Genomic DNA, 271,193 nt, shown 5'->3' with positions numbered 1-271,193 from the left:
GGGTTGGCATTGGGGTTGGGTTAGGGTTGGTGTTGGGTTGGGGGTTGGGTTGGAATTGGGGTTGAGTTAGGTTTGGGATTGAGTTGGAGCTGGGGTTGGGATTGGGTTTTGATTGAGTTGGGGTTGGGTTAGGGTTAGGGTTGGTTTGGGATTGGGGTTTGGTTAGGGTTGGGATTGGGATTGAGTTGGGGTTGGGTTTGGAGTTGGATTGGGATTCAGTTTGGGTTGGAGTTGGTGTCGGGTTGGGTGTTGGGTTGGTGTTAGTTTGGGGGTCGGGTTGGTATTGGAGTTGGGTTAGGGTTGGGATTGAATTGGGATTGAATTGGGGTTGAGATTGGTGTTGAGTTGGGGTTGGGTTGGCATTGGGATTGAGTTAGAGTTGGGATTGAGTTGAGGTTGGATTGGGGTTGGGTTAGGGTTGGGATTGAGTTGGGGTTGGGGTTGATGTTGGGTTGGGTGTTGGGTTGGTGTTGGTTTGGGGGTTGGGTTGGTATTGGGGTTGGGTTAGGGTTGAGATTGAGTTGGGGTTGGATTTCGGTTGGGATTGAGTTGACTTTGAGCTTGGGTTGGGTTGCATTGCATTGGGGTTGGGGTTGGGGGTGGGGTTGGGGTTGGAATTGGGATTGGGATTGAGTTGGGGTTGGGTTGCATTGGGTTGGTGTTGGGGTTGGGATTGGGATTGAGTTGGGATTGGGTTGCATTGCATTGGGGTTGGGATTGGGATTGGGATTGAGTTGGGGTTGGGTTGCATTGGGTTGGGGTTGGGTTGAGATTGAGTTGGGTTGGAGATGGAGTGATGTTGGGGTCAAGTTTGAGGTTTGGGGTTGGTTTGGGATTGAGTTGGGTTGGCACTGGATTGAATTGGGGTTGGAGTTGGGATGGGGTCCAATTTGGGGTTTGGGGTTGGGTTCACTTGGGGTCAGAGTTGGGTTGGGGTTGGACTGGGGTTGGGGTTTGGGCTGGGATTGAGTTTGGGTTGGGGTTGGAGAGTTGGTTTAAGGTTGGGGTTGGAGTTGGGTTGAGTTGGGGTTGGGATTGGGCTGGGTTGCACTGGGTTGGGGTTGAGATTTAATTTGGGTTGGAGAAGGGTTGGGGTTGGGTTTGGGGTTCAGAGTTGGGTTGGGTTTGAGCTGGGGTTGTGTTGAAGTGGGATTGGGGTTGGGTTGCATTGGTTTGGGGGTGGGGTTAGTGTTGGGTTGGAATTGGGGTTGGGATTGAGTTGGATTGAAGTTGGAGTGGCTTTGGGGTAGGTTTGGAATTGTGATGGGGTTGTGTTGTATTGGGGCTGGGTCGGGACTGAGTTGGGTTGGAGACAGGAGTTGGGTTGGATTGGGTTGGGACTGAGTTGGGTTGGGGTTGGATTGAATTGGGATTGGGGTTGGGATGGAGTTGAGTTACATTGTGTTGGAGTTGGGTTGAGGTTGGGTTGGGTTTGGGGTTGGGGTAGAGTTGAGTTGGGGTAGAGTTGAGTTGGGGTTTGGGTTGAGGTTGTGCTGCATTGGGTTGAGTTGGGGTGGAGTTGGGGTTGGGTTGGGATTGGATTTGGATTGGGTTGGGGCTGGGTTGGGTTTGGGTTTGAGTTGGGATTGGGTTGGGATTGGGTTGGGATTGGATTTGGATTGGGTTGGGGCTGGGTTGGGTTTGGGTTTGAGTTGGGATTGGGTTGGGTTGGGCTGGGTTGGGTTTGGGTTTGAGTTGGGATTGGGTTGGGACTGGGTTGGGATTGGGTTTGGGTTTGAGTTGGGATTGGGTTGGGACTGGGTTGGGATTGGGTTTGGGTTTGAGTTGGGATTGGGTTGGGACTGGGTTGGGATTGGGTTTGGGTTTGAGTTGGGATTGGGTTGGGGCTGTGTTGGGTTTGAGTTGGGATTGGGTTGGGACTGGGTTGGGATTGGGTTTGGGTTTGAGTTGGGATTGGGTTGGGGCTGGGTTGGGTTTGAGTTAGGGCTGGGTTGGGTTTGAGTTGGGATTGGGTTGGGACTGGGTTGGGTTTGGGTTCGGATTGGGTTGAGACTGTGTTGGGTTTGGATTTGAGTTGGGATTGGGTTGGGGCTGGGTTGGGTTTGAGTTGGGATTGGGTTGGGACTGGGTTGGGTTTGAGTTGGGGCTGGGTTGGGTTTGAGTTGGGATTGGGATTGGGTTGGGGCTGTGTTGGGTTTGGGTTGGGATTGGGTTGGGGCTGTGTTGTGCTGTGTTGGGGTTGGGATGCATTGGGATGCATTGGGTTGGTGTTAGGAGCTGGGTTGGGGTTGAGTTTGAAGGATCCTTAAAGATCACAGAACCATAGAATTGTTGAGTGGATGAGTTCCTGAAATCATAGAACGGTTGGGTTGGAAGGGACCCCAAATACCCCCCAGCACCACCCCCTGCCATGGTCTGAGTACCCACCACCAGCTCAGGATGCCCAGGGCCTCATCCAGCTCTATTCCTGTTTATCAGTTCCCTTCAGGAGCCGGAGAGGGGTTGGGATTGGGGATGGGATGGGGACAAGAATGGGATGGGGCTGAGATGGAGAGGGCCACACGAGGACAGCGATGGGGGCAGCGTTTGGCCATGGGGTCGGGGGGCCAGAATGCATTTTCATACACAGGTCTTCCAAAGTACTTGAAAACTGAACTGCCCGGATAATAATAATAATAATAATAACAATAATAATAATAATAACAGTAGTAATGCAGGGGATGTGAAACATGTTCAGCTCTTCCAGTCTATATGGTAGGGGTCATGACTGCTCGTGCTCCTTCCTCAGCTCCCTGAGGATTCCTCTGGCCGTGCTGCAAACCCCACCAGTGCCCCCCATGTGGGGAAGGAGGAGGAGGGGGGTGCTGTGAAATCCCACAAATGCCACGTCTCCCCAGCACTGCTGCAGGTGTGTCAGGGTACGATGCTCATTGCAGGATGGCCATTGGGAATGCTGAAATCAGGGACCCCCAGGATGGTAACACCCATCGCCTGGGGACATCAGCCCCTTGTCCGTGCACTGCAGCACCCCACAGGGACAGCAGCATCCCACAAGGACAGCCAGCAGCCCATAGGGACAGCCAGAACCCCATAGGGACAGCCAGAACCCCATAGAGACAGCCAGCACCCCATAGAGACATTCAGCACCCCACAGGGACAGCCAGAACCCCTTAGGGACAGCCAGCACCCCATAGAGACAGCCAGCACCCCATAGGGACAGCCGGCACCCCACAAGGACAGCCAACACTCAATAGGGACAACCAACACCCAACAGGGACAGCCAGCAGCCCATAGGAATCTCCAGCACCCTATAGGGATAGCTAGCACCCAACAGGGACAAGCAGTTCCCCAGAAGGACAGCCAGCACCCCATAAGGACAGCCAACATCCCATAGAGACAGTCAGTAACCCATAGGGACCACCAGCACCCCATAATGGACCACCAGCACCCCATAGAGACAGCCAGAACCCCATAGGGACAGCCAGAACCCCATAGGGACAGCCAGCACCCCATAGAGACAGCCAGCAACCCATAGGGACCACCAGCACCCTTTAAGGATAGTGCTCCATGAGGACAGCAGCACCCTACAAGGACAACCAGCACCCCATAGAGACAGCCAGCACCCCACAGGGATAACCAGCACCCCATAGGGATTGCACTCCATGAGGACAGCAGGACCTCATAGAGACAGCCAGCACCCCATAGGGACAGCAAGCACCCCATAGAGACAGCCAGCATCCCACAGGGACAGCATTTGATGAGGAGAGCCAGTACTCCATAGGGACAGCCAGCACCCCATAGGGACAGCCAGCACCCCTTAGGGACAGCCAACACCCCATGAAGACAGCAGCACCCCACAAGGACAGCCAGCAACCCATAGGGACAGCCAGAACCCCACAATGACAGCAGTACCCCACAATGACAGCCAGCACCTCATAGGGACATCCAGAACCCCATAGGGACAACCAACACCCCATAGGGACAGCCAGAACCCCATAGGGACAGCCAGCACCCCTTAGGGACAGCCAGCACCCCTTAGGGACAGACAACACCCCATGCAGACAGCAGCACCCCACACGGACAGCCAGCAACCCATAGGGACAGCCAGAACCCCACAATGACAGCCAGCACCTCATAGGGACATCCAGAACCCCACAGGGACAACCAACACCCCATAGGGACAGCCAGAACCCCATAGGGACAGCCAGCACCTCATAGGGACATTCAGAACCCCTTAGGAACAGCATTCGACAAGGAGAGCCAGTACTCCTTAGGGACAGCCAGCACCCCATAGGGACAGCCAGAATCCCTTAGGAACAGCCAACACCCCATGAAGACAGCAGCACTCCATAAGGACAGCACCCTATGAAAACAGCAGCACCCCACAATGACAGCCAGCACCCCATAGAGACAGCCAGCACCTCATAGGGACATCCAGAACCCCATAGGGACAGTTAGCACCCCACAGGGACAGCAAGCACCCCATAGGGCCAGCCAGCACCCCATAGGGATACCAGCACCCAACAGGGCCAGCCAGCACCCCATAGGGCCAGCCAGCACCCAACAGGGCCATCCAGCACCCCATAGGGCCAGCCAGCACCCCACATTGACAGCCAGCGCCCCCCCAGCACTCATCCCCTTCCAGTGCTGGGCAGGCTGTTTCCATCAGGCTTCATGCAGTCCCACTAATTGCAGCCCAATTAGCTGTCCTACAGCGCACACCCCAGAGCCGACCCCACAATCCCAAACCTCTCCCTGGGCAGCACTGACGCTGCGGGACAACTTGGGGAGGACAAAAGCACTGCAGAGCTCTGCCCACCTCCTCTGCAACCCGGCACGGTGCAGGCAGCACTTTATTAAGCTCCCATTCCCCATTCATTTGTGGTGGATAAAAAGTGGGGTTCCGTCCCAACCGGAGCTGTGGATCGGTGAGGTCCAAGTCCTATCCAAGACACACACGGAGACGAGGCCACAGCTGGAGGTAAGGGGAGGGGGAAAGAAAAACATCCCCCCTCCCCACTTGAAAAATAAGGGTAGAAAAGAAAGAGAACCGAAGGACAGCAGTTGGAGGGGACGTCCCGGCTCGTCTTAGCGCTTGGAGAGCTCGTGGGACAGCCAGTCCAGCCCGTCGTACAGCCCCGTGCCCTGCGTGGCACACGTCGCCTGCACATACCACTGTGGGACAGGAGGGAGAGGACAAGGGTGGGATGGTTAGGGTTGGAAAACATCTCCGCTTTCGTCGCATCCAACCACCAGCCCAACCCCTGGCGCGTGGGATCAGGGGATCACAGAGTCGTTGAGGTTGGAAAAGACCTCAAAAAGCGTCAAGTCAAACGGTTGACCCAACCCAACCATCCCCAGCCATAGGATCATCCCATCCCCACCACCCCTCTTGCAGGATCACAGTCATAAAGGTTGGAAAAGACCTTGAAAATCAAGTCCAATGGTTGACCCAACACAACCATCCCCAGCTATAGGATCATCCCATCCCCACCACCCCTCTTGCAGGATCACAGAGTCATAAAGGTTGGAGAAGAGCTCTACGATCAGTGAGTCCAACCATCATCCCATTTCCACTTATGGGATCACAGAGTCATAAAGGTTGGAGAAGAGCTCTACGATCAGTGAGTCCAACCATCATCCCATTTCCACTTATGGGATCACAGAGTCATTAAGGTTGGAGAAGACCTTTTTGATCAAGTCCAACCACCAACCCGTCCCTACCATCCCATCCCTATCACCTCCTCTTATGGGATCACAGAATCATTCAGGTTGGAGAAGAGCTCTACGATCAAGTCCAACCACCAACCCATCCCCATCATCCCATCCCCATTCTCCCCTTCTTATAGGGTCACAGAGTCTTTAAGGTTGGAGAAGACCTCTATAATCAAGTCCAACCACCAAGCCACCCCCACCATCCCATACCCATCCCCCCCTTGTTATAGGATCACAGTCATTAAGGTTGGAGAAGAGCTCTACGATCACTGAGTCCAACCATCATCCCATCCCCATCACCTCCTCTTATAGGATCACAGAATCATTAAGGTTGGAGAAGACCTCTATAATCAATTCCAACCACCAACCCATCCCCACCATCCCATCCCCATCACCTCCTCTTATAGGGTCACAGAGTCATTAAGGCTGGAGAAGACCTCTACGATCAATTCCAGCCACCAACTCATCCCCATCATCCCCATCATCACCCCCCCCTTCTTATAGGATCACAGAACCATTCAGGTTGGAGAAGACCTCTGTGATCACTGAGTCCAACAGTGAATCCATCCCAGCCAGTTATAGGATCACTGAATAATTAAGGTTGCAGAAGACTTCCACAATCATAGAGTCCAACCATCATCCCATTTCCACCATACTCTCTTATGGGATCACAGAGTCATTAAGGCTGGAGAAGACCTCTTTGATCAAGTCCAACCACCAACCCATCCCCATCATCCCATCCCCATCACCTCCTCTTATAGGGTCATAGAATCATTCAGGTTGGAGAAGACCTCTACGATCAAGTCCAACCACCAACCCATCCCCATCATCCCATACCCATCACCCCCTCTTATAGGGTCACAGTCATTAAGGTTGGAGAAGAGCTCTACGATCACTGAGTCCAACCATCATCCCATCCCCATCACCTCCTCTTATAGGGTCACAGAATCATTCAGGTTGGAGAAGAGCTCTACAATCAATTCCAACCACCAACCCATCCCCACCATCCCATCCCCATCCCCCCCTTCTTATAGGGTCACAGAGTCTTTAAGGTTGGAGAAGACTTCTATAATCAATTCCAACCACCAACTCATCCCCACCATCCCATCCCCATCACCCCCTCTTATAGGGTCACAGTCATTAAGGTTGGAGAAGACCTCTACAACCAAGTCCATCCACCAACCCATCCCCATTGTGCCCACCCATAGAATCATTAAGGCTGGAAATAAGAGGTTTCCCCATCCCACGTGTCCTGGTGTCTCTGTCTGGCTGGTTCTTTCCATGTGGAACATCATGGACTCGCTGTTTGGGAGAAGAAAACAAGGGAGGATGCCTGCATGCAGTGAGATCTTTGGGGCGGAGGAGGACGCGCCGGTGGGTGCAGCCCCATCTGCTGCTGGTGGATGGGACCCACAGCCTGTGGGGTTTTGGAGGGGCCACGGGGTTACAGGGTGCTGTCCTGACCTTCATAGGATCACAGAACGGGTTGAGTTGGAAGGGACCTTCATAGGATCACAGAATCATTTGGGTTGGATGGGAGCTTCATAGGATCATGGAATGGGTTGAGTTGGAAGGGACCTTCATAGGATCATGGAATGGGTTGAGTTGGAAGGGACCTTCATAGGATCACAGAATCATTTGGGTTGGATGGGAGCTTCATAGAATCATGGAATGGGTTGAATTGGAAGGGACCTTCATAGGATCATGGAATGGGTTGAGTTGGAAGGGATCTTCATAGAATAACAATATGGTTTGGGTTAAAGGACCTTCACAGGATCACAGAACCATTTGGGTTGTATGGGATCTTCATAGGATCATGAAATGGGTTGAGTTGGAGGGGACTTTCATAGGATCATGGAATGGGTTGAGTTGGAAGGGACCTTGATAGAATAACAATATGGTTTGGACCTTCATAGGATCCCAGAATCATTCGGGTTGGATGAGACCTTAATAGGATCATGAAATGGGTTGAGTTGGAAAGGACCTTCATAGCATCACAGAACCATCTGGGTTGGATGGGATCTTCATTGGATCATGAAATGGGCTGAGTTGGAAGGGACTTTCATAAGATAAGAGAAGGGTTGAGTTGGAAGGGACCTCCATAGGATCATGGAATGGGTTGAGTTGGAAGGGATCTTCATAGAATAACAATGTGAGTTGGGTTAAAGAACCTTCACAGGATCACAGAATCATTTGGGTTGGATGGGAGCTTCATAGGATCATGGAATGTGCTGAGTTGGAAGGGATCTTCATAGAATAACAATATGGTTTGGGTTAAAGGACCTTCACAGGATCACAGAATCATTTGGGTTGGATGGGACCTCCATAGGATCATGGAATGGGCTGAGTTGGAAGGGATCTTCATAGAATAACAATATGAGTTGGGTTAAAGAACCTTCACAGGATCACAGAATCGTTTGGGTTGGATGGGACCTTCATAGGATCATGGAATGGGTTGAGTTGGAAGGGACTTTCATAGGATCACAGAACCATCTGGGTTGGATGGGACCTTCTTAGGATCATGGAATGGGTTGAGTTGGAAGGGACTTTCATAGGATCACAGAACCATTTGGGTTGGATGGGACCTTCTTAGGATCATGGAATGGGTTGAGTTGGAAGGGACTTTCATAGGATCACAGAACCATTTGGGTTGGATGGGACCTTCTTAGGATCATGGAATGGGTTGAGTTGGAGGGGACTTTCATAGAGTCACGGAATGGGTTGAGTTGGAAGGGACCTTCAGAGGCAATCTGGTCCCACATCTCGCAATGAACAGCAGCACCTACAACTACATCAGGTACTCAGAGCCCTTCTGATCTAACAGTGATGTGGTCACAGCCTCTGTGTAACAGCCAGTCACCTCAGCTGGTGTAGACTTGCACAAGCACAGCACACAGGCTCTTGATCACCACCGGTGAAATGGAAATGACTGCTGAAAACTTCGTCCTGTAGCTGAGAACTTGCTCTACCAAACAGTGCTACCGCGCTCCTCTCGCAGCTTCCACGGAAATAACCAGGAGGCATTACTTCCGGAGCGACCTACGGCGTGAGCTGCAAGCATCCTCCCACCCATCTGCTTCCGGGAGCTCCTTGCTTTTCCCTTCACACCCACCCAGGCCCCCCCACCACCTCCCACCCCACAGCACTCACGGTCCGGCTGCGCAGCGCCTGCAGCCCCAGCTTGTCGGTCAGCTCGCTCACCGCCATGGCGTTGGGCATGTCCTGCTTGTTGGCAAACACCAGCAGCACGGCGTCACGCAGCTCGTCCTCCTGCAGCTATGGGGGCAGGGACTGGTGAGCTGCAGGATGCAGCTCTGCAACCCACCTCGCCCCCCGGAATCCTCCTCGGCTCGGGGCTGATGTTGTTCAGTGCTGTGAGGGTGAGTCGATCATCTTGAGCCCACAAATAAGGAGCGGCCCAGGAGCCCCACGCTCCAACCCTAATAGTGTGGTTTGGGTTGGAGGGGAGCTTCATAGGATCACTGAATCATTTGGGTTGGAGGGGAGCTTCATGGGATCACAAAATACCTTGGGTTGGTAGGGATCTGCACAGGGTTGGAAGGGAACTTCATAGGATCCCAGAATCATTTGGGTTGAGTTGGAAGGGACTTTTCATGGAGTAATAGAATGGTTGGGGTTGAAAGGGACCTTCATAGGATCACAGAACCATTTGGGTTGGGTTGGAAGAGACCTTCATAGGATCATAGAATAACTTGGGTTGAGTTGGAAGGGACCTTCATGGAGTAATAGAATGGTTTGGGTTGCAAGGGACCTTCATAGGATCACAGAATCATTTGGGTTGGAGGGGAGCTTCACGGAGTCACAGAATGCCTTGGGTTGGTAGGGATCTTCACAGGGTCGGAAGGGAACTTCATAGGATCATAGAATCATTTGGGTTGAGTTGGAAGGGACCTTCATAGGATCATTGAATCATTTGGGTTGGAGGGGAGCTTCATAGGATCACACAATCACTTGGGTTGAGTTGGAAGGGGCCTTCATGGGATCACAGAATCATTTGGGCTGGGTTGGGACCTTCATGGAGTAATAGAATGATTTGGGTTGCAAGGGACCTTCATAGGATCACAGAATCACTTGGGTTGGGTTGGAAGGGACCTTCATAGGATTATTGAATCATTTGGGTTGGAGGGGAGCTTCATAGGATCACTGAATCATTTGGGTTGCAAGGGACCTTCATAGGATCACAGAATCATTTGGGTTGGAGGGGAGCTTCACGGAGGCACAGAACGCCTTGGGTTGGTAGGGATCTTCTCTGGGTCGGAAGGGAACTTCATAGGATCATAAAATAGGTTGAGTTGGAAGGGAATTTCCATGGAGTAATAGAATGGTTTGGGTTGCAAGGGACCTTCATAGGATCATTGAATCATTTGGGTTGGAGGGGAGCTTCATGGGATCACAGAATGCCTTGGGTTGGTAGGGATCTTCACAGGGTTGGAAGGGAACTTCATAGGATCCCAGAATCATTTGGGTTGAGTTGGAAGGGACTTTTCATGGAGTAATAGAATGGTTGGAGTTGAAAAGGACCTTCATAGGATCACAGAACCATTTGGGTTGGGTTGGAAGAGACCTTCATAGGATCATTGAATCATTTGGGTTGAGTTGGAAGGGACCTTCATGGAGTAATAGAATGGTTTGGGTTGCAAGGGACCTTCATAGGATCACAGAATCATTTGGGTTGGAGGGGAGCTTCACGGAGTCACAGAATGCCTTGGGTTGGTAGGGATCTTCACAGGGTCGGAAGGGAACTTCATAGGAACATAGAATCATTTGGGTTGAGTTGGAAGGGACCTTCATAGGATCATTGAATCATTTGGGTTGGAGGGGAGCTTCATAGGATCACACAATCACTTGGGTTGAGTTGGAAGGGGCCTTCGTGGGATCACAGAATCATTTGGGCTGGGTTGGGACCTTCATGGAGTAATAGAATGATTTGGGTTGCAAGGGACCTTCATAGGATCATAGAATCACTTGGGTTGGGTTGGAAGGGACCTTCATAGGATCATTGAATCATTTGGGTTGGAGGGGAGCTTCGTGGGATCACAAAATACCTTGGGTTGGTAGGGATCTTCACAGGATTGGAAGGGAACTTCATAGGATCATAGAATCATTTGGGTTGAGTTGGAAGGGACCTTCATGGAGTCACAGAATGGTTTGGGTTGGAAGGGAACTTCATAGGATCATAGAATCATAGAATGCTATGATCACAGGATCATAGAATGCTTTGGCAGGGGGTTTGGACTCTATGATCTCTGGAAGTCCATTCCAACCCCTACAATTCTGTGATTCTGGGATTTGGGTTGAGTTGGAATAGGGACCTTCATAGAGTCACAGAATGGCTTAAGGTTGGAAGGGTCATTCATAGCATCATGGAATCGTTTGGGTTGGGCTGGAGGGGACCTTCATGGAGTCACAGAATGCTTAGGGTTAGAACAGAACTTCATAGCATCATAGAATCATTTGGGTTGGAGGGGACCCTTCGTGGAGTCACAGAATGGCTGGAGCTGGAAGGGACCTTCAGAGTCACAGAATAGTTTGGGCTGGAAGGGACCTTCATAACATCACAGAATCATTTGGGTTTGGTTGGAGGGGAGTCACAGAATGGTTTGGGTTGGAAGAGACCTTCATGAAGTCATAGAATGGTTTGGGTTGGAAAGGAACTTCATGGAATTAAAGAATAGTTTGGGTTGGAGGGGACTTTTCATGGAGTCATAGAATGTTTGGGGTTGGAAAGGACCTTCATGGAGTGATAGAATGGTTTGGTTTGGAAGTGACCTTCATAGCATCACAGCATGGTTTGGGCTGGAAGAGACCTATAGGGACGTGATGACACTGTTGAAACAGATAAGGTCCTGTTATCCCGAGTCAGTGCTTTTCCACCCTTCTGCCAAAAGCATTTTCTCCGATTAAGCTTTGCAAAACACAAGTATGTTGCTTTAATTAACTGCTGCATTCACTAATCTAGCCACGAGCATTCTCTCCAGGCCATATTTTCTAAGAGGTCCCATTTGAACATGACCAGATGGGTTGGGAGGTGCAATACCTGCACAACCACCATCGTGATGCTTCACACAACAACCACTCAATCAGAAATCTAGGGCCAAATTGGGCATCATCCTGAACCTAAGCAACTCCCTTCCAGCAAATTGCTCCCTCCTTGTCCATGGGGCTCGGTGACCTCCCAGCCCTGCACCGCCAACGGGGATGGAGCAGCACGACAGCACAGCATGCTCCCCAGCATGCAAAACCCCACTGTCTTCTCGGCTGGTTTTCCCCTTTGCAATTGCTCCTGATTGCTGCAGTCTGACCTTCGAGCCCCATGGCCAGGGAGCCCCAATTTGGGGACAGCTCTTTGTCCCCAGGGCCAATCCCACCACCAGAGCAGGTGTCCCCCCACCCCTCTCACCATCTTCTGCAGCTCCTCCGCAGACTCCTGCACCCTTTCCCGGTCGTTGCTGTCCACCACAAAGATGAGACCCTATGGGAAAAGCCAGTCTGCAGCAGGCATGGGCTTTGACACGCGGCGCAAACACCCCCAGCACTGTGGGAGGGTGTCGCCCCCACTGTCCCACCAAAGGACTTTCTTATTTCAGAGCCTTCCTTCCCCACGGGAACACCCTTGTGGTCCCATCCGGATGGTTGGAACCGGTGCTGTGCCACTTACCTGTGTGTTCTGGAAGTAGTGCCTCCAGAGGGGCCGGATCTTGTCCTGGCCTCCTACATCCCACACCGTGAAGCAGATGTTCTTGTACTCCACCGTCTCCACGTTGAACCCTGGAGGGATGTGAGGACAGGTGGGGAGCACCGCGATGGGGGCTGAGTGCGTGGCTGCATCCCCCTAGGAGCATCCTCACCCATGGGTTGACCATCTCCAAAAAGCACCAGGAGGGATTCTGAGCATCCCTTACTCCGAAGCCCTCACCCAGCACCTCCAACCAGACCCAGTCAATTGTCCCAGGAGCATCCATGCTGTGACCCCCACTATGACCCCCCCTACGTCCCCAACCCCCTGAGGAGCACCAGAGCCCAGCCATGTCCCAGCAGAGCAATGCTCTGCCCAAAGCATCGCTGCCAACCCAATGCTGGTGCCCTCTGGCAGAAGTTCGGGCTGTGGGTGCCTGTTGAGAGGGGCCCTGCACAGCGCTGGGCGCTCACCAATGGTGGGGATGGTGGTGACGATCTCTCCCAGCTTCAGCTTGTACAGGATGGTGGTTTTGCCAGCAGCGTCCAACCCCACTGCAATGGAGACATGGCGTCACTGGCACCGCTCCCTGCACTGGCCCCATTTCCATCCTCGTCTTCACTCATCTTCATCCTCATCTTCATTCCATCCTCATCTTCACCCGCATCCCCATCCCCGTCTGCATCTTCATCCCATCTTCATCGCCGTCTTCAACACCACTCTCATCTCATTTTCATCCTCATTCTCGTCTTCATGCCATCTTCACCCTCATCCTCATCCTCATCTTCACCCACATCCTCATCCCATCTACCTCTTCATCCTCATCTATTCAACCCCACCCCATCTTCATTTTCATTCTCATTGCCATTCAGTCCTCACTCTCATCCCCATCCCCAACCCCACCTCCATCTCATCCTCATCTCATCCCCATCCTTATCCCATCTTCATCTTCATCCCGATCCTCACCTCATTTTCCTCTTCATCCTTATCTACACCCCCATCTCCATCTCATCTCCATTCTCATTCTTATTGTCATTCCATCTTCATTCTCATCCCCATCCCATCTTCATCCCCATCCCATCCTCATCCTTATTTTCATCCCTATCCCATCCTTATCTTCACCCATACCCTCGTCTTGTCTTCCTCTTCATCCTTATCTTCCATCCCATCTCCATCTCCATCTCATTTTCATCTTCATCCCCATCTTCATCCCATCCCAATTCCATCTTCATCCTCATTCCCATCCCCATCCCCATTCCCATTCCCAACCCCACTTCCACCACATATTCATCCTCACACTCATCTTCACCCCATCCTCATCCTCATCCCCATCCCATCTCCATCGCCATCCCCATCCCCATCCCATCCTCATCCTCTTTCTCATCTTAACCCCATCCCTATCCCATCTTCCTCTTCACCCATTACATCCCCATCCCCTCTTCCTCTTCATCCTTATCTTCAACCCCATCCCCATTTCATCTTCGTCTTCATAATCATTGTCATTCTATCCTCATTCTCATCTCCATCCCATCTTCACCTACATTCCCTTCCCCAACCCCATCCCCATCTCATCCTCATCCTCATCTTCATCCCCATCCCTATCCCACCTTCATTGTCATCCACATCCTCATCCCATCTGCCTCTTCATCCTCATCTATTCAACACCGCCCCATCTTCATCTTCATTCTCATTGTCATTGCATCTTCATTCTCATTCCCATCCCATCTTCATCTACATCTCCATCCCCGTCCCCAACCCCATCTCCATCTCATCCTCGTCTCCATCCATATCCCATCTTCATCTTCACCTGCATCCTCATCCCGTCTTCCTCTTCATCCTTACCTTCATCCCCATCCCCATGCCATCCTCATCCCCATCTCCATCCCATCTTTGTCTTCACCCTCATCTTCCTCCCATCCTCATCCTCATCTTTATCCCTATCCCATCTTCACCTGCATCCTCATCCTGTCTTCCCCTTCATCCCCATCCCCATTCCTATCCCCATCCCATTTCATCCTCACTCTCATCTTCCTCTCATCCCTTCCCATTCCATTCACATCCCATCCCCATCCTCTTTCTCATCCCATCCCATCCCCAACCCATCCCCATCTCCATCTCCATCCCATCCCCATCTCCATCTCCATCCCATCCCCATCCTCTTTCTCATCCCATCCCATCCCCAACCCATCCCCATCTCCATCTCCATCCCATCCCCATCTCCATCTCCATCCCATCCCCATCCCATCCCATCCCACCCCATCCCCATCCCATCCCCATCTCATTCCCATCTGTATCCCCATCCCATCTTCATCCTCACCTTCATCTTCCTCCCATCCCATCCCATCCCACCCCCACCCCCCCTTCTCCCCATTCCCATTGTCACCTCCATCTCTCTCCCCGCCCCCACCCCCCCGCTCTCACCCATCAGGATCCGCATCTGTTTCTTGCCGAAGATGCGGGAGAAGATGGCAGACACGGTGAGGCCCATTGCGGCGGCGGGACGGACCGGAGGACCGGAGGACCGGATGCCCGGGATGGCCGGGATGGCCGCGCCGGGGGCGGCCGCGCTGCGACCCCAACGCGTCCGCGCTCCGCGGCGCCAAAGGCTCCGCCCCCTCCTCAAGCCCCGCCCATACCTCTAGCCACGCCCACAAACTAGCCACGCCTCCAATCACCGGGCTCCTCCTATTGCCGCGGCACCGTGTACTACCGGCCAACGCTTTTAGCCCCGCCCCTCGGCTCGCCCTGCTCCGCTCTGACACCTGATTGGCAGCCGCACCTACGCCTCTCCCCAAGCTGTTCTTTTTGCGCATGCGCAGCGCCCTTTTTTTTCCCCTTTCTGGGGCGAGACTTAAAGCCCGCATGCTCACTGGGCGCCGGCGGCGGGCGGAAGTAGTTACGCGGCGGGCGGAAGTAGTTAAGCGAGGCGGAAGTAGATGGTTGTGGTCTGCGCCTGCGCGCTGGGTGCCAGCACCCGACCCGGTGGTTCGGCCGAAGGCTGCGGCCTGCCGTGCCCAGGTCCGAAGGGGAGGCCCGAAACCGCCGCCTGCCAGCCCCCCGGCCCGGCCCTCCCTGACAGCGCAGCCCTTGGGCTCCCCCTCCTGTTCTGCGGGCACCCCAGGGCCCGGCTCCTTTCATAGAGCCATGGAGAAGTTTGGCATGAACTTCGGAGGTGGCCCAAGTAAGAAAGAACTTCTGGAAACCATTGAATCGCAGAAGAAGCAGCTTCTGAATTACCAGGCTCGGCTGAAGGACGTGGTGATTGCCTACAAGAGCCTCATCAATGAGAAGGAAGCCTTGGAAGCCAGCTTGAAGGTGTTGTCGGCATCTCACGAGGCTGATGTCGGCCTGAGTGGTGCTCAGCCTGCGCGCGTGGCTGCCTCCTGCTCTTCTCCTGCTGATCCCACTGACGATAAGAGCTCGGTTCACAGCGAGGACAGCATGGGGACGGCGACCAGCGCTGACACGACGGCCAGCTTGGCCAGTGCAAAGGGTGAGCAGGGCGCTGAGGAGGAGAAAACCACAGCAGCTGCACCCTCTCTTAAAGCAGAAGAGACAAATGGTTCGGAGAGCGGTGTCAGCACGAGCAGCGGGGACGTGGCCTGTGCTGCCAGCGAGGCTGATAGGAGGGTGCTTCAGCTGAAGACCCAGCTGGCCACCTTGACCAGCGCTCTGTCAACGGTTACGCAGGAAAAGTCCCGCATGGAAGCCTCGTACCAAGCCGACAAGAAGAAGATGAAGCAGGACCTGGATGACGCTGTTAAAAAAGCAGAGGATGAGACCGAAAGGTTGGAGGCGGAGCTGAGGTCTGTCCAGGAGCAGCTCGCTGAGACCAAAGCCCGTCTGATCACGCAGCAGCATGACCGAGCCCAGGAGCAGAGCGACCACGCTGTTATGCTGAGAGAGCTGCAGAAGCTGCTGCAAAGTGAGAGGGCGTTGAGGCAGGACGCAGAGCTGAAGCTGGAGGAGACCAGGGAGGTGCTGGCAGGACGGGTGTGCATGGCTGACCGTGCGGAGGGCTACGAGCTGCAGATCAAGCAGCTGAGCCAGGAGGTGGAGGACCTGAAGAGAGAGCTGCAGGCTGTTCAGGAGGAGAGAAAGAAGCCAGACCCCCGGGTACAGGACCTGCAGGAGGAGATGGCCAACCTTAAGAACCACTTCCAAGCGCAGCTCCTGCAGGAGATGAGGAAGGTAATTCCCTGATTGAGCCCTAGAGCAGCCTGCAGTAGGGGGTACCGTGGCAGCAGCTGGAGCAGGGTTTGAGGCTGGAGGAGCCCAAATTCTCCCTCTTTGCCACATGTCACAAAATCCAAGAGATTTCAGATAGGAGAAAATAGCATAGCTTCATTCGATGGGATGATATTTCCTGAGGAAAATAAAAGCTGTTAGTGATGCAGTGTATAAGTTAACCACAGGTGGTGACCACTGGGTGTGGGAGTTACGTAGTGAGTGTCTTCTGCAGCATCACTTGGCTCTGAGCAGCAGCTGGATTTGGGAGGAGAGACCAATGCTCCGACCCGCTGTGGCAATGAGTGTGCTCTCACCTCTGTAAATGCCATGCAAGGTACAGTTCAGTCCCTCTTAAAGGGAGATAACTGCCACCTCCCCCTGGGTGGAACTGTAATCGGTGAGCGGTGAGGCAGGTGGGCGATAAGGGCAGCCTGCTGTGCGAGGTGCTGGGTTGCACATCTTGCTGCGAGGAGGGATGCAGTGGGAAGGAGGAAGCTGTCACTGCAGGCTGTGAGGCAGAGGGCTGGAGGGCTTTGCTGCCGATCACCGAGTTGGCAGCTGGAAGTACTCCACTGTGGGATCCTCATTTCCCCACGGACTGGAACAAGTTTTCAGCTTTCTAATCTGAAACCTCTAATTAGCAGCTTTGGGGTGACGGCATGCGATCGACCTTGTTGTGGAAGTGATATCCAGCAGCTTCGGTAGGACAGGGCTGAGGATGAGCCGATCCCAGCCCTGTTTTGGCTCACAGTGAGGACTGACGAGTGGTGCCACCATTCCACTTGCTCTTGTGATCTTGTGATAGAAGCTGTGAGCTCCAGGTGCAGCTACTCAGAAACCACTGAATTACGTTAATATTGGTGCACCAGAGCGTAGCGTTTAGGCAAATTGCACTTAGGTGTAGGAAAGCTTTAGGGCACACGCTTTAAAAAAAATCCCATTGCAGATTGTGAGGTGTTCTGCTTCATGTCCTGTGCACGCCTCCAGCGATGCAGATAATGCTGCTAACAGCAGCTCTGTGGAGCAGGGAACAAATAGGGAAATGCATTCAGTTTCTTTCATCCTTGAGTCTCTGTTTTAAAGATGGGCATGAGAGAGTTGTGGGGGAGTGGGGGGTTGTTTGGAAAATTAGGAGAAAGCGTGTCCCTGCGCTTGCTTGGAGTTGTTTAGAGCAGAATGAAGGCCTTTGTAATTGCAGAGCTCTGTGCTCTCTTTGCTCACAGACTGCACAGGCAGAGGAGCAGCTCCGGCAGCACGCCCAGATGGAGGAGCAGCGCGTGGCTGACCTGGAGGGACAGGTCTCTGAGGTGTCAGGGCTGCTGGGCACCTACGAGAAGGCCAAGCAGAAGGACCAAATGGTCATCCAGAAGCTGAAGGATCGTATCGTGCAGCTGGACCAGGAGAACAAAACCCTGGCCATCGCGGCCTCCAGCCGATCCCCTGCTGATGTGAGCGTGGAAGAAGCCAATCTGGATGTGAACGTTCTCAAGGATAAGATGGAGAAGCTGAAGAAGCTGCTGCAGGCGGCAGCAAAGAAGAGTCAGCCCACGCTGGACATTGAGAAGCTGTGTGAGCTGGAGCTGCCAAAGGGCACCGAGGCCGGGGATGGCGAGAAGGCCACAGCTTTGTACTATCAGCAGGAGCTGAAGCAGCTGAAGGAAGAGTTTGAAAGGTACAAGATGAGGGCGCAAGTTGTTCTCAAGAACAAGTCAGCCAAAGATGGCAATCTGGCCAAAGAACTGGAGGAAGCTCAGGAGCAGCTAGCTGACCTGAAGGAGAAATACGTGGTGCTTCAGCTGTCCTCCGAGGAGGTGGAGAAGCAGCACCAGCTGGACATGGAAGCCAAGAAGCAAGAGTTCTCCCAGCTGCAGCAGCTGCACAGGCAGGAGCTGGAGCGCTGCCAGCTGGAGTACAGGGAACGGGCGCTGAGGCTGGAAGAAGAGATGCACAAGCAGAGGGACCGGGCACTGGCGGTGCTGGCCGAAAAGGACCAAGAACTGGAGCAGCTGAGATCCGTCGTGTTGCCTTACACCGGGCTCCAGGGCTCCAGGAACTACATGGCACCAGGGACTGACGCTGAGAGCGCTGACCCCCCAGCTAACGGCTCCACAGAGATCCTCCCCCAGGCTCTGCACCTCTCCACCAACGCAGAGCCCACCTTCATCCTGTATGCGGAGCAGCTGGCCCGCAAGGAGGTGGAGATCGTCGCGCTGAGGAAGCAGAAGCACAAGCTGGAAATGCAGGTTCACCAGCTCCAGGAGAAGGTCTTGGTGGAGGAAGAGAGGCACCGGGAAGAGGTGTCGGCACTTCAGAACGAAATCCAGAAGAACTTCAGAGATAAGAGCAGAGAAGGAGCCAACCTGGAGTACCTGAAGAACATCGTCTATAGGTTTTTGACGCTGCCGGATTCCCTCGGCCGCCAGCAGACTCTCACTGCCATATTGACTATTCTGCACTTCAGCCCAGAGGAGAAGCAGGCTGTCAGAAAGCAGTCAGCACACAGCAGCTGGTGGCTGTCGGGGAAGAGATGAGGCAGTTGTGGTTATCCCTCACTGCCTGTGTCTGGGAACAACCTTTCTGCTGAGCTCTCCTGCCGTGTGGGGCAGCTCCTCTCCAGCAGCAGCAGAGCAGGGAGCTCTCAGCACAGAGCCGTGCTTTGAGCTGGTGCTGTCAGCACGGATTTAAAGCAGAAGTGTGCCATCCCCTCTGGTAGGATCGCATCGTTCTCCTGCTCTGAGCTGGAACTCGATTATTTTTAAAGAATAATCAAGTTGGGACTCTCTTGGACAGACCAGGAACTCCCTCCCTGCTTCCCTGTGTTTCCCAGGGAGGATGCTCTGAGCCCTGCAGCTGCACCGGAGCAAGCAGTGCTTCCCCTCTGGTTCTGTTAGGGCAGAGACCTCAGCTGCCGGACCCTGCAGAGATGAGGGAAGGCTGAAGTCAGCACCGACTGCTCAGCTGACGTTTGTGAGCCAAGTTGGGGAGTTTTGCTGACCTGCAGGATGTTCTGCAGCGCCCTGGGAGCAAGGCATGGTCTCATGGGGGTGGAAGAAGCAGAGGTGAGGGGCAGAAGGCGGCAGCTCAGGGAACAGCGTGCTCCCTGGTCTCACCGCTGAGTCTGTGGGATGCAGTAAGCACTGCTGATAGACCTTGAGGTTACTGCATCAGTTCAATGCGAGCCTGGAGCAGCTGGCTCCGTGCTGCTCAGTCCTGACTTGGGGAAGACATCTGCACATGTGCTTTACACCAGGTTGTGAGGGCAAAGCCAGGTCTGTGTGTTGGGTGTGGACAGGCACAGTGGGAAGAGTCTGTGGGAGCAGCAGAAGTCACAACTCAGGCAGTGCTTCCTCACCCAACAGGGAAAGGGGTGGCCCTGCAGCACAGGAGGGTCCTCATGCTGCTGTCAGCTCCTTGGAGCTCTCACAGCACAGTTCCTCCCTCTGCTCTCTCACGGCCCCCCTCCTGACTCCCCTCCATCTCTCAGCCCTTCCTGCACATTTCTCCCTCTTTTCTCTCTTTATTCAGCCATCACCCTCCAAAATAAACTTGAATATGTACGTATTTGATGCTTAACTTGGCTGCTGTTTGGGAACCTATGGTTTGAGTGGTGAGCAGGGTGCTGGGACAAGGAAGGGGGAAATGGCTGTAAGTTAAAAGAGAGGAGAGTGAAGTTAGATGGGGAGGTAATCCTTCATCCAGAGGCAGTCTGGATGCCCCATCCCTGGAGGTGCCTGAGGCCACAGATGGGGCCCTGGGCAGCTTGAGCTGGGAGGACACCCAGCCCACAGCAGTGCCACCTGTTTGGTGGCCACTGTGACTCCCCCACCACCAGGAATGAGCAAGGATTGAGTCATTTAACGCATGGTACCAGCACCGCCACGGAGAAACAGTGCTGGGGAGGATGGGGACAGGGGTCCCATAAGGTTCTCTGAAAGCTGGAGTGCAAATCTGGACCTCCAGCCAGGGCATGGCACGAGGCGATGGCACACAGAAGCTGTTAGGAAAGTGAAGATGGCAATTGTGGGCAGCTGGTTGCAAGAAGTGTGATAACTGCCCTCCTTGGGAGGAGCACAAAGCTGAGAACGCAGTGTTGAAGGGGAAAAACACTTGTGAACATGAGGATCTTTGTGCTGCTGCAGAGCAGGATGAGGAGCTGGGGCTGCTGAGCGCCACAGGGCGCGTGCTCACGCACTGCCCAGATTAACAAGCAGAATAAATTCCATTTGGAGCTGCAGTAGCTATTGCCATTCGCACACCTGGAGCTTTGTAGGTGAAGGTCTGTGTGCAGGACATGGTGACACACACAGCAGATGGGAGCTGTGCTGGTTCCACATGGGGCAGTTTCACAGAAACAGCCCCCGAAGGGACAGAAGCTCCATGCATGAACTCAGCATCTCTGCCCAGATTCCTCAACAAATTCATCTCAGACCCAAAAACCAAGAAACAGCATGGCTCAATTCTTTTTTAAACTATTATTTTCTACTATACATCAGTGCTTCAGTCCACCACAGTCACTGCAGAGCTATCACAGCAGCAACACACGCACAAACTATGTACACAATATACACTGTACAGGGAGGGCTGCTGCTAAGGAGCGTGGCACAAAATGCTACGGGGGGCAGCACGGCCAAGGCTTTGCTCCTTCCAGGCTGAAGGCAGCAGGAAGAGCAGCCATATTCCCCTCTGTGCTGTCCCACAGTACCTCCACCACTTGCTGAGATCGCCCCAACTCTCTGGGCTGAGGTTGAAGGAGGAGGCAGCTCGCTCCACGCGAGTGCTCAGTACTGCCAACAGAGAGCTGCAGCAGCTCTGCACGGTGTGAGCGCTCACCTCTGCTCCTGGGGTGGGAAGGAGTGCATCAGGCTGCCCAGCCCATCCTGAAAAACGTTCTGCAGGCACACCAGGGCGCTGGATAAAGTGGCAGATGGTGGAATGCAGTGGCAGCAATCGTGAGACTGCCCAAATCAGATCCTGCACCGTGGTTTAGGTCAGCAAGCGGGCTGACCGTGTTAGACATACCTTGCTGCCCAAGGCACAGCTCCAACTCTACATGTTACCACACTCGATTTTTCCAAGCAGAATAAATTCCAGTTGGAGACCAGCTCCTCTCCGCAGGGCTGTGCCAGCTGATGCCATTCACACAGTGCACAACTGCCCTCTCCGGAGAGCTCTGCTCCTTGCAGATGCACCAGCCCCTTTTTTTTTTCTCTCTCTCTTTGCCTTGAAGAAAAAACAGCGTTCCATGTCCAGCAATTCAGCCTCCCACTCCCATCACAGCTGCAGCTCTCGCTGCTATGAGTCAGGCTGCTGAATGGGCAGCAACACTTCTTTTCCACGTCGTTTCTATGTGGGGAACCAGCATCCCTCTCATCACCAGCAGGAGCCGTCCTGAAAACAACTCCCCCATACAGCGCTGATCCCACTTCTTCCAGGCAGGATGACGGCACTGAAATTTTGAGAGCCCAAGCAGTAGACAAAGATGGATATGTGTATATATGGGCAAAACATGTTTTGCACAGCCTATCGCATGCTGCTGAAAGCCTGGCTGCCGTTTTCTGACCTATTAGCAGCCACGCAGGAAACTGTTTTTCATTTACGGGCCCCTAAATCCAGCTCCTTGCAGCAGGACGAGGCAGAACAGCACACGTGGTTTCCCATTTCTGCTCCAGTTCTGATCCGTGAGCTCAGAAATCAAACACGCTCCTGAGGAAGGTCCTGGCAGGGCCACGGAGGCTGGATCAGGGAAGAAGTTTCCTTTCCACGGGTGACCGCAGCTGCTGCTCTCAGCATGGGAGGGCCCTTCTTTCTGCAACAGCCCCTCAGGGCACTCAGTGGTGGTGCAGCACTGCCTGCAGATCTTCAGGCAAGGAGTCAATGATGGTCTCAATGTAAAGGCCCACACGCCGCAGGGTCTCTTCCTTTACAGGGAGGTGCTGGCACCTGGCTCTCACCTGCAGGGAGGGAGGAAAGGGGAAATGAGGAGACCTGAAACAGCTTCGTGTCCTCTTTCTGCTTTGGTGTTGGCTCAGCAAACCTCACGCTGTCTCTGCAGCGGGGCTAAGGGAAAAGAGATGGGAAGCTACCAGCTGGGGCTCAGGCCGACAGAACGAGACAGAACTTGGAATTCTGTCACAGGCAACCTCTAAGGATCACCACTGTCCCGTTTGCCAGTCCTCCAAATGAGGGAGGAAGAACAAAGCTTTCTAAGCATCAGCTGCAATCTACACCCCTTGGTCACTCCCTGCCACAGGGACACAGGAAGGAACGAGTACAGGAAGAGGGGAGGAAAACCTACCAGCTTCTCACGGAGTTTTAGCACCAGGTCTACGATCTCCACCTCTGACTTGTCCTTCATCCATGCCACGATGTTCTACAGAAAGAGAAGAACAGCTTCCTTCAGAGCCATTTCTTCTTTACAGAAACTTTTCTCAGAGACACCCCTAAGCAAAGCCTGAAATAAAAGCGAGGAGGAGGTTTCTCATCCTCTTTCATAACTCTGCTCACAGCACTTAAGCCTAAATGAGCAAGACAGAGCTCTCCCCACTTTTCTGCCCACGACAGCATCAAGCTCTTGCCTGCAAGAGAAGAATCAAGGAAAGATGCAGCAATACGCAGATGGTGCAGGGTTCCCCTCCTCCAGTCAGCACTCTGCATCTCGTGCTGCGCTCAGAACTTACATCTATTTGCCAGAGTCAGGCCTGTTAAGAAAGGAAACAGCTTTGGCATTCCCACACCACGCTCGAGGACCTGCACAGCTAACCGGTGAAGCAAGCACTGCAGCTGAAGGTGCACTGGGAGGGATGCCAGAGCTCCTGGGGTGATCCCTGCAGCAGCTCAGTTTTAGAAATTGCACCAGCGATCACTGCTAAAATTCCTACCTATTTTCAATAGGCATTTAAGGGAGCCAGCAACAGATGACGTTTCCAGTCTGGGTCTCTGTTGGCTTGGGAAGGGCCTGATGAATGAGAAACAGTTGACAGGAGCAACCAGAGCGGGTTTGTGCTGGCTAAGCAAGTGGGGCTGCTTGGATAACAGCACTTGTGGGGAACGAGGGCACCTCTGCACCCAGGCACGAGGCAGCCCTGTGCTTCCCTTGGGCACCAGGCACCGTCCCCACTCTGCCAGAGAACCAAGAGGCGTCGGTGAACATCCAAGGAGCGTTCTCATCTTCCAGGTGTCGGGCCTGAGAATTCCAGCCCTGGTTTGAACACGAGCAGCTGGCACGTACCGCTTCACAGATGGCCTCCAAGTGAAGGGCTTCCAGCTTCTGGGTCATTTCCTTGTGCCTCTGACGGTACCAGCCATCAAAGTTGGGAGACCTGAAGAAACGCCTGCAGAAAGCAAGGTGACAGTGAGAAGGGGACAGGAGGGATCCCAACAAGTACAACACTGGCTCCACATTTCCCTTCCCGTGCAGCAGACGCAGGCATTTTGACTTGGTGTCAACTGCTTATGAGCTAATGAGCTCTTTTCACATCTCCTCTTCCATCAGGCATTAGCACGATGCAGCCTCAGCGGATCGTCACCAACAGAGGGACGGTCCTGCCAGTCTCACACCTTCCTCTGCATCAGCTCAAGCCTGAACCGATTCAATAAGCACTGCCCTTTGCCCTTCTTGTTTATCTATAACCACTTTTTTGGTGGACAACCAGGATGGCCCAACCACAGGAAGAAATTCACGTTCCTCTGCAGTATCTGACTCGATTCCCCTTCTTTCCTGACATTGAAAGCTGTCAGACACTTGCTGGCACTGACCCAAACCCCAAATAATTGCTCTTTGCATCTCTCCCACATAAGCAAGGTATCACCCAGGCGATGACAAAGGATGTGCAATTCCTGCCTCTCCAGCATGGTGCAGCAATAAACAAGTTTTCACTGGGCTACACAGGGAAGCAGACAGGGCAGCATTACTCCTCCCTTCATCTCAGAGCATTAGAGAACTTCAGAACAAAACCAGTTCTCCTTGATGAAAGCTATGGGCACACTTTCCCACACGCTATCCTAAATTCTACCCTAAAAAAATTGTCTTTTACGTGCAAACTGCCTTGCTGGTTTGCACTACAAACAAAGTGGTACTGAATGCTGTACCAAAGTGTACAACCACACACCTTCCTGCTCCACCTGCCAAGGGCCAGGCACTTAAAAAGGAGACATTCCCTGGAAGAGAATGAACTACACAGCTGACAGCAAAGCCAAGACCCCTTGTTTCCCATCAGTGAGAATCCAGGTGTTCTTCAGTTCTCCACCTTCAGGTTTGCAGGTCCTAAACCCAACTGGAGCTCCGTATTTCAAAGATTACAAGAAAGACATGATTGATTTCCAGGCTGGATGTGGTTCTGGGCAGCCTGGTCTGGTGGTTGGCTAGACCAGGGTTGAAACTGGATGATCTTTGAGGTCCTTTCAACCCAGGCCATTTTATGATTCTATGATTTGACTCTGCGTTCTGCTCTTCCTCACCAACACCAACCAACTCTTCATAGGAATGAGTTTTTCTTGTGACCGGTCTCTGTCCCCAAAATCCCCTTTTTGTTCTCAGTTCTAATTCAGGATTTGACGTTCATTATAAACTGCACCAGCTGTTCAGGAGATCGTGTATGCAATGAATGAACTCATACCTGTAGAGACCCAACCAGTCACCCTTAAGGACGCAGGTAAGCTGGGGGCCAGCGTGCTCCAGGGTCTTCATGAAATCATCTTGTCGGAAAGGACGAATCTGTGGGGGATTCTGTGCAACAGAAGGACCACATTACACCCCCCCAAGAGAAACCAGGGGAAATCAAGGTCTCTATCTGCAGCACAAGGGGCTGCACAAGACAGATTCAAAGCTGTAACTCAAGAGACTTTAACATCTGAACCAGCCTTGCTAGCAAAATTCAAATTAGGTTCACAGTAGCCGAGCTTACTGCAAAACAGGAAGCATCTGTCCTCGTGTTTGTTTCAACTTTTTTTTTAACCCTCTTCCTTTAACGAGGGAAGTTCACGCAGTGCATCAGAACACACAATCAGCATATGGCAGAGACATACCCAGGGGAAAGAAAGCAGAAGGCTCTGAAGGTTGAACTTACTTTCCACGGAGTAATGGCCCTCTGCAGAGGCATCAGACTTGCAATATAGTGCTCCTAAAAACAAAGAAACGAACAGGAAGATGTTACGACCATCAAGGAGCCTCTTGCAGGGTCACTGAGAGTTATGGGCTTCTCCAGTGCCTCGCAATCCCTGGCCTCCTGCTCTCCCCTTTTCCTTTATAGCTGCATTTTATGTGAGCCTAAGCACCCCAGCCTGCTTCCCACCAGGGGTCAGGTCACAAAACCACACGCTGCAAGAATCCTACACAGGACACAAGAAAAGGTCAGGTGGGAAGAACCGTGGCTTGGGTTGGAAGGGACCTCAAGCATCAGCTAGTTCCACCTTTCCTACCACGGTGGCAGGAAGCCCTAAAATCTCAGGGGGTGATCTGTTGTCTCATTTACTACACCTTATGATGATGTAGAAGAGAAAGTGAAGAAGCCAGACACGTGCAACTAGATGGTCACCAATAAAGGACTACAGGCTCTCTAAGGAAACCAGCTCAGGAAGCCCCGAAAGCAAGCACTGGTTACAGCAGTCTGCCTCAGGGGAACAGTCACCACGTGGACAAGCTCCTGAGCTGCTCAGCAGGGACCTCCTCACACAGGCTTAGGTTTGACTCTAGCACTAAGAGGAAGGTTTTGGGCTCACGTCTCTTCATCGCTATTTATCTGCTTTGACTGCCTGGGGAAAAGAGCAAAGATTTGGCATTAGAATCAAATTAAAAGGGGGGGGGGGGGGCGGAGGTAACTATTTCTGCACTGCAGCAACAAGCATTCTGCCTTCACAGGTGACGTGCCACATATTCAACCTGCAGACTTTCATGCTAACTACTGAAATTCTCAATCAAGAGACGTTTTGCTCCATAGGAAGGAGCTAAATATCTCCCCAGTGCCACATCCTGAACCTAATACAGGCGAATCAAAGAGAGCAAGCGCCAACTTGTCACTTCAGCAAGCATCCCACTCCCTCCCTTTGCCTTCACACCGCCCTGACGAGTCCCTGCCCAACTCACCAGGGGAATAATGAAGCTCTGGGTGAGCTCCAGGAGGTGCCTCCTCAGAAGGGCACTCTGCACTTCAGACGGGCGTTTCCGCTGGATGCCCTGCGAGCAAAGCAGGGCGTTCACAAAGATGCTGTGCTCTGCTATGCAGATAGACACAGGATCTGCAAACTCTGCAGCTAGAAGCAGCCAGTCCTGAGCATTTTGGAAAGCGTGCTGCCCAGAAAACACATCCTGCTCCCTGGTTCAAGACAACACTCGCGTTACATAGAATCTGTTTCTCCAGACTCTTTGTTCAGTAAGGACTGTCCTCACTCAGCTTATCATCTCTGCCAGCCTTTAATCTATGGTATCAAGTGAAGAATTTTAAAGCTGGCCTGAGAAAGGCGTTCAAGTGCACTTGACTCAAATCATTAGGCACTTAAGTCAAGCTAAAGATAAATCTGTTGCTTGCGGAGTTCTGTCTGCTAAGCCGAGCTGCCAGCAGAGTTTTCCCACCGCCTCACGCATGATGTGGAGCAGGGCTGGAGCTGCTCACCTTTAACAATCTTTTTATCAGAGTTTTGTCTTTGTGAAGAAACGTTTTGTAAGAAGTGTAGATTCCTAGGTTGGAAAAGAAAGCAATGTTAGAAACAAGCTTTTGCCCACAGATCTCGAGGAGGCACCATTACGTGGCGCAGTGAAGTCTCTGGCACTGTCTGTGTGTGTCAGGGGGTTGATTGTAAACATCGTATAAAATTCATTACAAAAATTACAACATTGCTCATGCAGCCACACAGCAGCATCGCTGTGTTACCTCAGGGACCTTCTTATCCTGTGTTTATGGTGAGATAACTCACTGAGGTCGGCTCGTGGCCAGGCCTGACACGAGCAGCAAGTGAACTGACAAGGGCTGCATCCAGCTGAGCGAGTTCCTTTGAGTCCCACCGCATCTCAAAAGCGGACACGATACGTAAAAGCAAGAAAATTAAGAGTCTGCTCCCCAGCACCAAAATAATTAGCCTCAATTAATGTAAATTGTCTTTTTCAATCTCAGAACAAAGATGTACAGCTCTTTATTAGCTGGGGGACGCCCTTACAGAGGGCCACGTAGCAGATGGAGCAGGAGGACACCAAGACGTCCCACTTATTGTGATACCAAAGGTGTGCGATGCTCATGTCTGCAAAGCCACTAAAATCCCCCGCCTGGGAAGGTAGGTAGAATTAAACCACAAGAGGACATACCTGGTTTTGTGTCTAGGGTTTTTAGTTTAGTTAGCTTCTTCACCTTGACTTGCTTGGGCAGGTCACCTGGGGAGGGACAGGAGAGAAGTCGCTCAGGTTCTGATCTCCTCTCACACATACAAGAGATTGCACACTTGAGAATGTCTGTGCTAAGCTTATGTATCACAAACCAAATCCTCTCCTAGCACCGTCCTCACATAAGCTTTCTCACGTGCCAGCTTTCAGGCTGGAAGTTTGGACTGGGAACGTGTTCAGCAGGCACTGCAAAACAGCCCCACAGCCACCACTGCGGGCTGCTCAGCCCAGAGTGCAGCAGTTTGTTGCATTTCATAGAGTCTCTCCTTCTACTTTTCTTGTCTATGGAATTTTCTCTTCCCTACCCAGCTGCTCTCATTTTCTTCACGCTTCAGAAGAAAAAACCCAGCAAGCTTTCCTCTCAACCATTCGTCCTCACCAAGTTCACGCTCACCTTGCGCACCAGCTGCCTCAGTCCAGCCCTCCCTTCGGTTTCCCAGCTCTCCCAAGAATGCAGATGTGTAAAACGATGGCTACAACTCCCTGCCAGCCCCAACAAGGCACAGCAGCACAACAGGACGCGGTTCCACCCTTACCTGACATTTTGAGCTCCCCAACCCGAAGGATGTGTGGCCAGTGCTGGAGTGTTTTGATAAAGAAAGGGTTCGTGACTCCCACAACAATGTTTGGCCTGGTAAGAAGGGAAAGAGCACAGAACGACGTTACCCTCAGGGTTTCCTCCAGGCACACAGCTGCAAGCGGGCAGCATGGGGCTGTCAGCTACTCACGGGGCTTGTGTCCTGGTGGTGTATTCCTTAAATTCACTGTCATGGATCGTGAAATAGGGGCGGTAGTCGCAGCAGTACCTCAGGGGAGCCAGGCAGCTGTAACAACAGACAGAACAGTTGCTATCGAAGCTTCATGAATGGGGAATGAGTGCTTACACATCCAAGAGTGGCGTTTGGTCCTGCCATCCAGAGTGCTCAGATGTTTGGGGTTTTTATTTTGCTAGAGTTCAAAGCTGGGGAGAGAAAGCTCCTCAGGGCCGTGACCCATCGGCAATCCCAACACCAGGGATTCCCTTTCCCTCTTCTCTGCTGTTGGTGGAACACGAACAAGACTGTCTTGCTGTGCTAATTCTTCTCTTACGTGCTTTTCACAGGCAAACTCAACCTAAATGCAACTGACCTCCCAGAAAAGCGCGTCTGAAAAATTGCCAGATATTGGTGTGATCGTTGCCTGTGTCCCCAAATGAGGTGTTACCTGGTGAGAGCCAGAACCATTTCAGAAGAAACTGTAGGGGATGGTGCCATCACCACAATTGGCTCTCCCAGCAGCATCAGCTCCCATAACATCTGGACGTGAATCAGCACTGGCTGGAAACACCTGTTAATGGCAGGGAGAATGAGAAGTGGAATTTAGAGAGGCAGCTCAGAAAAGACCAGACATTATTATCACATAACCAGATGTGCCTCCGGGCATTTGAAACCTAGGACTGATTTCTTGTATCCCACAACAGAACGTTGTTTACACAAGCCACAGCTCAACCACCTGATATGGGTGTACAGGAAATGCTTTGGGCCACGTCAAGCAATTGATTTCAGTATGGCTTTTCATCTAAGCAAAATAAAATGCTTACACAGATGTAAGCATGCATTAGGATAGCACCTACAGTGTTGAAAGCTTTGGCTCAGATGCACGGGGTGAATACTTCAGTGCTTAAGCTGAGATCAAGAAGAGAAACTCTCCTCTAACAAGAGCAGCAGTGCATGTGAGAGAGACCCTCCCTCTGATCTACAGCATGCTGTGAGCAGGAAGGACACAAAGCAGATGGAGAGGAGAGGGCTGCAGGGACAGTGGCTCTTACCTGAAGAGATCCAGTTCGTGAACACTAGGGAGAACCAGTGGGGCTGGTAAGAGATTCTAAATGAAAAACAAAAAACAAACAAATCTGACTTTGCTGTTAAATGGAAACGTCCTGATTAAAATGTCATCTAAACTGATGCATCAAAAACAGCTCCTTCCACAATAAGCCCAAAACTAAAAGAAGGATATCAATGCTTGGTATGAGCCAGGAATAGATCTAGATTGGGCGTTCCAGGTTCAAATGAATTTCCTTTCTTAGATGAGAACTGAGAATCCTTTCTCTCCAAGGGCCTCCTCCATAACTACTCCCTTACTTTCTGGAGCTTCCCCTGGCTGAAGGCAGAGCACAGATACAGACATAGATACAGGCACAGGCAACAAGTGCTGGAAATATGGCTACCAAAAGCCCAGAACTGTGTAATAGACAGACAGTAACGTTATTCAAAGGAGAGAGGAGAAATAAAATGAAAAGATGAGATGAACAGGAATCAAAATCGAAGCTGAACCAAAGCAGTAAAGGTGTTCAAGCTGCAAGCACTACGAAAACAGCACAGAAGGCTACAGCAGAGTTCTGCAAAGAGCCACCCATGCATTCATGCCCAGGAAAGAAAGTGAGCAAAAGCTGTGGAAGCAACAGCTCGTGCATAACTCAAAGCACTGTGTAGAGTCCTGTTCTCAAAGACACGGACAGGAGAGCACGCAGTCTGCTCCACATGGGTTACTCAGACTGAACTGATCCCACACCAAAATGGTTTCAGATGGGACAAGGCTCTCAAAGAGTTGCAGTTCCACCCCTCCTTTCTTATTCTTCTAGTCCTCATTCTGCCCATCAGTGACTCGTGCCATGCCACACTTCATCTTACCTCTTGATTGAACTGCTTCACTGGGCTTGATCCTGGCTTATCCACCCTGGATGGGATTCTCACCTAATTAAGAACAAATTAATCAGGGAAACGGAACGAGCACGCACACACAATGTACTTTCTTCCCTAATAACCACCCTCGTGAAAAGCTTTCTCAATTCCCGGTTCTAATTGCACCGTGGTTATGAGTAAAGAAAAGAATCTAGAGCCAACAGCAGCATTAACACCCAGGAGAAGAGGAAGCACACATTCCCCTTCCCAGTTTGACCCAGTCTGCTGCTGAGCATCATTCATAGCAGCTCGTACCTGAATGACAACCCCCATCACTGGGAGGTTCAGCGTCTGTCCCGGCACCGGAGGCGGCCACTGGTCGATCTCATTGCACACTGCAGGGATGCAGACAAACAGAATGCTTTGAACAGGAGCTCAGTGCAGCTCATTCAGTTGGCCCTGCGAGTTCTGCCCGTTTCTTCTTGCTCGCTCCCGCTTCACGCGTCCCCACGGCGAGCTGCAAACCAGCCCTACATCAAATAACTGCTCAGCTTTAGGATCATAGAATCATAGAATCACCAAGGTTGGAAAAGACCTAAAAGATCATCCAGTCCAACCGTTCACCTATTCCCAATAGCTCCCACTAAACCACGTCCCTCAACACAACATCCAGCCTTTCCTTGAACACCCCCAGGCTCGGTGACTCCACCACCTCCCTGGGCATCCATTCCAGTGCCTGACCACCCTTTCTGAAAAGTAATACTTCCTCATGTCCAGCCTGAATCTCCCCTGCCGTAGCTTGAAGCCATTCCCTCTGGTCCTATCACTAATGACACGAGAGAAGAGGCCGACCCCCAGCTCACTACAGCCTCCCTTCAGGAAGTTATAGAGAGCAATGAGGTCTCCCCTGAGCTCCTCTTCTCCAGGCTGAACATTCCCAGCTCCTTCAGCCTCTCATACGGCCTGTGTTCCAGAGCCCTCACCAGCTTTGTTGCCCTCCTTTGAACACGTTCCAGGGCCTCAATATCTTTCTTGCAGTGAGGGGCCCAAAACTGGACACAGTACTTTAGGACAGATGCTGGATTGATGCCTGCAGCACTGCTCCCACTGCACAGCCAGCAGCACTGCACCGACGACAGAGCATCATTAAGTCGAACAGTGCAACAGAAGGCCTGAACAGAGACGTCGCATGAGCAAACATTGCCCCTCTTTGGGAATACATTGGATGCACAACTGACAGCATCGCCTATTAGGATTGTCAGACACTTCCCATTCGTGCATCCTTTACAGCTGTTTATCATTTTGACAAGGCAGGCATTTGGATCAAAGTCTTTTCCCTGTCGGAATTTGTTTCAGAACGGATTAATGTGGAGCATTTCAAATGTCTTTCAGGAACCTCCCAATAATAAGGCTGAAAGATTTCAATATGCCAGCTGCTCCCCATCAATCTGATGGCTCACCTGCCTCCAGGCACGGCTCCAGTTTATCAAAGTACTCCGGAGCAATCAGCTGCAGCAACGACTGGAACAAGTTCACATACGGAAGGTGTGACACCAGCACCAGAGACTGGGGGGAAAAAAGGACATTAGGAGTCAGAGCCACCGTGCTGTGGCCACTTCTGGCACAGTATATTGCCTGTGCTGCTTCCTAGAGGGCTCTGCTTGAAAACCAACATCAACAACGTGAGAAGAGAAATCAGAAATGGATGACGTTGAGTAAAATCAGCCAGATCTCAACTGTGAAATGCAAAAAGAGCAGCCACCACCTCTGCGAAAATGAAAAGCCTCCAGGCCAACAACAAAGCTCTGGCTCAGGCTTTGCAGGAAGAAAAGCTCAAACTGAGGGATGCTCGAGCTCTTATCCTACAGCTAAGGAAAGTGTATCAAGATCTGAAGTTTCAGATGTTTGACTTGCGAAGAAATCTTGCATTCAGGCAAGCCCAAGGACTGGTTGAGACTAGAGTGTCAGCCTTGAGTGAGATCATTTCAAAAGGAGCTCCAAAGCAGCACTGTGCCTGGTAGAATTCCTCCCAGCTGAGCCTTCGAGGAGTTTCCTCATAAATAAGCACAGCTGACAGCTTCTGGAAGGGAGCCGCTGCAAGTGAGATGGCACAAGTTTGTGACCTAGCAAAAAAAAAAAAACCCACTGTAGGAGAAAATAAATGGCCAAGAGGTTCAAAGCTACCAAAATAACCAGAGCAGAGAGAACAGAGCAAGAAGCAGACGGTCGAAACTGAAATGAGGCAGACAAACAAAATAAAGGAATGCTGGGGAGGAAGAATGACAGAACCATTTGGGTTGGAAAAAGACCTGCAAGGTCAAATCCAAACATCCACCCGACACTGCAAGTGCTGATACCCCACCTCAGTCTGCCCTCCTTCACCTTCAGACCATTTCCCCTCGCCCTGCTATCATCCACCCTTTCCAAGAGTCGACTCCCCTGAAATTCTGCCCCATTTCCAATCTAAACCCCCCTGGTGCCACACGAGGCTGTTGCAGAGTATTGACGATGCATTTCCAGCAGTGATTTTGCGGTGGTTGTTGCTGCTTTTATTGCAGTGTTTGAAATACACGTGTATTTCACGTGGGTTTTGTTGTTTGTTTGTTTTTTTATAAGCATCTTTTCCAATTCAGTCCCACTGGGTTCATTCATCACGACTCTGATGATCCTCCACCTCTGATCGGTACAGAACGCGCTGTTCAGGATGCAAGGAGTGTTTCAGCAACGCTCATCCCAACACCTCATCTCTGAGCCAGGGCTTTGCCACTCAAAATCAAGCAAGCCATCCAAACAGGACACTAAATTTCACTGAGGAATTCTACCTGCCCTCTACTTCTGAAAGCCTCTAAGAGACCAAGTGCATGAGCCCACGTTACGAAGCTTCCCACTTCAACAACTTTTAAAGCAATCCATCCGCTGCTTGGCTGCAGATAAGGAATCTGACTTCTATACTGAAGCGTTTCTTCGAAAGAAACTTCATGTCACTGCCTGCAGGAAGCACAGGGACAGATGGAGCCCCATTGCAGATGCTCAAAGTCCATCTCTTGTGAGGTGAAAGATCGCTCCTGAAGGAGTATTTCTGTGGATCCACAGAGGAAACAGTGCATCTTCAGATCAAAGCATTTTCCCTCCCTGGGGAGAATCTGCAATCCCACTCTCTCGTGCAGTTACTGTACCCATCTGCACGAATAATTCTAAGCACACCTATACCAAAATACAGGTTTACATTCATATTTTTTTTTTTCCCATTGTCTGTGTTAAAGGAGTTTCTGCTGAGAGATGAGGCTTGTGAGGTAACAGCAGCATCACTGCCACCAGCAAGAAGCAGTCAGCACAGCAGCAGCCCGTTCCCAGATGGCTGCAGGGAGGAGAAAGATCAGTCGGGGCAGGGTTGGGGTTTAGCATCACAGACAGCACTAGCTGAGCACGTCCCCTCTCTGTCTGTAACACTAGAGCACAGACTGAAGGAACTATTCCAGTACCTCAGGATCTCGTGATTCACACAGCAGGTCACCGCTCATGTGATTAACACACCATGGCAACCACGTCCAGGTTTGTTTGGAATGGCACTTTCCACATATTCCTCTTCTCCACGACCTTTGCTGCTTCCTGCAGAAGCGCCGCGGGCGTCACGTAGGAAGCGGTGCAGTTTGACAGCTATGGAGAGGTGCCTTTTGACAGCTACGTACCAGAGGGGAGCAGCAAGCTATCTGGTTTCAGCACTCACCTTCTGAAAATAACCTCTCTTCATCGAGCTGTCCTTGACTTGCCTGAAGTATACGTAACCAAAGTAATGCGCCGACTCCCTCTGCAAGAGAAACAGTGCTGTTGTGGGGAGCCCAAATGCTGCCATCCACGAGCTCCCTCATTTCAAGCACTCTTTGCCATGGGGGGAGCAAGAAGGAAGGAGAGCTAACAGTGCCAAACACAAGGATTATCCCTCAGGTTGCATCTGGAGGCATTGCTGGCACCAGGATTGAAGCCTTGGTTGTCTTTCCAGTGTTGCTTTTTAACAGAACTCGCTTTGTTGGCAATCTGCCTTTACTGCTTTAGAGACAGGAGCTGTCACAGAATGGCCAGGGTTGGAAGGGACCTCAAGGATCAATGAATCTCCAACCCCCTGACGCATGCAGGGCCACCAACCTCCACATTGAATGCTAAACCAGGCTGCCCAGGGCCCCATCCAACCTGGCCCTGAACCCCTCCAAGGCCGGGGCATCCACAGCCTCTCAGGGCAGCCTGTTCCAGCACCTCACCACTCTCTGGGTAAAGAATTTCCCCCTGATGTCTGACCTCAATTTCCCCTCCCTCAACTTCAAACCATTTCCCCTCGTCCTACACATATCAACCCTTTCAAAGAGTTGATTCCCCTCCTGTTTGTAGGCTCCCTTTAGGTCCTGCAGGCTGCACTGAGGTCACCCCGCAGCCTTCTTTTCTCCATGCTGAACAAGCTCAGCTCCCTCAGCCTGTCTTCACATGGCAGCTGCTCCAGTCCCCTGATGATCCTAGCAGCCCTCCTCTGGACCCTCTCCAACAGCTCCCTGTCCTTTTTGTACTGTGGGCTCCACACTTGGACTGCAGTGCTGCAGATGAGGCCTCACAAGAGCAGAGCAGAGGGGGACAATCACCTCCCTGTCCCTGCTGGCCACCCCTCTTTCGATGGAGCCCAGGATCCCATTTGCAACTACTGTCATCCCGGTACTGCAAAGCAGTAAAGATGTACACGAGTTGAAAAAAAAAACAAATCTGTAAGGCAGAATTTAGGCAAAGAAATCCTCCTGCTCCTCCTGAAACCCACAGCCCATTTGCTGCTGTACACCACAAACGGATGCAGAAGCGTTGAGGCGCGAGCACAGAAAGCATCAGCTCCTGTGACAGAAGAGGATGAGCTGATCTGAAGGCCGTCTGCTTCAGCAAAGGGAGCAACAGTGCTGAACGCATCCCTCCTTCTGCATGGGACGGGCAGAGAGCCTGCAGCTGGACAACACACAGCTCAGGGATTGGTATCAGTGTTGGGGATGGCTAAAGCAGCCAGCACAGAGCGAGGCAAAGCACAGATGTGGGCCGTGCCAGTTTCCATGTCCTGCACAGGTCCTACGCAAACAACCGCCCTCCCTCAAGCAAGCAGGTAAACATCTCACTCTCCACAGACAAGGATGTTCTTGTTTTGCCTCGCTGTAATGCACAGGCAGCTGTGCACCCTGCTGGATGTCATCTGGGTCCCACCATTTCTCCTTCCCCTCTGCCCAGACAGAGCCACTGCTTTCCTATGGGAGTGGTGAGGTGCTGGAACAGCTGCCCAGAGAGGCTGTGATGCCCTGTCCGTCCCTGGCGGTGTTGGAGGCCATGTTGGATGGGGCCCTGGGCAGCCTGGGCTGCTGTGAAATGGGGAGGTTGGTGACCCTGCATGACGCAGGGGGGTTGGAGCTTCACAATCTTTGAGGTCCGTTCCAACCCAAACCATTCTGTGATTTAACCTGGACTCTTCCTGCTTCAGCTCCACCTCTTGGTGCAGCTGCAGCTCTCAGCATGGCCCTGCACTCATGTTACTGCAGGAGAAATCCCTGCGCTGAACGCTTTCTTCTTTTCTGACTCTTCAAGGGAAAACAACCAAAGCAAATGAGTAATTCTGAACCAACCGAGGGCACGTTTGGATTTTAAAGCCAACAGAGCTGCTGCTTGCTTCGCAGGGCTACTCAGAGCACCGAAACACAACCGACCTGCAGTGTGAGAGGTGCTTCTCTGTTGTACTCGCCATCGTCCTCATAGTGAGTGCTCCTCTGCCCCCCAGACTGGCGCAGGCGGAAGCTGAACTGAGTGTCCCCAAGGCCACCTGGGCAGAGAGGATCACAGATGTTCAGGGAGAAGTTTCAGCAAGGAGAAAGCAGGGAATAACCCCAATCAAAAGCACAAGACAGGAAGAACTCGTAGCTGAACACAAGGGGTGGCGTCACTGAGTCGCAGCTCAGCAAGTCACTGCTGGGAGGCTCACAGCCATCCCGTGTGGCTGCAGCCACCATTTCCCACCTTACGCCGAGAAACCTTCCAGCAGCCTTAATTCAGGAGCAAACAAATGCTGACTGAGCAGCAACCCCTTGCACAATGCAGTGAGCAAGACGAACACTGCAGCTGGGAACCTCCCAGGTTCTACAGCATTGCTCACCAAGAACTCAACAGCAATAAAAAAAGAAAGGGTGTGAAAGCTTGGGAGTGGATAGGATGGGTGGGAGAGCTTGAGGTCAAGCACTGACAAAGAGGTTGGTTGTGAGGAAGGAATCAAACACACCAGAGCTCTCTGAACAAAACCCAAGGCAAAGCAGACTGAGCTGCTACAGAGGGCTAAGGGGCATAATTCCTTCCAACCACGGCACTGCAAAGATTGCTGTGTTTGTTACAAGGGCATTCCTGCTAGAAAACAATTGGCTTTCATCAAAGGAGCGCTGAGTTTTCCCTAAGCTGTGAGAAACTCGTGAAAGGACATCCAAGAGCATCAGAACTGGGCAAACAGCATTCAGGAGCCAGCCTGAAAGCCATGAGCATTCATACGAATGAACACAACCACTGCATCCCCTCTGGTTTATAAACACCAGCTTTGGGAACGCCTGCTGCAACAGCATCCCCTCCCCATCTACTCCTTTTCACTGAGCACTCAAACACAGAAATGCTGACAGTCGACAGCTGCAAAATTTGCCCTTTCTGACTCTTTTTTTAATGTATTATTCACATGGGTGAAGCTTGCAAGGTACCAGGAAGGCATCCTGCCACCCAGTGGATCACAGATCTGTAGCCAGAGAGCAACCAGAAGGACAAAAAGGAGTTCAGATCTCGGGGCTGGGTGCTGCTTGGTGCCGGCACTGCACCAGGCAATGACTCACTGCTTCCATCATGAACCCATTTCTCTCATAACGGCGACGGAGGGCCCGCAGGCGAGGCCAGCAGATGCCACCTACCTGAGTAGGAGTCAGGGAAGGACAAGTAGCAGATACTGGTCTTCTGCAAGGAGCCAAAAACGCAGAGTGAGCAAACCTCCATCGCTGCCGCGCGGTGTTTTTAACAGCAGAAGGAATGGAATGGAGTGCTTACCTCTTTCTCTGTTAATCTGAAGTCATAAGGATACACCAACTGCAAAAGAGATGAGAGTCAGTCAGTCAGTCAGTCAGTCAGTCACTGCTGCTCTTGCTTTGATTTTTCTGACTCTTGCTAGAAACTCATGGAACAATTCACCAGAAACACCAAGGGAGAGAGGAAAGGTGGCATCCTGAGCAATAAGGAGGGGAGAAGAGAAGCTGGGGGGGGTCAGAGTAAGAACAGCTTTGAAAGTGAAGCTCTGCATACACACAGATGGGAAAACAACGTGGGAAACAACGTACCCTGCTCACACTGAGTGCCAGCAAGCCTGGCGTGAGGCTCAGCATCTACCAGAGCCGAGGGTGAAACATGTATTTAATGGCTCCGAGCGCCTGGCTGGCCAGAGATGCTGCTCACAGCAACTACAAAGAATAAACAATGGGCAGGAGAAGCCGGAGGGGATGCAGAGCTCAGTTTGAGCCTCGCTGATCTGAGAGCTGCTGTCAGAAAGACGAGGTTTATTGTGCATGGGAAGAGGCAGGCCTGGCACCTCGCGCTTCGTCAGCATTCCGGTGACGGCTGAGCCGTGCAGCACCCTGCTCATCATCCAGCATCTCGGATAAAGGGACCTTCAAGACTTCTGAAGCATCCAGTTGAAGATCCACGGAAATGCTGACAGCGCCATGCCTGCAATCCGCCGCGACCCAATAAAAAGGAGAACTGAGGGGAAGATTCCTCAGCTCAGGGGTAAGCAAAGAGCTGCAGGCGATCAACACCCACAGCAGAAAGGCACATGAGGGGCAAGAAATATCACTGCAACAGCGGCCCCGGGCCGCACGTGGCACCTGGTGAGGAGGGAAACGGTGATACTTACAAATCCATGGAAGTATCCACGCTGCCTTTGTAGCATTTACTGCTCGGGGAGCGCGGGTGGCTTTAAAGCAGATGAGAAGCAGAGGAGCCCTGAAGAAGTGCCAGCAGCTCTGCTCGAGGTCAGCGTGAGAGCATCTGGAGCTCTGAGAGCTCTGCTCAGCACAGCTCTATAAATAAGGCGGGCGCCCCGCCAGCACGCTGCACTTCTCTGCCGATTCCTTGGCTTCAGAGAGAGCGTCAAACCAACAATTAAAAATTACAAACCAATTAGCTTCACTGAGACAAGAGGGAGGAGACGATGCGGGAGCAAATTTAGCCCACACGACGCTGAGGTGGGAGCAGGAGGGCTGGAGCACGAAGGGCCGCCTCACAGCTGCACCGCAGGGGCAGGCAGGCTCCTCTCTGCGCGCCTGCTTCTTGCACGAGGCGACCAAACGCTTCCTCGTGGCTGTGACTAATCTGAAGACTGCAGATAATCAGCTCTGCTAATTGCTGTCTCGTAACGCAGACCTGCATGGTTGATGCTGACCCTTCAGAAGTGCAGCAGCCTCGTGCTGCTCGTGATCCAAACCTGAGCTTGAGAGTCCAGGCAGACTGGAACGGGTTGGCCAGGGAGGCTGTGGGTGCCCCAGCCCTGCAGGCATTCAAGGCCAGGCTGGATGTGGCTCTGGGCAGCCTGGGCTGCTGGTTGGTGACCCTGCACACAGCAGGGGGTTGGAACTGGATGATCTGAACAGCTCTTGGAAAGGGGAGATGAGAGCAGGACGAGGGGAAATGGTTTGGAGTTGAAGGAGGGCAGATGACAGGGAGCTGTTGGAGAGGGGCCAGAGGAGGCACAGAGATGAGCAGAGGGCTGCAGCACGTCCTGCAAAGACAGGCTGAGGGAGCTGGGCTTGTTCAGCATGGAGAAGAGGAGGCTGTGGGGTGACCTCAGTGCAGCCTGCAGGACCTGAAGGGAGCCTATAAAGAGGACTTGGGAGTCAAGTCTTGGAAAGGGGAGATGAGAGCAGGACGAGGGGAAATGGTTTGGAGTGGAAGGAGGGCAGATGGATGTTGGATGTGAGGGGGAAGTTCTTTGCTATGGGAGTGGTGAGGTGGTGGAACAGCTGCCCAGAGAGGCTGTGATGCCCCGTCCATGCCTGGAGGTGTTGGAGGCCAGGTTGGATGGGGCCCTGGGCAGCCTGGGCTGCTGTGAAATGGGGAGGTTGGTGGCCCTGCATGCAGCAGGAGGGTTGGATCTTCATGATCCTTGAAGTCCCTTCCAATCCAAAACCATTCTGTGAAATTTTGTTTTTTAATTAAAAGTTGCATATTCTGTTGAAAGCATTTGCATTATCTGACCTCAATGTTGGCTGAGTATCTGGCTCAAATTATGTCACACATCCTTTGTGCAACAGCTCTCCCCCTCAGGGCCAACAAGCCGGGAGGTGACACAGTTGAAGTGTGGCTGTTGGCACCCGCAGTGATCACAGCAACAAAGAGACCAATCCAGACAATGACTCAGGGTGACTCTGCAGCTCACGCAGTGCCTGTGTGTGGGGAAGGGATCCTCCCAAAGCTGTGCTCCCCCCTCCTCGTTCAAATGGACTCTCTGAAGAAAGTGCAGGAGTCAGAATTGCGAAGGACATTTCATGGAATCATAGAATCCTTAGAGCTGGAAGGGAACTCTGAGAGCCATCCGTTCCAACTCCCTGCAATGCACAGGGACAACACAGCTCCATCAGGCTGCCCAGGGCCTGATCAGCCTGGCCTTCAAAGCCTCCAGGGATGGAGCATCAACCACATCTCTGGGCAAGCTGTGCCACTGCCTCACCACCCTCCCTGTGAAAGACTTTTTTTCCTTGGATCCAACCTAAATCTCTGCACACTTGAAGGCATTTCCCCCTGTTCTACCAACACAGACCCTGCTCGAGGGTCTGCCCCCTCCTTTCCTGCAGCCCCTTGTTAGATACAGGCTGCTCTCACATCACCTCACAGCCTTCTGTTCTCCAGCTGCACAGCCCCAGCTCTCAGCCTGTCCTGTGACAGCTGTTCCATCCCTGGGATTATTTTTGTGAGAGAAGAGCAAAGGTGAGGAAGAAGAGCAAGGAAGAAAAAGAGGAAGGTGTTTTTAGTGATTTTATATCTATTTGGTAACATACTGGCTGATGAAACACTGTCAATCTGCAGGCTCTTGGATTCCTTTACATTTCGCTCATGCTGAAGTTCCTCAGGTGCTTTGCCAGCAAAGTTCCTCAGCTCTTTGCTGAGATGTCCCCTAATTATTACCACTGTGATGCCTGCTTCGTCACACACAGATTTACACCGATGATGCAACCTCCAGTCAGCAAGGTTTCCCTTCCCTCTGCCTCACTTTGCAGTGTGAGGTGCTGCAAGGCACTCCCAGCACTCACAGCCTGTTGCTATAGACAGCACCTGTGAACCCGCAACACCAACACCAGGCTCTGACAAGCTCTGACCTCAGCCAGTATCATCCACAGCCAACTTCCCCTGCAGGCTCAGTCAGGCCCAAGTCCCACAGGGTGGTGCCACAGAACCATTTCTCAAACCCAAAAACGTGCAGCCCAGAGGCCCTGATCACTGAACGGCCTCTTCACCGCTGCAGCCACAGTGTCCAGACCTGATCTAAACAACAGGGAAACAGGATAAGCAGAAAGATAACAACGGCACCGGATGGCTGGCAATGAATCCTCCACTATAGTGGTAGGCAGACAAGAAAATGGGTAAGAAAGTCCCTTTGTGGGCCTGCAGGCATTCAAGGCCAGGCTGGATGTAGCACTGGACAGCCTGGTTGGCGACCCTGCACATAGCAGGGGGGTTGGAACCAGATGATAATCCTGCTTTGGCAGGAGGGTTGGACTTGAGGATCTCTGGAGGTCCCTTCCAACCCCTACAACTCTGTGATTCTGTGATCTTTGTGGTCCTTTTCAACCCAGGCCGTCCTATGATTCTACGCAGTATTAAAACACAGCTGTGAAGTAAAGGCTAACAGTCACCCCGTTATTACTATCCTGGTATCCGTACTCTTTCCAGGCAGATGCCTGGTCTGACTCGACAGGACAGATCGCAGGTACACGCTTGGACTTCAGTCTGTAGCAGGTGCCACCTTCAGGCCTCGCATCCCCACAGATGGGCCGCACTCCCCGTTCACTCCTTCAGAAGCTTCAGAGCACAGAACGGCCCCATCCTTTGGGGATCAGCAGCAGCAGCAGCTCTCGGACACCTCTCTCCCCGCAGGGATAAAGGGAAACGGGAAACCCGCCGCAGCGCTGCCGGTTCGGCCCTCAGCATCGCTCCCACCTCACGTTCCCCGGCCCTCAGCCGTCAAACACGGCGCGGCCCAACCCGCTTCCCGTTCAGCTCCCCGCCATCCCCCTTAGGCCCACCATTCCCTCCTCGCACCTCCATGGCCTGGCCCAGCTCCAGATCGAAAGTGACCACGCAGACGCAATCCAACCATGCGGAGAAGCGGGACCAAGGCAGCGGAGACGCGGCTGCGGGTCGGCGGGGCCGGGGTTCGGCCCGGCATAGCGCGTCCATGGCAGCGCCCGCTCCGCCCGGCCCGGCCCGGCCCGGCCCCCAAAGCTCCGCCCAGCCGAGCCGCGCTGCGCCCCCTTGCGGTTTGGCGGACTCACGCACAGCCCGGCCCATTCGCGCCTACCATAGAGACGGCTCCGGAGGAGCAGAGCAGCCCGCGGCGGGGTGTCATGGCGGTTGTTACCATGGAAACGGGCTGCTGCCCTGCGGCCTGCCCCGCTCCTTGGGCTGGGCAGGATGGGAACTGCTGGAGGAAGATGATAGAATCATAGAATGGCCTGGGTTGAAAAGGACCGCAACGATCATCCAGTTTCAACCCCCTGCTGTGTGCAGGGTCACCAACCAGCAGCCCAGGCTGCCCAGAGCCACATCCAGCCTGGCCTTGAGTGCCTGCAGGGCTGGGGCATCCACAGCCTCCTTGGGCAGCCTGTTCCAACCCTCTGAGTGAAAAACTTCCTCCTAATATCCAAACCACCTCCTCCCATCTCAGTTTAAAACCATTCCCCCTTGTGCTATCACTATCCACTCTCAAAAGCAGCCCTTCTCCCTCCTGTTTATAAGCTCCCTTCAAGTATTGGAAAGCCACCAGTTCTCCTCAGAGCCTCTTCTTTTCCAAGCTAAAATATCCCAGTCCTTGTCCGCCGTGCATTTATGGCTGTTGGGCCTCACCTTGGTGAGGAGATAACACAGAGGGGTCACACAGAGGGTGGTTTCACACTGGACAGGCTGCCCAAGGAGGCTGTGGGTTCCCCAGCCCTGCAGGCACTCAAGGCCAGGCTGGATGTGGCTCTGGGCAGCCTGGTGTGCTGACTGGTGACCCTGCACACAGCAGGGGGTTGGAACTGGATGATGGTTGTGGCCCTTTGCAAGCCAGGCCATTCTATGATTCTGTGATTCTATAACAAGAGAGCTTGGATGCGTGCAGGCTCTGTGCCAACTGTCCATTCCTCTTTGGATGAAGGGTGCATTTTTGCTATTAATTCAAGCCTTCCAGCTGTTGTTTTTTACACTTCTCAGGTGTTGTCAGTACTTTGGTTATTCGCATTACGTTTTCTTCTGCTTGGCAAACCAGGAGCAACACGTGTGAATTCAGCTCTGTGCTGCTTGGAAAGCGATTCCTGGCTGCGTGCAGAGCTTTGCGTCATGGGGTGTCTTGGAAAGGGGAGATGAGAGCAGGACGAGGGGAAACGGTTTGGAGTTGAAGGAGGGAAGGTTGAGGTTGGATGTGAGGGGGAAGTTCTTTGCTATGGGAGTGGTGAGGTGGTGGAACAGCTGCCCAGAGAGGCTGTGATGCCCCGTCCATGCCTGGAGGTGTTGGAGGCCAGGTTGGATGGGGCCCTGGGCAGCCTGAGCTGCTGTGAAATGGGGAGGTTGGTGGCCCTGTATGAGGCAGGGGGGTTGGAGCTTCGTGATCCTTGAGCTCCCTTCCAACCTGGGCTGTTGTGTGACTCTGTGGTATCTGAAGGAAGGGCTGCCATTTGATCCCTGCTTTGATATCCGCTGTCCATGCGCACAAACCGAGGACGTGCCCCTGAATATTTCGGCTTTGATGTTGCCTAAACACGGAGCTTTGGCGAGAAATTTCCCCAGCTCGTCTTGAAACAAAAACACGGAGGACATGAAATGCACTTCTGGCTCCGCTGCACCCTTTGCGAAGCCACAAAGCAGCGTTTGCCCAGCAAAACCGAGCAGCCTCGCAGCGCTGCGCCGCTCTCAGCAAAGCTGCTGTGAATTACAGGCCCCGTCATTTCTGGCCTTTTAAGCTCCCTGATGCTGCTGGACCATATTTGGGCAATGAAGGTTGCGCAGAACTTGAGAACTCTGCAGATCTGATCCTCCCTGCAGCTCCGGCCTCGTGTTGTGCCTTGCAGGGTTGGTGTGTGGTTTGTGCGTGGCTCCTAAGCAACCCGAGTAAATAGAACGTTTCGCAACCTTCACACTTTCATCTATAATTATCTTTTGCATCAGAGCTCTCAGGAGTGCCGGCCTACCAGATTTTGCAGGATATTTTGCATTCTGCTTCTATTTGTCTGCCATTTTTTTCTTGCACTGCCAGTCAGGGTAATATTCTCCAGACAAAAGCAGAAGCGTAAATACCCCGCAGACCAGAGGAACGTGCAAGGTGCTGTCAGCCAAGAAATGTTGGTGCACGGCTCTCAGCGCTGATTGCTGTTTATGTTCTGTGTGCTTCTGAGCTCTGTTATTTGCACAGGGCCTTACAGCGTGCCCCCAGAAGGCAGCCAGATCTCATTGGCAGGGTTTGGAAAGCCTAACACCCAAAATTACGCCTAGGGGATTCGGAGGGGCTTCAAAAGACTTGAAAGGTGGGCCTGGGTGAATCTAATGAGGTTCAGCACAGCAAAGTGTGAGGTTTTGCAATTGGGTTGGAGGAATCCCAGGCGCAGACTGGGAGGAGCATCCTTGAGAGCAGCCCTGCAGAGGAGGACCTGGGGGTCCTGGTGGGTGGAAAACTGAATGTGAGCCAGCAGTGTGCTCTTACAGCTCAGAAAGCAAATGGCAACCTGGGCTCCATCAGCAGAGGGGTGGCAGCAGGGACAGGAGGGCATTGTCCCTCTCTGCTCTGCCCTCTGAGGCCCCATGTGCAGCACTGCGTCCAGCTGGGGGGCCTCCAGTGCAAGAAAGACAGGGAGCTGTTGGAGAGGGGCCAGAGGAGGCACAGAGATGAGCAGAGGGCTGCAGCACGTCCTGCAAAGACAGGCTGAGGGAGCTGGGCTTGTTCAGCATGGAGAAGAGGAGGCTGTGGGGTGACCTCAGTGCAGCCTGCAGGACCTGAAGGGAGCCTATAAAGAGGGATTGGGAGTCAAGTCTTGGAAAGGGGAGATGAGAGCAGGACGAGGGGAAATGGTTTGGAGTTGAGGGAGGGAAGGTTGAGGTTGGATGTGAGGGGGAAGTTCTTTGGTATGGGAGTGGTGAGGTGGTGGAACAGCTGCCCAGAGAGGCTGTGATGCCCCGTCCATGCCTGGAGGTGTTGAGGCCAGGTTGGATGGGGCCCTGGGCAGCCTGGGCTGCTGTGAAATGGGGAGGTTGGTGGCCCTGCATGCAGCAGGAGGGTTGGAGCTTCGTGATCCTTGAGGTCCCTTCCAACCCAAACCATTCTGTGGTTCTGTGGTATCTAAGGGAAGGGCTGCCGTTTGATCCCTGCTTTGATATCCACTGCCCATGTGCACAAAGTGAGGACGTGCCCCGAGTATTTTGGCTTTGGTGTTGCCTAAACATGGAGCTTTTGCAAGAAATTTCCTCAGCTCATCTTGAAACAAAAGCATGGAGGACTTGAAATGCGCTTCTGGCTCCGTGGGTCCATTCTGTGATTCTTTTTTGAAATGCTCACTACTGAGCCCAGGTACAACAGCAAACTGCTTCTTATTCACAGGTGTTTAAAAGCAGTCTCCTTTCTTTTTTTCCTTTAGTCTCCTTCTCTGGAGATGTTCAAGACCTGCCTGGATGCCTACCTGTGTGACCTGGTGTAGGGAACCTGCTTGGGCAGGGGGGTTGGACTCGATGATCTCTGGAGGTCCCTTCCAACCCCTACAATTCTGTGATGCTGTGATTCTCTGAAAGTCAATTCAAACATTTGTAACTGGGTGAAATTACTCATCCCCTCACCTCCCCCCCTCAGACTGAGATCCCCTCCAGACCCTCCTCTTCCCCCCCATCCCCTCACCATCCCTTCAGCCTCCCCCCCATCCCCCCCCTCAGGCTGTGAACAACCCCCCCCCTCATGATGACACCCTCCAAAATCCCCTCACCCCCCCTCAAATCGCTCCCCCCATCCCCTCAAGCACCCCTAAAGACATTCGCCCTCCTTCAACCCCTCAACATCCCCATATCCTCCTCCTCCTCCAACTGTGACCCCTCCTTACCCCCAACAGGCCCCTCACAACCCCCCAAAATCTCCTTGTGACCCCTTCAAGCTGTGCCCCCTCAAATCCACTCACAACCCCCCAAAAATCTCCTCATGACCCCCTGTCTGTGCCCCCCAAATCCCCTCACACCCCCCATACCCTCACATCCCCCCAGGCTGTACCCCCCCCCCATTCCCTTACCCCCCCTCATGCTGTGCCCCCCCAAATCCCCTCACAACCCCCCAAAATCTCCTCATGTTGTGCCCCCCCCCCCAAATCCCCTCACCCACCTCATAACATCACATCCCCTTCAGACTGTACCCACCCAAATCCCCTCACAACCCCCCAAAAATCTACTCATGACCCCCTGTCTGTGCCCCCCAAATCCCCTCACACCCCCCATACCCTCACATCCCCCCAGGCTGTACCCCCTCCCCCATTCCCTTACCCCCCCTCATGCTGTGCCCCCCCCAATCCCCTCACAACCCCCCAAAATCTCATGACCCCCTCATGCCGTGCCTCCCCCCCCCCCCCCTCAAATCCCCTCAACCCCCCATAGCCTCCCCTCCAACCAGGCTATACCCCCCCCCCCCCATTCCTTCCCCCCCTCAGTCTGTACCCCCTGAATCCCATCACCCCCTCCTCAAGTTGGGTCCCTTTTCCCCCAAATCCCCTCACAACCCCTCAGGCTGTACTCCCCCCATCCCTCACGCCTTGATCCCCCCCCCAAATCCCCTCACAACCCCCAAAATCTCCTCATGACCCCCTCACATCCCCCAAATCCCCTCACACCCCCCATCTCCTCATATCCCCCCTCAGTCTGTGCCCCCCAGATATCCTCACAACCCCCAAAATCTCCTCATGACCCCCTCATGCTGTACCCCCCTCAAATCCCCTCAGCCCCCCTATAACATCACTCTGCCCATGCTGTGCCCCCCAACCCCCTCACATCCCCCCAATCCCTTACTCCCCCTCATCTGTGCCCCCCCAAATCCCCTCAAAACCCCCAAAATCTCCTCATGCTGTGTCCCCCCCAATCCCCTCATACCCCCCCATCTCTTCACACCCCCTTCAATCTGTGCCCCCCAGATCCCCTCACAACCCCCAAAATCTCCTTACCCCCCCATATTGTGCCCCCCTCAAATCCCCTCAGCCCCCCCATAACATCACCCCCCCTCATGCTGAATCCCCCCCAAATCCCCTCAGAACCCCCAAAATCTCATGATCCCTTCATGCTGTGCCCCCCAAAATCCCCTCAGCCCCCCATGACATCACCCCCCCTCATGCTGTGTCCCCCCCAAATCCCCTCACAACCCCCAAGATCTCACACCCCCCTCATGCTGTGCCTCCCCCAAATCCCCTCAGCCCCCTGCCATAACATCACCCCCCATGCTGTGCCCCCCCAAATCCCCTCAGCCCCCCATATCATCACATTCTTTCATGCTGTGCCTCCCCCAAATCCCTTCAGCCCCCCATAACATCATCCCCCTTCTCTCCCCCCTCAATCCCCTCACACACCCCCAATCCCTCACCCTCCCCTCATGCTGTGCCCCCCCCAAATCCCCTCACACCCCAAATCTCCTCACACCCCCCCTCAGTCTGTACCCCCCCAAATCCTCTCACAACCCCCCAAAATCTCCTCACACCCCCCCTCATGCTGTGCCCCCCTCAAATCCCCTCACACCTCCCAACTTCTCACACCTCCCCATGCTGTGTCCCCCCCAAATCCCCTCAGCCCCCCATATCATCACATTCTTTCATGCTGTGCCTCCCCCAAATCCCTTCACCCCCCCCATAACATCATCCCCCTTCTCTCCCCCCTCAATCCCCTCACAAACCCCCAATCCCTCACCCTCCCCTCATGCTGTGCCCCCCCCCAAATCCCCTCACACCCCAAATCTCTTCACACCCCAAATCTCCTCACACCCCCCCCTCAGTCTGTACCCCCCCCAAATCCCCTCACAACCCCCAAAATCTCCTCATGCCCCTCTCATGCTGTGCCCCCTAAATCCCCTCAGCCCCCTGCCATAACATCACCCCCCATGCTGTGCCCCCCCAAATCCCCTCAGCCCCCCATATCATCACATTCTTTCATGCTGTGCCTCCCCCAAATCCCTTCACCCCCCCCATAACATCATCCCCCTTCTCTCCCCCCTCAATCCCCTCACAAACCCCCAATCCCTCACCCTCCCCTCATGCTGTGCCCCCCCCCAAATCCCCTCACACCCCAAATCTCTTCACACCCCAAATCTCCTCACACCCCCCCCTCAGTCTGTACCCCCCCCCAAATCCCCTCACAACCCCCAAAATCTCCTCGTGACCCTCTCATGCTGTGCCCCCTAAATCCCCTCAGCCCCCTGCCATAACATCACCCCCCATGCTGTGCCCCCCCAAATCCCCTCAGCCCCCCCATAACATCACATTCCTTCATGCTGTGTCCCCCCCAAATCCCTTCAGCCCCCCATAACATCACCCCCCTTCTCTCCCCCCTCAATCCCCTCACACACCCCCAATCCCTCACCCTCCCCTCATGCTGTGTCCCCCCCAAATCCCCTCACCCCCCAAATCCCCTCACCCCCCAAATCCCCCCCATAACATCACCCCCCCTCATGCTGTGCCCCCAAATCCCCTCACAACCCCCAAAATCTCCTCATGCCCCTCTCATGCTGTGCTCCCTAAATCCCCTCAGCCCCCTGCCATAACATCACCCCCCATGCTGTGCCCCCCCAAATCCCCTCAGCCCCCCCATAACATCACATTGTTTCATGCTGTGCCCCCCCAAATCCCCTCAGCCCCCCATAACATCACATTGTTTCATGCTGTGCCCCCCCAAATCCCCTCAGCCCCCCATAACATCACATTGTTTCATGCTGTGCTCCCCCAAATCCCCTCAGCCCCCCCATATCATCACATTCCTTCATGCTGTGTCCCCCCCAAATCCCTTCAGCCCCCCATAACATCACCCCCCTTCTCTCCCCCCTCAATCCCCTCACACACCCCCAATCCCTCACCCTCCCCTCATGCTGTGTCCCCCCCAAATCCCCTCACACCCCAAATCCCCTCACCCCCCAAATCCCCCCCATAACATCACCCCCCCTCATGCTGTGCCCCCAAATCCCCTCACAACCCCCCAAAATCTCCTCATGACCCCCTCATGCTGTGCCTCCCCCAAATCCCCTCAGCCCCCCATAACATCACATTCCTTCATGCTGTGCCCCCCAAATCCCCTCAGCCCCCCCATATCATCACATTCCTTCATGCTGTGTCCCCCCCAAATCCCTTCAGCCCCCCATAACATCACCCCCCTTCTCTCCCCCCTCAATCCCCTCACACACCCCCAATCCCTCACCCTCCCCTCATGCTGTGCCCCCCCAATCCCCTCACACCCCAAATCCCCTCACCCCCCAAATCCCCCCCATAACATCACCCCCCCTCATGCTGTGCCCCCAAATCCCCTCACAACCCCCAAAATCTCCTCATGCCCCCCTCCCGCTCTGCCCCCCAAATCCCCTCACGCCCCCCCCCCCCCCCCTCCGTCTCCCCTCCCCTTTTCCCGCCCTCTCCCCGCCCCCTCCCTCCCCTCCCCCGACCCCGCCTCCCTCTCTCTCTCCCCCCCCCTCCTTCCCCCCCCCACTCTGCTCAGTCCAGCCCCGGGGCCGCCGCCATTTTGGAGCCAGCCTTGCTCCCGCCGCCCGCTGTCAGCGCAGCCCCGGCCGCGCCGCCCCTCCTCGATCCGCGGCCCTATGCCCCGCGGGGAACCCCGCAGCCAGGCAGCGCCTCACCGCGGGCCGGAGGGCAGCGTCCGGACCCTTAATCGACAACAGGTAAAGAACCTTACAGACGAGCTGTCAACGGGCCGCGGCCTGCGCGCTCCTCCGCCCTCAGGGTTCCGTCAGCGCCCGCTTCGGCCCCGCTCTGATTTCTGCCATCGCGGAGGTTTGGCGGGCGCCGATCGCGGAGCTGCGGGGGCCTGGCGGGGCTGTGGCGGCACGCAGCCGTAGGAGGAAGCGGGACCGTCTGTGTGGTGACCGAAAAGAGAAGGTTTTTGCTGTGCTGGTTTTGCTCTTTAATACGGCTCCGTTTGGATCCCAGCTTGGGAGAATGGAAAAAAAAAGGGAGGTTCTGTGGTTGTTTCGGTGTTTGCCTGCCTAAATGCTGCTGTGCTGGATGGAATAATAACGAGATGAAGCCTTGGGAGGGTGGCAGAGCGACTTCTAGAGCGACCCATAGATATGGTGGTAAGCAGCGTGAGATTTTGGAGCAGGGCGATCCCGTGGCAGCGCTGGAGGTGACAGAGGGTTGGGTGAGGAGGAAACAGTTTGGGGTTGGGAACGCTTTGCTTGTCATGCGTTTGCTTTGAGCGCTTTTTGCGGGTTAGCCAGCCTATATGGGGGACCTAAGGTGAGATCCTGCGTTGGAATCGTAGGACAGTGGGGTGGGATGGGTGGAACAGTGGGGTGGGATGGGTGGAACCGGAGCGATGTTTGGCCCTGCGAGGAGAAGGCAGCAGATGGGAGCGCGGCGCTCAGCAGAGCTGTGGTTGTGCTGTGGGAGGGCTGGGCTGTATTTCTGAGTTCATAGTTCACACAGAATCACACAGAATCACAGGTTTGGAAACGACCTGCAAGATCAGGAGCCGTTGGAGGCCGTCGGATAGAAGCGAATCACGGAGGGTGCTTTCTTTAGATGCTTTTTGTTCCCGTTGCTGTCCGTCTGCAGACAGAGGGCTTTGAAATTCATGCTAGGGAGCTGCAGGTTGCTGCTGCCGATGTGCCTGTTCTGCTGAGTGAATATCTGAAGCTGGACTCTATGCTGGGATGGATGGGGACCAACTGGGTTGGATGGATGGATGGATGGATGGATGGATGGATGGATGGATGGACGGATAGCTGGAATCCCTGCCAGGTAGCACAGGGAGGTGGGAGCACCTCCTTACCCCTCTCCTCATAAGGGAGACATCCCAGCTGCAGCTGATGGTGTTTTCCCGTGCCCTGTGGAAGAAACTCTTCCTTCCATATTTGCTCCTGGCGTTTATTGGCTGTCAGCTGAAGTGTCAAAGAGAAACCAAAACTGTGTGCCTCTCCTGCGAGGCAGCAGGGTGTGAGTGCTGCAAGATTCCAGCACGGAGAGGCATTTGGTTTAAAGGGGAGATGGGCTTGTTCATTTTCTGCTTCTGGTAACGAGGCCTGTGATGTGTAAGTGTGAAAGCTGTGGATTATATGTTGCAGAAAATGGATTTGGGTATGTAATCAAGAAGTGTTTTCTTAACGCGCTGGCTTGGAGTCGGAGATGTTGGTGCCCAAAGGGCAATAGCTGGGAGCAGCACCGTGAAAATGGGTGAATGGGAATGCTGGCACATAACAGAGTGTGTTGGTGTGGGAAATGCTCCTGAGACAACAGCAGAGTTGACCAGAAGGATGGGGAAACGATGGGCTGGGTGGGCACAGGGTGAAGCAGAGCTGAGCAGCTCATGGCACTCGTGGGAGCTTCAGCAGGAGCAGAGCTCAGGGGAGCACCGGTCGCTTGGCTGGATGGATGGGAGGGGATTGGAAACCTCACTGAGGAGAGCGGGGTTGGTAGGCTGCGTTAGGAGCGATGTCAGTGCTGTGTGTGTGCAGGCAGACACCCGGCTGTGGTTTTGCTCTCAGCCCTGCCGATGGAGCAGCACTTTCTGTCCTTGGTGACGTTTTATAGATTTGGGAACCCATGGCGCTGCTTATTGCCTCCTCTCCGTGGGAAACCCGTGGATGTGAGTGGGTTTATGGAAGGATCAGGGAAAGAACGGGGCTTCTGTGTGACCAGCGAGGGATTTGGAGTGTCTTCTGTGACTCGGTGCTGTTAGAAACAAGCGTAGATCGTTCCTTGTCCGCGCTGTTTCTTTAACTGTGCTTTCCTCCTTCCTCCCCGCGGTCCTCCCACTCCCCCCCCACTCCTTGTTTTGATCTGCTGAGGCAGCCAGCAGTGCAGCAGCCAATATTGACATTATTCCTCCATGCCTTGGCTATTTTTACCTGTGTGTTAACTCCGGCCTGCGGGGCGTTCGGGCAGATACATAATGGGGAAACCGAGAGCTTCATAACCAAGGTGAAAATTACCAGATTAGCAGAGCTTGGATTTGCTGCAGAATCTGGATGCCAGACACCATCACGTGTGGAGTTCAGGTTTGCAAGTTGGAAGCGTGACATCACTGACTGAAGCACTCTAGAAGGGGAAACAGGAAGGCGTGAGAAAATATCATGAAAGGGCAAAGCTCAAGCAGTTCTTTAAGCCACGAGCCACAGCTCCGGACTCTTCGCTTACCTGGGCAAAGGAAGAAACCTCCACCTGCTTCAGCTCTGCTTGGTGGGCTGTGAGGTGATCCGTGCTGCTGGCAAAACTCGCCGAGCATCCCAGCTGCTTGCACTGAAGGTTTTTGTTCTGCTGGCAAATGACTGCTGCTCTTTCAGTTGTGCCCATGGAAGCCCTTTCTTCTCTCCTTCTCCCCTCTCACTTCTGCAGTTTGCTGCTTTCCAGAGCATTTATGAAATCACTTTGGTTGTGATTTTTATTGGGCAGAATCGGCAGTGGTGGCAGCGAGGCAGAGGGAGCAGCACAACGCAGCACAGCACTGCTGGAGAAAGGGGGAAAGGAGCACAGCGTTTCAGCCTCAGCCTTCGTGTTGTCTTCTTTGGTTTTGTTAACAGAGAGCCCGTCTGGTGGATGCATCCTGAGGTTTTCTGATAAATGCCTTCAGTTCTCATCTGTGTTATTTGTTTTTTCCTTCCTTTTCATTCCGGATCACCTGGCAGAACCTGTGGGTTGCTTCAGTTTCATAATCCCACATGGGCTGGATGAGGAAAGGTTGTGCTTCCATGGTTGCTTGCTGATGGGTTTTATTCCTTCAGCAGATCCTTGGGTTCCCCATATGATGTCATTCTTCTCTCTTGAAGCAGTTCTTACAGGGCAGACTGAGGCTGTAAGCTCTCAGGTTGGGAACTGGACGAGGGGAAATGGCTTTAAATGAAAAGAGAGGAGGTTGGGGTCGGGTGGGACGGGAATTCCTTCACCCTGAGGTGGAGCTGAGGGTTCCCCATCCCTGGAGGTGCTCACAGGAGAACGTGAGGATGTGTGGCCACAGAGGAGAGGAGGAAGAGAGCAGCTCTCTGTGTCTGCATTTAAATAAGGTGTGGTTCTCATTTGATTACTCTGAGTTTGCAGTGCAGTGAGTTCTTGGTTCATCCCATCCTGTGTCACAAGGCTGCTGCTCTGCTGCCTGCTTTGGTTCCGCTCTCCCAGTGTGGAGGGGTGGCAGTGCTAACAGGTCTGCGTGGCATTAAATCACACCCAGCACAGCAAACGGTTCACAGAGCACTGACACTCAGCTCCTGAGCTGCACAGCGCCCAGCTGGTGGTCAGCAGGTGCTCAGCCAGCACTGCTTCACAAACTGGGGAGCTCTAAATGATGGCTTTCAGGTCAGCTCCATTGCACGTTACCCTCCTGATGTGATGTGCCTGCCAGGCAGCCCTACACACTGGGAGGAGCAGTGCTTGAGAGCAGCCCTGCAGAGGAGGACCTGGGGGTCCTGGTGGGTGGAAAACTGAACGTGAGCCAGCAGTGTGCTCTTACAGCTCAGAAAGCAAATGGCAACCTGGGCTCCATCAGCAGAGGGGTGGCAGCAGGGACAGGAGGGGATTGTCCCTCTCTGCTCTGCCCTCTGAGGCCCCATGTGCAGCACTGCGTCCAGGTGTGGGGCCTCCAGTGCAAGAAAGACAGGGAGCTGTTGGAGAGGGGCCAGAGGAGGCACAGAGATGAGCAGAGGGCTGCAGCACGTCCTGCAAAGACAGGCTGAGGGAGCTGGTCTTGTTCAGCATGGAGAAGAGGAGGCTGTGGGGTGATCTCAGTGCAGCCTGCAGGACCTGAAGGGAGCCTATAAAGAGGACTTGGGAGTCAAGTCTTGGAAAGGGGAGATGAGAGCAGGACAAGGGGAAATGGTTTGGAGTGGAAGGGGGGCAGCTGGAGGTTGGATGTGAGGGGGAAGTTCTTTGCTATGGGAGTGGTGAAGTGGTGGAACAGCTGCCCAGAGAGGCTGTGATGCCCCGTCCATGCCTGGAGGTGTTGGAGGCCAGGTTGGATGGGGCCCTGGGCAGCCTGGGCTGCTGTGAAATGGGGAGGTTGGTGGCCCTGCCTGCGGTGGAGGGGTTGGATCTTTGTGATCCTTGAGGTCTCTTCCAACCCAAACCATTCTGTGATTCTGTTGTGGTGTTTTTAGTTGAACACGGATGATTCTTTTCCACAGTGCTCAGTTGTTTCTTATTATTCGTGCACTCTGTCAGTCCTTTGCTGCATCTCTTCATAGCATTCCATTGTCCATGGTATGCACTCAGTGCTCTCTTGCCTTTTTATTTCCTCCCATGAGTTTCTCAGCCTTTGTTTCCATAATGTTGTGTTTTAGACTCTGCCTTCATTTTCCATGGGCTGGGGGTCGCTGCAGCTGTGATGTCAACACCAGCATCAGAGGTAACTTTGGAATTCCTTCTTAGTCAACAGGGAGAAACAGATGCTGATTTTCTTCCAAAGCCCAGGTCTAAAATAGAGTTTTGCCATCGAAGTGCTCACCTCTCTCCCACCACAAAGGGAGATGGGTGACTGATTGAGGTCAGTCAGTAGAATGAAAACCTGTGCTGCTGGTGGGGTCCATGCTGCTCAGATCTGCGTGTGCTGCAGGCCTGACCCCGCTGCATCTGCCCTCCTGCACTGAAGGTTAATGGGGGTTTGGTGCTGCGTTACACCCCCAGCTCTGCTCGGTGATTCTTCTTCCTCTTTCATAACTCACCGGTAGGTCTGAGGTGGAAAGCAGCAGCTTTAAAGATGGGGAGCCATCTAGAGAACAGTTTAAGACCAACATGACGGAGCAAGCTTGAGATTTTGCCATGTGCCAGATCAGCACGGTTGGATTTGGAGACAGTGGTTGAGACACACGGAGGACAAGCAGCGTGGGGGCTTGGATCGTCGACAGGCTGTGAGCTCTGTGGGTTTCTCTGTGCCCCTTCAGCGGCAGCATGAAGAGGAAGCTGAAGTTTGCCATTTCTCTCAGAAATACCAACCTTTTCGTTCTCTAAAGGTAATTCTGAGCAGTTCCTGGGCGCTGTTCCGTGCATCTCAGTTGTGCAGAGGTTAAGGATGAAGCAGCAGAGTTGCTTACAGACATGCAGACTCGTTTAAGGATGCCAAATTGTGCAGCAAAGTGCCCAATGTTCTCAGGATGCAGCGCCAGGAAGAGATGTGTATTTGCTTTCAATTGATGCTGTGCTGTACCCACTGTTTCCTCTTACAACACAGGCTGCTAACTGCATTACTTCTGCTTTTCCTGTTGCTTCTGTCATCTTTGTTTTTAGCTAATTGCATTCGCTATGAAACAACCCTTTCATATAATTGGCGTGGAGGTCTGGAGCGTGCGAGTGCTGGTTGGTGCAATACCTGTAAGGAAGCATTAGGCTGGATTGATGCAGTTCCTGAGAACAAAACTGTGTGTTTTTAGATTTGGAGTAGAAGGGGCATCAATACAAATGTTGAGTGTCAGGTTGGGGTTGAGTTTTCACAAGGAATTTGGGAGGGAAAGGGAATCAGTCACCTCCGTGTGGCAGCACAAGTGGGGAAAGCATCGTTGCACAGCCAGCTGGGTGGGTTCTGCCATCACCATGGCTGTGCTGCCTTCACTGCATCCTACAACGGCCTGGATTGCAAAGGACCACAATGATCAACCAGTTCCAACCCCCCTGCTGTGTGCAGGGTCACCAGGCTGCCCAGAGCCACATCCAGCCTGGCTTTGAATGCCTGCAGGGCTGGGGCATCCACGGCTTCCTTTGGGACAGCAGACCAAGCTGCTGCTGAACTAAAGGCAGCGCTTGGAGAAGCAGGAGGGTCTCCAAGGCCCCTGGTAAGGATCAGAAGGAAGGTCAGGCTTTGCACTGCCGCGCTCGGTGGATGGTTTGATGCGTGGAAGGCACTTCTTGCTGGAAGGAGAGCACTGCAGGGGGAGTGTGGGCTGCTCTGGGTGCCTGCCGGGGGGGGATGGAGGAGCTCTGAAGATGTGCGAGCTGGAAGCCGAGGAACGCAGCGTGCAGTTATTGGAGTGGGTGCCTTTTCTGGTTCACGGTGATGTGAATGCAGCTGGAGAAGCTTGATGTTGTAACTTTGCTGGGAGGTGAAGGTAGGAACTGCCTCGAGTGCTGCTGCTCAGGTGAGCTTAGAGTGACATGCATGTGCGTTTCTGAGCTGAGCCCTTGTCAGTGTGAGGTGATTGCAGTGGTGTGCTGGGCTCCATCAGCAGGGGGTTGGCAGCAGGGACAGGAGGGCATTGTCCCTCTCTGCTCTGCCCTCTGAGGCCCCATGTGCAGCACTGCGTCCAGGTGTGGGGCCTCCAGTGCAAGAAAGACAGGGAGCTGTTGGAGAGGGGCCAGAGGAGGCACAGAGATGAGCAGAGGGCTGCAGCACGTCCTGCAAAGACAGGCTGAGGGAGCTGGGCTTGTTCAGCATGGAGAAGAGGAGGCTATGGGGTGACCTCAGTGCAGCCTGCAGGACCTGAAGGGAGCCTATAAAGAGGACTTGGGAGTCAAGTCTTGGAAAGGGGAGATGAGAGCAGGACGAGGGGAAATGGTTTGGAGTTGAGGGAGGGAAGGTTGAGGTTGGATGTGAGGGGGAAGTTCTTTGCTATGGGAGTGGTGAGGTGGTGGAACAGCTGCCCAGAGAGGCTGTGATGCCCCGTCCATGCCTGGAGGTGTTGGAGGCCAGGTTGGATGGGGCCCTGGGCAGCCTGGGCTGCTGTGAAATGAGGAGGTTGGTGGCCCTGCATTGGTGGGGTGGCTGGATCTTTGTGATCCTTGAGGTCTCTTCCAACCCAAACCATTCTGTGATGAGGTGTTGCCTTGCTTGGTCTGTGCTCAGAGTTGAACCCAGAGCTGCTGCAGCACGCACTGTGTTTTGTTTGCAGAGACAGCCGACTTTGTGATGAACTTTTATGCAAGATTGATGCTGAGGAGCACCACGGTCACACAGGTGTTGGTTTCTCCTGCCTGTTTGAAGGCGCTGCGGGTGGGAGAGGTGCATCTGAAGTCCACAGCTCTTGAAAAGTACAACAGGAAATCTGAGTTTGCAAATGCTGCCGGCGCAGCGCAGTGCTTCCTTTGTGGCGTTGCTTAATGCAGTGTGTGCAGCAGAAAGCACAGCGTTGGGGTGCACAGGGCTGTGTGGGAAGCAGCTGGCCAAGTGCAAAACATTGCTCCTGCAGCCTGGTGAGTGCCAGCAGGTCATTTTGGAGCTCGTGTAGTGAATGCTGTCCCAATCACCTTCCCACGTTGCTCTTCTTGTTGCTTGAACACTGCCTAGCAAACATCACAGCCTACGGGTGAGCAGTGGGCAGTCCTACAGGAGATGGAAATCAATGCTTGCAGCCCCGTGATTCCGTGCTGCTTGGATCTGACGGCGTGAGAGCTTTGTAATATTCAAATCCTGTTTAAAAAAGAGAGAGCTGTGCAAATGCTGGCCTGAACATGGGGCAGGGCACCAATGAGGCTGTTGGACCAGATGGAAGACGAGGGTAAAGTCAGCGATCAAAACTAAGTGCTGCTCGATAGCATCTCTTTATTAGAGAACTTCAGAAGCACGGAATCGTTAGAAGTAACTCTTAATTTTGTGCAGCAGGGAGGCCTCCATTGCCTGCCTGCAGCAGTTTATTGAGAGAAGGAATAATCCCTTCCTGTGCTGATGGACCCAGTTTCTCTCACAGCATTTGTGCCTTACTACAAGCATAGGTGTTTTCCCCTTGTTAGTTAGATGCTGAGGGCAAAGGCAGGAATTAATATCCCTAATTCAGAAGGGGAAGACAGGAGCAGGCTCTTGGCTAGCAGGTGAAATACTATTTTGGTTAAGATGAATTTTTACCCAATAATTATAAGCATATCTCAGTAATTGCAGGTCAGCAGCTCAGGCCTGGCAGTCTGCAGGAGCTGAACCATCTCTCATAGAATCCTGGAACCCCAGAGCTGTGGGAATGGGAGGGGACCTCTGCAGCTCCCCCACTGTAGCCCCCTCCAGCAGTTCACCCAGGACTCTCTTAGCATCCCCAAGACCCCCTTAAGACCCCAAGATCCCTCCAGGACCCACCCCAGATGTGTGAGGACCCCCCAGGACTCCCCTCTTCTCCTTGTTGCCCTCCGTCTCCACACTGATGGCCAGGATTTGGAGGGTACCGGGGGGGCAGAGGGGCGTGGGGTGGGATGGGACCCCCACGATGGGCTTAGAGACCCCCTGGTCAGTGTGAGCCCTGCCCAAGTGAGCTCAGGAGCCCTCTGATGGCCTGTGGGACCCCCATGGTCAGTGTGAGCCCCCCTCTAAATGTGCTCAGGACCCCTCTGATGGCCTCTGGGACCCCCATGGTCAGTGTGAGCTCCCCTCTAAATAGGCTCAGGAGCTCTCTGATGGGCTCTGGGACTCACATGGTCAGTGTGAGACTCCCTCTAAATGGGCTCAGGATCCCTCTGATGGCCTCTGGGACCCCCATGGTCAGTGTGAGCCCCCCTCTAAATGGCTCAGGATCCCTCTGATGGCCTCTGGGACCCCCATGGTCAGTATGAGACCCCCAAATGTGCTCAGGACCCCTCTGATGGCCTGTGGGACCCCCATGGTCAGTGTGAGCCCCCCTCTAAATGTGCTCAGGACCCCTGTGATGGCCTCTGGGACCCCCATGGTCAGTATGAGACCCCCAGATGTCCTCAGGACCCCTCTGATGGCCTGTGGGACCCCCATGGTCAGTGTGAGCCCACCTCTAAATGGGCTCAGGATCCCTCTGTTGGCCTCTGGGACCCCTGTGGTCAGTATGAGACCCCCAAATGTGCTCAGGATCCCTCTGATGGCCTCTGGGACCCCCATGGTCAGTGTGAGCTCCCCCAAATGTGCTCAGGACCCCTCTGATGGCCTCTGAGACCCCCATGGTCAGTGTGAGCCCTGCCCAAGTGAGCTCAGGATCCCTCTGATGGCCTTTGGGACCCCCATGGTCAGTATGAGCCCCCCCCCAAATGTGCTCAGGACCCCTCTGATGGCCTGTGGGACCCCCATGGTCAGTGTGAGCCCCCCTCTAAATAGGCTCAGGACCCCTGTGATGGGCTCTGAGACCCCCATGGTCAGTGTGAGCTCCCCTCTAAATGGGCTCTGGAGCTCTCTGATGGGCTCTGGGACTCACATGGTCAGTGTGAGACCCTCTCTAAATGGGCTCAGGATCCCTCTGATGGCCTGTGGGACCCCCTGGTCAGTGTGAGCCCCCCTCTAAATGGGCTCAGGACCCCCTGTGATGGCCTCTGGGACCCCTGTGGTCAGTATGAGACCCCCAAATGTGCTCAGGATCCCTCTGATGGCCTCTGGGACCCCCATGGTCAGTGTGAGCCCCCCTCTAAATGGGCTCAGGATCCCTCTGATGGCCTTTGGGACCCCCATGGTCAGTGTGAGCCCCCCCCAGATGTGCTCAGGACCCCTCTGATGGCCTGTGGGACCCCCATGGTCAGTGTGAGCCCCCCTCTAAATGTGCTCAGGACCCCTGTGATGGGCTCTGAGACCCCCATGGTCAGTGTGAGCTCCCCTCTAAATGGGCTCAGGAGCTCTCTGATGGGCTCTGGGACTCACATGGTCAGTGTGAGACCCTCTCTAAATGGGCTCAGGATCCCTCTGTTGGCTTCTGGGACCCCCTGGTCAGTGTGAGCCCCCCTCTAAATGGCTCAGGAGCCCTCTGATGGCCTGTGGGACCCCCTGGTCAGTGTGAGCCCCCCTCTAAATGGGCTCAGGACCCCTGTGATGGGCTCTGAGACCCCCATGGTCAGTGTGAGCCCCCCTCTAAATGGCTCAGGACCCCTGTGATGGGCTCTGGGACTCCTGTGATCAGTGTGAGACCCCCAAAACAGACTCAGGTCTTCCTAATGCACTCTGGGACCCCCAAGCTGGAGGGGTGAGACCCCCAAGTTGGGCTCCTGGACCCCTACAATGGGCTCAGGAACCCCCATGATTGGTGTGAGATCCTCTTGGTTGGTGTGAGACCCCCTCCCCCTTCCCCTCTTCTTTATCTAGTGAGGATGTATCAAGCTGTAGACCAATATATAGTATGAATAGGTAGCAATGGGCACCAGTGCTGGGCTGTGCATTGGCTGTGAGGGCTCTGCTTTGTGTGGCATTCTCAGTCCCACCACAGGTCGAGGACAGGGAGGATGGTGATGAATGAGCAACGTGAAATTCTGGTGTTCAAATGGATGTTTTATTCATGGCGTGCAACTTCTAAAGGCGTCCTGGAGCTGCAGCGATGACTTGCAGGATTTCACAGAGCTCAGCTCTTCCTGGGTTGTGTCCCTTGGTGTTACTGTCACTGAAGCAGCAGTTGGTTCTGGGCAGGGATGGGCCAACGCTATGATGTTAATTTGGGAGCAGAGGAGGCTGCTCTGGGCTCATTTTTGCTCCTGTATTGAGGTCAGCCCTCAGTTCCTTCGTTTCCTGCAGCTTTTGCTTATGGAGCTGTGTTCTTGCACCTAAAGCCTGCTTCTGTTTGCTGTGTGAGCTCTGCTTCACACAAAACACAATTCCTGCTTTCCTCGTGGCTTTGTGCTCAGTCTTTCCCAGTAATATTGAGCTATGGTTGCAGTGTAGCACCAAGGTGAGCAGAGCTTTGCCTCAATGTTTGATCTTGGGAGATCAAGGCTCAGCAAACCTGCAGAAGACAGATTCCTATCTTGCTGTTTTAGGGCTTTACTGCTTGCAACAGGCCGTGCTTCGAATGATGCCTGCCCGTGTTTGAGCACATCAGGGAGCGCTCTGCATCGCCTGCTCTCATCGGTGTGGTGCTGGAGGGATTGGAGCAGAGTCAGCCAGGGTTTGGCTGTCAGGATGGATGGAGAGCTGTCTGCTCAGAAGAAATCCTCCATCATAAAGCTGAATTTCCTCTTGCTGTCAAAAATAGCATGACTCCAAAGGGCAGGCGTGATGCCAACCTGAATTTGGAGAAGTGCACGTTAAGGAAGCCTGAGTCCTTCCAAGTTACAGATTGAGCAGGCTGGAAAGAAGTCAGAGCTTGGTGAAGAAGATCCTTCTGTACTTCCTGCCTTTAATTTTCTGTTGTGTTTTTATTTTTAATGTTGCCTTCCTGTGGCTCAATGGGCAGCTCCAGTGCAGGGAACACAGCTGGCAGTGAGGTCGTGGCGCTGCCCGGGGAGTTGCCTGTTCAGTTGCCTGTTCCTCATGCAGCCCTGCTGCAGCTCCTCCCCTTCAATACTTCAAGCAGCCAAAGGTTGGAAGCCCGTGCTGTAAGGTCATGGAATGGTTTGGGCTGGAAGGGGCCTCTGAAGGCTGCCAGGTCTTCAGAGCAGTGAGCAGGGAGCCCCACAGCTCCATCAGTGCTCAGAGCCCTGAGCTGCGTGCAGGGATGGGGCAGCACCAGCCATGTGAGCAACCTGTGCGGCGCCTCGCTGCCCTCAGCCCAAAACCTTGCACCTTACAGCCAGCCTCAGTCTTCCTGTGCTGGTTGGAAGGCATCTCCTCACGTCGTGTGACGCAGAGCCTGCAAAAGAGTGCGTGCCCTCCTTTCCCACGGCCTCTTCAGGTACTGAAGGCCGCTCTCAGCTCTCCCTGCAGCCTTCCTTTGTCCAGCTGCACAGCGCCAGCTGTCAGCCCGTCCTGGTTGGGAGCATTTCCACGCCTGGGCCCCTCTGTGTGTCTCTCCTGTGGACGCAGTCCAGCAGGTCGGTGTGTGTCCTGTGCTGAGCACTCCCCATCTGGACGCAGTGCTCCAGGTGAGATGTCCCAGCACAGAGCAGAGGGGCAGATCCCCTCCCTCACGCTGCTGGTTCTGGATGCACGCAGGCTCTGGTTGTCTGTCAGTGCTGTGAGGGCACGGTGCTGCCCTCAGCTGTCCCCCCTCACGAGGCCTTTTTGGCAGGGCTGTGCTCCATCCTTCATCCCCCACCTCATGGTGATGCTATGAGCCAGGTCAGGCCTTGCGTTTGGATTTATTGAACCTCATGAGTCTGAGGTAGCATCCTGGGCTTAAACGCAGAGTGAAACTGGGAAAAAGCTCCGGAAGCTCTTGAGCTGCATCTCATTTGTGGAGATGCTGAGGATTTAAACCCAGGCAGGAGAAGGCTGCTGGTGTGGCGCTGCACCAACTGTGCTTCAGCACCAAAAGGTTGGAAGGAGCTGCAGTGCAAGCAGTCTGAGTGCTGCCAGCAGCTGTGCTCTGGGAGGTCACAGCAGTGAAATCCTTGAGAAGCCAAAGCCATGCATGGCACAGTGAAAGGGAAGAAACAGCACGAGCAAGCTCAAGGAAATACATTCAGAAAATGGTAACATCTAATTTATGCTCCATACAGCTTATGTTAAAAACCTTTTTCTTATTTTCTTCAGGCTTTCTCAGTTTCTCAGTAAAATCCTTCTAAACAGGAGCTGATGGGGAGGAGATTGGTGAACGGCTTTGCCAACAACTTATTCCTTGTTCCTGCTCTTAGGCATGTAATACTCTTCTGGTCGCCTCCCGTGCTGCAGCTGTGAAGTACTTGGAAAACCACAGACATCTTCACAAGTTTGGTTCTTCCCTTTTTGAATGATGCACTTGCCTGTGCTTTGGCAAATAGCGTAGCTTAACTTTTGAAAGAATGAAGTGAAGCACGTCTGGGATGCACAGCGACCCAAAGCCAGGGTTAGCAGAGCACGTGTTTGCACACAGGGAGATCAGCAGTGTGTGAACGTTGAGCTCCCCATGGAGTTCTGCAGAGCTCCCAGGGCAGGGCTCCTCAGTTGCAGGCAGGCTGGGAACTGCTGGTGAGAACCCAGCTGAGGGTGCAGAGATGGTGGGGGCCTGGAGCAGCTCCTGATGGGGACAGGCTGGGAGTCCTAGTGCTGTGCATGTGGAGGAGAGAAGGATGAGGGGGTCTGAGCAGTGCTGGTGGGTATCTGAAGGGTTGGAGGTAAGGAGGAAGGGGCTGGGCTGTGTTTGGTGGTGCCCAGCACCAGGACAAGGGGCAGCGGGCACAGACTGGAGGCCAGGGAGTTGTGTGTGAATACGAGGAAGAGCTGTGTGCTGTGAGGGTGGCAGAGCCCTGGCACAGCTGCCCAGAGAGGTGGGGGAGCCTCCTTCTGTGCAGAGATCCAAACCTGCTGGGATGCTCTGTGGGGCAAATGCTGTGTGTGTGTGTGTGGGGGGGGGGGGGGGGGGGGGGTTGCACTTGGGGAGCTGCACAGGTCCTTTGCACGCCCATAGCTCTGAGTTCTGAGGTATGGCAAGGGGGGTGCAACCAGGTGAACTCTGGAGATGCAGAATGAAGGAGACATGAGAGGAACTGATCCTGGAACAGAAATGTGTTGGTTTGTGTCCTTGTTAAGGTAAAAACCTGCTAGCTGTAAGCTGTGCACAAACATCCTGGTTTTGTGTGAGCTTGCCATGCCTCTCAGCCTTCCCACGGACGATGCTGGGGGTGCTTGTGTGCCCCAGGCCCACCCTGCTGGGCTGTACCTCTTCCATGCAATCCCAAGGATGGTTTGGGTCGGATGGGATCTTTAAAGGCTGCCTAAAGGCAGCGAGCAGGGAGCCCCACAGCTCCATCAGTGCTCAGAGCCCTGAGCTGCGTGCAGGGATGGGGCAGCACCAGCTGTGGGAGCAACCTGTGCGGCGCCTCGCTGCCCTCAACATGAAGACCTTGCTCCTTACATCCGATCTAAACCTCCCTCTGTTAGCTGGAAACCATCTCCCCAAATCCTGTCACACAGAGCTTGCCTGAGAGCCCATCCCCTTCTGTCCTGTAGCCCCCCCCCCCCCCCTTAGACTTGTTTGCTGGAGAGCTGAATCATTCTGGTTGTGCATCCCCCGTGGGTGTGTGCCAGTTGCAGAGATCCGAGCTCATGCTGGAGTGTGGGTGATGGTGTTTTTTTGCTTTCTGTTTCCTGGCTTTTTCAGACCCAGCTTGAGTGGTTCTGTAGCTTGCCAGTGAGCATCGGGTTGAGTTTTGGAAGGCATTTCCTTGGCTGGTTCTGTGGGAGCCCAATTGCTTGCTGATTTTATTGCAAGGTCTGCTTGAATCAGAAATACTCTTCCTTCAATGATGGTCAGAAGAGAAGTGAAGCAAAGGAAAGGGGAGCAAGCAGGAGAACGTGGCTTAAAAGTCAAGCAGCAGAGCAGTGCTTTTACCACGTGCACAGCTGGTGTAATTGACAAGTAGGATTGCTGGAAAGAAGCTGCCTTTTCTCCTGCAGCTTCTGTTGCACAGCCAGGCTTGGGACAACCGAATGATCCAGGATCTGGGGATAATGTTGGTGCTGCAAATCCAGGGGAGTAAATGCCTGTGAGGTAGCAGCGTGCTGTTCTGCATTCAACTGGCAGCTTTCCTCAGCCTGTTGGTTGCTGAGCAGCTCGGCACATCTTTAAAATGGATCATAGTTGACTGAAAGTGTCAGCTTGGGAGTGTGAATGAGCAGGATGTGACGTTGGTAAGGGGGATATGAGTGGAAAGGCAGGGGGCGGCTGCTGTAGATCACAAGGTGATGCTTGGCACGCTCTTAACACTGGGAAAGAAGCATCAGGACGGCGTTTGGGGCTCTGGCAGCTCGGAAAGCAAATGGTATCCAGGGCTCCATCAGCAGAGGGGTGGCAGCAGGGACAGGAGGGCATTGTCCCTCTCTGCTCTGCCCTCTGAGGCCCCATGTGCAGCACTGTGTCCAGGTGTGGGGCCTCCAGTGCAAGAAAGACAGGGAGCTGTTGGAGAGGGGCCAGAGGAGGCACAGAGCTGAGCAGAGGGCTGCAGCACGTCCTGCAAAGACAGGCTGAGGGAGCTGGGCTTGTTCAGCATGGAGAAGAGGAGGCTGTGGGGTGACCTCAGTGCAGCCTGCAGGACCTGAAGGGAGCCTATAAAGAGGACTTGGGAGTCAAGTCTTGGAAAAGGGAGATGAGAGCAGGATGAGGGGAAATGGTTTGGAGTTGAAGGAGGGCAGCTGGAGGTTGGATGTGAGGGGGAAGTTCTTTGCTATGGGAGTGGTGAGGTAGTGGAACAGCTGCCCAGAGAGGCTGTGATGCCCCGTCCATGCCTGGAGGTGTTGAGGCCAGGTTGGATGGGGCCCTGGGCAGCCTGGGCTGCTGAGAAATGGGGAGGTTGGTGGCCCTGCCTGCGGTGGAGGGGTTGGAGCTTCATGATCCTTAAGTTCCCTTCCAACCCAAACCATTCTGTGGTTCTGTGATTGGGGCCATCGAGGCAACAACTGGGGCCTTGCAGCCTGCTGCAAGTGGTTTTTGGTCGGCCGCAGCGTTTGGGCCATAAAACACAGCCCTGGATGGCAGCCACGTGTTGCCATGCATGCTGCACTGGGCCGTGTGCTGCTCACAGCCAGCTGCTCCTGAGCTGCAGGTGGGGCTGCTGGAGGAGTTCACATGCAGCTCACAAAGCATCCTGCAGCCCCTGCCATTGCAGCACGCTGTTGTGTGATGGGGCAGCTCCTCTCAAATGCTGCACGGTGCTCGGCCCACAGCTTGAAATAGCTCCTGGTCTCGGTTACTGCTATAATTACCCGTGTCATTTCATCTGTCTCATGATTTGCATATCGTTTTGCAGATGTCCAGATGGAGAGGAAGATAAATTTGCAGTCGCTCTGAACCTGAATTTGCAAAGAACGCGTTTTTTAAAGTGAAATTGGCTGCTGGGGGTTTGGGTGTTACGTCTGAGAGCTGGGGGTGAGGTCAGCGCTGAGTGCAGAGGAGCAGCACGTGTCCCACGCTGCTGTTGGCAGAAAAGGGTGGTCATCGAAAGATGTTCATGCAAGCTGAGTTGCTGATGGAAGGGCTGTGGTCCTGCAATCCAAGGACTGTGACAAGGCAGCTGCTGCTGGATGCCTGGCAGTGCTGTTGCTGCAGGAGTGCTGTCAGCCTGCAGGATACCTGGAGGACCTTTAAATCACTGTCTGAAACACCATTTTGCTACCGTGGGGTGCACTGAGGCCAGTGCTGGGTCAGGAAGGGGAACCTTTCAGCTTTGGTGCAGCAGGAGTCTTTGTGCTGTTAAACAGGATGGTGGAATTGATAGAGGAGTTCAGGTTTTGTCCACAGATCAAACGGTGCCTGGGCAGCTGTTTGACTTTTGGCAATTTCTGTGAAGTTTTGGGTGATCTGAAAACACGCAGGGAATGAAATTCCCTTTTGACAGCGGCGTGAAGAGGCAGCAGGAGCTTGAGGAGGGAACTGAAGGGAGAACGCTGGCCGTAACGCTGAGTTACATGGCAATAAATCCCCAAATTATCTGTTGGCTTCTTTTGCTGACGTGTTGTTTACTGCCTCAGTGTGCTGCTGTGGGAATCCTGAGCTTCCTATGGCACTGGTGAGCCTCAGAGGGGTGGCTGGATGGATGATGCGTGTGCTGGAAGGCAAGGAAGTGGAAAAGAGCAACAGCTGTGGGACTGGTTTTAAGGCTGCCTGTGGCCGGTGAGTGGGATGAGGGGTTTTAAGGATTCAAATCAGCCTGGAAGGTCTGAAGGGATGATCCTGGTCCTTGATGCTCGTCTGCGTGCTGCAGCCCTGGCTGAGGGCCTTTCCTTAGGAGTTTGCTCTGTTTGTGAGGGGATTTCCCAATGAGAGACATGCACAGAGCGTGGCTCACAGCTCCGTGGTGCTGGAGCTGACAGCAAAGTATGGCAGAGCTGTGAGCAGCTGACTGTTCTGGGGAGGCTGAAGGCTTGGGGAGCTTTCCAGGACACGAGGGAATCATAGAATCCTTAGAGCTGGAAGGGAACTCTGAGAGCCATCCGTTCCAACTCCCTGCAATGCACAGGGACAACACAGCTCCATCAGGCTGCCCAGGGCCTGATGCAGCCTGGCCTTCAAAGCCTCCAGGGATGGAGCATCAACCACATCTCTGGGCAAGCTGTGCCACTGCCTCACCACCCTCCCTGTGAAAGACTTTTTTTCCTTGGATCCAACCTAAATCTCTGCACACTTGAAGGCATTTCCCCCTGTTCTACCAACACAGACCCTGCTCGAGGGTCTGCCCCCTCCTTTCCTGCAGCCCCTTGTTAGATACAGGCTGCTCTCACATCACCTCACAGCCTTCTGTTCTCCAGCTGCACAGCCCCAGCTCTCAGCCTGTCCTGTGACAGCTGTTCCATCCCTGGGATTATTTTTGTGAGAGAAGAGCAAAGGTGAGGAAGAAGAGCAAGGAAGAAAAAGAGGAAGGTGTTTTTAGTGATTTTATATCTATTTGGTAACATACTGGCTGATGAAACACTGTCAATCTGCAGGCTCTTGGATTCCTTTACGTTTCGCTCATGCTGAAGTTCCTCAGGTGCTTTGCCAGCCTTCCCCTGCACTGCAAAAGTGTTCCAGTCCCTTCTGACAGCTGTTTGAAAGGCTTTGAAGCTGGAAGTCATTAAGTAATGATGAGCAATGGATTTAGCAGCCCTTCATTCCTCGTGTAACAGATTCATTGTTTGCTGGAGGACTGAGAGCTCCTCTTTTCAGGGACGTGAAGCCACGGGGGCAGCGAGACTCCTTGGAGCTGGGATTCCAGCACAGCCTGAACACAACTGAAGTTGGAGTGACAGCGTGCTGCCTGCAGGGCCGAGAGAGGGGCTGGATGGGATCTTTAAAGGCCTCCTGGTGCCACTGCCTGCATGAGCAGGGAGCCCCACAGCTCCGTCAGTGCTCAGAGCCCTGAGCTGCGTGCAGGGATGGGGCAGCACCAGCCATGTGAGCAACCTGTGCGGCGCCTCGCTGCCCTCAGCCCAAAACCTTGCTCCTTACAGCCAGCCTCAGTCTTCCTGTGCTGGTTGGAAGGCATCTCCTCACGTCGTGTGACGCAGAGCCTGCAAAAGAGTGCGTGCCCTCCTTTCCCACGGCCTCTTCAGGTACTGAAGGCCGCTCTCAGCTCTCCCTGCAGCCTTCCTTTGTCCAGCTGCACAGCGCCAGCTGTCAGCCCGTCCTGGTTGGGAGCATTTCCACGCCTGGGCCCCTCTGTGTGTCTCTCCTGTGGACGCAGTCCAGCAGGTCGGTGTGTGTCCTGTGCTGAGCACTCCCCATCTGGACGCAGTGCTCCAGGTGAGATGTCCCAGCACAGAGCAGAGGGGCAGATCCCCTCCCTCACGCTGCTGGTTCTGGATGCACGCAGGCTCTGGTTGTCTGTCAGTGCTGTGAGGGCACGGTGCTGCCCTCAGCTGTCCCCCCTCACGAGGCCTTTCTGGCAGGGCTGTGCTCCATCCTTCATCCCCCACCTCATGGTGATGGTTGAGGCTGCAAGAATGAATGCGAGCGTTCTTCTGAACTGGGGTAACATGATGCTGGGCTCAGCTGTGAGCCCCATGCAGGGCAGTCTGGGCTGACCCTGGGCTGTGCCAGGGTGGGGGCTGAGCAGGTTGAGAGCAGCCCAGCCCTGTGCCAGCCCTGCACTTCAGGAGCTGTTCGTCTACTGGCTGCCTTGCTGCCTCCATAGTGATGGGGGCCCCAGGCTGGATGTGAAATACATCTATTGTTGCTGCAATTATTCTTGGAACAAGTGAAAATGACCTTTTAGGTTTCCTTGACAACCTATAACTTTCTTTTGAAGTGATGTCAAGAAAACAGACGTGTTCTTGACTGAGGTACAAGTCTCACAGCTGAGTCTGAGGGCTGCAGAGCGAAGGGGCTGTTAACCCCTAATGCAGGAGGGCAGGGGTAATTAGAAAGAGTTCATTACAGGTTTATCTGGTGGCCAGTGATGGCTTTGCAGAGTGTTTGTCACATACAGCCCAACTCCCTGTTCTGTTTGAATAGAGGGATGTGTGGAAGCTTGTTTGGGCAAGTTGTTGACCCTCACTTCCCTCTGGTTAACGATAACTTTCTAACATTTCTTTTTTTTTTCAGGATAGAGAGAGGGAATTCCCACTGGATGAAGATAATTATCTGAAGCTGGGTGTATTCCAGGAACCATAACCCAAATGTTTCTCTGTCTGTGGAGAAGATCTCACGTTTGAAATCACTTCTACTGAAGGTACTGCATCTGCCTTTCTCCTTTTAACTGGAGTGGTTGTGAGGGAGGTTGTTCTTCGTATTCTATACCTGGAGGCATTTGAGGGGGTCCTGTGGTGCTGCTGGGAGGCTCCTGGTGAGGTTCTGTGATCTAAAACTGCAAAGACAAAGAGTTCTTACATGAATGAAGGTTTCCCTGAGCGACCCGGCTGTGAGTGGTGTTGTTTCCTATGGCAAAGCACTCATTCTGTTCAGCCTCTGGGCAGCAAGAAGGCATTCTTAAAGCTCCCAGAAGGGCTTGGGGGAGTTGTGTAGGTGATCTGAGAACAGAGGTGCTGCTGGAGCTGGTCATGGTTGGAACAGCTTGTCCACAGAGGTTGTGGGTGCCCCATCTGTGGAGGCATTCAGGGCCAGGTGGGATGGGATCACGATCAGCCTGACCTGATCCCCTCCAACTGTTTCATGATAGCTTTGGTAGCTGCCACACCTGCTGGTTTGAAACAGGAGAAAATGGTTCTGGAAGCCATTTAAAAGCTGTAGCACGTGGGTGGTAACAAGATATTTGTGGTCATCCGTGCCAGCAAAATATAGAGAAATAGAAAACAGTTGGCAGTCGCAGTGCAGCCCACTGACAGGCGAGCTTGTTGTGGAAATGTAGCTGGCTCAGGGCTGGGATCTGCTCCCACTGGTGACATGGGGGGAGATCAGCAGCGTGAGGGGACGCTGCCAGTCATCAGCTGAGTGCTTTGTTCTGAACCAGAGTGGCTGCAGAGCGTTTTGGGGGGCAGGACAGGGGGTGTCCCTTAGAAACCTCCTTCCTGTGAGCTGCTCTCACAAATGCAGTGTTTCAGCAGAGCAGAGCTTTGGGACTCCATAACCTCCTATGGCAGTAAGTTCCACAGGGCTTTTTCTTCCTGTGCGGACCCTAATCATAATTAATGCTTAGTTCTGCCTGTTTTACACTTGGCTGCTCGGTGTCTTTGAGGTGTGTCCATTCTTTGGTTTGTAGGAAGCTGTAAATACCCGTCAGTTCACCTCCTCAATCCCTTTTGTGCCTTTCTTGGTCTCTGCTGTTTTTCTGAGCTGAACTCATCCATCAAACTGAGCTGAATGCATCTTCCCTGGGAAGCTGTGCGTGTTCTACTTCTGCTCAGTCTCTTTCAGGAGACGCTGCTCCGACCAGCTGTACTTGTTCCAGCTCTGTTGGCTCCTCTGACAGAAGCAAACCAGACCGGCGCTCGAGATGCAAACACACGATAGTCAGAAGTGATGTCATGCCTTCTGTTTACTTGCTTATTATTCTTCCTTGTGATAACTCCTGATGCTCCTTGTTCCCCCTTGTCCTGTCACTCTCATCCTGTTTCTAAGCTCCCTTTAGGAGGTGAGGTCCCTTCTCCAGGCTGCACTCCCCTCTCTCAGCCTGCCCCACTCAGAGCTGCTGCAGCATGGGTTGGAGAGAGGGAACAATTTGTAACCCTGCAGAGGAGGACCTGGGGATCCTGGTGGGTGAAAAACTGAACGTGAGCCAGCAGTGTGCTCTTACAGCTCAGAAAGCAAATGGTAACCTGGGCTCCATCAGCAGAGGGGTGGCAGCAGGGACAGGAGGGGATTGTCCCTCTCTGCTCTGCCCTCTGAGGCCCCATGTGCAGCACTGCGTCCAGCTGGGGGGCCTCCAGTGCAAGAAAGACAGGGAGCTGTTGGAGAGGGGCCAGAGGAGGCACAGAGATGAGCAGAGGGCTGCAGCACGTCCTGCAAAGACAGGCTGAGGGAGCTGGGCTTGTTCAGCATGGAGAAGAGGAGGCTGTGGGGTGACCTCAGTGCAGCCTGCAGGACCTGAAGGGAGCCTATAAAGAGGACTTGGGAGTCAAGTCTTGGAAAGGGGAGATGAGAGAAGGACAAGGGGAAATGGTTTGGAGTTGAGGGAGGGAAGGTTGAGGTTGGATGTGAGGGGGAAGTTCTTTGCTATGGGAGTGGTGAGGTGGTGGAACAGCTGCCCAGAGAGGCTGTGATGCCCCGTCCATGCCTGGAGGTGTTGGAGGCCAGGTTGGATGGGGCTCTGGGCAGCCTGGGCTGCTGTGAAATGGGGAGGTTGGTGGCCCAGTATGAGGCAGGGGGGTTGGAGCTTCGTGGTCCTTGAGGTCTCTTCCAACCCAAACCATTTTGTGGTTCTGTATGATTCTTCCAGAGCAGTCAGTGCTGGCACAGGGCAGCTGGGGGGGTCCTCTGTTCCAGAACCGTGGGGATGTGACACGTGGGGTCACAGTGGGATGGGCTGGAGTTGGACTTGATGATCTTAGTGCTTTGTTCCAACCTTCCTGCTTTCCTTTAATATCTATCAAACAGGCAGAATCCCTGTTGGGGATTTCAGGTGAACCATCGATCTGTCCTTGTCCGTCTGTACATTTCCAGCTGTGTGTTCACAAATTGCATAACAGTTTGCTTTAAGCAAACTTTCTGTAGTCACGTTGGACTTGAAGTTCACCAGGTTAAACGGTGGCTTTGATTCCCTGCAGTAGTTGTTTAGCAGCTGTGTTTTAAAGCTGTAGAGCTCTTTGAATGCTGTCTAGCACCAGTGGTCTGTTGTCATCCGACTCACAGGTGTGTTCTGAACCTCTTTATCAATTCTACAATCAGAGGAAACCTCTCCTTTCACAAAAAAATACTATTCACGCTTACAGAGAGACAAAAGAAAGGGAATTTCATATTACAAAGCAGAGTGAAAGCCTCATAGAAGCCAGTTCATTTCAGGAATCCATGCCTGGTGAGTCTGGAGAGGCTGAAGGATATGAGACCCAGAGAGGATCTCCACCTGTGGCACAGTGCTGATGTGACACTTTTCCTTTGTGTTTTCACTAGGGAAGGACTCAGGAACATTCTCTGTTTGGAAACATGCAGGATAATGTATTGCTCTCAGCACTTCCATGTGTTTCCACTTAGTTACTAAGAGGAAAACGTTCAGTCTTTTATTTTATCAGGAACAGGCTTAAATAAGCTTAAATAAGGAGTCTGTAAATCTTGGTCATTTCCTCCCAGTTTCCAGGAGGAGATGCCAGCGCTCATTTCTGGTCCTCCAATGGCTGTTTTTGCTCATCTTGTTGTATGGAGAGCATCCTGGAAGGTAGGAGATTGGTGTGCTGTGCACGTGCCCACGTGCAGATAGCAGAGCTCAGGGCAGCTCAGCCAATGGTACAGCAATAATGCCAGACAAAACAATGCAGATGTGCAGGACCCAGCACTCACTCAATCTCTTTCCAGCCTTCAGGGCCTCTCTTTCCAGCCTTGAAGGTGATTCTGTGGTTCTGTTCTGTGGTTCCATGACTTCAGAACACGCACAGTTAAGAGGACTCTGCTTTTCTTCACGTTGTTAATCATCTACCCCAGAATCTGTGCTGTCACGGGTTGCTCTGCGTGTTGTGCTGGGTTGTGTCTGAAGCCTCTGCATACCTTCTAAACATTAAAAAATTCCTACAGTGTAGTGTTGGCAAATAGAGAGGTTTTGAGTGACAGCTTAATTCTACAGCAGTTCATCTTCAGAAATGGCATTGCATGGTTGGAGAGAACTCGTCTCCTGAAATCCTTGGGCTTTTCCCCACGGTTGGGTGCTGCAGCTCAGAAACGACGTCGGCCTTTTGTGGAGGGCCTTCAGATGTCTGTGGGGTCGCCAGCACCTGTGATGTGGATGTCAGGACAAAGGCAATCTGCAGGTGTTGGACCCTCATCTTAACTGTAAGCACAGCGTGCCACGGCGTGCCATCTCTGCAGGTGTCTGATAGCCACCCTTAACACAGAGTCGCAGAACGGTTTGGGTTGGAAAGCAGCCTTTCAATACCTAAAGGGAGCCTACAAACAGGAGGGGAATCAACTCTTGGAAAGGGTTGATGTGTGTAGGATGAGGGAAAATGGTTTGAAGTTGAGGGAGGGGAGATTGAGGTCGGACATCAGGGGGAAATTCTTTACCCAGAGAGTGGTGAGGTGCTGGAACAGGCTGCCCTGAGAGGCTGTGGATACCCTGTCCTTGGAGGTGTTCAAGGGCAGGTTGGATGGGGCCCTGGGCAGCCTGGTTTAGCATTCAATGTGGAGGTTGGTGGCCCTGCATGCGTCAGGGGGGTTGGAGATTCATTGATCCTTGAGGTCCCTTCCAACCCGGGCCATTCTGAGATTCTGTGATAATGAAGCTCCAACCCTCCTGCCTCATACAGGGCCACCAACCTCCCCATTTCACAGCAGCCCAGGCTGCCCAGAGCCCCATCCAACCTGGCCTCCAACACCTCCAGGCATGGACGGGGCATCACAGCCTCTCTGGGCAGCTGTTCCACCACCTCACCACTCCCATAGCAAAGAACTTCCCCCTCACATCCAACCTCAATCTTCCCTCCTCCAACTCCAAACCGTTTCCCCTTGTCCTGCTCTTATCTACCCATCAGTTTATTTTAATAACCCAATAGAAAGATGGTAGCTGGAAACATTTCACCATCTATTCCTGTGTGGAATGACCAGACTAATGAGATGTGGCTCCTCAGAGGTGTGCGTGTCATCCTTCTTGCCCACAAAGCAGGGGGAGGTAGAGGAGATGTATTGCCTGGAGTGCCCTGCAGGGTAAGAGGTGAGTTTATGGACAGCCTTAATCCTGCTGCAGGATTGCCAGAGCTCCTCTTGCTCAGCACCCATCTGTAGGACCACCCCGCTCCTGTACTCTTTCTTGTTGACTTTTGCACTGCTGAGGGCAATCTGTAGACTGGACAAGCATCATAGAATGAATCATAGAATGGACTGGCTTGAAAAGGACCACAATGATCATCCTGTTTCAACCCCTGCTATGGGCTGGGCCACCAACCTCCACATTTAATACCAGCCCAGGCTGCCCAGAGCCACATCCAGCCTGGTCTTGATCGTCTCCAGGGATGGAGCATCCACAGCCTCCTTGGGCAACCTGTTTCCATCTCTTACAGTGTAAATTTCAATTGTTTTGAAACAACAGGAAGGCAAACCTCGACGTGTTCACCATCATTCTGATTTAGCTTTTTTTTTTCTTTCTCCTTGTTGTCCGAGGAAGGAAAGTGAAACTTGAGCAGCGATGTAACAGAGATTGTTTTGGATACGTCCACGTCTGTCAGTGGCCCCTTGGTATCTCAGGCCAATTTTGCCTCTACTACAAATAAAGACAGGCTGCTGGTGGTGGATAGCAGCTCGCTGAGGAAATACCCAGTTAAGGAAAGATTATTTTAAGCTGTTCACAGCTGTTAATCTCTACAACATCCTTGCATTGCTGAGGATGTACCCAGTTTTACGAAATTGGAAATGCAGGCATGGGGACCAGCAGTGAATGTTGGTAGATGGCAGGAATGAGGTTTTCTGTGATGTGAGGTTAGGTGAAGGAATGGCAAGTTGTCAGAAAGGAGCACTGTTATTAAAATGTAGGAAATTCAAGTTCATTTTGAATAACTGGTTGTGGTTCAGTCCTTCGTGCTTCTTAATTGCTTTGTGTTTGGTGGCTGAAGCCCTCCACAAAGTGCTGCCACGTCAGTGAGTGCAAGGTGTGGATCTGAGCCTGCAGCTCAAATCCAGCCTTTCTCCTACTGCTTTCCAGACTGTCACTAAACCATGGCCCTTAGTGTGTCCCTTAGTGCCATGTCCACCTGTCTCTTCAGTGCCCTCAGGCATGAGATCCACCCCGCTGCCCTCTGCACCCAATTTGTGAGCAAATTCTTCCTGATCTCCTCTCTGAACCTCCCTTGGCACGACTTGAGGCCATTTCCTCACGTCCTTTCACCTGTATCCCGAGAGGAGAGGCAGGCACTCATTATATACTCCTCATCTCCTCATCATGAGATGAGGCCTCATCTCATAAACTCCTTTCAGGCAGTTGTAGAGAGATGAGGTCTCAGCCTACTCTTTTTCAAACTGAACAGCTCCAACTTTCTCATCTGATCCTCATATCTTATTTTCTAATACCTCCACCAGCCTCGTTGCTTTGATTGAGCAACTTGTGTTTACAATCCTTCTTGTAGAGAGAGACCCAAAGCTGTAGGGTTGCCATGAGGGAGCTGTAGGGTTGCCATGAGGGAGCTGTAGGGTTGCCAAGATAGAGCTGTAGGGTTGCGGTGATGGAGCTGTAGGGTTGCGGTGATGGAGCTGTGGGATTGCCATGATGGAGGTGAAGGGTTGCCATGATGGAGCTGTAGGGTTGCCATGATGGAGCTGTAGGGTTACTATGAAGAGCTGTAGGGTTGCCATGGTGGAGCTGTAGGGTTGCCATGAGGGAGCGGTAGGGTTGCGGTGATGGAGCTGTAGGGTTGCGGTGATGGAGCTGTAGGGTTGCTATGATGGAGGTGAAGGGTTGCCATGGTGGAGCTGTAGGTTGCCATGGTGGAGCTGTAAGGTTGCCATGGTGGAGCTGTAAGGTTGCCATGGTGGAGCTGTAGGGTTGCCATGAGGGAGCGGTAGGGTTGCGGTGATGGAGCTGTAGGGTTGCGGTGATGGAGCTGTAGGGGTGCCATGATGGAGCTGTAGGGTTGCCATGAGGAGCTGTAGGGTTCCATGAAGAGAGCTGTAGGGTTACTATGAAGGGCTGTAGGGTTGCCTATGTAATGCAGTGCTTGAAGGCTGGACTCACCAACTACAGGAGAAGCAGTTCTTTCCCAGTCCTGCTGGCCACACTGTTGTTGATACAAGCCAAGATGCCATCGGCCTTCTTGGCTACCCAGGCAGCTGCTGGCTCGTGTTCAGCTGCCAACCAACACCCCCAGGTGCTTTTCCTCCCTCAGTTTTCAACCGTTCTGCCCAACACCTGCAGCTCTGTGTGGGGTTGGTGTGACTGAAGCGTGACGCAGTTTGAGCTGGTTTCATGCTGTACAGCTGGATGTGGGCCAGCAATTCTGACTATTCAGACCCTTCTGAAGCCATCGTAGAAACTTGTGAGACTGCAAGGATTCTTGAGTCCGACTCGTCGCTCCACACAGCATCACCCAAAACACAAACCTTGTCTGTCCAGATGCTCCCTGAGCTCTGTCATTTTGGGGCCATGCCCACCGTGCTGGGGAACCTGTTCTATGCCCACTGCCCTCTGGTGCAGATCCTTTCCCTAATCCCCTACCTGACCCTCCCTGACCTCCCTCCCTGACCCTCAATTCCCTGTTGTACACAAACTTAGTTGGTGTATGCCTTCCAGTCCTGCATCCAGGTCATTGATGAAGGCATGGAAGAGAACTGTCCCAAAAATGGAGCCCTGCAGAACCCCAGCAGAGTGATCCACCCCATCCACCAGCTTAATGTAACCCTACTGACTACAAAACCCTGAGCCCAACCCGTCAGCCAATTGCTCACCCACCAAGTCACTTTTTTGGCTAGCTGTATGCCGGGCAATTTATCCAGAAGGATGCTGGGAAGCCTTGCTAAAACCCAAAAGGATGACATCAGCTGGCTTTCCGTGGTCAGTTTGGTGGGCAGCCCATCATGTAAGAAGGCTAAATTGGTTAAACAGGACCTTCCCCTCGTGAACCCATGTTGGCTGTGACCAATGACTGCGTTGTCTTCCAGGTGTTTTGCCAGGCACCAAGGTGAGACTGGCAGGCCTGTGATTAATTACCAGGGTCTTCTTTCTAGCCCCCTCTTGAAAACTGGGCTGATGTTTGCCAGCTTCTATAGAGTCACAGAGTGATTAAGGTTGGAAAAGACTTCTAAGGTCAAATCCAACCATCAGCCCATCCCCACCAAACCTTCTGAACCATGTCATTAACTGCCACATCTGTGTGTTTCTTCCAGTAGACTGGGACCTCTCTAAATCATCTCATGATGACATCAGACAGCTCTTTGAGTACCCTGGAATAAATCCCATTGGGCCCCATAGATTTACACCCATCCATCCAGCTGGAGCAGAAATCCTGCACAAGTTTGAGGTTCACTGGGGGTTTATCCTTCCCACAGTCTTGCTTTTCTACCTGAGGATCTGGGAGTCCCAGGACCCATCTTAGGTACTGAAGACAGAGCAGCAAGCTGGTTCAATGGAGAAACTTGGGGCAATTCACCAAAAGTGAGTGGAAATATCCGTTCTTAATAGCAGAGTTTTGTACCTGGGAAGTTAGGAGGTAGGGTTAAAAACTGTTTGAGTTCCTTGCTACACTAAGGCAAGAGGAACTGATTCGTCCCTTTGGTGTCCATCCCTTTACTGAGCTGATGCCTTTCTGTCCTAAGATGGAGGTGGTCTGGGTGTTGTAGCTTGGTGAATGCTGAACACAGTGCTGTTCTTTAGGCTTCAGGACACACCAGTGAGGGCCTGCTGACCTGAGGACTGGGACTTCCTCAGCAGCAAAGCATGCACGTGAGAAACAGTTCCCTCCTGCAGAGACCAAGCTGAGCTCTGTAAGAAGGTTCAGCAGTTCTGCAAGAGGAAACAAACAAGCAGACCACGTGATTATTCAGCCTACATGGGTTTGTTTTCCTTCCCCTGCTCTGAGCAGCAAATAGTGTCCTGGCCTCTGAGGAAGAGGCTTGGGCTCCAGAAAGGCCCACTTCTGCTTTTGTCCTCATTCAGTTACAACTGGGCACGGTTGGCTTTCACAGTGACCGCGCTCCTCGTGGCGAGCAGGCTGTGCTTCCTTTCCTCACCTCCCATGACTGACTTCCCTACGTGGCTCTGTTTGATGTGGTGTTTCCAAAAGTGGCCTCTGCACAAGAGTGAAGTGTGCCTTTCAGTTGCAAAGAGCCCTTTGTGCTGGATGGAAGAAGCCCGAGAGCCCTCAGCTTTGTGAGAGCACAGGGTTGTGTTAACCAGCCCCGTCCAAACCCCAAAGCTGTGGCACAGATCTGCACCGCATGCTTTATACGTTTTAAAATCAGCAGAATCCCCTTCTCTGTGGTCTTCATTCCTGGAAATCTCTGTATTTTTTATTCTTATCTTTTGCCTTTAGAGGTGTAAGGTGCCCCAGCTTGATTTAATTCCCTGCTTTTCCTTTCTTGGGCTGTGCAGTGCCACATGGAGCAAGGGAAGGATGCTCCTCTTGTTTCTCATTGGCTCCCCATCTTCCTCTGCTTCTTCTGATCTATGGTGACCTTGCTTTCCTTAACTTCAGCAGTGAGTTTAGTGCTTAGCATTATGATATTTAGAAGTTCCTCAGCTTTGTTTCCTATTCTATAGGTTCATTTCCTGACACCAGAAACAGACTCTTTCTTGTTCTGCATCCTGGCTCTGTGAGCTACCCCATCCCTTCCACATGGGATGGCTGCAGTGCCTGGGGGTCCTGCTGAGCATCAGATGCTGCTGTGCTCCTCAGTGAAGCTCAGGTTCTCTTTGGGGACATCTCATTTCTTAGGAGCACTTCTGTTCCATCAGTCCACATGACCTCAAGAGATCATTGAGTCCAAGCCCTCTGCTAAAGGAGGTGCCCTACAGTGGGTACCAGATCCCCACTCAGCCTTTTCTCCAGGCTAAACAACCCCAGCTCACTCAGCCTTTCCTCATCCAGGAGATGCTCCAAGCCCTGTATCATCTTTATGGCCCTCCACTGGACCCCTTCTAGGAGTTTCCTGTCTCTTTTGGATCTGGGGAGCCCAGAACCAGACACGGTATTCTAAATATCCAAGCAGCACAGCCCTGTAGCTCAAAGCTGCTCTGGACAGGTTCTGGGTTGAGGAAGAAGAATGCAACGAAGGCAGAGGACAGCCCTTTGGCTTCCCCTATGACTTGGACAGCTTTTCTTAATAGAACCATGGAAAGTTAAGGGGAAAAAAGGTGGAATGGACTGACTGATAAAGGGCTGATCTTCCAAAGGTAGGATTTACACGTGTTGTCCATGCACACATAAGGCATTGTCGTGGTTTCGTGGCTTTTTTATCAGCGTTTCATATTTTATACATGGAACGTATACGTATTTAGGTTAGCTGTGCACCCAAACATTCCTCAGATGAAGGCCTTTTATGTCAGCTTTTCTCTCGATGAATTTACAGCTAAGCACAGTTAGTTAAAAATATCTGAAGAACAGTTTGTAATGAACACACGATACGGCCAAGCAGCGTTGCTGGGAGGGTGTCACGTAGGTTGGAAATGCAGATGGCTGCTCTGAACTCAGAAATTCATTTAAGAGCGTTTTCAGTAGCTGGATGGGGCAGATGCAGAAGCTTTTGCTTATTGCTGTAATGCTGAAATTTAACTTTTTTTTTTTTTTTAACATCAAGAATATTGAAAGCTTAGATTAGAAACTGCTTCTTTCTGCCAGAATTTGCACTATTTTTGGCATGGGATTTGTTCCCAAAAGGCTGGGATCAGCCCACACTGATCAATCTGACACTTGGGCAGGTTTCTGGGCTCAGCCTTTGTTTGCACAGCTCCTGACCTGCCAGTTCCATGCAAAACCCCTGGCCTGGTACTCCTATGTGGCTCTCTGAGCGGCCTGATGCTGCGGGTTCGGCTGAAATGGCCAATCCTGGATGTCTGAAGGGAGATTTCTATGTGTGTTGTGGTTTTCTAGCTGTGATGCATGGTCAATATCCTGCTTCTGTTTCTGATGGGATCCAGCCCGTGCATTTGTAGGATCTTGGGATGGCTTGGACTGAAAGGGTCTTTAAAGAGCAAAGAACTATGGTATGTTTGGGTTAGAAGGGATCTTATAGATCATAGATCCATGGAGTGGTTGGGTTGGAAGGGACCTTAATGATCGTAGAGCTGTAGAATGGTTGGGTTGGAAGGGACCTTAATGATCATAGAGCTGTAGAATGGTTGGGTTGGAAGGGACCTTAATGATCGTAGAGCCATAGAGTGGTTAGGTTGGAAGGGACCTTAATGATCATAGATCCATAGAGTGGTTGGGTTGGAAGGGACCTTAATGATCGTAGAGCCATAGAATGGTTGGGTTGGAAGGGACCTTAATGATCATAGAGCTGTAGAATGGTTGGGTTGGAAGGGACCTCATGGATCATAGAGCCATTGAATGGTTGGGTTGGAAGGGACCTTATGGATCGTAGAGTCATAGAATGGTTGGGTTGGAAGGGACCTTAATGATCATAGAGCTGTAGAATGGTTGGGTTGGAAGGGATCTTAATGATCATAGAGCTGTAGAATGGTTGGGTAGGAAGGAATCTTAATGATCATAGAGCTGTAGAATGGTTGGATTGGGAGGGACCTTAATGATCATAGAGCTGTAGAATGATTGGGTTGGAAGGGACCTTAATGATCATAGAGCTGTAGAATGGTTGGGTAGGAAGGGATCTTATGGATCATAGAGCTGTAGAATGGTTGGGTAGGAAGGGACCTTAATGATCATAGAGCTGTAGAGTGGTTGGGTTGGAAGGGACCTTATGGATCGTAGAGTCATAGAATGGTTGGGTTGGAAGGGACCTTAATGATCATAGAGCTGTAGAATGGTTGGGTTGGAAGGGACCTCATGGATCATAGAGCCATTGAATGGTTGGATTGAAAGGGACCTTAATGATCATGGAGTCATAGAATGGTTGGGTTGGAAGGGACCTCATGGATCATAGAGCCATTGAATGGTTGGATTGAAAGGGACCTTAATGATCATGGAGTCATAGAATGGTTGGGTTGGAAGGGACCTTAATGATCATAGAGCTGTAGAATGGTTGGGTTGGAAGGGATCTTAATGATCATAGAGCTGTAGAATGGTTGGGTTGGAAGGGATCTTATGGATCATAGAGCTGTAGAATGGTTGGGTAGGAAGGGACCTTAATGATCATAGAGCTGTAGAATGGTTGGGTTGGAAGGGACCCTTCAGCCCCTCCCCCACCATGGGCTCAGTGCCCCCAAGCTGAGGCTGCCCAGGGTCCCATCCATGGCCATGGGCACCTCCAGGTCTGGGGCACCCATGGCTCTGGGCAGCAGTGCCAGGGCTGCACTGCCTCTGGGTGAAGGATTTCCCCTCAGATCTGACCTCAATCTCCCCTCTTTTAGTTTAAAGCCATTCCCCTGTGTCCCATTGCCTGTGTACAGAGCTGCTGTCCTGTTTATCAGCTCCCTTTAAGTACTACAGGGCTGCAGTGAAGTCTCTTTGGAGCCTTCTTCAAGCTCAGCTTCTTGTAAGATGTGGGATCTCTGCCTCAGAATGCTGAAGTCCAAAGCCAGCTGATGAATGGGGCAGAGTTGTGAGGGGAAGCATGAAGCTGGAGGAGGGCCTTGAGAAGAGGTTGGTAAGGATGGATCTGGGCATTGCCTTGTTCTGGCATCATGAATGAGCTGTGAAGGTGTGCTGGGGAAACTAGCTGAAAAAAGCAGCTATTATTGGTACAGCTCCCATAGAGAAAGGTCAGGATAACCAGGAGGCAAGTGGTTGGGATGAAAGAAAGGGATGGGGTTGAAAGTGAGAAACACAAAGCTCTCAATTTAGTGACAACTTGAAGGCAGCGTCCCAGAACTGGTGTTTGGCTCTGCTCTGCTGCAGATGGATGTAAAATGGCCACGTGAAGCTTTCTGTGGAGGAGGAGGATGGTGAGGATGGCTCCCTTGCAGCAAATACTTAATAGAACGTGTAGGAGGAAATGGTGACTTCAGTTGCTATGTTTGGCTTTGGTTTTTAGTACCTTTTGCCACTTCTCTTATTGGTAAACAGCCGTAAGTCCCAGTTGGAACAGCTATGAAATGTGGAGCCCCTGGGCTGACACACGTGCAGGTTGTTGAGCATCGTCTGTTTCAGGATGGTTGGGAACAGAACTTATTTTGCAGCCTGGATTTTGGCTGCCCAGCCTTGCAGCCTTTAGGTGATACAAACCACGAGTCTCTACGCTCTGCTGATTGTAGAGCTGTGGGATGACCTGGCCTGCAAGTCCTGAAAGCCCATCCTGCCATGGCAGGGACACCTCCCATAGAACAGGCTGCCCAAAGCGCCATCCACAGCCTTGGGCACCTCCAGGGGCCTCCCCACCCTCATGGTGAAGTATTTCTTCCTTATATCTCAGCTAAATCTCCCCTCTTTTACTTTAAAGCCATTATAAAGGAGGAATAACGAACGAAGGCTGAAAACTGACTGATATTCTTCTGCATTCCAGCTAGGTGTGTCCCACCATCATGTTCTGGAAGTTTGATTTGAACACGACGTCGCATGTGGATAAGCTGCTGGATAAAGAAGATGTGACACTTCACGAGCTGATGGATGAAGATGACATCTTACAGGAGTGCAAGGCTCAGAACCGCAAGCTGCTGGATTTCCTCTGCCAGCAGCACTGCATGGAGGAGCTGGTCAACCTCATCACACATGAACCCCCCATGGACATGGATGAGAAGGTCCGCTTCAAGTAGGTGCTCCTTTTCTGTCCTGCATGGGCTCTGATGTTACCCCAGGATCTCCAGGTTGTGTTCCAGCTGCTTCCCGAGTGGCCTGCGAGAACCATCTGTCCAACTAAATGCCTTCTGCCACGTATTTGTGTGACTTAGAAGCTGGAAATTTGGTCCGAGAAAAGTTTGAGAGGTGTTTTCTGTTAGCCATTAGGAAGTGCTGCTCTCGAGGGTACATCAGGTGGGTGTGAAAACACCGCTTTTCCAGCCAGTGCTGCAGTGCTGGTGCAAGCTTTCCCTGTGCTTCACTTGGGTGTGTTTTACAACATCAGGTTTACCAAGATGGTCCCTTAGAGCCCAAATTCGTGCTGCTCTGTGGAACAGGTCTCACAGCATCTCACTGTGGATTTAATGTTCACGTTGTCATCTTAGCAGATCAGAGAACTCCCTGGTGATTGCATGCAGGTCTGCCATTCCCTGCCCTCACTTTTAGAGACTGTGGGATGGTTGGGTGGTGCTGGTGGCTCTGTGCTGTGTATTCTGCTGGGTGAACCCTCCAAGATGTGTCCTGGAAGTTTGCTCCTTTCTGCACAATGTTGGCCAGGGTGGAGATTTTCTCTGTCTTTAGTAGAAACTAAAAAGTCTGGATGTGAGAAATGAGTGGCTTCGTGGCCGTGTCGTTTTGCAGGGGAGCTTTCAAGCACTCAAGTGAGAGATACCACAGCGTCTGTAGGGAGCTTTCAGAGGTTTGTTTCTCTGCTCTTGGTGGCTTTTCATTCAGTTTGCCTAAAAAAGAAAACGGTGCCTTGCTGCTTGCTCAAAACATCGCACACGAGTTTATCAGTATCTCCAAAGTGCCTTCAGTGCCTTCCAGTCAACATTGCAAGCAGAGCATAAGCATTCTGCTCAGCTACAACTCTGATCTCCATCAGTAGTCGACCCGTGGAAGCACTCAAGCTGTTCTGTGAATAGAAGATGTCATGTTTTCAGTGTGCTGCATATGCAGAACCTCTTGGTTTCATTATTCATCCAGCAGGGCAGAGCCACCCTTCCTTTTGATGGTGAACTCTTGGATGTGCATTTCTCACACCAAATTGTGTTTATACATTTAAACCAAGTGCACACTTGAAAATATTTGCCTTTCGGATTTGGGAAGTTTGGTTTTTCTTTGCTGAGTTTACATAAAAATGAAAGGCTGCCTGGTGTCTAAATAAACCAGCAGGATGCTGTGGGAGTGGTCAGTGCTGGTTGGTGCTGCATTTGCTGGCAATACACGGAAGGGATGGGGCTGTTCAGCTTCATTTGGTGAAGCAGTTGATCAGGTCTGTGCAGGTGAGGATGCGTAGGTAAGCAAATGGCAGGAAAGTGGAGCACTGTATGCATGACTTTGCAAGGCTTCTTCCTACCCAGGTGATCTTCCAGAAGGCACCAGGAGGGTCTGTGTTACACTGTTGTCCTTATTGGAGAGGATGGATAATATTTTCCTTTGCAGTGAAAGTTAACGAGCTGAGGAAATGGTGAATGATGTGAGACTTGTGTCCCTTTGCTGGAACGTGCCCATCTTGTGCAGGAGGAGAGAAAGAGGGATCCAGTGCCCCTCTGGTGCTTATTCACACAGTGCCCCTTGCACTGCAGGTACCCCATACTGCTGCTAACCAGGCCATCTCTGCATGTCCTGTTCCTTTGAGATTTTGAGACAGTTCACATCTCTGGTCCTCTGTGCTGTGGGGTAAGCTGGAAAGCTTTTCTCATCCGTGCCAAACAGGTAAAGGATGAGAAGATGTGGCTTGGCATGAGCATTAACTTCCAGCTGCCTTGAATTTCACATGCAGGACGTGCCTTTTGCAGGCTCTAAGGATACGTGTGTGCTTCAGGCAGCTCCAGGTTTGCTTTGGGAGATTCTTCCAGCTCTGCACACAAATGGGTAGAGAAGCATTTCCAAAGCACATTGAGACACCAGAGAGAGGGGAGAGGGTCTAAGCTCATTACAAACTGAGGAGGCTTTGGGGATAGATAACACCTAAGCAGGAGGAATAAACTCTAAATCCAAAAGGAATCCAGTTTTTGGCTCTCAGAAAAAAGCTAGGCAAGTTTCTGAACTGGAGCAGGAGAGAGAAACCTGCTGGGTTTAGGAGGATGTGCAGCTCGGAGTGGTGCATGCTGCAGGGCTGGAATCATCACAGCGCTTTGGTCCTGGAATCACAGAATCGTGGGAGTCATTCAGGTTGGAAAAAAAAAGCCTCCAAGGTCACCAAGTCCAACCCGAATCCATCCCAGCGTGCCCACGGACCGTGTCCCCAAGTGCCACATCTCCAGTGTTCTGAAACACCCCCAGGGATGGAACACATCCCCCAGGCAGCCCGTGCTAGCTCCTGACCAGATGCCAGTAAGGTGAAAGTTCACAAATTGCAGAGAGCAGCTCAGCTTTAAATCCCCGTGGAAGCACAGCAGGCAGAACGTAGCAACCAGGTGAAGGGCTGCAGCAATCCAAGCGGCACATTCAACTATTGGAACTGTAATTACCATTTATAATGAACTTGTTGGCATACCAGGGTGTCTCTCAAACCCGAGGAGCGCTTGCTGCTTGAGGAGCAGTGCTCACAGGAGAGGCCCAGCAGGTGGTGGTTGTGTCAGGCTGGGCTGCGTGGCCAGGAGCTGAGCGTGGAGCATGGGGACGAGTCCCCAGAGCACGGAAATGCAGTGGGGTTGGGGGGCAGTGCCTCCATGGAGGGGGTACAGCATTCAGCCTGGCTGTGAAACTTGAAGGTGGAAAGGCCTGCAAGAGTGGAACAGCCCATAATAATGAGTGATTTCACTTGTTGCCTGGTGGCAGGGTGTGTGTTGCAGGGAGGCACAGCGTGTGAGCTCGTAGGAATCATAAATGCCTTTTACGTAAAGCAGTGAGCTGGAAAAAAAAAGGGAGGAATAGCTCCTTGTAACCTTAAGAGCTGTAAGAAATGTGACTGCTGTGAAATCACTTTGTAACAGGAACCATAATGTACTCAAATTTACCATCCTTCTAGCAGCAAAAAAGACATAAAAACCAAATCCCAAGCTGATGATAACGCGGTTTATAGCGGGAAGAATCAGAACTGCACTCACGTGGAGCAGCTGGTCAGGAGCTGCAGAAGGCTGAGAAGCTCACAGCTGGCCTTGGAAACGTTTCAGTCGCTCCTGATCCATGCAGAGCTGGTATGAAGAATGTTTTAAGTAGTAGGAAGCTGGTTTAGTTAAAGAGAGATGAATAACCCATTGCAGGTGAAGGTATGCCCTCACCAAAGGAAGGACGTGGGGAAATGGCTTTGGGAGGAAATCATTGGAAGTGATGCCAGGCTGGTGCTCAGCTGTGTGATTTAAAGGAATCCGAGTACGAAGGAGCTCCCCTGGTCAGCCTAAAAAACAGCAGAACAGAGTGGAAAATGCAACAGAGTTCTTAAGAGGCTCCAGGGTGATGTCTGAACCAGTACATCTGGCTTCTGCATCGTGCAAATGGAGCTCCCTGCCCCCCCCAAATAAGGGATCTGTTTGTGCTTTGTAGCCAAGGCTGGCTCCTGCCATCAAACGGTGCAGGGAACAGCTGAGGGAAGTCAGGTTCCATGGGTCTTCAGGAAGGGCTTTGATGGATTCAGCAAAGCCCACGGTGTGGGAAATGTGCACTGCGTGGCACAGCAAAGGTGGGCAACCTCATCAGAGGTTGTGGGAGGATAAAGAAAGGCTCTGTCATCAGTAACTGCTGAAGGAGAGGAAGAGAGGTGGGCTGCTCAGCTTCCTGCGTTCGCCCTAACCTGAATCCTGTGCTGTTGGTGAGGGAGGATGGAGAAGAGGATTGCCTCTCCATGTTTCCCATCCCTGACAGCAGCAGACGTTACAGCTTTCCCTTTGGGCTGTGGAGATTGCCACACTGGTACAACTGTTTTATATTTCCATAGTTAGGAGCCATAGCACACGTTACATAGCAACTACAAGTGGGAATTGTGCTGGCTTTGTGTCCCATGGCATGACACCATTCACTGAAGAACACACATTTGCTGCAGCACTGTTCTGTGGGGTTTCTCGTGTTATTAATTGGATAGGAGTTTTTAATTATGTAGCAAATATAGGTTTTGCTGTTGAAAAGTACACAGAAGATGAGCTGCTCTGCTTGCAGACAGCAGCTCGAGAAGCAGTGGGTGGGCTTTGTCTTTCCTCTGTGTCACCTGCCTGATTATAAACACATTATTAATTATAAGCACATCATTATCTTTTCTGGTCATGGATGTTTCTGACGAGCCCACCTGGAAGAGCAAGAAACAAAGCCAGGAGAAGGAAGGGATCCATCTGTGTGCTCAATTATATACATAATCCAGTGGTAAAACAGCCATACATGCCATGCTAGGGACAGCGTTTCCTTAGATGCCCCAATGACCCTCATTTTGCCCTCATTCTCATGGTGTTTTCTACCCCACGAAGGGCAGTGCTGCTCCATAACCCCCACCAGTGCCCATGTCCACGAGAGTTTCCATTTCACCTGTAGCTGTGTGCCCACAGGTACCCCAACACCGCCTGCGAGCTGCTGACCTCCGACGTGCCCCAGATCAACGACAAGCTGGGGGGGGATGAGACGCTGCTCAACATCCTCTATGATTTCTTGGATCACGAGCCACCCCTGAACCCACTGCTTGCCAGCTTCTTCAGCAAGACCATCGGGAATCTCATCGCAAGGAAAACAGAGCAGGTACCCGTTCCATTCAGTGCTTTAAGTGCTGTGTGACAGCTTGATCAGTGACGTGGATGATGGAATCGAGAGCACTCCCAGCATGTTTGCTGGTGACGCCAAGCTGAGTGGTGTGGTTGGAAGGGATGCCATTCAGAGGGGCTTCAGCAGACTTGAAAGGTGGGCCCGGGTGAACCGAATTAGGTTTAACACAGCGAAGTGTGAGGTTTTGCACTTGGGCTGGAGGAATCCCAGGCACAGACTGGGAGGAGCATCCTTGAGAGCAGCCCTGCAGAGGAGGACCTGGGGGTCCTGGTGGGTGGAAAACTGAATGTGAGCCAGCAGTGTGCTCTTACAGCTCAGAAAGCAAATGGCAACCTGGGCTCCATCAGCAGAGGGGTGGCAGCAGGGACAGGAGGGCATTGTCCCTCTCTGCTCTGCCCTCTGAGGCCCCATGTGCAGCACTGCATCCAGGTGTGGGGCCTCCAGTGCAAGAAAGACAGGGAGCTGTTGGAGAGGGGCCAGAGGAGGCACAGAGATGAGCAGAGGGCTGCAGCACGTCCTGCAAAGACAGGCTGAGGGAGCTGGGCTTGTTCAGCATGGAGAAGAGGAGGCTGTGGGGTGACCTCAGTGCAGCCTGCAGGACCTGAAGGGAGCCTATAAAGAGGACTTGGGAGTCAAGTCTTGGAAAGGGGAGATGAGAGCAGGACGAGGGGAAATGGTTTGGAGTTGAGGGAGGGAAGGTTGAGGTTGGATGTGAGGGGGAAGTTCTTTGGTATGGGAGTGGTGAGGTGGTGGAACAGCTGCCCAGAGAGGCTGTGATGCCCCGTCCATGCCTGGAGGTGTTGGAGGCCAGGTTGGATGGGGCCCTGGGCAGCCTGGGCTGCTGTGAAATGGGGAGGTTGGTGGCCCTGTATGAGGCAGGGGGGTTGGAGCTTCATGATCCTTGAGGTCTCTTCCAACTGGAGCCATTCTGTGATTCTGTGCAAACTCATTCACTTGTGCTATTTGTGTCACAGGAAAAAAAGGAGAGCTAAAAAGATTTCATTTCATGTTACCTTGAAGCAGGAATGCTGTCCCAGGTCCCCTCTGAGAGGCTCTCAGCCTGCTGGTTGAGCCCAGAACACAGAGGATAGGAAACGTGGCGGTGTCGCATCTCTTTGTTGCTGTAGCAGCTGATGATGACGTTTCTGTTTCTCAGGTGATCGCATTTCTAAGGAAAAAAGACAAATTTATTAGCCTGGTGCTAAAGCATATAGACACATCAGCCATGATGGACCTCCTGCTTCGTCTGATCAGCTGCGTGGAGCCCGCGACGCTACGGCAGGAAGTGCTGAACGTGAGAACGTGCTGCTTTTTTTCTTTTCCACGTTGGGATCAGGGTTGGTTGTTTGTTGGAGGGATATCGTTCTGTTTGTTTGTCAGTTGGATCTGCTCTTCTGAGAGCTGCTTTACTGGATGCTGGGCTCGGTGTGCTGGGTGTGTTGGCCCTGCAGCTCGCCCAAGGCCTGCCCAGCAGGATGAGCCCCCAGCAGGAAAGGATTCCAGCTCCTTTTTCCATATAGCAACCACTGTTTACTTCAGTTGCTGTTGCTGTAGAGCTTTCACAAAGGAAATTTGTAATCTTTCCCAGTGTTCTGAATTTCAGAGCAATCGTTTGGGGCAGAGATGGGTTTAATTCTCCACTCTTCTCAAGAGCGTGCGTGACTTCTGGAGGTGATATCTCCTCCCCCTTCCTCTCTAACGTGCTCCCTTGTGAAGAACCTCACTGAGGCGCTGTCTGTTGTACAGGTAGGGCAGGTTTGTCTCCCTGGGTGAGGCTGCCTCGTGCCCTGTGTTGGGAGCAGCTTTGTAGGGCTGGAGGAGTGCAGCCCTCTTTGGCTCCTTGGCGTTGCACCAGAGGAGAGCAGTGCACTGCGTGGAAATCTGCACCGTGTCTCTGAAGCCCACAGCAGGCTTTGTATGTTTGGCAAGCTCTGCTGCCCAACCCTTCTGTGTCCAGAGCCCTGAGACATCAGAGCTCAGCAGTGTGCTTTGCAGAGCTGCACAACAGCTTTGCAGTAGCAAAGCGTAGCAATTACCGGGATAATGTGATTATTTCTCCTTCTGATCTTAAAGTAACGTTTTAACTCAGCAGCATTTTTGTGGATGGATGGATGGCTTTCATCTGGGAAACCTCCAAACATCCAGGCTTCCAAATAACAACCATCCCTGAGCAGCCACGTATGTTTTAACCCTTCCTGCTACCTGAATTCCACCTGTGAAAGATTTCACACAGTCAAAAAAAGAGCAAGAAAACAGATTAAAGACACTGTATGGTGCTGGAGATGCTGCTGAATTTCTTTCCAAGTGGTCCTAATGTGAGTGTTGTCCTGGAGAGGTTAAAATGTGATGGCTCAGAGACTTGAGAAGGGCAGAAAGTAACACAGCAGTACTGAAATTCAGGAGGGCACATATGGAGCTGTCTGGTTTGGGGAGCTCTGATGTTACCCCAGGATCTCCAGGTTGTGTTCCAGCTGCTTCCTGAGTGGCCTGCGAGAACCATCTGTCCAACAAAATGCCTTCTACCACGTGTTTGTGTGATTTAGAAGCTGGAAATCTGGTCCAAGAGAAGTTTGAGAAGTGTTTTCTGTTAGCCATTAGGAAGTGCTGCTCTCGAGGGTACATCAGGTGGGTGTGAAAACACCACTTCTCCAGCCAGTGCTGCAGTGCTGGTGCAAGCTTTCCCTGTGCTTCACTTGGGTGTGTTTTACAACATCAGGTTTACCAAGATGGTCCCTTAGAGCCCAAATTCGTGCTGCTCTGTGGAACAGGTCTCACAGCATCTCACTGTGGATTTAATGTTCACGTTGTCATCTTAGCAGATCAGAGAACTCCCTGGTGATTGCATGCAGGTCTGCCATTCCCTGCCCTCACTTTTAGAGACTGTGGGATGGTTGGGTGGTGCTGGTGGCTCTGTGCTGTGTATTCTGCTGGGTGAACCCTCCAAGATGTGTCCTGGAAGTTTGCTCCTTTCTGCACAGTGTTGGCCAGGGTGGAGATTTTCTCTGTCTTTAGTAGAAACGTTTGGCTTCCAGAGCCGAGTGGAGCTGGGCCAGCAATCCCACAAGCATTTCTGGTTGGCAGTGCCACAAAAAGAGGCAGTTTTCCTTCCTCTGCCCCTTCATGCGTGTTCTGCCCATCCAGCTCTTCTTGAACCTCTGCCAGCTCAAGTCTTCTTGTGGCTTCAGGGTGACACGGAGCTGGGAACAGATCCAGCAGAGAACACCTCTCTCTTACTTGTGTTCTTTGCCCTTTGGGATTGTTTGCAGCCAGATCTCTTCCTTGGTTGGTTGCTTTGTGTTCTTGGTTTTCATTTTTGCACCGCCTCATACCGTAGTAAGGGAGTTGCAAGGGAGCAGGAGTGGATGAGCAGCAGCAGGGAGAAGGTTGGCAGTGCCACCTCATACCTTCCTAGAGCATCTGGGGTGATGATTCCCTTTCTCTTCCCTCATCTGTCTCTGAGGGCATGCAGCCTACATGGCAAGATGACAATTGTGTATCAGCTTCCTTCTGTTCCCCACCTGATAGAAAAGTGCTTGGTTGGCACAGATCAGGTTTCGTTGTTTGGGAGAGCTGTGCCAACAGGAGGAAGCCTTGCTAGGATGTGCTGTTCCTGCATACTTCTGAGTTTGAGGAGCAGCACTGTGTGAGGGAGCCTCCAGGTTCAGGGTAAGTGCAGTGTAAGTGATCTGTTGTCTGCATGGCATCTTCACAGACCTGTCTGCTCCCCAGGTCCTTCACAGCTGGAAATATTTGGAGGAGTCTTTGTCAGAAACCTCTGAAGAGGTCCTTCCACTGGCTGGTCTTTCAGGCACTTACCTGCCAGTATCCTCAGACGAAGCCTGCATTGTGCTCACAGGTGCAGATTTTCTTTGATCACCATCATTTGATCCTGGAATGTCTCCAGATTTGTCAAAGAAAGAAATAATTTGCTTTTGAGGTAGGAGGAAGACTTAAAGACAGTTTGCTTCCTGAAGCATTTTAAATATTGGGACAGATAAGTGACATCAGAGGAGTCTGTCCTCCATCTAAAGTCTTACCTGGAAAAATGCAAGCAGACCTGGTCCCTAGCAGAGGCTTCCACATCTCATACTGGTGGCATATGTTTGGAATTGATGTGAAGCAGAGCCAGTAATTCCAGGTCTCTCACACCCTTCACGTCCTCATCCTTGCTGAAGTATAAAGTACAGCTTTATAACCTTCACAGAGGAGAATTGGTCTGTCTTCCCCAGCTGGGGTCTGAAGGACAAACTCCACCTGGTGCTCACAGCTGTCGGGTTTCCGTGGTAATAGGTGGGATGTGAGGAGAAATCTGCTGGTCCCCCACGGGTTCCTTCTCTCTGGGCAGTGCTGAGGAGCAGCCAGGCACTGCAGCTCTCCCAGCTGAGGGACTTCCATGGTTTTGTACCCATCTTCTCACCTCTTGCACCTGGAGCATCGTGCAGCCTTTCCATTGGGGATTGATGCGGGCAGCCATGGTAGCACACAGCAAATGCTGCTGTGTGCTGTCCTGCTTTTCTCTGTTGTTGGTGCTGTGACTCGTGAGGAATAGCCAAGCCAAAGTCATGCTGTTACCAGGTGTATTTTCAGCAGGTTTCAGAAGGAGCGTTGTTGAAGTCCTGATCCAATGGACTCTTCTCAGCATTGGCCTGCAGAGTTCACTCGCAGCGCAGTGCAGGTTGGATGCTCCTTGTGGAGGTCAGCTTCCACCTCTGAGCTGATTGCTCATGGCCTTGTCCATCTGAGTCTCCCATATCTCTGAGAGGGGAGACATATCCAGGCACTCATCCGCTGTTTCACTGCATTTTGTGGAGATTTCTTTCCCTGGCATCAAGTTGGAATTTCCCTTGGACATCTTGGGGCTCTTGTCCCATCCTGGCACCTCCCACAGCAGCCCAGGCGATTCCTGACCCTCGCTCCTGCTGTTGGGGTTATTCCATCCTCGATGCTTTTTACCTCTGTTGATCTTGCTGAGGTTTCTTCCAGCTTCTCCACTTGGTTTGGGTCATTCTGGGTGATGGCTCTCCCCTCCTGCCCCCCAAGTTGATACTGTGGGGCTTTGAGCAGCCTGGTTTGGTGGAAGGTGTCCCATAGCAAGGAGTCGGAACTACGTGATCTCAAAGGTCTGTTCTGTGATTCTACAATTGTAAGTTCCTGAACTTGCTAAGATCTTTTTCTAAATCTTCAATGAAGAGCTTTAGCAGAACTGCTCCCCAGGGTTGATTCTTTTTAGTGATAATATCACCATGGAGGTGGAAGAGTTCTTTCCTCCGATGCCAGCTTCCAGGATGGCATCCTCCATCTAATTCCTGTGCAGTGCCTGACTCTCCTTTCTTCCATACAAAATGATGATCCAGGGAGCACTGAGCTTTTCCAAAAAAAAAAACCTGCTTAAATTCATAACATTGTCTTCTCAGCACTTTTGCACATCCTGCACATCACCACTCTGGCTGCCCTGATCTGGGAGTCCTTGCAGTTTCTAGCAGTGCCTCCAGGCCCCCCCATCCCTGCCTGCCCCCCATTACAGCCAACCCCTGGACTTTGGAACTCGTAAGGGGGTAAAAATTCCTGTGATAGCAGAGATTGGTGTGGCAGGGATTCTGCATGCAGTAAGAATAGGCTGAAATACCACTGTGCCACATCTACAGAGGCCAATGCATGAAGAAAGGAAACCTGCAGGAAAAAGGAATGTAAGTTTTCATTCTCAAAGTCACGCAGTGTGTTCCTGTTGTGGGAATACAGAGGGATTGCAGTCAGAATCTGGGGTGTGTAAGTGGTGATGAAAACAAAGCATGCAGCCCTAGCACAGGGGTGAGCAGTCTCATTGTTAGAGGAGCTGCTGGAGGCATTGTTGGGCAGGTTTTATTGTGCTTTTTTTTTTATTTTTCTGGTTGTTTTAAGTTAGAAATGAGGAGATTCTCATTAACCTCAGTTCCCATGCCATCCTTATAACAAAGCTGTGGGATGGACGAGTGGGCAGTGAGGTGGGTTGAGAACTGGCTGAGTGGCAGAGCGCAGAGGGTCGTCGTTGGAAGTGCAGAGTCTGGTTGGAGGCCTGTGAGCAGTGTTGTCCCCCAGGGGTCGGTGCTGGGTCCTTGTTCAGCATCTTCATCAGTGACCTTGATGAGGGGATGGCGGCCACCCTCAGCAAGTTTGCTGATGATACGAAGTTGGGAGGATTGGCTGAAGGCCGTGCTGCCATTCAGCGAGAGATGGACAGGATGAGAGCTGGGCAGCAAGAAACCAGATGAGGTTCAACAAAAGCAAGAGTAGAGTCTTGCATCTGGGGAGGAATAATGGCATGCAGCGGTACAGGATGGGGGATGAGCTGCTGGAGGGGAGCTCTGCACAGAGGGACCTGGGTGTCCTGGTGGACGACAGGTTGCCATGAGCCAGCAGTGTGCCCTGGTGGCCAAGAGGGCCAATGGCATCCTGGGGTGCATTGCAAAGAGCGTGGCCAGCAGGTCGAGGGAGGTGATCCTCCCCCTCTGCTCTGCCCTGGTGAGGCCTCACCTGGAGCACTGCATCCAGTTCTGGGCTCCCCAGCACAAAACAGACAGGGATCTCTTGGGAAGAGTCCAGCGGAGGGCCACCAAGATGGGGAGGGGCTTGGAGCATCTCTGCTATGAGGAAAGGCTGAGTGAACTGGGTCTGTTCAGCCTTGAGAAAAGAAGACTGAGAGGGGACCTGATGCAGGGTTATGAATACCTGAGGTGTGGGGGGCAGAGTGGTGAGGCCAGGCTCTGTTCAATGGTGCATGGGGGCAGGACGAGGGGAAACGGCCACAAGCTGCAGCATAGGAAGTTCTGCACCAATGTGTGCAAGGACTTCTTTATGGTGAGGTGACGGAGCGCTGGAACAGGCTGCCAGGGGGGCTGTGGGGTCTCCTGCTCTGCAGGTATTCAAGACCTGCTGGATGCCGACCTGTGCGACCTGCTATAGAACTGCTTTGGCAGGGGGTTGGACTCCATGAGCTCTGCAGCTCCCTTCCAACCCCTACAGTTCTGTGATGCTGTGAACCTCGCTGCCCTTTCGGTGAATTGCCGGTTGAGAGCTGCCTTAGCTGTCATGAGGAGATTGAGGCTTAGGGTTTGGAAGAAGGATTTCAGCGTATCCAAGCACATGGAGATGAGAAGGGATGCTTGTAGGCCAAGTGAGTAAATGGGGAATGGACAGGTGCCTTGTCAGTGCAATGGAGATGGGGAGGCAACACATGGAGGCATGGCAGGGACCAGCTCCACTGGATGAGCTTTTGGCTGGATTTCATCTCGAGGGCTTTTTCCAGCTGAAGTTCTGTAGTTCTGTGATGGTTGAAGCTGTGGGACCAGGTAATAAAAAACAGTGTTGAAGGGGAGATGCACAGAGCTTTCTTATGAAGGTGGGAGGCTGTTGGTTTCCTCCCTGACTCATCTGAAGGCTGATGGAAGATAACATCATTGCAGAAACCTCCAAAGTTATTTTCCTTCTAATTATGGTTTGGTCAGTCATTTCCAAAGCAACTAAAAGTGCATTATGGAGGATGTGAATGATTGGTTTGAGTGATGTTACACACTCGGCCATTTGCCTGGGGTGGAGGCCATTAGGAACTGGGCTGAAGATGGGCTGAGGAGCTGAGCTTGGAGGTAGAACTGGGAAGAGGGAAAATGGAAGGTGTTCCTTGCAGGTGGTTGTGCTTTGTTTGCGTGTGGTCGGGGAATTGGGGTGAAGTGATAGCTTGAGTTAATAGGAGGAAGTCTGTGGTGTGGGATGGGGCAGGGAGATGAGCTGTAATAACAGCATGGGCAGAGTTGGAGCTGTTTGGTGTAAACAACAGTGGCTGTAAGGGTAGGAAGTGGCAGCAGCAGAGCATGCTGATAGTTATGCTCGTGCTGCTTCAGATGAGATAGCATTTGTGGCTGATCTGTTGCATGACTGATCATATTTTCCAAAGGTGTTTAAGTGTTTAGTTTAGAACCCACACTGGCAGGGTGTGGATTCTGATGGTAACTAAAAGGCATCTCTGTCTGACAGGGGGTTTGGAACCAGATGGCTTTTAAAGTCCCTTCCAAGCCAGACCAGCCTGTGATTGTGTGGTTTCTGTGACCTGTGCCTATAGGTATTGTTCCATGCCTTTGATTCTGAAATAGAAGGAGAGGACTCTGTGTTATGCCAAGCTTCTCAAGGATCCTCTTGTTTTGAATGCTGCAATACAACGATTTTCTTTTCCCTTCCTTTCCCTCCAGTGGCTTAACGAAGCAAGAATTATTCAGAGACTTGTGGAGCTGATCCATTCAAGCCAGGATGAGGATGTGAGTATGGCAAGAACTGGTGTTTTGTGTCTGTGGGCAGAGGGTCCTGCAAGGTAAAGGGCTTTATGAAATCATTTAGTTTTCTTTGTGCAGGAGGCAGTGAGAAGGAAGGGTGAAATACTGTGTTTGAAAGTCACAAGTTAATGCACTCGGTCAGGAAGTTGAAATACAGTCGTCACTTTATGAAATGCAGTCCGCACTTTATGGAATCTCTGACTGAACTTCACCGTTCTGCTCAGGAAGATCCTCTCTTAGGTCTTGAAATCTCTTAAAGCTTCTAATAATTCAATGTTAACGTGTAGCAGATGAAGAATTCAGAGCGTGGTAGCACTCATACAGTGACATTAGTTTCTCTGACGGCCAGAATGAGACAAATTGAGAAGCTAACACCGCCGTGTGCTCCGTGTCATTGACAGAGGCAATCAAACGCTTCCCAGACCCTGTGTGATATCATAAGATTGAGCAGAGACCAGAGCAATCAGCTGCAGGACATACCTGAGCCTGATCCACTTCTCACCGCACTGGAATCGTAAGTAGCGCTCAGGGGATCGTTGCTAAACCAGCTGCTGTCATTTCCTGCCGGCTGTGGGAGGTCGCCACGAAGCCCTTGCTGAACTGCTGACATTTATCCCAAGCATGAAATGTCGCTTCGAAGCTGGGGTGTCACTTGGCCACCTCTGCTGAGATGTCTGGGATTGTAGCACAGGGTTGGGGTTGCTGATCTGTGAAGCACACAGCTGGAGGCGGAAGCAGTCGGTGTCAGTGCGCGTGCTGAGGTCTCGCAGCGAATGTGGGGAGAGCTGAGGTGTGGTGGTGGGAGCTGAGGGAAAAGCCACCTGGGCAGCTCTTAGCGTTGCCACATTTCTTCATTGGTGCCACGTGCGACTTTGACACGAAGGTGCAGAACTGGCTTTATCGTTTCCTGGCTTCTGCTTGGCAGGCAGGGTTTGTGAACAGAGCTGTCATCCCTTTCGAGGCCTTTTTTGACAGGAAAAAGCAGAAGAGTCCTTTTGGTTTGGGAGCTTTTCTGGCACGTTTGCACATTTCGTGTAAATTCCATGAAGGTCAGTGATCACAGGAATCCAGTGAATTCCATCATTTGGAAACTGGTGGTTGTGGGCTGTTGTAAGGATGAACATAAGCATGACCTCAAACAAGGTTCCTTTAGACCTAAAGGTTTGTTATGGGAACGAGGTGAAACAGAAGACTTGAAGGAAATAAGACAGCACCTATAATAAGTGGGGCTTAAAAATTCTGCTTTGTGAGTCTTGTTGGCCCAGAGCTTTGCTCATTTCTGTGATGCTGCTTTCTGCTTCTCCTGAACTGGAGCTCAGTTCTGTGCACAGAGGGCTGAGGTGGTGTGTGAGGTGCAGACAGCTCATGTGCTGCATGCAATCACGGACAGCTGAAGGAAAACATGCTGGACCTTCCACAGGCTTGAAATACAAGCCTGACTCTGTAAGGAGCTGCTCTTAAATGCTTCATTTCCTTGATTGCGCCTGCAGAAACGAGGCAGGCCTGATCTTTTGTCCCAGAGTGGTGGTTTGTTGTCAGATAGCACAGTGTGGGATTGTTGGTGTAGATGGAATCATAGAATCCTGGAGCCATTAAGGTTGGAAAAGAGCTCTGAGATCATCAAGTTCGACCCCAGCCCACCCCCACTGCGCCCATGGCACGAGCTGGCTCATCTCAACCCCCTCATCCAGATCATCAGTGAAGAGATTAAACAGGGCCAGTATGAATGCCTGGGGAGCATCACTTGTGACCATTGGATTGAGATCTATCCATCACCACAGTTGCATATCTCAAGGCCTGGAAACCCTCATCAGGGCCTGAACCTCATCAGGGCCTGAACCTCATCAGGGCTGAAGCTCATCAGAACTGAACCTCATCAGAACTGAACATCAGGGCCTGAGCCTCATCATGGCCTGAACCTCATCATGGCCTGAACCTCATCATGGCCTGAACCTCAGATCAGGGCCTGAACCTCAGATCAGGGCCTGAACCTCATCAGGGCCTGAACCTCATCAGGACTGAATGGCTCCAGAGCCCTTCAGCTGTGGGCTGAGCCTTTCTCTGCTGGGTTGCTTACAGACAGCCTGCAGCGTGTGCCATGGTGCACTCCCTCTGGATCTTCTCCTTTCTCATGTGAACCTCCTCCTCTCTCAGTAGCTCAGCAGAGGGACGCAGAGCTGTGCTTGGGGCAGGACACTGCTGCTCATGGTGAGAGCTTCTGGGGTAGAACTCCATCTGAGGTCCTGGGCTGCACAGGGGTTGCTACAGGTGGAGCTTTGGGTCATGCTACACTCAGAGCATCTTCAGCAGCTGCTTCAACTCCCTCCTTCTCTCTCCCAATCACCCTCCCTTGTGGTTTTCTTTGTTGCTGTCGCATTTTCATTCACCACCTGCCTTTCCACGAGATGAAGAGAAATGGTTTGGCGCTTTCAAAGAGCTTTGCTGAAAGTCATTACGCCGCTTCGTTATTTCAGAGGAAAAACATTCTGAGCAGAAGCGACTTTTCTGCACCACGCCGCTCTTCTGATGATCCCCAGCTGTCACGTGGCTCATGCCTTCTCCCAGGGAGTTTTTCCAAGCATTACCAGTGACCTTTTTCATCTGTGAATGGTAAATTAACCATCACTTAAGGCCACCGGGAGCCGTGGCCAGAGTCACACACCCCTCCTGGTCCTCCTGTCTGTAACTTAGAGAATGCAGCAGGTAGCAGAGAGGAAAGTGGGCTGTTACCCCGTGTTTGTAATTCAGGGCGGTCTTTGAGTGTCAAAATCATGTTTAAATGCCAGGAAAGTCCACTGTTGTCATTCCTTGTGACTCCAGCATTTGCCAGTACTATGCTTGGGGTTCCCCCACCTTCCCTGGACACTCTCATGGTTTGGAAGGCATCTTACCCTGCTTTAAAGGCTCAAAGAAATGGTGAATGGCTTTGAATATTTGGAGGGAGCAGAAGCTAAGACTGACAAAAAGAAGCAAATTATTTACAGTTTGCTTCTGCTGGGTCCTGGATCCCACTGTGCCAATGGCAGATGACACAGGTCAGCTTCCAGTGCATTTTGCCTTTCTCCTGGGATTCTGGTGGATAATTTTGGACTGTGAGCTCATAGCTTCATGTTGTCTTTCATAAATAAAACAAACTAATTTAATACTTGGGTTGTCTTCCAGTGTATAACAAGAGCTTTGCCTTGTTGATACCGGGTTTCGGGTTGGAGTCTCAATGTCTATAAGGAGCTCTTGCCTTAGTGATGAGGAAGCAAGTTCCTAAACCTCGTGTAAAGCCATTTCTGTCTTTACTGAGTGCAAACTTCAGCTCAAGAAAACTCAGAAGTGGGTATTTTTGTGATTAAAGCAGCTGCTGAGTGTTACTAATAGTGTAAATCTGTGCTGACCAACAGGCAGGAATGTGTGGAGCAACTCCTGAAGAATATGTTTGATGGAGAGCAGACTGAGAATTGCATAGTGAATGGAACGCAGGTTCTGCTGACATTGCTGGAAACCAGGCGCTCTGGGTAAGTCAGCTTCAGTCCTGAGCAGAACAATTTTAGCCATTCAAATCTAGTTTGAATGAAGGATGTAGCAAAGGAGAGGTCTGGGGAGGAAGGGAGGCGCTGAGAATCTCACTTCTTTAAAAAGGAGGAAATAAGGAGGAGTGAAGGAGGTGATGGAAGATCAGGAAGAGTGAACAGAGGGAGAAACAGACAGGAGATGGCGTTGGGCTGACAAGTTGTTAGGCAGTTCATAGAATCATAGAATGGCCTGGGTTGAAAAGGAAGAAGGACCACAATGGTCATCCAGTTTCAACCCCCTGCTGTGTGCAGGGTCACCAACCAGCAGCCCAGGCTGCCCAGAGCCACATCCAGCCTGGCCTTGGATGCCTGCAGGGCTGGGGCATCCACAGCCTCCTTGGGCAGCCTGTTCCACTGCCTCACCACCCTTGGTTAAGACTGAAAAGCTGAGATGCTGCATCCTGTGTGCCTTGTGCCCTGCATCTCTGAGGGTTCCTGAGTTCCAGACGTAGGGGTGCCATGGAGGCTGTTGGTGCCTCACTGCAATGAAAGCGTTTCTCTTATTCCAACGTGAGGCTGGAAGTTGAGGAGTTGAGGTTGAAGGACCTCCAGTTGAGGTTGGAAGGAACTGCTGGTAGCCACAGTGTGCTGCTGAGCAGCAGAGATGGGAGCCCGACTGCTTGGTTTGTATCCTTCAGTGCACTTCTGGAGAGCTTGTTACCATTTTTAACACATGTTTATAAACACTCCCTGGCACAATTTATTCTTTGAATATCTATGAAGTTTGAGAGCCCTGAGAGCACTGCGGCAATTTGTCTTTGTCAGCCCTGCAGACAGCTTCTCCTCTGCCTTCCCACTCATCTCATTCACAATTTTGATTATGTGAATATCATCTTGCAAATAACTTAATGCTATGATTATGCACTTACCTTCGGTGGCTGTCAGTTATTCTTCACATTCAGAGTTAGTTTTCAAGAGAAAATAACCAACATGGGCAGTGTGAATGGAGACCTTTGTAAGGTTTGCTCAAAAACCCTGACTGTGTTTTCTTTGTTACAGGGTGGAAGGACTGATGGACTCATACACTCAGGGATTTGAAAGGTCTTACACTGTCAATAGCAGCATCTTACATGGCATTGAACCGAGGCTAAAAGATTTCCACCAGCTGCTGCTCAGCCCTCCCAAGGTAACGCGGCTCAGCCTTCCTCAGGAGCAAACAGCTGCTGGCTGGACGTGGGGGTTTCCTCATCCTTACTCGTGGGCTTTGTGGTGTTTTTCTGAAAGCACCACGTGCTGGCCAGGCAAACTACCAAAAATCTTGTCAAGAAGGATTCGAGCTTCAGGTTTGTAATTCGAGTGCTTAGGAAGTTCAAGCAAAGTGCAGGGTTTTGCACTTGGGCTGGAGGAATCCCAGGCAGCCCTACAGACTGGGAGGAGCAGTGCTTGAGAGCAGCCCTGCAGAGAAGGACCTGGGGGTCCTGATGGGTGGAAAACTGAACGTGAGCCAGCAGTGTGCTCTTAAAGCTCAGAAGGCAAATGGCAACCTGGGCTCCATCAGCAGAGGGGTGGCAGCAGGGACAGGAGGGCATTGTCCCTCTCTGCTCTGTCCTCCTGAGGCCCCATGTGCAGCACTGCGTCCAGGTGTGGGGCCTCCAGTGCAAGAAAGACAGAGAGCTGTTGGAGAGGGGCCAGAGGAGGCACAGAGATGAGCAGAGGGCTGCAGCACGTCCTGCAAAGACAGGCTGAGGGAGCTGGGCTTGTTCAGCATGGAGAAGAGGAGGCTGTGGGGTGACCTCAGTGCAGCCTGCAGGACCTGAAGGGAGCCTATAAAGAGGACTTGGGAGTCAAGTCTTGGAAAGGGGAGATGAGAGCAGGACGAGGGGAAATGGTTTGGAGTGGAAGGAGGGCAGATGGAGGTTGGATGTGAGAGGGAAGTTCTTTGGTATGGGAGTGGTGAGGTGGTGGAACAGCTGCCCAGAGAGGCTGTGATGCCCCGTCCATGCCTGGAGGTGTTGGAGGCCAGGTTGGATGGGGCTCTGGGCAGCCTGGGCTGCTGTGAAATGGGGAGGTTGGCAGCCCTGTATGAGGCAGGAGGGTTGGAGCTTCATGATCCTTGAGGTCCCTTCCAGCCCAAGCCATTCTGTGATTCTGTGAAGTAGGCAGTGGGATTTGGAAGGCAGCAGTGCATCCAAGCGAAGCCAAAAGCAGAGAGATGTGGCTGATGGCTTTGGTGAAAGTGGTGAGGGGGCACAGAGGAGGGAACCTGGAGTCAGTGGGCGTTTTGATCTCTTCAGTCTGTGAAGTTCAGACCTCGCAGTGCTCCCAGGATGCTGCCGAGAGGGAAGATGCCATAAGTTTGCCTGCAGAGAGTATTTATGTAAGAAGATGAGGCGGTTCTATTTAGTCAAACCGTTGTGCATCTGCACTGGGGGAAGCGATGGCCTTCATTGATGTTCTCCATCTCCTTTTCTCTGACAGAAAGCAGCAATCCTGACGACCATTGGTGTCCTGGAGGAGCCGCTGGGCAACGCTCGTCTTCACGGATCTCGCCTGATTGCTGCTCTGCTCCACACAAACACTCCCAGTATTAATCAGGAACTATGCAGACTCAGTACCATGGATTTATTACTTGTGAGTAACACGGCGTGGCACTGCGAGGGGTGAGGAGGGGGGGAACGGCTTCAGGCTGAGAGTTTTTTTGCTTCCCTTTTGATCTGTTGGGCGCAGAGTGGTTTGTGCCATGTGTGCTGATCACGTTATGTCCCTGTTATGATAAAAGAAGGTGACCAAGCAGTGAATGGGGCACTGTTCTGACATCATTTGATTGCCAAAAGTGGGAAGATGCATCCAGAGTAATTTTTTTTTGTTCCTTTCCCATTTTGTTCCAGGACTTATTTTTTAAATACACGTGGAATAACTTTTTGCATTTCCAAGTGGAATTGTCCATAGCAGCTATTCTCTCACACTCTGTGCAAGAGGGAAGAACTACTGCCAATGACCCAGAAAGCAGAGAAGAGGTGCTGAATGGAAACGTGACCACGGAGAACCAAGAAACTCCAGAAAACAACACAGAGAATATCATGGTTACTCATGTGAGTCAGGTCACGTCACCAGGGAATTTCAGAACCACAGAATGGCCAGGGTTGGAAGGGAGCTCAAGGATCATGAAGCTCCAACCCCCCTGCCATATGCAGGGCCACCAACCTTTTCACAGCATTTCACAGCATCCATTTCACAGCATTTCACAGCATTTCATAGCATTTCCCCATTTCACAGCAGCCCAGGCTGCCCAGGGCCCCATCCAACCTGGCCTCAACACCTCCAGGCATGGACGGGGCATCACAGCCTCTCTGGGCAGCTGTTCCACCACCTCACCACTCCCATAGCAAAGAACTTCCCCCTCACATCCAACCTCCAGCTGCCCTCCTTCAACTCCAGACCATTTCCCCTTGTCCTGCTGTCATCTCCCCTTTCCAGGAGTTGACTCCCCTGCTATTTATAGGCTCCTGGAAGGCTGCACTGAGGTCACCCCACAGCCTCCTCTTCTCCATGCTGAACAAGCCCAGCTCCCTCAGCCTGTCTTTGCAGGACGTGCTGCAGCCCTCTGCTCATCTCTGTGGCTCCTCTGGCTCCTCTCCAACAGCTCCCTGTCTTTCTTGCACTGGAGGCCCCCCAGCTGGATGCAGTGCTGCACATGGGGCCTCAGAGGGCAGAGCAGAGAGGGACAATGCCCTCCTGTCCCTGCTGCCACCCCTCTGCTGATGGAGCCCAGGTTGCCATTTGCTTTCTGAGCTGTAAGAGCACACTGCTGGCTCCTGTTCAGTTTTTCACCCATCAGGACCCCCAGGTCCTCCTCTGCAGGGCTGCTCTCAAGGATGCTCCTCCCAGTGTGTAGGGCTGCCTGGGATTCCTCCAGCCCAGGTGCAGCCTGGTAGATGCAGTCAGAACTTGCATTAAGAAGGAGATGATGTGACAAACTGTCCAAGAGCACAGAATTCATTTAGAAGTGTTCAGATATCATTAGTTCTGTCCATTCTGGTGGGAACTGCATTGACTTTTCTGAATGTCTTTTAGCATCCAGTTACAAAATAAACACACAACCCATCTCATGTAATGGGCTGTGAATCCCTTTTTTGTTCCATCACTTTAATAAAGGCACGTGTAAAATTGGCCCACACAAGAAAACGATGATAACTGCAACTAGCTGACCACATTTCAGCTTCTCTCATGTGGTCCTAATGATGAAAACTTCTTGTATTTGTGAAATGACAGCAATGTTCTTCATTGCTGCTGTTGTGAAGCCCAGAACAGACTGAAGCTGTTGGTAGGCTTTGCTGTTTTCTTTGGCTCCTCTGCATAAGAAACAGGGAGAAAGAAGAAACTTGAGCTCTTGAGAAAGATAAGTGTTGAACTTTCAGTTCTTGCTCTGTCACAGTGAAGGAGTGGACAGAAGTCACTGCAGTTCAGTACAGATTTCTGAAGGCATTGAGTCTTTCTATAGCAAACTTCTGAACTCCTATCTCTTTTCTTCCTTCAGTTGTTCCAGAAGTGCTGCTTAGTGCAAAGGATACTGGATGCCTGGGAAGCTAACGACAAAATACAGTAAGTAAAGGGTTTGGGTCTCAGAGTGCCATGTTCTAAGGCTGCAAGCATTGAATATTCCCACAAGATATTACCTCAGTTATTCAAAGTGAGTGCAGTCTGCTCGTCAGCACGGATAGGAAGCAGCAGTTTATAGGGAGGAAAAGGAGATTGCTGCTGTCTGCTGGCTGGGGGTGTGAAACCACAGGTCTGCATCCAAAGGGTTGTAGCTTCACTCTGGAAACTCATTTGCAGGTGTTAATTTCATTTGAATAGTTCTACACTCCGAATTTGGGGTGCAGGTTGGAGGGCTGTCCCCTGCTGCAGGTAGGTACCCTTACTGCTGTTACAGCTTTGCTCTTACTTCAGCTCTGGGTGCTGCACGTAGATCTCAGAGCAAGGACAGGACTTGGGGATCAACTCTTGGAAAGGGGAGATAACAGCAGGACCAAGGGGAAATGGTTTGAAGTTGAAGGAGGGAAGGTTGAGGTTGGATGTGAGGGGGAAGTTCTTTATTCTGAGAGTGGTGAGGTGGTGGAACAGCTGCCCAGAGAGGCTGTGATGCCCGTCCATGCCTGGAGGTGTTGAGGCCAGGTTGGATGGGGCCCTGGGCAGCCTGGGCTGCTGTGAAATGAGGAGGTTGGCAGCCCTGCCTGTGGCAGGGGTTGGAGCTTCGTGATCCTTGAGGTCCCTTCCAAGCCATTCTGTGATTCTATTACTTCAGTGAGCGCAGTGCAGCAGCTCAAAATGAATTCCCATCTCATAGCATCCCTGGGGAACTGGAAGCGTTCCATGCTGTGTGAGCAGCTAGGAAGGAAGCTTTGCTTTAAGCTGGAGACACAGCAGCGTTAGCTGGAAGCTCCTCGTGAGGATTTTGTGTTCCTGAGCTTCAGTTCCCACCCAGCCATGCTGTTTGTGGTCACAGCATGAATTCTTACTGCTGCTTGGGGTCTCTTGTTACCTTTGTGCTTTTCTCTGCAGGGCAGAAGGGGGAATGAGGCGAGGCAACATGGGCCACCTCACCCGCATCGCCAACGCCGTGGTGCAGAACATGGAGAAGGGCCCCATGCACACCCAGATCAGTGAGTTCATCAAAGGTACAACCCTCTGCTCTGTTGGTTTGTCCTCGATGAAATAACTGGGAAATTACTGCCCCTTACTTTGTGAGGGGACCTTTTTATGAAAGAAAAGGCTTTCTCGTTTAAGCGCCGTAGTCCCAAAACAAACCAGCATTTCAAACCAAATTCAGCTGCTCTTTGTTTTCGTGCAATCGTTTCAAAACGGTCAGAACTTTGCTTTTACACCTGGAGGCTGAAGGTAACCACGCTGTAACAAAGATTGCTTCTTCCCAGAGCTACCTGAGGACTGCAGAGGGAGGTGGGAGAGCTTTGTAGAAGAGACGCTGACGGAAACAAACAGGAGGAATACGGTGGATTTGGTGAGAGCAGTGATGCACCTTTCAGTGAGGTCTGCTGTCTTCTGGGTTGTCTTTAATTAAAAAGAGGAACAGTGCTGCCAGTCTTCTTCTGTTTGACTCTACAGAGGCACTGTGTCTGAACATGTGTGTCCTGCAGTCATGCAGCAGCCTTCACACGTGTTGGCAAGCTGTGTTCTGTGATTGTTACTCACCGTCCTCTGTTTCTGTCCTTGTCTGTTTTTGCATGGTGGTTTTTGAGCTTTCTTAGCTTTCCCTTATGCTTGTTCTCTCTGCTTCTTTCAGGTGAGCACTCACCATCTGCACTCTTCCAGTGAGGATGAAGACATTGAGAGTGCTTTTCCCAATGAACTTTCTCTCCAACAGGTGAGCTGACAACACATTCCTTGCTGCTCCTAGGGAGTTTGCTTCTCCAGTTCTCCCTTAATCCATCCTATTATGGAGCAGCTTCATTCACTCTGTCACTGTCAGTGTGTTCAGCCTTTCAGCATCTTCCCATTATAGTTAGTTAAATGGCAGACTTCAAGCTAGATTCCAGCCAGGAATGAATTTGGCTCAGGCTGCATCCAAGTCCCAGATACAGGATGTGTCTCCAATCTCTGTCAGACACTGCATATTTCTTTCTCTTTCCCTGGTTCTCTGCACAGTAGTGGGTTGAGTGATCCTGATTCTATACATGAGCTGCAGCTCGTTGCTGTAGGTCCCAGCCAGCAAGGTGGTTTCTGTCAGCTGCCTGCAGTGGAATTGGAGCTGGGAGAGGTTTTCTGCTTCCCCTTGGGCTGTAAAGACTTCTATTAAAGAATGGGAAGAGCCATACTGAGATTAAGTGAGAAAAGAGCAAGAAGAGCAGTAAAAGGCCTTGAATTAAAAAGAAATGGGGGAAATTGAAAGTTCACTTGAATTTAGCAAAGACCTCAGGTTCCTCAGAGCATGATGAAGGGCCATCAACCATTTGGAAGCAGCTTTCCAGGCTGAAGAACTCAGGCAAGCTCCTCCCCGCCACTTTTGCCATTCAGAGCATTGACAGAAAATAGAAGTTTCAACCTGTTTAGTGGGAGGCTGCTGCTGGGGGTTGTAAAGACAATCACAGTCTGAAATGTGGTGAAGGGTAAAAAAAGATCTGAAAGCAGTTTGTTGTGATTGTTGTTATCTCTGTCCAGATCTGCACTGCCCTTGCAGATACCTTCCCCACACCTGTGGGGTCGTTGGGGGTCCTCAGCTGGAGCTGCAGCATGCAGGGTTATCCTTCAGTAGGAGAAACAAGCTGAGAAATACAGAAGTGGGAGATTCTAGAGAGGAAAAAGGAATTGTTTTCATAAAGGGAGAATGAGGTGTGGATGAGTAGGCAAGAATGTGACCAAATCAATGTCTGGGCAGCCTGGCTGAGAGATGGAGGGCAGAGGGCCTGAGCAGCTGTGAGATACACAAGTGCCTTCTGGGTGTGCGTTGTGCCTGAGCTGCTCCAGTTGCCCAGTAGCTCTTTGTGGGTTCTGTTCTCAGGCCTTCTCTGAGTACCAAATCCAGCAGATGACAGCAAACTTCGTGGATCAGTTTGGCTTTAATGACGAGGAGTTTGCTGACCAGGATGATAATATCAAGTAAGTGTACACGGCTTCAAGAGACTTCTGTCTGGCGTTGACACCTCTCTGCTTCTCATCTTTCTTTTCTCTTCTGGTTTTAAAGTGAAGCTGGCTCTGCACCTTGTTTGCTGTCACACAGATCCAAGTGTGATCAGCAGATTGGGAAACACCCGACGTCTTTTTCACAGCGTTTCTTTTGATAGGAGTCACCCAGCAGTGCTTGTAGCACCGTGCAGAAGCACTTCTTCATTCTTTGGAGAAACCTTTTTAATAAAACATGCAGTTATTACCCAGCCACGTTCTAGAATAAATGGAATCGTACGAAAAGCGAAGCATTAGAGCTAACTGCAGGCAATTACACAGATATTCTCCAGTGGCATTAAGTCCTCATTGAAATTAAGAGTGGAGGAATGGTGTTCTAATGATAGCCACCGAAAAAAAAAATTAGCCATTTATTCCCTTATGAATAAGGAAACGTGGATGAGCTGGGAGCAGATCACAGCTCAAAGAAGGCAGATTGGGTTGAGTGTAATGTTCCATGGCTGCTGAACGAGGCACTCAGAGGTGGTGCTGCTGCTGTGGAAGAACTGCTGCAACCTGGTTAAAGCTGCAGCGTTGTTTTCTCACCTTACAGAGGGTGCAGAGGAATTAATTGGCTGGGAATGCAGCTGTCCTGTTTGCCCACAGTGATTCGGAAGCTCTGAGCTTCTGCTGTTACATTGATTGACACAAGAGCTTTCCAGAAGGATCCTGAGTTGGTGCAGGTCAGCAATCTCCAGGGTCTGCTGTCCAAAAAGCCCATCCAAAAAAGAATGCTGGTGCTCCGTAGGCAGCTTTCAGCCCAGCTGCTCCATGCCCTCTGCATTCCAGCAGTCAAACACTTTGTCAGATACAAACTTGCATATTTTCAGAGCTAAGAATCAAGCTTCATCGTCCTGGCGTTGTGCGTGACGAGGATTTTTGCTGATCAGCCTTCTGGAAAGGAAAATAGCACTGTCTGAATGTAGAAATAGAGCAAAGAAGAACTGCGTGGGCCCACGCTGTGACAGCAGAGTGGAATTCCTTGACCTGCAGCACCCTCTGCTGTTCTGACAGCAGACACTCCTGGGTCTCAATGGGAAACTGGGTTATGTGATGCCATTTGTTGGCCATGTTTGTGTCCCAGTCGTGAGTCAGGGGTGTGGAACCAATCAGATTCCCTGAGGTTCATGGATTTATGCTAAAAACAGGCAGGTGTGGCCCCCCTGGGTATGGCTGGGGCTGTGCCCACTATGTAGGATCCAGTCCCTCCCCTGGGTCTTGTCTCATGCTGAGGAATCCTTGGTGAATGTAGGACTGGAGTTGCACAGCACTTGGATGCAGCTCCTTCTGCTGTTAATGAATGGAGGCTCTGTTGTGTTTTCCTATCAGCTTTGATTCAGCTCAAGTGAAAAACCTGTGATGCTGTGAAAAATGTTGAGGCTGCCTTTGTGCTGTGTAAGTAACATTGAGAGCTGCAGAGTAACAGCCAGACATTGCCAGAGGTGCCATGCAGGTACTAAGCAGACCTAGGATTGAACATCCCACATCATTATTGTTACTTTATTTCCAGATATTCAAAAAGATGGAGACAATCTTTCATCTCAAGAAGCAGAAAGCATCACCTTGAATAAAGCAGTGAGCAGGGGGCAAGCTGCCCTCTGGCTCCTGCTGGGGCTGCAGCAGAGCTGCCATCGCTCCCTGCCATCACTGAAGGCTCTCCCCTTTCTTTTTGCAGTGCTCCTTTTGACAGGATTGCAGAGATAAACTTCAACATAGATGCAGACGACGACAGCGTAAGTGGATATTTGGGGATGTTCTGTGTAATGGGATGCGTTCTGGCAAGTTGGTTCACCTCTGGATCAGCCAGTGGTGTTTTGAAGTTCAAAATATCTGCAGGAAAAGCAAAGGTGCTCCAGTGGCTGCATGCAGTTAAGGATCTCAGGGCATGAAATGAGCCCTCCTGGTTCATTGCCTTGGTGCAGATCTTCAAAACCAGTCCTGTTTATGTCAGAAGAATTGCATTCTCTCCCTCTCTGCAGTGTAAACCTGCTGTCCCTGTTCTTGCTTTGATAATCTTTCCATACGTGATTAGGAAACATTGCACGTGGAGGGTTGGGGTTGTCATGGGTCTCAATATTTCTGTGCTGTGTTTTGCTTCTTCTGCTTTATTGGCCTGCATACCCATTGAAGAAGCTGGGGAGGTGGCTTCCAGAGGTGGTTCCAGGCTCACCTGGCCAAGCTTTGCTTTGGTCAGTGCTAAGGCTTAGGTGTCCTCATCTTTCTATTTCACTTACACTGTACCATTAGTGCAGTGTTCTCCCTCTGGCTGCCACAGGCATTGCTCTGTAGGTACAGAAAATCTGATTTCTTGGCGGAACTGTGGCTGCAGCCACCAGGAGCTGCTGCTAGCTTCTGAGAAGGCAATCGTGTGCAGGGTGGAATTCCAGCACAGCCATTCCTTAGGCAGTGCACCACCTGGAAATGAGAGTCCTCTTTGCTTTGGGGCAGTGTTGGTGAGACCCTGCTGGGTGTCCTTCTCCATGGCCCTGGCGTTGCTGCTTCTGCCTGGGCTGTGCTTCAATGCTGTTGCACTTCTGAGGGCTGCTTGGGATGCAAACACAGCGTGAGATTAAGGTTAAATGCAGACAAGGAACGCTTTCCTGGTATTGCTTGTGTGCTGAACGAGCTTGTTATCATCAAAGCTCTTGTTTCTGTCTCCACTGACTGAATGGAATGTGATCTCTGTATCATACTGTTTCAGCCCAATGCTTCCCTCTTTGAAGCCTGCTGCAATGAGCGAATCCAGCAATTTGATGATAACGAGGAAGAAGAAGATATCTGGGAAGAGAAGGAGATAACCTATGCAACACAAGTGAAATCCAGGACGAGGTGAGGAGAAATGGAAGGGTCTTTCCTCACCTGGGGGGCAGGAGGAGGTTGGAAGCATTGGAAGGGTAACAGGCAGAACATTCCTGTTGAAAGTGTCTGAAGAAGACAAATCGTGTTTTGCATGAGAATGAGTGGCATCCCGTGGCACTGCAAATCACTGTCAGCTTTTCATCCCTTTGTTGCAGTCAGTGACTACATAAAGTCACTTCTGTAACTGTAAATCCAGAAATATGATTAAATGAGACAGGACGAGTGGTCGAGGCCGATGGTTGTTATTTGCCTAGCATTAAAAATCAGATTGCCCTGATAGGGCACACAAATGGTCCCAAACCTCTGCTCCTCTCATTTGCTGCCCTTTGTCTGCTCCTATCACTCTCCGGTCCTGAGACATCGCTGCAGCTTAATTCCCCTTAGGACTCTGCAAACAGGTTTTGACAAGCAAAGCACTCAGAGCCATTAGAGGAAATATCTTAAGAAGTGCCCAGCTGAGCCTTGCATCTTTTTGGGAGCTGAGCTCTGTAGAAGGGATTTAACATCACTTGGTCAGCAGCCAGGTTCTGCTTTCTCCCTGGGGCGGGAGAGGGATGAATTGGCTGCTGCCAGGGATTTACTGACTCTTGAGTTCTCTGATTTAGGTTTGGAGCATCTCAGGCCTCAGAGAGCTCATCTAAAAGTGATCTCGAAAACGGAGATCACGATGGCAGCGTGGACTCAGAAGAAGAGGAGGAGACAGAACAGCAGGTGCCTTCTTCCTCAGCCAACAGCAACAAGAGCAATGCTGCAGAGCAGAAGGAGTCCGACTCTTCTGAAGGTAAAGAGTTTAAAACAGCATCGTCCTGTTTGAAGTGACATCTGCAACCATCTCTGCCAGACAGCAGCTTGCTGGTTGCCTTTTTACATGGCTGTTCCATAATTTCACCTGTGCAGATGAGAAGAGTGTAATTCAGTCTTTGTTTTTTGCCTCTAACGCCCCCCCTTGGGGCACCCAGCCCAGAAGGCTGAAAATAAACCACTTTTTCCCCTACCACGATGCAAGTGGGGCTGTGTAAATTCGTGGGACGCAGTGTTATCAGCAGAAGAAATTCAGCCAACAGAAATAAAGGGACAGGAATGTTTTTTTTTCCCAGCAGTTCTTTATTTGCTGTCAATGCAGATCTTTTCTGTTAAAAAAAAAAAAAAGGGGGGGTTTCTTTTTCTAGGTGATATCTCTGTATCTGTGATAGTGAGCACAGTCTGCTCCTGTAATCAGCTCCACGCGCACGGGTTTGTATCCAGACCTCTGCAGTCCTTTATTTGTTGAGAAAAGAGGATGAAAAATGCCTTGTGGAAATTATTACAGAATAATAATTACAGAATAATGGGTTTGGGTTGGAAGAGACCTTTGTGATCATGTAGTTCCCAGCCCCTTCTATAGGCAGGGACACCTCCTTCTTAGCCCAGGTTGCTCACAGCCCCATCCAGCCTCCAAGGTGGGAGCATCCACGACCCCTGCGGGCAACAAAGCATCTCACTGCCCTCACAGTAAGAATTTCATCCTGATATTTACTCTAAATCTCCCCTCTTGTACTTTAAAGCCATTTCCCCTCGTCTTGACGCTGCAGGAACGGTAGATAGGAATAAAAGAGATTCTCATGAACAGAGAGCAGACTGGGATCTGAAACACCGCGTTACGTGCTTAGTTGTCCTTGAGATCTCTTCTGTGATACCAAACGTTGCATCGGTTCCCTCCCTGAGGTCGAGTGATTGAAATGGTTGGAAACCTCACTGCTGAGGTTCTGACAAGAAACTGAGGTTCCTGCAGCTGAGAAGAAGGAAGAAATCCATCAAGTCCTTTTGCTTAATTGTTGCCTCTCTCTTGTGGATAACATTAATATTAATCGGATTTCCGAGCTGCAAGCTGCGGCTTCCCAAGGACTGAGGATGGTCTCGTGAATTCCTTTGTTGCTGTGATGGCTCTGGGGTGTATTTGGGGGCAGCTGATGCTCTGGAAGCCTCAGTGTGCTGTTGTGTGCCCTCAGGCTCCGGATGGACCGCAGTGTTTGAGCCTGTCAGCTCGAAGCCCCCCACCCCCTGCGTGGCCATGGATGTTGGATCCAGTGTGTGGGACTCAGCGGCCCCGGAGAACGCTGCTCCAGAGAAGGGGTGGGCCAAGTTCACAGACTTCCAGCCTTTCTGTTGGTAAAGTCCAGTTCTTTTGGTTTCTTTTTAACTTCAGAATGAACAAAATACGTAAAGCTATGATGAGCAGAATCTTTTTCTCCTCCCCTCCCCCCTCCCTTTGCTGCCTGTTTTGTATTTTAATGTTGTCTGAGGGCTCTGCATCGGGGCACCATGCTTCCCTTTACCTTCCATCCTTCTAACTACTGCTAGCACACGTGCCTTGGGCACAGGAGCAGCACACATCCCATAACTACTGCTACACCAAGACTACAAAGAATGAAAAAATAAAGGGGAAATTAATACATTTCTTCACACTTACAAAGATGTCAGAAAGGAACAGTGCCCTAAAGCCTTTTTCTGGGTCTCTTGGAAGTGTAGCTGGGATTTCTGGACTTCATTCTCAAGGTGTTTTTCCCCTTTCCCCATTCTCCACTCAGCTCTGAATCGGGCCCACGGTGCAGCTCTCCTGCAGACACAGAAAGCAGCGATTCGGACGGCAACCCGAAGCAGAGTCAGGACAAGAACTGTAAGTGAGAACATTGCAAAGGAGATGCATTATTTGTGCTGTTTGAAGCACTCTGCTGGGGAGAGCTTCCCACCTGCACCATCTGCCTTCCCTCTCTCGAAGGCTGTTTTTGTTCAATCAGGGAAAACGGTGACTCAGAAATCCCAAATGTTGGTTGGGGTTCAGCAAGGAGAGGATGAACTTGGAGTTAGTGAGAATTGATGTCACAGAGGCAATTTAGTTGTCAACTATTCAGAAAAAAAAAAACCAAAAAACCAAACCTATTTTTAACTGTGTGTTTAATTGTAAAATTACCAAAAATTAAAAGGATGTGATAACTTATCAGTAGTTGTGCCACGTCCGTTGGTTAACTTCAGCCTGGTTGCCTTCCCTCCTCCTTCCTGAGTTAAAATGAAGGACTTTGATGGGACCAAACTCAGCTCTGTGGTTGGTGGATGGGACTGCAGTGGAGAGCACAGCGCATCCTTCTGCCACTTGCAGAAGCACCTCAGGATCCCGTGGGCCCTTCTGGCCACCAGGGCACACTGCTCACTGACTCATGGTCAGCCTGATGGCCACCACGACCACCAGGGCTTTCTCTGCAGAGCTCCTTTGCAGCAGTTCAGCCCCCAGCCCGTCCTGATGCTGCAGCTGCTCCTCCCCGGGTGCAGAACCCTGCAGTGCCGTTGCTGAACCCCATGAGGTTCCTTTCTGCCCCACTCTCAGCCTGCCCAGCTCTCTCTGAATGGCATCACGGCCCTGTGGGATGTCAGCTTTGTGCCATAAGTGAAGAGCACTCTCTGCTGTTTGTGCTGATTGTAGACATGAGCTGGCAGGACTTTCTCGATGGAGAATGCTGATTTCTTCTTTTTTTTTACCTTTTATAATTAATCTCAGAATCACACAGAATCACAGAATGGCCCAGGTTGGAAGGGAACTCAAGGATCATGAAGCTCCAACCCTCCTGCTGCATGCAGGGCCACCAACCTCCCCATTTCACAGCAGCCCAGGCTGCCCAGGGCCCCATCCAACCTGGCCTCCAACACCTCCAGGAATGGACAAGGCATCACAGCCTCTCTGGGCAGCTTCCACCACCTCACCACTCCCATAGCAAAGAACTTCCCCCTCACATCCAACCTCCATCTGCCCCCCTTCCACTCCAAACCATTTCCCCTTGTCCTGCTGTCATCTCCCCTTTCCAGGAGTTGACTCCCAAGTCCTCTTTATAGGCTCCCCTCAGGTCCTGCAGGCTGCACTGAGGTCACCCCACAGCCTCCTCTTCTCCATGCTGAACAAGCCCAGCTCCCTCAGCCTGTCTTTGCAGGAGGTGCTGCAGCCCTCTGCTCATCTCTGTGCCTCCTCTGGCCCCTCTCCAACAGCTCCCTGTCTTTCTTGCACTGGAGGCCCCCCAGCTGGACGCAGTGCTGCAGATGGGGCCTCAGAGGGCAGAGCAGAGAGGGACAATCCCCTCCTGTCCCTGCTGCCACCCCTCTGCTGATAGAAAGAATTAACCTCACGCACTGCATTTTGCATCCCTGTGCATCCTCATGGTCACACCTGGGGGTTGCTGTTGGGTCTGTTGGTTCTGCACAGTGCCCCATTTGCTCCCCACAGTCAGCACGGCCTCTCCCTGCGTCTGGAACGTCTGCGTCACGCGGAAGGCGCCGCTGGTGGCTTCAGACAGCAGCTCCTCGGGCGGCTCAGACAGCGAGGATGAGGATGAGAAAGGAGATGCCGTCACAGAGACCATCAGCACGGGTGCAGGCCAGGAAACAGTCAAGCTGACGATGGATGCGAAGAACGAGAAGGCTGTTTTCACCAGGTGGGAATGGAGTCACTCAGGGGGAGCTCAGAGCGGTCTTAACCTGCTGTGTTGGTGGGGATTGGTGTCATCTTCCTCGTAGATCCCAAATGTCCTGAGTGAGGATGTCGTACGGCTTCCTTGCTGAAGGGCTTCTGCTTTAATAAAATGTTTATTGCAGGTTTGTTGTAAGAAATGTGCGTGGCTCGTTGTAGCTCATGTCACCCATCTGTCCTCCTTGCTGCGTAGAAGGTTCAGGTCTGTGCTGGTGGTGAGGATCATAGAATCCCCAGAATGGTGGGTTTGGAAGGGATTTGTCCATCATAGAGCCATAGAATGGTTGAGTTAGATGGAACCTTATAGACCATGACGTCACAGAATGGTTGGGTTGGAAGGGGACTTGCAGACCGTAGGATGATTGGGTTGGAAGGGACCCTATGGATCATAGAGCCATAGAATGGTTGGGTTGGAAGGGTCCTTAAAGGTAATAGAGTCAGAAGATGGCTTGGGTTCGGTCTGAGGGGTTCTTAAAGATCATAGGTCCAGAGGATGGATTGGGTTGGGTCTAAAGGGTCCTTAAAGATCATAGAGCCACAGAGTGGTTGGGTTGGAAGGGACTTTACAGACCACGGAATCAGAGTGTGGTTGGGTCTGAAGGGACCACGTAGATCATACAGCCATGGAATGGTTGGATTGGAAGGAACTTTGTTGATCATGCAGCCATGGAATGGTCGGGTTGGAAGGGTCTTTATAGATCATAGAGCCACAGAGTGGTTGGGTTGGAAGGGTCTTTATAGATCATAGAGCCACAGAATGGTTGGGTTGGAAGGGACCTTACAGGCCACTGAGCCATGGAATGGTTGGGCTGGATGGGTCTTCATGGACCACAGAGCTACAGAATGGTTGGGTTGGAAGGGAGCTTACAGACTGTAGAGCCAAGGAATGGCTGGGTTGGTGCAGGGTCTGACATAGGTTGTGTGCTGCTGTGCAGGAGAGCATTGACATGCCTCCAGCTGTCACTGTTCCCTCATTCTCAAAGTGATCTATTGCAAACAATAGGAGATAAGTGGTGCACAGTGCCCCCAAAAGATGTCAGTTCCTGCTTGGCTGGGGGCTGCAGAGCAGCAGAAGTGAGATTGCAGAACTAGGTAATGTTCTGGGAGAAGGAAGTAAACCAGAGGTTTAAGCAACTCTGAATTTACTTCTTAATAAGGACACCAGCTTTAATTGTTGCTGTCTGCTTCGAGTAGCCTTTACTCTGTTGTACTTGCAGCGAGGGAGATTCTGGAGCTGTGCTCACTGTAATTGCAGCTGTTATGGTAAATGGAGTTGGACTGTTGAGAGGTGGCACCTCCAAGCAGACTGGCTGCACGAGGGATGGAAGATGAAAGAGAAGCAGAACGCTGCCTGCTGTGCTCAAAGCAGCCTCTGCTTTTCCAACGTTCAGTTTGCATTGCTTCTAATCAAATCCACTGGCTCTGCTATCTGAAACAAACTGCTCCAGATGTTGCTCCTCTCCCCACACGGTGGTTTGGACTTGTGTTACACGTGGAGCTCCCTGTCTTGACTCACAGCAGCAGCGTAAATTTTACTTGGCATGTTCTGAGGTCTCTCATTCATTTCCTAGCAGGAGCAGGGATGGTGGTTTCTGATGTGGCTGATTGGCTGCTGCAGGCTGCACCTGCTGCTTCACGCAGCGTCACTCGGAATGGTTTTCTCTCCAAAGAAGTGCATCTAGCAGTAAGCACGAGGCCTCCAGAACCTGCCTGGTTTTTCATGATTGCAGTTCTGCAAAAATTAATTCCATTTTGGCAAAGAAATGATGTGCCGGAGTCACCACGGTCTCCACTTAAAAGGTGTCTGCAGCCTTTCCCTGCTGTAACCGCAGCCAAAAGCAGAAATAGAAGCTGTGAGAGGACAGGACCTGTTGCACACATTGTGATTTCAGCTGCTCCAGCTCTGCTGAGTTTCTCATAGTGTCTGAGCTATTGACCAGTGGTGGCAGTGGAAGCTTCCTGTGGCCTCCGCTCTCCCAGACCAGTCCATCTTTCCCTGCAGCAGATGTGGTGGCACCCAATGGCCAGCTGAGGTTATGCTTGTTTCTCACCACGTTCCTGACCGACTCCGAGTAAATGAGCTGTACTAAAAGCTGAACATGTCGTTCTTGAGGGCTTTCCAGTGGCAAAACTCCAACTCTGGCTCTGTGTCTTGGTAGCCTCATGCTGTCACAGCTCCACAGCTGGATGCAGCAGTTCTCAGACCCAATTTCTGCTTTGACTTTGGTGCCAACTTTGCCGTGTCAGGTTTCAAGTTTGGGTGCCTTAAATCTGCTTTTAAGAACGCAGATAAAGTTGACTTCTCTCTCTCTCTCTCTCCTGAAAGCACTCAGCTTCCAACAAACCCTCTCCTACTGTACAAACAGGTCTTCCTCTATTTTTCCACCATCCCCAGGGCCAGCAAGCTGCAGTGCTGCAGCACACGCCTCTGAGAGCTCTCCATGACCACGATGCTGGTGCTCTCTCCCTGCCCAAACCTCACACCCTGAGCATTCCTCTACATCTCCCTGCACAACTCAGTGGCACTTCTGCTTGAGGCAGCCGACGTGGCAGTAGCTTAAAAATCACATGCAAAGAAAATGTTTCAGGCATAGTTAGCTGGCTTCCCATCCCTAATTGTGGAAACTCACGGAGTGGCTCAGGTTGGGAGGGACCTTTCAGCTGCTTCTTGCAAAGAAGTCATTTTGCAGAAGTTTCTCTGACCAGAGAGCTGCCAGATCTGTGATAACTGAGCAGTTTGCGTGCCAGGCATGAGGAAGATGCTCATGATGGGGTGTTGCATCTTGTGGTTTTTTTGGATACGGGTCTGAGTATTGCATGGGAAGCGCAGTCTTCAGTGGCTGCACGCTCTGAAACCCTTTGGAACATTCCTGCCCATTCTCCTGGGAGGAACCACCTGGGGCTAAGGTTGCAAAGTGAATTCTTCTGTCTGTTTTTCCAGCCATCTTTACTGTTCTCTTTCTCTCCCTTCCTTCACTCTCTCCCTGTCCTGCCTCTCGCTGCCTCTCTCTCTCGTGGTGGGCATTGCTCAGAGTCTTTAGACCTGCAGGCAGAGGGTACGTATGGCTCAGGGTTCCAAACATCCACCGTACACATAGCTGCTCTCAATCCATGCTGGGCCAGAAGCAGAGGAACGCTGGGAAACCTCAGCATTTCCCAATCAGTTCAAACAGATCCTAGAAAGAGCACTTGCAAGCACTGAACACCAGGGTGTGTGTTGTCCTTTGTCAAGCATGCTCCCAGCCGGCCTGCCTGCTACCAAACGTGGTGCTCGCTCATGCTGTGTGTCCTCCAGCTTCTGCCATTCCTCCCCTGTCAGCTCTTCCTGCAGAGAGGAAATGTGTTTTGCAGTTGCAAAGGGAAGCTCTGCTGCTGGCTGTGGTTTGCAGCGTGGTTTCCTCTGCCCGTGGTGCAGCCACGTGCTCTGCTCAGACTTTCTCACAACAAGAGCAGATGTTTTATCTGTGTGCTGTAAATGTTTGTTTTTTTTTTTTACAAAAGAATATGTATTTTTGTATGAAATTTGCTTTCTGTTTTAAACTGGGGGTTTTTACCAGTTGTTTTCTGAAGCTCACCCATGCAAACCAGGTTTCCCAGCTGCTGTGCAAGCAAGCAAGACTGCTGTGATTCCTATAAGATCAGAGAGCAAAAGGAGAACATCACTGCACATCTCCAGGCTGTCCTAAGAGCACATTAAGGGAAACACTGTGCTGTCATGTCCAGAAAGGAGAGATGTGTGCTGAGCAAGAGCTGACCTCTCTGACAGCACTCAGGGAATGCAGCTCAGCATCACCTCCATCCCCGGAGGCTGCAGAGAAATGCAACGCTTTAAAAACCCGATTCCTTATGGCACGTGCTGATTAAACCTCTTAATGCAGTCATTCACAACTTTGGATATTTTTCAGGCTCTTCTGTAAGCAGTTGAGCACGCACTGCTTGTTCCCAAGGGCTGCCTCCCAGGCTGTGCTTCTTGCTGAAGGAATGCAGGTGTGTGCATGCCCTGCTGCCAGCTCTTCTTAGCATTGGAGATGAAGGGCAGCTGTTGCACTTGGTGCTTTCCAAGTGCTTCACTGCTGAACTGCACAGATGTCCCTTGAAAGATGAGATGCCCAAAATGGGACCGAGCATTGCTTTTCTGTCTAACTGTGCTAGAAATCACCTCTTGCTTCTGAACACACACAGCTCTGGGGTGAAACATCCTCCTTCCCACAGCAGTGCAAGCTGCTGCAGTTGGTCCCAGCCCTGAGCTGAGCTACGTGCTCACAGTGGATGTTTTGAGCTCTCCCATTTGGGATGTGTTTTCCTTTGTGCCTGCTCTGCTGCCCATCCATCCTGCATGGCGTGGGTTGCAGCTGTGTGCCTGCAGCTCCTTTTGCTGCTGGGATGGGATGGGATGGGATGGAATGGAATGGAATGGAATGGAATGGAATGGAATGGAATGGAATGGAATGGAACAAGCATGCACAGAGCATGGAATGTGGCATGGAGCATGCAGCATGCCTGCAGCGTTCTTGTAGAACATCAGTGCTCTTCTACCCAGAGAGAAGAGTAAAAGTGCAGTGACTTAATCCGAGGTCCCATTTCACCAGGAAACGTTTCCAACCAGAGGTGAACATTTCGTGCAGTAGTTGGCACAGATGGGATCTTTCCTGTGGACATGTTGGCCTTTCCAGTGGCAGATTGCATGTGAATTTGGTGTCCAGACCTCCCCGTATCCACCTGCTGCCCACCCAACACCAACAGTGCATGCAGTGCTCTGCTCCAGGAGGGCTCAGCGTGAACTGTGCTCAGCCATGCTCCTCATCCACATCCTGCTCCAGTGTCCATCCTACCTCTGTGTTTCCTGGAGCACCTTTACAGCATTTCTTTGTCTGTGACACTGATTGTTTCCCCATCAGAGCAGAGGATATCTGAAGGGAGTCCCAGAGGTGGGTAGGGCTGAGCTCCAGCTGAGGCAGTTCCATGCAGCACCAAACCCACTCCTTCCTGAGGTTCTTAGAGCCCATTCATGGCTGCAACCTGAATTCCTTACGGGTCCTTTGGTAATGAGATGTAGGTGAGCATTGCATGTGACCTCAGGAGCAGCACTATGTGCTGTCAGGTGGATTCCTTCATGGCACAGCTGGATTTCCAGCCAAGCTGCAGTGTGAGTGCTCCTGCTGAATGCAAGAGGCTCCCAGCAGTCAGAGCTGAGGAAGGGCAGAAGGAGAAGCTGTGGGTTTTGCATGGTATCGTAGGAGTGAGTGCTGAAACTGAGCAGGAGAGAGGTGCCCAAAGAAGTGCAGTGCTAAAATGCTCTCCATAAAGCCAGGGGAAACCTGCTGAGGAGCTGTCAAAAGGGAAGTGAGCTCCTGATGTTGTTGTGTTCACACAAAGAGCAGCATGTTGCTTCATTTGGTCTGGGCATCAGTTTTGCTATAGAGTGGTTCTGTGGCAACTTCTGTACCGATGGACTTGTGGATGGGTTTTAGCCCTGTTTTTCCAGGCACTCGCAGGAGAAATCTCTCATTGGCCTGAGGAAGCTTTGTGTTTTGGCAGTAGAGCAGAACGGGTTGGGCAGCCATTCTGTAGCACCTGAATCTCTGCAGAGAATCCCTTCTTGTCTAAAGCAACACGAAGGCATTCCAGGCGTCAGCTCCATCAGGCTGCCCAGGGCCTGATGCAGCCTGGCCTTCAAAGCCTCCAGGGATGGAGCATCAGCCACATCTCTGGGCAAGCTGTGCCACTGCCTCACCACCCTCCCTGTGAAAGACTTTTTTTCCTTGGATCCAACCTAAATCTCTGCACACTTGAAGCCATTTCCCCCTGTTCTACCAACACAGACCCTGCTCGAGGGTCTGCCCCCTCCTTTCCTGCAGCCCCTTGTTAGATACAGGCTGCTCTCACATCACCTCACAGCCTTCTGTTCTCCAGCTGCACAGCCCCAGCTCTCAGCCTGTCCTGTGACAGCTGTTCCATCCCTAGGATCACATATGCATAACATAATGCTTTGTAATCCCACTTTATTTTTGATTCTTCTTTCCTTATGGCAATTCTGTGGCCTGTGCCAGGAGAGGAGGAGGAGGAGGAGGAGGAACGTATTTTCCCTCGGGTAGAGTTGAAACCCCATTCACTGACCCTTTAACATGACCATAACTTCTCCCCACACAGCGATTCAGGCTGCATGGTGATTGATAAGCTGACCATCACAGACATGGGAACGACCAAAGCATCCAAACCACTGAACAATGCTGCCCAGCATCCAGAGGAGCACCAGAACACGGCGCCGGTCACGGAAATGGCCACGAAAGACAGGTGAGCTGGGCCAACCCACCAGCACTGCCCATACCAGAGCCCCATGTCAGACAGTCCCAGGTGACAAAGCCAGGCAGGTGGGCTGTCCTATGGAACCTGCTGATACCTGTGGTGTGAGAAGGAATTCGGGCCAGTGCTTTGAGCTTTAGTGCCACCAGTCCTCTTAATTCCACATCTGTTCTGGATATCAGCAACACTGCTGCTCGCACAGGAACTGCAGGGAACTGCAGCATTTGAATCCACAGTTTGGTGAGGGTGTGTGGCTCTGCAGGACCATCCAGCGTTGGCCCTATACATCCCTGTCCTGAGACAGAGCAGGGAAGCAAGGCAGCAGGACTGCACCTGCAGTGCAGGCAGAGGAGCACCAAGGGGTCTGGGCTTTGATTTCACATAGAATCACACAGAATGGCTCAGGTTGGGAGGGACCTCAAGGATCATGAAGCTCCAACCCTCCTGCTGCATGCAGAGCCACCAACCTCCCCATTTCACAGCAGCCCAGGCTGCCCAGGGCCCCATCCAACCTGGCCTCCAACACCTCCAGGCATGGACGGGGCATCACAGCCTCTCTGGGCAGCTGTTCCACCACCTCACCACTCCCATAGCAAAGAACTTCCCCCTCACATCCAACCTCCATCTGCCCCCCTTCCACTCCAAACCATTTCCCCTTGTCCTGCTGTCATCTCCCCTTTCCAGGAGTTGACTCCCAAGTCCTCTTTATAGGCTCCCTTCAGGTCCTGCAGGCTGCACTGAGGTCACCCCACAGCCTCCTCTTCTCCATGCTGAACAAGCCCAGCTCCCTCAGCCTGTCTTTGCAGGACGTGCTGCAGCCCTCTGCTCATCTCTGTGCCTCCTCTGGCCCCTCTCCAACAGCTCCCTGTCTTTCTTGCACTGGAGGCCCCCCAGCTGGACGCAGTGCTGCAGATGGGGCCTCAGAGGGCAGAGCAGAGAGGGACAATGCCCTCCTGTCCCTGCTGCCACCCCTCTGCTGATGGAGAAGTGCAGGATTTTGTGAAGGGTCTGGGAGAGGTTCTGACTGGGGAAGCTGATTGCTTTATAGCAAGCAGAAGCAGCAGAAGTAGGGAAGTGTTGTTTCAGGTGCTGCTGTAGAGGAGAGTATCCAGAATTAAGCTTTAGGAGCAGGAGGACCCGGTGCTGTGTGTCTCTAATGTCGCTCTTTGGCTTTGTCCTTAGGAAAGAAGAAGCCTTGCCTTGTGCTGAAGCCACATTAAATGGCCCTGCTTGATGACACAGATGCAATGGGACGTGTGTGATCCAGGCCAGGCTGCTACCTGGTGATGCAATTTGTCAATTTCTTTTTTTTTTTTTTTTTTTTCCTTTTTTTTTTTTTTTTCATTTTAATTTTATTTTTTAATAAATGCTGCATTGATGAGAGAGCTGGCATTCAGGACCAGACACGGAGTTTCGACACCAACAATCTGTTCTGAAAGACACTCGCATTGTCTAAATGTAGCATCCATCAGTTAGTCATCACAGGAATGATGGGGTTCTTCCCAAGCAAGCCTTCTGCCTAACTTCAATTCCTGTCCCCTTCCCTCTCTCCCTTGGTTTTGTTTTGTATTTGGGGTTCAGTCCTATTTTCTTAGTGTTATTGCACACAGTATTCAGCTTCTCTTCCGAAAGGTAGCAGGTCTAACGCTGGGACACGGACAGCACACAGCAGTCCCACAGTCGTGTGACCAAAGTTCCTGATGGAGCTGCCCTTTGGGCAGCGTTTGCACCGCTTTTGTATAGCAATAAAGCCTTATCAGAAACATTTCATAGGAGGAAAAAGATGCAAACACTTTAAACGGGACGAGGCAGGGAGGGTTTTTTGTTTTGTTTTTGTTTTTTTGTGGGATGGGAGGGATATCACCGACGTCGTCCCGAGCCAGAGGCCAGGTAGCCAACCTGCTGTCGTGCTGGACTGTCTGGAGGAGCGGCCAGGCTCTGAATTCGTTGCTCCATGCTCTGCCGGTGAGAGGCAGGCTGGTTCACTGCAGGACCTCAGGTCGCCAGCAGCCGGCCTCTGCTGTCTGAGCCATCACAGCTCCACCTCCCGGATGCCCTCCGTTGGCTGCGGAGTTTGCAAAGAAGGCAACGCGGCCGAGAGGAGAGCGATGCTTCGGACTGCTGCCGTGCAGGAGCAAGAGCAGATATGGCACAAACAGGTTATCAGGTGTTTGCTGGCTTTTTTGGAGACTGTTGTATTTTCAAATGATTATTATGAAAAATCCTTTTTTTTTTTGTTTTTTTGTTTTTTTGTTTTTGGTTTTTGTTTTTGTTTTTGTTTCGTTGTTTCGTTGTTTTTTCTTCTGTTTGTTTTGTTCTGTTTTTAAAGTTTTTTAATGGATGCAGGAACAGCAACACTTTTGCACTTTGTACCTAGCGACAACATTGGAGAATGAAATGGCCCCAGCACAGGACTCCTGCTGTTACTTTACCCCCCCCCCACCCCGGGCAGGCGGTGAGCTGGGGGACGTGGGATGGTTGAGCACAGCAGCACAAAGCACCGGACTGCACCTCACGCTGCCTGGGAGCAAGGTCAGTTACAGATGGCTGCTTGCCCACACAGCACAGGACCTGCCGTGCAGGCAGGAGGACCCGATCCTGTGAGGACTGTGCCAGCTCTGCTCTGCTTTTTTGTCCCCCGTCTCTGCGTTGAGCTCCTTGCCAGATGGACTCGTGCACACAGATCACACAGGTGTAGCTGTTGGGCTGCTGCAGCCCCGGGGTCACCGTCTGCTGCCAACCTGCCTGGTGTGTAAGCCGTGTGCTGACACCCATCAGCATCCAGCGCTGCTTCTTTCAGTAGATCTGAGCTGGAAAATCGTTCACTTTGGAATAAAAGCATGAAGCTCGACACGTAGGTAGCCAGATAGCTTCTTTTCCAATGTATTCTCACCTGTGCACCACGAGAGACTTCACCCTGTGAGTATGAAAAGTACCTCGCTCCGACCTGTTGTTACGAGCAAAGGGCATCCGAGCCAGACTTGGGGCTCCGAGGAAAACACCACCTTTATTTCTAACTGTGATCTGTGTGTAGTGCGTATGAGATTTGCCCAACCACCGGGTGCGCGTTGGGGGTGAGGTGAACACAGTGCTTTCACTGCTGGAGTCATTCTGCTCCGCAGGGTCGCTGTCTGATGGTGACTGCAGCACGAGGCTGTTGTCTGCCCAAGCATTACACCTTTCCATTTTTTGCTCTTAGGGAAGATGTGTTGGTTCAGAGCAGCAGGGCTGGAGATGGGAGCGCAGGAAGCGGTGTGAAAGCGATGCGCTGGGGTTGTGAGCTGCTGATGGCTGCGATTTGTGCCTGCTGCAATCCCTGGGTGCTCACGTGGCACAGCGCCGTTGTCCTGGAACTCTTTCCCCCTCCTCCTCGTAACTTAAAAGAGAATTTAAAGATGCTTTGTGCTGGAAGGAGAACTCTCACCTCCTGCTTTGTTACCCTGCTTGCCCATTAGAGAGCCGTCCCGCTCTTGGCCAGGATGAGTAGTTTGGAGTTCCTCGTTGGCAACGTGTTTGATGAAGTCTTAATTTTCAGAGGATTGGTGCTAGAGATTTTCTGGAAACCAGGTTAGGGCGTTCTTTAAACACCCCAAAAACGATACTATAGGAAAGCATTCGTCAAACATTGATCCCTGCAGCTGATGGAAGGCTGCTATGGGGCTCAGTCCAAGTAACTTCCAGGTGGTGACAGTGTGCTTGTCCGGTCCCTTCCCACCTACAGTCCCACCAGTGGCTGTGAGCTCTGCCGTGCTGCAGCTGTGCCCAGCCTGCTCAGGCCCATCGGCAGCAGGCAGGATGGGATCTCCCTCCCATCGTGAGGTGTTTCCAGCTCCCTTGCTCTGCTGACACACCATCTTTGCACGAGATGCTGCCATACCCTTGCAGCACAGTGCTGGCTGGTGTCACAGGAGCCCTGCTCCGCTGTTCCTGCGTGCTCTGCTGTGCTGGGCTTGGCTTTGGGAGCAGAGCTGCAGAGGTGTGCGAGGATTTCTCTCTCTGTGCCTTCCGTTGCCCTCTCCCACCTTTTGGCTTTGAGTCTGTAAGTCTGAAGGGAAGCTCGTGATGATCTATTTCAAACCTAGCGGTAAGCAGACTGCAAGTGTAGTGCAGCTGAGCTTACTGAGGGACTCGGCACCAACCAGAGGGTTTCTCCTTGCTGGGTTTGGGGCTCTGCAATGCAGAACAGACCCAGAGCCCAACTGTATCCACGAGAAAAGCCCCCCTACCTGTGCAGTTTGATCAGGAAACAACAAAGTCAGACTTAGCCCTGTCCTTCCTCTTCTACGTGCAGCGTTTGGACTCTGTCCACGTCTGTGTGGCATGTAGAATTTGGGTTTTGAACACGTGTGAGCGTGTCTCCGGGTGCAAATCTGCAGAGTGTGTGGTTCCAGGTACGTTCAGCACACACGCAGTTGGGTATTGCAAGCTGGAGCAGCGAGATGTGGACTGAGAGCGAGATGGAAACGCGGGGTGGAGGGAGTGGGGGGGGTCGAATCAACATTTCTCTTTGCTTTGGTTTTTAATTGGACCTCGTGCTTGAATCCTTCCTTGCTGCACACTAAGAGCAGCGAAGGCAGAGAGCTGGTGCTGCATTCCCTCTTCGTACCGAGATGTGGCATTGAGTTCTGGGCTGGAATTCCTTTGCTGTCCTCGAGAGGTGAGGGCCTCAAACCCACACGCAGGCGATCAGTCCCTCAGATGACAGCATGCCACGGCCCAGCTGGGTGCTGCGAGCTCTGAGCACAGGGTCGGCAGGTTAAAAACCATTTGCAATGAGGTTTGGGCTGTGATTTACCTCTGCGTGGCATCAACAACAACAACAACGACAAAAAGCAACCTTTGGTCGGGGCGGCCGTGCGTCGTTAGCTAATTACGGACAGTGCCTTAGCTTATCTCCGGGGTTATGCACCGTTTTTATAGGTCTGAGCTGAAGTGGGAGCCTCCAGAAGCACACACAACGTGTCCAACCATCTCTGCAATGCATCCCGGTGACCGTTTTGAGACTCTTTGGGTTCGATGCGGTTCTTACGGACTCGACGTGGCTGAAGTTCCCAGGTCACAGGGAGTGAGGAGGTGATCTCTGGGTGATGCTTTCCCTCCGTGGCAGCTGCCGATGGTGCCATCTGATGGGACGTTCCCAGGAACCTGAGCAGCATTTGCTGTGTACGTATGCATAGAAACCTCCTGCCGGATGGAAGCAGGGAAAACAAACGATCAAGCTCCGATGTGTTCACTTGTCTCACCCAGAACTCACTCACCTCACTGCTGGAAGGCCGTTACGGCACTGCTCTGACCTCTCCATTAAGTGTTGTACAAAAATTGACCATTTCCCAATGACTGTTACCTGTCACCTTTCCCAGCCTGCATATAAAGATGTTGGTGAGATGCACTGTGTGCAAAACGTGTTTTTGTATCTCTCCGTGGAGCTGCGGGGCCATTTGTAAAGGGCGCATTCTTCCCCATCTCTTTATTATTTCCTCATCTGTTTGGACAGATGTCAACTATTAAAAACCTTTTCTCGGCGGCTCTGTTCTCATTGCTGGTTGTTCAGAGCTTTCTGAAAGCTGCAGGGCTGCCCTGGTCGTGCTGTAGGGATTTCCCATTGTTGGTGGGTTCTCATAACAGTGACTTCTCATGCAGAACACCGCTGGCCCTCACGGAACCAAACTCAGGATGGGATATCCCAGATGGAGCCACGCATCTCCCAGGGGCTCTGAAAGGCAGTTGGCAGCTTTCCGTGGCTCCCAGTGGCCCTCGGTGGCTCTTGGTGGCTCTCAGTGGCTCTCGAGGCTCCCAGTGGCTCTCAATCACTTTCAGTGGCATCCAGTAGCTCTTGGTGGCTCTCAGTTGCTCCCAGTGTCTCCCAATGCCCTCCTGAAGCTCTTGGTGGCCCTCACTGGCTCCCGATGGCTCCCAATGGCCCCCTGTGGTTCTCAGTGGCTCTCAATTGCTCTCAATGGCTCTCAGTGGCTCTCAGTTTCTTTCAGTGGCTCTTGGTGGCTCTCAGTTACTCTCAGTGACGCCCAATGTCTCCCCATAGCTCTCAGTGGCTCTCAATCACTCCCAGTGGCTCTCAGTCATTCTCAGTGGCCCAAAGTAGCTCTTGGTGGCTCTCAATTACTCTTAATGGCTTCCAGTGGCTCTCAGTGACTCTCAGTTGTTCTCAGTGGCTTCCAATGGCTCTGAATGGCCCTCCCATAGCTCACAGTGGCTCTCAGTGGCTCTTGATCACTCTCAGTGACTCTCGGTGACTCTGAGTTGCTCTCAGTACCAATCAGTTGCTCCCATTGGCTTCCAGTGACTCTCAATTGCTCTCAGTGGTTCCCAATGCCACCCTCACCCCATAGCTCTCGGTCGCTCTCAGTGGCTCTCCGTGGCTCTGAGTGCCTCCTGGTGGTTCTTGGTGGCTCTCAATTGCTCTCAGACTCCCAAAGCCCCCCCCCATGGCTCTCGGTGACTCTCAATGGCTCTCAGTGATTCTCAGTGGTTCTCAGTTGCTCCCAGTGGCTCTCAGTTGTGCTCTGTGGCTCCCAATGGCCTCGCATAACTCTCAGTAGCTCTTGGTGGCTCCCAGTGGCTCTCACTCTCAATCACTCAGTGGTTTCCGTTGTCTCCCAGTAGCTCCCAGTGGCCCCTCATATCTCTCAGTGGCTCTTGGTGGCTCTCAATGGCTTCCAATGGATCCCAGTGGATCCCAGTGGCCCCTCTTAGCTCTTAGTGGCTATTGGTGGCTCTCAATGGCTTCCAATGGATCCCAGTGGATCCCAGTGGCTCTCAGTGGTGGCTCTTAGTTCTTAGTGGCCCCTCTTAGGTCTTAGTGGCTCTTGGTGGCTCTCAGTGGCTCCCAGTAGCTCCCAGTGGCCCCTCTTAACTCTTAGTGGCTATTGGTGGTTCTCAATGGCTTCCAATGGATCCCAGTGGATTCCAGTGGCTCCCAGTGGCCACTCTTATCTCTTAGTGGCCCCTCTTAGCTCTCAGTGGCTCTCAATGGTTCCAAATGGCTCCCAGAGGCCCCTCTTAGCTCTTGGTGGCTCTCAATGGCTCCCAATGGATCCCAGTGGCTCCCAGTAGCTCCCAGTGACCCCTCTTAGCTCTTAATGGCTATTGGTGGTTCTCAATGGCTCCCAATGGATCCCAGTGTCTCCCAGTAGCTCCCAGTGGTGGCTCTTAGCTCTCAGTGGCTATTGGTGGCTCTCAGTGGCTTCCAACGGATCCCAGTGGATCCCAGTGGCTCCCAGTGGCCTCTCTTGGCTCTTAGTGACCCCTCTTAGTTCTCAGTGGCTCTTGGTGGCTCCAAATGGCTCCCAGTGGCTCCTCTTAGCTCTCAGTGGCTCTTGGTGGCTCTCAATGGCTCCCAGTGGCTCCCAGTAGCTCCCAGTGGCTCCCAATAGCTCCCAGTGGCCCCTCTTAGCTCTTAGTGGCTATTGGTGGCTCTCAATGGCTCCCAATGGATCCCAGTGGATTCCAGTGGCTCTCAGTGGCCTCTCTTAGCTCTTAGTGGCCCCTCTTAGCTCCCAGTGGCTCTTGGTGGCTCTCAATGTCTCCCATTGGATCCCAGTGGCTCCCAGTAGCTCCCAGTGGCCCCTTTTAGCTCTAAGTGGCTCCCAGTGGCTCCCAGTGGCACAGGGCCAGTCCTTGTGGAGCTTGGCTCAGCTGGCATTGCCGGTGTCACTCAGCACATGGAGGATGCCCCATTTGCCTTAAGGCGCATTGATGTCACGTCACTTCTTCGTTCCAAAGCAACAGAAAACCATTCATTACCCCCATTTGTAACAACAGATGGCTTGGATACGGGCACAGCACGCAAAAGAGGGGCGTGCAGTCATTGGCTATGGCTCAGCACTGGGTTCTGTTGTGTGATTGGGAGCGAAGGCATCAGGGGTGGAGGAGCATCCTATCACTCCTTGCTTCTCGCAGCCGTCATCCCAGCACCTCACGTTGGGTTTAGGGACACCTCTTGGGACCGGGTCACATCCTTCCCTCCCACCACGGCCCCGTCCTGCTGCAAGGAGAGCAATAACAGGCAGAACATCAGTGCCTTTCTTCGAGTTTGGAAGTGATTGCTTCTCGTTCCCAGCTCCGGAATCACTTTTGGAATCAATTTTCATCTCCAGATACCCAAGAAGCAAAGTGAAAGAGAGCCCAGAAGGATCCCGTGCCGTCAGAGTAATTTTCAAGTACCCCGTTGTGGTTCCCAGTGCCTTATGACCACCCTGGATCCAACGAGAGGTATCGTGGTTCATCTCACTCTTCTCCTCTGCCTCCCTCCCCAGGACTCACTCACACTGTCCCCATATCTTGGGGTGCCCACATCGTCCTCACATCCCCAAAATGCTCACACCGCCCCCCATCTTGGGGTGCTCACACCATCCCCATGTCCCCAGAACGCTCACCCCATCCCCATGATCTTGGGGTGCTCACACCACCACCATTCTTGTGGTGCTCACCCCATCCCCATGGTCTTGGGGTGCTCACATCACCCTCATGTCCCCATCGTCACCCATTTTGGGCTGCTCACCCCATCCCCATGTTCTTGGGGTGCTCACATCACCCCCACATCCCCATCATCACACATGTTGGGGTGCTCACATCACCCCCACATCACCATCATCGCCCATTTTGGGGTGCTCTCATCACCCCCATATTCTTGGGGTGCCCACATCACCCCCGTGTCAACATCATCACCCATTTTGGGGTGCTCACCCCATCCCCATGTTCTTGGGTTGCTCACATCATCCCCATCATCACCCATTTTGGGGTGCTCTCATCACCCCCATATTCTTGGGGTGCCCACATCACACCCGTGTCCCCATCATCACCCGTTTTGGGGTGCTCACCCCATTCCCATGTTCTTGGGTTGCTCACATCACCCCCACATCCCCATCTTCACCCATTTTGGGGTGCTCTCATTACCCCCATATTCTTGAGGTGCTCACATCACACCCGTGTCCCCATCATCACCCATTTTGGGGTGCTCACATCACCCCCACATCCCCATCAGCACCCATTTTGGGGTGCTCTGATCACCCCCACATCCCCATCGTCACCCATTTTGGGGTGCTCACCCCATCCCCATGTTTTTGGGTTGCTCACATCACCCCCACATCCCCACCATCACCCCTTTTGGGCTGCTCACCCCATCCCCATGTTTTTGGGTTGCTCACATCACCCCCACATCCCCATCGTCGCCCATTTTGGGCTGCTCACCCCATCCCCATGATCTTGGGGTGCTCACACCACCACCATTCTTGGGGTGCTCACCCCATCCCCATGGTCTTGGGGTGCTCACATCACCCTCATGTCCCCATTGTCACCCATTTTGGGGTGCTCTCATCACCCCCATATTCTTGGGGTGCCCACATCACCCCCAGGTCCCCAACATCACCCATTTTGGGGTGCTCACATCACCCCCACATCCCCATCATCACCCATTTTGGGGTGCTCACCCCATCCCCATGTTCTTGGAGTGCTCACCCCGTCCCCATGTTCTTGGGTTGCTCACATCACCCACACACCCCCACCGTCACCCATTTTGGGGTGCTCACATCACCCCCACATCCCCATCGTCACCCATTTTGGGGTGCTCTCATCACCCCCATATTCTTGGGATGCCCACATCACCCCCACGTCCCCATCATCACCCATTTTGGGGTGCTCTCATCACCCCCATATTCTTGGGGTGCCCACATCACCCCCATGTCCCCATCATCACACATTTTGGGGTGCTCACCCCATCCCCATGTTCTTGGGTTGCTCACATCACCCCCACATCCCCACCATCACCCCTTTTGGGCTGCTCACCCCATTCCCATGTTTTTGGGTTGCTCACATCACCCCCACATCCCCACCATCACCCATTTTGGGCTGCTCACCCAATCCCTTTGCCTCCATTGCCCCACTCCTGAGAATCCGATGGTGCGTCGTCGTGTGCTGGAATAGAGCAGTGTTTCATAGGAAATATTTCATTGCTATTTAATTTGTAATTTAAATTAAAAACAAAACAAAACAAAACAAAAAAACACCTCATTTGTCCACACAGCATGTAAATATTTTCCCCTATCAAACATAAATATTCCTCATCCAAATCCTGATTTTTGCAATGGAAAGGTTATGACTGTTATTTCTGTAGAACAGAGAGAAAACGATGCTGAGAAGCTGCAGTTGAGCTTCTGTCTCAGCAGCAGAACAGTAGAGCTGAACTGAGTGCAAACCTTCTGACATGCTGTGGTACGCTGCTGAATTTCAGCATCAGAGCCTGCGCTGATGGGGCTGTGCTGGGATGGAGCTCCATGGTGGGATGAACTGGGGTGGACTGGAGCTCTGTGCTCAGATGGTTCTGTGCTGGGGTGGAGCTCCATGATGGGACGGAAGTGGGATGAATGGAGCTCTGTGCTGGGATGGGGCTGTGCTGGGATGGAGCTCCATGGTGGGATGAACTGGGATGGAGAGGAGCTCTGTGCTGGGATGGGGCTGTGCTGGGATGGAGCTCCATGATGGGATGAACTGGGATGGAGAGGAGCTCTGTGCTCAGATGGTTCTGTGCTGGGATGGAGATCCATGATGGGATTAACTGGAATGGAGAGGAGCTCTGTGTTGGGATGGTTCTGTGCTGGGATGGAGCTCCATGATGGGAAGGATCTGGGATGAATGGAGCTCCGTGCTGGGATGGTTCCGTGCTGGGCTGGAGCTCCATGATGGGATGAACTGGGGTGGACTTGAGCTCTGTGCTGGGATGGGGCTGTGCTGGGATGGAGCTCCATAATGGGATGGAACTGGGATGGACTGGAGTTCTGTGCTGGTATGGGGCTGTGCTGGGATGGAGCTCCATGATGGGATGAACTGGGGTGGGATGGAGCTCTGTGCTGAGATGGGGCTCCATGATGGGATGGAGCTCCGTGATGGGATGAACTGGGGTGGGATGGAGCTCTGTGCTGAGATGGTTTCGTGCTGGGATGGAGCTCCATGATGGGATGAACTGGGATGACTTGAGCTCTGTACTGGGCTGGGGCTGTGCTGGGATGGAGCTCCATGATGGGATGAACTGGAATGGAGGGGAGCTCTGTGCTGAGATGGTTCCATGCTGGGATGGAGCTCCATGATGGGATGAACTGGGGTGGGATGGAGCTCTGTGCTGAGATGGTTCTGTGCTGGGATGGAGCCCCATGATGGGATGAACTGGGATGACTGGAGCTCTGTGCTGGGATGGGGCTCCACGATGGGCTGGAGCTCCATGATGGGATGAACTGGGGTGGACTGGAGCTCTGTGCTGGGGTGGGTGTCTGTCTGATTGGGACTGCCCTCATGATGGGATGTAGCTGTAATGGGATGGGATGGAGCTCTGTGCTGGGATGGAACTGGGATGGACTGGAGCTCTGTGCTGGGATGGATGGAGCTGTGTGTTGGGAGCTCCATGATGGGATGAACTGGGATGGAGAGGAGCTCTGTGCTGGGATGGAGCTCCATGATAGGATGGAACTGGGGTGGAGCTCAGTACTTGGATTGAAAGCATGGTGGGATGGAGCTGTACTGGGATGGGATATAAGTGGGATGGAGCTCTGTGCTCAAGTGAGGCTTTGTTGGAATGGAGCTCCATGATGGGATGGAACTGGGATGGACTGGAGCTCTGTACTGGGAAGGAGCTCCATGATGGGATGAACTGGGATGGACTGGAGTTCTGTGCTGGGAAGGAGCTCCATGATGGGATGAACTGGGATGGACTGGAGTTCTGTACTGGGAAGGAGCTCCATGATGGGATGAACTGGGATGGACTGGAGTTCTGTGCTGGTATGGGGCTGTGATGGGATGGAGCTCCATGATGGGATGAACTGGGGTGGGATGGAGCTCTGTGCTCAGATGGTTCCGTGCTGGGATGGAGCTCCATGATGGGATGAACTGGGGTGGGATGGAGCTCTGTGCTCAGATGGTTCCGTGCTGGGATGGAGCTCCATGATGGGATGGAACTGGGATGGAGAGGAGCTCTGTGCTGGGATGGGATGGGACAGAGCCATACTGGGATGGAATGGAGCCCTACTGGGATGGGACGGAGCAGTAGTGGGCCGTAGCTCTGTGCTGGTGGGGGCTGTGCTGGGAGCTCTGTGCTGTGTGTGGAGGTGCAGGGATGGGGATGGCGGTGCTGGGTCGCTCTCGGGCTGTGGGGCCACGTGAGGTGGGGAGCACCCAAATGCTTCCATGTCTTTTTCCCCCACCCCAAGCTGTGCACACAGGGACCCTTGATGTGGATATAAACGGAGAATTCTGAATTCCATTCGCTCCAGAGCTGTTTTTCCATCCAATTCACAATCTGGGAGTTCTGCACGCTGCCAGGACCCCAAACCACTGCCAGGACCCAAATTGCTGCTTTCAATCACTGACCCACAACGTTTCAAAGAGGATCAATCGCCCCGTGGGGCACTGAGAGCCACTGCCATCCTGGGGTGGTGATGGTGGTGGCACCGTGGCAGTTCCAGCATTGGCACAGCGGCAGTCCTGGCGTTGTCACCACGGCTGTCCCAGTGTTGGCACCGTGCTGGTGGAGGTTTGGGCACTTTGGCAGTCTTGGTGTTGTCACCGTGGTGGTCCAGTGTTGGCACTGCAATGGTGACGGTGTTGGCAACATGGCGGTCCCAGGATTGGCACCACAGTGGTCCCAGCATTGACCCTATGGCAGTTCCAGCATTGACCCCATGGCAGCCCCACTGTTGACCCCATGGCCCCACTGTTGGCACTGCAATGGTGATGGTGTTGGCGCCATGGCAGTCCCAGCATTGGCCCCCATGGCAGCCCCACTGTTGACCAAAAAATGGCAGCCCCACTGTTGACCCCATGGCAGTCCCAGAATTGACCCCATGGCAGCCCCACTGTTGGCACAGTATCAGACCCAGTGTTGACCCCATGGCAGTCTTGATGTTGTCACCATGGAGGTTCCACTGTTGGCACCACAGTGGTCCCAGCATTGACCCCATAGCAGACCCAATGTTGACCCCATGGCAGCCCCACAGTTGGCAATGCAATGGTGATGGTGTTGGCACCATGGCAGTCCCAGCATTGACCCCATGGCAGTCCCACTGTTGACCCCATTGCAGCCCCACTGTTGACCCCAAAATGGCAGTCCCACTGTTGACCCCATTGCAGTCCCACTGTTGACCCCATGGCAGCTCCACTGTTGGCACTGCAGTGGTGATGGTGTTGGCACCATGGCAGCCCCAGCATTGACCTCATGGCAGCCCCACTGTTGACCCCATGGCAGACCCAGCATTGACCCCATTGCAGCCCCACTGTTGACCCCATTGCAGCCCCACTGTTGACCCCATGGCAGCCCCACAGTTGGCACATTAATGGTGATGGTGTTGGCACCATGGCAGTCCCAGCATTGACCCCATGGCAGCCCCACTGTTGGCACAGTATCAGACCCAGTGTTGACCCCATGGCAGTCTTGATGCTGTCACCATGGTGGTTCCACTGTTGGCACCATGGCAGTCCCAGCATTGCCCCATTGCAGCCCCACTGTTGACCCCATTGCAGCCCCAGTGTTGACCCCATGGCAGTCCCAGCATTGACCCCATTGCAGCTCCACTGTTGACCCCATGCAGCTCCACTGTTGACCCCATTGCAGCCCCACTGTTGACCCCATGGCCCCACTGTTGACCCCATTGCAGCCCCACTGTTGACCCCATGGCAGTCCCACTGTTGACCCCATGGCAGCCCCACTGCTGACCCCATGCAGCTCCACTGTTGACCCCATTGCAGCCCCACTGTTGACCCCATGGCAGCCCCACTGCTGACCCCATGCAGCTCCACTGTTGACCCCATTGCAGCCCCACTGTTGACCCCATTGCAGCCCCACTGTTGACCCCATGGCTCCACTGTTGGCACATTAATGGTGATGGTGTTGGCACCATGGCAGTCCCAGCATTGACCCATGGCAGCCCCACTGTTGGCACAGTATCAGACCCAGAATTGACCCCATGGCAGTCTTGATGTTGTCACCATGGTGGTTCCACTGTTGGCACCACAGTGGTCCCAGCATTGACCCCATGGCAGCCCCACTGCTGACCCCATGCAGCTCCGCTGTTGACCCCATGGCAGTCCCACTGTTGACCCCATTGCAGTCCCACTGTTGACCCCATGGCAGCCCCACAGTTGGCACTGCAGTGGTGATGGTGTTGGCACCATGGCAGTCCCACTGTTGACCCCAAAATGGCAGTCCCACTGTTGACCCCATGGCAGTCCCACTGTTGACCCCAAAATGGCAGCCCCACTGTTGACCCCATGGCCCCACTGTTGGCACTGCAATGGTGATGGTGTTGGCACCATGGCAGTCCCAGCATTGACCCCATGGCAGCCCCACTGTTGACCCCATGGCAGCCCCACTCTCAGCACCGCAGTGGTCCCCATTTGGGTGCTGGCACATCAGTCCTGTTGTTATCGTGCTCCCATCCCTCTGTTGACCCCCCAGCAGCCCCAGGCTCAGCCCCCACCCCTTACAGCCCCCCTCCCCATCCCAGCCCAGGCTCGCAGCGTCCCCGCAGCCTCTCCCCAGTGCCCCCTCTGCTCACAGGCCTTCATTTTCCTCAGCCCCACACCGGCTGCGCTCCGTACAGCAATAAGAATCGCAGAGGGAATCCCGAGGTCTGGGGGGAGGAAGGGGGAAGAGGGGAGGGGGTGCAGGAGGTGCAATGCCATGGCAGAGGGGGGAGCCGCTTCCTCCCCACGCTGCCCTTAAGCATCAAAGCCGGGTCTCTGTAAGCAGTGGCTGTGTCTGCATGCACACAAAGGACAGGTTTTCCAACGACTGCCTTTGCTCCCTGTTTATATATATATCTATATATATTATTATTTTTCCTGAGTAATTCCAGATGTACTTTTAGCCTCTCTACTGTCAGAAACTTTTATATTGTAAAAAAAAACCAACAAACAAAACAAAAAAAAACCCAAACAGATGCTGGTGGTTTTGGGTCATTTTGGTTTTCGGTTGGGTTTGGTTTGGTAAAAAAGAGGACGGAAACTAAAAAAATAAATAGAAAACCAAACAGAAACCTGCATCTCTGTCCGCTGTCGGGTTCAGGCTGTAAATCCCAACTGTCCATCAGTAAGAGCTCAAAGCAGACTGGCGGTGCTGGATTCCCTTGGGGTTCGTGTGGCTCCTCAGCCCCCAGCACAGCACTGAGGCACTCGAAACGCCTCCTTTTTTTTTTTCTTTTCTTTTTTATTAAACTCCGTTAGTTTCCTCTCTTATAGAATAACCTTTTTTGTTTGTGTTTTTCCTCTAGGCACAATACAATACAAGGACTCTGTCATGTTTGACACAATGTACAGAAACGTCAATAATCTACAACTGCTCCGCGACGTTACAAAAACCTCCTGGTGACATCGGCTACCGGCCACACGGCCATCGTGGGGCCATAAAACAAAAGGGGGGGGGGGGGAGGGAAGGTCAGAAAGGGGATTTGGGGAGGGGGGTTCAGACTGTACAAAGACCTGGGCGCCGAAATAAAACATGGTACTCTTAAAAACAAGACGGGTCGGGAGGCGGCAGAGCTGCGGGATGGGGGAGCTGAGCCCAAACCCCAAATCCTGTGCAGATCTGTTTGTGTACCGAGAGCCCCCCCACCCCCCCTTTCTGCACTGATGCCGGGAACAGCAATAAGGGGGGGGGGGGGGGTTGTAGGGCAGCGGGGGCACAAAGCTGGGGGTTCCCCCAGTCCTGTAGGCTCAGCCTGGCAGCTCCGCGGTGCCGTGATCTCAGCGCAGCCCTGGGGAGGTGGGGGGGGGGGGAGGGGGGGGGTTCAGGTGAGGGGGGATGAAGCCCACGGTGCTGCTCCCCAACTGCTGGCCATGGGGGTGGAGGGGAAAAAAGGAGCAGGGATTGCAGGGATTGCACAGCGCTCGGCGGCACCGCTCAGCCTTTGCGTCATCGCCCGGCGCCGCTGCGGCTCAGCCGGACCCCCAGCCTGGGCTCAGCGTCAGGCCCCCCCCGCACAAAGAGACGGGCAGAGGACGGAGGGCTGGCGGTACTGCTCATGCAGGCGTGGGGACAGCAGCCCTGCAGCAGCACTCTGTCCAACGCTGCCGTCTGCTGCTGCTGCTGCTGCTGCTGCTGCACAGAGCAGGGCGAGGCTTGCAGACGATGGTAACCGCAGGCAGAGCGAGGCCGTGGTGCCACAACCCGCTTCAGCTCGGCGCCGTCCTCCACAACGCAAGTCCTGCCACCGCAGGGTGCAGAGCTGCTCCCACCGGCTCCATCTCCTGCTCTGCCCTGCACTCGCAGCCCCGGCTCTGAGCTCTGCTCCGCGTTGCCGGGGGTGCCGCAGGCGGCCGTGCGTGGGATCGGGGCTCCCTGAGCCGCTCTCAGGCGGTCCGACAAGCAGCTCTGGATGCGGTCGATCCACTGCTGGGCCAGCTGCACGTCCTGGGCGCAGAAATTGTAAACGCGTTTCGTCGTCTTCAGCTGAGAGGAGAGAGAGCGAAGAGGTGTGTGAACCTCTCAGTACCGAAAGGGAGCCTATAAAGAGGACTGGGGAGTCAAGTCTTGGAAAGGGAGATGATGAGAAGGACGAGGGGAAATGGTTTGGAGTGGAAGGGGGGCAGCTGGAGGTTGGATGTGAGGGGGAAGTTCTTTGTATGGGAGTGGTGAGGTGGTGGAACAGCTGCCCAGAGAGGCTGTGATGCCCGTCCATCCTGGAGGTGTTGGAGGCCAGGTTGGATGGGGCCCTGGGCAGCCTGGGCTGCTGTGAAATGGAGGAGGTTGGTGGCCCTGCATGCAACAGGAGGGCTGGAGCTTCATGCTTCCAACCCAAACCATTCTGTGGTCCTTTGAGAGAAGCACAGCGGGTGCTGCACAGCCCCCTGCCCCCAGCACAGCACTCACGTCGAAGAACGCTTTCTCATCCACCGTCTTCGGGGCTCCCATGGTGGGGGTTCCAGGCGTGATGGATTCCACCTCGGCCAGATCAATGACACCTTTGCACTCCGTGTCCATCCGGCTGTCGTAGTACCGCAGCTGGGGAGAGGCCCACGTCGTGCTCAGCACCCAGGGACGGAGCGCTGCCGGCCTCCCCTCGCCCCCCCCTGTCCCGACCCCTGGGTACCTGGTGCTTGGTTTTATCCAGCACGAACCAGCGAGGCTTCCAGGGCTTCATGAAGGCTCCCTTCTTGTACAAAGACCCCTCGTAGGACCTGCGGGGCCAGGCGGTGCCTCAGCGCCATCTGCGTCACCCCAGCCCCACCGCGGAACCCACTGAGCCTCTCCCTCCCTGGGCAGGATCCCACCCCCCCAGTGCCCCACGCCTGCCTGTTCTCGCTCTCTGACATCTGGAACTGGCTGTACAACGTGCTGGTGCTCCTGCGGCCGCCCTGCTTCCCGCTGGATGGCGTGGATGTGCTGCTGGTGTCACTGTCGAGGCTGAGGTTGAGGGTGGAGCCCACGCCGCTCTCCTGCAGGTACACCCCCAGCGAGCGGCGGTGGTGCGAGAGCCCCGAGGACATCAGCAGGGAGCTGGGGGTCTGCGGGCACACAGAGCACAGCGTGAGGATGAGGGGGCTGAGGGCAGCGCCGAACCCTCAGCCGGCCCCTCTAAAGCCCTACCCGGCTGCCCTCCTGCCGAGCCTCGGTGCGCTGAGAGGCTTTGATTTTGTCCCACGTGTCCTTCCAGCGCTCCGGGACCTGCCCCAGCTCCATCTCCAGGTTGTGCAGGTCCTGCAAGGGGAGAAGTCAGGCGTCGGCGCAGACAGTCCCCGTCCCAGGGGGCACAACTGACTGCGGATGTGTCCACGGGGCGCTGCCCAACACAGGGGTCATCGCAGAGCCACCGAGTTACAGAACCACAGCAAGGTTGGGTTGGAAAAGAGCACAGAACGTAGAAGCTTGAGTTGGGTTGGGAGGAATCCTATAGAGCAGAGCCATAGAATATTGGGTTGGAAGGGACCCTATAGAGCAGAGCCATAGAAGGTTGGGTTGGGAGGAATCCTATAGAGCAGAGCCATAGAATATTGGGTTGGAAGGGACCCTATAGAGCAGAGCCATAGAAGGTTGGGTTGGAAGGGATTCTATAGAGCAGAGCCACAGAAGGTTGGGTTGGAAGGGATCCTGTAGAGCAGAGACATAGAAGGTTGGGTTGGAAGGAACCCCACAAAGCAGAGCCACAGAAGGTTGGGTTGGAAGGAACCCTATAGAGCAGAGCCACCAAACACTGGGTTGGAAGGAACCCTATAGAGCAGAGCCATAGAATATGGGGTTGGAAGGAACCCTATAGAGCAGAGCGACAGAACATTGGGTTGGAAGGGACCCTATAGAGCAGAGCCACAGAAAGTTGGGTTGGAAGGGACCCTATAGAGCACAGCCACAGAAGACTGGATTGGAAGAGTTCCTTACAGAGCACAGAGCCACAGAACCCCAAAACAATTCGGCTTGGAAGGGACTCCAAAGCCCCCCAAGTCCCCCCCATTGCCACGGGCTGGCTGCCCCCCACCATCCTCTCCCCTCTTCCCATCAGGTCCCAGCTCACCTCCAGCAGCTTGGAGATGGCGTCGGGCTCCATGCGGCTGCGGTTGTCGTAGCAGGGCCAGATGATTTTGCGCTTGGTTTGTGGTGCGCTGGTGTCCTGCCTGTCTGCCTCCTCCATGTGCTCGGGCTGCCCCTGCACCAACTCCCAGTCGTAGGAGGGGCCCTCAGAGAGAGTCTCCTCTGTGTAATAGTCCCACACCTTCAGGTTGGAAATGTTGCTGTACGGCCGCAGCACCTGCGGGGGTGACAGCCAGATCAGCGATGGTTTTCTCTCCCATTGCTGGTGCTCTCAGCTCAGTGCTGGGATTCGATCCCTTCACACAGAACTTCCCCAACGGGTGATGCTTTGTGGTTGAGCACAGAGGGGATGTGAGGATGCGGGCTGTCAGCAGAGCAGACAAAGCTGCTGCCAGCAGCCCCAGCTCACCGCACAGCACAGCTCCCTGCTGGGACACACGCTGAGCTCTCTATGCATGGAAAGATGGTTCCAAATTATGTCGATATGGGGACCCACCGCTCCAGCACAGGGTTCCCCCCCTTGCTTGAAGCTCCTGGCAGTGCCCTGATGTGCCCTGAGCCCCCAGCCGGGCTGGGCAGAGCTTCTCACCTCCCCATCCTCGGGGGCATACATGTAGTTGAAGAAGACAGGAGCTTTCTTGTTCAGCCGGTCGATGTAATCCCAGATGGACTTGTAGACCTGCTGGCATTTGCGTTCACCCTTCTCTTCATACAGGAGGCCTGGTGGAAGGGAGGGGAGGGGAAGGAGGGCATTATGTGGGGCAGGATGCCAGGATGGCACCCCACACACCCCACACGCTGCCCTCACCCAGCTCGATGCGTTCGTAGTCAGAATCCAGCAGGAAAGTCCGGAACCGATTGGAGATGTAGTGGTAGCTGAGGAACTTCAGGTAGTACAGACTGAACTCAAACTCCATGGGGAACTGCAGGTGGATCTGCAAGGAGCAGCACGGCTGAGATCCTGGCACTGCTGCAGTGCCGGAGCTCAGGAAGAGCTGGGAGAGGAGCTCAGAGCTCACCTGGTGCACGCAGTCCAGGAACTGCAGGAAGATGGGAGCAAAGCCACTGCTCTGGCCAGCCAAGGTCTGGGCCCCACGGTGGCTGAAGCGGTGCCCAAAGGACAACCACTCCTTCTCCACCAGCAGGCGGAAGCCCTCCAGCGTCCGGTAGTAAGGGTCCGACAAGAGCTGCACCAAGGAGACCACCTGCAAGGACATGGGGGCTTGAGATCATAGGACCAAAGAATGGTATGGGTTGGAAGGGTCCTTGCAGACCAAAGGGCAACAGAATGGTCGGGTTGGAAGGGTGCTTATGGATCACAGAGCCATAGGATCCCAGAATGGTCGGGTTGAAAGGGACTTCATGGATCACAGAGCCATAGGATCCCAGAATGGTCAGGTTGGAAGGCCCCTTATGGATCATGGAGCCATAGAATCCCAGAATGGTCGGGTTGGAAGGGATCTCATGGATCACAGAGCCATAGGATCCCAGAATGGTTGGGTTGGAAGGGACTTTGTGGATCACAGAGCCTTAGGATCCCAGAATGGTTGGGTTGGAAGGGACCTTATGGATCACAGAGCCATAGAATCCCAGATTGGTTGGGTTGGAAGGGTGCTTATGGATCACAGAGGCATAGGATCACAGATTGGTTGGGTTGGAAGGGACTTTGTGGATCATGGAGCCATAGGATCCCAGAATAGTTGGGTTGGAAGGGACTCCATGGATCACAGAGCCATAGGATCCCAGATTGGTTGGGTTGGAAGGGACCTTATGGATCATGGAGCCATAGGATCCCAGAATGGTCGGGTTGGAAGGGACCTTATGGATCACAGAGCCATAGGATCCCAGATTGGTTGGGTTGGAAGGGACTTCATGGATCACGGAGCCATAGGATCCCAGAATGGTTGGGTTGGAAGGGTCCTTATGCATCACGGAGCCATAGGATCCCAGAATGGTTGGGTTGGAAGGGTCCTTATGCATCACGGAGCCATAGGATCCCAGAATGGTTGGGTTGGAAGTGACCCCCCCAGCCCACCCCTGCCATGGACTGGGCATTCCCCACCAGCTCAGGCTGCCCAGGGCCTCATCCACGGCCTCAGGCACCTCCAGGGATGGGGCACCCATAGATCCGGACAGCAGTGCCAGGGCTGCACTGCTCTCATAGTGAAGAATTCCCCCCTAAAATCTTACCTAAATTTCCCCTCTTTTAGCTTCAAACAGACAGGCATAGCATCCAGTGGCTGCAGGGCTCCTACCTGTGTGGTGATGTCCCAGCCGTCCTCCAGGCTGACAAGCACAGAGGAACCCGTGTCCAGGAGCTCCACCACCAGCACTGAAATCTGCAGGATCTTATGGATCTGCCAACAAGAGAACCAGGAGCTCCTCAGGAGCAGGAAACTTCTGGATGTGAGGCGAAACAGCCCCTTTTCCTGGAAACAGCTGAGCCAAACGATGCAGAGCACAAAGGATCTGCAGAACACAGCTGTGGGCAGCCCAGCAGCCAGAGGGGCTGGGCCCCACAGCTCTGAAGCTGAACGGAGTTTTGCAGCAGCTGCTGGTGCACACACTTTCTGGGTCACTTCATCTTCGTTCCTCTTAGTGGCCTTGCCTGCTTTGTGTCCTCCCACCCTGTGCTGAGCGATGCCACAGGGAGCACCCAGACCCTGCCTGCAGCCTTTGGTTCACAGAATCACGGCATGGATGGGTTGGAAAGGTCCTTAAAGATCACACAGCCACAGAATCATAAGATGGCTTGCTTATACTTCAGAGCCACTGAACGGTTGTGTTGGAAGGGTCCTCAAGTCCCATAGAATGGTTGGGTTGGAAGGGTCCTTAAAGGTCACAGACTCATGGAATGGTTGGATTGGAAGGGTCCTTAAAGGTCAAATTCCCATAGAATGGTTGGGTTGGAAGGGTCCTTAAAGGTCACAGACAGGAATGGTTGGGTTGGAAGGGTCCTCAACACTCAAAGTCCATAGAATGGTTGGGTTGGAAGGGTCCTTAAAGGTCACAGACTCATGGAATGGTTGGGTTGGAAGGGTCCTTAAAGGTCAAATTCCCATAGAATGGTTGGGTTGGAAGGGTCCTTAAAGGTCACAGACTCATGGAATGGTTGGGTTGGAAGGGTCCTCAACACTCAAAGTCCCATAGAATGGTTGGGTTGGAAGGGTCCTTAAAGGTCACAGACTCACGGAATGGTTGGGTTGGAAGGGTCCTTAAAGGTCACAGACTCATGGAATGGTTGGGTTGGAAGGGTCCTCAACACTCAAAGTCCATAGAATGGTTGGGTTGGAAGGGTCCTTAAAGGTCAAATTCCCATAGAATGGTTGGGTTGGAAGGGTCCTTAAAGGTCACAGACTCATGGAATGGTTGGGTTGGAAGGGTCCTCAACACTCAAAGTCCCATAGAATGGTTGGGTTGGAAGGGTCCTTAAAGGTCACAGACTCACGGAATGGTTGGGTTGGAAGGGTCCTTAAAGGTCAAATTCCCATAGAATGGTTGGGTTGGAAGGGTCCTTAAAGGTCACAGACAGGAATGGTTGGGTTGGAAGGGTCCTCAACACTCAAAGTCCCATAGAATGGTTGGGTTGGAAGGGTCCTTAAAGGTCACAGACAGGAATGGTTGGGTTGGAAGGGTCCTCAACACTCAAAGTCCCATAGAATGGTTGGGTTGGAAGGGTCCTTAAAGGTCACAGACTCATGGAATGGTTGGGTTGGAAGGGTCCTTAAAGGTCAAATTCCCATAGAATGGTTGGGTTGGAAGGGTCCTTAAAGGTCACAGACAGGAATGGTTGGGTTGGAAGGGTCCTCAACACTCAAAGTCCCATAGAATGGTTGGGTTGGAAGGGTCCTTAAAGGTCACAGACTCACGGAATGGTTGGGTTGGAAGGGTCCTTAAAGGTCACAGACTCATGGAATGGTTGGGTTGGAAGGGTCCTCAACACTCAAAGTCCCATAGAATGGTTGGGTTGGAAGGGTCCTTAAAGGTCAAATTCCCATAGAATGGTTGGGTTGGAAGGGTCCTTAAAGGTCACAGACTCATGGAATGGTTGGGTTGGAAGGGTCCTCAACACTCAAAGTCCCATAGAATGGTTGGGTTGGAAGGGTCCTTAAAGGTCACAGACAGGAATGGTTGGGTTGGAAGGGTCCTCAACACTCAAAGTCCCATAGAATGGTTGGGTTGGAAGGGTCCTTAAAGGTCACAGACAGGAATGGTTGGGTTGGAAGGGTCCTCAACACTCAAAGTCCATAGAATGGTTGGGTTGGAAGGGTCCTTAAAGGTCACAGACTCACGGAATGGTTGGGTTGGAAAGGTCCTTAAAGGTCAAATTCCCATAGAATGGTTGGGTTGGAAGGGTCCTTAAAGGTCACAGACAGGAATGGTTGGGTTGGAAGGGTCCTCAACACTCAAAGTCCATAGAATGGTTGGGTTGGAAGGGTCCTTAAAGGTCACAGACTCATGGAATGGTTGGGTTGGAAGGGTCCTTAAAGGTCAAATTCCCATAGAATGGTTGGGTTGGAAGGGTCCTTAAAGGTCACAGACAGGAATGGTTGGGTTGGAAGGGTCCTCAACACTCAAAGTCCCATAGAATGGTTGGATTGGAAGGGTCCTTAAAGGTCACAGACTCACGGAATGGTTGGGTTGGAAGGGTCCTTAAAGGTCACAGACTCATGGAATGGTTGGGTTGGAAGGGTCCTCAACACTCAAAGTCCCATAGAATGGTTGGGTTGGAAGGGTCCTTAAAGGTCAAATTCCCATAGAATGGTTGGGTTGGAAGGGTCCTTAAAGGTCACAGACAGGAATGGTTGGGTTGGAAGGGTCCTCAACACTCAAAGTCCCATAGAATGGTTGGGTTGGAAGGGTCCTTAAAGGTCACAGACAGGAATGGTTGGGTTGGAAGGGTCCTCAACACTCAAAGTCCATAGAATGGTTGGGTTGGAAGGGTCCTTAAAGGTCACAGACTCACGGAATGGTTGGGTTGGAAAGGTCCTTAAAGGTCAAATTCCCATAGAATGGTTGGGTTGGAAGGGTCCTTAAAGGTCACAGACTCATGGAACAGTTGGGTTAGAAAGGACTTAAAGACCACAAACCCACTGAACGGTTGGGTTGGAAGGGTTCTTAAAGATTATAGACCTATAGAATGGTTGGGTTGGAAGGGTCCTTAAAGGCCAAAGACCCATAGTTGTGTTGGAAGGGTCCTCAAAGGTCAAAATCCCATAGAATGGTTGGGTTGGAAGGGAGTCCAAAAGCCCACAGCCCTGCAGCAGCCAACTGCAGCCCCTGTGCCAGGCATGGATTGGGATCTGCACAGCCCCCAGGAGCCACTGACCTGTGAGAGCCACTCGGACTCCTCCAGGGAGCGCAGGTAGGCGACGTTGGGGTCTGTGGAGGGGCAGCCAGGCACGCAGGCCTTCATCAGCTTCTTGAAGCTGGCCTTCACCTGCCGCACGTCAAACACCTCGATGGGCACCACCTCCCAGTGCTGCAGCGGGTCTGGCTTCACCCCCTGAGGGCGCAGAGCATCGTTCAGGTGAGAGAAGCCCTCACCAGTCCAACCCCAACCCATCCCTACCACGTCCAATGACTACGTCCCCAAATCCTTCAACACCCCCCAGGGACGGGGACTCCCCACTGCCCTGGGCAGCCTGTGCCAGAGCTGAGATTGTTCCCAATCTCCAACCTGATCCTCCCCAGCGCACCGTGATCCCATCCCCTCTCATCCCTGGGAGCAGAGGCCGATCCCCCCTTTGCCACAACGTCCTTTCAGGAGGTACCTTCAGCTGCGACTTGTCCCCGATGATGTAGAGCGAGGCGCGGTGCTGACGCAGGAAGCTGGCCTCGGCGGGCGCGCCGTTGTGCTGGGCACCCAGCAGGTCCTTCCCAGCCAGCCGTGAGCCGATCTCCACATTCAGGGCATAGCTGCTCATACGCCCACTGGCCCGGATGCTGCCCCATTTGCCTGCGGGACAGCTGCTGTCACTGAGGGGGTCCCAGAAACGGGACGTTCGGGGCCACCAAGATGGGTGAGCAGCTCTCCGTGGAGCGACGGCCGAGGGCCCCAACCACACGCCAGCACCCACGGAACGCATGCGAGGTTTGGTGCAGTTTTGGTGCAGGTTTGGTGCAGGTTTGCTTTCGCTCCTTTCTCTGCTGGGTGCTGTGACGTGCAGGCAGTGCCCCGCGCCGATGCCGTGCCCTGCGGCCAGCCCCTCTCCTCCACCACCACCACCCAGAAGCGTGCAGAGCCCAAAGCAAACCTGCAGGGCGGTGTGGGGCAGTACTTACCGCCGGCACCGCGCTCGGGTGGTGCGGTTATGGTGTTACTGGGTGTTGTTAGTGGTGTGTGGGGGGTGTGGGTCAGTCGGTGGGTTAGCAGCCGGCGGGGTTAAGGCCCGGCGGGTCCCTACCTCGGGGCGAATCGCGGCCCTTCGGCGACACGCACTTGGGGGTGGACAGGGTGATGACCCTGGCTCTGTGACCCAGCCCTGGGGGGCACAGGATGAAAGCGGCCTCAGAGAGGGCGGAGAGGAGCGGAACCAACGCTCCCTCGCTGCGTGGGTATGGGTGGAAGGGAAGGGGGTGATGAGATGGAGACGGGTATAGGATGGAGATGGCACACAGGAATGGGATGGAGATGGCACGGGGGGGCTGCAGACGGTCCCTCCCGCCCGCCCTGCAGCTGCCCCACACCCTGGAGCTCTGGGGGAGCGCAGGGGGGAGCATCTACTCTACAGCTGCTGCCCGGGAGGCAGCGCTCACCGCACGTCCTCACCTCCACGGCTAATAGTACCGGGCCCTTCGTCCTTCCCTCCCATCACCTGCTTCATGAGCGATCCCAGCTTAGGCTGCCTCTTGTCGGAGAAATCTGCAGCACCAACAGAACGTCAGCTCCCAGCCTGCATGCTGCGGGACCCACCTTGCTGTGGTACCCCTCAGTTTGGAGGGGAAGAGGCATGGAAAGAACTCAGCGGCAAGCGGGACAGCACGGGGCTGCACCGGGGGCCACCAAGCAGGAGCCACAGCACAACAGCACCCAGAGACCTCAGCACCAGCAGCTCTGCCCCAGCAGCTTTGCCCCAGCAGCTCTGCCCCAGCAGCTCTGCCCCAGCACTATGCAGGCACTTTGGACCGGGTGAAGCACCCGGTGCTTCTCCAAACCCCAGCACCATCCCTCTGTGACCACAACTCCCTTTCTTCCTGCAGCAGGGAGCCCCCTGCTGGGTGCTCCCACGACCCCTTTGGTCTCAGTGCAACAATGATGGGGTGGGATGGCAGGGACTGGCAACGGATGATAATGGAGCATGGCCAGAGCTGCTCAGACAGCACGGGACACAACACTTACCACAGCATCCTGCGCCAGACCCCACGCTCCTGCTTGGGTGCAAGAGCTTGGCTTCGGGGTCTGCCCCACCCCAGCTCACCCACCCCCCCGGATCAGGATTCAACCTGGAGCTCCCAGATGTAGGGCCAATGGGTTCCTCAAACCCCATCCCCACCTCCGGCCTTAGGGAGGTGCTCCACAGAGCTGATTCAATCACGGATGTGGGACCCAGTAGCTCCGACTGTGGGATGCACCGGACCCCGGGGGTCCCTGGGCAGGAGCCTCCCGCAGCCCCCGAGCCGATCCCACTCACCTGCACTGCTCATGTGAGCAGAGGTGAAGCCACTGAGCGTGTTACGCCCGCTGGCGTCGGCGTAGTGGGGCATGGAATTGATGACAGCCTGCAGGTATTTCTCCTGCTCCAAACTGGTGGAGTCCGTCTGCGAGGGGCCTGGGGGAAAGCAGGCAGTGTCACCGCACCGCCGGGGCAGGGAGAAGAGATGGGGCACTGCTCCAGGATGGGGTGAGGGGATGGGTACCTGCAGTGGGAGCATTCTGTGACTTGAAGAGGCCCACGACGCCTTTCCCGTGCAGCCCCCCCGAGCGCAGCAGCACGGCTTTGGTGCGGGAGTTGCGCCAGCACACCACGGGGAAGCGGTTCTGGCGGTAACAGCGGGAGATGCGCTGGATGGTGTTGTCCTGGATGCTCTGCGGGACGATGAGCAGCCCGGGGTAACTGCAGGAGAGAGCTGAGCTGAAGGGAGAAGTGCTGAGCGCACCTGTGCCCTCGTCAGGGCAGAGCAGAGGGCAGGAGAACCTCCCTGCTCTGCTGAGCCACGCTCTGCAGTGGGGTCCCATTGGCCTTCTGGGCCACCAGGGCACACTGCTGGCTCACAGTCAACGTGTGGTCAACCACTGGTCAACTGTTGGCCACCAGGACACCCAAGTCCTTCACAGAGCTTCCAAGCAGCTCTTTGCAATGCACTCCATGGTCCCATTGGCCTTCTGGGCCACCAGGGCACACTGCTGGCTCATGGTCAACATGTGTACAACCATTGGTCAACTGTTGGCCACCAGGACACCCAAGCCCTCCACAGAGCTTCCAAGCAGCTCTTTGCAATGCACTCCATGGTCCCATTGGCCTTCTGGGCCACCAGGGCACACTGCTGGCTCATGGTCAACGTGTGGTCAACCATTGGTCAACTGTTGGCCACCAGGACACCCAAGTCCTTCAAAGAGCTTCCAAGCAGCTCTTTGCAATGCACCCCATGGTCCCATGGGCCTTCTTGGCCAAAAGGGCACACAGACAGCTCCTGGTCAACTTTTGGTCAACCAGTGGTCAACTGTTGGTCAACTGTTGGTCAATCAGGACACCGCTGGCTACCTTGGCTACCAGCACAGTCTCCTGGCTGGTGTTCGGGCTCACCTCCGACAAATGGCGTACATGCGGTTCACCGTGGAGATGCGGAAGGGTTCGTTCTTGGAACGTGTGAGGCTGCTGCTGAGGGTGCCCAGCCCCAGGCGCTGGTAGTCGCGGCAGCAGGCGCGCTCCACCAAGTGGTTGATGGTCATCTTCTCCGAGGGTCTGATGGTTGTGGTGGGGGTCAAAGTGCTCCTGTCCATCTCCTCGGACACTGCAGAGACAGTGGAGGTCAAGGTCAGCCCCGGCACAGATGATCAAAGGATGGTTTGAGTTGGAAGGGACCTTTAAAGGCCGTCTGCTCCAACGTCAAAGGCCTCGCACAACTCCAGGCAGGTGGCATCAGTCACCTCTCCTTTGTCCACCGCACAAGGACTCCGCCATTCCTGCTCCCTGTTCCCTCCAAGAGCTTTCCCCTCCCCAGCACCCACCCAGCTGCTCCCTCCTTTTGGAATGCTCCGAACCTGAGATCTCATCCTCGTTGTCCTCCGGGAAGTGCTGGCTGCTGCGCTGCTCCCAGGCAGGCGGCGTGTATTTCTTGCGTGTCACATATTGGCGACCGATGGTTTTCTTGGCATTTTTCACCAGGTTTTTGGAGAGCGTCCTGGAACAGGAGAAGAGGCTGAGGATGGCTGATGCCCGTGTGTGGCTGCAGCCCAGCACTGCAGCGGGTCCTGGTGGTTAGAGAAACACCCGCCGTGACACCCAGAGCAAAGCAGAGACGGGAGCACCCCGACCACCATCTGCAGCCTCAGTCAATGCCACAGGAGGGGAGATGTCACCTGCAGGTCTTGGCACCAGGGGAGTGTGCTCCACGGGGCTCCAAACCCCAGATAAAGCCAACAGGCTGGGCTGGGCCCACAGCAGCATCCCATGGAGCGAGCAGCATCCTGGGATACGACACCTGCACTGCTACATCCGAGCTCTCAAACACTTCTATCTGTTACTGCCCTGGGTAATCAGAGAACCACAGCATGGTTTGTGTTGGAAGGGACCTTAAAGATCTTCCAATCCAGGTCACGTGCCCTAGACCAGGTTGTCCAAAGCCCCTTCCAACCCCAGTCCATCACTTCCAACTATGGGGTATCCCCTTCCAACTCAACTCCAACACTTCCAGTGATGAAGAATTCCCTTCCAACCCAACTCCAATACTTCCAGCAATGGGGCATCCCCTTCCAATCCAACACCTAACACTTCCAGCCCAACTCCATCACTTCCAACTATGGGTTATTCCCTTCCAACCCAAGTTTAACACTTCCAACCCAAGTCCATCACTTCCAACTATGGGGTATCCCCTTCTAACCCAACTCCTAACACTTCCAACCCAACTCCAATACTTCCAGCAATGGGGCATCCCCTTCCAATCCAACACCTAATGCTTCCAGCCCAACTCCATCACTTCCAACTATGGGGTATCCCCTTCCAACCCAACTCCAATACTTCCAACCCAACTCCAATACTTCCAGCAATGGGGCATCCCCTTCCAATCCAACACCTCATGCTTCCAACCCAAGTCCATCACTTCCAACTATGGATTATTCCCTTCCAACCCTACTCCTAAAACTTCCAACCCAACTCCAACACTTCCAACTATGGCGTATCCCCTTCCAGCCCAATTCCTAGCACCTCCAACCCAAATCCAACACTTCCAAAATGGGGCAACCCCTTCCAATCCAACCCAAACACTTCCAACAATGAGTATCCCCTTCCAGCCCAATTCCAACATTTCCCCAGTTGGGGTGTCCTCAACTTCTCTCAGCTGCCTGGCCCAGTGCCTCAGCACCCTCAACACAGAGAATTCCTTTATCTCAATGTGGGCTCAGTCCCTGGGAACCCCTCTGTCTGCCAGAGGCAGAACAGAGAAGGCATGGAAGAGAAATCTTCAAAACCATGCAGGTGCTTAGGCTGCACGGTCGAAGCAGAGCTCTTGAACACATCCCCCTGAAGGTAAGAATGGTCTGAGTGTGTGCAGGGCCACAGGCACATCATCATCATCTCAGGGAGCTCCAAGAGGAACAAGTGAAGGAGAAGTAGGGGAAGGGCTGACTCCAGCCCAGGGTAACATCTCATCTGATGCTCAGATTTCCAGTAATTCACCTCTAGACTACCAGGTGACTTCCTTTGCTTTGCAAAGCAGACCATGAGGAATCCAACTGCTCCCTAAACTTATCAAGGGAAGAAAAGCTTTGGAACTGAGAGGTAACACTAAGAACAATTTGCCATGTACTGAGGCAGGTTTCAAGTAGGAGTGCTTAGTAACCAGAGGAACAAGACCTGCAGACAGTGTGAAGCACAGCTGGAAGTAGACCTGTGGGGTGGTGACGGAGCTGATATCACAATCTAGGGCTGTGCCCAGGCCAGGAGCTGGGCCCCGCAGCTCTGGTGGCCTCTAGAGGTTAGTGGGAAGAAGCACAGCTCCCTGAGCACGTCCTGGGGCACCAGGACAGCCGCTCCTGAGGCCCCGAGCCTGAACATAACACGCAGCCTGGAGAAAGGTAACCCCGGCGTGATCGACCCGCAGCCCAGGCATCATGCAGAGCAGGTGAGAAGAAACCCCAGGAGCAGTGAAGGCTGCAGCCTGAGCCAATGCCACCTCGCAAGCTCGCGCCCAGAGGTGAAGGCATCTTACGTGGTCGAATGGCCAAGGTGCCCGAGGGACATGACCCCCACTGTCAGGCCCTGGAACATATCGGTCACCTGCTGGGAGCTGAGTCACAAATACACGGAGAGAAGCTCAGACTGCGGGCACAGCAAGCGCCAACACCGCAGCACCCACAGCCCAGCGCCACAGCAGAGCTTTCCCTGGCCACCAAGCGTGGGAGCTGACCCCACGGCAGCACAATGGAGCTTCCACGGCCCCACAGCACTCCCCATCCTCTGGCAGAGCAGGGACTGCACGTCTGTGCTCGCTGGGATGTCTCTCCCTCTGTCTGTTCCAGCCCAGGCAGCTGTGCAGGGAGAGCTGCTGAATGCACAGCATGCTTCCCAGGGAGTGCTGCTCCCTTCCAAAGGTAAGCAGAGATCTTGTGCAAGCTCTGGGACCCCTCGTTCCTGCCCAGGAGCCTATGTCTGGTGCTTCCCTGCTGGAGGAGGGAGAGGAGAACCCCAGCAGCACCTGCGAGGGCCGAGCATGTGCTGTGAGCTGCTCTCCCTGATCTGCTGCACACATACCTGAGCGAGGGGTTCTTCTCCTTGGCCTTGGGCTGCATGGCTTGCTTGGGAGACTGGCCCACAGTGAAGGCAAAGGTCCCGTGCACATGCTGGGGGTAACGCAGCTTGTGCAGGTGCTTCCTGAAGACCTCGGCGCTGTCTGAAGCCACCTCCTCATCGAAGGCAATCTTCAGCAGCTGTGGGGACAAGCAGAGAGCAGGCTTGAGAGAAAGCAGAGAACATCCTCTTCCTGTTCTTCCCCCTGGGCACAGCTCAGATCCTGGCCAGAAGTGATGGCCACAGGCAGGGAGGCTGCCCCGTTGTCCCCCAGGAGCACACCGTGTTCCTGCCGAGCACTCAGCACCCACATGCTGTTGCCGTGGTGTTCCCAGAGTACAGTTCCAACAGCCCCACAGGAGCTGGAAAGCAGCCCCCAGCTAACCAACAAGATGCTGTTCCTACAAGAGGACCACAGCTGGTCCTGCACCAGGTCCACAGCCCTCCTCTGCAAGGGGCCCTCAGGTTCCACCGCCTGCCTCTGAGGCTGCCTTTGGTCCCTACCATCCAAACAGTCTCACCTGGAATGTGCACGAGCGCAGCTGCAGGCCCTCCTGGATGAACTGATCCACCTGGGCCTGGATGTTGATCTTCTTCTCTTTGGTCAGCGAGGAGATGGGGAAGGATCGGATCACCACCTGCTCCCCCACTGGGTAGAAGAATGGGAACGGGTTAGCCACATCCCACTGCCACTCTGCCCCACCAGACAGTCCCACAGGATGAGAGGGCCAGAATCAGGTTAGAGAAACTACAGCCAGGCCATGGAGATGCAACCTATGATGGGCATGATGAAAATATCATCTACATAGAATCACAGAATGGCTTAAGTAGAAGGGAGTCTTAAAGATCATAGAATGACAGAATGGCTTGGGTTGAAAGGTACCTTATAAATCATTACAGCCATTGAATAATAGAATGGCTTGTGTTGGAAGGGACCTTATAGATCAGAGAACCACAGAATGGTTGGGTTGAGTTGGGTTGGAAGAGTCCTTGAAGATCATGGAAGGTGGAAGGACAAAATGGTTGGGTTGGATGGGTCCTTATAGATAACAGAACCATAGAGTGGTTGGGTTGGAAGGGATCTTACAGATCGTAGAACCATAGAACAGTTGGGTTGAGTTGGGTTGGCTTGGAAGAGTCCTTGAAGATCACGGAAGGTAGAAGGACAAAATGGTTGGGTTGGATGGGTCCTTACAGATAACAGAGCCATAGAGTGGTTGGGTTGGAAGGGATCTTACAGATCATAGAACCATAAAACAGTTGGGTTGAGTTGGGTTGGCTTGGAAGAGTCCTTGAAGATCATGGAAGGTAGAAGGACAAAATGGTTGGGTTGGATGGGTCCTTATAGATAACAGAGCCATAGAGTGGTCAAGTTGGAAGGGACCTTACAGACTACAGAACCATAGGACGGTTGGGTTGGAAGGAACCCCAAAGCCCCCAGCCAGTGCTCTGGTCTTACACCCAAGGCCCTCAGAGGTGACTCCTACAGCAAGGCAAGCTGCAGCCACTGTTCCAGGACAGCTTCTGGCCACCTCCTCCCCAGATGCCACCAGCCCATGCAGACAGAGGGTGTGGTGCATGCACGATCCTTACCCAGGGGGTCTGTGGGAGTGCCTTTGAAGATGATGCGGTACGTGGTGAGGAAGATGGCTCCTTCCGCAGGGAGAAGAGGTGGACCACCAATATTCCCCCCGGCGGCCTCCTCCCGCCCGTCGGGCATGAGGTACACACGCAGCCCCTCCATCACACACTCCTCACCCACCAACAGGTTGGGGCGCAGCAGCTTTGGCTACAGGGGTGTAAAATGAGGAGTTTAGGTTTCTGAAGACTGGAAGAACAGCACCAGAACGTTCCCCCGAAGCGTCGCACGTCAGGTCAGTACCTTCTGGATGGGAGGAAGCCTCTTGCTCTCCCTGTGCACAGCATCCAGTGTCTCTATGTGCATCTGCACGATATCTGTGGACAAAGACGCAGTCAGACACCATGAGCAGTCCCACAGATCACCCGGGCTCCACCTCTTGGCATCCCCACTGCCTCTTCCAGAGCCCCTCCTGTACAGCCCCCGCAGCTGATGGGGACCCCCGGTGGAACCACGCGGCCACCCAGCCCCAGCACTGCTGCAGGGCCCATTACCAGGGATCATGACGTGCAGCCCCTTCAGGTGCTCGTTGGTGACTCCGCTCTCAGTGCACACTTTGTCCACGAAGCGGTTGATGAACCGCACCACGTAGTTGGCCACATCTGAGCTTTCAGCATCCTCAAATCCACTTTCCGTGTCGTAGCTCTCGGCCACGCTGCCAGCGATGCTGCCGTGCAGGAGAGAGCAGTTAGCTCAGAGTGCTCCTTTCCGTTGCCATAACCCAGAGCAGGAGGGCCCTGCCTACGCAGGAGAGCCCAGGGGAGACCCCTCCCTTGAGATGAACCCAAACCCAAAGGAGCTTCCACTCCTGCCCTGGGCAGTGCAACTTTCACCGATCCCAACTCGAAGCCAAATAATCTGGATGCTCCAAGGAGCCCCGAGTCCCCAGATTGGGCTGCTCCGCTCCCCCTGCAGTCCTCCAGCCCTCCTGACCTGTTGGTGACAAAGCTGTTGCTGACGCTCTCCACATCCCCCAGCCCGGAGCTGCGCAGCAGGCGGTTCTTGCTGGTGTCCAGAGGCAGCAGCAGGTAGCTCATGCGGTTGGCGTAGTGGATGGCCTGGCTGAAAACTGTGCTCTCCTCCTTTTGGATCAGCTCCTGCTGCTTCTCTCGGCTCATGGTGGGCCACAGCCTCAGCTGCTCTGATGCTATCTCAAGGGCAGACCTGGCTTCTTGGGGTTCCTCCGCGCCCTCCTGAAGGAGATGGAATGAGTGTCAGAGGTCTGCATGGACAGGAGAGCTGCCGGCCTTCACAGGGCTCTCCCAGTGCCAGGATGCAGTCCCTTGGGCTGCTTCCAGCACCCCACCCATCCCACAGAGATGGGATCAAGGGAGAGCTGCCCCCACGCAGCTGCTCTGCAGGAACCCGGCTGCCCCCACTCACCTCATCCGTGTGGTTCTCCTCACTGCTGTCCAGGTACAAGGCTCGGATGTGGTTCTGCACATCACTGTAGAACATAGCTTCCCAGAACTGGATGTTGGTCCACACCACGTGCTCCTGCACACAGCTGTAGGCAAACTGCGTGATGCCTGGGCTCAGTTTCTGAGGAAGCAGAAGACGGACAGAAGAGTTTTATATGAACGCAGTCCTTGTGCCAGCCTCTCCTCTCCAGATCATTCTTGCTCTCTCCTGCTGCTGGGAAAGGCAGCACGCCCTTGGACACGCAGGAGGGACACCAGCACCACAGTTCCTCCAAGGAGTCCTTGCAAACACTTCTCAGGTTTGCTCAGCACCCACCCTGAGGGCCCAGAAGAGCCTCATGCTACAGATGCTTTCTAGAGGGCAGAATCTTATCAAGCATTACAATGTGCTGCTCGGGGCTCTGGTGGAGTCCCCATCCCTGCAGACATTTAAGGGACGTGAAGACACAGCACTAAGGGACGCTGTTCTGTGATGGGACTTGGTAGGTCAGCTCAGTGGTTGGATTTGATAATACAGAAGGGTTTTTCTAACCTAGATAACCGTAATCTCAGCCCAGCCTGATGGATACATGAGTCTATCCCCAGTTCTGAGCAGCTTTTCCCCAGGTGTTTCAGCTCGGCCAAGCTTGTGCATGGCTGAAAGATACTGGGCAGAATTTCACGCCCCAAGAAGCATCAAGAGGACAATCTGCCCCTAATCCAGTCTCTGCAGCCTCCAAGGAGTTCTGAGGCTGTGAGGGCCACACCAGACACCGGGACACTGCAGATACTCACTCGACAGAAAGCGGTGACCAGCGGCAGGAGCGCGGCTGCAATCCCATGCTCATCCATGGCCGTGCAGTCCTGGGGAAAAGAGCAGAGCTTACAGGAGGATCCACTTCAGGACGCCCAGGTCTGCTCCCACTCCCACCCCACACTTTCTCCCACACTGGGTGATGCTCTCCTTCCCTACCTGCAAGCAACAGTTCATCATACGGACGATGAAGTCGAACTGCTGGTGGTCCAGCACGGCACGGTTCTGCTGCACGTGCAGATTCAGCTCCTGGGTCAGGCAATGCCGGGCCGCTCGGCCTTTCATGGCACGCAGCACAGCAGGGAACAACTGCAGGGAAAGATGGGGAGCAGATGAGCTCCTGAAGTCAGAGTCAGCCCCCAAGGAGAGGTGTAGGAGGGGCACCTCGCCCTGGCTGTGTTGGCTGACACTGTGCTGTCACACATGGATCAAAGCAGCGTGATAAATAGCATCTGCGCAGCTGTAGCACAGCCCCAGAGCTTCAGGGTCAGCCACCTCCACAGGATAGACCCTGCAGTGGGGTGAGCAGCCAGGAACCCAGGGACACAAGAAGGAGGAACAGTGCTCAGAGGACAAGTGAGCATTGGAAACAGAGCTGCCCGGCAGAGATCTGGATACAAGCAAGGAATGCCACGGAGGAGAAGCAGAGAACCCTCACCACCAGCTGGTGGCTGCCCGCTTCTCGGGAGCCCTCCTCACCTTTTTGGCTTCTAACATCTTGTTCTCAAAGACATAGGAGATGCAGTTCCGAACCACCTCCAGGCGGCGGGCGCTGTTGGCCAAGGCGTTGCCATTTCGCTCCATGATGGCTGCTGGAGAGAGAAGCGATGCGGTTCAGGCAGGGCAGGCTCGCAGCCCAGGGAGTGGAAGAATGGGTGTCCCAATGCTCCACACAGGCAGTGCTGTGCGAGGACACTGAAGGGATTTCAGCAGTCCTCTCATGCTGGTTGATGGAGCTGAGGGACCTCTGAGCAGCCAGAAGGGGAGAGGCTAACGGGGACAGTGATGTTGAGATGATGGCACTACTCTAAAGTACAAGGGCAAGAATAGAGTCCTGCACCTGGGGAGGAACAACTACAGCATTGGGACAGATTGGGGCTGAGCTAGAGAAGAACCTGGGGGTCCAACAGGCTGACCAACGACTGACCACACGCTGATCATGAGCCAGCAGTACGCCCTGGTGGCTCAGAAGGCCAACGCGTGGCACAGAAGATGGCCAGCAGGGCAGGGAGGTGCTCCTGCCTTCTGCTCTCCACTGGGGGGCACATCTGCAGCACTGCACCCAGTGAGGGACTCCCCAGTTCCAGGCAGACTGGGAAGAAAGAGAGCCCAGCTCAGGGTGCAGAGATGATGGGGGTCTGGAGCAGCTCCTGCTGGGGACAGGCTGAGAGCACCGGGGCTGTGAGCATGGAGGAGAGAAGTACAAGGTGGGTCTGAGCACACGTACCAATGGGGGGGCCTGAGGGCACCATGCACTTCTTCTCTGCTTTCACAGCTGGAGGAGCTGTCTGTAGCTTGGCTGTGGCCTGATCAATGATCCACTGCACTGTGCCCTCATCCAAACGTGGGAAGGGCTTCTGGTGCAGGCGCAGATGACAGCCTTCCGTGGGCTTCTGCACTTTGTGCATGGTCACGGCGGGGTACGGGTTCTCCTGGCACAGCAAAGAGAGTTTCTTTTCAGCCACGAGGAAGTCGTGCATCATCCCGCAGGCTCACAGGGGCATCTCTCAGCAGCCTGTGTTCCTTTCCTCTCCCAGCAGCACTTTGCAGCCTCCAGAACCTAGTAGTGCTGAGGGCAGGCTGTCAGCTCACAGTACCATCATATTCTGCTCTCAGGAGCCGCAGGGACAGCACGCTGAGCACACAGCAAAGAGCAAAAAGCACTCAGGAGCTCAGGGCTGGGAAGGCATCTTAGGCCAGTCAGCACGGGCAGCAGCTGCTCCAGAACAAGGGGAAGGAAGTGCCTAATGCCCAGACCACCAAAAACAGGAATACCTCCACTCAGGAAGCGAGGGAGAGGCTGAGGCCAGGCAGACACCCTGGGGTCCAGCAGCAGTTTCCATAACAGTGTTTCCAGCACCAGTTACAGTAACATGAGTGGAGGAAGGACAGATGGACGTGGGCTCTCAGCCAGGTTCTCCCAACCCTCCCATCAGAGCAGGTTCCCCTCCTGCACTCACATTTTTGTACAGTTTCTCTGCCAGCTCCTTAATGTGCCGCAATATTTTCTGCTTGTTCCCCTCTTCTGCACGCATGCGCTTCACTTCATAAGCAACAAGCTGGAAGAAGAGATGGGTGAGAGGAGCAGCTGCCTGCTGGGCAGGATCCAGCATCCTACGATTCCCTGGCTCCATCCCCAGCAGCCTCCATCCCCAGCAGCCTCCACCCCCATCCCCAGCAGCCTCCATCCCTCATCCCCAGCAGCCTCCATCCCCCATCCTCAGCAGCCTCCGTTCTTCACCCTCAGCAGCCTCCATCCCCAATCCTCAGCAGCCCCCATCCCCAGCAGCCTCCATCCTTCATCCCCAGCAGCCTCCATCCCCCATCCTCAGCAGCCTCCATCCTTCATCCTCAGCAGCCCCCATCCTCGGCAGCCTTCATCCCCAGCAGCCTCCATCCTTCATCCTCAGTAGCCTCCATCCCCAGCAGCCTCCATCCTCCATCCCCAGCAGCCTTCATCCCCAGCAGCCCCCATCCCCCATCCCCAACAGCCTCCATCCCCCATCCCCAGCAGCCTCCATCCTCCATCCCCAGCAGCCCCCATCCCCAGCAGCCTCCACCCCCCATCCCCAGCAGCCCCCATCCCCCATCCCCAGCAGCCACCATCCCCACCAGCCTCCACCCCCCATCCCCACCAGCCCCCATCCACCATCCTCAGCAGCCCCAGAGGAGCGCTCACCTCATCGAAGAGGTCGATGGAGCGGTAAGGAGCTCCCCTCTCTGTCACAAAGCCAGCAAAGGCCATGCCCTCCAGCACCTTGGTAAGGAAGTCATCTTCCGTCAGCCCCCTCTGCCCCAGGAAGGCTGCCTGCAAGAGGGAAGCGTGGTACCATCAGGACAGGAGCTGATGCCATGGCCACGCTGAGCTTGCATCCCTCTGCTCCCGTTGCCTTCTGCTGAGTTAGATTTCCTCCACAGAACCCCAACACCTCCCATGTTTTCCTCCTCTCCTGCCTTGGCTTTGCCAACAGCCCCAAGGCGCTGCTGTTTCCTCTCCCCAGGTCTTGCTTCCTGTCTCCAGGCGTGGGGAAAAGCCGTGTCTCAGCCCAGGAGGCACACAGCCCCAGCTGCACTGTGCTCGGGCATAAACAGGGAAATGGCATCTGACCCACACAACCCTGGGACACTCAAGGACAAACAAGGGATGCAGGTGGAGCTGGCAGTGGTGCAGAAATCACCTGCTGGAAGCACAGGACTTTACTTGCAGACACAGCTATATTTATGCGACCCTTTCCACGCATTCTCTCTCCCTGACCTCAGTGCAAACCCACTTCCAAAAGAGTCATCCCACGGCCACGCAGGGCAGTGCGAAGAGCTGTTCTATGGTGTGGCCACGAGGCCCTGGAGCAGAGAAGCTGCTCCATGCTGGCCTCCTCCTCCCAGCACCAATGCTGGGAGCAGGGCCAGGCCCATGCCCACATCCAGGCCGTACCTTGTGGAAACGGATGACGGGCTCAGGATGGATGCGGATTATGTGCAGACACCAACGGTAGCCCTGCAGCAGCTGTGCAAACAAGCGGAGGAAGACAGCCCGGATCTCCTTGTCCTGTGCAAAGGGATGGACAGTGCAGTCAGGAGGACAAAGGGACCACGGGGCAAAGGGATCACATTCACGTGTCAGCATCAGCCTCTGCTGAACAGGGCAGGAAACTCAGGGACCTTCTAAAGAACAGAGGAGGTGGGAGATAGATCTCCAGTGCTCTCCCCTTCCCAGCATCTCTGAGACTGCATGCATGCAGGAAGGAGCTCTTGTAGCCCTGCAAGGAGCTCTTGTAGCCCTGCGGCCACTTGTGAAGCTCCCATCCCAGAGCAGGGTGCTGGATGCCTGGCAGAGATGGCAGCCTTGTGCCTGGGCTCTCTGCTTCTCAAGGCCCTGTGTGTGGCCCCATTTCACCCACCTGCATTTTGAGAGACGAAGCAGAAATCGTAGAAGGGGGGAATGCCAGATCTGCCACCTCCAGCTCCGGGTCCAAGACCTGCAGAAAGGCACAAGGCACATTCAGGCCCTGGGGATCTGTGCTCACACGAAGCTGCATTCCTCAGAAGCTCAGCAGGACCCACAGGTGTGTTCTTAGGGGCCCATGGACAGACTTGCAGCAATCGGTAGCTATGGGAAAGGCTTCTGCCATGCCAGGGGCTGCCCACAGCCAGGCACAGTGTGCTGAGGCCCTGACACAGCCTGCCCTGAGAGCAGCACGGATGCCCCATCCCAGCAGGTGCAAAGGATGGGGCCCTGAGCAGCCTGAGCTGGTGGGGGGCACCCAGACCATGGCAGAACTGGGGTTGGGGGGCTTTGCAGTCCCTTCCCACACTACCATTCTACAATTCCATGACTCTGATTCTCTCCAGCTGCTGTTTGGCTGCATTGTCCCAGCACCCGCTCTGCAGGGCCAGCAGGCTGGGAATGCTCTCACTGCCAGCAAATCAACATCAAGGCTGCAGCTGTTTCCTGCCCTGATTCCCAGAAACCTTTGGCAGATGAACCCTACAGCACAGCCATGCACCGGAGGTCACCATGGCTAACAGGATGACCAAGAGGCAGCACTGTGCCCTGGTGGCCAGGGAGGCCAATGGCATTGTGGTCGATCAACAGCTGACCAACGGTTGACCAAAAGCTGACCAGGAACCAGCAGTGTGCCTTGGTGGCCAACAAGCACAATGGGACCCTGGAATGCATTACAAAGAGGTGCTTTAAAGTTGCTCTGTGGAGGACTTGGGTGTCCAACAGTTGACCAATGGTTGACCACACATTGACCATGAGCCAGCAGTGTGCTTTGGTGGCCAGGAAAGATAATGGGAGCCCAGGGTGCATTGCATAGAGGATGACTAACAGAACGGGGAGCTCCTTCCTTCTGCTCTACCCTGGGGAGGGCACAGCTGCAGCACATCCAGTGCTGAGCTTCCCAGTTCAACACAGGAACTGCTGGGAGAGCCCAGCTGTGGCACTTACCATGGAGAGGGCTTCACGGGTCTGCTGAAGGAGAGGCTCAGGGAGCAGGGAGATGTGCACACACTCAGGGACATTCACTGTGCCCCCATCCAGGTCGGCGATAACAACATCCAGCTGAAAGGGGCGAGACAGGAGTGAAACAATGCCAAGCCACAGCCCACCACCTCCTGCTGATAATGGTGAGCTAACAGAGAAACAACCCAGCCAAAGAGAGGGGATGTGGGGAACAACAATCTGTCTCCTCTCTGCCCACTGCAAGCTCAAGCATTCCAGCCCTCAGCAGCTATTTTCTCTTATCTATTAAATATGCAAACACTTGTGATACATGAACTGTAAGGGGTTCCCATCACTGCCTGCTGTGGAGACCACAAGCTGGGTGAGCTCTCACAGGGAACACAGTGACATCAGCCCAGCACAGACTCCTTCCTGCTTCACCAGAACGGCGCTGTTCAGTTTGCTCAGAAGGTTGCACAAAAGCTTGTTTCAGTTGAGATCAGGCTCATTACGCTTTCATTTCATTCAGTTTCTACACTGAAGTCTGTCAGGCTGAAGTGCCAGCACAGCTTCTTGGACCAGCGCTGCCAGCTGAGCTTCAAAATCAAATCCTCAGTTAACCCAGCTGCTGTGGCACTGGAGAACGGAGACCTGACCCAGGCAGAGCAGCCCCAGCCAGCCTGGAGCACAGCCCAAGCTGGCAGCCAGCACAGCACCATGAGCATGAGCTGAGTGCTCAGCTGCTGCCTGAAGCAGGGCTTGGGATGTGGCTGCTCACATCAGGACATGTTGGGGGCTGAGCTGCTGCAAAGGAGCTGTGCAGGGAAAGACCTGGGGATCCTGGTGGACAGAAGGCTGACCATGTACCAGCAGTGTGCCCTGGTGGCCCAGAGGGCCAATGGGACCCTTGGCTGCTCTGCACAGAGTGTGGCCAGCAGGGCAGGGAGGTGCTCCTGCCTTCTGCTCTGCACTGGGGGGCACAGCTGCAGCACTGTGTCCAGTGTGGGGCTCCCCAGTTCCAGGCAGGCTGGGAACTGCTGATAGAGCCCAGCTGAGGGTGCAGAGATGGGGGAAGCCTGGAGCAGCTCCTAATGGGGACAGGCTGAGAGCTCCAGGGCTGTGCACATGGGGGAGAGAAGGTTGAGGGGGTCTGAGCAGAGCTGGTGGGTATCTGAAGGGTTGGAGGTGAGGAGGAAGGGGCTGGGCTGTGTTTGGTGGTGCCCAGCACCAGGACAAGGGGCAGCGGGCCCAGACTGGAGCCCAGGGAGCGGTGTGTGAGTGTGAGGAAGAGCTGTGTGCTGTGAGGGTGGCAGAGCTCTGGCACAGCTGCCCAGGGAGGTGGGGGAGTCTCCTTCTGTGCAGAGATCCAAACCTGCCTGGACACCGCGTACAGCTGCTGGGGCGAGCTGCATGGGGGCACTGCACTGGGTGGAGCTGCACAGGTCCCTTTCCACCCCCATGGCTCTGAGTTCTGTGGTCCCACTGCTTCCCTTGCTGCCAGCTCATGGGGTCTCACCAGCTCCTGTGTCTCCGACTGGAAGATGGAGTGGACCCCGATAATGAAGGGTGTCGGCGTGCTCAGTACCTCCAGGAGCTGTGCAGGCAGGATGGGGACGTACGTGAAACTGCAACAAGAGATGAGCATTGCTGCAGCCAGCTGAGCCCTGCCAGGACCTAGCATCTGCTCCCTGCCCTCCTGGGGGAGCACAGCCCAACAGCACGCCCTCAGCGCTCTCCTGGTCACCAACACACTTCCATCCCAACCACTCTATCATTCCACGGTTCTGTGATCTTTAAGGATCCTTCCAGCCCAACCATCCAGTAGCTCTATGATCTATAAGGTCCCTTCCAACCCAGCCACTCCATGGCTCAATGATGCACTGGCACACAGAAAAGGCTCCAGGGAAGGAGCTCTGAGAGCCACGCACATCCTTTACAGCCCACCGTGCACCAGCAATGTGTACAGCACAAATAATTACTGCCCAGGTAATTATGGAGAAAGGGGTGTTAGGTAGCCCAGGTAGTGCCCCAGCTCAGTCTGAGGCTTGAAGCTCCTCTCTCACCTGTACTTAAGGGGGAACATAAGTGCAAGGAGAGCCCGGCAGGCATCGGTGAGCCGCTGGTAGCTGCTGGAGAGAAACAGGATCTTGTGCTCAGTGAGCGCTGCACAGAAGAGATACAGCACATTGGTGATGCCTGGGGAGAAGGGAGAGAGCAGTGCTCAGAAAGAGGGTTCCCCTCCTGTGCTCCAGGACAGATCCTCACAACCTGTTCCTCATCTTCACATCCTGCACAGCAGAGGAGCTGACACCCTCCAGGGGGGCACCCGTGGTGCCCATCCCTTGGAAAGGCACTTGGAGGCCTGAAGGAGCTGATATGCAGCAGGAGGGCAGCTCTGCACAGAGACAGCGATGGGACACAGGGGGAATGGCTTTAAACTGGAAGAGGGGAAATGGGGTCAGATATGGGGGAAATGTTTCACCCAGAGGCGATGCAGCCCTGGTGCTGCTGCCCAGAGCTGTGGGTGCCCCATCGCTGGAGGTGCCCAGGGCTGTGGATGGGACCCTGAGCAGCCTGAGCTTGGGGGAGGGGGATCCAGCCCAGGGCAGGGGTAGAGCTGAGAGGTCCCTTCCAACCCAACCATTTCATGGCTCAGTGATCTATAAGGTCCCTTCCAATCCAATGATGACCCCATGATCTGTAAGGACCTTTTCAACCCAGCTACTCTATGGCTCTATGATCTACAAGGTCCCTTCCATCCCAGGCCGTGCTGTGATTCAGTGATTCTCTGCCCCTGCACCCTGCTTGCACACTGCTGCCCCGTGCAGGAGGGCAGAGCCAGGGTAACTCTCTCCAATGCTGTGCAATTGGAGCTGAGCCCTGGGCTGCTTTTGGCACCGGACCCACTGGCAAGGAGGTGTGGGGAAAAGTCTCACCGAGCTGCCGGAAGAGCAGAGCCACGCTGCAGCTGCTGACGGGAAGCGAATCATTGATGGGTGTCTGGATCACCTGCCTGTCCCCTGCCCCCAGCGAGATCGTCCGCTGCAAGAAAATGCAGGAGGTGATGGGGTGGCATTCAGCAAGGGGCCAGCACGAGGACCCAGGACCACAGTGCCCAAGAAGCAGCTCCGTGCCCCCCAGGACAGGGCTGGAGCACAGCGGGCACAGCCTCATCTCTTCTTCTCCTGGGCAGTTTTTCTCCAAACCACAGCACTGGGATGCCTGCAGGTCCTCGGCCTCTCTCCAGAGGCACGAGGGCAGCGTCACATCAATGAGCACTTCTCCAGGGCTGTGCTGCTCTGCAGTAGGTTTGGCCATGTGCCCCATCTCCCCACTCAGCCCTGTGGGCTCAGGGGGCTGCTCCCAATAAAAGCTTCTGGCCAGGCAGAGCCAGCACCCTGAGCTGCACCCGAGCAGCAAGCCGAGCCTCCTAACCATGGGGAAGCAATGCCATGGGGCAGGAACCAGCCCCGTGGATGTGGCAGCACCAGAGCTGCTTGCACGACCCTTCCACAGGAAGAAGAGAAGGGGCTAACGAGGACACAGACCCCAGAAAGAAAAGGTGTGCGTACCGCTGCTTCGTCGTCCGCGTCAGGCTGAGATAGAGACAGACAAAGATAGCACAGTCGGTTAGAAAGGCACAAACACAGCTGGATGAGGGGGGACAGAGGCACAAAGCGGGGAGCAGAGCTCTCAGAGGAGGAGAGGTGCACACAGACAAAGCAAAGCAGCCACCACCACACTGAGAAAGAGCGTTTGGACACAGCGGGAGCAGAGGGAAAGCACAGGGAGGGGAGCGCCACCAACACACCGTCCTCCCCGCAGCGTGCTGTGTGTCCCCGTGGCACAGATGGATCCTGCCAGAACGGGGAGGTGACAAATGGCAGTGGCCAAAGCACAGCTCACTGCCTTCCTCCTGCTGTGTGCGGGCTCCAGCTGGGAGGAACCAGATGGGGTGGGATGTTGTTGGGTGCCCGCACCCAGCCAGGCACGGCCATGGGCTCAGCTGTGGTTCGCCTGCTTCTCCAGAGCACCAGGTGTGACTGGCAGCCAGCCCCAGGGCCAGCACTGCTCCAGGGGCACGAGGTCAGCCTGAGAACATAGCCTGTGCCCGGCACAAAACACCCAAACCAACAGCCTGCATGGGGACAGGGAGCAAAAACCCCCTTGGGGTCACAGGGCTCGGCGGTGGGGAGAGCCTCTGCCTGCAGGCACAGAGCTGCAGTGCTGCCTTTGGCTGAGTGCAGGGACACATGCCACCTCTGCAGCTGCTTTCCAAGTGTTAGTGTGGCAGAACAACTCCAGAGCGGCTGTGCTGCTGTCCTCAAACATCTTCTGTGAGAGGGTCTGCCCTGGAGCTGCCCATCTCTCCCATCTCCATCACTCACCCACCTGCTTCCCTCCTGGAATGGGAGCACCTTCCACAGCAGAACCAGAAGCTACCAAACCTCATTTTGTGCCTTCTTTTCCAGGAGTCAGGTATGATATCTAAGTGGGAACTCATCTACTGTGCTGCTTTAATGTTTAATGCTCAGAAAGCTTGGGAAGTTTGGACAGAGGGGTGTGAAAAAGCATCAATGTCTTCAGGATGGGAGCTCACTCAGTTCTACTCCTCTGTTTCAGAACTACTTGAACAGTTGAACACATGCCACTGGTTCCAAGTGCTCTGAAGACACAGCCAATGTTTCATCCATTTACCCATGCCCCAAATGTCCTTCCTATTAAGTCTGTGCTCAAACCTTGGGACCACAGACATGCACAGCCTGTGCCTGTTGACCCAGAGCAACGTTCTGTGCGCTCAGATGGGCCCAAGAAGAGCAGCGGGAAACTCTCCGATGCAGGGAGACCACAGACCACAGCAGGGATTTGCACAGCATGAACTGATCTACGCAGCTCCTGGGGGGGTGGAGGGGGAAGGAACAAAGCTGCTGACCCACGGCGAGGTGCTCTCAGCTGCCCCAGAGGCTGAGCTGCTCCAGGTGATGGAGCTGCATTGTTCTGCTCTACAGCACTTGGAAAGGTGCTGCCTGCACAAGCCAGGCCCTGCCAGCAGCAGGGCATGCAGCAATCCCCCAGCAGCTGGTGCAGCAAGCTGCTGCCTGCAGGAGGGTCAGGCAGGCAGGAGCAGAACGCAGCCACGCAGCATGGCTCTGCCCCATGCCATGGGGCTGGGAACGAGGCAGTGCAGGGAGGCTGAAGGCACCCACCTGGGCTCCACCAGTGATGGGGATGGTGCATGTCAGCAGGTTCCCAATGACATTCTCCAGGGACACGTTCAACCCGTCCACGTAGATGGTGTAGATCAAGCCCAGGCTGTTCTGCAGAGGGAAGCACAGCGTGGCTGAGCGTCGCTGCAGGAGGCAGCCACCTCCTGGTCCCCAGCAGCACCACCCTGCCCAGTGCCTGTCCCCAAGAAGGAGCTCAGCCCATGGTTCTTGGCTGCAGTGCTTCAGGTCTTCCCTCCAACCTCTCCCCCTGAGCCCTTCCCAGCAGGGATGGGGTATACAGCACGCATTCTGCTTCCAGCCAGCAACACTGACCCTCCCTGCCATCCCCACCAGGTCACCATGAGCAGAGGGAAGTTCCTGGTCCCTGCAGGTCTGCATCAGGTCCCACTCAAAGCCTCAAACACAGGGCATGAAGGAAGGAGCCATTTCTCCCTGAGGGTTGGGCACTGATTCTTCTGCACTGGGAGCGAGCATCGGCACCAGCACAGGATGCATCACAGGGCAGTGTCCAGCAGCACGTCCTCTGGGCCATGGATTGGCTGCTGGAACCACCCCAATCAATCAAGAATTTGAGGAATCTGTCTTCAAGGAACCCTTTTTGTCTTCAAACCATCTCCCCACATCAGCAAGAAATCACAGAATCACACAACCATTTGAAGATTTCAAAAGACCCCTGAGAACACCCAGCTTGATCCCAGCCCACCTCCCATGTGCCCACTGACCCCAAGTGCCCCACGCTGGTGAAGTCATATGGGCTGGGAACCACTGCCATGCAGAGAACAAACCTCTGCAGGAAATGTCTTTCTCTTGCAATAAACCAGATGACCCAATTTCAGCCAAAATCATCCCCAAGCACGAGCTGTTTTCCCCCACAGCAGCCTGGCTCACCTGGCTTTGCCCTCCAACCCCAAACAAGTTGTGCATGTCAGAGAATCTCAGCTTTGTGGAGGCAAACCCCAACCAGACGTGGCGATGCCGTACAATGAACTGCTCACAACAAGGGAAATGGACTCATGATCCAAGATCTCTGCTGCTCACATGTTCCTCTGTCGGTCTCACTGATCTCACTTGCTGCTTTGTGACCCCCTGTCAGCCAACATGGGCCCAACTCATGGTCAGACACCTCCCAGTAACCCCCACCATCAGTACAAGCTGGGGGATGGAAGGAGCACTGCGTCCAGATGGGGAATGCTCAGCACAGCAGAGACACTGACCTGGTGGCTTTCAGAGGGCCCTTCCAGCCCCAACCATTCTGTGACTCTACAAAGGTCCTCTCCAACTCAACCCATTCCATGATTCCACGAGTCTACAAAGGTCCCTTCCAAACCAAAACATTCCATGATCCTGTGATTCTACCTACACACAGCACTGTGTTATGGTTCAGTGCCAGAGCACTGGCACAGGCTGCCCAGAGGCCAAGCAGCCTCCATCCCTGGAGGTCAGGTTGGGTATTGGGAACATTTCTTCCCCAGAGACCAGTCAAGGACTGGTACAGACTGCCCAGGGCAGTGGAGGAGTCCCCATCCCTAGGGGCATTTAAGGAACGTGGGGATGTGGCACATGGGGATAGTGGGCACAGTGGGGGTGGGTTGGGGTTGAACTTGGTGATCTCAGAGCTCTTCTCCAACCTGAATGGTTCTGTAATTCTCTGATCTCTAACCCCCACCTGGAAGTGGTCCTTGGCACCCCTCTATTCTCCAGCTGCCCTGTGCCTGAGCTGGGGTGGGAGCAGCCATCCCCATAGGATGTCCCTTTGGTGTTCTAGAAAGCCTGAAGTTTGCAGCTTTAGGCTGAAGATTGGGGCATCCTGTGAAGCCTGACATTTGTAACAGCTCTAGGCTGAAGAATGGGTGATATTATTCCCTGACAGTCCTTCTCAATCCCAGTGGTGGCTGAACACCCTGATGGAGCACCCCACGCTGGGGCAGGCTGAGAGCAAGGGCTCCAAGCAGCTGCCCAGAAGCAATACCCCACAGTGGGAGGGAAACAAGGAGAATGAGGATAAGTGTGATGGAGCTCTCCTCCTCCACATGAGGTGCTCACCCAGCACCCAGGCTGGCAGCAAGTCTTCTGTATGCCCCAGATGGACTCCTCCTTTGGATCCCTCGCACCACAAGCACAGGGCAAGCAAGGCAGCTGGTGCCACCTGCAAGCAGCACATGCCCTCCCAGACCTGTCACAGCCACATAACACAGTGAGTTGGGAGAAAACAAAGGTGGCAGAGATAAAGGTCCCCAAAGGAACGGGCTGTTCTTCACGGGTGTTGCATTCACAGAATTGGGTGGCCGTGCTGTTCTGCAACGCTGGGTGCGGAGTCGGCCCCGTGCTGAGCTTCCAGCTGCTCCCAGCACTACCAGCTCCATGCTGGGGCTGCTCACTGCCTCTCCTTGCCCCATGCACTTACCCTGAACACCTCGGCGTGGTCCAGCCTTGACACCAGCACCAGGCTCTTGGGAGCAAAGAGCTGTGCCGGTTGGACAGGAGAAGTCGATTCCTCTTCTTCCTCTTCTCCATTCCTGGGGTGGCTTTGAGGCTGTGGTGACACAGATATCAGCCCAAGCTCAGGCACAGACACCCTTCCCAATCCTTCATCCCAGGTTCTTCCACCAAGGGGACACCCAGAGAAGCCCCCAGCCCTTCCCCAGCCCCACACCCGCTGTACCTGCGCGCTCTCCACAGCCTCCCAGAAGGTGAAGCAGGCGCAGTAGTGCCTCTCTGAGTTGATGTCAGTCAGCACGGCCACGAAGAAGGTGGGGGGGTTCCTCTCTGTGAATAGCTGCCAACCGCTGGGCTGGCAGAACTGCGAGACAGGGCAGGGGATGGGGGTCAGCAGTGGGGATGGGGCTGCACGTCATGCCCCATGCCCCTCCTTTGCTGCAGGAAGAGTGGGGCTGAGGCTAAAGCATCGGTATGTTAGCAACTTTATTTCTCTTAAATCCAAACACATCCCCACATTAACCTCAGGGAGTAGAGTTAATCCAGCCCAAAGCAGGGCACGATGCTCCGGGAGGTGGCACTCCTCGCATTGCCAACGCAGCCCCGCAGTGCTTCACTGCTTCCTGGGGACTTCCCGAGTAATTCCAGCCCCAGAACTCCTCACGTGGTTTCCAAATCTCAAGGGATTTTCCTGCCCTTCCCCTTCTCAGCATCTGCATTGGGTTGGTGAGCGCTGGAAAATTCCCTGATGTTCTCAGGACTCCATGGAAAGAGCAGAAAAACTCAGTGGTTTCTGAGCGCAGGGCGACAGAAGGGAGGTTGAAAACAGGGCAGCGGGGACAGGATGACCCCAACGTCAGCTCCAGCCCTCAGTGAGTGAAGCAGTTTCTAAGCTACTGTAGTTCTGCAACCTTTGCCTGCTCTCCATTCCCCCTAATCACACTCCATGTGCTCCAGGACATACATCCAGCTCCACTCCAACATAACACAGGGCAGCCCCACTGCCACAAATCTGGGGTTTGTGGCCCAAGTGTCACACCTCTCATTTGGCCTCACTGACTTCTACACAACGTCGATCCCACCTATCCAGATCCTTCTGCCAAACCACCACAGAATCCCTGAAGTTGGAAGGGACCCACTGAGTCCAACTCCTCGCTCCACCCAACCCCAATGTCTCAGAGCACTGTTCAAATGCTCCCTGAGCTCTGTCATTTTGGGGCCATGCCCACTGCCCACAGGAGAACCTGTTCCGTGCCCACCACCTTCTGGTGCAGAACCTTTCCTTAACCCCCACCTGGTCCTCTCCTTACACGGCTCCAAGCCTTCAGGAAAGATAAGTGATGGTTCAGGGCTCTCCCTGGAAGATGGGCACAACTCTGTGGAAGACAAGAGCAGCATTCCCAGAACCAACGCTACAGAACCCAAACCATTTTGTGACTCCATGAAGGTCCCTTCCAACTCAACCCATCCTGTGATCCTATAAAGGTCCCTTTCAACTCAACACACGTTCTGTGATCCTATGAAGATCCTTTCCAACGCAAATCATTCTATGATTCCATCAAGGTCCCTTCCAACTCAAATCATTCCATCATTTCATGAACATCCCTTCCAATTCAGAACATTCTATGATTCCATGAAGGTTCCTTCCAACCCAAACCATTCTGTAATCCTATGGTCCCTTCTAACTGAAATCATTTTATGGTTCCATGAAGGTTCCTTCCAACCCAAACCATTCTGTAATCCTATGGTCCCTTCTAACTGAAATCATTTTATGGTTCCATGAAGGTTCCTTCCAACCCAAATCATTCTACGATTCTATGAAGTATCCCTTCCAACCCAAGTCATTCTGTTATCCTATGGTCCCTTCCAACCCAAATCATTCTGTGATTCTATGAAGGTCCTTCTTACTTAAACCATCCTGTGATTCCATGTATGCAAGGCAGACCTGCACTATCCTCCTGCAGAGCGACGCATGGACAAAGGCTACAGGCAGCAGAGGAGGAATTGCACCAACACACACACCAGAGCAGGAAGAACCAGCAGGCACAGTGCTCTACAACAGCCCTACAACCTTCAGCATCAGCAGCAACCCTCGTTGCTGCAACACACACCTCGCTGGTGCAGCTCAAAGCTCCCAGCTCAAAGCTACGCTGACACCCAAAAAACCATGCACCCTGTTTGGAGACCTCACCAAGTGGGCAGGAGCAATGCTCCCAGAGCAAGAAGTGCTCACGTCCTGTGTCTGTGGAGGAGCTTCCACTGAAAAACCACAAAGATTTCTGTCTGGAAATGCTGTCAGCAAGCAGGCACAGAAGCTACGACACCAGAAACTGCTCTCCTTGCATGAGCCATTCAGTGCTGATGTGACCACACCGTAAGGCACCACACAAGCCCCTCACAGTGAGGTCGGCCCCATTTTCCCCAATTGCCTTGGTTTCAGCCTAGAAGCTGAAGGGCTTCCGACAACTCAGGAACGCCTCAGAGCCACCCAGCAGCTCCCAGAAGGACGAGAATGCCGTTGTTTAGATTCCACGGATTTTTTGGCTGGATGATTCGACCCTTGGGAAAAAAAAGCACAACTTTCCTCTTCCTTGGAACGATTCCCGAGTGCCCTACAGACAACAAGGAAGCACGAAGCAGAAAAATCATGTCTATTTTTTTGCCTCAGACAAAGTAAATAGCAAAGTCCAGAACTGCGATGGAACTGCGGTGAGTGTGAGACTGAAGAAGGGTTCATCACATCTGCTCCGACGGCGCAGCACACTCACTGCTGGCTGTGATGCAATGCAGCAGCCACACGACACCTGGATGAGGCAGGGGATGAGGACAGGGACTGAGAGACACGTCCAGCTCTGATGTTCTCTGCTCAATGAGCTGCTTGCTCCTAGCAGGAGCTCGCTGGAAGCTGTCTCTTGCAAACGCCAGCAGTGCCCAGCAGTTTCCAGGTGAGCATGAGGAGAGGTGATGGCCTCAAGATGTGGCAGGGAAGGGTCAGGTTGGATATTAAGAAGCATTTCTTCTCCAAAAGAGCAGTCAGCACTGGCACAGGTTGCCCAGAGCAATGGGGAGTCCACGTATCTTGGGGTTTACAAGGAACATGGGGATGTGGCACTTGGGGACAGATGGGCATGGTGGGATGGATCAGTGGTTGGACTGCATGATCTTGGAGGGCTTTTCCAATCTGGATGATTCCACAGTTCTATGATTCCAAGAGCAAGGGCGTGCATGGGGTGCTCTATTAGCCTCACATGGTCACAGACAGCACGGAGGTTCTCCAACACCAGCACACATGGGATGATGGAGTTGGTGGCCAGCTCTGAAGGATGCCATGAAAGGTTGTAAATGGCCAAGGACAGAAGTCAGGATGCCAAAGACCCACAGCACAAGGGGTCAGGAGGAGGGGGCCGGGCTGTGTTTGGTGGTGCCCAGCACCAGGACAAGGGGCAGCAGGCACAGACTGGAGCCCAGGGAGTTGTGTGTGAGTGTGAGGAAGAGCTGTGTGCCGTGAGGGTGGCAGAGCCCTGGCACAGCTGCCCAGAGAGGCGGGGGATCTGTGCAGAGATCCAAACATGCTGGGACGTTCTGTGTGCAGGGAATTGCTGGGGGGTTGCAGTGGGGGAGCTGCACAGGTCCTTTCCAGCCCCCATGGTTCTGGGGTTCTGTGCTTTATAGAAACACACTGCCAAGGCCAAACCTTCTGTGCAGCAAAATAGTAGGGGCAGACCTGGATGGGGACTGGGGGCACCACCCCACTTCTGCACCAGGAACCCATAACTGAGTGATGCAGCCCTCGCACTGCTGCCCAGAGCTGTGGGTGCCCCATTCCTGGAGGTGCTCGAGGCCATAGATGGGGCTCTGGGCAGATTTAATTTGGGGAGGGCACCCATTCCATGGCAGGGGTCCTGGGGAGCTGCTTCCAACCCAACCTTTGTATCATTCTACAGTTCTGCAACTGTCCTGGCCATCACTAAACGTGCTTGGAGATCACTCTTAGCACATCCTGCATGTCCCCATTGGAGCAGCAAGTGCCTCTGTGGCACTAAGGACAGCAGAAAGGGCTGTGGGTAGCATTTCCACACCCCTCCAAGCATGGGGGGCTCTCAGTGGCACCACTTCTCAGTGCTGCAGCACAGGGTTTGCTGTGGGAATGGGCACCCCTGGAAGCAGGAGGAGCAGAATGAGGGGAACCATAAATCAGATGGGCCCCAGGATTATCAGGGTCATAAGGCAGCACAGAGCCCTCCGAAACCCCACTTGTATTCATGTTCTGTGCCGTGCTTCAGCCAGAAACGAAGAAGATCTGCAAAGGGGAAGAGGAGTGCAGAGCCTCGCCAGGTTGGAGTCCGCACTGCTGTCCTCCAGAGCAGGGAGAGATGCAGCAGGGAAAGGTTTTCCAAGAACTTCTGTCCAAACTTAGAAACGGAGAACAATCCTCTTAGCCTTGATTAGTTAAAAGCTGGTTTGCAAAGAATCCACGCAGTGCCAAATTGAGCTGGGTGTGCCACTTTCTGGGTACGGCCCAGCAGTGGGTACAGCCTCAAAGAGCCGTGCAGCAGCAGGAGAACACGGCTGGAGGGTGGGGAAAGGATGTCAAGGACCCCCCTTGGCACACAGATGTTAGCAAAGCACATCCAGGCCTGCAGCAGGGCGAGCTCCCATAGGGGAGCTGCAGCAACGGAAGGGGTTTACAGGGGGGGCTGTGATGGGCACCAGGGGGTCCCAGAGGGGCAGACTCACCAGCTCGATGCCTTGAGGAAAGGGGTTGTCCTCCCAGTCCTTCTCAGGGAAGCGCTGCAGGATCTGTCCCTGGCCGTCCCCGCTCCCTGTGGGAACAAGAAGGGCATTAGGGGCTGAAGCTGCATGCCTGGCCACAGCAGGACTGACCCCGGCCCCCTGCACTCGCCCTGGCACAGCTCGCTGTCAGCAGGTGTCCCATCCAGCAAAGCAGAAGTGCAGCGGTGCTCTGGCCAAGTGTAATGTGAATGTTTCCTTCCTTCTGCTCCTTATCTCCAACTTAGCTCTTGACATTTCCCTGAACAATGGAACCAAGCTGCTCGGTGTTTTTTTGAGCTCCCCTAGGGCTCGTGGCTGCCCCATGGCTTCACATCCTGAAACCCACACCGCTGCCAAAGGGCACTGCCCATGACTTCCCCTGGCTGGGCAAAACCCCAGCAAAGTGAGCAGCTTCAGCTCATTCCCTGTCCATGATGCCTCTGAGCACAGAGATGGTGATGTGGAGGATGAAGGCAGCACTGCTTAAGGTCACACTGCTGCAGCACGGAGTCAGATGATGGCAATGAGAACCGCGGGGGCTCTGCTCCTGCACAGCTTCTGCACTAACCCTGCAGAGGGGATGGCCGTGCTAAGGGATTTGCATTGCTGCAAGGCCCGGCCTCAGCCCTGTGCTGGGGGTATGGACATCCCCTCTGCAGGAGGAGCCTGGTGGGTGGTGGAGGGGGTGCTACAGGAGAGATATTTTCGGCACCCATCGCCAGCACCACCGCCCCCACTCACCACTGCGTGGCCACAGCTGAATTTAGCAGGACACAGCATTGGGAGGGATGCCACTTTTAGTCCAAAAGGACCAAAACGGAAAGGTCAGTGCCAAATTAGGAGGAAAACGGTGCTGAGAATCACGTCAGCTGAACCCTGCGCCCAGAGCCAGCTTCAGTGGCCATGAAAGGAGCCCTGAGAAGGTGTGCCAACACTAGGGACACAGTGCAACGCTGCTGCTGCCACGCACTGCAGCTAGCTCTGTGCAGTGGGGACAGGTGCTTGCTGTTGGTCACAGAATCATAGAATCATTCAGGATGGAAAAGACCTCCAAGAGCACCAAGTCCAACCCCTGTCCATCCCCACCGTGCCCATTAAGTGCCACATCTTTGCAGTTCTTGAACACCCCCAGGGATGGGGACACCCCCACTATCCTGGGCAGCCTGTGCCAGTGCTGACTGCACTTTGGAAAAGAAATTGTACCCAGTCTCCAACCTGACCCTCCTCAGCACAACGTGAGGCCATCCCCTCTTATCCCAGGAAGAGCACAGAACTCTTCCTCACACTCACACACAACTCCCTGGACTCCAGTCTGGGCCTGCTGCCCCTTGTCCTTGCTGGGCACCACCAAACACAGCCCAGCCCCTTCCTCCTCACCTCCAACCCTTCAGATACCCACCAGCTCTGCTCAGACCCCCTCAGCCTCCTCTCCTCCATGTGCACAGCCCTGGGACTCTCAGCCTGTCCCCATCAGGAGCTGCTCCAGGCTCCCATCATCTCTGCACCCTCAGCTGGGCTCTATCAGCAGTTCCCAGCCTGCCTGGAACTGGGGAGCCCCACACTGGACACAGTGCTGCAGCTGTGCCCCCCAGCAGAAGGCAGGAGCACCTCCCTGCCCTGCTGGCCACGCTCTGTGCAGTGCACCCAGGGTCACATTGGCCTCCAGGACCACCAGTAGACCCAGGGCTTTCTCTGCAGAGCTCCTAGCCAGCAGCTCAGCCTCATTACTTAGAAACCTCTGTGCTTTCCATGGCATGTATGTGTGCCCGGTGCTGGCGCAGCTGCCACGCTTTGCTCCTTCCTTCCTGCCCCTTGGTGAGGCCAGCAGCGCTGGATGGTGACACCTGGACGCTGCTGCCGGGGCAGTCTGGACAGCCAGGGTTAAAGTCAGGCTATATCAGGAAAGTTTACGAGATCTTATCACAATACAGGAAACTCTAAATAAGCAAAAAAGTTAAACATTCGGCTGACGCACCACATGCAGTGACCTTAACCCCAGGCAGGCAGCGCTGGCACGTTGGGGACAGTGGGGACAATGGGGACAGTGGGGACAGTGCTGCCTGGGGAAGTGACAGCATTGGGGAGACCTCAGTGCAGCCCTCAGTGCCTGAAGGGGCTGACACACATCAGGAGAGTGGTTTTGTACATGGGCAGAGAGCAATGGGACACGGAATGGCTTTACACCAACAGAGAGGAGACAGAGGTGCTGGGCAGGGTAAGTGCAGGAGACAAGGAGCTGCAGCTCTGTTGCCATTCTGTTTTTCTGTGATCTTTAAGGACCCTTCCAACACAACCACCCTGTGGCTGTATGACCTTTGAAGACCCTTCCAACCCAACCATCCCATGGCTCTATGATCTTTCAGGACTTTTCCAACCCAAGACATCCTAGGGTTCTTATGACCTTCAAAGTCCCTTTCAACACAACCATTCCTGTGATCTTTAAGGACTCTCCCAACCCAACCATTCAATAGATCTGTGATCTTCAAGGACCCTTCCAACCCAACCATTCTATGCTTCTGCCATCTTCAAGGACCCTTCCAATCCAACCATTCCATGCTTCTGCCATCTTCAAGGACCTTTCCAACCCAACCATTCCATGCTTCTGCCATCTTCAAGGACCTTTCCAACCCAACCATTCCATGCTTCTGCCATCTTCAAGGACCCTTCCAACCCAACCATTCCATGCTTCTGCCATCTTCAAGGACCTTTCCAACCCAACCATTCTATGCTTCTGCCATCTTCAAGGATCCTTCCAACCCAACCATTCTATGCTTCTGCAATCCTTAAGGACCTTTCCATCCCAACCACTCTACAGTTCTGTGATTCTAAGGACCCCTCCAACCCAACCATCGCGTGGCTCTACGATTGGTGATTACAGGCTTCAAGGAGCTTCCTACACCTCAGAGCTGACATGTCAGTAAGCTCAGCTGTCTGAAAGCACCACAGAGTACTTCAGGCCACAACAGCACTGAGCATGGTTATGTAGGTGGTTTCCTGCACACCAGCATTAACCCCCGTGACACAAAGACCTGGAATGATCTGGAAGGGGACCTGGGGCTTCTGCACAGATCTGCTCAAACCCAACACCACCTCCAAGCCCTCTGTGCTGCTCCTGGTGATCCTGGATCCTCGTGGGGCCATGTAAGCAGCACTTGGGCAACCGCCCTGCAAGCAGTGCAAGTGATTGCATCAACTGAGGCTGCTGCCAAATGCCAGGACATCTCAGCCTGGCACTGCCCACTGGCACTGGGTGTTCCTCAGAGCAGACTGTGTTTAATGCCAGCCAGTATCAGAGTGCACAAGGTGTCTGAGATTAAAAGCCCACAGTGCTGAGCTGCTGTGATGAAGTTAGGAATGATGCAAAGAGCAGAGAATGAAGCAGGGCTGCAGAGAACGGCACAACTCTGAACTGACCCTACCTACACACACAAGCCCACCACAAGACAGGCTCAGCATGGGGCTCCCAGCTCCTGCTGATGGGGCACACATAGGAGAGAAGAACAAGGCTGCAAAAGCACAAGGCTCAACACATCCCTGCGCACGGTGCAGGTGGCCAGTCACCCTAGCAGCACAGTTCCTATCACAGAGCCATAGAACCACAGAATGGTTGAGCTGGAAAGGTCCTTTAAGATCACAGAACTATGAAATCCCACGGCTCACGTCTAGCTTCTCACCTAGCAGGACCCAATCCATGGGGCAGACACACATCCACAACCTGAGTGCTCCCACAACACCTTCATCACTGCACGGCCTCCACCTGCAGCTGCTGCTTTGCTTTCACCTTCAGCCATCACACACCAAGCCAGCACTGGCTCTCATTTCCCCTGCTTTGCTGTCATGCATCAACACAAAGGAGCAGATCTGTGGACAGACAACCTCCCCCCTGCCCTGTCCTTCTCATTTCTGTCTTTCAGCAGGAAGCACCTTTGAGGTCTGTCCCTGTCACACGATCTTCATGTGAAGGCTTTTGCATTCAGTCCCCAAGTTTCCCTCAAAATCTGTCACACACCAAGGGGATGGGATGGGGATGGGACGGGATGGGGATGGGATGGGATGGGATGGGATGGGGATGGGGATGGGATGGGGATGGGGATGGGGATGGGGATGGGATGGGATGGGGATGGGGATGGGGATGGGGATGGAGATGGGGACGGCATAGGATGGGACGGGGATGGGATGGGATGGGATGACTGCTGGGCACTGTGGCTTAGCCAGGTCAGCACACCAGGCAGTCAGGGTGCTGCGCCCATGGACATCTGCTTCCAGGAGAGCAGGGAATAGCTTGGGGGGATTTCTAAAGCTGTGCAAAAAGAGAATGGGGCAGAGAGTGGGAATGCACAGCTCAGCTCAGGCACATGCCTGAGGTGGGCTCAGGTGGGACAGTGAGCTCAAAAATCCACTTTCTGACTTCCAAATCCTGCGCCAGCCCTGCTCCTTCCTCAGCACCCACTCACCCCACTGTCGGGGCCACTTAAGGAGCAGCAACAAGATGGAATCTTAGAATCATTCAGGTTGGAAAAGACCTCTCAGATCACCAGCCCAACCCCAACCCATCCCTACCATGCCCACTGACCATGTCCTCAAATGCCACATCCCCACCGTTCTTGAACACCACCAAGGCTGGGGACACCGGACCCTGGGCAGCCCGTGCCAGAGCCCGACTGCACATTCAGAGATATCCAACCCTGCACATCCTCAGCTTTGCCACAAACACCACAAAGCAGCCGGAGTGCTGTTCCCTCCCACTTGGCACGAGATGTCCCAGCACAGCGGATGTCCCTGGGCTGAGCTCCGTGCCCCCCATCACAACCACAGCCCCGTGGGCAGCGCGCAGCCGGCCCTGTCAAAGCCACCTCGCCGCAGGGCACGGCAGCGCTGGGACAACACGGCGAGTGTCTGCTCCGAGACAATGGCACCACTGTTCCCTCCTTACATATTTATGACACAAACACGAAGAATGGCTTTTCTATGGGGGAGCACAAAAGGGCTGTGTGCCGTGCTGGAGCTGCCCGCTGTGCCCTGCCCCACGGAGGGAAGCCCGCCCGCGCCCCACATCCCCGGCACGTCCCCAGCACGGTGCTCCATGAACCAACTGCTTGCTGCTGTTGTGGGCATCAACTGGATCTGTGTTGCCCTGAGCTGCTGCCTTGTCTGTAGGCGCAGGGCTCAGCCAAACCCTGGGTCATAGCAACCCCTCACCATGATCTGGGCGATGGAAGGATGGAGCACGGCCCTGCCAGAAAGGCCCCGTGTGGGGGGACAGCTGAGGGCAGCACTGTGCCCTCACAGCACTGACAGACAACCAGAGCCTGCGTGCATCCAGAACCAGCAGCGTGAGGGAGGGGATCTGCCCCTCTGCTCTGTGCTGGGACATCTCACCTGGAGCACTGCGTCCAGATGGGGAGTGCTCAGCACAGGACACACACCGACCTGCTGGAGTGCATCCACAGGAGAGACACACAGAGGGGCCCAGGCATGGAAATGCTCCCAACAAGGACAGGCTGAGAGCTGGGGCTGTGCAGCTGGAGTGCCTCTGCTTAAGGCAAAATGTTTTAGAATGAACCAAAGTTGTGCCCTAGAGTAACAATTCCTATCCTGGGTATATTCCCCCTCCAAAACAAAACAGATGGAAAAAATGACTGAGTTCAATGTTTAAAGATTGCTGTAGTAATGTCTGAGGACTTGGACTCTTTATAAACACAGGATGATAACAATCAGAAGGACAAACAGTTGAGAATGGGACAGGTGGCCCAATTGCTCCCAGTGAGCTCCTCAGTGCTGGGAAAGCCCTTTGCCATCGAGGAACGCATCCAAGTGCAGACCAGACGCTTGCGCTTTGGTTCATGGCACACAAAGCAGAAGCCCTGGGCTGGCACACGGTGAGGCTCCATCAGTGCTCAGCCTGAGCTCAGCACATCCTCCCCACACCACACACCCTGCGAGCTGCTCAGCAATGGCACCTTTATAGCAGAGCTAAAATTAAAGCCCACATGGAGCCAGACAGCACCGTTCTGCTTCCCAGAGCGCTCATCCTCTTTTCACACCAGCCCTTCTCTTGGTCACACTGACCGTCTCCACGCTGTCATTACTGCCTCAAAGCTGCTCTTAGGCAGTCCCAGTTCAGATCCAGGAGTGTCCATGAGGTTCCTTAGCTCCTGCTGCCAACACAAGCCGAGCTCGGCTCTGTCGCAAAGATTTGCCCTCGCTGTTCCTTGAGCGCGTGCCAAGAGGAGTCGTATTTGTCTTTAGAAACATTTAAAGCAGAAGAGGAAGTAATTAAAAAATAAATCATCCGTCTGTTTCCAAGATCTCGTCCCAGGGAAGTGCAGCTTGGGGCCCGTGGGGTTACTGGCAACCACGGAGATAAGCGCTTCCCAGCTGCCTGCTGCTGCTCCACGACCATTGCTGGAAACACTCTGCAGCCATGGGAAGGGGAAGTCCTGTGCAAAGAGCCCCAACTCACGCATGGCTCCGTCCCCACAGACTGCTCAGGGGAACACCAGGACCCTACCCAGGGAACAGTGGGACCCCCAGCATCTGCAGAGGGTCTCTGGAGGTGTCTTGAAGGAAAATGGTGCTGCTACCACAGGCACGGGCCGGGCCAGGGCTCAGCGAGGCTGCTGGGGTGCAGGCAGTGAGATTGACAGTGATGGTGTGAGGGGGCATGGCTTTACACTGACACAGGGGAGAATGAGGTGAGATGTGGGGAAAATCCTTTGCCCTGAGGAGATGCACTGCTGCCCAGAGCTGGGAGGGCCATCCCTGGAGATGCCCAAGGCTGTAGATGGGGCCCTGGGCACACAGCCCCCAGCAGAGGGGAGCTGGGGGGTCCCTTCCAGTTCAACCATTCCGTAACTCTGTGATGCATCACAGCATCGTAGAATCACCAAAGTTAGAAAAGACCTCCAAGACCACCCACCTACCACCAATATTTCCCCACTAAACCATGTTCTGTAGCACAACATCTAAATGGTTCTTGGAAACGTCCAGGAATGAGGACTCAACCAACACGGCAGCCTATTCCAGCACCTGACCACTCTTTTGGAGAAGAAATTTGTCCTAAAAGTGTGTGTCTGTAGCAGTTCTCCCTCACCCAAGGCCATGCAGCACATGCAGAGCAGCAGTTCCAGCTCCCCAGGGCCACGGGACACAGCCAGAGCTCTATCATAGAGCATGGAGCTCCAGTGGGACTGCACCCATCCACGGGGGAATCACTTGGGCACATGGAGCAGACAGGACGGGTCAGTGCTCTGAGTTCTCTGCTCGGCACTGTGGGGCACAGAGGTCAGAAAGAGGAAGCAATGCTGTGCCCCAGCAGTACCAGAACCACCTGTTTTCACCTCATTTCCTCCTGGCTGTCACAGCTGCCATGCGATGACCAGTGCTGCTGTTGTGCTATGGTTACAGAATCAAACAATCCTAGAGCTGTGGGGGCTGGAAGAGACCTGTGCAGCTCCCCCACTGCAACCCTTGCAGCAGTTCTCTGCAGCAGCAGCACACAGAGCATCCCAGCAGGTTTGGATCTCTGCACAGGAGACTCCCCCACCTCCCTGGGCAGCTGTGCCAGGGCTCTGCCACCCTCACAGCACACAGCTCTTCCTCACACTCACACACAACTCCCTGGGCTCCAGTCTGGGCCCGCTGCCCCTTGTCCTGGTGCTGGGCACCACCAAACACAGCCCAGCCCCTTCCTCCTCACCTCCAACCCTTCAGATACCCACCAGCTCTGCTCAGACCCCCTCAGCCTTCTCTCCTCCATGTGCACAGCACTGGGATTCTCAGCCTGCCCCCAGCAGGAGCTGCTCCAGGCTTCCCCCATCACTGCACCCTCAGTGGGCTCTATCAGCAGTTCCCAGTCTGCCTGGAACTGGGGAGCCCCACACTGGACACAGTGCTGCAGCTGTGCCCCCCAGTGCAGAGCAGAAGGCAGGAGCACCTCCCTGCCCTGCTGGCCACGCTCTGTGCAGAGCAGCCAAGGGTCCCATTGGCCTCTGGGCCACCAGGGCACACTGCTGGTACATGGTCAGCCTGCTGTCCACCAGGATCCCCAGGTCTTTCCCTGCACAGCTCCTTTGCAGCAGCTCAGCCCCCAACATGTCCTGATGTGAGCAGCCACATCCCAAGCCCTGCTTCAGGCAGCAGCTGAGCACTCAGCTCATGCTCATGGTGCTGTGCTGGCTGCCAGCTCGGGCTGTGCTCCAGGCTGGCTGGGGCTGCTCTGCATGGGTCAGGTCTCCATTCCGTGCCACAGCAGCTGGGTTAACTGAGGATTTGATTTTAGCTGGCTCACGGTCAACCACTGGTTAACTGTTGGTTAACTGTTGGTCACCCAGCGGTCAACTGCTGTCCTCCAGGACCCTCCAGGTCCTCCTCTACAGAGCTCCTTCCCAGCAGCTCAGCCCCTACCTGCACCAATGCATGCTGCCGTTCCTTCCCAGGCTCAGCACTCTGCTCTTGCCCTAGGTGAACCCCATCAGGTTCCTCTCCACCCTCTCCATTGCACAACGGTCAGCTCTATCAGGCCACACCTCAGTGGCGGAAGCCATGGCCATTAAGCTGTAACACAGGAGCAGTGTGAGTCAAAACAGGCAATGAAGGGCTGTTAAGCAGCATGCTGATGTTGGGAGGGGACACAGCTGTGTTACCTGGCTGTAACATTATCTGCTATCCGATTCAGACTGAGCAAAGAGAACCTTTCGGGGATGTCAGTGGAAACAGCTGTCAACTGTGCATGCATGCACAGTTCCTGTGCACGCAGATATTTACTGGTACTGGGTCATAACAAGAGTCTGGGCAGCCTAATTCCACACTTCCACGTTTACAGCAATGCATGGTTTATAAAACCCCCAGTCTGAAATGTTATCAGACGCTCCTGCAACTAATGGCGGTTTTTCCTGAGGAACCTAACGAGGTTTCTTTAGGTTTCCTTTCCTGAGAAAGAGGTTTAGGATGCTGCCTGTGGGGCCACGTTCTCACAGCTGGTGTCGGTCCCTGAACTCCAAGTTTCTGCAAACAAAGTGACGCTTTTGTCATGGAATCCTAGCAGAGGACCACAGAATTGGCGGGGACCCCAAAGCTCTCCTGCTGTGGGCTGGGTGCTCCCTCCAGCTTTAGGCTGCCCATCCGTAGCCTTGGGCACCTCCAGGATGGGGCACCCAAAGCTCTGGGCAGCAGTGCCAGGGCTGCACCACTCATGAAGAGTGAAGTTTGCTCTGAGCAAGCTGCAATCCTGGCCCACTGCATGCAGGCACCAAGCAGAGAGCATAGAGACAGCCACTGAAAGCACTTTGGGGAGGGACCTGCTCTATTTTTACCCAATGCCAAATTTCAGTTGCTTCCCAGGGGACACACAAGCTGGCTCCAATGGGTCCCCTCCCCAAAATTACAGGGCTGCAATACCGGTGTTTACCCAGGGCCTAAAAACAGTGCCAGCCATCCCCAGTCCAGTGACAGCACACAGCAGCACAGCATGGACCTGTCAGGCACAGTGCCTGCAGCACGGGGTGTGGGGCACCTGCTGCCCACAGCAAACAGAATCACAGATCCATTCCAGTTGGAAAAGACCCCCAAGCCCACCAAGTACACATCTCATAACATGGAACCACAGAGCAGAGAGTTGCAAGTGACCCACGAGGCTCACTGAGCCCAACGCCTGCTCCACAGGGGGTGTCCCATAGGATATCCCAGGTTGCAAGGGTCTCACAAAGATTGTTGGGGCCAACTCCTGGCTCAGCACCTGGATCATATAGAAGAACAGCATCACAGTACGTACATGCACAGCACTCCTTGTATTGGGCACCACGGACAGCATGCACTCATCCAGGACCAAAATAGGGGCACCGACACCAGAACGGCAGGAATCATTGAGCCACAGAATGGCTGGGTTGGGAGGGATTGCATGGATCATAGAGTGGGTGGGTTGGAAGGGACCTTGCAGATCACAGAGTGATACAATGGTTGGGTTGGAAGGATCCTTAAAGATAAGAGAGCCACAGAATGGTTGTGTTGGAAGTGTCCTTGAAGATCATAAAGCCAGAGGATAGCTTGGGTTGGGTTGGAAGGGTCCTGAAAGATCGCAGAGCCATAGAATGGTTGAATTGGAAGTGCTCTTGAAGATCACAGAGTCACAGAATAGCTTGGGTTGGGGTGGAAGGGTCCTCAAAGATTGCAGTGACACAGAGTGCTTGGGTTGGAAGGGACCTTATAGATCATAAAGCAATAGAATGGTTGGGTTGGAAGGGTCCTTAAAGATAAGAGAGCCAGAGAATGGTCGGGTTGGAAGCATCCTTGAGCACCATAAAGCCAAAGGATGGCTTTGGTTGGGTTGGAAGGGTCCTTAAAGATCACAGAGACATAGAGTGCTTCGGTTGGAAGTGCACTTGAAGATCACAGAGTCATAGAATGGCTTGGGTTGGAGGGTCCTTAAAGATCATAGAGACATAGAGTGCTTGGGTTGGAAGGGACCTTGAAGATCTCAGAGCCATAGGATGGCTTGGAAGGCATCTTAGAGATCACTGAGCCATAGACCCAAAAAGATAGGGGGTGGGAGGGACTTAAGAGCCTACCCAGCCCCAATCCTGGCCATGGGCTGGTTGTCCCCCATTTATTCAGCTCAGTGCACCAAATAGCCCAGTGCTGGAGCAGTGCCCACAGCTGCTGGGAAGGAATACTCAGAATCCTCATTGCAGGGAGCAGGCAGCACTGACACAGCAGTGCAAACACCAGGCGCAACGTGAGCACGGGGCGTTGTCATTGGTTTGTTCTTGGGGTTATTTGTATTTGAAAACAAACCTGCTTGCATTGCTTTATTCCATTCCATCAGCAATTTCTAAAGGCTACGTCACACAGAAACACAGGGCGCTGGCAGTGAGGCACACAGATGTCACGCAGCACTGCACACAGCACCCCATGTCTGTGCCCTGGCTGCATCAGGCCCTCACCACTGCCATCCCTGCAAACCACAGCCCTTCAATCCCATCTCTCATCGGAGCAGAGCTTTGGGGTGGTTGGACTTCCTCGTAATCTCATTTGCATATGCAAATGGTAGCCTATTTCTGAGACCCTGCAGAGTGCATTTCAAACAATGCAAGACTGATCAGTTTGCATTGAAAGTACAAACTGCACAGAAGCACAACACAGGAGGCAGCGAGCTCACGTTCTGCTCCTGGCTCCCCACATCACATGAGGGGTAGCTGTGAAAGCTGATGGGGCACAGCAACAGAAAGCACAATGCTGGGGCAAGGGAAGAAGGGAACTATTGGAGACTGCTTCCCTCCCCAGAGTGGTGAGGGCCCAGCACTGCTGCCCAGGGCTGGGGGTGCCTCAGCCCAAGATGTGGCCTGGGTGGGGGGCACCCATCCAAAGCAATGGTGGGGCTGGGGGGTCCCTTCCCCAGTGCTTCTATGACTCAATGCAGACTCCCAGGCCCAATGCCACGTGTGGTCTCACCAGCAGCAAGCAGAAGGAACAGCCGGGGCACAGAGGGAACCAAAGCAGGGCGGTTCTGCAGAAATATCCCCAGAGGAGCTGTGCAGCCACATCACCAGGAGGAAAGGGTTGCTCATGGGAACTGAGAGCACCACAGACAGAGAACCAACTCTCCTCTCATCCCCGTGGTTCCCAGCCTCTCCCCAAAGCTGCTGCTGCCATACCCCAGCATTAGGCTGGCACAGGAAGGCTGTGACAGCTCAGCTGGGCCCCCAGACTCCTCTGCCCTTACATGCCCAACCTCCTCCCCCACACCAAAGGGATTATCCAGAAAGCCCTTCAGAGGCAGATCTGTCTCTCGAGGTCACCCGAGCTCAGAGGAAGGACAGACAGCACTGCACCAAGTATGGGGATCGCTGTGCCTGCGTGGAGCTCTGCTGAGCAGCTGGCCACGTCACCCAGCTGATGGCAGCGCTAGGGGAGAAACTGCAGGCAACCAAAGCACAGTGATCAGCCAGTGGGGGCACCATGGCACTGACAGGGCACAGAAATGCTGCTCAACACTGCTCTTGTGAGCAGGGAACTAAATCATCCTCTTCTTTCCCCAGTACATCAGGCCCATGGACCAGGTAGGCACAATTCCATGTCATCATCCCTGCCCACACCTACAGAGCTGGGATCTCCTCTCTGGGTTTGTAATCCCTGAAAGGTCCCTATGAGAACAAGGGGGAATGGGTTTAAACCAAAAGAGGAGAGACTGGGGTCAGAAGTGGGGGGAAATCATTTAGCTGGAGGGTAAGCCAAGTCATGTTATAGTTCTATGCACTTCAAGGACCCTTCCAACCCAACCAAAGCTATTCTATGGTTCTGGGATCTTCAAGGACCCTTCCAACTCAACCCAAGCCATTCCATAGTTCAATGCTCCTCAAGGACCATTCCAACTCAACCCAAGCCATTCTACAGTTCCATGCTCCTCAATGACCCTTCCAACCCAACCCAAGCCATTCTATAGTTCTATGCTCCTCAATGACCCTTCCAACCCAACCCAAGCCATTCTATAGTTCTATGCTCTTCAAGGACCCTTACAACCCAATCCAAGCCATTCCATGGTTTTGGGAACTTCAAGGACCTTTCCAACCAAACCCAGGCCATTCTATGGTTCTGGGATCTTCAAGGACCCTAACAACCCAACCATTCTACGATTCTATGAAATTGCACCCCAGATTTCAGAAAAGGGGCTGGAAAGTTTCCACGTGGCCTGAGCTTTCCCCATCACCATATCTACATCTTCTCACAGAACCAAACGGAGTCGTTAGATAGTTTGGAACTGATTTTGGGGAGTGAGGAAAGTCAGAAAAGCATAAGAGACCTGTGAGAGGTCTTAAGGGTAAAAGCTGCCTACTGATAGCCTGAAATCACTGCTGATGGTTGAAGGAATCAGGGCCAAGAGTTTACACAATGGAGAGTTCAACAGGAGCCACCAAAGTGCTGCAGGACCTGGAGCAGCTCTGCTGGAGGAGAGGCTGTGAGCTGGGGCTGCTGAGCCTGGAGCAGAGGTGCTCAAGGAGATCCCATCTGTGTCCATGAACCCTACGCAGAGGTTTAGGGACCAAAATATCATAGAGCAGCTTGGGCTGGAATGATCCTTAAAGATCACAGAGCCATGGGTTGGAAGCGTCCATAAGAAAGGTCCTGGGGGATGCTCCACTGGACCCAATGCCCCAAAACACAGAAGAAATTCAATGCAAAACATCTGGATTGTGGCAAACCCCAGGGCGGTCTGCAATACACAGAAGCAATAAGCAGTTACTAACTCTCTCTTGCCTGACTGCAGATTTCACAATCTATCCCAAAAGACTCCAGGAGAAAAAAAAAGAATTGTCCCTCAGATGGTTCCAGGAAAGGCGACAGAGAGTCAGCTTGCAACAAATTCAAAACCTTCATTTTTATTTCCAGGCATTTTGGCCTTTTGTAAAGGAAGTCACACCTCCAGGGGCTGAGCTTCCAACTATAGAGGAAATATTAATACACTTAGGAGTTACAACATGGGGAAAGAGAAAACGTGACCAAAATCCAACCCAAATTTGCCTTCAACAGGAGCAGAGGAAGAGCAAAGGGAGAGCAGCTCCTGGACCACACGCACCTGTCGTGACCTGAGCTGCCTTCATCCCATCCCCTCAGGGCACAGAAACACCTCTGACCAGGGAATATAGAGAGCAGGCTTCAGCCTCTTCCTCTGATGCGCCTGAAGGTTTTTGTGTTTTTTTTTTGTGTGCAGCAACAGCTCTTCCATACAGCCATGTCCATAAGGGCTGGAGGCAGCAAGGAAAAGCCCATCCTGCAGGAGGGCAGAGGACGAGGTGTTTTCCCAACCCTGGAGGTGCCTGAGGCCATGGATGGGGCCCTAAGCAGGTGGGAGGCACCGAACCCACAGCAGGGGTGAGGCTGGGACTCAAGCCATGCTGTGATTCTACAGTTTGTTAGGACCCTTTAAATCTAATCCAACCACTTGATAGCCCTGTGATCTACAAGATTCCATCCAACCCAACCATTCTGTGGTTCTATGCTCTATAAGGATCTTTGGATTCCAATCACTCTATGGCTCTGTGATTCGTAAGGTTCCTTCCAACCCAACCACTCTATGGCTCTATGATCTTAAGGGCCCTTCCAACCCAACCACTCTATGGCTCTATGATCTACAACATCTCTTCCAACTCAACCACTCTATGGCTCTATGATCTATAAGGTCTCTTCCAACCCAACCACTCAATGGCTCTATGATCTACAACATCTCTTCCAACTCAACCACTCTATGGCTCTATGATCTATAAGGTCCCTTTCAACCCAACCACTCTGGTTCACCCCCAGCAGTCTCAACACTGCTCACATCCCCTCCCACTCCATCCAGGTACGCAGGGGCTGCCTCTATATAAGGGAAGAGAGCTGAAAAGCAGACGTGCTGTGCAGAAAACCCCAGCTTCCTGTTCACTCCCCTTCAACCCATCTGCTTTTCTTTTTTTGAAGGGTGACAATAGCAAACAATACCAGGACCGTGATGTGGGTTAGCAGAGCAAGGAGCCCAGCCAGTGCAGTGAAGAGGAGCGTGCAGCGTGCACCCATGAGCTCTGGGGCTCTGTAGCACCCCACCTTAGAAGAATGCAATGCCACCACCCCCAGCTTGTTTGAGTTCCCTGAAGTACAACAGCTCAGCTCACTAGTTGCCTCCTCACAGGAAAGATGCTAAGCAGACCTTGTTCAGAAGCATCCCTTTGGCTTGTGAAAGCTTTGTGCTGGAGCAGGAGAAGCTGCTGTAGGGCATGGGTACAACCCACAGGAAGCCACGGCAGTGCAAAATGCTCAGACTGAAACCAGCTCTGCTCCTGAGCAAACGGAGAACCACGAGCACATGCTTGGTAACGAGAGTGCCACGCTGAACCCTCCGCCCTCCCAGAAGCCCAAAAGCAAAGAGCTTTGGAGCACACTCTGAGTTGGAGTCAGGAGAGGCTGCTGAGCCCACCTGAGCATGGTCCCAGCACGCGATGCTCCCCACTGAGAAGTACAACCTTATAATTTAGGCTCCTGCCGCTGAGTGGAGACCAAGATCTGCCTGCTGCTGCTCCTGTGATGACTCCAAAGTCCTTCGGAGACTCTGTTCAGTTCAGAGCCCCCGAGCCACCCCCTGCCCCAGTGCAGTCCCACCTGCAGCCCCATGCCCCCCAGCAGGGCTGTGTTTAGGAGAGGATCCCCCACTGATACAGCGCTGCAGCCACCCGCAGCCATGCCAAGCCAGCTCTGACAATGAGCTTTGTCAGCTCACAGCTGCTAAGCAGCAGGGACCAGGGCTGTGAAGAACCATTCTGGAGATCCTCCATGAGGTTATTTTGCAGTTTGGGGAGGCTGCAACTATGGCAGGGGCAGAACAGCAGCCTCTCAAGCCCCCCTGGAGGCCAGCTCCTGCCCTGGGACTGCATGGCATGCTGGCACCGAGCGATTGGTAAAGGGCTGCTGAGCACAGCACCAAGAAAACAACAACAAATCCCAGGATTTACATGGACTCCCAGCAGCCACTCCATCTGGAAGGTCTGCAAATCCCAAAGCTGTGCATGCAGCCCTGATCCCAGCGCTGTGCTCATCCCACTGCTCCAAGCACCATAAGCTCACTGTGCTGGCACAGACCAGAGCCCAGGGTCTGACCGTGAGCTGTTTCCTAGGGGGCAGCTGCTTTGTGCCACATTCCTCTGAGCACACATCCCCCCCAAACCATCCAGGCTGCTGCCTCACAAGAGCTGGGTTATCGCAGAATGAGGGATGCTCAGATCTGGAGGGGTTGGAACAGACCTCTGGAGATGGATCAGACCCTGTGCTCCTGGGGCAGAGCAGAGGGGAGAACCTTTCCTACCCTATGGCCACGCTCTGTGCATTGCACCCCAGGGTCCCACTGGCCTTCTTGGCCACCAGGGCACACTGCTGGTTTGTCGTCAGGCTGTTGGCTACTAAGACCCTCCAGCTCCTTCTCTGCAGAGCTCCTTTCCAGCAGCCCAGCTCTCAGTCTCTTTTTGTGGCCCTCCTCTGGATGCAGAGTGGAGACAGAAGAAGAAGAAAGGAGGGGGATGAGGTCAGGAACCAATGTCAACTCCATAGGTGCACTGCAGAAGCGACAGACGCACACCTTCCTGCTGCCCCAGCACAGCAAGATCCTTCCTGTTCAGGGGAAAGGACACACAGACACCCCTGAAGGGCCTTTGAGAAAACATGGCTGCAAAAAAAGAAAAAAAACCTGGGCAAAAACCTATCTGAAAAGGCCACGAGTGCCAAGAAGCAGAGGCTGTGACCTTGGCTTGCTGAATCCTGAAAAGCTTTTGCATGGATTCTGTGTGATCTGCCTAACCTTCATCTTTGTGTTTGTGAGCAAGGTGGTGGCTGTGTGCTCTGAAGCAGTGTCACAGCACTCAGCTGCCAAAATACAGTTCTCTGGGGTTTATTCCATCTGTTCTCCTGCCGGCCTGGCACAGGTTTGGGGCTGGAGGCTGCGGGGAGACAGGAGATACACAGGAGAGCAGCTCTGTACGTAGGCAGAGAGCAGTGGGACACAGGGGGAATGGCTTTAAAGTGGAAGAGGGGAAAACAGGGTCAGATATGGGGAAATCCTTCGCCCAGAGGTGATGCAGCCCTGGTGCTGCTGCCCAGAGCTGTGGGTGCCCCATCTCAGAGGTGCCCAAGGCCACGGATGGAGCCCTGGACAGCCTGAGCTGCGGGGCTCCCAGTCTGTGGGGCTAAAGGGACCCTTCCAACCCAACCATTCTATGGTTCCATGACCTCTAAGGAACCCTTCCATCCCAAGGAATTCCCTGACACTGGACTCTGCCACATGCAGTCACAGCTCGAGCCCTTCCCTGGAACAGCTCGTTCTGATGAGGCACCAAACTAAAGCACAACACAAACCTCAAGTACGCACGTCGCTGTTTCAAAAACCATCCAACGTATTCATGCTGACATCCTCAGTGAGAGAAATTTCCCAGAGGTTTAACATTTTGGGAAGGCAGTTCTATGAAGTAAGTGGCCAACAAAACCCGAAGGCAAGAGAAACGCATCAGCTTCCTTCTTCTGTGTGCAAGTCACAGCCTCAGTCACCAGCATTTGGAGAACAAACAGGAGGATGTAAGAGATGACTGTGAAGTTAAAACCAAGAGGACGCAGATAACCATGCAGAACAAGCAAAGAAACCTTCCAACAGCTGAAAAACTGTCTAACAGCAAGGAGAATAAAAAGCACAAACACAGAGCAGAGGAGCTGAGAGGAACCCGGTGAGCCTGAAGCCACAGGGGAAGAACAAGAGCAGTGATTCCCCAAAGCAGAAATCCCCATGGGGCGCTGCCAAAGTTAAAAGAACACTGAGCTGTGGGGGCTGGAAGGGACCTGTGCAGCTCCCCCATGCAAACCCCCCCACCAGTGCAAACCCCCCAGCAGTTCCCTGCAGCAGCTGCACACAGAGCATCCTGGCAGGTTTGGATCACTGCACAGAAGGAGACTCCCCCACCCCTCTCCGGGCAGCTGTGCCAGGGCTCTGCCACCATGAAGTCAAGAAGTTCAAAGTCAAGATGCTCCAGGCCCTGTCTTTGTATCCATGCAGCTGCACGAAGGCTGTGGGATCACTTGGAGCCTTTTAGGGGAAAAAAATCAAGGCTGCTGCATGCACAGAGCCGGGGGCAGACTCTGTTATCGCGCCCGTGCCGCTCGCTAATCCGTGCTTCAAGCGCATCACCAGCCGCACCGCAGCTCCGGAGGAACGTGGCCAAGTTGTGCTCATCCCATTTGAGATCTCAGACAGATGTAATTAACTACCAGGAGCTGTCACACAGAGGCCAGAGCTAACCTGCAATGTGCACAAAGCACCCACACAGCCCCCACGTCACTGGGGTGTCCGTGCAGACGCTCCCCGCTGCCGTCGGGCGCTGCTCTATGCAGCAAAGCAGTCCCTGTCTCCTTGACCCACACCTGGGTCACCACGGGGCCCTGTCTCACGGCCAATGTCCACGTAAAACAGTATTTCCCTTTCCAAGAGGCTCACTCCGTTTGGTTGGAAGCAAAGTGGAGCAGCCCATCCTCAGTGCAGCACGCTGCTGCCTGACCTCCTTCCTAAACAGCTCTGCTAAGTTCACGCTGCGCTCGCCCAGCAGCTTATCTCTCCTTCCTAATCACCTGGCTCTGTGCAGGAACCCTGCGAGGCAGCCTGACAAAGTCCAGCATCACCAAACACAGCATTTCCACCCGCAATCCACCCCATGCATGTCTCACGATGCACAGCTCCATGTGCTTCTAAATCAAGCTGATGACACAGCCCCTCGCTGATACCCCTTCTGCTGCAACTCCAGGAGGAGTTGAAGAGAACGATTGTGCTCCTGCTCAGCTCCAAACAGAGATGCTGTGTCCGTGGGTGAGTGTCAGCCTGCTGCCCGCAGCTGTGCCCGCTCTTCCCATCCCTCTGTGGTGATGGATGGAGCCGTGGGTGATGACAGAGCTGTGGGGAACGACGGAGCCACGGCGCTGCGTGGGCAGGATGGGGAACGGCCAAGCTTGGGGAGGAAACACTCATGCACTTGGTGAGATGCTGCCTTTCTAGGGCTCCTGCTCGCCCTGGGGAGGTTCACAGACCCATGGAAGCCCAGAATAGTTGAGAAGGACCTTAAAGGGCTGAGTTGGAAGGGTCCTTAAAATCACAGAATCCATACAGTGGTTGGGTTGGAAAGGACCCCTCCGCCCCACCACCTCTACAGGCTGGGTGCCCCCAGCTCAGGCTGCCTGGGGCCCCATCCATGGCCTCCAGGGATGGAGCATCCACAGCTGTGGGCTGCAGTGCCAGGGCTGCACCGCCTCTGGGTTTCCCCCACATCTGATCTCAATCTCCCCTCTTTTGGTTTAAAGCCATTCCTCCGCGTCCCATCGCTCTCTGCCTGTGTACAGAGCCCCCCCTCCTCCTGTGCATCAGTCCCTTCAGGGCCTCAAGGCTGCAGCGAGATCTCCCTGCAGCCAGCCCTTCTGCAATCTGCACACCTCCCTCAGCCCTTCCCCACACACAGCTGCAGCCTCCGACCATCCCTGCGTCCTCCTCAGGTCCTGCTCCAACAGCCCCATACCCAACCCCAGCAGCTGAGCACCCACTGAGCCAAGCAGCACCAATGGGCACAGCTGCACCCACAGGGGACACCACTGTCCTGCACTGGCACATGGTGCACACACTGGCAGGATGTGTTCACACTTCAGAGTCTGCTAACGTGTCCCAACCCCAAGGAATGTGCTGCCCAGCCTGGTTCTAGCGTGTACCCAAAGCCCTGACCGGGTCCTGCACGCAGTTTACTTCACATGGTTTCAACTAACAGACACTCATCTCCATTCTTCAAACATCAGACGTTTGGCTGCACGTATCTAAACGAGAATCAAACCAAGCAGCATTAGGTCAGGACCTTAAGAATGCCAGAAATCTTCTCCCACCCTTTAAAGATTAAATATTAAGAACAATTTCTTCTCTAAAAGAGCAGCCAGGCACTGGCAGAGGCTGCCCAGGGCATTGGGGGGCTCTCCATCCATGGAGGAGGACCACGGAGATGTGGCACTTGGGGACACAGCAGGCACAGTGGGGGTGGGCTGAGGTTGGACTCCATGATCCTTATGAATCCCTCCCAATTTGGAATAACCTCACCATCTCAGAGGTCTTTCTTGGATACCCCGTGCTGGGTGCCAAGCTCCGAGCTGCCCATGTTGGGGCAGGGCATCCTCTGCACACCAAGAGTGCTTATCTGGGCCATCAGCAGGAAGGTGACGCAGCGATGAGGGGCGGGCAGCCCAGCTTGTTTTCTGCTCCACTTCCTACAGCTACCCACGGCACAGATGCACCTAACAAACCGAGACGCTCCATTTTCCTCCCCCAAAAAGTCCCTGCTGCATCCTGAAAAAAAAGGGATAAAAGCAATGTGCTTCTCTGACCCAATCTCAGACACGAGGCACCAGCAGCTGACAAACTCAAGGGCTGTCTCCTGCAAGCTGACACGTGGCTGCTTCCGAGCCACGCCACAAACAAAAGGGGATTGGGATTGGTGCAAGGAGAGGGTCTTTGCTCTTTGGGGTCAGCAGTCCTCACATGCAATGCAGACCTCAGCCAGCCCTCTGCATGCAGAGCTGGTAGGATGCCCACGCTGCAGGCCTGAGGGACACGTTCCTATAAGGGGAGAATGAGGTCAGATGTGCTCCATACCCCTCACAATTGCACCCCTTCCTATTATGACCACCAGGGCACGTCCCAGATGCAGGCTGAGCCTCTTTTGTTTGTGTTTGTTTGCTTCCAGCATGGATGAAACTGCAGCTGCTTCTCCCAGCCAGCATCACAGGGCTGCAAACTGGGAAACAAAGCTCGCCGGGAACCAAATCTGCAGATTCCTCCTCAACTGTGAAAAACGCAAACTAAAAGTGAGAGAAATTTAAAAAAAAAAAAATAATAAAAAAAACATTTCCAAAATTCTCACTGGCAGCAAACAAAATATTACTAACAGTGAAGGAATTTGGTCGCAGCATATGTTTCAAATTGGTGCTTCCTCCTCACGTTCACCCACTCTGCCGAAACCGTGACACACGTGGAAGGCAGCAGACAGCACCAGCCCGGCCCTGGTGGGCACACAACCATGGAATAGTGCTGGTTCTGCAGTCCTGGCACCTTGCACCACCCAACAGCCTCATCCTCCCGATCCTCACCCTTCAAGTATCCACCAACACCTCTCAGATCCCTCTCAGCCTTCCCTCCTGCACACCTCTCAGCCCGCTCCACGCAGAGGTGCTGCAGTCAGACGGGCAGCACTGCACGCACACAGAGCCACCCTCTCCCCAAACGTGGATGTGGCAAATGCAGCCACATGCTGTTGGCAACCACTGGGGATGGTTCAATGGATGGGGCTTCCACGCGCGTGGAGCAGCCGCTGTGTCTGAGTCAAATGATGACTCACTTGGCTGGGCCGCACGGCAGCACACACTGAGATCCCGCTGCCAGCAGCTGGCCTGCAATAGCAGCAGACCCACAGCCACCCCCGGGGCAGCAGCAGCCGCCCCACAGCCACCCCAGGGCAGCAGCAGCCGCCCCACAGCCACCCCCGGGGCAGCAGCAGCCGCCCCACAGCCACCCCCGGGGCAGCAGCAGCAGACCCACAGCCACTCCTGGGCAGCAGCAGCCGCCCCACAGCCACCCCGGGGCAAATCCTTTACCAACTTCACCCAGTGTGGGGCCAGGCCTCACTCTATGCTCCATACAGAAACCCAACGATGGCCAATGCTGGACACGCTCACAACCTGCACTGCTCCTCCCCAGACCCATACAGAGCATTGGGAACATAGGAGCCCCCCAGCCACAGCAGGCAGACAGCAGCCATCGGTCTGCACAGAGAGAACCACAAGCACCAAGAGAACTCAACCCAAGTGCTGTCAGAATACCATGAGCCATCACGGCTCTATGGGATGAATATCCATAGGGAGCTGGGTACCAGCTCCACGCAGAGCCCCACAGACCCCATGGGGCACCACGCCGGGCTCCCACACACCCCATTTCCTTTCCTGCCCCTCCATGGCCTAGCAGCAGCTTTGCATGCTTTCAGTTTCTGCGATGGCACAGAGCTGCTGGCTTCCTGGCATCCCCCAGCACACGGAGGTGGCAATGGGCAGAGCCCATTCCCAGCCCTGCCTGGGGGGGCTCGAGGGCAGCTCCCTCCCAGGAGCTCTGTGTTGTGTGGGGTGGGGAGGAGCAGCCCTGAGACCGACCCAACCTGTACAGCAATTAGTCACAGGCGGAGGGGAGCATCGCGCCCTTCCTCCCAGCCCTTATCTAAAAGCTGCCTTCAGGGAGGGGGGGGTGCAGGAAATCCAGCGGGAAGGAAACGCTGTCAGATTGACCCCCGATGTCAGATAGCTGCTCACTGGGACACGGCTGTGCGTTCTGCAGCAGATGGATGCTCGGAGAGGCTCTGCAGCAGCAGCTCCTCGGCTTCGCCACGTTCAGCTGTCTGTCAGTCTGTCAGTCTGTCTGCCCCCAGCACGCAACCAAACACCCCACAGACCCTGTGCACTTCCAGCCCCGCTGCGCTAGTGGCTCTGCAGCACTAATTAAGACCTGACCAAAGCCTGATTGCTCTGTGCTAATTGCACATCACCTGCACCTCTGGTTTGCAGTCTCTTAACCCGGCCAGCTCCCACCAGCTTTTACAGCACCAAAACCCACTCAAGATCTCCAGGGTCAGGGCCGCACGCTATGCCAAGATCCAAACTGACATAACACAAGTGCAGTTCTGTGCCCTACAGGTGAGATTTCCAACTTCCAACACAAACCTTGAAGCCAGAAGAACAGAGCTCATTCATGGTGAGGTCTCCCTCTGTAACGTCCCACCAAAGTTAATGCCTTCACCACTGAGCACCTTCTGCAGACACGTCCTGAATGGTGCCGTGAAGATTCGTGACATTTCTCTTTCACTTCTGGGTGTGCAGAATGTGGGGCAAGGACAGGATAGGGGAGGATACTTCAGGACTGCCCCACAGGGCCACCGATAGCCACTGCTGTCTGCATGAACTGTGACCCGAGGGCAGGACCAACACAGTGCAGGACAGAATCATCCAGGTTGGAAAAAAACCTCTAACACTATCAAATTCAACCACATCCCACCGTGTCCCTAAGTGCCACATCTCCAGGAATGGGGACTCCCCCACTTCCAGCACGTGACCTCCTTTTCCCAGAGGAAATGTTTCCTAACATCCAACGTGCTCAGAGACAGCACGTAAAAGAACCACAAACTGAGCAGCTGTGCCCCAGTCGACAGAGTTCAGCGTGGATCCCACCTGCAGCATGGGAACAACCTGAGAGCACCAGGGCCATGCTCCTTCGATCCTCACCAGGGCTGCAGCACTGAGAGAACTGAGGAGACAACAACAAAATTCACTGCAACATCATTCAGAGAACACTGTGGATCCTGGACAGGCCCTGCTCTGCAGCCCAAGGCCTTTCCTGATGCTCTGCTCTGGGTCCAGCAGTGCTGAGAGGCAGCACCACACAGTGCACCCAGAGCTCCTGCTACTTACACAGTTTGTTGGGACTGCAGGACTGAAACTAGCAGCTGGATCCCACAGCATGACAGCACTGAGCACCAGAAACGCCAGCATTCATGTAACAGAACCTCAGAACTGGAGGGGCTGGAAGGGAACTCTATACAGCTCCCCCACTGCAATCCCCCACGCAGCAGCACACAGAGCATCCCGGCAGGTCTGGATCTCTGCACAGAAGGAGACTCCCCTACCTGTCTGGGCAGCTGTGCCAGAGCTCTGCCACTCTCACAGCACAGAGCTCTTCCTCACACTCACACACAACTCCCTGGGCTCCAGTCTGTGTCCGTTGCCCCTTGCCCTTGTGCTGGGCATCAACAAACACAGCGCAGCCCCTTCCTCCTGACCACAAACCCTTCAGATATCCACCAGCTCTGCTCAGACCTCCCTCAGCCTTCACTCCTTCACATGTACAGCCTGCAGGGCTCTCAGCCTGCCCCCAGCAGGAGCTGCTCCAGGTCCTCTCCATCTCTGCACCATCAGCTGGGCTCTCTCCAGCAGTTACTAGCCTGCTTGGAACTGAGGAGCCCGCACCGGGCACAGTGCTGCAGCTGTGCCCTCCCCAGTGCAGAGCAGAGAGCAGGAGCACCTCCCTGCCCTGCTGTCTGCACTCTATGCAATGCATCCCAGGGTTCCAATGGCCTTTTGGGCCACCAGGTCACACTGCTGGCTCACGGTCAACCACTGGTTAACTGTTGGTTAACTGCTGGTCAACCAATGGTCAACTGCTGTCCTTCAGGACCCCACCGGTCCTCCTCCGCAGAGCTCCTTCCCAGCAGCTCAGCCCCCAACCCGCACCAATGCATGCTGCCATTCCTCCCCAGGCTCAGCACTCTTCACTTGCCCTGGTGCTCTCAGTCTGCCCCCATCAGGAGCTGCTCCAAGCCCCCACCATCTCTGCACCTTCAGCTAGGCTCTCTCCAGCCTGCTTGGAACTGAGGAGCCCCGCACTGGGAGCAGTGCTGCAGCTGTGCCCTCCCAGTGCAGTCACGGCGATCTGCCCCCCACGGGTGAGGGCAGACCGGGGTCAGGGCCGGGGTCAGGCAAGGATCGGGGTCAGGGCAGGCCGGGCTCAGGAGCCTCCAGGCCGCAGCTCCGCTCCCCCCCGGCAGCCCATAGGCTGCGGCCCCCCTGGGCTTCCACAGCCCCTCCCCGCAGCCCCGTGCCCAAACCCTTCACCCGGAGCCTCTCCCGCCCCTCGCTGAGGAAGGCCCCGCTTCCATCACTCTCCCCGCCGCCCCTCAGCTCCAACCCTTCGGCCCTCCCCGCCACGTCTGTGGGGCGCGGCCTGCGCCCCTCCGCCCCGCTCACCGCGCTTTTCCGCGTCGTAGCCCACCAGCACGAAGTAGTCGGCGAGGCGGGCCATGGCGGCGGGCCGGACCGGGCCGGGCCGCGCGGGGAGGGCCGCGCTCACCGCCCGTCCGCCGCCGCCGCCGCTCTGCCCGCCCGCCCGCGCGCCGCCCCCGCCGCCGCCATCTTGGCCCCGCGCGCTGCCCGGCCCGGCCCGCCCGCACTGCGCCTGCGCAGAAGCCGCGGAGATGGGCGTGGCTACAGCACCGCCATTGGGAAAAATGGAGCGGGCGGGGCTTAAGGGAGATGGGCGGGGCTTTCCGTCGGGAGCGGGAGAGGTTTGTTGGAGGGAAAATGGGCGTGGTTTTGGCAATGTGGGCGTGGTTTAAGTAGTGGGCGTGGCTTCGGGGAAAGGGGGCGTGGCTTTGGAAGCGGAGGGCGCTCCTCGGGTGCGGTCCCAGCGGGCGGTCCCGGATGGAGGGAGGGGATCGTGGGGTGTCGGAGCTGTGATCCTCGTGGATCCTTTCCGGCTTGGGATAATCCATCATCCCAACATCCCGTGATTCCGTGTTGCCACGATGATTCTATCGTCCCACAATCCCTTGATGAAGCGCTGGAGATACGGTTATGGTATACGTAGGGGTGTGGGGATGAGCTTTGCACTGAGAGCACCCCTGGGTTGTGTTCCAGGGCCCTGTGATGGTGCCACAACTTCAGGGATGTCCCAGGCAGGGTACCGCATACCACATCCCCACAGGTGTCCCTATGTCCCCACGTTCCCATGTCACTGCATCCCTGTGGCCCTATGTGTGTGTGATGCCCCTACATCCCTGTGTCCTCACGTCCCCATGTCCCCACGTCCCTACATCCCTGAATCCTTCTGTCCTCGTATCCCTGCACTCTTGTGTCCCAATATCTCCATGTCCCCATGTTCCTGTGTCACTGTATCCCTGTGCCCCTATGTCTCTGTGATGTCCCTACATCCCTGTGTCCCCACGTTCCTGTGTCCCTGTGTCCCCATGTCACTGCATCCCTCTGTCTCTGTGATTTCCCTCCATCCCTGTGACCCACTGGGGTGCTGGGGATACCAAAGGTGCTGGGGACACTGAGGACACTGGGGTCATTAGGAGGATACCAGAGACAACTGGAGACGCTGGGGAACACAGTGAGAACACTGAGGATGCTGGGAACACTGGTGGCACTGGGAATACTGGGGATGTCAGGGGCATGGGGCGCTGAGGATGCTGGGGACACATTTTCCCCTTATACCTCAATTTTTCCCCTTAACTCTCCTGGTGGTGACTGACACTGCTCCAGTGTTTTTGTGCTTTCTCACCCGATGCATGGATTCCTCCAGCAGTGCCAGGCTGAGTGCTGCCCAATCCTGTGTCCACTGCTACATGCCTGCCATAACATCATGCTGCCCCGTCTCCAATCCCTACCCAATCCCATCCCATCCCCACCTCTATCTCCATCTCCATCCCATCCCCATCCCCATCTCCATCCCATCTCCATCCCCATCTCCATCCCCATCCCATCCCCATCTCCATCCCCATCCCCATCCCCATCCCCATCCCCATCTCCATCCCCATCTCCATCCCCATCTCCATCCCCATCTCCATCCCCATCTCCATCCCCATCTCCATCTCCATCTCCATCTCCATCTCCATCTCCATCCCATCCCCATCTCCATCCCATCCATCTCACCCCAATCCCCATCTTACCCCATTCCATCCCCTCTCCCTCCCTGTTGCATCCCATCCCCACCCTCTTCCTATCCTCATCCCAGTTATCATCCACATTCTATCTCATCCCCACCCCCTCCCCATCTCATTCCCATCAGCATCCTCAACCCCAACCCCACCCCCATCTTATTCCATCCTCACCCCCTCCCCATCCCCATCTCCATCCCCATCCTATCTCATCCTCATCCCCCCACTCACCCCGAATGGAAAAGGGGGAAAAGGATGAGTAGGGCTGCCCCCCCCACCCCGCTCCCTTTGCAATTAAACAGACGTTAATTAGCCGAAAATGGCCAAAGACCTGCTGTCCCATCCAGGCTTACGCAGTCACCTCTACCTCCCGGTACTCTGGGACTGAGATGGGGGGCACACGGGGTGCCATGGGGAGCCCCTCACCAGGAGCCTGGCACAGGGACCCCCATCCCATCCCCACCATGACGTGGCTCGGATAGGCACGCTTTGGCACTGCTTGGCACAGCACGGCTGGGCGCAGCGCCCCGAGCTTGACACGACTTTACACGGCACGGCTCAGCTTGGCACGGCTCAGTTTGGCACAGCTCGGCACGGCACGGTTCGCTGGGGCTCAGATGAACACGGCACAGCTCAGCACAGATCCCCAGGACGTGGCATCGCTATGCTCCACCCTGGGCAGGGGGCACAGGTCCGGGTGAGGAGCGGACCCGACCCCGTTCCCGGCCGAGCCGTGCCGAGCCGAGCCGAGCCGAGCCAAATCCCGAGCAGCGGAGCCGCGCCGAGCCGAGCCAAATCCCGAGGAGCGGAGCCGAGCCGAGCCGAGCCGAGCCGAGCCGAGCCGAGCCAAATCCCGAGGAGCGGAGCCGAGCTGAGCCGAGCCGAGCCGAGCCGTGCCGCCCCGTTCCCCGTGGCTCCTCCCGCTGCTCCTCCCGCCCGGCGATATTTAACCTGGGCCGGGTGGGGAGCAGCAACGCGCAGAGAGAGCGGCTCCCAGCGGAGCCGACACCGGGACCGGGCAGCCCCGCAGGCAGGTACGGGTGGCACCGGGCACGGCACGAGGCGGGGTGGGCACCGGGGGAACAGCGCTGCTATCGGCGCAGACTTCGGCGCTGGGACCCCCGGAGCCGCTTCGTGGTACACTGCGCTGAGCCGAGCCGTGCCCATCTGCGCCCATCCGAGCCTTGCCCGGCCCTGAGCGGCTCTCCTCTCCCCGCAGCAGCCGCCCCGGCCACGCCATGAGAGCAGCGCTGGGTTGCATCACCCTCGCTCTGTGCGCTCTACAGCTGCCCCACGGCCGAGCCCTGCCCCACGGCCGCTCTCCCAAGCACAGGTGAGGCGATCCAGCATCGCCCCGCATCCCGCAGAGCGGGGGGCAGCTCCGGGGGTCCGTGGAAGGGAGACGGGGGGGACTCCTATGGATCCTTTTGTGGTGGTCCCGAAGTGCTGTGAGAGTCCCGGAGTGGGGCAGGGAATGGGGGAGATAGGGGAATAGAAGATAGGGATGGGATGGGGAATGGGAATAGGGGTGGGGGTATGGGGATAGGGTGGAATGGGGACAGGGATGGGATGGAGATCTAGGGAGTGGGAGGTAGGGGATGGGATGGAGGATTGGGACAGGGATGGGGAAATGGGGAATGGGAAATAGGGGGGAATGGGAGATGGGGAGAAGGAGGTATGTGATAGAGAAAGGGGGTAGAGATAGGGGATGGGACCGGGGAATGGGGATTGGGTGGAATGGGGAATGGTGATAGGGATGGGGACATGGGGGATGGGGAATAGGAGATATCTGATGGGGAAGGGGGACAGGGATGGAGATACGGGGAACGGGAGGGGGGATGGAATGGGACCAGGGAATGGGAATGGGACCAGGGATGGGGTGGAATGGGGGATGGGGAATTAGGATAGGGATGAGTGTCAGATATGGGGAATGGGGATGGGGGATGGGACCAGGGAATAAGGCAGAGTGGGGATAGGGATGGGGATATGGGGTCTGAGAGAGAGGGAATGGGGTACAGGGGCTGGGAAAGGGGGATGGGGTGGAATGGGTGGTGGGTGATGTGGAATTGGGATAGGGGTGACAATCAGATATGGAGAATGGGAATAGGGATGAGGATTTGGAAAATAGGGGGGAATGGGAGATGGGGAATAGGAAATATGTTGGGGGATGGGGACAGAGATGGGCTAGAATGGGGATAGGGATGGAAATATGGGGAATGGGACCAGAGAGTGGGGTTGGAGTTGAATGGGAGATAGAAGATGGAACCAGGGAATGGGGTGGAAAGGGGATAAGGCTGAGGATATGGGGAATGGGAGACAGGGGATGGGGAACAGGGCTGAGGAATGGGAATGGGGTGGAACTGGAGATGGGGAATTGGGACAGGGATGAGAATCAGATATGGGGAACAGGGGGTGAGGAATGGGACCGGGGGATGAGATGGAGGGGTGGGGAGGGAGGGGGGAAGGATAGGAATATGGGAAATGGAACTGGAGGATGGGGAACAGGGCTGGGATGGAATGGGGATGTGGGGGATGGGAGACAGGGGATGGGGAATGGGGACCTGAGCCTGAGTGGGAAGGGCTGAGGGGCGCTGAGGGCTGCACACACACACAGGGGCACCATGGGTGTGTATGGGGCACCTCCTGTCCGTGTGCGTTGTGTGAGGGTGTGGGGCGTGAGGATGGCGTGGGACACGCGTGTGTCAGGCGGTGTGCACATGCCTGGACACGCGTGTAGCTGTGTGTGGGGGGGTTGATGGCGTGCGTGCGTGGCTGCACGCGCTGCAGCACGTGGGTGTGCGGTGTGGGTCAGGGGTTACGGTGCTTTCATGGGTGGGAGAAGGGGGAACACGACTGTATGTGTGGGGTCACCCCATGCCCATAGATGTGTCCGTGTCCATATCTGCTGGGGGGTGCTGTCTCTGGTGTGGATGGGGGGCAGGTGACATGTTCTAGGGATGGCTCTCTGCCCAGTGCCCCCTGTGCACAAACACCCCCCCTTCTCTCTGCAGATTCCCAGGGGCAGTGAACCAGTGCGGGATCAGGGCAGAGGATGGACAAGTGCTTGGGGGAGGGAGGGGGAAGAAGGGCGAGAGCTGAGCCAGGGACGCAGTCACGGTCATGGGCAGAGAGCAGCTAGGGGTGTGTGTGTGTGTAGGGGGGGGGCTCTGGGGCACATGCATGGGGGGTGTGGGATGCAATGCTCTGCACCCACCCCGTCCCACTGACCCCATCCCACTGACCCCATGCCATTCTCTTGCAGGGAACCCCCAGATCGGAGACTCCCCCCAGCCATTCTGCGCTTACCCCACCGGCACCCACCGTCGCCCCATGGGGAGCCTCCCCCAGGGCTACAATCCAACCTCAGACTCAGACAGCTCATCATCCCTCGCCCCCAACCGGCCCTATGGCACGGCCCCAAGCCGTCCCCAAGGCACAGACACCGACACCCCCTGGGGCAGCGGGGCCGGCGTCACATCGGGGTTCGGCTGCACCGCGCTCAGCCGCTGCGGGTGGGCTGCGTGCTGGGCACGTGTCAGGTGCAGAACCTCAGCCACCGCCTATGGCAGCTGATGGGCCGCCCAGGCCGCCAGGACTCATCCCCCATGAACCCCAACAGCCCCCACAGCTATGGGTAAAGGGTTTTTTTTTTTTCCCCCCCCTGCTTCTCCCCCTTCCCAGGACTGTGTGGGTCGGGTAGGAGCTGACACTAAAGCACTTCCAGCAGCTGTGGGCTCCTGTGCGCCTTTCTGTGGGATCCCTGCAGGGGATGGGGCAGCAGGGGGGTGGTGAAACCTCACAGGGTTGTACCCGTGGAGGGGATGGGATGGACGGAGTGCAACCAGGGGGGATATCGACGGTGGGTCCAAGCGAGTAGCACTTCCATGGAGGTACCATCATGACTGCCCCATGGCTGCAGCTCCATGTGCCCCGTTCCTGTGCCAACTCTGGGGTGCACAACTGCACGGACACCCCTAGGACTCTCCTGGGAGACCCGACCCCTCCTGCCCCCATTGGGTCCCCGCCCCAGCGAGGTGCCCTGGGCTCAAACGCTGCGATTTTGGCACAGATGCGCGCGGCCGCGTCCCCCAAGCCGTGCGCGCTGACCCGGGGGATCGCGATCCTGCGGTGCCGCCTGGCGGCCGCGCTGCTCTGTCTGTCCGTCCGTCCGTCCGTCCAGCCATTCTTGTGTCCGCGTGGCTTCCCGTCCATCTGTCCGTCCTCCTGGCTGGCTGGCTGTCCGTCCGCACATCCACTTCTCCATCCGTGCGTCCGTCCATCCGTCCATCCATCTGCCCGTCTGTCCTTCCTTCCTACTGTCTGTTTGTCCTCCTGGCTGCCCATCCCCCTCCCCAAGTCCATCTGTGCCCCCAGCCCCTCTCCCCCATCGGGGTGCAGTGTCTCACCCCCCCAGTTCTCCCCCTGTTGGCTGCACCGTTTCCCACTCCAAGGATGTGGAGGGGGTGCGAGATGCGAAGGATCCCCACATCCCCCTTCTCCCTCCCCCAGCCCCAACCAACACCCCCACCTCCCCTCCCACAGGCTGGGAAAAGCCACCGGGCCCTTGGGCGGAGGGAGAAGGCAGCAGCAGAACCAGGGACCCCCCTAACCCCAATCTGCAGCTCGGTGCTTGTCCCACTTGTCCCCACCACCCTGTGCCCCTTTGCCCCGAGCAAGGAGCAGTGCGGTCAGACTTCAGCTCCCCCCACCACCTCCCAAAGCTCTAGGGGTCCTACCTACAGATGAAGTTCCTCAGCAACGGGTGGATTGGGGGGGGCTCCTCGCTTCCAGGCTGCATTTGTGGGGCAGGCCAGGTTGTGGGGAGCAGCTCAGGACTCCCCAATGCGGTGACCGCAGCACCTCAGGGTGCCTTGGCCATGGGTTCAAACATTAACTGGGGGCGGTTAACTGGTGACTGATTGCCCCTGCGCCTGGGGATAAAGGTGGGGGGTCCTGGCAGCTGCATGTGTGCCCCCATCCTGGACAGCAATGAAGGTCCTGCAGGCGGTGAGTAGCTCATGGAGGGCAGGACAGCAGCCACCCTCCCCCTAAGGAAGCCCACCCCATAACTTGGAGTGGTAAAGAGCAGCCATGGGGGAGGCAGGAGAGTCCCTGTAATGTCCTCTGTGGAGGGGGTGGGGGGTCTCAGGGTTTCAGTGCCATCACCTCAAAGTGGGGCCCAGGCCCATGGATCTGACTCCCAAAGCAATGGATCTGACCATGCAACACCGTGCAGTGTTGCTCAATGTTGTGCAGTTGGAGGTGGGGGGTTTTTCTTTTGGGGTCACAACATTTCTGAACCCTCACTCTGCTCTGGGGAGGTGGAGGAATGGGGGCAATGGTTGGGTTAAGGGTTGGCCCTGCTCACCTGGAGCCTTCCACCAGGACCCCAACCCTAATGAGCCACAGGCCAGCAAGGACAAGGCTGAGCTGCGCAACTACACGGTGAGGGGCGGCTGTGGGGCTGGGGAGAGGCCATAGGGCTGAGGGGGCTGTGGGGAGGGGGGGGATCTGTGAGGTTAGAGGGAATCCATAGGGCTGGGGGAAGTCCACAGGGCTGAGGGGTCCATGGGGCTGGAGGGAATCCATGGGGCTGGAGGGAATCCATAGGGCTGAGGGATCCATGGGGCTAGAAGGGGGTCCATAGGGCTAGAATGTCTGCGGGGCAGGAGGGATCCATGGGGCTGAGAGGTCTGTGGGACCAGAGGGAATCCATAAGGCTGGAAGGAGGTTCACAGGGCTAAGGGGTCCATGGGGCTAGGGAGGGGTCTGTGGGGCTAGAGAGAATCCATAGGACTGAAGGGTTCATAAGGCTGGAGGGAGTCCATAGGGCTGGAGGGAATCTACAGGGTTGTGGGGTTGAAGGGTTTGTGGGGCTGGAGGGAATCCATAGGGCTGAGGGGTTCATGAGGCTGGAGGGAGTCCATAGGGCTGGAGGGAATCCATAGGGCTGAGGGGTTCATGAGGCTGGAGGGAGGTCTGTGGGGGTAGGAAGAGCCCATAGGGCTGAGGGGTCTGAGGGACTGGAGGGAATCCATAGGACTGAGGGATCCATAGGGCTAGAATGTCTCCGGAGCAGGAGGGATCCATGGGGCTGAGAGGTCTGTGGGGTCAGAGGGAGTCCATAAGGCTGGAAGGTGGTTCACAGGGCTAAGGGGTCCATGGGGCTAGGGAGGGGCCTGTGGGGCTAGAGAGAATCCATAGGACTGAAGGGTTCATAAGGCTGGAGGGAGTCCATAGGGCTGGAGGGAATCTACAGGGTTGTGGGGTTGAAGGGTTTGTGGGGCTGGAGGGTTTGTGGGTCTGGAGGAAATCCATAGGGCTGAGGGAGGAAGGTCTGTGAGGGTAGGGCCCATAGGACCGAGAGGTGTGGGGGGCTGGAGGGAATCCATAGGGCTGAGGAATTCATAGGGCTGGAGGAAGTCCATAGGGCTGAGGGGTGGCCTATGGAGTTGGGTGGGGGTCCACAGGGCTGGAGAGGGTCCTGTGGATCTACGGGGGACTGAACCCCCCAGCCCTGACCCATTGCTGCAGGAGGGGAAGCTGCTGGACCGCGTCTACAACACGTACCTGCAGATGCACACCCACCAGACAGTCGACTTTGTGCGCAGGAAGGTTCGTGTCCCATGGGAGGTACTGGGGGGGGGGGGGGGAGATGGTGGGGGTCCCTCTGGGCCGGTGCTCACCATCCCCACCTCTGCAGAGTGCTGAGTACGGGGGCTGCTCGCTGCGCAGGATGAGTGCCATGCAGGCCCTGGAGCTGCTGGACCAACTGGTGGATGAATCCGACCCGGATGTGGATTTCCCCAACTCCCTCCATGCCTATCAGACCGCAGAGGGCATCCGGCGTGCCCACCCTGACAAAGGTGGGGTGGTAAAGGGGGGGGTCTGGCTGCCTGAGCCCCCTCCTCAGGCTGCGGATGGGGGGGCTGATGACCCCCTGCTTACCCCCAGATTGGTTCCACCTCGTGGGGCTGCTGCACGACCTGGGCAAAGTCCTGGTGCTGTTCGGGGAGCCCCAGGTGAGGTGGGGGTGAGGAGGGTCGGGGACTGCAGGACCCCCTCCTTGGGGACCCCTTAGGGGACACCGGGGATGTTTGTCACCCCCTGCAGTGGGCGGTGGTGGGGGATACCTTCCCAGTGGGCTGCAAGGTGCAGAAGTCGGTGGTCTTCCACGATTCCACCTTCCACAACAACCCTGACACCAGGGACCCCCGGTACAAGTGAGTGCAGCTCCTCTGTAGACGGGGAACCCGGAGGGGAAGGGTACCATGGTGTGACTCTGACCCCCCCCCCCTTCTCTGCCCCTCAACTCTGCCCCCCAGCACCGAGTGTGGGATGTACCAGCCCCACTGCGGCCTGGAGAATGTGCTCATGTCCTGGGGACACGATGGTGAGCGTGGGGGACACACAGAGACCCAGAACCCTTTGTAAAAGGGGGGGGGGGGGGGGGAGGGCTAACCTCCATAGCCCCCTCCCCCCCCACCATGCACAGAGCATTGGGGTCGGGGGAGCAGCCCAGCCCCCCAAACATCCACTTTCTCCACAGAGTACATGTACAGAGTGATGAAGTTCAACAACTTTGCCCTGCCCAAGGAGGTAGGGGAAGGTTGGGGTCATGTGGGGGGGCCAGTCACCCCAAAGGGCTGAATGCTCCCCAATTCCTCCCCCCCCCCCCCCCAATACCACAACCCTGTCCCCCTTCTTCTCCCCCCTCCTTCCAGGCCTTCTACATGATCCGCTTCCATTCCTTCTACCCCTGGCATGCACACGGGGACTACAAGCACCTGTGCAACGAGGAGGACCTGCGCATGCTGCCCTGGGTCAAGGAGCTCAAGTGTGTGGTGATGCTCATGGTGGGGAGGGGGGAGAAGGTGCTCCTCACCCCCCTCCCACCACCTCTGACCCCCCTCTCCCCCCCTCCCCAATGTGCTCCCCCAGCAAGTTCGATCTGTACACCAAGCAGGAGGAGCTGCCCGACGTGAAGGAGCTGCAGGGGTACTACCAGGCCCTGATTGATAAGTACTGCCCTGGGGAGCTCTGCTGGTGAGCTGGACCTCCAGCCACAGCCCCTTCCCCCTCCAGCCACAGCCCCCCCCCAGCAATTAGCACTCCCCCCGCTGTGTTCACCTCTGTGCAGTCAATAAACCCACCTGCCATGCAGACAACGCCTCGGTTGTGTTCAGGTTGTGGGGGGGTGTGATGGGGAATCCCACCCCCTCAGCCCCACAGAGGGAGGGCTGCCCCCCATCCCATCCCATCCCATCCCATCCCATCCCATCCCATCCCATCCCATCCCCCAAGCCTAAAGGAGAGATCTCGGGTTGGAATGTCAAAGGCTTTATTTAGAAAATTATAGGAAACCTCTGTGCCACCCACTGAGCTGAGGAGGGGGAAAAACGCGATGTGGGGCACAGAACAACCCCCCAACACCCCCCCCCCCCTCCCCCCAAACCCCAGCACAAGGCAGCTGAGACTTAGCACAGCCCCCACCCCACAGCCTAGCCAACTGGGGGGGGGCACAGGGGCAGCCCCAGCTGGGGGATGGGGGCAAGGAAGCAGCCACACACTGCACTGACCCAGCTGTGCATGAAGGCACCGCAGGAAAGCGGCACGCCAGCCCCAGCGAGGACCCCCCCCCCCCACAGGGATGGAGCTGGGGGGGGGGGGGAGCAGGAGGTGGGGATCCAGAGGGGGAAGCGTGCGTGGAATACGGGGCACCCAGCACCTCTACTTCCTCCTCTTGGTGCCACGGGGGCCTTCACCATCAGCCGTCCCCCGGGTTCGGCCCTCACCCTTCTCCTCCGCCTCCCTGCCCTCCTTCCTGCGCAGCTGCCCGTTCTTCTCCCCCTGATCCCCCCGCTGCTGTTTGGATGCTTTGTGGCGGGTGGGGGGTGCGCCCCCCCGGGGCCGGCGGGCCATGGCACGCAGCAGGCAGGCAGTGGCAGCCACCAGGTAGAGGGACCACAGCACGACGTGGGGGGAGAAGGGACGGCTGAGCCGGCGCACGGAGCTCAAGAGCCAGGGCAGGAACGCATCCACGGGGCGCCTCAGGGGCAGCTTGTCCTGAAGTGGGGGGGACAAGGAGTTGGGGGGTGAGCTGCGAGTTGGATCTCATGGGGCTTGGTGCGGTGTGGGGAGCGGATCCTACCTTCAGCCCGTGCTGGGCAAGCAGACCATCCAGCGTTGGGTCTCCCAGTGAGACAGTGGGGAAGAATTCCTGGACGTGCTGCCGCCGCCACCACCGTGCAGCTCCCACCCTGCAGGACAAGGCATCAGGGATGAGGATAGGAACCCCACACCCCAACCCGGAGCTGCTGGAACCATCCTCAGAGCTCCCTCTGCCTTCCCCTCCCTGCTCACCCGCTCTCGGCGCTGTGGGTGAACCAGTACTTGTAGAGCTGGGCGCGGAGGTAGACGGGCGGCTGAGCGCTGAAGGGGTATTTATCCTCATCGACCTGCACCAGGCGGATCACTGCAGGGGAAATGGAGTGGGTACAATGTCAAGGAGGGGCTGCCCCCATCCCACGGGGCCGCCCGCAGCCCCGTCCTGCTCACCGTCCTCCTTGCCCTGCAGCAGGCGGTGGACGAAGCTGGCAAACCAGGGGCTGCTGCTGTGGTGCGCCAGGGCTGCAAACCACATCTGCCAGTCGAGGCGAGGCTGGTGGGGAGCCACCACGGCGGGAGCTGCACTGACATTCCCAGGTTTGTACATGAACTCGATCTCCTGCAGGCAGGGCAGAGAGAGTTGGAGAGCAGATACGGAGCTCTGAGCTTAGACACCCCGCTAGCCTGCTGTTCTGGAGGGCACAGCTCCCTTCCCCTCACCCCCAGGACGACAGAACAAAGCCCCACACCACGCAGGGACATCCGGGTGTCTCAGCAAGATGGAAACCACAGGGCAGAGATGATGCTTGGAGCGACCTCCAGCCACCTCCCATCCCTCTGTTCCCCCCCACCCCTCCGTTCCCCCCCACCCCTCCGTTCCACCCCTCCCTCCGTTCCCCCCCACCCCTCCGTTCCCCCCCACCCCTCCGTTCCCCCAGCAATGAGGTGGGCACTCACCGTCCAGCTCTGCTTGTCATAGCTGCCCTCCAGCACCACCTCAGGCCGCCCCCCGACGCCCGTCATCCTGCGGAAGAGCCCGTAGGAATTCACCACCTGGAAGCGCTCGACTGCACTGAACATTTGGTGGATGCCAGGCCACAGCTTGCCATTGGATTCGTAGTCAATGTAAGTGAAGGGCACCTGGGGAGTGGCAGAGAAGGTAGCCACGTCACCCTCCCACCCCCCAAAGGAGAAGAAACAGAGGCTGAGGGGGCTGGGCTGAGCCTCCCACCCTCAAAGAAATGCATATGATGTGGGAGAGCTGGCGTGCTCCATCCCCAGAGCACTGCTGCCCAACAGCAAACTCCCCCAGCCCCAGTCAAGGGGACAAAGATCACAGCGTTGTGCCCCACAGCCTGGCCACACACCCCCCATGTGCTCACCAAGCTGATGGCAAACATCCCCATGGTAGCTGTGGCGAAGATGGCCCACTGCAGTGTGGCCCACAGCTTCCAGAAGAAGCCACGGACGCAGGCACACCTGCAAGGGGATGAAAGTGCAGTGAGAAATCAGAGCTGTGTGGCCCCACAGGCTGCATCTGCCTGGGGTCACGCTGTGGGGATGGAGATCCAGGTTAGCCCTTGCCTTTCCGGTTTGTGGAGAGGATGGGGGCTGGGAGCAGCTCCAGCCACGCTGGTTGTGCCCTGCTCGAGCACAGCAAAAAAAACCCAAACCCCCCTCTGTGCCACCCTCACCCCATGCCCACAGTGTGAGCCAGATCCTGCACTACCTGCTCACCAAAGCCCGGCACAGCCCTCACCCCACTCACCGGTACAGAGCAGAGAGGATTTCCCAGGAGAGTGAGAGGAAGCCCAGCCCCACCAGGGGCAGCGTCACCGCTCGTAGCCACTGCGTGAACTCGTGGTAGGTGAAGGCTGCAATGGGGGACAGCAGTCAGGGCCAGCTGCAGTGCCCACGGGGGCAGCAGGGCCGTGGGGACGGCCACCCCAGTGCAGCCGTGACGTACCCACTTTGGATTCCAGCAGCTTCTTCTCCCAGTCGATCTCCAGGCTGAAGTAGTGGACGCTCCAGTAGAGCAGCGAGGCGTAGGTGACCAGTTCCAGCATGGTGGAGAGGAAGGAGAGGAAAGTAGGGGGCCAGGCTGCTGGAGGAGGGGTGCAGCTCAGCATTGGTGAGCACAGGGCTTGGCAAGACCAACCCGTGGCACGCAGTTGGACCCAGGACTGAGTGCTCACGTGCAGGAAAGGCAGAGCTCAGAGCCCACGGCACCAGAGCAACATCTTCCAGGGTCAGACAGTGATGGTGGCCTATCCCCTCCCCGTCCCAAACACTGCAGAGGGGACTGCAGCCCCCAAACAGTGCACGAGCCCAGGGACTCACAGCTGCCATGCTTCCTCTTGCCACGCCCCATCCAGCGCCCCACGTGCTCCTCATCCAGCAGGGAGAAGGCCAGGACAATGGTGAGAGCGTTGAAGAAGTTGTAGTTGCCCGTGAGGATGATAAGGATCTGCAGCAGGACCTGGGCACGAGCACAGATGGAGTTGGGGGCATCCACAGAGCCTGAGGGGCACCCCGCTGAAGGCCACACAGCATCCCCACATACCTGGCAGTAGAAGGCGAAGAGCCGCAGGCGACGGATGGGCATGAAGAAGAGCAGAGGGACGGCGATCTCAATGACATAGGTGGCCACCACGCTGAACTTCTGGAACCACACGGGCAGCTGGTGGGCATACCAGGCAGCTGGCGTGGGGATGCACTGCGTCTCGTAGTGATAGGTGAGAGCTGGGAGGACAGCAGAGGGTCGGGGAGTTGGGGGGGAAGGGGGTTGTTCACAAGGGAGAGCTGCAAAGAGCCCCACGGCTGCTTCAGGGCACGGCCCGAGGCTGGAAGCTGCACCAAGGTGCTGCATGCTCACCTGTGAGCCCCCACCAGGTGGGGCAGCGGCTGGTCAGCTTTACCACGCCAGAGGCAAACATGAGGCGGAAGAGCAGCCAGCGCACCAACCAGAAGGTGACGCTGTCATGTGGACGCCAGGCTGTGGAACGCCACTTGAGCAGGCGCAGAGGGGCCACGAGCACGGCCAGGAAGCCTGCTTCCAGCAGGAGGCTGTCCCTGGGGGAATGTCACAACCCTTGCTGTCACTCTGGGAGCACAGGCTGGGTCTCCGAGGTGACAACAGGGAGACGGAGCCCCTAAGGGAGTAGGTGGCAGGGGCACAGAGTCCCCAAGCAGGGCAGAGGGGGTGCAGGACGGCTGACTTACCACTGGAAGTAGAGGAAGACCTGTCCTACCTGCAGGGAGAGCCAGCAGTCAGTGGGAGGGAGGCCCCGTGCTGCAGGGGGTTTCCCTTCCTGTCTCCCAGCCCACAGAGAGCCTCCCCCTGAGTGCTTTGCCAGTGCTGTGCCAAACCCAAGAATGGCTGTGAGTCAAAGCCAGCCGGTGAGGCAGCGCTGCCCAGGGCACGGGATGGAGGAGGAAGGAAGGAGGAGGAGGATGCTCCGAGGCCAGATGTGCTGGCAAGACTGCGCTGCCAGGAACCGCAGCCCAGGAGTGGCTCCAGAGCTCCAGGCTCAGCCACGTGGCCGGCGAGCAGCGGCACAACAGCCCTGGCTCAACAGCCCTGCTTGCAAGCAGCAAGGAGGGGAGGAGGAAGATGGATTTCTCTCCAGCATCACCTTAAAAGGGAAGGACGAGGGCCTGGCACGCAGGGGCTGGGAGGAGGCAGCTCCGGACAGCAGGGAGTCCCAGCCCCGTGCAGCCCCCTGTGCCACTTCCCCTCCTGCTCAGCACAATGCAGACAGCTGCACAGCAGGAGCAGTTCCCACACTGGCAGCTTCCTCTCCAATTCCCCGGTTTCAAAGGGAATCACGCAACAGGTTACGTTGGAATGGATCTTAAAGGCTATCTGGTTCCAACTGGCTGCTGTAGGCTGGGTGCCCCCCATCTCAGGCTGTCCAGGGCCCCATCCGTAGCCTGGACAACCCCAGGGATGGGGCACCCACAGCTCTGGGCAGCAGCGCCATGGCTGCATCGCCTCTGGGTGGAGGATTTCCTCCAGCATCTGACCTCAGCCTCTTTTCTTTCAGTTGAAAGCCATTCCCTCTTGCTCTGTCTCTCTCAGCTCACGTACACAGCCACTCTCCTCCTGTGCATCAGTCCCTCTAGGCACTAAGGCTGCAGTGAGGTCTCCTCACAGCCATCTTTTTCCAGGCTGCACACCCCCTCTCCTCAGCCTTTTCCTACACACAGCTGCTGCAACCCCCAACCATCCCCATGCCCTCTTCAGGCCCCACTCCCACAGCCCCACACCTCTGTGCTGGGGGCCCTGGCCTGAATGCAGTACGTCAGACTGGCAGAGCAGAGCAGGATAATCCCCACCCCGTTTCACTGCCTCCCAACCCCCCTTCTGTTGATGCTGCCCACAACACAGCCGTGACTGAGGGCGCACACAATGAAAGAGGAAACCCTTTGTGCTGCAACTGCTCTGACTCATGCCAGCTCCTTCAACCAAAACCACAAGCAGTGGGCACAGAGCTCAGTCCCTGTGCCTCCCTCACGTGCACCCATACCTGGTAGAGTGAGAGGTAGAACACCCGCAGCACAGCAAACAGCAGGCAGTCACGCAGCGGGGCGCAGAGCAAGGCACCCATCGAGGCGACGGCACCCAGCAGGCACAGCAGCTCCATGCCCTGCTCCGTGTCCAGCCCCAGGTGTGGGCCGAGCCACAGCAGCGTGGGGACATCACGCAGCTGTTCCCACAGCCCCTTCCCGCTCAGACGCAGCACCCGGCGAGCTGGCAGGATCCCATCACGTCCATACAGCCCTAAGGGATGGAAGGAAGGTGCGGTTCAGGGAGCAGCTCCCCATGGAATGAAGCTGAAGGGCCCAGGACCCTTCCACAGCTCTAAGACTCCATCTCTGCTCCCTGCTGTCTATATAAGCCCTTCAGGGAACCTCAGCTTGTTGATCAGCTACTCCCAATCCCTCATGACGCCGATCCCAAGCCCACAGCCCCCTGGGGACCTCAGCTCTCCCTCTGCCACCAGCCTTCAGCACATCCCCGAGGGGGACACCATGCCTACCAAGAACAGTCTCCCCTTCAGACCTCAAGAAGGGACCCCTTCGGGACCCCCCTCCTAAGAAGGGACCCCCCTGAGACTCCCCTTCCTCAGAAGGGACCTCTGAGAGCTGAGACCCAAGACCCTCAAGAAAGGGGAACGCCAGGTCCCTCAACCCCCAGTCCCTCAGCCCCCCAAGCAGGGATCCCCTCCATATCTCTTAAGCAGCCTCCCCATCCCCTCCCACCTCCCCCCCCTCAGCCCCCTGAGGAATCCCGGCTGCTGCCCCCCACAAGGAACCCTTAGAGCCCGCTCCCCGCCCCGGTCCGCATAACGGGGAAGGAGAATCCCTCGGCTCACGCCCCGGAGGCAGCTGCCGGGCCGCTTACCGGGGATCTGAAGGTAGAGCGAAACGAAGGCGGCGAGATAGGCCGCAGCCAACCCTGCCAGGAACAGCTCCCGCGGCCGCCGCGGCGGCTCCCCCATGGCGGGCCCGGCGGCACCGACACGTCCCCGCGCTCGCGCCTCCCGTGACGTCAGCACGCACGCACGCACGCACGGGCCACGTCGCGTCGCGTCACGTGTGACGTCACGTGACGTCGCGTTTGGGCGGGAAACACAAAATGGCGGCGCGGAGAGGACCGGCTAGCGGGCGGGGCTGAAGGAGCGCTGCGCTTTATTCCGCCCCAACCGGCGCGTTCCTGTGGGTGAGTGTTTGCGTGGCCTTCGCGGGAGTGTGAGGCTGCAGTCATAGCGAACCCCGATCCCAGGGCCTGAGCCGCTTTGTGGTTCTGTGGAGCTCCCTCCCAACCCAAATCCTTCTGTGGCTCTCGGTGCCCGCGTAGGGTTACTTTGGTTTTGGTGGGGTGTGTTGACTCAAAGCCTTTATTCTCCTGAAGCTGAAGGCTTCTGCTGCTTTTTGAACGCTTTTTTACCTTTAGGAACGTGGAGGTGTTAAACTTGGGGGTAGAATCACAGAATGGTTTGGGTTGGAAGGGACCTCAAGGATCGTGAAGCTCCAACCGCCCTGCCTCATACAGGGCCACCAACCTCCACATTTAATACCAAGCCAGGCTGCCAGGGCCCCATCCAGCCTGGCCTCCAACACCTCCAGGGATGGACGGGGCGTCCATGGCCTCTCTGGGCAGCTGTTCCAGCACCTCACCACTCCCATAGCAAAGAACTTCCCCCTGACATCCAACCTCCATCTTCTTTCCCTCAACTCCAAACCATTTCCCCTTGGTCCTGCTGTTATCTCCCCTTTCCAAGAGTTGACTCCCAAGTCCTCTTTATAGGCTCCCTTCAGGTCCTGCAGGCTGCACTGAGGTCACCCCACAGCCTTCTCTTCTCCAGGCTGAATGAGCCCAGCTCCCTCAGCTTGTCTTTGTAGGGGAGGTGCTGCATCCCTCTGATCATCTTTGTGGCCTCCTCTGGACCCTCTTCAACAGCTCCCTGTCTTTCTTAGGACTTAGTGATGCGGGTTGGGGATCTTGGAGCTCTTCTCCAACTTCAATGATTCTGTAACACTATAACAGGCAACTGCTGGCAGACATCATCCTGAGAGACCTGGGGTGTGGGGGGAGCACAGCGGTCAGTGGATGATATCCAACACCGCCCAACCTGCAGCTGCTGCCATGGAGGATGTGGAGTCACGCTTCGCACACCTTCTGCAGCCCATCCGTGACCTCACCAAGAACTGGGAGGTGGACGTGGCTGCACAGCTCGGGGAGTACCTGGAGGAGGTGAGGGTTCTGTAATGCTATGGGCACCAAGAGAGTTTTTGTCGCTGCCTGTGGTTGCTGCTCACGCCCCAGCGCAGTTCCTGCCTGTCCTGTCTGTCTGTGCACAGCTGCCTGGTTAGCTGATGTGTGTGGTTGTGAAATCCAGCAGTCTCTCGCATCTGTTCCTTCTGAGTGTTCACTGCTTTTAGGGGGTGCTGAGGATGTTGCTTCTTGCAGTGTGGCTGTGGAGAAGCTCCTTGGGCTGTGGTCAGGAGGAAGGGGCTGGGCTGTGTTTGGTGGTGCCCAGCACCAGGACAAGGGGCAGCGGGCACAGACTGGAGCCCAGGGAGTTGTGTGTGAGTGTGAGGAAGAGCTGTGTGCTGTGAGGGTGGCAGAGCCCTGGCACAGCAGCCCAGAGAGGTGGGGGAGTCTCCTTCTGTGCAGAGATCCAAACCTGCTGGGTTGTGCAGCTGCTGCAGGGAACAGCTGAGTGAGGGCTGAAATAAGGGAGCTGCACAGGTCCCTTCCAGCCCCCACGGCTCTGGGGTGCTGTGAACAGGATGCTTTCCCTCTCTGCATTCACTTAGCAGTTTTGTTGCCCTGAACGTCACGTTAGGTGTGCTGCTAATATCTGGATTTTACCCTTTTGTTGTGCTGCTCTCAAATCAATTCTGGGAATCAGCGCTTCATTTTCCCTTTTTCTTCTGTATTTTACAGCTGGACCAAATCTGTATTTCCTTTGATGGTGGCAAAACAACCATGAACTTCATAGAGGCAGCTCTGTTAATCCAGGGCTCTGCCTGCATCTACAGCAAGAAGGTGAGCACTGAAGGCACTGCCACATCGTAGTCCTGGGGCTGAGGTTTGTGCAGGAGCTGCCTGGAGAGCTGTCCTGGAGTTTGAAAGGCTTGGTTGTAATAAAAACCAATGGATATAATTTCTGAATCCTGCCCCTTTATGTGTGCTGGCATTGGCAAACCAGAAAATCTTGGAAAGAAAACAAGAATTTGCTGCTCAACTTCTCTCTAGAGGGTGGAATATAGGGGGGAAAAAAGAGAAAACTAACCAACAGTAACCCTCTCCTTTCCCAAACTTGCACTCCAAATGGCTTGAACTGGGAAAAGAATAAAGTGGGTTATGGACAAACTGAGCTCTGGTTCTCTGAGGATAAGAGGAGGGCTGTGGCCATCAGCTGGAAGGGTTTTTCTGGGAGTTGCTTTCTCTGTCTCCAAGTCTGGCTCCTATTTTGCAGGTGGAGTACCTGTACTCACTGGTCTACCAGGCACTCGACTCCATCTCCAACAAGAAGTGAGTAATGCCCTCCATCCTCTGGACAGGCCACCTGTGAAGGGGCCAGGATCTGCCTGCATGATTTCACTGTAGTTGCAAAGAACGTGGCCATGTGCTTCTCGCCTGCTTGTCCCCTCCCCCATTGCAGCACCCTGCTGAATTCTCTTCCCTGAGGGCAGTCATTTGCTTCATCAACCGACCTTCCTATTGCAGAGCTGGTCTCAGGACCAGTAAAAAGTTCTCTGAACCTTTGGGTTTCTGTGGGATGGGGTGAGAGGACACAAAAATTATTAGGGGCCTGGAGCACCTTTCTGATGAGGAGAGGATGAGAGCCCTGGGGCCGTACACATGGAAGAGAGAAGGCTGAGGGGGTCTGAGCAGAGCTGGTGGATATCTGAAGGCTTGGAGGTGAGGAGGAAGGGGCTGGGCTGTGTTTGGTGGTGCCCAGCACCAGGACAAGGGGCAGCAGGCACAGACTGGAGCCCAGGGAGTTGTGTGTGAGTGTGAGGAAGAGCTCTGTGCTGTGAGAGTGGCAGAGCTCTGGCACAGCTGCCCAGGGAGGTGGGGGAGTCTCCTGTGCAGAGATCCAAAGCAGCTGGGATGCTCTGTGTGCTGAAGCTGGACTGGGTGACCTGCAGAGCTTCCTTCCAACCCCTGCAGTTCTGCAGAAGGCCCCAGCAGGGCTTATTTCAGTTTGGAGGGCTTGGCCAAGCTCTTCCCCCAGAGCTCTTCCAGTGGCTTTGTGCTGTGGTTTTCTTACAACACTCTGCTGTTGTGCAAGGAGAGGGCAGAGCCCAGCATCCTGCACAATCCAGTGTGCAACAGCCTGGCCTACATGGCAAAGCAACTTGTGATTTATTTCTCCACTGCTGCTGAGATTAGGGCACTGCTTTTGCTGTCACTGTTTCCCAACTGTCTTTCATAACTTGTCTGCTGCCAGCCTGGCTCAAGTTCAGACCGTGGTTCCCACTTAGGAGGGATCAGCTTACAACAGGCAGTTCTGTCTGCCTGCAAACAGGTTTTCTGTAACGAGATGGGTGTTTTGTTCTGTTTTTTTGAGAAGAACCATATAATGGTTTGGGCTGGATGGGATCTTTAAAGGCCTCCTGGTCCCACTGCCTGCATGAGCAGGGAGCCCCATAGCTCCATCAGTGCCCAGAGCCCTGAGCTGCGTGCAGGGATGGGGCAGCACCAGCTGTGTGAGCAACCTTCCCTCAGCCCAAAACCTTGCTCCGATCCCTCTTAGCTGGCAAGAATCTCCCCTTGTCCTATTACACAGACACTGCTGAAGAGTCCATCCCCTTCTTTCTCACAGCTCCCTTTTCTTTCTTTCCTGGGAAGCAGCAGAGGAGCACCAGGAGCACCCATGGCAGCTCCTTGGGCACGAGCTGATGCTGTTCACAGCTGGCTGATGGTGCTGACAGCCACGCTGTGCTCTTCACTCTCCTGCCTGTGGTGCTCGGGGTGCTTCTGCTTCAGGGTGATGCTGGAAACTCCTTGCTTGCTGCGTGCAGTGCAGCTGGAGGAAAACTGCCACTGCTTTGCCTTTGGCTGGACCTCTGACCGTGCCTTTGCTCCTTGATGCAGGAGGGAAAAGCAGCCCTGCTCCGTGGGACCAGATGGCAAGGATGCAGATGCAACCTTTGGGATGGAGAAGGAAGAGGTGAGGAGGCGGTGGTGGGTGTGCTGCTGCTGCTGCAGGTGTGCTCTGTGTGTGTTGTGCTGCTGCAGAGGGTGTTCAGCCCTGCAGCTGCCTGTTCCTGCACCCAGGCAAGGCAGGAGCACTTGGAGAGGTTCCTGTTGTGAAATTTCTGTGCTGGCCTCCACAGGACAGGACCTGCTGCCTCGCAGCCCTGCTGGGGGAGTTTATTCCCTCTGCTCCATTTAGAGATCTCTACCCTGAGCTTCAGCCTTCCTTTGACCTGGGTGGGCTGACAGTTGGGCAGAGAGGAGCCTGATGAGGTTCACCAAAGGCTATGCCTGGGGAGGAAGAACCACAGCATCGGGACCCGAGTTGGGGCTGAACAGCTGGAAGGGAGCTCTGCTTAGAAGGACCTTGTGGTCCTGGTAGCCAACGGCCTGACCATGAGCCAGCAGTGTGCCCTGGTGGCTCAGAGGGGAGGGTGCTCATCCCCTCTGCTCTGCCACTGCAGGGCTCCCCAGTTCCAGGCAGGCTGGAAACTGCTGAAGAGAGCCCAGTGGAGTGCTGTGGAGATGGTGGGGTCCTGCAGCACCTCCTGATAGGGACAGGCTGAGAGCCCTGGGGCTGTGCACCTGGGGAAGAGATGGCTGAGGGGATCTCCACAGGTCCTTTCCAATGTTTCTGTGATTCCTCCTGTAAGTGCTGTCCAGAACAGCCCAGAACCTCAAAAGCCACAGCTGTTCTCCCAGCCACAGGGTTGCCCCGTGTCCTCTCTGCTCCATCAGGGCCACGAGGTCCCCAAGGGATACAATGGCACAATGAAAGTAGCCCTGTTGGTCACTGCTGTGGTCCTCTCTCTGCAGTTCCTTTCCCTGGATGACATCAGCAACACCAGCCAGGCCAGCGTGGACTTGAAAATGGACCATCAGCCCAGTGTAAGGGAAGCTGCTGTTGTCCTTCTGGTCTCTCCTCCCTCATATCAGGCTCTCCTCATTGAATCCCTGCTGCCTGCCCAGCAGAGCTCTTTGACTCCTGCTCTCTTGCAGGCTGTGAACGTTGTTCCCTTGACTCCAATGTCTTTGGTTCCCCCAGAAGAGGCTGAGAAGACAAACAACCCTCTGTTCAGGTGAAAGTCCCCCAGCCTTCAGCTGGCCCCCACCTTGCTTCACAGCACAGTCTGACTCTCCCCATTCCATGGCAGAAAGGTTATTCCTTTTCCCCTGGCAGGCAGGGAGGAAGGAAGAGTAACCCCAAGTGCACTGAGATGTGGGGCTGGGTCCTGATGCAGGACAGAGGGAGTGGCGAGGCAGGGGCTGCTCTGGGGTGGGCAGGCAGGGCTTTGCATGGCCAGGGAAGCCAGAGAATGGCAAGTGGGGACAGTCTGCATTCCTGTTGGCCTGGGGATGCCTTGGATTTGCTCCCTCTGTGTCCTGGGGGACCACGGAGACCTGACGGCCCCCATGTCTGCAGCCGGAAGGGGGAGATCCTGGCCAGCAGGAAGGATTTCAGGATGAACACGTGCACCCCTCACACCAGTGGAGCCTTCATGCTGGAGCTGGCAGGGCTCTCCCCAATGTGTCTGCAGGATCGGCACCGTGAAGAGAACAACGCCGCCGGGGCAGTAGGTACAGTGCTGGGGTGAGGACCTGGACTCCTCATCTTGAGGAGTGGGGCTGTGGGCTGCACAGAGCAGGGAGGCACTGCTGGGGTGGCTTCCCTTCTGCCTCGAGAGAGGATGTGAGCAAAAGCAATGAGAACAGCCCAGCTCCTTGGGCACGGGAGATGCTGCACTGCCTTTCCTCTGCCTCCCTGCCTTAAGCCAAAGATTGCTGACCCCTTGAATGGGGTTTGTGCCCTGGGCTGTGCTGGATGGGCCATCGGCCTCGGTAGGAAGGAGCAGCACCACAGCTGCTCTGTGCTGGCATCTGAAGCCCTGTGGGCAGAGCGCAGTGACCACACTTCTGTCCCTTGACAGGAGCACCGTCCTCTGTGGTCGGTGGGAGGGAATCCCTACGTGTGAGCACCGGAGCGATGCCTGTCCAGGCACTGAACTTCTCAGATGATGGAGGTGAGACGTGCAGGATCGGTGGGCTCTGTCCCTCCATCCTGCTGGGCTGGGCTGTCCTGCCTTCAGGCAGAGTGGGGTGCTCCTGCTCTGTCCCCTGACCTGTTTGTTTGCCATGGTTTGCGAAGTAAAGCCCCTTCCTGAGGGAAAATCCTCGTCGGGTGGAGCAAGAAAAGGGAGATCCTTGATGATCTCGTGGCTGCTGACCGTTTGCTCGCCCCGCCAGGTGCTGCAGGACCAGATGATGACCACGATGGTGGGGATGACTTGCCTGCAGACCCTGAGGACAACATGGAAGTGACTCCAGCTGCCAATGAACGCATTGAGCCACAGCGGGTAGGGCAGGCAGGGCTCGGTAAGGCCCTGGAGCCTGGCTGCCCTGTGGCTCGCTGCCTGATGTTCCTTCTTCTGTGTCTGCCAGAGTGTGCCCCAGGTGAAGGGTTACGTGCTGCGGCAGCGAGCCCCTGCTGAGGACCTTCAGCCCCACATCAAGGTAAGGGGGGGGGGGGGGGGAACGACACAGAGAAAAGCAAATCCTAGAATCATGGAGCTGGGAAAAGACCTCAAAGAAAGAGAAATCCAACTGTCAACCCATCGTCACGATGCACTCTAAACCATGCCCCCAAGTGCTGCATCTTCATGTCTCTTGAGCACCTCCAGAAGTGGGGATTCTTCCACTGCCCTGAGCAGCCTGGCCACTCCTTTGGAGAAGGATTTCTTTTTTTTTTCCCCTGATACCCACCCTGACTCTCCCCTGATGCAACGCAAGGCCTTCACCTCTTGTCCTTTTGAAGCCTGCATGCTGTGGGAAGTGCTGCACCAATACCCACGGAAGGGTTTGCAGAGCCACACAGCAGCAGCGTGCCCCACGGTGCTCTGCCAGTGCTCAGACACACTCGCTTCTTCCACCAGGAGATGCTGGATCCCTGGCAAAGCCTTGACCCCTTTGGTGACTCTGAGGACAAACCCTTCAGGAAAGGTATTTGAGGTGGGGCTGTGGAAGAGCGTCTGCTCCCCTGCCTTGGGGCTGCTCACCTCCAAAGGGTGGAATGGGATTCTCCCTGCAGATCATCTCCTTCTGCCCCGCAGGGAAGCCCTTCCTGGTGCCACATGGCGTGGATGACGTGGTTGGTAGCAAGAGGAAAAGGAAGGGATCAAGAAAGCTTCAGGACTTCTTGAAATGGTTTTCTGCCACCTGTGAGTGTTGTGGCTGGACTTTACCTGGATGCTCTCTGTTCTCTTTGCTGGATTGCACCTGTAGGGGTTTCTAACTGCAATCCTGTTCTTCTCAGATAACAACAGTGCAGACTGCAGGAAAACCAGGAGGAAAGGACCGACGTTTGCTGGTGAGTTGGGGTGCAGGCTGCAGTGATGCGCAGGGCTCCAGGTGCAGCAGTTGTGCTGTGAAGCCCTTGTGGGGTCAGGTTTGCAGTAATCCTTACTGGGGTGACTGAGAGCTGAAATACCTTGCAGAAGGGGCACCCTGCAGGCTGCAAAGCTCAGGTTGCTGCGGCGAGGCTGTGTGAGGGCTGAAGCAAAGGACATAGGAGGAATGAGCAGTTTGACAACTTAAGACGGATGAGGATTTGTTGTGTTTAATGTTCACAACACAGAAATCTGTGACTTCCAGTCCTGCAGCCGTTCCTCACTTGAAAAGCAGCCTCTAAACGTTGCTTACGTAGAGCCTTGCCCCTTTTTATGCTGCAAAACCTCTTCCACGTTCAGGGAGGCTGGGGAGCTCCCAGCTTGTTGGCGCAGCAGTGGTGTGACATGCAGAGAGAAGAACGGGTGCTAAAGCAGGGCTGCAGCCCCAAAATCACACTGGGGGGTGGATGGGGGGGAATCCAGGCAGCCACAGCCTTTCAAGGGGCTGCAGGTGGGAGTTGATCTCTGCCTGTGTTGTCTGTGCAGATCTGGATGTGCTGTACTGGAAGCAGCAGAAGGAGCGGCTGGCGGCACAGAGGAAGCTGCAGAGCAGGATGGTGAGCATCTGCAGGAAGGGTTGGGGTTATGGTGGGAACCACGCTGGGTAGGGGCTCAGTGCTGCTTTTCCCCAGGGCCCACCCTTGTCACTACCACCAGAGCATGAAGAAGAGGAGGAGGAAGAGCTGGATGCCCTGGAGGAGGAGCGGGGCAACGAAGAGGATGGGGAAGCAGCAGGTACTGCTGGAGCCCCCAAGGGCTGAGCTGCTGTGGGGGCCATGGGAGGTCCTGAGCACGGTCTGCTCTTCCTGCAGATGACTTTGTGGAGCACGAGGACATCCAGGAGGAGGATGTGGAGAATCTAGTCGAGAAAGCTATGGGTGAGCCCCTGGGGGAGCTGTGAGGAGGGTACCCCGTCCTTCAGCCACTGCGGCGCGTCCTAAGCAGCCGCTGGGTTCTGGCTTTGTGTCCCACCCATGGGGAACATGCGTCCCTGTCCTCACCTGGTGGCCTAGGACCAGGCACACAGTTTTGCCCCCACCACCCTGGTGACACTGCCCTCTCACAGCTCCCTGTGATGCGGACGCGCTGAGCTATGAGGAGCTGGTGAGGAAGAACGTGGTAAGTGCTGTGCCTGAGCTCAGGGCAGGGGGACAGTGTGGGTGCCGTAGGCGTCCCTCATCCCCACGTTGTCCTCTTCCTCATTCTCCCTGTGTCCCCTTTGCACCTGCAGGAGCTGTTCATTGCCAATTCCCAGAGGTACGTACAGGAGACAGAGCTCTCCCAGCACATCCGCCTTTGGGAGGACAAGATGGGGCCGGCACTGCAGGAGCAGGTACACTGCTGAGGGAGTTTGGGGGGACCAGCAGTGGGGCTGGAGGGGGAGGCAGAGACTCACCCTCCTGTCCTGCAGGAGGAGCGCACAGCCTTCGACATCCACAGCTATGGGGACAGGCTGGCAGCTCGCTTTGGCAGCCTGGGTGAGTGGCAGTCCTTTGCCAGCCTGGTGGCCGGCCTGCCCCCCTTCGAGGTGTGCCGCTACATGCTGGCCTCATTGCAGCTGGTGAGTGTGGGAGGGAGCTCCTGGGGGGGGGGGACAGGAGGAGGGGGAAAGGGGTCCCTGCTGCAGCCCCCCGGTCCCTGCTGCAGCCCCCCGGTCCCTGCTGCAGCCCCCTGGTCCCTGCTCCTCTCCCCAGGCCAATGACTACACCGTGGAGGTGGCACAGGACCCAGGGCTGGAGGAGGCGGTGGACACAGTACGGCTGCGGCTGTTGACACGGGAGCGGGCACACGAGCGCTTCCGCACCTACGTGGCCCCTTCAGCCTGCCCATGAACCCCTCACCCCTTGTTTCCCCCCCCCCCCCCCCCCATCCATTCTGTACAGCCCCCATCCCCTATGATCCCCCAGCACCAGGGCTCCCCTTGCTCCTAGCAATAAACCTCCCAACTTTGGTAAAGGCGGCCTTGTTTTTGGGGACGTGAACAAAGCATCCCTGTGGGGTTTATGAAAGCAAGAAGAGTCCCTTTGGGGGCTCCCCATGTCCTGGCAGGGCTGCAATCCTCAGTCAAGGAGCGGCTCGTAGCTCTCCATGTGTCGCCGCACGCTCTCAGCGATCTTGTCAGCCGTCTTGCTGCGGTTGTAGTAATCCAGGAAGAGCCCATCGGGGCCCAGCAGGTAAATGACGATGGTGTGGTCCACAATGTAATCACCATCCTCATCCTTAGGCCCGGCGCTGGCGTAGACGCGATAGGCGCTGCTCACCGCCCTCACCTGCTCAGGGCTCCCCGTCAGCCCCAGCAGCCGCGGGTGGAAATCCCGCACGTAACGTCGCACCGCGGCCACGTCGTCTCGCTCGGGGTCCACAGTGATGAAGAGCGGCTGCACCCGGGGCAGAGCCGCGTCGCGGTCCAACAGCTCCACCACCCGGCTCAGTTTCTCCAGCTCATCCGGACAGACGTCGGGGCAATGCGTGAAGCCGAAGTAAAGCAGCACCCACTGGCCGCGGAAGTCGGCTTTGCAGCGGGGCTGCCCGCGGTGATCCACCAGCTGGAAGTTGCCTTGCCCCAGCGCCAAAGCTCGCATTTCCCGCTGCCGTCTCTCCCGTCGCTCCCGTTCTTTGCGGGCCCGCAAATACAGCCACGTTCCCCCAGCCGCGCTCCCCACTGCCGCCACTACGGCCAAGCGGCGGCCCAGGGGCAGTGACCGGGTCGGATCCCCCCGAGCTCCGCTCAGCCCGCGGGATGGGGCTGGGAGCTGCGGGGGGCGGAGGGGGAGACGGCGCAGGCAGCGGGCGGGCAGCAGAGCCATGGCCGGGGCGAGGGGCTGCGGGGGAGGGGGCGGCCGTGAGAGCTTTACGGCCGCAGCCACGTCCCCCCCCCCCGCTGTGTTCTGACCCCCCCCCCCCGCTGCCCTCTCACCCCATAGACCCCCCCCCCGGTCTCCTGGCTTCCTGCCCTACCCCAGTGCCCTCTGATCCCGCTGCCCATTGACTGAGCCCCATCTCTACGCCCTCCGTTGCTTTCTGACTCTGCTCTACACCGCAACAACCCCCCCACCCCCCCAAACCCTCCTGGTGCCCTTTCACCGCCTCCCTTCCCCTTCCATCCCCCCACCGCCTCCCTGCAGCCCTCTGCCCCCCCGCCCCATCCCACCTGGCCGGCGCCGCAGCGCCCACACCCGGAAGTGACCCACCGGAAGGGGCGGGGCCATGCGACTCGCGGCATGCGCGGTGATGAGGCGGAGTCTTGTGCAGTTAACCGCTTACCGCCAGGGGGCGCCATAGCGCAGCGGGATAGTGCGGGCCGCTCTGCCTGGCGCGCAACCATAGAACGGAGAGGGATGGGCGGGAGCGCGAACCATAGAGTGCAGTGGGATAGAGGGGACACCACGGCCTCGTACTAGCTGCGGATGCACAGCGCCCCACCCAGGTGGTGCAGCCACGGCGCTGATGGGCTGCGCTTACCCAAATGAGAACCCCAAAAAGGGGGACCCCAAAATGAGAACCTCAAAAGGGGGATGCCGAATGGAATCCTTAAAAAAGTGGACCCCAAAAATAGAGAACCTCAAGTGGGACCCCTAAAAAAGGAGACCCCAAAAATGCATACCCCAAGAGGTATGAAGACCCCAAATAAAACCCCAAAATAGGAACCCCAAAAGGGGAATCCTAAATGGAACCTCTAAAAAAGGGGATGCCCATAATGAGAACCCCAAAAGGAATCCCTAAAGAAGAGGACCTCCAAAATGAAAACTCGATAGGGGGGGTCCTCAAATAGAGAACCTCGAGTGGGACCCCTAAAAAAGGGGACCCCAAAAATACATACCCCAAGAGGTATGAAGACCCCAAATAAAACCCCAAAATGGGAATCCCAAGAGGGGGACCACAAACGGAATCCCTAAAAAAATGGACCCCCAAAATGAGAAACTCAATAGGGGGACTCCAAATAGAGAACCCAAAAGGGAAATCTCAAATGGGACCCCTAAAAAAGGGGACCCCAAACATTGGAACCCCAATAAGAGGGCTCCAAACGGAGACCTCAATAGGGAGACCCCAAAATTGGAACTGCAAAATGGGAATCCCAAAAGGGGGACCCCAAAAAATGCAAACCCCAATAGGGAGAACCCAAAGGGGGGAACTCCAAAAGGGAAACCCTAAATGGAACCCCTAAAAAAGTGAACCCCATAATGAGAACCCCAAAAGGGAGCCCCCAAATGGGACCCCTAAAAAAGGGGGCCACCCAAAATGGAGACCCCAGGTGGAGAACCCAGAATGGGACCAAATTGAACCCATAAAAAAGGAGACTCCCAAAATGAAAACCCCAAAAAAGGGGACCCAAAAAGGGGAACCCCAAAAGGGGAAATCTAAATGGAACCCCTAAGAAAGGGGACCCCCAAATTAAGAACCCTAATAGGAGGACACCAAACGTAGACCCCCCAAAATGAGGGACCCCAAAAAGGACCCTAAAAAAAGGGGAAATAATGGGGGATTTGGGGCACTTAATAACAAAAATATTAAACGTTATCAGTCATAATGGTGTTGCCAATGACACGTAGTGGTACGAGGAATTGGGGCACTAATAATAATATTAATAATGGGGCAATCATCGGCGATGGGAAATAGAGTGGACAAAGTGGTGGTAATGGAGGGGTTGGGGCACTTAATAATAAAAATAAGAAGTAATGCATTAATAAGAGCATGGAATGTGATAAATTTGGGCAGAAATCGGGAAAACATTGCTGCTAATAATAATGGGGTATTAATCAGCATGGGAAACATGGAAATGGTGATAATGGGGAGCTGGGGCGCTAATAATGGTGACAATATTAATTAATATTAATATTCATAATAGTGGGATAAGAATAAAAAATAGTGTTGAAGTGGGCAAAGTTGGGCAATAATAATAATAGTAATAGTAATGTTAATAATAAACGTAGTGATAACAATGGGAATTATGGGGGATTTGGGGCAATAACCATAATGTTGTTATTAATAAAATTAATCCCATTAGTAATCTTACTGATAATATTAAATAATATTATTGTGTTGTTTCATATTATTATATTCTCTGAAGATGTTGCATTAATACAAAACGATAAATTATTATATAACTATTGTTATTATTATTACTTATAATAATAATTAATATATTAATATTAATAATAATAACAAACGATAACAGTATAAAATATAAAGATAATGGTAATAATAGCCACGAAGACAATAAAAATAACAAGATCAGTAATAATGAATAGAAAAGGATGAAAAAAATAATAATATTACTGATGATAATAATAATAAAAGTGATATTAAGCACTAATTAATCAATGGCAAGCAACGCGACCGGAAGCGGAAGAACCCGCCCTAGTCCTGCTCTCAACCAATAGCGAGCGGGAGTGAGGAGAGCGCAGCCAATCGCTGCAGGCAGGGGGCGGGAGGGGCGTTTCTTAAAGTGGCCACGTTGGTGTGGCCCGCCTTAAAGCGGCAAGGCTCCTCCCAACGCCTCGCGTCACGGAACGGGGGCGTGGCTCGCTGTATGCAAATGAGATGCTAATGTGGGAGGAAGCGTGTTTGGAGGGGAGCAGCGAAGGGTGCTGGAGAGGGGTGAGAGTGGAGGGAGGGGTCCATGAGGGGTTCTTGTGGGGCTGCAAAGGGGTTATGGGGTCTTCATGGTGGGTTCCTGGAGGGGGGCTTCATGGTGGGCTTCGTGCTGGCATCTGGGGGGGCTTCGTGGTGGCATCTATGGGGGCTTCACGTTGGCTTCGTTGCGTCTTCGTAGTGGGTTCTTGAGGGAGGCTTCATGGTGGGGTCATGGTGGCTTCGTGGTGGCATCTGGGGGGGCTTCATGGTTGCTTCTGGGAGTCTTTGTGGGTAATTTATGGTGGGATTGTGGTGGCATCCTGGGGGACTCCATGGTGACATCGTGGTGGCATCATGCTGGCATCTTGGAGAGCTTCACAGTGGGATTGTGGGTGCTTCCAGATGGCATCTCGGTGGCTTTATGGGGTCTTCATGGAGGCTGCACGGTGGCCTCATGTCTCCCATCCCCCTCCAGTCCCCCACCCTACCCTGCGGTGTCACTTCTCCTTTCCATTGGGCATAGGGACCAGTTCCTCTTTCGGTCCCCGTTTTTGTCGTTGTCCCCACCCTGTGTCCCCAGGGATGGCTGATGTCACTGTGTGACCCACGTGACACTTTTGGGGTGGTGGGGTTTGTGGGGTGAGCGGAAGTGGCTGAGTGGGGTGGGACAGGTCACCCTAAAGAGCACACATGGAGGGTGACCAGAGGTGACCATGGGTGACAATGGGTGTTGAGTGACTAGGGGTGACCAGAGGTGACCATGGGTGACAATGTGTGACAGGTGACCATGGGTGTTGAGTGACTAGGGGTGACCAGAGGTGACTGTGGGTGACCAAAAGTGACAAGTGACCTTGGATGCTGAGTGACCAGGGTTGACCAGAGGTGACCATGGGAGACCCTAAGTAGCAGGTGACCATGGGCAATAGGTGATCAGAGGTGACCATGGTGACAGATGACCGTGGGTGACCATTGGTGGCCGTGGGTGACAGGTGACCACCAGCTGGGTGGCTGAGTGACCGTAAATGGCAGACAACAAGGGGGTTAGGTGACCATGGATGACAGATGACCATGGATGTTGGGTGGTCATAGGTGACCAAACGTGACCATGGGTGTAGGGTAACCATGAGTGACCAGAGGTTGTCATAGGTGACAATGAATGACCACGGGTGACCGTTGGTGGCTGTGGGTGACACGTGACCATGGTTGATAGGCGACCATGAGTGATGGGTGACCAAAATTGACCAATGAGTGACCAGTGGTGATCATGGGTGACAGATGACTGCGGGTGACTAGAGGTGACCATGGGTGACTTAAGTGACAGGTGACCATGGGTGATCATGGATGAGCAGAGGTCACAGATGACCACAGGTGATCAGAGGTGACCATGGGTGACCGTAAGTGACAGGTGACTATGAGTGTTGGGTGACCAAAGTTGACCAGATGTGATAGGTGACTAGAAGCAACCATGGGTGACCGTTGACCAGAGGTGACCAGAGGTGACCACAAGTGACAGATGACCATGAATGATGGGTGACCAGAAGTGACAACACCTATTGGATGACCACAAATACCCATCATTAACCACGGCATCTCCACGACTGCATCACACAGTTCCCCACGTGCCTCACCACGTCCTGCACCGTGTCACCTCCTCATCACCGCACGACCTCTGCTGGTGTCCCCTCCTGTCCTCGATGGCATCCCCGGTGCCTCGCCGCGTTCGCCTGCGCCCATGGTTGGTGGCCCAGGTGGACAGCGGCCGTTTCCCAGGGCTGCACTGGTTGGACGCGCGGCGCCGGCTCTTTGTGGTCCCATGGCACCACGCCACGCGGCACTTCCCAGCACACGGCGGCGATGATGACACCGTCTTCAAGGTGATCCTGGATGACCCAACGGCTGGAACGACCGGAACCTGAGCTCTGGTGGCTCTAAACCCAACCCTAGCGGCTCAAATCCCAATCCTAATGACCCTGACACAAGTCTGGTGGCCCAAACCCCAACCCTAGTGACCCTAAGCCAATCCTAGTGGCCCTAACTCCAACCCTAATGGCCCTAACCCTAAGCCTAGTGGACCAAACCCCAATCCTAATGACCCTGACACAACTCTGGTGGCCCAAACCACAACCCTAGTGACCTTGAACCAACCCTAGTAGCTTTAATCCCAACTCTAATGGCCCTAACCCCAAGCCTAGTGGACCAAACCCCAATCCTAATGACCCAGACACAAGTCTGGTGGCCCAAACCCCAACCCTAGTGATCCTAAGCCAATCCTAGTGGCCCCAACTCCAACCCTAATGGCCCAAATCCCCACCCTAGCAGCCCAAATCCCAACCCTAGCGGCCCAAATCCCAATCCTAATGACCCTGACACAACACTGGTGGCCCAAACCCCAACCCTGCTGGCTGTTACACAACCCTAGTTTCCCAAACCACAACCCTAGTGACCCTAAGCCAATCCTAGTGGCCCTAACCCCAACCCTAATGGCCCTAACCCTAGGCCTAGTGGACCAAACCCCAATCCTAATGACCCTGACACAACTCTGGTGGCCCAAACCACAACCCTAGTGACCTTGAACCAACCCTAGTAGCTTTAATCCCAACTCTAATGGCCCTAACCCCAAGCCTAGTGGACCAAACCCCAGTCCTAATGACCCAGACACAAGTCTGGTGGCCCAAACCCCAACCCTAGTGATCCTAAGCCAATCCTAGTGGCCCTAACTCCAACCCTAATGGCCCTAACCCCAACCTAGCAGCCCAAATCCCAACCCTAGCAGCCCAAATCCCAATCCTAATGACCCTGACACAATACCGGTGGCCCACACCTCGTCTGTGGTGGCCCAAACCCCAACCCTGCTGGCTGTTACACAACCCTAGTTTCCCAAACCACAACCCTTGTGACCCTAAGCCAATCCTAGCGGCCCTAACCCCAACCCTAATGGCCCTAACCCCAACCCGAGTGGACCAAACCCCAATCCTAATGACCCTGACACAACTCTGGTGGCCCAAACCACAACCCTAGTGACCTTGAACCAACCCTAGTAGCTTTAATCCCAACTCTAATGGCCCTAACCCCAAGCCTAGTGGACCAAACCCCAGTCCTAATGACCCAGACACAAGTCTGGTGGCCCAAACCCCAACCCTAGTGATCCTAAGCCAATCCTAGTGGCCCTAACTCCAACCCTAATGGCCCTAACCCCACCCTAGCAGCCCAAATCCCAACCCTAGCGGCCCAAATCCCAATCCTAATAACCCTGACACAACACTGGTGGCCCACACCTCATCTATGGTGGCCCAAACCCCAACCCTGCTGGCTGTTACTCAACCCTAGTTTCCCAAACCACAACCCTAATGATCCTAAGCCAACTCTAGCAGCCCTAACCCCAACCCGAGTGGACCAAACCCCAATCCTAATGACCCAGACACAAGTCTGGTGGCCCAAACCCCAACCCTAGTGACCCTGAACCAACCCTAGTGGCTTTAATCCCAACTCTAATGGCCCTAACCCCAACCCGAGTGGACCAAACCCCAGTCCTAATGACCCAGACACAAGTCTGGTGGCCCAAACCCCAACCCTAGTGATCCTAAGCCAATCCTAGTGGCCCTAACTCCAACCCTAATGGCCCAAATCCCAACCCTAGCAGCCCAAATCCCAATCCTAATGATGCTGACACAACCCTGGTGGCCCAAACCCCAACCCTGCTGGCCTTTACCCAACCCTAGTGGTCCAAACCCTGACCCTAGTGACATGAAGCCAAACCTAGTAGCCCAAATCCCAGTCCTAATGACCCCACACAACCTTGCTGGTCCTAACCCCAACCCTAATGACCATAATCCTAAAATTGATGACACAAACTCTAACCCTAATGACACTAACCCAACCCTAATGTCCCAACCCCAACTCTAGTGACCCTAATCCAACCCTAATGGCCCAAACCCCAACCCTAATGACCCAAACCCCAAAGATAATGTCCCTAATCCAACATTAGTAACCAAACTCCAACCCTAGTGGCCCTAATCCCAAACCTAGTGGCCCAAACTCAAACACTATTGGCCCTAAATCAACTCTAGTGGCCCAAACCCCAAACCTAATGCCCCAAACCCACTGACCCCAACCCAATTCTGATGACCACAACCCCAATGAACCCAAACTCTGATGACCCCAGGAGCACCAACCCATGACCCCAACACAGCCATCATGATCCCAACCCAGTGACCCCAACCTGATGACCCCAACCCAGTGACCCCAACACTGATAATCCCAACTAACCCCACCTCCATGACCCCAAACCCGATGACCCCAATAAACCCACCCCAATGACCCCAGCCCCACTGATATCATTTCAATGACTCCAAGCCAACCATCATGACCACAGCCCAATGTCCCCAACCTGATGACCCAAATCTACCTATGATGACCCCAACCCCACTAATCCCACCCCAATGACTCAACACCAGTAACCCCAACCCAGTAACCCACTGACCCCCACCTCAGTGACCCTGACACCATTGACTCCAAGCCAACTTTGATGACCTTAACCCCAGTAACCCCAACCATGTTGACCTCAACCCAATGACCCCAACTCTGATGCCCCAAATGCACCATTCACGATGACCCCAGTCCAATGACCCCACCCCCAATAACCCCACTCCAGTAACAACAACCCAATGACCCCATTCCTATAACCCCAACCCGATTACCCCAATCCAACCACGATGACCCCACCCCCATTAACCACAACCCAATGATGGGGTGCCAATAATCCCTACCCACTGACTCCACTGACCCCCACTCTGATGACCCCAATGAGCCCACCCCAGTCTCCCTGACGCCACTGACCCCACAGGCATGGGCAGCAGAGACAGGGAAGTTCCTTGCGGGGCGGGATGAGCCGGATCCTGCCAAGTGGAAGGCGACGCTGCGTTGTGCCCTCAACAAGAGCCGCGAGTTCCGCCTGCGCTACGACGGCACCCGCGCTGTGCCCCCCCGGCCCTATAAGGTGTACGAGGTCTGTGGGGCCGACGGAGCAGGTATGGGGCTGGGGAGGGCTCAGGTGGAGACATGGGGGTCTGTGCGGTCCCATAAGTGACATGGGGCATGTGAAGCTGAGCACCCTGCAGTGTCCCATCACCCTGTGAGGACCTGGCATCCCACAAGTCGCTATGGGTGTTGTAGGGTCTCAGTACCCCATGGGACCCATTTCTGCCCTCCCAGACACGGTGACCGGGGATGACTTCAGCTGCGGTGGGGAGGAAGAGGAGGAGGAAGAAGATGTCAGTGAGGTACTGGCCCTTGCCACACAGATGGGGGTCCCCCACTCCACACTTGGGGGTCCCCTGCCCCACATTCGGGGGTGTCTCATTCCATAACTGCCTGCTCTCTCCCTGCAGCTGCAGAAGCTGATGTCTCTGAGCATCGATGGTCAGCAGGGATATGGGGTGTCCTATAGGGGAATAATGGAGTGGGGGGCAGCCTATGGGGGAACAGTGGGGTGGGGACACCCTATGGAGGTCAGTGGGGTGGGGATGCTTCATGGGGGGCAATGTGGTGGGAATATCCCATTGGAGACAATGGGATTGGGTTACCCCAGGGGGGACAGTGTGGAGGGAGGTATCCCCTGGGGGACAGTTAGTGGGGTGGGGGCTCCCCATAGATGATCAATGGAGTGGGGGAAGGGTGATGTGGAGCATCTTGTGGGAGGAAAACCCCATAGGGAGTCGACGGTGTGTGGATTCCCCATGGGGGGCAGTAGAGTTGGGGCACCCCGTAGTGGCAATCAGTGGGGTGGGGGCTCCCCACAGAGGATCAGTGGAGAGAGGGGAGGGGTTGATGCGGGGCAGGCACCCTGTGAGGTGTCTGTCTATGGGGCAGCAGTGACATGGGGGCTCCTCTGGCCACCCCTTCACCCCACTGTTCCCCAGACTGTGGAATGGACCCGGTGCCCCCCTGGCACGAGGAGCACCCCCCGTTCAGCAACGCCGACCCCACAGTGCCCTTCATGCCCCCTGAGCTGCCCCCTGAGCTGACCTCACAGCTGCCCCCTGAGCTGAACCCACAGCTGACCCAACAGCTGCCCCCACAGCTGCCCCCCCCAGGACCCCCAGCACTCCTGGAACATGGCGTCCCCAATCTGCTGGCCAGCCCTCACCTGCTACCCCGTAAGCATCAGGTTGGGGTACAGGGTGTGGGGTGGGTGAATGTGGGTATGGGGTGGCTATGGATATGGGGTGGCTGGACATATAGGTATGGGGTGGCCATGGGACAGGTGGATGTGAATATGGGGTGGGTGGATGTGGCTGTGGGCTGGCCGTGGGGTGGTTGGATTTGGCTATGGGTTTGATGTAGCTATGGGGTGGTTGAATTTGGGAATGGGGTGGCTGTGGGATGGGTGGGGGTGAGGATGGGGTGGCCATGGGGTGGATGGGCAGAGGTAACTGAATGTGATGGGATGGGTGGGTATGGGGTTGGAGGAATATGGGGTCACTGGCCACGGGGCTGAGGAGATGACAGTAGGGTGGGTGGGCATGGGGTTGGGTGGCTGTGGGGTCAGGGAGGGTATAGTCATTGACCATGGGGGTGGGAGGCTGTGGGGTGGTTTACTGTGGGGTTGGTGTCATATGGGATGATTGCTGTGGGGCTGGATGGCTGTGGGGTGAGTGGGCATGGGGTCAGGTGGCTGCTATGGAGTCAGGGGGGGATATAGGGTCACTGGGCATGGGGAGATGACAATGGGAGTGGGTGGGCTGGATGGTTGTAAGGTGGGCAGACATGGAGTTGGGAGGATGTGGGATGGTTGACTGTGGGGTTGGGGGGATATGGGGTCAGTGGCCATAGCATTTTGGGGATATAGGGTCACTGGGCATGGGATCAGGGGGTTGTGGGATGGGTGGCTGTGGGGTCAGGGGGGGTACAGGGTGGGTGGGCACGGAGCTGGATGGTTGTAGGGTGGGTGGGCATGGGGTTGAGGGGTTGTAGGGTGGTCAGCTGCGGGTTTGGCTGGCTGTGGAATGGGTGAACATGGGGTTGGGGGATGACAATGGGGTCGGAGGAATATGGGGTGGATGGCCATGGGGTAGGAACTACGACACAGTTACCCATGGAGCTGCAGGCTTCCCCTGCCTAGAAGACCCCCATCCCGACCCCATAACCCTGCAGTGACGGACCTGGAGCTGCGCTTCCAGTACCGCGGGCGGCGGGTGAGCGCCCTGACCGTCAGCCACCCCCTGGGCTGCCGCCTGTCCCACGGGGGGTCCCTGCCCCCCACCCCGCAACGCCCCGACCTGCTGGGACACCCCGAGCTCCAGCAGGTCCCCTTCCCCGACCCCGAGGGGATCCCGCACGACAAGCAGCGTCGCTACACCCGCACTCTGTTGGGGGCCATGGAGCGGGGGCTCCTCCTGGAGCTGGGGGGACAGGATCTCTATGCCACCCGCCTCTGTCGCTGCAAAGTGTTTTGGGATGGGCCCTGCGCCCCACCTCAGGACCCCCACCTCGACCCCCGGCCCAACCCCATGGAGAGGGAGAGGAGGGTCCAAGTGTTCAGCCTCCAGCGGTTCCTTGACGGTAAGTGGCACCGGGGGTGGAGGTGAGGGGGTGTATGGAGACGTTGGGTGGCACTGGGGACATCGAGGAGTCCGTGGGGACATCAGGTGGCACTGGAGGACACAAAGGAGTCCGTGGGATCATCGGGTGGCACCTGGAGACACCGTGAATAGACATCAGGTGGCCTTGGGGGACATCAGGTAGAACTGGGGACACCAAGGATTCCACGGGGATGTCAGGTGGCATCGGGGGACATCATGAATCAGTGGGGACATCAGGTGGCACTGGAGGACATCAAGTGGCCTTGGGGACACCCGGAAGTCCAAGGGGATGTCGTCAAGTGGCACTTGGAAACATCAGGTGGCCTTGGGGGACATCAGGTGGCAGTGGGGACACTGAGGACTCCATGGGGACATCAGATGGCATTGGAGACACCAGGAAGTTGGTAGGAATATCAGGTGGCACTGGGAGACGCTATGAAGCCCATAGGGACACCAAGTGGCACTGGTGACACCAGGGAGTCCATAGGGACATCAGGAGGCACTGGGGGACATCAGGTGGCGCTGGGGACAGTATCGAGTCCGTGAGGGCATCAGGTGGCATCGGAAACATCAAGGAGTCAATGGGGAGATCAGGTGGCGTTGGGGGACATCACAAAAGGATATCAGGTGGCACTGGGGACATCAAGGAGTCCATGGGGATATCAGGTGGCATGGAGACATTGGGGAGTCCATGGGGACATCATCAGGTGGTAGTGAGGACACCAGGGTGTCCATGGGGACATCAAATGGCATTGAGGGACACCGTAAAGGGACATCAGGTGGTAGTGGGAGGATATCAGGGAGTCAGTAGGGTCAACAGGTGGCATTGGGGGACATCAGGAAGTCTATGGAGATGTCAGGTGGCTTTGGGGGACAACAGAGAGTCCATGGGAACATCAACTGGCAGTGGGGACACCAGAGAGTCCATGGGGACATCCGTTGGCAAGGAATGACATCAAATGGCATTGGGGGACACTGGACAGCCAGTAGGGACATCAGGTGGAATTTTGGGGGGGGGGGGGATACTGGAGAGCCCGTTGGAACCTCAGGTGGCAATGGGGACATCAGTCAGCACAGAGGGACGGCCATCAGCCCACAGGGTCATGGGGTGGCATGGGAGGATTGTGGCTGGTGGAGACACTGGTCAGCACTGGGTTGGGGGGAGGTGACATTAAGTGACACCTCGGTGCCCCCCAGGGCTGATCCTGTTCCAGAAGGGGCAGAGCCCAACACCGCCGCCCTTCGAGGTCTTCCTGTGCTTTGGGGAGGAGTGGCCCGACCACAGACCCAAGGAGAAGAAGCTCATCACTGTGCAGGTCGGGGGACGCAATGGGGACACGGTGGGGACTGGTTGGGACGCATGTTGGGGACACAAAGGAGACGTGAAGGGGACATGATGAGGATGTGTTGGGGACATGGAGGTGACATGTCAGGGATGAGTTGGGGACCCAATGGGGACGTGTTGGGAACTCACAGCGAGGACACGTGGGGGACACGGTGGTGACACATGGGATTATTTGGGTCGGGGACACAATAAGGATGAGTTGGGGACATGGTGGCGACATGTCAAGGATGGGCTGGGGATGTGTTGGGGACACACTGGGGACACGGTGGTGACATGTCAGAGGTGAGTTGGGGACCTAATGAGGACATGATGGGAACCCTTTGGGGACCACCCTAGGAGTCACGTTGGGGGGCAGGATGGGGTCATGGCAGTGACGCACTGGGGAACAGTTTGGAGACAGGATGCGAATACGTTGGGGACACAGCAAAGATGCAATGGGAGAGATGTGATGGGGGACGTGTTGGGGTTGCACTGGGGGCACGTGTGACTCGTCCCCTTTCCCCCAGGTGGTGCCAGTGGCAGCACGGCTGCTGCTGGAGCTGTTCTCAGGGGAGCTGTCGTGGTCGGCTGACAGCGTCCCGCTGCAGATCTCGCAGCCTGACCTGAAGGATGCCCTGGTGGAGCAGTTCAAGGAGCTGCACCGCCTGTGGCAGCAGCAGCAGCGCCCGGATCCCGGCCCGCGGCCCCCGCTGTGACATGGGGATGGGGAGAAAATGGGGTGCGTGGTCCTTCCTGGGGGGATAGGGGGGGAGGAGGCTTTGGGGGCATCCTTGGTGGTATGGAGATGGTGGAGCTCTGGGGACAGTTGGAGAACCGCATGTGGAGCATCACCAGACCTAGAACACTGCCGTAATCAGAGTGCTAAGGCTCCTGGAGCACATCTAGAACGCATCTGGAGCACCTCCAGACCTGGGACATGGCCAGGACTATGGCTGCTCCTGGAGCACATCTGTAAAACCACATCTGGAGCGCCGCCTGACCTACGACGCTGCTGTGCCCAGAGTGCTGCCTCTTCTGGAGCACATCTGGAACACACCTGGAGCACCACCACACCTACAACACAGCCATACCTGACTGCTGCTGCTCCAGGAGCGCCTCTGGAACACACATCTGGAGCACCACCTGACCCACAACATCTCCATAACCTGGATCTTCGCTGCTCCTGGAGCACCATGTATTTAAAAAAAAAAACAAGAATAAAAACAAATCACACTTGGAGCACATCTGGAGCCCCACCATCCGTAGAACGTCACCATACCGGCACCACAGCTGCTTCTGAAGCGCCACATCTGGCACACAACACCTGGAGCACATCTGGAGCCCCGCCACCCATAGAACACCGCCATACTGGGACGCCTGGATCACATCTGGAACACACATCTGGAGCCGCCCCACCTCAACCCTCCGCCCCCCCATCCCCCCCCCCCCAAGAAGCAGACAGGAACCACCATGGGGCTGGTTGTTTTTTTTTTTTTTTCTTTTTTTTCTTTTTTTTTTCTTTTTTTAACCGATTTTTTTTTTTTTCCATTTTTGCATCTTTTTTTAAATTTTTTTTAATTTTTTTTTTAATTTTTTTTTTTAATTTTTTTTTTTATTTTTTTTATTGTTCTCAAGATGGCTACAACACCAGACGGAACCGCACACCTGGCCCCGGCTCCGTCCCTGCACTCGCATGGCCAAACCCCCCCCCCCACCCCCCACCCCAACCCTGTGCTCTTCCCCTTCCAAAAAAAAACCAAAAAAAAACCAAAATTAAAACGATTAAAAAATAAAATAAAACCGGAAAAAAAAAAAAATTAATAAAACAAACCAAATTTGGAAGAAAAAAAAATAAAAGGAAAAAAAAATATAATATATATTTTAAGCAGTCTGAACCACACACGGCCGCGTCCCCGCGCCCAGTCCGCATCCCCACCCCCCATCCAAGCCCAGGAGTGCGGACCCCCCCCCCTTGGCTGCCAGCCCCCTCCCCAGAGCTCTTCCCTGGGTTCTTCTGATGTCGTTTCAGGGAAGTTTGGGTACTTTTTGGCGCTCGTTGAGGGCACAGTCCCGGTGTGGGGGGGTTGGTTGGTTTGTTTTTTTTCTGGGGGGGGTCGCAGTGTTGGGACGCGCGCTCCTCCGGTGCTGAGTGAGTGCGGCCCCCGGCGACGGCTGCGGGACCAATCGTGGTGGCTTCGTTTCTGTCTTCTGTTAATTAATGGATGTTCCAGGGAGGGGAGAGCTGCAGAGGGTCGTTTCCCCAACCAACCCAACGTGATGTCAACCCCAGCTGAACCACACACCATGTCCCCAACCCAACACCACGTCCCCAACCCAATCCAACCCAATGTCCCCAACCCAACACCATGACCCCAACTCAGAACAACGTCTTCCATAAAGCACAAGTGTCCCCAACTCAACGTCCCCAACCCAACACCACGTCCCCAAACCACCACGTCCCCAACCCAATACAACCCAATGTCCCCAACCCAACACCATGACCCCAACTCAGAACAATGTCCTCAATAAAGCACAAGTGTCCCACACTCAACGTCCCCAACCCAACACCACGTCCCCAACCCAATACAACCCCATGTCCCCAACACCATGACCCCAACTCAGAACAATGTCCTCAATAAAGCACAAGTGTCCCCAACCCAACGTCCCCAACCCAATCCAACCCCATGTCCCCAACCCAACACCATGACCCCAACTCAGAACAACGTCTTCCATAAAGCACAAGTGTCCCCAACCCAATACCACGTCCCCAAACCACCACGTCCCCAACCCAATACAACCCAATGTCCCCAACCCAACACCATGACCCCAACTCAGAACAATGTCCTCCATAAAACACAAGTGTCCCCAACCCAACCAACCCAACCCTACACCACGTCCCCAACCCAATCCAACCCCATGTCCCCAACCCAACACCATGACCCCAACTCAGAACAACGTCCTCAATAAAACACAAGTGTCCCCAACCCAACACCATGTCCCCAACCCAACACCACGTCCCCAACCCAACACCACGTCCCCAACCCAATCCAACCCCAAGTCCCCAACCCAACACCATGACCCCAACTCAGAACAATGTCCTCAATAAAGCACAAGTGTCCCCAACCCAACACCATGTCCCCAACACAACACCACGTCCCAACCCAATGCCACGTCCCCAACTTAACGCCACGTCCCCAACCCAATACAACCCCATGTCCCCAACCAACACCATGACCCCAACTCAGAACAATGTCCTCAATAAAACACAAGTGTCCCCAACCCAACTTGATGTCCCCAACCCAACTTGATGTCCCCAACCCAACTTGATGTCCCCAACCCAATACAACCCCATGTCCCCAACCAACACCATGACCCCAACTCAGAACAACGTCCTCCATAAAGCACAAGTGTCCCCAACCCAACCAACCCAACCCAACATGATGTCCCCAACCCAACGCCACATCCCCAACCCTATCCAACCCAATGTCCCCAACCAACACCATGACCCCAACTCAGAACCTCCTCCATAAAGCACAAGTGTCCCCAACCCAACCAACCCAACCCAACATGATGTCCCCAACCCAACGCCACATCCCCAACCCTATCCAACCCAATGTCCCCAACCAACACCATGACCCCAACTCAGAACAATGTCCTCCATAAAGCACAAGTGTCCCCAACTCAACATCCCCAACCCAACACCATGGCCCCAACCCAACACCATGTCCCCAACCCAATCCAACCCCATGTCCCCAACCCAACACCAAGACCCCAACTCAGAACAACGTCTTCCATAAAGCACAAGTGTCCCCAACCCAATACCACGTCCCCAAACCACCACGTCCCCAACCCAATCCAACCCAATGTCCCCAACCCAACACCATGACCCCAACTCAGAACAACGTCTTCCATAAAGCACAAGTGTCCCCAACCCAATACCACGTCCCCAAACCACCACGTCCCCAACCCAATCCAACCCCATGTCCCCAACCCAACACCATGACCCCAACTCAGAACAATGTCCTCCATAAAGCACAAGTGTCCCCAACCCAACGTCCCCAACCCAAAATGATGTCCCCAACCAAACACCACATCCCCAACCCAATCCAACCCCATGTCCCCAACCCAACACCATGACCCCAACTCAGAACAATGCCCTCAATAAAACACAAGTGTCCCCAACCCAACTTGGTGTCCCCAACCCAACACCATGTCCCCAACACAACACCACGTCCCCAACCCAAAGCCACGTCCCCAACTCAACGCCACATCCCCAACCCAATCCAACCCAATGCCCCCAACCAACACCATGACCCCAACTCAGAACAATGTCCTCAATAAAGCACAAGTGTCCCCAACCCAACACCATGTCCCCAACACAACACCACGTCCCAACCCAATGCCACGTCCCCAACTTAACGCCACGTCCCCAACCCAATACAACCCCATGTCCCCAACCAACACCATGACCCCAACTCAGAACAATGTCCTCAATAAAACACAAGTGTCCCCAACCCAACTTGATGTCCCCAACCCAACACCACGTCCCCAACCCAATGCCATGTCCCCAACCCAATACAACCCCATGTCCCCAACCAACACCATGACCCCAACTCAGAACAACGTCTTCCATAAAGCACAAGTGTCCCCAACCCAATACCACGTCCCCAAACCACCACGTCCCCAACCCAATACAACCCAATGTCCCCAACCCAACACCATGACCCCAACTCAGAACAATGTCCTCCATAAAGCACAAGTGTCCCCAACCCAACGTCCCCAACCCAATCCAACCCCATGTCCCCAACCCAACACCATGACCCCAACTCAGAACAATGTCCTCCATAAAGCACAAGTGTCCCCAACCCAACGTCCCCAACCCAATCCAACCCCATGTCCCCAACCCAACACCATGACCCCAACTCAGAACAACATCCTCAATAAAACACAAGTGTCCCCAACACAACACGGTGTCCCCAACCCAACGTCCCCAACCCAACCCAATACAACCCAATGTCCCCAATCAACACCATGACCCCAACTCAGAACAAAGTCCTCAATAAAACACAAGTGTCCCCAACCCAACATCCCCAACCCAACATGATGTCCCCAACCCAACACCACATCCCCAACCCCACACCACGTCTCCAACCCAATCCAACCCAATCTCCCCAACCCCCCAACCCAACACCACGTCCCAAACCCCACACCACGTCCCCAACCCTATCCAACCCAATGTCCCCAACCCAACACCATGACCCCAACTCAGAACAACGTCCTCAATAAAGCACAAGTGTCCCCAACCCAACGTTCCCAACCCAACACCATGTCCCCAGCCCAACGCCACGTCCCCAATCCAATCCAACCCCATGTCCCCAACCCAACACCATGACCCCAACTCAGAACAATGTCCTCCATAAAGCACAAGTGTCCCCAACCCAACGTTCCCAACCCAACACCATGTCCCCAGCCCAACGCCACGTCCCCAATCCAATCCAACCCCATGTCCCCAACCCAACACCATGACCCCAACTCAGAACATCCTCCATAAAGCACAAGTGTCCCCAACCCAACACCCACATCCCCAAAACACCACCACGTCCCCAACCCTATCCAACCCAACGTCCCCAACCCAACACTATGACCCCAACTCAGAACAATGTCCTCCATAAAGCACAAGTGTCCCCAACCCAACGTTCCCAACCCAACGCGATGTCCCCAACCCAATCCAAGACAATGCCTCCAATCTAACAGTGCCCCCAACCCAATGTCCTCAACCCAACACTATGCCCCCAACCCAACACGATGTCCCCAGCTGAACCCAGAACAATGTCTCCAACCCAACACCACGTCTCCCCAACTCATCCCAACCCAATGTCCCCAGCCCAACAGTGGCTGTCCCCAACTGAACCCGCAACAATGTCCCCAGTCAAACACAATGTCCCCCCAACCCCACACCATGTCCCCAGTGCAGCGCAGTGACCCAACTCAATGCGTTCTCCCCAACCCAACACGATGTCTCCAAACCAACAAAATGTTCCCAGGTGATTCCAGAAGAATGTCCCCAACCCAGAGCTACGCCCCCAATCCGATACCATGTCCCCAGTCCAACACGATGCCCCCAACTCAATATCTCCAACCTAACACAACATCCCCAATCCAACATCCCCAACCCAACATGACGCCCTCAACCCTACAGTGCCACATCCCAACCCAATGCGATGTCCCTGATCAAACCCAGAACAATGTCCCCAATAAAGCACAATGTCCCCAACCCAGCACCACCTCCCCAGTCCAACCCAGCGCAATGTCCCCAGCCCAACCTAGCACCATGTCACCAATCCAACTCAACACGGCGTTCCCAACAAAGCACCATGACCCCAACCCGACGCGATGCCCCCAGCTGAACCTAGAACAATGACCTCAATCCAGTGCCATGTCCCCAGCACAACTCCATGCTCCCAACCCAATTTGACAGCTCCAGCCCAACATGATGCTCCCAGCAGAACCCAGATCAACGTCCCCAACACAGCATCATGTCCCCAGCACAGCATAACACCCCCAGCCCAGCGCAATGCCTCCAACCCAACGTCCCCAGCTGAACCTACAACAATGTCCTCAACCTAAGGCTTTGTCCCCAGTGCAATCAAATGCCCCCGATGCCCCCATCCCAATGTATGCCCCCAGCCCCAGCAATGCCCCTGGGGGTCTGCTGCCCCCATGTTGGCCCCCAGTCCCCTGTGTCTTACCTGGGAGGCAGGCGCCGTGCTGGGTGCAGGGCGCAGGCTATCGGAATAGGCGGGTGAAGTCCCGCAGAGCCCAGCAGACCTGCTTACATTCCTCCGCGCTGCAAAGGGAGGAGCGTTAGGGGAGTGGGAGAGATGCACAGAGGGATGGAGACAGAGGGGTTGGAGAGATGTACCGAATGGTTTGGGACAGATGGACCCGCTGGGGACAGACAGACCCCATGGGGATGAACAATTCAGTTAGGGATGGATGGACCCCTCAAGGACACACTGATCTGTCCTCACTGGGGACAGATGGACAGAGCTGTTAGGGACACACGGTCCCTCTGAGGAGGAGGAGGAGACAAATCTATTGGGGACATACAAATACACTGGGGACAGATGGAACCACTCAGACAGACAGATGGACCCACTGGGAATGTGTGGACTCACTGGGGACACACAGAGCACCTGGGAACACGGGGATGGCTTTGGCACAGAGATGCCCACATGGTGCCAGAGAGCAAAAACCCCATTTGGGAATCAGAAGGAGCCTGGGTTGGGCATATATCTACGTACAGGCTGGGACCGAAACTCCTATTGGGGGACCACAGGCAGGGACACACCAGGGTCTGGGGTCCCATGAGATATCGGGGTGTGGGCTCTGATCCCAAACTGAGATCTGCAATTCCATCAGACATTGGGATCCAGGCTCTGATCCCAAATTGAGGTCTGGGGCCCCATCAGATATTGGAGTCCAGACTCTGGTAACTAATTGAGGCTGGGGCTTCCAGCACTAACTGGGGCCTTTGGGCTCTCACCTCGTCACCTGCTTGTGGAAATCCGTCAGCTGCTTGTGCGTCACCTGGATGGCCCCCCCTGTCGTCTCCTTTGGCAGCGCCTTCAGGGAGTTTTCCAGCCACCGACAGAAGGTCTGCGGGGAGGGGAGAGGGTGAGGGGTGGCTACTGCACTCCCCCTGGGTCATTCTTTGTGATGGGGGGACATGGGGACATCGCAGGGACATGGATGACACAGTGATGTAGGGATATGGGGCCCCAGGGACATAGGGACACAGGAACATGGGGACAACAAGGAAGCAGGGACACAGAGATGTGAGGGATGTTGGGGACGTTAAGGACATGGAGGATATAGAGACATAGGGACGTGGTGACACAGGGACGTGGAGATGGAGGGATGTGGGGACACAGGTCCATTGAGGACTTGGGAACACAGGGATATAGGGAACATAGGAGATCTGGAGAGGACACAAAGATGTGGGGACACTGATTCAGGGACATGGAGGATATAGAGACATAGGGACGTGATGACACGGATGTGGAGATGGGGGGATGCGGGGACACTAAGCTGCAGGGCAATGGGGGACATGAGGATGCAGAGATGTGGGTCACAATGGGATAAAGCAGCGTGGAGAAGTGGGGATGCTGGGGATACGAGGACAGGGACACGGGGTTGTGAAGAGAGAGGGGACACGGGGCTGTGGGGACAGAGGGGATGGAGGGCTTAGGGGGCTGTGGGGACACAGGGGACAGAGGGGACACGGTGACGGGCGCTCACCGCGCGGTCGCTCTGCATGATCTCCCAGAGCACCTCGGCCACGTCGGGCAGTGTGTAGGGTGGCAGGCAGAAGCAGCAGGTGTGCAGGAGCTGCGAGACGAGCTGCTGCCCCAACTGCCGCAGCACCTGCGCGATCAGCTCCGTGCGCAGCTCAAAGTCCTCCTCGTGCTGTGGGGGGGTTGGGGTTCAGCTTCACCCTAAAGCGCTCTCTCGAACTCTACGATCCTAAACCTGGCCCTAAAATCCTGAGCCTAAAGCTCTGATCTTAACCCTAAACCCAAAACCGTAACCTTAAAACCCTAACTCTAAAACCACAATCCTAACCTTAACCCTAAAACCCTAACACCCTCAGCCTAAGACCCTAAGCTTAACCCTAATCCTAACCATAAACCTAAAACCCTGACCCCAAGACCTTTATCTTCACCCTAACCCTAAAACCCAATCCCTGAGCCTGAAACAATAAGCCCAGCCCCACAACTCTAACCCTAACTCTAACCCTAAAACTGTGACCCCAAACCTCCACCCCCAACCCTACATTTCTAGCCCTAAATCTCCGACTCCACACCATCTCTGACCCCAACCCACCATTATCCCCACATCACACCGACCCCAAATCTCCAACCTTAACCCCAACATTCGAACCCCAACCTGCATCACCTCCAACCCCAACCTCTTCTCTGACCCCAATACTACACCCAACCCAGTCCCAAACCCAACCCTACAACCCCACCAAACCTAACTCTATATCCTCTCTCAACCCAATATCCTCTCCCTATCCCACATCCTTTTTCAACCCCACGTCTTTTCCCAATCCCACGACTCCATCCCACATCCTCTTCCAATCCCACATCCTCTTCCAATCCAACCCTATCTTCTCTCCCAACCCAATCCCCACGTCCTCTCCCAACCCAACCCCCCTCCTCTTCTAATCCAACCCTATCTTCTCTTCCAATTCAACTTCACATGCCCTCTCAACCTTATGTCCTCTCCCAACCCAGCAGCCCCTCTCAACCCTACATCCTCTCTCAACCCAACCCTACATCCTCTTCCAATCCCACATTTTCTCACAATCCAACCCTACCTTCCCTTCCAACTCAACTCCATATCCTCACCCAACCCCACACTGTCTTCCAACCCTACATCCTCTCCCAACCCAACCCCACATCCCCTCTCAACCCTACATCCCCTCTCAACCCTACATCCTCTCCCAACCCAACCCCCCATCCTCACCCAACGCCACATCCTCCCCTATCTCCTCCTTCAGCCCCAACCCCCCTCTCCGACCCCAGATCTTGTCACCCTGTCCCCTTTCCCCCTCTCCCACCCCACTCACGTCGTTGGCCACCCCGGTGTGCACGAGGTCACGCAGGAACTTCATGACACTGCAGTTGGCATCGCGGTGGTCCAGCGTGGTGGCGGCGATGGCCCATTGCAGGATGGGGATCATCACCTGGCTGCGCAGCAGCGTCACCGGGCTGCGCTGGATGAACCTGGGGACAGGGACAGTGCCAAGGGGGCGGGGGGATGGGGGGTGGGGAGTATGGGGAGAGGAGAGTGTGGGGATATGACAAGGGGATGGAGTGTGGGGACGGAGGGAGCGTGGGGACAGAGGGATATGATGTGGGGAGAGTGGGACAGGGGGATATGGGTACAAGGGGATGGGGGGATATGATTCGGGGGCAGGGGGTGAAGATGGGGGGATATGGGTACATAGGAACAGGGGACAATGGGTTCTGGGGAGAGGGATAGGGAGATATAATGTGACATGGGGACAGGGGGATGTGATGACAGCGTGTTATGGGGATGTCACATGGGGACAGGGGGACAAGGAGGACATGGGGACATGGGGATGCGGGAAATGGGGGACATGGGGATGCAGGGACACAGGGACAGAGAGGATCTGGGGACATGGGCATGCAGGAAGAGTTAGACACAGGGACACAGAGGACTTGGGAACAAGAAAATGCAGGGACAGAGGGATACGAAGGACTTGGAGACACGCAGATGCAGAAATGTAGATTACACAGGGATGCAGGAACACGGAGATATGGAAACACAGGGATGTGTGGATTCAGAGACATGGGGACATGTGTGTATGGGGATGCAGAGATATGGGGACAAAGGTACCTGGCTGCGAGGCGGAAAAGGTCATCCACGGTGTCGGGATGGTTCTGGAGGCCACTGGGCTGCTCAAGGAGCTGGAAGGTGGGGATGCAGAGAGCCTGGGGGGACACCAGTCATTAAGACTCCTTGGCAATTAATTGGGCATCCTTGGTAATTAGGAGTATGGGTCAATTGTATCACTTGGTAACCTCAGCCCAAAGCTGCTCTCCCATCTCCCCCAGACATGGGTTCATAGGTTTGGGGTTGGGATTGTAGGATTGGGGCTGGGATGGGGTTTTGGAATTGAAGGATTGGGGCAGGGATGGTAGGACTGGGGATGGGTTGGGGTTCTGGAACTGCAGGATTGGAGCTGGAATTGTAGGACTAGGGCAAGGATTGGGGTTCTGGCATTACAGGATTGGGGCAGGGATTGGGTTTCAGGAATTGCAGGAAGGGGCTGGGATGAGCCCCACCTGCAGCATGTCGAGCAGCCCCTGCCGACAGCCCTCCTCCATCCCATACTCATCCACCAGGATGCTGCCCAGGTACAGGAAGCACGAGTGCTGGTGCGCCCGGTACACGCTCACCATCTGTAGGGCACACACCACTGCAGCTCCTTCCCAATCCCAGCTGGTCTCCCCCAGCCTTTCCCAATCCCAGCTGAAGCTCCATACATCCCTTTCCCACACCCCTTTCCCGTTCCACCTGTGCAGTTTTATTCCTTTCCCACTCCAGCTGAAACTCCACACATCCCATTCCAACCACAGAAGGTTCCCTGCACCCCTTCCCAATCCCAGTTTCAGATTCCCACATCCCTCCCTAATCCCAGATGCAGTTCCATCCATCCCATCCCAATCCCATTAAGTTTCCCTCCCATCCCTCCCCAATCCTAAATCCCAGTTCCCCCTATTCCCCCCCAGTCCCACTGTTTTCCCTCATCCCAACCCATTTCCACTCAACCCTCCCCAATCCCATCTGGCTTCCCCTATCCCTTCCCAATCCCAATCCCGTTCCTTCGCAACCCTCCCCAATCCCACTTGGTTTCTCCCCTCCCTCCCCAGTCCCGATCCCAAGTTCCCTACCCCTCCCTTCCCAATCCCAATCTCGTTGGCTTCCCTCCTCCCTCCCCAATCCCAATCCCAGTTCCCACTCATCCCTCCGCAATCCCAATCCCATTGGTTTCAACCCCTCCCTCCCCAGCCCCAGCTGCAGTTCCGTACACCCCCTGCTCCCCCCACAAACCTGTGTGACCAGGGGCTGCAGCAGTGCAGCAGAGCCCTTCCCCACGCAGCGCACGGCGAAGCGCAGGCAGCGGCAGCAGCGCTCCACGATGCGGTTATCGGCGCTGTGCTTGTTCAGGGTTTCAGAAAGCACGGGCCAGATCTGGGGGCAGAAAGTCGAGGTGACCCCCAGCACCCCACATCACCGCAGGGGGTGATGCCAGGTCCCGTCCCGCGCTCACCTCCTGGATGACTTTTTGGCACGGGTGGATCTGCCCGTTCTCCACAATGGGGTTGGTGTGCCTGCAGGGAGCAGAGTGGGGTAAGTGCCTCCGACAGGACACAAATGAGACAGAATGAGGACACAACAGCACAACCAGGACAGGACGGGGACAAGACAGGGACAGAATGGTGACAGGATGAGGACAGGATAGGGACAACATGGGGATGTGACTGGGATGGAATGGGGACACAACCAGGACTGCATAGAGACAGTATGCAGACACAACTGGGACAGTACAGGGACTTTGCTGGAACAGGATGGGGATGAGAAAGGGACAGGACAGGACACAGCATGAGGACAGGATAGGAGAGTGGAGGGACATGATCAGGATGGAATAGGGATAAGACAGGGACACAGCCAGGACAGAATGGGGACAAGATTGGGTCATGAATGAGACAGGACGGGGACACAATCAGTATCGGATGGGGATAGGACCAAGACATGACTGGGACACGTCCACGACATGACTGGGATATGATGGAAACACAACCAGGATGGAATGGGGACGTGACCAGGATATGATGGGGACACCATTGGGACACGGCAGGAGTAGGATGGTGGCACAACATGGATAAGAACACCTCAGACCTGAAGATGACAGCAAGGCGGTCCAGGGGCACAGTGGGGTCGGAGGAGAGCCCGTTGCTCGGCTCCTGTGAGAGCAGCTGCAGAAAAGGGACACGGGGGGAGGGGGGGAAGGGGATCAGTGGCATTGCCCCAGTGGCAGCAGCACACAGGGGGATGGTGACAGAACGTCACTGCCATCTGGGGACTGGTGCCCTGTGGCCGTACCTTCTTCAGGGCGAGCACTTGCACGGCGCACAGCTCGCTCAGGCACTCAGCGATCTTCTCCAGGGGCAGCCTGGCGAGGACCAACGCCGTCCCTGCAAGACAAAGGCATGGGTCCGACCCTAAAACAGCCTCGTGAGGAAGGGGACCGTGTTTTGGGGTGGGGGGCAGCAAAGCTGACGCTGTCTGTATTGCTACAAGAGTGGAAAAACACTGTTTTGCCTCTTTAGCCACACACCCCTTCCATGCAGCTCCCTCTGCACAAGCCCCATGGCTGCCCTGTTACTAAGATTGTTCCTACAAAGCAAGATGGACCCAAAGGTATCAGGGACCCCAATGCAGTGAGAAGCACCTGATGCCATCAGGTACATCAATACAGCAGGAAGATCCCAAACCCGCTGCAGATCCCAACAGAGTGAGAAGCACCAGAGCCCACAGGGGATCCCAACACAACAAGAAGGGAACAGACCTTCCGTCCCAGAACTGCTTGGGGTGGAATGGACCTTCAAATCTACAACAGTTTGGGGTGGAAGAGACCTTCAATCCCAAAACTGTCTGGGGTGGAAGGGACCTTCAGTCCCACAGATGTTCAAGGTGGGACTCTACAGACTGTACAGTCCCAAACCCTGCCATGGACAGGGACGCCTCCTACAGCCCACAATACCATGGGATCATGCAGGTTGGAAGAGACCTTGAAAGGCATCATATCCCACCACTCTCCTGGCACTGCCCAGCCAACTGCTGGGCCATGTCCCCACGCACCACGTCCACGAGTCCCTTCAGTTCCCTCCAGGGCTGGGGACTCAGCTCCTGCCCTGGGTTGCCATCCCAGTGCTTCACAACCCTCCTGGAGTGGGAATTTTTCCTTACCCTCAACCTACCCTTCCTCTGGCACAACCTGAGGCCATTCTCTCATGTCCTGTCCCTCACAGCTTGGGAGAAGAAAGATGCAACCAACTGGATGCAGCCCCATCAGCCACCAGCCAACACAGTCCTGTTGGCCACCACCCAACACAGCCTCACTGCTCAGCTGGACACAGACCCACTGACCACCACCCAACACGGCCCTGCTGACCAACTGGATGCAGATCTGTTGACCACCACCCAACACAGCCCTGCTGACCATCAGGACACAGCCCCGCTGACCACCACCCAACATGGCCCCATTGACCAACAAGGCACAGCTCCATTGGCCATCACCCAACGTGGCCTCGTTGATAACTGGAACAGGCTGCCCAGAGAGACTGTGGATGCCCCATCTTTGGAGGTGTTCAAGGCCAGGTTGGATGGGGTCATGGGCAGCCTGGTTTAGCATTCAACGTGGAGGTTGGTGGCCCTACATGTGGCAGGGGGGTTGGAGATTCATTGATCCTTGAGGTCCCTTCCAACCCTGGCCATTCTGTAATTCTGTGATTCTGTGACAAACTGGATGTGTCCCTGCTGACCACCATCCAACATGGTCCTGCTGACCAACTGCACATAGTCTCACTGACCACCATGCAACATTTCCCCACTGACCAACTGGATGTGGCCCCACTGACCATTACCCAGTGTGGCCCCGTTGACCAACTAGACACAGCCCCATTGATCACCATGCAACGTGGCCCCTTGAACAACCAGATGTGGCCTCACTGACCATTGCTGAATGAAGCCCTGTTGACCAACTGGATGTTGCCCCATTAACCACCATCCAACATGGCCCCATTGACCAACAAGACACAGCTTCATTGATCACCATGCAACATTTCCCCGTTGACCAACTGGATGTGGCCCCACTGACCATTGCTAAATGAGGCCCCACTGACCAACCGGATGCTGCCCCATTGACCACCATCCAACACAGCCCTATTGACCAACTGGACACTGCCCCATTGACCATTACTGAATGAGGCCCCATTGACCACCATGCAACATGGCCCCTTGAACAACTGGATGTGGCCCCACTGACCATTATTGAATGAGGCCCCATTGACCAACTGGATGTTGCCCCATTGACCACCATCCAACACGGCCCTATTGACCAACTGGATGTTGTCCCATTGACCACCATCCAACATGGTCCCATTGACCAACTGGACACAGCCCCATTGACCACCATCCAACACGGCCCAACTGACCAACTGGACACAGCCCCATTGACCACCATCCAACACAGCCCTGTTGACCAACTGGATGTTGCCCCATTGACCATCATCCAACACGGCCCCATTGACCAACTGGATATTGCCCTATTGACCACCATCCAACACGGCCCTATTGACCAACTGGACACAGCCTCATTGACCACCATCCAACATGGCCCCACTGACCAACAAGACACAGCCCCATTGACCAACATGCAACATGGCCCCTTGACCAACTGGATGTTGCCCCATTGACCACCATCCAACACAGCCCTGTTGACCAACTGGATGTTGCCCCATTAACCACCATCCAACACGGCCCTATTGACCAACTGGACACAGCCCCATTGACCACCATCCAACACGGCCCTATTGACCAACTGGACACAGCCCCATTGACCACCATCCAACACAGCCCTATTGACCAACTGGATGTTGCCCCATTGACCACCATCCGACATGGCTCTATTGACCAACTGGACACAGAGCCTGACTTGGCCCAGTCAAGGCCCCCTCCTGCCTCACTCACCCTTGAGGAGCCCAACTGCAGCCTCCGGGGACAACGTGAAGGAGTCGAGGGAGCGGGCGATCTCCAGCAGCCCGGTGAAGTGCTGCGCCATGTGGTCGCGGCACACCGAGCAGATGTTGTGGATGGCCTTGGCTGCGGCCGAAGCCAACCGCCGGTCACACAGCCCCTTCATCAGGTAGCCCAGCACAGGGTCTGCGAAAGGGGAAAACCCACAGGGTGAGGGCAGGGAGTGGGGCAGGGAGCAAGGAAGAGGGTCGCTGGGAGGGACTGACCCAGGAACTGTGGGTTCCTGTCCACCACTTCGCTCATCTCGCCCACCAGCTCGATGCTGGTGTAGCGCACGGCCGTGTGCACTGTCTCAGGGAGACGCACCACTCCCTCCAGAACCTCCACCAGCGTCGGGTTGTTCTCCCTGCAGGATGAGGTGGGTGGATTAGGATGAGGCAGAAGGTTTAGGACCAGGCAGAGGGATTAGCAGGGTTCTGACACCCTGACTCCACAAAGATCCCCCTGCACATGGCAGCCAGTGTTGGCATCAAAACGTGGAGCATCCCAAGTGGGAACAGAATCACACAGCAGCCTAGGTTGGAAATGAAGTCACAGAACGTCCCAGTTTGGGAAGGGAATCCCAATTTTGCAAAGGGAATCAGAGCATCTTGGGTTGGGAATGGAGTCACAGAACATCTCCAGTTTGGGAACAGCACAATAATATATCCTGGACTGGGGACAGAATCACAGAATATCCCAAGAATGGAATCACACAGCACCTTGAGTCAGAAATGAAATCCAAACGTATCTGGGAGTCACAGAATGCTCTTCAGTTCAGAAACGGAATTACAAAGCACTCCCCAGTTTGGAAATGGAATCACAGAACGTTTCCAGTTTCAAAAACAAGATCACAAAGGATCCCCAGTTTGGAAATAGCACCCACAAACTCTACAAAGACCTCCAGCACCACTCACTGGTCAACGCTCTTGGCGATGGAGGCCATGATGAAGAGGACAGCCTCCGTCACCTCCCAGGGTGGATTGCCATCTTTCAGTGTTGCATAGAGCTGCAAGAAGGGAGAGAACAAACCAATAAAATAATCCCCAAAACCACCAATCTCACTGAGCCCACTGTTTTGGGACCCTGTATCTGTGTCTGTATGTTTAAGGGCACAGGGAGGTAATGCAGACCCACCTGTGCGAAGCACTCCACCGAGCCCACCAGGAAGATGAGGTCCTTGACCAGGTCTGAGACGCGCATCCGGAACTCGCCGAAGTCATCTGTCTCCTCTGGGACGCCCTCCTGGGATACAGGGGATGAGGAGAACAAAATGGGAGGAGGGAGAAGGGTGGGAAGGGAGGAGGAGCCCCCAGCCTCCAACAAGGCACGTCCCAGCAGAAACACCTCTGAGAGGACACAGCGGAGCGTGTCTCAATGTGGGAAATACTGCAGGGAAGTGGGACGGGGACCAGAGGAAACACAGCAAGAGGAAGACAGAAAATGCCACAAAAAAATGTGGCCTTACGTGGTCTGAGTCGAGCTGGCAGTGCCGGGCCAGGGCGTGCAGCAGGCGTTGGATGTAGGCTTTGAAGATGCTATGGATGACGGCATCCTCCGTCTTGTACAGGTGCTCCCCCAGGCGGTACCAGAAGTTAAAGGAGATTTCGACTACCTGGATGGGAAGGGAGGAGAGAAATTCAGGGTTTGTTATCAACACTGCCTGCAGGGCTTCCCATACAGGGTCTCTGAGGGTTTATGGGATTGTGGATTTCCATCGGCACCGCTGCTTCTTCCACCCACGGCAAAACACTGAGCGGCTCCTGCAGCTTCATCAACCTCCTTGTCAATTAAAAAAGGGTTTTAAACCCAGAGGTCATCTAAAATTTGTCCCCTACAAGAAGGATGGGATGAGATGGGATAGGATGAGATGGGATGGAGGAGTGATCTGCCTTAGAAGAAAGTTAAGATGGAAAGAGTAACCTGCCCTACAAGAAGGATGGGATGGGATGGGATGGGATGGGATGGGATGGGATGGGGTGGGATGGGATGGGATGGGGTGGGGTGGGGTGGGGTGGGGTGGGGTGGGGTGGGGTGGGGTGGGGTGGGGTGGGGTGGGGTGGGGTGGGGTGGGGTGGGATGGGGTGGGATGGGGTGGGGAGTGACCTACACTACAAGAAGGACAGGATGAGATAGAAGAAGTGACCTGCCCTGTAAGAAGGATGGGATAAGCTGAATGACCTGCCCCAAAAGGAAGGCCAGGATGAATCTGCTCTCTAAGAGAGGACAGAAGAAGTTGGGTCTCATCATCCTGGAGAAGACGAGGCTCAGAGAGACCTCATCGCAGCACCCCCAGGATTTAAAGGCTGGCCATGAGGAGGATGGAGCTCTCTTCACAAGGACAACCAATGGAGAAGATGAGGGACAAGGAGGAGCCGACCCCGTGCACACCTCGTACTGCGGGTGCCCTGCACAGATCAGCAGCAGCTCCAGCGTCCGCAGGTCGCCCAGCCCCTGGCCTGGTGTGCAGACAATCTTGTCCAGGAAGGTCTCGCAGAGCTCGGTGAACACGCGGCAGTAATTGAGTACCCTGGGGAGAGAAAGCAAGGTGTGGGTCAGGGGGGATTGTCCATAAGGAGCATGGAGTGGGCAGTGAGGGCAATGTGTCCCAGAACCCATTTCAAACCACGGGATGCCACCAACAGTTTGAGTGTCCCATCGACACAACCAACCCAAAGTGCTCCAGGAAGGAGCAACGGTCCCAAATTAACCCCAAACCCCCATAAAGCCCAAAGACAAATTAACCCAGAGTGCTCCAGGAAGGAACAATCATCCCAAACAAACACAACTACCCTCAACAAATCAGCCCAAGAAAGGAGTGACGAACCCAAGGAGAAACACACAACTAATCTATAAACCAACCCAATATGCTTCTGGAAGGAGCAATAACCCCCAAAAACAAGAAAGGTAAATGCATAATTCCTGACTTTCTGGAATGGAAGATTTTTTCCACCTCAAACCCTTCTGAGATTGAAGGCCCCTTCTGCCCCAAACCAGTCTATGAAGGAGATTTTGGGTTTGTGACCTGGCTCTGTCCCTGTTCCTGCTGAGCTGCTTCAAGCCTTCAAGCTCAAAACGTGGGGAGATGTTTGGAAACCATAGAACCATGGGAAGAAAAGAAAGGTGACAAAAAGCATTAGGAAAAAAAAAAAAGGGATGGGATCTTCTTGTTGAGTTGGAATATCCAGTGGGTTTGGGATCTTCTTAGATTGGGATCCCCTGAGGGGCTCGGGGGCTTCTTGCAATGATCCTCAACGGGCTTGGGATCTTCTTGCTGTGTTGGGATCCCCCGTGGCCTTGGGATCCCCAGCAGCTTCAGGTGCTTCTCGTTGCACTGAGACTCCCCATGGGTTTGGGATCTTCCTGTTGTGCTGGGATCCCAACGGGTTTGGGACCCCCAACAGCTTCGAGTGTTTCTTGCTGAATTTGGATCCCCCACGAGTTTGGGATCTTTTTGTGTTGGGATCTCCAGCGGTTTCCAGCTCCTGTTTTGGGATCCTCAGTGGGTTTGAAATCTCCAACAGTTTTGGGATTGTCTTGTTGTGTTGGGATCCCCAACGGGTTTGGGATCTTCTTGGATTGGGATCCCCTGAGGGGCTCAGGGGCTTCTTGCAATGATCCTCAACGGGCTTGGGATCTTCTTGCTGTGTTGGGATCCCCCGTGGCCTTGGGATCCCCAGCAGCTTCAGGTGCTTCTTGTTGCACTGAGACTCCCCATGGGTTTGGGATCTTCCTGTTGTGCTGGGATCCCAACGGGTTTGGGACCCCCAACAGCTTCGAGTGCTTCTTGCTGAATTTGGATCCCCCACGAGTTTGGGATCTTCTTGTGTTGGGATCTCCAGCGGTTTCCAGATCCTGTTTTGGGATCCTCAGTGGGTTTGAAATCTCCAACAGTTTTGGGATCATCTTGTTGTGCTGGGATCCCCAATGGGTTTGAGATCTTCAACGGTTTCAGGATCTTCTTGTTGCGTTGGGATTCCCAGCGGGTTTGGGATTCCCTTGTTATGTTGGGATACCCAGTGGTTTTGAGATCCCTAACAGCTACAGGTGCCTTTTGCTTTGGAGAAACATCTTAAGACATGGGGCAACTCAGCTGCTTGGAACTCAGAACAGAGGGAGGAGGATTTTTTGGAATCACAGAACCATGGACAGAACACAAAGCTGAGAAAGGAGGGAAAAAAAAACCCAGATGCAGCAAATCCTCAAAAATAACAGCATCAGAGAGCACAGCTGCCAACTCCTGCTGCTCCAGCCACCGTCACTCACTTGTCCAGGTCCTCTCGTGCCACGGCCATGTGGTAGGCACTCTCGAGGGTAAGGACCCCCTGGAAGAGCTGCAGGGCCAGGGGCAAGTTGGTCTCCACATTCTCAATGGCGTAAAGCGCCGAGCAGACGCAGTCTGAGGCGGCCTCGTGCAGGTTGGAGGAAGTCTTGTCTTGTTGCTGCAAGAAGGAGGAAGAGGAAAAAAGTGAGGACAGTTTTGGGGGAATCAGACAGATTTGGCCCACAGGGCAGCCCAGAACACTGCAGGATATGCATTTCTGCAGCACGTGTGCTGTCTGCTCCTTCTCCTGCTGAAAGGAGCGCTCGTTTGCATTTGGCATTTGTTTAATTTGCACCGTGGAACAGAATGCAAATGAGCTTCCTGTTAACGAGGGGAGGAAGTGATACAGCATGGGGCTGCAGCTCCAGAAAACGTCAGAATCCCTTTGCTGCTGGTGCTCTGCCACGTGCATAAAGGCACAGAAACTGCTTTGGAATTAAGCAGTAAAAGCGTCAGCAAGGGAATTAAATTTTCTGCTGAAGACCTGGAGGATTTTCAAGCACTGATTTCAGTGCTAAGCAAATGCAATTTGTTCAAAGAAGAATACAGACAGAAAAAAAAACATTTTTCTCCTTCCCAAGAATACAGACAACTCCTAAAACCAACAACAACCTCGAAACTTCAATTCACGACGATGGCAAACCGATGACCAAAGTGCAAACTTGGCCATGGTGGTGACCCCCAGTCAGGTTGGAAACGGCAGCCCTCAGCCAAGCTAACCCCAAAAACTGGGAGTCCAGAGCATTCCCACCCAACACAAGGGATGGAGCTGTAGGCAGAGAAGCAGCACCAGATGGATTTAAGAGCACCACAGCGGCAGGGATACTCACCAGCACCTCAAAAAGGAGCGACAGCAACTTGCTGTTGGCCATGAAGGTGCTGTCCAGGACCCCCAGGTTGAACCAACTCCCCAGGCACCGGAAGATTTTGATGAGCATCTTCTCATCGTTGCCTGCTTTCTCCACACACGTCATCTACAGCAAAAGGAAAACGATTTACAGCACACACGTGATTTGGAAAAATGAGGTTGGGAAAGACATCCATCCTGGAGACTCTGCAGGGTGACCTCCACATCCCCCAAGGGATGCAGGGTTTGGGTTTTGAGTGGTGCTGTGCAGAGCCAGGAGTTGGACTCAACGATGCTCACGGGTCCCTTCCAACTTGGGGTATTCTATGGTTTGATGACTCTAAGATCCTACAGCACCCAAAAGTCCAGGCTGGGCTTCCAGAGATCCTCACTGGGTTCATAAGTTCCAAAGGCAGATTTTGCACTTCTGTCCAGCCCATCGCTGGACCCACAGCCATGAGATTAAGGACATTTATCTCTACTCAAACACTGAAAGCCAGAAGACAAATTGGAACCTCCAATCCTGCAATGGTTTGAAGGGGTAACAGGACCTTCCATCCCAGACTGGTTTGGTGTGGAAGGGACCTCCAACCCCACAATGGTTTGGGGTGAAGGGGACCTTCCATCCCAGACTGGTTTGGTGTGGAAGGGACCTCCAACCCCACAATGGCTTGGGGTGAAGGGGACCTTCCATCCCAGACTGGTTTGGTGTGGAAGGGACCTCCAACCCCACAATGGTTTGGGGTGAAGGGGACCTTCCATCCCAGACTGGTTTGGTGTGGAAGGGATCTCCAACTCCACAATGGCTTGGGGTGAAGGGGACCTTCCATCCCAGACTGGTTTGGTGTGGAAGGGACCTCCAACCCCACAATGGTTTGGGGTGAAGGGGACCTTCCATCCCAGACTGGTTTGGTATGGAAGGGACCTCCAACCCCACAATGGTTTGGGGTGAAGGGGACCTTCCATCCCAGACTGGTTTGGTGTGGAAGGGACCTCCAACCCCACAATGGCTTGGGGTGAAGGGGACCTTCCATCCCAGACTGGTTTGGTGTGGAAGGGATCTCCAACCCCACAATGGTTTGGGGTGAAGGGGACTTTCCATCCCGGAATGGTTTGGTGTGGAAAGGATCTCCAATCCCAGAACTGTCTGGGGTGGAAGGGACCTCCAATCCCAGCAGGGTTTGGGGTGAAAGGGGGACCTTTGATCTCAGAACTGTTTGAGGTGGAAGGGAAACTGCATCAGGAGGAGATCCAATAGACACAGTGCTGCTGCACATGCCCTTACCAGCAGTGAGACAACAGTACTGGAGTAGTAGGCCAAGTCCTCGATGATCTCGGTGCGGCGGTTGGCCCCGATGCGCAGCGAGCGGCTGTGCACCTCCTCGGGCAGCACCGTGAGGATTTCCAGCAGGAAGGGCAGTGAGGTGACATCATTGCTGTACCTGGAAGCAAGCGGAGCACGGAGAGCACGTGGGCAGGGGGCAGAAAAGCAGACGTGGAAATCCTAAACGCCGTCACGCACGGAGAGACGGATGGGAATTCCACCTCTATTCGGAGGCGATCTCAGAAGCACCTCATTACTGACTGAGCCACGGAAACACCCCCCCACTGCTGCCCCATTTTCTGCCACGTGTCTTTTAGGATGGCATGGATCTGCCCAGCAACCAACACAAACCATCACTTACTTTTCGACCAGCGTCTGCACGCAGCCCTTCCAAGAAGCCATCTGCAGGGCGAGGTCTGCTATTGCTAAAGCGAGCTGGGAAGCAGAGAAAACACAGCTTGGAGTGGAGGTGCAAAACCCTCAAACGTCCCTCATTGTGGGGACAGCAATGTCCCCTCTGCTCCCCAGCCATCCCATCTCACCAAGCACCTCCACCCCAGTTCTGGAAGGGCATTCCTAGCCAGCTGGCAGGAGGAGCTCTGCAGGCTCCCTTCCTCCAGCTTGCTGTCTGTGTTCCAATAGTACTGGGGGAAAAATGAGCTCAGGTTTGGCATCCCAACTGCCCTGCTGTGTGGCTGATGCAGGCTCCGTGCCCCGTGCTTGGTGCTGGGTTATTTAAAGCCTTGGCCGGACCGCACAGCACCGCTGAGATTTGGGATAATGGGATGGGAAGGGTTTCCCAGAACACAACAGTGTCCACAGGGGATGCAGAAATCAAATCAACGGGGACAAAGCATCGATCAGTTTAAATACAGTTATCAAATGGAGACAGGGAATAGCATCCTGTGCTTGGCAGCATGGCACCAGTGTTCTCCGCCCTCCTTGCTCTACGATGGAGGAAAAGCAGCCAAGGAGACCTTTGAAAAGAGCTTTGGTGGAAAAAAAAAATCAGCAGCACCCGCTCCAGGGGAAGCCCTAACCCCCAATGGAAGCAGTCCCAGAGCCACCCCCTACCTGGGTGACGATGACCGGCGAGAGATCCTTCAAGTTCTGGATGTGGGACAGCAAAGAATCACGCAGGGACGCGTGCGAGTCGGTGGGGAGCTCGTAGAATGAGGTCTGGATCTTCATCTTCATCGTCTGTGCTGCAAAGTAGCACGACTCCACATCCTGCCTGATCTGCAGGAGCTGGTCTGAGATCTCCCAGGCGTGCACCTGTGGGTGAAGGGAGATTCCTAAAGATGCAAGCACACTTCCTCATCCCCTGCACCAACACTGTTAGCACTACAGTGAGCTCCTCATCACCAAAGATTGGGCTACTGAATGCTGGACCACGGGGCTGAGGCCGGTGGTGGCACCCAACTGGAATGCCAGTTTTCATTTCAGTGGAATCACTTAAAAAAATAACACTTTGTTCCTCTGAAATCCACCTTTCTCTCCCTCAGCCCCAACAGCTCCCCCGGATCACATTTCCCATTGCTGCATGCACCAGACACAGTCCCAAAGGGTTTGGCTGATGGGAAGTGAGGCTGGAAAGCGGTGGATCCATCAAGGAATTGGGGAGTGGGTCAGGCTACGTGGGCCCTGCAGCCCCTCAGTGGTTTGGGGTGGAAGGGACCTTCGGCCCATTTTGTTCCAAACCCTCTCAATGCCAACCCTAACACACTAACTCTAATCCTAAAATGCTAACCCTAATGCTGAACCTAAAATCCTAACGCTAAACCTAAACCCCCTAACTGCATATTGAAAATCAAGGCTCACTCCTCCCCTTCCCCAGACTCAGCTCCATCACTGATCCACGTCATCCCAGAGCCCGTGTGAGGATTTCTTTCACTTCCTGATCCCACCATGGGCTTCAAAAATGAGCTGCAAAACCTGAACAGCAAGAGGAGCATAACCCGGAACGCCAACTCCAGCGCTGAAGATGGGTGTAGAAGGGGATGAGAAGCACCCCAACAACGAAGACGGGCGCCCCAACAAAGAGCAAGGCCCTAACAAAGATCACCACCCGAACAAAGACCGCTGCCAAACACCATCATTCGAACGAGGACCAAGACCCTAACAAAAGACCACCACCCTAACAAAGGGGACTGCTGCTCTCAGGGCACAACCAACTTTCAGAGACGAATCCCAACAGCTGAGCTGAAAGTGCACCTTAGGAAGAACCCTAACGATCCCGTGATTTTGCATCCCTGTTTCGGGCAGGAGCTCAGCCCAGTGCTCCATCTGTGGTGGCACATCCACCCGCAGGGTTTCTCTGTGGGGATGATCGCTGTCACGGTGCCGAACACGGGGTCGGTTGCTCTGATGCAGCTGCTGTCTGGGGAAGTACCCAGATGTTATTTCCAGCATGCTTTGATTGACAGATGTGGCGTTCTTTAAGGTTAATTCAGAGGCACCCTTCTAACTCTCCACTTCCACACTATTCTCATTTCATTAATGTTAGGAATAGAACCAAGGAACACCGCATCAGAATGAGCCATCAACATGAGACCTGCCTGGTTCCCACCAGTTACTAAGCCAAAAATCCACCTCGAAGCACAACCACACTGCACCAAACCATTACTAAAAACCAACCGTGCTCGCTGCTCTACGCACAGCAGGGGCCACAAAACGCTCACTTGGAGCTTATTTACGTCCATGGGACATCCATGAGGCAGGAGAATACTGAAGGCATTTGGGTTCTTATCTTCTCCCCAAAGCCCACAGCCCTACGTGCTCTGCAGAGCTCCATTGCTGCCAATCTGGAGCATCAGAGAAGAATTAATGTCAGATGGTCCCTAACGGGATCCTGGTGCCAAGATGTTGGCACCAGTTCAGCCTGGCTTCAACCACCTGACCCTGAGGAGATACCACGGCCGCTCCAGGAGCGCCTGGGGGCACTGTGGACCCCTGCAGTCACTGGGACACTCCTAAAGAAAGCTCTGGGGAACACCAAATCCATACCAGAAGCATTAGGTATGTCATGGAGGGCACTGTAGATCTTCAGGGGGAATCGGGGCCATTCTAGGAGCACCAGGACACTCCAAGGGGGCTCCAGGACCATACTTGGAGCAGAGGAAGTGTCCTGGGGGATACTGGGAGTGTACAGAAGGGAATCAAGGACCTGTTGGGCGGTATCAGGGCCATTCCAGGAGCACCAGTGTTCTCCTGGGGGGTGCTAAGATCGTATCAGGAACTCAGGGGACCTCCTAAGTCACCACGACATTCCTGGAGGACAGCACGGAAGCACGAGGCACCACCAAGCCTGTACCAGGAGCACTGGGGATCTCTTAGTGGATACTGGGAAACTCTTGGAGGGCACCAGGACACTCCTCGGGGCATCAGAGCCACACCAAGAACTCCGGGGACCTCCTGGAGGGCATCGGGACCCCCTGGGGGGGCACCAGAACTGTATCAGGAGCACCAGGAACCCTCTTAGGGGGAACGAAGGAAGTCCTGGGGGACACCGGAATGCCCCGAGGAGAATCAGGGCCATGCTAGAAGCACAGAGGATCTCCTGGGGGGCACGGGGGACCTCTTAGGGGGGGGTCCGGAACACTCCTGGGAGCACTGAGTCTCTCCTAGGCGGGTACCGGGACATTCCTGGGGGAGCACCGGAACCACCTCGGAGCCACTCCCCATACCACCCCACCCCTCTCGCCTTCGAGAACCGCCGCCTCCCCAGCTCCAACTCCCCACCCCCCACCACGTGCTCCCCCCGCCCCCGCCCCGCCGCGGCCCGCACCGAGCGCTGCAGCTCGCCCAGCCAGCAGCTGGCCCGCTCCTTGCCGCTGGGGTCGGGGTCGTGGTAGAGGGCCTGCACGGCCTGGTACACCAGCTGCAGGCTGGGCTGGGCCCCGCCGCCCTCCATGGCCGCGCCGCCGCGCTCAGCGCCGCCCTCCGCCGCCCGCCGCCATCTTCGGGGCCTCCGCGCCGGTACCGGAGCGCGGCGGTGCGACGCGGAATGCGGTCCCCCGGAAACTCCGAAACGGGAAGTTCCGCCCCGCTCGGAAATGCGTTCCGCGCCTACTTCCGGTTCGGTAGTGCGACGCGAATAGCGCCCCCCTTTCCCCCGGAAACAACGTTCCGCCTCAGAGGTGCAATGCGATGAGCGGTCCCCACAGAAATGCTGAGCACAAAAGTTCCGCCCCGCGCCTTAACGGGGTTTCCCGGTTACTGGGACTCTCAAAGGGGATTCTCATTGGGGGGAGGGGGGCGGGGCGAAGAGCGGCGGGAGCGGAGACCGGAAGTGGAGGGGACCGGAAGTAGGGAGTAGAGCTGGCGGCTCGGTTAAGCCGTGGGATTTCATTGTCTCATTGTGATCCCATTAAAGCCACTGGGATCCCATTATGCCAGCGGGATGCCGTAACCACGCTGGGATCCTATTATCCCATTTGGGTCCCATTAACCCCAGTGTGACCCAATTATCCCTCGTTGGATGCCATTATCCCAGTGGGATCCCATTGTTTCCAATGTGATTCTGTTATACCCAGTGGGATCCTATAACCACTCCGCGATCCCATGGACTGCAGTAAGATCCCATTATCCCCATTGCGATCCCACTGTCCCAGTTGGATCTCATTATGCCAATGGGACTCCATTAACTCCGCTGGGATCCCGTTATCCCAATTGGATCCTATTAAGATCTCATTATCCCCAACTGAGTCCCGTTATCCCAACGGGATCCCATTTCCTAATGGGAAACGCGTTGGGTTGGAAGGGTCCTTAAAGATCGCAGAACTACGGGATGGTCGCGTTGGAAAGGTCTTTAAAGATGACAGAAGCATCGGATGGTTGGAAACGTCCTTAAAGAACAAAGGAGCGTCGTGTTGAAAGGGTCCTTTTAGATGATGTGTCACAGAAGGGTTGGGCTGCAAGGGATCCCAAAGCCCCCCAACCCGAGCAGGGGGATTCGGCGTGTGTTCCCCTCCCACCCGTCCCCCCCCGAAGCGGCCGGGCACAGTTGGGTGAGTCACATCTGGCCGGGGAGGAGCACATCTGGGCGGGGCAGCCCTTGGCAGGTCCTGGCAGCGCCGCTTCGCTCCACGGCTCCGCCCGGTGCAGCGGTGGCATCACCGGGACCGGCGCCAAACGGGCGGTGCCGGAGCCGTTCCGCTGCTCCGAGCGGCGCCGCGACGTTACGGTGAGGGGAGCGGGGACCCCCGGATTTGGGGAGGGGGTGGGATAGGGACAAAGGGAGGCGGAACCTCGTGCTGCCCGGCAAAGGGGCGTGGGGGGTCTGGGGAGGGGGGCTGCTTCTGGTTGGGCTGCCCCCAGCGATGCACTGGACGCATCTTGCCCCATAGCCTGCCCCATAGCGACTCCACAGTATGCCCCATAAGCAGCCTGGATCCCTGCCCTATAGCTGCATCACTGCTCACCCTATAGATACTCTCCATTCCAACCTATGGCTGCCCTGAGCCTTTGCCCTATAGCTGCCCTACAGCATGTTCTGTAGCTGCCCCACACTCCACCTGCTCTGAACCCCAGCCCTATAGCTGCCCTACTCCCTATAGCTGCCCTACTCATTCCCTAGATAGCCACACCACACGTGTCCTATAGTTATCCTACAGCTGTCTGTAGCTGCCCTGTTTTGCCTTATAGCCATGTCTCAGTCCACCCTACAGCCACCCCATACATGCCCTATAGCTGCCCTACAGCCAGCTCTATAGCTGTCCCTCAGGCTGCCCTGTAGTTGCCCTGAATTCTCGCCCTACAGCTGCCCCCATCTTCCCATTCCCATTCCCCCTCCCCTCCCATGCACGCAGACCACCCTGGGGACACCAATGGTGGCTGTTATGGGAACTCAGGGACACTGAGGGAGAGGGTCGGGGCAGGGCTGGGGACAGTGACATCCCCATGCCCCCCAGACAAGAAACAAGACAGCACCGGTCCCCATCACAGCACTCTGGACATTGACCCCAACACCTCACCATGACCACCAACTCCCCTGTGTTCCCCATGGGCTCTGGGGTGACGACAGCGGTGCCACGTGAGTGTCCCCATATCATGAGGTCCCCAGTGCCATTCATTATCCATTGGGGTTTAATGGGGGTCCTCCTGCTCACCATGTCCCATCCTTGGAGTGTCCCCGTCATTGCCCATGGAGTGTCCCCATGTCCCATCATTGGGGTGTCCCCATCCCCTGCCCATGTCCCATCATTGGGGTGTCCCCATCCCCTGCTCCCTGTCCCATTACTGGGGTATCCCCACTCCCTGCCATGTCACATCGTTGTGGTGTCCCCATCCCCCACCCCATGTCCTCATTAGGAAGCTATGGGGCTCCTATGGGGCTTTGGCATCTTTGGGGTTTCCCAGGGCTGTGGGATGTGGTCACAGGGTCCCCCCCCCTCATTTTGGGGTCACGTTGTAGGAGACTCCGAAACGTCAGCTCCGGATACGGTGGTGTTGGTGTGTGCCTTCACTGCCGCCTTTGTGGCCGTGGCCATCGTGGTAGTCGTGGTGTGTCGGTGTTGGAAGCGATGCTGCGGGAGAACAGGTGAGGACATGGGAACGGGGTGCAGTGGAGGTGGGGTTTGGACTGGGATGGGATGTGGTTGGGGAGATGGGGATGGGAACGGAGGTGCTGCGTGGCACAGACCCCATCTCCCTGTGGTTACAGCCCAGGACCCTGCAGCAATAGAAGGGAACAGGAACAGTGCGGCGGTGCCCATGGGAGCCCCGAAGAGCCCAGAAGACTGAGCCCCGCGGGATCCCCGCGCGTATCCCCACCAATACAATACAATAAAGCTCCGCTGCTGCCACCGCCTGCATTCATCACCGCAGCCCCGCGGACAACACGCCCCCAGCCTGAGCCACGCCCCCTGTCACACCCCCACCCAACAGCGAATGCGCCCAGGCCACGCCCCCCCCCTTTGAACCACGCCCCCTTTAGGCCACGCCCCCCCATTACAGGCTCCGCCCCCTCTCCACTATCACTGCCACCGTCCCTGTTCCATTCCCACTGGTGTCCCCGTTCCCGTCCCTGCCCACAGCCCGTCCTCCTCTGTGGCCCCGTGGGTGTGATGACGGGGGACACGTGGAGGCCATGGGTGGCCCTATGGGATGCCACTCCTGTCCCTTGGTGCTGTGGGAGGGCTGGTGGCACTTCGGTGGCACACTTGGTGGCAGCTCCATGGGTTGGGAAACACCTGAGTGTCCCCTGGTGGTCATATGGTGACAGCGACGTGGCGGTGGTGACACCGGAGAGCGAATGGTGGTGATTCTGCTTCAGACGGGGACACCTGGAGACACTCGAGGATGCTGGGGACAATGTGGGACAACTGGAGGTAGTGGGGAGGCTGGGGGCGCTTGGGACAACACGGTACACTGGGTACACTTGGGGACAACGAGAGACACTTGGGAACAAGCGCCATCCACACCAGTGATGTTCTCCTCTCAGTGCCCCAAAAGCAACTTCCTCCCTCAAAAAGCAGCTTCCATTCAAAAACTGGTGTTTTTTCCCCTCAAAAAGCAGCTCTTCTTCCCCCAAACTCCGCTTTTTTCGCCTCAAAATTCAACTTTCCTCCCCGAAGAAACAGCTTTCCTTGCCAGAACTTCTCCCTTTCCCCAGAAAACCAACTTTCCTTCCCCAAAAAGCAACTTGCACCCTCAAAAACCAACCCTCCCTCCCAAAAATGAACATTTCCTCCCCAAAAAGGCAACTTCCCCCCTAAAACCTGACTTTTTTTCCCCTCAAAAAACAACTTTTCTCCTCCAAAAAAACCTTTTCCCTATTAAAATGTTTTTTTTTCCCCAAAATAAACGTGTTCCTCCCCCAAACCAATTATTTTCCTCCTAAAACCAACCTTTTTTTTTTCCTTCAAAAAACGATTCCCCCTCCCTAAAACCACATTTTTCCCCCCTCAAAACCAACTTTCCTTCCCCCAAAACTAATTTTCCTCACTTTTTTTCCCTCAGAAATGAACTCTTCCTTCCCAAAAACTCAGTTGTCCACCCTTAAATCTCACGGAATCACAGCATCACAGAACTGTAGGGGTTGGAAGGGAGCTGCAGAGCTCATGGAGTCCAACCCCCTGCCAAAGCAGGTTCCCTACAGCAGGTCACACAGCTCGGCATCCAGGCAGGTCTTGAACATCTCCAGAGAAGGAGACTCCACCACCTCCCTGGGCAGCCTGTTCCAGTGCTCCGTCACCTCACTGTAAAGAAGTTCCTTCGCACATTGGTGTGGAACTTCCTATGCTGCAGTTTCCGGCCGTTTCCTCTCATCCTGTCTCCACTCACCACTGAAAAGAGTCCAGCCTCGCCATTCTGCCCCCCACACCTTAGATACTGGTAGACCTGGATCAGGTCCCCTCTCAGCCTTCTTTTCTCCAGGCTGAACAGACCCAGTTCACTCAGCCTTTCCTCATAGCAGAGATGCTCCAGGCCCCTCCCCATCTTGGTGGCCCTCCGCTGGACTCTTCCCAAGAGATCCCTGTCTGTTTTGTACTGGGGAGCCCAGAACTGGACGCAGTGCTCCAGATGAGGCCTCACTAGGGCAGAGTAGAATCATAGAATCATAGAATCATAGAATCACCAAGGTTGGAAAAGACCTAAAAGCTCATCCAGTCCAACTGTTCACCTATTCCCAATAGCTCCCACTAAACCATGTCCCTCAACACAACATCCAGCCTTTCCTTGAACACCCCCAGGCTCGGTGACTCCACCACCTCCCTGGGCATCCATTCCAGTGCCTGATCACCCTTTCTGAAAAGTAATACTTCCTCATGTCCAGCCTGAATCTCCCCTGCCGTAGCTTGAAGCCATTCCCTCTGGTCCTATCACTAATGACACGAGAGAAGAGGCCGACTCCCAGCTCACTACAGCCTCCCTTCAGGAAGTTATAGAGAGCAATGAGGTCTCCCCTGAGCCTCCTCTTCTCCAGGCTGAACATTCCCAGCTCCTTCAGCCTCTCCTCATAAGCCCTGTGTTCCAGACCCCTCACCAGCTTTGTTGCCCTCCTCTGAACACGTTCCAGGGCCTCAGTATCTTTCTTGCAGTGAGGGGCCCAAAACTGGACACAGTACTCGAGGTGTGGCCTCACCGGTGCTGACTATAGGGGAACAATCACCTCTCTGCTCCTGCTTGCAACGCTGTTTCTGATGCAAGCCAGGATGCCATTGGCCTTCTTGGCCACCTGGGCACACTGTCAGCTCACGTTCAGCCGAGCATCAATCAACACCCTCAGGTCCATTTCCTCTATGCAGGGGGAGGATCACCTCCCTCGACCTGCTGGCCACGCTCTGTGCAATGCACCCCAGGATGCCATTGGCCCTCTTGGCCACAAGGGCACACTGCTGGCTCATGGCAACCTGTCGTCCACCAGGACACCCAGGTCCCTCTGTGCAGAGCTCCCCTCCAGCAGCTCATCCCCCATCCTGTACCGCTGCATGCCATTATTCCTCCCCAGATGCAAGACTCCACACTTGCTTTTGTTGAACCTCATCCGGTTTGAGATGTGTCCCCTGGTGACATCAAACCTGGTGATCCGGCTTGAACCTCATCCAGTCTGGCCAGCTCTCAGCCTGTCCAGCTCTCGCTGAATGGCAGCACGGCCTTCAGCCAATCCTCCCAACTTCGTATCATCAGCAAACTTGCTGAGGGTGGCCGCCATCCCCTCATCAAGGTCACTGATGAAGATGCTGAACAAGGACCCAGCACCGACCCCTGGGGGACAACACTGCTCACAGGTCTCCAGCCAGACTCACTTTTCCTCCTCCCAAACCCACTCCTAACCTGCTTTTTCCTCACAACCCCACTATTTCCCCTCACAGAACTCCCTTTTCCTCCTCACACAACCAAGTTTCCCTCCCCAAACTTCACTTTTCCCTCACAAAACCCAACTTTTCCCTCACTAAACCCCATCTTTCCCTCCCCAAATCTCTTTTTCCTCTCCAAAACCTGACTTTGCCCTCCCTAAAACTCACCTTTTCTCCTCCCAAACCCAACTTTCCCCTCACAAGAAAACTTTTTCTCCCAACAAACCCGTTTTCTCTCACAAAACTCCCTTTCCCTCTCAAGAAAACACTTTTTCCCCCAACAAAACCCACTTTTCCTCCTCAAAACCTGACTTTTCCCTCATAAACCCAGCTCTTCCCTTCCTAAAACACACTTCTCCTCCTCACAACCCCACTTTCCCTCCCCAAATCTCTCCATTTATCTTCACAAAACCAACTTTCCTCTCACAAAAACAACTTTTTCTCCTCGCAAACCCCAGCTTCGCCCCCACAAAAGCCACTTTTCTTCTCCCAAACCTGATTTTCCCCTCACAGAAGCCACTTTCTCCCTTCCCAAACCCAATTTTCCTCTCACAAACCCAACTTTCTCCCTCACAAAACCCACTTTCCCTTCATAAACTGAGCTCTTCTCCTCCCAAACCCCACTTTCCCCTCACAAAAGCCACTTTTCCCCCTCTCAAACCCACTTTCCCCCCCTCACAAAATCATCTTTTTCCCCTCACAAAACCCGCTTCTCTCCCCAAGCCCAATTCTGCCCTCGCAAAACCAACTTTCTCCCTCGCAAAACCCGCTTTTCCTTCACGAACCAAACTTTTCTCCCTCCCAAACCCAACCTTCCCTTCACAAAACCCACTTTCCCCACACCAACAGAACTTTTCCCCTCACAAAACCCACTTCTTTTTTTTTCCCCTCCCACACCCAACTTCCCTCCTCCCGACCCCAACTTTCCCTTCGCAAAACTTTCCCTCCTCCCCAACTCCCCTCCTCCCTCCCTCTCCCGCTTCTCTCCTCCCTTCCCTTCCCGCCCCGTCCCACCCCAACTCTCCCCCCCTCCCACCCCCCCCCCCCCCCCCACAGGCCGGGCCATGGCGGGCCCCGGGGCCGCTCCGCCGGGCTCGGGGGCTCCGTGCGGGCCGTGGGGCGGGGGCGGCCCGTGCTGGCTGTGGGCGCTGGCGCTGGGCCTGGCGCTCGGTCCCCGCCGCTGCCCCGCGGCGCCGCTCAACGCTTCGGCCGCTCCTCCCGAGCGCTGCCGGCGGCCCGCGGCCTGCGAGCGGTTGCGCTTCGGCTCTTGCCTGGGCTCCGCGCTGCCCTACGCGCAAACATCCACGCTGCTGGCTGCAGACTCGGGATCGCAGGAGGAGGCGCACGGAAAACTGCTGCTGTGGTCCGGTACGGGGAAGGGGGGGGATGGATGGGGGTGTGAGGGGTGGAAGGGTGGTGGGGGGATGGGGGGCAATCAAGTGGTGGGGGGTTATGGGATGATGGGGGGTAATGGGGTGGTGGAGGTGATGGGGTGGGGGTAATGGGGTGATGGGGGGTAATGGGGTTATGGAGGTGATGGGGATGATTGGGGGGTAGTGGGATGATGGGGTGGTGGAGGTAATGGGGCGGTATGGGGTGATGGGGTAGTGGGGGGTAATGGGGTGGTGGGGGGTAATGAGGATGAATTGGGGGGTAATGGGATGATGGGGTGATGGAGGTAATGGGGCGGTATGGGGTAATGGGGTGGTGGAGGTGATGGGGATGATGGGAGTAATGGGGTGATGGAGGTGATAGGGATGATTGGGGGGCAATGGGATGATGGGGTGGTGGAGGTAATGGGGATGATGAAGGTGATGGGATGATGGGGTGGTGGAGGTAATGGGGTGGTGGAGAGGTAATGGGGATGATTGGGGGGTAATGGGATGATGGGGTGATGGAGGTAATGGCTTGGTGGGGGTGATGGGGATGATTGTGGGGTAATGGGATGATGGGAGGGTGGAGGTAATGGGGTGATGGGGGTAATGGGGTGGTGGAGAGGTAATGGGGATGACTGGGAGGTAATGGGATGATGGGGTGGTGGAGGTAATGGGGTGGTGGGGGTGATGGGGATGATGGGGTAGTGGAGGGAATGGGTGATGGGGGAGTAATATGGATGATTGGGGGGTAACGGGATGATGGAGTGGTGGAGGTAATGGGGCAGTATGGGGTGATGGGGTGGTGGAGGTGATGGGGATGATGGGGAGTAATGGGGTGATGGAGGTGATAGGGATGATTGGGGGGTAATGGGATGATGGGGTGGTGGAGGTAATGGGGATGATGAAGGTGATGGGATGATGGGGTGGTGGAGGTAATGGGGTGGTGGAGAGGTAATGGGGATGATTGGGGGGGGTAATGGGATGATGGGGTGATGGAGGTAATGCCTGGTGGGGGTGATGGGGATGATGGGGTAGTGGAGGGAATGGGGTGATGGGGGGTAATGAGGATGAATTGGGGGGTAATGGGATGATGGGGTGATGGAGGTAATGGGGCGGTATGGGGTAATGGGGTGGTGGAGGTGATGGGGATGATGGGAGTAATGGGGTGATGGAGGTGATAGGGATGATTGGGGGGCAATGGGATGATGGGGTGGTGGAGGTAATGGGGATGATGAAGGTGATGGGATGATGGGGTGGTGGAGGTAATGGGGTGGTGGAGAGGTAATGGGGATGACTGGGGGTTAATGGGATGATGGGGTGGTGGAGGTAATGGGGTGGTGGGGGTGATGGGGATGATGGGGTAGTGGAGGGAATGGGGTGATGGGGGGTAATGAGGATGAATTGGGGGGTAATGGGATGATGGGGTGATGGAGGTAATGGGGCGGTATGGGGTAATGGGGTGGTGGAGGTGATGGGGATGATGGGAGTAATGGGGTGATGGAGGTGATAGGGATGATTGGGGGGCAATGGGATGATGGGGTGGTGGAGGTAATGGGGATGATGAAGGTGATGGGATGATGGGGTGGTGGAGGTAATGGGGTGGTGGAGAGGTAATGGGGATGATTGGGGGGTAATGGGATGATGGGGTGGTGGAGGTAATGGGGTGGTGGGGGTGATGGGGATGATTGTGGGGTAATAGGATGATGGGAGGGTGGAGGTAATGGGGTGATGGGGGTAATGGGGTGGTGGAGAGGTAATGGGGATGACTGGGAGGTAATGGGATGATGGGGTGGTGGAGGTAATGGGGTGGTGGGGGTGATGGGGATGATGGGGTAGTGGAGGGAATGGGGTGATGGGGGAGTAATATGGATGATTGGGGGGTAACGGGATGATGGAGTGGTGGAGGTAATGGGGCAGTATGGGGTGATGGGGTGGTGGAGGTGATGGGGATGATGGGGAGTAATGGGGTGATGGAGGTGATAGGGATGATTGGGGGGTAATGGGATGATGGGGTGGTGGAGGTAATGGGGATGATGAAGGTGATGGGATGATGGGGTGGTGGAGGTAATGGGGTGGTGGAGAGGTAATGGGGATGATTGGGGGGTAATGGGATGATGGGGTGATGGAGGTAATGGCCTGGTGGGGGTGATGGGGATGATGGGGTAGTGGAGGGAATGGGGTGATGGGGGGTAATGAGGATGAATTGGGGGGTAATGGGATGATGGGGTGATGGAGGTAATGGGGCGGTATGGGGTAATGGGGTGGTGGAGGTGATGGGGATGATGGGAGTAATGGGGTGATGGAGGTGATAGGGATGATTGGGGGGCAATGGGATGATGGGTGGTGGAGGTAATGGGGATGATGAAGGTGATGGGATGATGGGGTGGTGGAGGTAATGGGGTGGTGGAGAGGTAATGGGATGACTGGGGGTTAATGGGATGATGGGGTGGTGGAGGTAATGGGGTGGTGGGGGTGATGGGGATGATGGGGTAGTGGAGGGAATGGGGTGATGGGGGGGTAATGGAGATGATTGGGGGGTAATGGGATGATGGAGTGGTGGAGGTAATGGGGCGGTATGGGGTGATGGGGTGGTGGAGGTGATGGGGATGATGAAGTGTGATGGGGTGATAGGATGGTGAGGGGTGATGGGGTGGTGGGAGGTGATGGGGTGTTGGGAGGTGATGTGGATGATTGGGGGGTAATGGGGTGATGGGGCGTAATGGGGTGGTGGAGGTGATGGGGGTGATTGGGGATAATGGAACGATGGAGTGGGGGAGGTAATGGGGTTATGGGGGTAATAGGGTGGTAGTAATGCTAGGGGATGATGTCTTGGTGGGAGTAGTGGGGGGTTGGGTGGTGGGGGGTTATGGGATGATCTGGCGTAATGGGGAGGAGATGGGGGTGGTGAAAGTAATGGGGTGATGGGGGTAATGGGGTGGGGAGGTGGAGGGGGTGATGGGGTGGGGGGGAGTAATGGGGTGATGGAGGTGATACGGGTCATTGGGGAGTAATGGGATGATGGGGTGGTGGAGGTAATGGGGTGGTGGAGGTGATGGGGATGATTGGGGGGTAATGGGATGATGGGGTGGGGGAGGTAATGGGGTGATGGGGGTAATGGGGTGGTGAAAGTAATGGGGTGATGGGGGGATAATGGGGTGGTAGTGATGATGGGGGGTGATGGGGTGGTGGGGGGTGATGGGGTGTTGAGTAATGGGATGGTGGGGTGATGGGGAGGTGGAGGTAATGGGCATAATGGGGCGATGGAAGTGATGGAGTAGTGGAGGTAATGGGGTGGTGGGGGGTAGTGAGGTGATGGGATGATGGAGGTAATGGGGTCACTGCTTGGCCACTGCTGCTGTGGTCT

At 54.7% G+C, this 271,193-nt stretch overlaps 13 protein-coding genes across 19 annotated transcripts in view; 7 read left to right on the top strand and 6 right to left on the bottom strand.

The window, feature by feature from the left end:
* Nucleotides 1-5,049: 5,049 nt before the first annotated feature.
* Nucleotides 5,050-14,861, bottom strand: ARF5 (ARF GTPase 5; the record flags this gene model as incomplete). The annotated part of the gene is made up of 6 exons (XM_079536756.1): nt 5,050-5,136; nt 8,827-8,952; nt 12,098-12,169; nt 12,356-12,465; nt 12,847-12,927; nt 14,795-14,861. The coding sequence occupies 6 exons, from the start codon at nt 14,859-14,861 to the stop codon at nt 5,050-5,052; spliced, it is 543 nt and encodes a 180-aa protein (XP_079392882.1).
* A 656-nt stretch (nt 14,862-15,517) lies between these two features.
* On the top strand, nt 15,518-19,134 carry GCC1 (GRIP and coiled-coil domain containing 1; the record flags this gene model as incomplete). The annotated part of the gene is made up of 2 exons (XM_079533190.1): nt 15,518-16,564; nt 17,827-19,134. 2 exons carry the CDS (start codon nt 15,518-15,520, stop codon nt 19,132-19,134), a joined length of 2,355 nt encoding a protein of 784 aa, XP_079389316.1.
* Nucleotides 19,135-22,431: 3,297 nt separating this feature from the next.
* DENND6B (DENN domain containing 6B) lies at nt 22,432-42,112 on the bottom strand (the record flags this gene model as incomplete). Its single annotated transcript, XM_079536650.1, has 20 exons — nt 22,432-22,554; nt 22,899-22,973; nt 23,832-23,934; nt 25,219-25,328; nt 25,669-25,722; nt 26,685-26,774; nt 27,211-27,275; nt 27,897-27,962; nt 28,508-28,602; nt 28,700-28,795; nt 29,175-29,297; nt 29,779-29,834; nt 30,641-30,703; nt 30,947-31,026; nt 32,092-32,197; nt 34,359-34,439; nt 36,352-36,464; nt 37,582-37,624; nt 37,715-37,753; nt 41,975-42,112. The coding sequence occupies 20 exons, from the start codon at nt 42,110-42,112 to the stop codon at nt 22,432-22,434; spliced, it is 1,719 nt and encodes a 572-aa protein (XP_079392776.1).
* A 39,848-nt stretch (nt 42,113-81,960) lies between these two features.
* PPP6R2 (protein phosphatase 6 regulatory subunit 2) lies at nt 81,961-121,273 on the top strand (the record flags this gene model as incomplete). The annotated part of the gene is made up of 23 exons (XM_079538153.1): nt 81,961-82,187; nt 86,695-86,881; nt 88,062-88,199; nt 95,125-95,190; nt 95,607-95,719; nt 98,598-98,711; nt 99,768-99,894; nt 101,187-101,339; nt 101,597-101,800; nt 103,246-103,310; nt 104,271-104,386; nt 104,642-104,727; nt 105,010-105,090; nt 106,225-106,322; nt 108,061-108,118; nt 109,087-109,214; nt 109,850-110,025; nt 111,233-111,392; nt 111,812-111,900; nt 113,494-113,701; nt 116,769-116,792; nt 119,887-120,030; nt 121,222-121,273. 23 exons carry the CDS (start codon nt 81,961-81,963, stop codon nt 121,271-121,273), a joined length of 2,814 nt encoding a protein of 937 aa, XP_079394279.1.
* Nucleotides 121,274-135,949: 14,676 nt separating this feature from the next.
* On the bottom strand, nt 135,950-196,379 carry SBF1 (SET binding factor 1; the record flags this gene model as incomplete). Its single annotated transcript, XM_079533893.1, has 45 exons — nt 135,950-136,135; nt 136,301-136,486; nt 136,907-137,038; nt 137,127-137,214; nt 137,324-137,541; nt 137,624-137,734; nt 138,543-138,776; nt 139,149-139,279; nt 139,368-139,494; nt 139,579-139,764; nt 140,815-140,916; nt 143,889-144,065; nt 144,334-144,518; nt 144,967-145,044; nt 145,332-145,424; nt 146,194-146,331; nt 146,420-146,616; nt 147,307-147,514; nt 147,765-147,904; nt 149,930-150,007; nt 150,472-150,647; nt 151,029-151,156; nt 152,101-152,296; nt 152,390-152,463; nt 152,641-152,813; nt 153,080-153,339; nt 153,530-153,688; nt 154,342-154,410; nt 154,520-154,669; nt 155,060-155,172; nt 155,808-156,012; nt 156,541-156,639; nt 157,260-157,388; nt 158,013-158,126; nt 158,479-158,556; nt 159,531-159,644; nt 161,041-161,149; nt 161,588-161,720; nt 162,461-162,566; nt 163,097-163,120; nt 164,732-164,842; nt 167,157-167,285; nt 167,415-167,552; nt 171,926-172,011; nt 196,325-196,379. 45 exons carry the CDS (start codon nt 196,377-196,379, stop codon nt 135,950-135,952), a joined length of 6,123 nt encoding a protein of 2,040 aa, XP_079390019.1.
* Nucleotides 196,380-199,253: 2,874 nt separating this feature from the next.
* Nucleotides 199,254-201,653, top strand: ADM2 (adrenomedullin 2; the record flags this gene model as incomplete). Its single annotated transcript, XM_079535913.1, has 2 exons — nt 199,254-199,348; nt 201,278-201,653. 2 exons carry the CDS (start codon nt 199,254-199,256, stop codon nt 201,651-201,653), a joined length of 471 nt encoding a protein of 156 aa, XP_079392039.1.
* Nucleotides 201,654-203,004: 1,351 nt separating this feature from the next.
* On the top strand, nt 203,005-206,065 carry MIOX (myo-inositol oxygenase; the record flags this gene model as incomplete). The annotated part of the gene is made up of 10 exons (XM_079533594.1): nt 203,005-203,022; nt 203,401-203,460; nt 204,550-204,630; nt 204,719-204,881; nt 204,970-205,037; nt 205,129-205,238; nt 205,341-205,408; nt 205,565-205,614; nt 205,740-205,852; nt 205,957-206,065. The coding sequence occupies 10 exons, from the start codon at nt 203,005-203,007 to the stop codon at nt 206,063-206,065; spliced, it is 840 nt and encodes a 279-aa protein (XP_079389720.1).
* A 680-nt stretch (nt 206,066-206,745) lies between these two features.
* Nucleotides 206,746-212,627, bottom strand: LMF2 (lipase maturation factor 2; the record flags this gene model as incomplete). Of its 2 annotated transcripts, none has more annotated exons than XM_079545597.1 (14): nt 206,746-207,081; nt 207,167-207,275; nt 207,379-207,490; nt 207,574-207,742; nt 208,081-208,263; nt 208,506-208,602; nt 208,892-208,997; nt 209,090-209,227; nt 209,464-209,602; nt 209,687-209,865; nt 209,999-210,195; nt 210,346-210,374; nt 211,653-211,906; nt 212,531-212,627. In XM_079545597.1, the coding sequence occupies 14 exons, from the start codon at nt 212,625-212,627 to the stop codon at nt 206,746-206,748; spliced, it is 2,145 nt and encodes a 714-aa protein (XP_079401723.1). The 2 variants fall into 2 exon arrangements, with proteins under 2 accessions (XP_079401723.1, XP_079401724.1); XM_079545598.1 differs by having other exon boundaries at nt 209,090-209,224.
* A 1,142-nt stretch (nt 212,628-213,769) lies between these two features.
* NCAPH2 (non-SMC condensin II complex subunit H2) lies at nt 213,770-222,116 on the top strand (the record flags this gene model as incomplete). The annotated part of the gene is given in 21 exon segments (XM_079533882.1): nt 213,770-213,883; nt 214,580-214,681; nt 215,115-215,170; nt 216,740-216,815; nt 217,658-217,729; nt 217,841-217,920; nt 218,265-218,419; nt 218,770-218,862; nt 219,086-219,195; nt 219,281-219,352; nt 219,772-219,838; nt 219,949-220,056; nt 220,152-220,205; nt 220,771-220,889; nt 220,893-221,019; nt 221,097-221,162; nt 221,351-221,403; nt 221,516-221,617; nt 221,696-221,884; nt 221,945-221,953; nt 221,955-222,116. Coding segments are annotated over 21 exon segments (1,980 nt in total). The 5' UTR covers nt 213,770-213,775.
* Nucleotides 222,117-222,287: 171 nt separating this feature from the next.
* SCO2 (synthesis of cytochrome C oxidase 2) lies at nt 222,288-223,091 on the bottom strand (the record flags this gene model as incomplete). Its single annotated transcript, XM_079533871.1, has 1 exon — nt 222,288-223,091. The coding sequence occupies one exon, from the start codon at nt 223,089-223,091 to the stop codon at nt 222,345-222,347; it is 747 nt and encodes a 248-aa protein (XP_079389997.1). The 3' UTR covers nt 222,288-222,344.
* A 4,461-nt stretch (nt 223,092-227,552) lies between these two features.
* On the top strand, nt 227,553-235,478 carry IRF5 (interferon regulatory factor 5; the record flags this gene model as incomplete). Its single annotated transcript, XM_079546349.1, has 8 exons — nt 227,553-227,732; nt 230,702-230,885; nt 231,070-231,137; nt 231,246-231,276; nt 231,777-232,013; nt 233,011-233,418; nt 234,636-234,754; nt 235,290-235,478. 8 exons carry the CDS (start codon nt 227,553-227,555, stop codon nt 235,476-235,478), a joined length of 1,416 nt encoding a protein of 471 aa, XP_079402475.1.
* Nucleotides 235,479-241,548: 6,070 nt separating this feature from the next.
* TNPO3 (transportin 3) lies at nt 241,549-260,563 on the bottom strand (the record flags this gene model as incomplete). 6 transcript variants are annotated; one of them, XM_079549753.1, is made up of 22 exons in its annotated part: nt 241,549-241,609; nt 242,309-242,421; nt 243,064-243,231; nt 244,397-244,553; nt 245,191-245,285; nt 245,640-245,756; nt 246,409-246,549; nt 246,629-246,689; nt 247,258-247,334; nt 247,462-247,553; nt 250,111-250,302; nt 250,383-250,522; nt 251,073-251,164; nt 251,293-251,400; nt 251,624-251,770; nt 252,547-252,685; nt 254,422-254,597; nt 255,310-255,453; nt 256,612-256,768; nt 257,012-257,085; nt 257,725-257,925; nt 260,438-260,563. In XM_079549753.1, the coding sequence occupies 22 exons, from the start codon at nt 260,561-260,563 to the stop codon at nt 241,549-241,551; spliced, it is 2,778 nt and encodes a 925-aa protein (XP_079405879.1). The 6 variants fall into 6 exon arrangements, with proteins under 6 accessions (XP_079405879.1, XP_079405881.1, XP_079405884.1 ...); XM_079549755.1 differs by lacking the exon at nt 246,409-246,549; XM_079549758.1 differs by lacking the exon at nt 250,111-250,302.
* A 6,954-nt stretch (nt 260,564-267,517) lies between these two features.
* Nucleotides 267,518-271,193, top strand: part of SMO (smoothened, frizzled class receptor) — a gene marked incomplete at both ends in the record, with an annotated part of 12,183 nt that continues 8,507 nt past the window's right edge. The window contains one exon of the mRNA XM_079547619.1: nt 267,518-267,821. Within this exon, the coding sequence (XP_079403745.1) occupies nt 267,518-267,821 (304 nt within the window). The remainder of the gene's footprint in view (nt 267,822-271,193) is intronic.

This window comes from Tetrao urogallus, assembly GCF_951394365.1.
Source record: "Tetrao urogallus genome assembly, chromosome: 1".
Classification (NCBI taxonomy): Eukaryota; Metazoa; Chordata; class Aves; order Galliformes; family Phasianidae; genus Tetrao; species Tetrao urogallus.
This window is presented reverse-complemented; position numbering and strand designations above follow the sequence as displayed.